General features: G+C 42.9%; 1 protein-coding gene across 3 annotated transcripts; it reads left to right on the top strand.

Annotated features, from left to right (window-relative positions):
* The first annotated feature begins 73,524 nt into the window (after positions 1-73,524).
* Positions 73,525-282,675, top strand: TSNARE1 (t-SNARE domain containing 1). Of its 3 annotated transcripts, none has more exons than XM_063300282.1 (11): positions 73,525-73,647; positions 105,475-105,552; positions 110,632-110,701; positions 143,247-143,337; positions 152,391-152,465; positions 154,031-154,087; positions 175,349-175,516; positions 201,500-201,572; positions 204,986-205,068; positions 280,084-280,198; positions 282,239-282,675. In XM_063300282.1, the coding sequence occupies exons 1-10, from the start codon at positions 73,563-73,565 to the stop codon at positions 280,177-280,179; spliced, it is 876 nt and encodes a 291-aa protein (XP_063156352.1). In that variant the 5' UTR covers positions 73,525-73,562; the 3' UTR covers positions 280,180-280,198; positions 282,239-282,675. The 3 variants fall into 3 exon arrangements, with proteins under 3 accessions (XP_063156352.1, XP_063156351.1, XP_063156353.1); XM_063300281.1 differs by lacking the exon at positions 282,239-282,675 and adding an exon at positions 280,972-281,322; XM_063300283.1 differs by lacking the exon at positions 282,239-282,675 and adding an exon at positions 280,500-280,942.
* Positions 282,676-288,358: the final 5,683 nt, after the last annotated feature.

The raw sequence follows: 288,358 nt of genomic DNA, 5'->3' as shown, positions 1-288,358 counted from the left end.
GGGTGGCCATACAAATCAAATCAAATCCATCAATCAATCAATCAATGCATGCCTGTTAAATCCAGTGTCCAAATGCGCCGCCTCTGGAAAAGCAAGATTTTTCCCCAAGCAAGGCCAATTTTTCATTGATCTGGTAGCAGCTAAATTAACTTGTAAATTGATTTTTAAGAAAGATAGAGTGACTTCTCCTAACCTGGAAGTTTACCAATCTATTAGACTTCAGCTCTTAGTGGGGGAGGTAGAAGTGATAGTTCCACATACTGCTTTTGAACAGTACACTCCACAATACCTCTTTAGGTTTGGCTGAAAAATTAATTGGAAGAAGTCTTTGCTGTCCACAGTCTGGCATACAGTATTTGTATCCACCTTTGTCTCTGCTTTCTATCTCTGGTCTCCTGGTGGGCCTCATCATTTAAATCTGGGGTAAAAAGTAAAGACACCCTAGAGTGAAGTTCAGCTCCTGTGGACTTCATGGACACATCCATCTGGTTCTCTTGGCTTGCCTACAGCTTGCCCTTGACTTCTTCCTGGATGTTCCCTTCCAATTCCTAACCAGGCCCCATCCAGCTTAGCTTCCAAGATTGGCCAAGGATACCTGCGGTATCCTTGGATACTTGGGAGGTTGAGTGCAAAGTGCAGATGTGAGATGGCTCTTTGCCAAGTTACTTGGTCTCAAGGATGCTTATTTTTGTTGACAAGTGGGCAAATTTCCAAGCAAGGCACTACCATGTTTATTTATGTGTTAGGTTTATATCCCACCTTTCTTTCAGATGCTTAAGGAGGCTTATAGGCACTTCCTTGTCTAATATCCCCAACACTCCTGTGACATACTGTAGGTCAGTCCAAGAGAGAGCAGTTGGTCCAGAGTCGCCTAATGAGCTTCCGAAGGTAGACTTGTTGCACCCCAGTCAGCACCTTCACCGCTAACTTTGTTAGAAATCTTAGTTATATGTTTATTTACACACTGCCACACCCTATGGACTTATGGCAATGTACTCTAAAAAACAGAATTAAGCAACCTTAAAACTATCCAAATTCTTCATAAATTCTTATATCCAGAGATGAGTGCAAGTATAGGTGCACCGATGCCAGATAGACTTTTCTGATTAAATCAAGTTTTGAGGCTCTTCTGAAGATCAGGAATGATGGGGCTGTCTGGTCCTTTGGTGCGGCCCTGTTCCACAGGGTAGGTGCCACTGATGAGAAAGGTTATTTTCTTGTCTCTGATCTCATATGGAAGAGGAACCTTCAGCATCCTTGAGATGTTGGAGTAGATGGTCCTGCAGCTACTGGGCCCCAAGCCTTGTTGGGCCTGTTAGTAGCCCATGATGAGCCCAAAGCAGTGGAACTATGTGGAAGTCTCTTTCCTTCCAACAAGTTGAAAAACAGTCTCATATGGGATGTATCACAGTCTCTATTTATTTCACATTGTTTCTATCATTCCTGATAGGGCAGAATAAAGTACATTAAAACTGTGGTGGGATAAAAGCAGTGGAGATTTCCATCTGAATACACAATGGATCACAAAGCACCAGGGAAACAGGGAGGTCCTTGACCCCATGGAGCAAAAGTGACCCAGTCTCCATTGTTTGGAGGCGCCGTTCCATAAGCTCCTTTGCAGTAACGTGACAAAATCAGTAGAAACCGTCATCCAGCAGGTTCAGTTTCCAATGTGAATGTTCTCATTCTTGCGATGTGGGCAATTATATCCTAGTTTTCTTTATGCCCCACTCTTTCTGATTGACTCAATTCAGCACACTGGAGAGCATTACATTGGGGAAGTCTGGATTGTGTGCCTTTATTGTTTTTATATGTAATTTTTATTGGAAAAGCATTTTACCCAGAATTAAAAAATGACAGAAACTTAGGGGGAAAAAAAAGAAAAAAGAAAGATATAAAAAGATAAAAGAAAAAGTGAGAAACAGAGATGAGGAAAAAGAAAAAGATATCTGAAGAAGCGACTTCCGATCTTCTTTGTAGCAGTTACTAGCACGACTGTTACCATTTCCACCCTCCCAAATTGCACGTCTTGGCTCCCTTATTCTATAAACAACCCTTTTTTTAATCAGTAAATTGGTTTATGCACCTTTGAATGCAGGGATGGGTAGCCTGTGCTTCAACTTCCAAAGGATTTTTTGGATTAATAAAAACAAAGATAGCCCAGAGGTGCTTTGGGTTCAGTTATGTGAAAAGGCAATAAAAAATTCACTGCAACAAAGGAGTTCCTATGTGTGAATCACTCTTTAAATACATCTTTATTATGAAAAAAGCAGCAAATCTGTTTGCCTTCTACCATTGCAAAAAAAGGCTCTCCTGAGTGAAATAGGCCTGTGGGCCATGCCTCCCAGAAATGCAGACATTTAGAAATATCCCAACCCGATTTATAAAGATCTTTGTGGTTATGTAGTGGATGGTGGCTATGTTTTAAACATGAGGACTCCTGTCCATTAAAATCAGGTTATGCAAAGTGGTGCTCTTATTTCTGCAATGCTGCAGTGAATATGGAGAATGGCTAACCATCCTTCCTTCCCACCTCAACGAAAAGTAAAGCAAATAGCAAAAAGCTGAGCAGGCCTCAGGAAAACCTGCTAGGCTGCTGCATCCAGCTGACCTCCCCTGGTCGCAGAGAATTCCAGGACTGGAGGTTGGACTGAGTGCACCTTGTGGCTATACATCTGGGGGGCATCAGGTCCAAGAAGGCTGTTGAAAATGTTGGTACAGTCCATGCAAAATATGGAAAGGTTCACGCTGGCTTCAAACTTTGCTTCTCTCTCTCCCTGTTAATTCAGTATTAGCAATAACGAAGGGTTTAACGGTCATGCTGTTGATATTTTCCCCCATCTCCGAGTGGAAATCTGCAACGTGCCAATTATATTCTGGTGAATTTCTCAGCACTTGTCTTCTCTCTTCCTGCTCAGCTCTGAGATGCTGTGGCGCCTTAATACAGCCGTTCTCGACTGACAATCGTTTGTTTAACTGGGGTCTGAAGTTACAACGGCCTCGGAGTAGGTGCTTTGAGACCTGTAAAGCACTTCTGAGTTTTGCAAGATGTTGCACCCCCCTGTGGTCACATGATCGCATTTTGGGTGCTTGGTAATGGGCTTTCCTTTACGACTGGTTGCGGTGTCCTGTGATCACATGATCATGCTTTCTGATGTTTTTTGCCCTTTTCCAGCAAAAAACACACATTGGGGAAGTTAGATTCGCTTAACGACCACTGTAAAAAATGGTCATGAAAGCAGGTCTGGTCACATGGTGACTCAACTTACGACCACAACGACTTACAATGAAAATTCCGGTCCCAATTGTGGTCATAAGTGGAGGGCTTCCTGTACATGTGTTGCAAGTATTATAGAAGGACATTTTACTTCATCATCATGTATCTAACCACCCAGAGTCCCTCTTTTGGGGGAGATGGGCAGTAATTAAATTTGAATAATAAAATAAATAAATAAATAAATACATCTCCATGACCTTGTTCCCTGATGTAATGCCATGGGTGTTTGTGTTTGGGCGTGTGTGTGTGTGAGGGGGTGTGCATTTTGGGCTTCATATCTACAATAATCCTGGATGTGTGTAGATAATCAACCTTAGTTCTCACAGGATCTCTCTCTCTCTCTCTCTCTCTCTCAAGCTCAAAAGCTTTTTGCCCCACTTCTGTTTGTTTGTTTCTTACTTGCCAGTGTATGCAGAACAAATAACTCCAGATTGCTACTTTGACTAGCATGGTCTTCCTGGAAGGAGGTCATGAAGTGTGCCTGGGTCATCTCAGCAAATCCCTGGGGCATGTCATCAACAAAGGAACATTGCAGCTCCTTGTGTGAGGAACGAAGGGAGGGTGTTGATGCCATCTGATACTTGGCTCTTGGCTTAAATATTTGGTCTAAATCTGTAGATAATGTGTTGAAAGTGTCAAGAACTACCTGTATTAAAGCTTTACAGCATTAAGACTTTCAACAGACTTTTGACAGCCCATTTTTGGTTTTCAGTTGTCAATTAAAAACACCCCTGAGTACGCCTACTTCACTATTTCTTCCCAGCCAGTGTGCTCAAGGTGTGTAATGAAGTCTATCGTTGACAACCATGGCAAAAAGCTCTGTGGCTTTCTCATGATCCAGTCATGTAACAGTCTGGCATTGTTCTATTTTTTTTTAAATAAAATTTTATTAAGGATTTATATTATGATAGTAAAAATGAATACAAGCTAAATTTAGAGATAGAGGGAAAAAATGGAAAGAAAGGATAAAAAGTTCAGAGAAAAGAAAAAACAAAAAGAAAAGAGAATATAAGAAAAAGAAAAGAAATATAATGATTTCCAACCTTCATCACAACAAGTATAAATAAATTTAATTAACTCTTTACCCCCTATAAGGTTAAACAGATACCTCTTCATCTCATGTCCCATCCCTTAGCTATAAGCAAAGCCATAAAACATTGACTTTTCAATCCTGGTGTCAGCAAAAAGTCCATAAAGGATTGCCAGAACTTTGTAAAAATAAAAATATAATAAAGCATTTTAACCTTGATCAAATAAACCAACTCTATATTTATTTCTAGAGGTGACGGACTCGTCCCTGGGGGAGCTGGGGGTGTTGACGACCGACAGGAAGCTCTGGCATGGGCTGGTCCGTGAAGTCACGAAGAGTCGGAAGCGACTAAACAAATAAACAACAACAAACCATAGAAACAGACTGAAATAGAATGTGAGAATAACCTTGGAAGTTGGGGGGAAGAGATGCTGCCTAGGGAACATCAGATAAAAGGGGGTGTAATGATTGCCCAGCCCCAAATACTCAGACTCACAAGAGGCTGCTAAATGAAATCTGATTTATTAAGGATCTTAGGACAAATACAGAGAAAGCTGAGAATGAGCAAAAAGCGCGCCAAATACAAACTTAAAACCCTCGGTGCGAACGTATCCGGCCTCCCTGGCAACAGCCCCGCCCTGTCCAGGTGCTAGCAATCGTCAGACCTGCTAGCCTGGGAAAGTAACCTTGAACATAGCAGATAAAGCAAATACATTCCAAAGCACAGCCAAGAGATAACTGCCCTCATCCTCCCGTGAAAGATGAAACACGCATCCAGCTAATGACATGCGAAACGTTACGATGTATCAAAGACATTGAAACGGCGAACATGACATACCGCCTCCCCAAAAACACACTTAGGGACCTGGCTTAGTGGGATAAGCAGAGTGAAAACGGGCAACCAGAACAGGGGAAGCCACATCCGCTGCGGCGACCCATTCAGGATGAGGGAAATGCTTCCAACGGACTAAGTATTGCAGAGTATTGCGAAGGCGTCTAGAATCTAAAATTTCTTTAACTTCAAAGTGTTGTTGACCGTCAATCATGATGGGGGTTGGAGGTGGAAGTTGGTCATGCCAGCGGTCAGAACGAATAGTCGGTTTGAGCAAACTGCAATGAAAAACAGGGTGTAAGCGTTTTAAATTATGTGGCAGATCAAGTTTAAAAGTCACAGGGTTAATTTGAGCAATAATGGGGAAAGGACCCACAAACTTAGGTGCCAACTTCTTAGAAGGTTGTGATGACTTAATAAACTTAGTGGAGAGGTACACCAAATCACCGACTTGAAATGCAGGCTGAGGAGCACGTTTCTGATCAGCATAATGTTCGTAATCCAATTGGGCGTCAGCCAATGCTTTTTGAATCATTGGCCAGGAATCTGCCAGTTGTGTTGCCCAATCGCCCGGTGAGGGCGAGCCGCCCGGAGGTTGTGGTAAATCTGGAATGGGTACAAAGTCTCTGCCTTGAGCAACACGAAATGGAGTTTGACCCGTACTTTGGTGGACAGCATTGTTGTAAGCAACTTCTGCGAAAGGAAGGAGGTCCACCCAGTCGTCTTGCTGGTAATTCACAAAGGCTCGGAGGTACTGCTCCAGAGTAGAATTTAAAGCCTCTGTGGCCCCGTCCGTCTGTGGATGCCACGCCGTGGACAGGGCTTGCTTCGTGCCTAGCAGTTTGAGGAATGCCCGCCAAAATTGCGACGTAAATTGTGTGCCCCTGTCCGAAATTAAACGAGAGGGACATCCGTGTAGCCTGTACACGTGTACTAGAAACAGGTGGGCCAATTGACATGCCGAAGGGATTGACACGCAAGGAATGAAATGGGCTTGCTTTGAGAAATAGTCTTTGACCACCCAAATAGCGGTTTTGCGTTGACTGGGTGGTAATTCAACAATGAAGTCCATGGAGATTTCATCCCAAGGGCAAGCTGGGGTGGCGACCGGCTGCAACAGCCCTTGAGGTTTACCCACCTTGCGCTTCGACATCGCGCATACAGTGCAAGAGGAGACATACTCCTTGACATCTTTGTGTAAGGTGGGCCACCAAAACTGCCTCCGAACCAGGTGCAAAGTTTTCACAAACCCAAAATGTCCCGCTACTTTGTCATCATGTGAACGGAGCAACACCTCTTTTCTTAACCCCTCAGGGACGTAGAGGCGGTTGGATTTCCAAGCAAAGCCTCGGTCAAAAGTAACATTGTGTTTGTTTGCAAGCAACCAAGTATCAGTTTTCAGCTCTTTCAGAAACTTTTGTTGCAACTGGGAGGGAATTGACAAAGCAGTCGGCTGCCCTGGATCCGCAGAAGGTGGCTGCTGCGTGCGCGTTTGGCTGCACGTCACAGCCTGCATACCCAATTGGGGTGCCGTCCACAATGTGCTAATCACCTCTGGCGCTGCACCAGAGTCCTGAGGTTGTCGTGACAACGCATCAGCCAGGAAATTCTTTTTCCCCGGGATAAACTTCAATTGGAAATTGAAACGATTGAAGAATTGAGCCCAACGGACTTGTTTTGGGCTCAGTTTCCTGGGGGTGCTAAGAGCTTCCAAGTTTTTATGGTCTGTCCACACCTCGAAAGGGTGATTCGCCCCCTCTAGCAAATGCCGCCAAGCTTCTAACGCAGCTTTCACTGCAAATGCCTCTTTCTCCCATACGTGCCATCGCCTCTCAGTCTCAGAGAATTTGCGGGACAAGTAGGCACACGGTTTGAGGCATCCTGCCCCGTCAGCTTGCATCAACAATGCCCCAATGGAATAATCGGAGGCATCAGCCTGCACCACAAAAGGCTTAGAGGGATCAGGGTGTTGCAAAATTGGTTCTTTGGTAAAAGCCGCTTTGAGCCGCTTGAATGCCGCTTGGCAAGCAGGCGTCCAGCGCAATAGCGCCCCTGGATTCTTTACTCTCCGAGTATCACCAAGTCCCTTGGTTCGAAGCAATTCCGTTAGGGGCAAAGCAATTTCAGCGAACCCTCTGATGAATAATCTGTAATAATTACTGAACCCCAGGAAACTTTGAAGTTGCCTGCGGGTGCGAGGGCTTTCCCAGTCCACAATAGCTTGCACCTTAGCAGGGTCCATTTCAATGCCCTTATCTGAAATTCTATACCCCAAGTAGTCAATTTTCCTCTGGTGAAAGGCACATTTAGACAGTTTGGCATACAACTGTGCTGTTCTGAGTTTGCTAAGCACCCTTTTGACCAGAGAGACATGTTCTTCCATGGTTTCAGTATAAATCAATACATCATCCAAATACACCAATACCCCTTTAAACAGATGCTCGTGCAGTACTTCATTGATCAATTGCATAAATACCCCAGGGGCCCCAGCCAAACCAAAAGGTAACACCTTATACTGGAAAGCACCCAACGGGCAATTGAATGCCGTTTTCCACTCATCACCCTCTTTGATGCGTACATGGTAATAGGCTTCTCTCAAATCAAGTTTAGAGAAGATTTTACCCTTCGCCAGTTGTGACAACATGTCTTTGATCAATGGCAAAGGATATTTATTGGAAATTGAGACGGCATTTAACCCACGGAAATCGGTACAGAGTCTTAATGTCCCGTCCTTTTTTGGGCGGAAGAGGACCGGTGCCCCCACCGGTGAATTCGCTGGCTCAATGAATCCCCGAGCCAAGTTTTTGTCTACAAAGTCCCTCAGCAAAGTTAGTTCCTTTTGCGTCATGGAATAAATCTTTGGCTTGGGCAATTGGGTATTGGGCACCAGCTCAATGGCACAATCCGTTTTCCGATGAGGGGGCAGTTGATCCGCTTCCTTTTCACCAAACACATCAGCAAACATTTGGTACTCAAGCGGCAAGCCTTACAGAGGAGGGGCCGGGCATTGCGGAGTCGCAGCTGCCGCTACCCCCACCATCTCCTCTGGGGTACCCCTCCCTTCTGGTGCTTGGTAAAATCCATCCCTAAAAGTGACAGTCCGGTAAACCCAGTTTATTTGGGGATTCTGCTGAACCAACCAGGGCACCCCCAAAACCACCAAGGGACCCCCCACCGGAGCCACGACAAAGGACAAACCTTCGCGATGGCTACCCAGCTGCAAGGCTACTCGTCCTGTGAAATGGGTGACTGGTTTGCCCCCTGCCATGGACCCATCCAGCTGCGTAAAGGCGATGGGTCGCTGCAAGGGGAACGTGGGTAGCTCCAGAGCCGCTACCACATCGGGGTGCATCAAACACCTGGAACACCCCGAATCGATCATGGCCCATACTTCTACAGTCTTGGATCGGGAGCCCAACTTCAATTTCACCGTGAGAATGCGGTAACTGCCACTCACCGATGAAGGCTCGCGCCCTTCTTCCACCACCTGCCCAGCGGCGCCCTTTAAAGCAGGTGGCTGCCGTTTCCTGCCAGCTGCAGGAGTTCGGGCTCCCCCTCCTCCTCGTAGAATGGCACCCCGTCTCCCTCGCTTTCGGCCACCGCCGCCTTCTGTTTCCGCAGCAGGGAAGGGGACTTCGTCGGCTTCCCCGGCCATTCTTCCCCCTTTGCCTTCGGGCACGCCGCTACTTGATTCCCCTCCTTACCACATCGCAGACACTGCCCTTTCGCATACCGCTTCTCTCGCTCCTCTTCCCAGGCTCTTTGTCCGGGTCGTCCCCCGGTGCTCGGTGGGCGACTAGGCTTTAGCTCTCACCCCGATTTGGCAGCCCTCCGATGGGCGAACACCTCATGGGCATGCTCAGCCCTTCCCGCGAGCTGGATCCACTCGTACAACGTATATGGGTCGTCCCTCCCCAGGGACCAGCGCAGCACCTCTGTGTTCAGGCCATCCTTGAATAACTCGATGATGGTGGCTTGGGACCAGTCATCGACCTTCCCGGAAAGCGCTTTGAACTCCAGCGCGTAATCAGCCACGGATCTCGATCCCTGCTTAAGTTCCTTCAAAGCTCGCTTTGCCCTCTCTTTTGCCAGGGGGTCCTCAAAGTGCTGCCTCAACGCCCAGAGGAACTCGTTAAATTTCTCCAGTTCGGGCGCTTCCGACTGGCACATCTGGACATACCAGTCTGCCGCCCTCCCTTTCAGTTTGGTGGCAATGGTGATGATCTTTGCCTTTTCCGATCGAAAAAGCGACCCCCATTCCTCCATGTATGCTTTAGCATTTGTCAGGAAGAATGAGAGTTTTGTCGGATCCCCATCAAACTTGACAGGGAAGTCTCTCAACCTGCCCGCCGACGGGCTGCGCCCCATCCCCGGGGCTTCAGTGGGCTGCGTCTCTCCCACCAGCGGCGGCGCGGGGGCTGGGGCTGGCCGCACGGACGGTGATGCTACTTCCATCCGGACCGCTTGTTCCCCTTCCCTCAGATGCGCGGTCCGTCTCTGCTCTGGGGACTGCCCATGGGACGAAGGGGTCGAATGCCGTTGGCTTGACCCGTCCCGGGTTTCTTTCAACGAACTCAGGTCTAGACTCAGCTGTTTCAGTATCGTCTCTAATGAGTCCATTTTCGACTCCAACACCCGGATACGATCCGGGGTGGGGGAGCCCTCCTTGGGCTGCACCTGGACCACTGTAGGGGACAGTGGGTACCTCTGCCTCCAGGATGGACCCCCCGCCACCGAGACATCCCCTTGGGTCTCATCCCAGGTGACCAGCTCACCCGGGGTGGTTACGGTCGTCTCCGGGGCGGTTTTCATGCCCCCGGCTTCACCCTCTGACTCAGAGCTCGCCTCTTCCAGGATAGCTGACAGCTCCCCCACTTGGGACGGTCGGTCGGGGCGTCTCACAGTCGAATCCGGCTCCCCTTCTTCCATCAGCTCGATATCGGGTTCGGTCATCGCTGGCGCTCTCCCTCATAGGTTTAGACAACTTGCCCTTTCCTGGAAAGGGGCCAGCGGGGTCGGGATCTTTGATTCTCAGCTTTATGTAATGATTGCCCAGCCCCAAATACTCAGACTCACAAGAGGCTGCTAAATGAAATCTGATTTATTAAGGATCTTAGGACAAATACAGAGAAAGCTGAGAATGAGCAAAAAGCGCGCCAAATACAAACTTAAAACCCTCGGTGCGAACGTATCCGGCCTCCCTGGCAACAGCCCCGCCCGGTCCAGGTGCTAGCAATCGTCAGACCTGCTAGCCTGGGAAAGTAACCTTGAACATAGCAGATAAAGCAAATACATTCCAAAGCACAGCCAAGAGATAACTGCCCTCATCCTCCCGTGAAAGATGAAACACGCATCCAGCTAATGACATGCGAAACGTTACGATGTATCAAAGAGATTGAAACGGCGAACATGACAGGGGGAGGAGCCCACAGCTGCATAACGGGCACAGAAAGAAACTTAGAAAGGATCCACCCTAACTTATCAGCCTGTAAAAAGAGACGGCGGGAGATCTGTACTCTCAGACTTTCGAGATTCTGTTAATGTAGCCTAACAATAAAGTCGAGGTAGCTCATCTGGTCGTGTTTCCTGTCTGGTCTACTTGGGAGGCTGACACAGACATCATTCCTGACAGTGTTGATATTGTAGTTACTAACTTCTGGCTCCATTCTTCAAAGATCTCCTTTAATATTTCCAATGTTATAACGTTTTGGATCAGTCTTTAAGTCCCAGTATTAACTATCATCGGGCCTGTATATTTTTCTTCTTTCTGCTTAAAATCTTTCATCCCCTCTGGTGTCCAGTTTCTAAAATCATCACTTATCTTTTGTTATGACCTGCAATTTCCAGGATAACTACAATCAGTCTGTTTCCCACAAGAAGTTGTTTATTTTTTATAGTTAATTCCCAAATGCTATAGTAAAAGTCAATATTCCAAATTGATCTGGACCCTTAATCCATTTATAACTTTCTAAGATCAAAACCTTACTTAGCTTTTTGCTGTTTATTTCAAATTCTTTAAGTTCTTAAGCTTGTAATTAATTTTTCTTTTGTTCAGAGTCGAAGATAAACTCACCCGATGAAGACTTTTCAAACCTGTCATTCCAAAGGTCTCTAACAGCTTTAGAATAGTTAATAGGCAATTTCCATAAGTGATTAGAAAGCGAGGTTAGCAAACTTAGTGTCCTTTAAAAGGCTCTGCCGTGATTTTGAGCTTGATGATTGATCCCTTCGTCTCCCAGTGCTCAAACCTGGGGGAGACTGCTGTCCTGAAGTCTTCTCATGAGGAGCAGCCCTCTGGAGCAAATGTTGGTGATCTCCCATCCTCTCTTTATCCTGAGAGGTTCCAAAGAACCAGTCTACTCACTGGTTCCCTGGTCTTTGCCATGGTCATCGGTTCCACTTTCACAGAGTCATCTTCAGTTTGCCACGTCCCCCAGAAGCCTCAGTCTGATATTGTTCTCGATGCTGAATAACTTAATTTCATGGAGGCTCAAAGTCTTCACCAATATTCTCCAGGTCAGGGCAGAGATTTTGCTGCAAACTGACTTTGGAAACTGACCTATGTCCTGGTGTAATGCTTGAATGAAGTTCTCAAAGTTATGGCTGCTAAGGAGACTTCATACTAAAACTGGTGTTCTTCAGCAAGAGGAAAAGAAAGCTGACCAGCAGTGGAGAACTACAAGCCATCTAGATGATAGCAACTTAAAAACTGTGGATTGGGTTCCAAAGTCTGACCAGCTACATAGTCCATAGCAGTCTCTGGACTGCCCAATTGAGTGTTCACACACACTTGTAAAATGCTTAGGAAACTATTAAGGTGGATGGAGGTGTGAAGCAGGGTTTTATGGAAATTCAGGTATGATTTAGGTCTTGTAGGGACATGGTGGTGCTGCGGGTTAAACTGCTGAGCTGCTGAACTTGCCGATCGGAAGGTTGGTGGTTCGAATCTGTGTGATGGGGTGAGCTCCCGTGGCTAGTCCCAGCTCCTGCCAACCTAGCAGTCTGAAACATGCCAATGTGAGTAGATCAATAGGTACCGCTTCGGTGGGCAGGTAACGGCGTTCCGTTTAGTCATGCCGGCCATATGACCACAGAGAAAGTGTCTATGGACAACCGCCGGCTCTTCGGCTTTGAAACGGAGATAAGCACCGCTCCCTAGAGTCGGACATGACTGGGCTTAATGTCAAGGGAAACCTTTACTTTTACTTAGGTCTTCTTACAGTGTCCTTCAGTTCCTTGAAATTGGCACAAGTGCAGACTTTTGAATCTCAAACTGAATTTAGCTGTTGGGGAAAATTCTTTCCATGTCGAATAGGAAAACAGATCAGTCCTCCATAACTGTGGAAGGTCTGAATAAATGTTGCACGTCTGTGCTTTGCTTCTGTTCAACCACATGCACTGAAACTCCCAAAGAGGGCTCCTGATTCATAGGCCTCTAACTGAAGTTGGGTTTCTTCTTCCTGTTTTGTTTTTGATCTTCTGTTGAACAAAACTACATTGGAATTAATCCTGACTGTGAACATTAGCATAAATGAAACATCTAATTGATCAAATGAAGATTGATAACTGTGGTTGTCAGGAGCAATCTCCATGATTCATTTCTCTTGCACACACACCATAAACCCAACTGTGCAAATGATCAAAGGTTTGGAAACAGAAGCTTGCAGTAAATTATGCTTTAAGATCAGACTTGACTGCATTTTCCAACAGAGCAAAATGCCAGGTTTCAAAGAAGGTTGGGGCATCTACAATATTATGAAGGAAGTTTAGATATAACAGCAAAACTGCACCTCACCGCAATGATCCCGGTTGAGATGTGGTCCACGCTTAACCCCATTCACATATTCTTTGAGGTGATGGGCAGGCTGGTCCATTCAGAAGGTTCAAAAGCATGGTCAGGAGGCCAGAGGCATCTCATCCAGCTGTCCCTGGGAGCTCATTTTTAAGGATGCGGTCTGCGCTTAAGGAGAAAGAAAGCCGTCAAATCTAGTAGCCGTTGACTGTTCGATCCTACGTGAATCTGTCCATTCCTCTTTTGTAACCTTCTCAATTGGGGGTCCTCACCACATTTGGTAGCAGCAGCCTTCAAACTTACAATTCAGATGTTATCTTTATTTATGTTTGTTTATTATTAAAGAAATTTATCTGGCTGCCCAACTCACGGTGATTCTGGGCGGCTTATAGAAATAAAACCCCAAATACAAAACCCACTAGGTCCCCACCCCCCTGGCAACAACAATACATTCAGACAAACCACTTGATGGGCTCCATATCAATCTGTGATCCCCTGGCCCACTGGCAAAACCAGAGCCTTTCAGAAGAGTATTAAGGTGGGGGCCAGTCTTATCTCCGTGGGGATGATGTTCCACAGGGAGGGAGCCACATGGAGAAGGCCCTTCTCAGTCCCACTAGATGGACCTTCTTAATAGGGGGGGACCCATAACATACCCTGCTTCCCCACTCTGATGGGTTGGGTAAATGTGACTGGAAAAGGCAGTCCTGCAAATAACCTGGCCCCAAGCCATGTAGGGCTCTAAAGATGGTAACCAGCACCTTGAATTGGACCCAGAAGCAAATTGGCAACCAATGCAGCTCCCGCCAGAGAGGTGACACATGTGCAAAGCTAGCCTTGCACAAAACCAAGTGGGCCACTGCATTTTGAACCAACTGTAGCTTCCGGATACTCTTCAAGGGCAGCCCCACGTAGAGCAAGTTACAGTAGTCAAGAGGGGAGGTGACTAGGGCATGGGCGACTGTTACGAAGTCTGTCCTTTTACTGGCTTGTCATCTGTCTTTACTGGAAGAGATGACCCTGAGCTCTGATGTGGTAAGAAAGGAAGGTGAACCTTGCTTGGTTGGCCGGTTCCATGCCCTGGATAATTTGAGGCGCCACTCTTTCATCCTGTGTGTCCTTGTTCTGAGTTAGCGTTCCAGCTGCTCCCCGCTGTCCTCGTAGGAGAGCCATCTTAGCCCCTGATGATTTGCTCATCCTTGTTACTGTAGTCTGTTGGAAAGGTATCATGTCAAGGAGCTCAGCACCCTGTCTGTCCGTTAGCAGGAGAACAAGACCCAATTTGGGCGGGAGGGTGAAACTGGCAAAAGAAAATGGAAATTTGAACGTTCCCGAAAAATTCCTCCAATCCAGAATGTTGGCAGCTGCTCCATTCTGTCCCCCTCCCATCTTTCTGATCATGTGACCCCAAGCAGAGTGTCTGCATCCCAGCCCTGTTCTTCCATGCAGACATGCACACAAACAGAAAGATGTGACATGAAAGGAAAGCTGGAACACACAGAAGGCAACACAGGAATACCCATGCTGATCTGATGTGTGCAAATACAGATGTGTGCAAATAGGGAAACTGTGTGTGCACACACCTGGATAGTCCCCAAGGAGAATGTGTACACTCACATAAACAGTCATGTGTTGCTTCAACAAACCAACAGAAACCAGAGGCCTCCTCTGGCCACTGCTGATGAAGGATTTGGAAAGAGTCTTAGAAGCCATGGTCTGTGTCTTTCCTGGCCTTGTTCATTCCTCCCCAGATCCACCCTACTGTCCTGTCTGGAAAAGCACCCACCTTCCCAGCTGGCTTTTGGATGGGGGCATTTGGGGACTGACCAAGCTCATGGTGGGAGCCATCGTCCATGTCAGGTTGTCACAAGTCTAAAAAGGCTCACAGCCACAAGCCATAGTTTCCAAACCTCCATTTCTAGGTTGGCAAAGTAGACTAAGCTGAACTCAACCAACCACATTATAATATCATGAGATCTGTGAACCCAACCACAGACTCCAGGTTCAACGATGCCCCATTCTCAAGGTTGCATTACTGTTTCACACCTTAGGAAGCCTAGAAAGAGGACTTTGTACCTCCAACCCTGCGAGGTAGGATAGGCGACTAGGCACCCCGTATGATGTATTTCTGAGACAGGTAATGCTTACTGGGGTCCTGTAGTTTCCACCAGTTTCTAAACCTCAGCTTGATGACCCAAGAATCCAGGAATGGTGGTTGTATTTCTGGAGAAGGAAAGACCTCTGTTCCGGAGACCTCTTTTTTCTATGCTAAGATCCTGTAAACAAGTACATATGCTGGCAGGGTGGAGGAAAAGATAAAATCAACCCTAATTCCCAGTTCAGAACGTTTATTAAAGACACTGGCAGAGAGGAATCAGAAATAGTTGGTTCCCATTTTTAATAAAACAATACATTGAGTTTTGTAGTGTAAATTAATCACACCTAGCTGCAACAGGTTAATCTTTGATTAAACTTACAGGGAATTTTGGTGGGACTTGTCCACCTGCCCGAGTGCTTACTCAGTAGTAGCCTTCTAAAAAGGAGTGGGTCCCCTTAACTTCTAGGGAATGGGAGTAGCTTTAAAGGAGAATAATACACATGAAAGCACCAAGTCCTTGCATGATCTGGTCAAATGTCTTCCAGGTGATTCCTACAGTATCGGTTGGAAAAAAGCAAATCAGCCTAGGATGTGGGTTAAAGCAGTCTTTGGCGTCAATTGTCCACCTAGGAGGTGCAGTTAGACACACAAACATCTGCAGGGGAAGCATGTGACGAATGTGCATTGTGAGTTCGATACAAACTCTGTCCCTTCTGAATTTCTGTGTGATGCTAAGATGCAAGTTTGAATGAACAGAACTCATGTGGGGGTCTCCTGATACACCTTTTGCAATTTTGGCAGTGTTGTTGTGGCTAAGAACAGATGCCTCTGCCTGGATAGATAGACAAACCCACATTTGGAAAACACCACCAGAGCAGCCTTTTTGGCCCAGTTTGTAAAAGTCGGACCTTGACTCTGTGGCTTGGCTATATTTTTTAAGAAAATTATTTAATTGAATATAATATATTGAATAAAGTATTCATTATTGGTCATCTTACCACAGTCCTTCATACTTTCTTCTAGACTCATTTCTATCATCTGGTTTAAGGACAGAAATGAGGGCAGTATAGGTAGTCCTCACTTAACAACCATTCATTTAGTGATGGTTTGGACTTACGACCGTGCTGAAAAAACCTACTTATGTCCAGTCCTCACACTTACGACCTTTGCAGTGGCCCTGTGGTCACGTGATCACGATTTGGGCGCTTGGCAGCCTGTTCGCATTTATAACCATCGCAGAATCCCATGGTCACGTAATTGCCATTTTCGACCTTCCTGGCCAGCTTCCGGCAAGCAAAATCAATGGGGAACTGCATGAATCTCTTAACAACCGCCACACAAAAGGTTGTAAAATCGGGTCAGATTCTCTTAATGACTGCTTCACTTAGCAACCAAAATTTTGGTCCCAATTGTGGTTGTTAAGTGAGGACTACTTGTAAACTTTTTGCTCATAATGTTTCTGATGATCCTGTGGATAATTCATCTGCGTTGGGGGCCTCATCCTTCCTTGTCATTCTCAGAACTGACTGATGCATTTGATAAGGTGGTTTTCTGGGGTAAAAAATTGCATCCAGGGCTCGTGCTTCTGGTAGACTGTCTGGGGGACGCACAAGTGAATTGCTGTTGCCCAGTCCTCACTTTTTCAGTCGCAAATCCACACTGTCTTAAAGCTGCCCACACAGATGCCCACTCCTTGCTAAATCTCTGGCATTTTTCTACCCCAGCCAAGTAGGTTCCTAGCCTTGGAGAAAATATAGTCTAACAACTAGTTTTGCTTGACGCTAAACTTGTTATCTGGGAAGATATTCGCTGAACTGGCATCCTATTTATTTATTTATTTATTTATTTATTCGCTTACAGTTCAGGATGTTATACCAGAAGTCAGATCAGATTAGCCCATTTATCTCTCCTCTCCATTATACTTGCAGGCAGGAAGCCACGATGTCCTCTGGGTTTCAGGTTTTGCCCTTCCACTCCCCTCCACCTGTCTTTTTTTTTTTTAATCAAGCAAAATTGCAAAACAATCTCATATACTGTTTATTGTCTCAAAGTGATAGGCATTGATGCCTCCTGCTGGGCCTGTATAAAATTACAGCTGCTTCTTTTTTTAAAGGGGGGGGGCAATGCTTTGTAATTGCATTAACTTTTCTTTTTTTTTAATGGCATTTGAACTCAATGCAATGCTTAGAGCACTCATGGTTAATTCAGCTCTGCAGCCTGCCCCAGTTTGGGTTAAAGTGAGTAAAATGAACCCATAAAACATTATGCCATCGGCTGCTCCCACTTTTAGCAGGCTTAATTAGAACTAAAGAGAGAAAATTGCAATTAACAAAGAAGTTTCTAGCCAGAGCCTTCCAAACATTTGACAACGTCTTAACTTCTGTTCCTGGTGGCGTCTGATGCTCTTGCTTGGAACAACTTTTTAAAAGTTTTCATATTTCGTCTTTTTCATCTCCCTCTCTTTATTTCTTTATGAAAAGGGATAGTGAAAGCCCACAGTCTTTGGACTGTTAGAGTCAGAACATTTTCTTTGCAAGAGAAAGCAAATAACTTTCAGTTTAATCTGTGGGTGAAATGAGGTAGCAGGTGAATCAGACTGAAGGGTTTTTTTTTTTTTAGGGATGCATATTGAGAAAGTGAACAGAGAATCTGATCTATAATTCAAAGCCATGCCGGTAAGCAGTTAGTACAAAGTTCCTATAATGTGCTGCTTGACAGCTCCCCCCCCCCCACCCCGCAAGCTCCCTGAAACAGTAAAGCTAAAAATTTGGCCCCTTTTGCTGCGCTATGAGTAATTGCAAGGGATTTTAAGAGGTAGAAGGCATGGGTACGGCCTCTGTCTGAGAACTGTCTGAGAAGTTTTCTCAAATTACATTTCTGCTTTGGACTCAGATTTCTCTTATCTGACTGTTGTCTTGGCTGCTGCTCTTCCTCCTGTTCCTCAAAGTTATTCTCATGGCCCATTACATCAAGAATGAACATGTTCAGTTTTAGAAAAAAAAAATAGGTACAGAGGTTTCTGAGCTGAAGACTCTTTAAAATAATAAAAAAGAAGAAGGAAAGCACATGACATTTCTTCTAGGGCAGAACTGGATAGTAGTTGATGTAGGCAAAAGGGATTCCTCAAAGCACTGCAGCAGAAAGGCCATGATGAACCAATCTCTGAAGATGAGCCCCTTGACTGGCGTTCTCAGTCTCCCCACCTCTGGATTCAGAAATCAGAGAAGGGCAACTGATCCCAGCTTTTTTTTTTTTTTTTCCCTGAGTCTGCTTTTTGGCAGTGCTCAGAAGCTCCAGCTTTAGCACAAAACTGCCCAACAGTTCAGTTTGCTTTGTAAAGTTCCTTCTAATCCCATGGAACCAGGGAATTGGTCTGAAGCAGCCTGATCCAGCTAGATCCAATGCATGGTCCCTACACGGGATCTAATTAGGAGACAGTGTATCCCTCAATGGCAAGTCAGTGGAAGGGAAATTATTAGGGGCAGAGGACCACCCTCTCAATTCCTTGTTTACAGTCTTCTAGAAGATGTCTGGTGGACCGTTGAGGGAGATGGGTTCCTGGACCTTTGGGTTAATCCCACTGAGCCCCATCTATGAGGATTTGCAACGTCTTGGGGATATATGTGATGGATCTTGGAGCTGAGGGGGGAGAGGGCGCATCCCAGGGAGATAAACGTTCTCACAGCCTTGAGAGCATTGAGAGGCCAGCAAAGAAACTTAGGCTGGCCCTGCCTTTGATTCCCAGGAGTATTTTTCCACTTAGATCAGCTAGAGTACCTTTAGTCTAGCAAGATCCTGTATTTGGTAGGCATGATAAAGAGACTAGAGTGCAACTGTGGCTCAGCGTGGTTCTTGCCCGTTTTCCTGACAATATCAATATGGAAGCGAGAATTTTGAACCCTGGTTTTTCTCTAGCAAAATCCTCCTCCCCTTGCGTCAGTTCTCCCATTCCATAGAAATATATGTTCTTTTTGTGAACTGCTTGGGTCAATGTGCTAGCCCACATTGGAAACACCCTTGGGCATTTCCTGCAGCTTCACCCCATGCAGTCTTGGATTGGTTTTGGCAGGATTTGGCCTCACGTTCCGGCAACTGGAAAACTGCTTTTCTCTTGGTGAGATTTTCGGTTTGAAGCATTGCACAGATCTTTCAATAGCAAGTTCAACCCAGCAATAGTGTGTGCTCTTTTGTGTGCCAGGTTGTGTACATGCACAACACCTCTGTTTCTCAAAACACACCTACTACTTCCAATGCTCTTGGGCTCTTTTTTCCCCTGTGGCCCATTAAAATAACACTTACGTAAGTGTGGTCGGTTGTTATTTTTTGCTGGATTTTCAGCCCTTGAGATACCCTCCCCCCCCTAAAGAGACCCTTTTGGCAGTTAGTTCTTGCTGGACATCCCCCCGCCCCCCATTTCTTTCTTTCCTGTTGAAGTATTTGCTTATCTTAGCCTGCTGGGTACAAAACCCACTTTGACTGATCTTTGCAGACAGTCTGCTGCAAGGGAGGAAAAAGTGTTTAATGCAATATTTAATTCCTCTTGCATTTTACCCATTCAAAAGCAACAACAACTTGCTTTACTCTTGCGGAACTGAGAGAGCCCCCCTCTCCCCAGCCATTTCCAGTGTTGAACATCGTGGTTAAAAGTGCAAAAAGCCAGATGGCTGGGTATATCCTCTAATGAGGAAGGACATAGACAACCACAGAAGAACACAGCTTCTCCTTTGTTATCTCCGGTACGTATCATATTCTCGTTTCCTATAGTAAAGGCACTTGGAGGGTACAATGTAGCATTGGGGTTCATTAGAGAAGGCGGGGTAAGTATAAGGGCAACCACCCCATGGGGACAGGGAGTTCTTGAAGGAGTTGGTGTTTATTCGTTCAGTCACTTCCGACTCTTTGTGACTTCATGGACCAGCCCAAGCCAGAGCTTCCTGTCGGTCGTCAGCACCCCCAGCTCCCCCAGGGACGAGTCCGTCACCTCTAGAATATCATCCATCCACCTTGCCCTCGGTCGGCCCCTCTTCCTTTTGCCCTCCACTCTCCCCAGCATCAGCATCTTCTCCAGAGTGTCCTGTCTTCTCATTGTGTGGCCAAAGTATTTCAGTTTTGCCTTGAATATCATTCCCTCAAGTGAGCAGTCTGGCTTTATTTCCCGGAGGATGGACTGGTTTGATCTTCTGGCAGTCCAAGGCACTCTCAGAATTTTCCTCCAACACCACAGTTCCAAAGCATCGATCTTCCTTCGCTCAGCCTTCCTTATGGTCCAGCTCTCGCAGCCATACGTTACTACGGGGAACACCATTGCTTTAACTATCTTGAAGGAGAGGTATACTTAAAATGGGACTTAACTGAATGGGTCATCTTGATTTGGATGATTTTCATTTCTACCTAACTGACTCAGAACAGTTGATACTAAACATTAGAACAAAACAACAGATTAAAGTCAACATAAAACATTCTGAGAGGAAGGAAAAAACCCCCAACCATCTTTTAAGTTAATAAATATTATTAAAAGCCAGGGATGAAGCTTAATGGGCTTCTTCAGGTAGACACGTTCCACTATCTGAAGATGACAAGTGAGAAGGTCCAATTCCAAGTTGCCATTGAATGAGCTGGTGGCATTCAAAAACGAGCCTTTCTGGACAATTTTAATGTATGTGGGGATCATCCAGAGAAAGGCATGAGCCTTATTTAGAATGTCAATAGCTGCATGGTGTAGGAAATTCCTCCCCCCTTCCAGTCTCTTGTTCCATCATTGATTCACAACATGTACTCAATATCCCATCTTTCAGAGGCTTCCACATATGGAAGGTGACATTCATGAGTAAATTTTAGTTGGTATTTATCAAAATCAGCCCCTTCAAAAGATATTGCATTGAGGAAAACCCATCCTTGATAAGGTTGGACTACCTTGTTCCTACCTGGTGTCATGTTCACTGATTCAATGTAGTTTATACATCCTAACATTTCCCATGCCATGGTGCTGACGCGCATTTCTGTTTGGGAGGGAGCTGCTGTGAGACCTTGTGCCAAGCTCTGTATGTGAAATCAGTACAATGGAATGTGTTTGGGTTATGTTATCTGCTCAAGGACTTTTCCACCGCACCATCAGAAGCCGTTAGGAACACCTGGGATTGTGAACTTGGGAAGATTCTACGGGGGGAGGGATTTCATTTGCACTGAGGGTTTTTAGTTTGCATTTGGTGCACTTTCATCGTTCTCAGCTTTCTCTGTGATCCTGCATACTATTCTTTAATAAATCAGACATCTTTGAATTCCTGCTCATGAGTCTGATGATGTTTTAGAGTAGGCAACCATTACACCTGGACATCTTCATGTCATGTCATGTTGGACATCCTTGCTCCAACCTGTTATGTGGACTTAAATTTCCAGTATTCTCAGCATGTTTGCTGAGAATGCTGGAGATGCATCTCTCTCCCTCCCTGTCATGTTCCCCGTTGTAAGGCATATGTGCATCACAACGGGGAACATGCACATTAGGAAAAAGGAAGGGATAAGCATAATCCCTTAATCACTCACATATCCCTCAAGCACCCATATCCATAAAGGAATCACCAACATAATAGAAACGCCCCTCAGACCGGACTTGGCACCCATTGAAAGATCGGGGGAACGCCTTCCCATTACCCCGGGGGACACACCTGCACCGGACGAAGGCGAGGAAACAAAGGAGAACGCCGGAGATCGCCGGAATCGCCCATCAGCAGACGCATCACAGTCCCAAGCACCCATCCGGTCCTGGCTCGAGGGTCAACGGGGTGGAGTAGGACAAGGTCCGCCATCGGGGTATAAACAGGACACCCTGCCAACACATAAGGATTCCCGTCTTTTTCATTGCATGCATACTGTTCCAATAAAGCCGGAAATCCTTAGACCCTCTAAGTGAGTCCGTGTCTTTCTTGGAGCAAGGCTGCCCTTGACACTCCCTCCCTTTGAAAAGTTTCACTTTGGCAGAAGCTGTGATAATTGCTTTCCATCACTAGCAGACCACTTTGCAATTCAGTATTTCCTTCCTTCTGTTCTGCTTCTTGAATATCTGATGCATTTCCTAGGTGTAAGTACACAGGAAGTGGCCTTGAACCAGGTCAAGGTAGTGCCTGTCTAGCTTCCTGTTGCTTATTCTATTCCATTGTTACTTGAAAAATTTCAGGCAGAGATGTAATCAATCATCAGCTGCTTGGTCCTTTTAAAAACCAATTCTGGGAATTGAATCACAGTGTCTCTTGCACCTTTCTTTACGTTTTTGATAGCCATTTAATCATCAAAAGTTGCACCAGGCAGAGAAGTTCTCAAGTGTTTTTTTTAACCAGTCATTCAGTTTAATGAAAGATAATTTGCTTTTATATATTTTTTTTTTCCAAAGGAGAAGAGAATCTCAGAGTAATTCTTGTGGGAGTAGAATGCTGTTCTTGCACTTAGTTAGAAGGTGGTCAAAGGTTTTGTCTAAAGGTCCTTTCTATCACTGTACTATCATCTCCCCAGTGGTATGCAGCCTCCCTCTTTCCCAATATTTCTATTAAATCCCAAGGAAAGACATGAAAAGGGAAGTTCTCCCATGGGGCTGTGCTACTACATCTAGTAAAGGAGAGTCTGCCTTTGAGAACTTGTGGGAGCTTTACTCATCACAGGCAATCTTACACTTCTTCTCTGTCCATAAATTTGGAGCAGAATCTTGGAATGCTGTTGGTATCTCGCTCTATCAGAGATCACCCATTCATATCCAGAGGCTAGAGTGACTGAGTGATGTAGCTCCCTCCAGTCCTCTCTAGCCTTAATCTGTATTTACTCAGAAAACGTCAGTAGGAGATAGAGCTGTTACCATTAGAGCTTTTTGAAATTTGGAAAGTAGATCTGCTGCAATGGGCATTCCTAGAGTGGCATTTTGCAGAGTTTGAGAGTTGGATACAGCAGTGTGGAAGGAAACCCAATGACTCTGTCCAAAAGTGTGCAAAGGGTGTGATTTGTTATCTTAACTCTTCTGGACCGTCTGTGGTTCGAATGGATGCCTGCTGCAAGATTTTGTTCATATACCACACTAAGCCATGAAGTGGCCTTTTTGGTTTGCTCTGATAGAGTTTTTATTTACTCAAGAGATGTGTATGACCACCCATCTTAAAACACAACTCTGGGTAGCTCACAACAACAACAACACCCCAGAACTATAAAAACCCATAACACAGTAAAACACAAGACCTGGCACCTAAGTCATCCCCTTGGGAGGCCCCAACAACCAACCCAAGATACTCTCACTCTACCCCAGTGCCTAGGTAAAAAGCCAGGTCTTGGTGGCCTTCTGGAAGGCTGAAAGGCTGGGGGGGCTGATGGTTCACTGGGAGGAGGGTGTGCCGTAAGATAGGGGCAGCCATGGAAAAGGCATGCTTCCAAGGACCCACCAGATGGCAATTTTTCAGGGAAGGGACCTGGAGCGTGCCTACCGTATCCAATCTGGTAGGATGTGAAGGAGAAACCTGGAAGGTTGCCTCTTGGGTGGAGGCAGAGGGTCCTTCACCTGTTCATTATTTTGATAACTGTTGGGCCTTTTATCAGCCTAAAAGTCACTCTTACATTAGGAATAACTTGGATGTTCTTGCAAGGTTATCCCAGGTCATATCAAGGCAGTAAGAATGGTTAAATAGATGGGATTTGCCTGGAGTTATAGCTGTGGCAGTGGGAATTATCCTTGCCTTTAACTTGTGCTTGGTAAACCAAAGTGTTTTTGTAATGTCTTTTTTTTTTAAACACCCAATGGCGGTTGGCTTTTTCATTAATTCAGCCCCTCAGCAATGTTCAGAAACAGAAAAGCATGGTAAAAGATTAACAGATAGAGCCAGCAAGTGCTTGGGTCATTTTGTTCCTAAGCTGTTTTACTTTAAATATTTAGCAAATATATTTCTTTATTTAATGGAGGAATCCATCATTGGATTCTTGCTCCCTTGCGTAAAGAGTCTCCACAGCGATGCAGTGAGATGAATAAGTGATGAGAACAATATTTGGAATGGCAGAGACTCAGATAACATTATGAGCACGACGTCTGGCCACTTGCCCTGGGTATCGCTGACTTCCATTCCAGACAATGTAGGCTTAATATCTGTCCTACTCTTTGGTTGTAAGGTGATACAGCACTTCAGGGACTGGAGCCGTGATTTTCAAATGCCTGCTGCATGAGATGCTGGTTTTCTCTGAACTGAGAGGTGGATGGCCGCCCCACCATCAAGAGGTTTATTTTTATTTATTTGCAACAAGCAGATGAACAGATCTGTAAACAAATGAACTCTCTCCTGTTCTGTCTGAATTGAGGCAAGCTTTCCCCATGTATGGTTTCCAGGTCGCTCTGGGAAATTAAGATGCCAAGCACACTGTGGGTGAAAGAAATGGTTTTTTTTTTAATTTGGTATCTACAGGAATTCTCTGAAGACATGATCTAGAGCATTGTTTCTCAACCTGGGCAGCTTGAAGATGTGTGGACTTCCACTCCCAGAATTCCTCAGCCAGCATGGCTGGCTGGGGAATTCTGGGAGTGGAAGTCCACACATCTTCAAGCTGCCCAGGTTGAGAAACGCTGCTCTAAGCCCTTGATCTTTCCAGGAACCCTTTATCTTGGCAGTTTGTCCTGATGGAAATGCAAAGGAGTAGATCAATGTTTTTCAACCTCGGGAACTTGAAGATGTGTGGGCTTCAACTCCCAGAATTCCTCAGCTACTAGGGCTGGCTGGGGAATTCTGGGAGTTGAAGTCCACACATCTTCAAGTTGACAAGGTTGAGTTATGCTGATCTAGAGCAGAGCTTCTTAACCTGGGGTCCACGGACCTCTTGGGTATCCATGCATACATTTCAGGAGGTCCCTGCCCTTGGATGGGAAAAAAATTGCAATGGGATTTTCACTAACTTCTGATTGAAATTTAGCTTTTCATTCAATAATGATGTAGGCAGTAAAGTAAATTATGGGCTCTGGACTCCAAAAAACGTTTGTTAACTGCAGTAAATCTCACCCAAATGGTTATATCCCCCCAAAATATATTGTGTTATTATTGATTTAATGGATTAATAATGAAGCACATGTATGTAGGGAGCCATGGAGATAACCGTGGAGAAGACATCTGGAAGTTGTTAGGACCACAGCAGGTGCTGAAGCCCAAGGGGACAGGAGAGTATTAGAAAGAGACTAAGATTCCCCCCTTCTTCCCCCTCCCCGCAACTCCATGGGGCGTAAGAGGGAGGGAAGGGAAAACACAGGCAGATTTTAAAGATTCTATTACTAGGGCTTATCTCAATCAGGTAGAGTTCTAGTGTTCTAGAAATCAGAAGAAATTGTCCCTCCCATTCCTCCAAATTAGTGGGCAAAGAGGAAGGATTTCTTCTTATTTGGAGAAGGAAAAGGAAAAATCAGTTGCTCAGCCATCCCATGAATTCCAGGGATCTTTTGCATGCATTCTCTGACTCGACTGTAGGTGCTGTTCAACAATCCAGATAAAGTCCCAAATTCCCCCAGGGAACTGAGCAGGAAAATTGTGGCTTTCAGGTGCAGATTATCCTACTGTAGCTTGGACTAGACTGGAAGAGATAGGCAAGCTAACATTATGTGTGGATGTCAGCTTTTTTTTTAACAGAAAGCCAGTTGCATATGCTGCTGTTTTAACCCCCTAACCCCACTTGCCTTAATCCTTCTTCCCCCAGCTTCTGAGATTTGGGCTTGCAAGGTTCAAATACTGCAAAAATGCATTTCTTAGCTCTTGGCAAGAAAGGCAGGTTTCTAATTAGGAGTTTTTGGAATGAAAATTTTGTATTTTGAGCTAGTTGGGGAGAGGACTGCTTCAGGATGCAGTCTGAGAATTCAACTAATAACAGCTAATGAGAGTTCCCCAGGGCAAGCTTTCTCCAGCCTTTGTGGACTTCCAATCTCAGAATTCTCAACAAGAGCCATGGTAGCCAGGGAATTCTGGGAATTGCAAGGCTGCATCAGATAAGCAAACATACACATCTCTGGCTGTAGGTATGAACGGACTCTGCTCAGGAAACTAGGCCTTAGGGTCCAATCTCAATCTTCTGATAATGATTTTTTTTCCCAATATGGAGCATGTTTTTGTAACATGGAAGAATCTCCTCTTCCTGCAGTCACAAGTGGTGGAGCCCTGCTTCAGGTTTCACCCCTTAATCAGAGTCAGACCTTCATGGAAGCAGTCGAGTAGGTGGCAAAACAGGTGTTCGTAAAGGACCCATTTTCCTTGACAGCAGTGCGTTTGTGGAGTGGTGACTCATTGGAGCAGCCTATGCAATTGTGAAGCCAAGTAAGGAAGGGATTAATGAAAGTGGAGCTTAATTACAATGAGATCTGGGTCACTTTTAACAGATTTCCTCCCCACCTCCCTGCTTCTTTGATTCCATGCCCTTCTGTTTGTGTAGCCTTGCTCAGCTGCACAGAGCTGAGGCAGTTTTTCTGAGTAGCTTTGAAAGTCCTCTCTAGGCCCTTCTCTGCCATCTTCTGGAGCCCCATCTCAGCCACCTTCAGCTTTCTGGAGAAGTCAGAAGCATTGTGCAGAGCCCTCAATAATAGCCTTTACTCTGTCTGCTTCCTGAGCTTCTGAACCAGATGAGTGATTAATTTTGATTGATTGAGAGCACAGTTTTGTGGCTTTGCTAAGTATTGGGGGAATCCTTCCAGCAAGATCTGGACCTTCATGAAAGTCTCTTGTGAGGATTTAGTTTAAATATGTCAAAGAGCAACATTGGAAGGAGGTGGCTGTGCTGGCTGTGGGAGACACGTATCTTGCGTCAGTTTTTCTGCTTACGGTGTAGCACCCATTCCACTTGGGCCTGAGTATTTGCCAGCCCCTCTGCTACTTCTGCCTTTCCCTGCTCAGAGCTTTGGGCCTTGGGAGAGACAGAGAATGGGCAAGTGGCAAGAAGGACTCTATATTTGTCTTGGACAGATTCCTCTTTGAACCCAGGTTTGTGAGAAATTTCTGCAAGCTCTCCTGAACGTCCATGAATATTCCATCATGGTTCACATAATCTCTAATCCAGGTGAAAAAGGGATTGCACTGTACTTCCTGGTGGGAATTCATCCATTGTCGTAGTGTGTTATGAACCGGACCATTGTTTGAAGCCATAATGGATTTATTTGTCATAATTGCAAATAAGGATACAGAACATAGTCCTTATGATTTTGTTACCCCAGGTTCTGTCAAATTTTAACCATCCCCTTGTACAGCTGAACTTCTTCTGTATCTTGCTCACATCCTTTGACATCTAGTGCAAAAATGGACACCGCTTCCCTTCTCTTACCTGTAATTATGATAGTGAAGGGAGCATAAGAACATAAGCTGTGCCTGCTGGATCAAACCTCTAGTGCATCTAGTTGAGCTGTCTGTTCTCCCAGTGGCCAGCTAACTGTACAAGGAGGTCCATTTCTCTCCCATAGATGGCCTTTGAAGGTAGTCCTGCTGCCATCAAGGCTGATAGCCCTTGATCCCCACAACTTCCATGGTGGTGCAAACCTTATTTGAAGCCAGCCAAGCTGGTAGCCAACACATTTCAAAGCAGCCAATTCCAAAGTTTACCAGAACGGCACCAGGATTGAATTGCAGCTTGTTACTTCAAAACTTCTAGAGAACTTGCCTACCTTTGTAGCATGGAAATGTATTTCTCCCTCCTTCATGGATAGAGACATGGAAATACTTGATTTGCTGTCTGGAAGGTAATTCTGGCCATTCTTACTAATAAAAGAGTCCCTCTTTTGAGGGAGATGGGCAGTGACAAAATTTGAAATATAAATTAATTAACCAATCAATCAATCAATCAATCAATCTGCAGTTTGGATTTAAATGGAAAGGAAGCCTTCCTGATACCATCTGCAGGAAGAAAATCTCAGAGAGCATCAAGAACCCAACATTTCCATACTTAACCCAACTTCTGCTAAGATGCTGAAGCTAAGTTGGCCACCTCTCCAAGCTTCCTTGGAGATGACAATATAATGCATATTTGTTACATATGCACACACTTTTAACCATTTTTTTTCTTCATCAGCTTTTCCTGAGTAAAGTTGCTCAATGTGATAAGTACAGGTAGTCCTCTTTTAGCGACTGTCTCATTTAGTGACCATTTGCAGTTATGACAGTGATGAAAAATTAACTTTGCAACCAATGCCTGCATTTACAACCGTTGCAGGTCTGTAAAGCAAAGGAAAGCTGAAGGAAGGTCAGAAGCACAGTCACAGTTTCTCTTAGTGACCACTTCAGTTAATGACCAAGTTGCCAGTCCCAAGTGTGGACGCTAAACGAGGACCACCTGTAGGCTTATTAAAACAATGTTGTCCCACTTTTCTTTATTTGTAGCAATGCGCTTTGCTTTTAAACCTTTTCCCGTGGTGTTTGTTGGAACAGTTGGTTGTATCTCCTCACTCCTTGAGCGATCAAAACATTTTCCAGCATAGAAACAACATTTATTATTCAAATTTTTGCTACCGCCCATTTCCCCCAAAAGAAGGACTTTGGGTGGTTTTATATATTTAGGCTGCACCTTCCTTGTTCCTCTTGCATGAATATTCATCTGGATTTGATTGTGGCCCCTCACCCCTATATTTCCTTATTCTTGTTGCCTCAGTATTATTTTTCAACCCTCATTTGCAAGAATTATCCATTACATGGCTAATTCCTGGGGACAGGGATTCCAGTGCGCCCCCAAATCCCCATTTCAAACATGGATGTCACTGTTGCAGAAGGTCTTCTGCAGAAGAAGGTCCTCTACTCTTTCCCTTCCTATCTTCATAGATACTTTCCCTCCTGTGGGAAAGGGGCAGAGTAGATGGCAAACAGCAAAGAAAGAAACCAGCTAGAAACGATTACTTGTTCCTTTCTGGCAGAAAAGAACAAGTGACTTCTGTCAGCCCCCATGGTGGTATGTGTTTACCTGATGCAAAACACGAATGAAAATAGGCATCCAAGCTGGGTTTCTAGCCAAAGATATCAATCAAGAGACTTAGGAAGGTCGCAGTAATGCATCACAGCCCACCACTTAATTTCTCACATCCATTTATATCATAGTGACACACTTTTGCGTAAGGGAATGTTTACAGCTTTCTTGCTAGCTGGGATCTCCCTAATGCTTCTGTCCTGTTTCACCAAATGATTGGTGAAGGAAATACCTTTAGAGAGAATAATTCAGTATAGAATTAGACTTGGGTACAGGCCATAAAGAGCCTTGTGTGGCACAGGGTGGTAGGTGGCAGTATTGCAACCGAAATTCTCCCCACGACCCGAGTTTGATCCCAGCGGAAGCCGGATGCTCTCTGGGTAGCCAGCTCAGGCCAACTCAGCCTCCCATCCTTCCGAGGTCGGTAAATGAGCGCCCGGCTTGCTGGGGAAGGTGACGGCTGGGGAAGGCAATGGCCAACCACCCCGCTCTATAGTCTGCCAAGAAAACGTCGCGAAAGCAGCATCCCCCCAAAGGGTCAGACGTGACTCGGTGCGTGCACAGGGGGCCTTTCACCTTTCACAGGCCATAAAAAGAATGGGAAAAGATCCAGAATATGTGGGCAGAAAGAAGTGAGTTTGAGGGGTCCAATCAATCCTCACCCCAGACCTCCGTAGTACACAAAATATCCCCAAGTTGTTTCCAATGTTGGAATCATTTGGTCCCTCACATCCTTCTCTGGACCCTCAAAAAAAAACTTTTTTTGGTCTCAATGTGAGCTATTACCTTCTTACTTGCTCTCTTTGAATTCCAACCTACAGATTTTTTACTAGCTTGTCCCTGTTTTGGTGCAGCCCATGGTTTTATTCAGTCAGAAAGACAGTGGTTGCTCAACTGATCTCCATTTCCACATTTCTAGTAGCAGCTCAGGGTTGAACTGTTGGGTCCTTGGTGTTGTCTGAGCATGGTGGTTTTCCTGCAGATGTTTCATTACCACACTAGGGAACATCATCAGGATGATCATGAAACATCTGCAGGAAGACAGTCTCAGAGAGCATCAAGAACCCAACATTTCCATACTTAACCCAACTTCTGCTAAGATGCTGAAGCTAAGTCAGCCACCTTATCTTCGGGAAGCTTGTTAGACCCCAAGTCCAAGTTTTACCAAGTTCTTACTCAGAAAGTAAATGATTTCTTACTCAGCTGGAGAGCTGGGTGCTTTTCTTCAGTCCATGGCAGCCCCATAAGCGTTTTCAGGTAGTGTGCCAAGTGGCAACATGATTATTTACCTAATCATATTCTGATTCACACTGCTAAGTATCTAAGTAAATATAAAGAATATTCTAACACTGGACATTTATTTTATCTGCTTGCTTAAAATAAGAACTTTTACAATGTCACTACAGGATTTGGATGGGAAAACAGCTGTTTTTTTGTTATTTATTTATTTATTGGCTGTGGAATTGCCATTGTCTCCTAAATTTCTTGCCAAGTTTCTTTTCCCTATTTTTTATTTTAAAAAACCTGATTCTTTCAAAGTGTGTTAATAGACAGGAAGTGTGGGTGTTCCTGCAAGATTAAGCCAATCCATTTTTATCTCATTATATATCCCCCTTTAAAAACAACCACCACCACCACAAAGGATGCTTTTTTTATTAATTTGAACAGTGCTGGGTTTTTAGATCTGATGCGGGGATGATGTTGCTATAACAACACTATGATTCATATAATTTTTGCAACAATCTGTTGGGATTGAGTTTTGTAGCTGAACATTTCTACATGGTAGAGCCAAAAAACTGTCTTCTAATGAAGGATCCCTCTTGTTCCTTTGCCCAATTCCAGAAAAGACCATTAGAAGTTATCTTAATTTCTCTTTAAAAATGTTGTGGGCCCTTTAAGTCTTTTGGGGATGGTTAACAACCTCATTTCCTCAAAAGAAGATGACAAGAATGACATGAACCAGAATTGTTTCAAGACTGACGAGATATTTCTCCTGGTTTGTCTCAGGGTGGAGGTTTCCAAGGCTGGAGATGGCTACCTCAGTCAAGGTCATGGTCTGAGAACCAGGATGTAAACCCTTCCAAGACTGTTCCTGTTTATTTCATTCCAGAATAAAATAAATCCAGTTTCTAGATGTCTGACTTTTCCATTATATAAACTTGATTATCTACTTTTTGTTTTAATCTGTTCAGTCATGTAAGATTCTCAGAAACTGCCTGGACAAGTCCCTGCAGTTTTCTGGGCAAGGTTTTTTGGAAGTCGTTTTCCATTGCCTCCTTCCTAGGGCTGAGAGAATGTGACTGGCCCAAGGTCACCCAGTTGCTTTTGGGCCTAAGACAGGACTAGAACTCACGGTCTCTCGGTTTCTAGCCTGATGCCTTAACCACTACACCAAACTGGCTCTTATCTACTTGCTTAGAGGCTCATCAAGGGCTGTTGGTCTGGAAGGCTGAACGTGAGCTGCATTGGCAACAGGACTCCAAATACCAGTGGAGGGAGAGGTGTGTGTCCCTGTCTCCTCCTCGTAAGCCCTCCAGAGTATACTCAGGAACAGAACCTCTGTTCTGAGAGGAGAACTGGTGATCCTGAATAAAACAAGATCAAGACCTTGAGATCAAGGTGTCTGATGTTTCAGGAATCAAATCCAAGGGAGCTCTAGAAATCCTGTTTGAAAGTGATTCTACTCCATGACAAAAGCTTTTGCCCAGTTTTGTTAACTTGATCATAAATGGGATGGTAGAACATTTAGTGCTATTTTTTTAAAGAATGTAGAAATGAGCAAAACAGTACAGTTGATTGAGAAAGAGAGTGTCCAGGGCTTGCTCCTTGAAGGTCTGTCTTTTTAGTAGTAATGAATTAGAGCTGTGTTTCTCAACCTCAGTAACTTTAAGACTGTGGACTTCAACTCCCATGCTGGCTGGAGAATTCTGGGAACTGAAGTCCACACATCTTAAAGTTATAGAGGTTGAGAAACACTGAATTGGAGTACACCTTCCCTCCCTCCCTCCCTCCCTCCCTCAGTAGCTAAGACCCCAAAGTCTTTGGGGTCACATGCAATCCTGAGAGCTGAGAGGTAGCTCTCCAAACTTTATTACCAAACTATAATGTTAATGGTGACCAAAAGGAGGAAATGATGAAATACATGACTGGAGAGTAATCATATTAATCATAATTAAGTTTAATTAAGTTTCAGGGTTAGTTTATTTTTTGTCTTGTTCCCATTCAGTGCTTTTTAGAGTGTGTCCCCATGTGGCTTTTCAGACTGGAAAGTTGTGCATCCTTGAACTAGATGCTAAGCAGTGTTGTGAACACCTTTGGAAGACCTGAAGGACCAGGTTGGGGGACAAACTGTCATGGAGATTATCTTTGTGGTCTCTACAAATCAACAGTGACTTGATGGCATGTAATCATTTATCAAGTGCTATGCAAAGTGCAGAAACAGAGTAAGAATTAGTGACTGAAATAAATGTTGTTAACCGAAGAGAGTATATATCCTTAATGTTCCTTTCTCCTGTTTCCCCACAGCAACAACCCCATGAGGTGAGTTGGGCTAAGAGAGAGCAGCTGGCCCAAAGTCACCCAGCCAGCTTTCATGGCTAAGGCAGGACTAGAACTCACAGTCTCCTGATTTCTAGTCTGGTGCCTTAACCACTAGACCAAACTGGCATTCACATAGATTATTGCATTGCATTTTAATTTCATATTAGAATCTAATTTATGGATTAGAAGTCCCAGCTTCCATAGAGTAGCATGACTTTGCTTGGTGTAAAACTGGCCTTTGATTGCCCTTGGGACACATTGACCAAAAGGTGCCCAAACTGACTGTTAATGTCCTTTCCATTAGCAGGAAACATGGCATATGACATAGATGCATCTAAGGCTGGTAACATTGTCCAGCTTACTGAAAACCATTTAAGGTATAAGAAGGGCAGTTCTGGGCAAAGCTGCACCTCTTCAATTTGGTTAGTATGGAAGTGAAAATTTTTAATAAGGACTCATCAATAGCCACAATTTTCTTCATTTAAAAAGGTCACATTCCAGAGAAGACCAAGTTGATTCACCCATCCCTGGAGTTCAAAGCATGCATAATCTAATTAAGATGGACCTTGGCAGTTGAATTTAAATTTTGTGGTTGCCATGACTGCAAAAATATACATTTTTGAGGCATGGTCAAGGATGATCTCTGTTTCCCATTGCAGGTAGAAGATGCAGACCCATCCCCAAAGATGCAGTGCATAAAGGTGCCTGGAGCACCCCAGAGGTGTGAGATCATCAAAGTTCTTCCCCAGCTGTGCTGCTTCATTGCAATATCAGGAGAAGACAGAACCATTATGTTCCCCTCAGTTATATTTCATAATTGGGGGAGCGAGGGTGATTGATATGATGAACACTTTCTGGATCCTGTGGTGATGTACTACTATTGACAATCAAAAACCCTTGCACTGTTTGAAACTCTAGGCTGTAAAGCAGAGATCTATGGATGCTCTCCAAATTTTAACTTGAGAAGCATCCTATATACTGTTCATTTATACTGTGTATAGGTAGAGAACTTAGGTGAAAAATGGCTCAAAAATAGATGCAGCAAAGGTCCACAGTCGAGCTAATCCAAAGGCAACATCACTTGTAGGCCAGGATCTTGACTGAGAGGTTCCTCTAAAAAGGGAAGTCAAATGGAAATAGGGGGCAGCTGGCAGGAACCATGTCAGACTCCACAAACGGTTGAGTAATCCTCTGGTCGTGTTCATCTGCAAGAGAAGTACGGCGAGTCAACATGTGTCAAAAGAAGGGAAGGGAGGGGGGATTGCAAGGAATGTGAAACTACAGCTGGTTGGGCTTCAGAAGGAGGAGTCAAGGATGGTTGCTGGAGACATCTGTGGCTCCAGTGTTGGCCGTTGGAAGGAGGGTGGGAAAGAGAAGGGGGGTGAAGTGTTTCAAGAGGTTGGAATGTTTTAATTGGGGAATTACCCAGGAACTTTTCAATCACAGCTTTTTCCTTGTTCCGTACACTTGTTCTCAATAAACTTGAATTCTGCATATGCTCATTTTGCATGAGTTGGGTGAATGTTGGAACTAAGGGTGCCAGTTCTTGCAAACCAGATGGGATGATTATGGAGCAGAGCTGGGAAGAAATGTCAAGGATAAATGTTTTACTAAGCAAATGGCCAGAATTGTTTGGAAGCCAACTCAGTATGGGGAGAAAAAAAAATCAGTGCATTTTAATCCCTTGGGTCAAGGGGATAAAGTAGAAGGGATGTAGGGCAAACTGGCCAGAACTGAGTTAACATTAGCCTCTGCCTGCGAAAAATGTCCTGAAGGAATAGCTGGTAGGAAGGGATAAAAGGTGAGGACTTCATTTGTGGGAATATGAGCTCTTCAGCTGCAGAGATAATGTGCTTGTTCTCAAGAAAAGTCTGAGCATATATCCCTGGAGGAGTAGGATCCAGTTCAAGGTCAAGGCCAGATGTGTGGAGCTGTCAGTTGCCTTGAAGAAACTGCTGATGTTAGACAATATTGTAGTAGGAAGTAAGATGAGCAGATACATTTTCCCAATGTAATTAGGGGTCCAGTCCTGTTCCATGACAGCTCTGCAGTTTTCCCCTCTTTAACTATTCTGCTGACATTTGATCCAAAGAAGCAGAAGGAAAGATGCCTCTGTTGTGTGTCTGCCTTCAAGCATTGACAAGGACCCTTGGCTTTAACTTTAGGAATGAATGTCCTGAATTTATGGAATAATTCCTGAAAAAGGACCTTTGGTATCTTCAAATGTTAAATTAGGACCTGGCCTGATCATTTCAAACACACACTCATGCACCCAGAGGACTGACCCTAGTTTTCTGTCCTGGCTGATTACATTAAACTCCATTTTCATGGTGACATGATAGTTTAAGAGAGGCTGTCACAGCCTCCATGCATATTAAATCTGTAAATAACACATTGAGGTCAATGTACCTTTGGGCAAAAGGCAATTAGGACACGGTTTGGACTGGGCTCCACCATGTTTTCCAATTAGTGGGAAAGGATGGCTGATGTCTGCATTGAGGTGGGGGGGGAAATGTCACCATGGGCAGCTCTTCTCCCCAGGGTTGGTTGGTGTGGCAAAAAACAGCAGTCACGGATCGAAAAGAGAGCAACAGAAGGAGTGTGACTTGTAGCACCTGACCAGTAGCTGGGACATTGGTTGGGGGAAGTGATGGGAGAAACCAGGGATGTTCTCTTCCCAGTTGCAGAACTGGTTACAAAGAGGGCAGAAAGGGATGGAAAGATGAAAGATACCTTATTAGGCATTCCAGTGTTTGCTCCAAGGTAGTGGATAGATGCAGTGGGCTTATATAATGTCCTCTGAGATGGTCAAATGGATTGTCCTGTGCAGCCAAATGTCATTTTAAGAGCATAAGAACGTAAGCAACGGCCTGCTGGATCGGACTCCTGGCCCATCTAGTCCAGCAGTCAGTCCTCCCAGTGGCCAGCCAACTGCCCAAGGAAGTCCACAAGTCTCCCAGCAGCTGGCCTTCAGAGGCAGTCCCACTCCCATCAAGGCTAAGAGCCGTGGATCCCCAGGACCTCCATGAATTGAACGTTGAAGCCGGCCAGGCTGATTGCCAGCATCACATCTCATGGTAGCAAATTGCTAAGTTGAATTAGGCGTTGTGTAAGAAGTTGAATTATGTGTGTCTCACCTTGAGTGTCTAGTGATGCTATTGGTACAACCCTCTCAGAAACTCCGCCTCTGATTCAATTGCATACTAAGATGGCCGTTTTGCTCTCCGCCAATATCGGGTTTGCGTTTCCTGTTACAGGCTAGTTTTGCGTGCTTCGCAGAATGCAAAACCCTATGTTTCAAACGTTAACAATAGTTAAGCCTGCAAATCTTGATTGACTTGAGAAGCTTATTCTTCCGTTAAAGCTTCACTTTGTTTGTTTGTTTTTTAAATATTGTTCACTGGACTTGTATCGCGCCTTTTCTTCACAAGTGCTGCATGCCTACGTTTACTTAGTTGGTTAATGTATTTACTCCCCAGGTGTGGATAAAGTCTGAAAAGAAATGGGATAAGGAACATTTGTCTTTTGCTTTTGTGAACATGGAAATGCTCTTCTCCTTCAAAAAAGTTAAAAAAAACCCCTCTCTGTATCCAAGTTGGGCAATATGCAGATTCTTTAAAGATTTAATCAATGCCCCAGAAGTCCTTGAGGCATCCTAGCTTTTGCTTGCCATCTGAAACTTGATGAAATAATGAGAAATAAAAGGATGGGAAGAAAACACAGTTGCCTCACCTATATCTACTCAAGTTTATTTTTGGAAAAATATAAGGGATAGGGTTTTTTCTCCCCCACCTCCCTTCAAAGAAGAAGTGGATTAATATAGCAAACTGCCATTATCATTGATGACGGGAGTATTCCAGGCAGGATGCCTGCAGCAGAGTATTCTTGCTTCAAGGAGAATCACAGTGAATGGGGTGGAGTTGAACTTGTAACTCTCATTTTACAGCTGTTTCAAGTTTTTTGTTAATAATATCTGAACAGCAATTGTCCACAGCCTACAAGTTCACCAAAAGGATGTCTTCCGTTCTTTCTTTCCCTCTGCCCCCCCACATGCCAAATAGTTCCCAATATCTTTCCTATACTCTCTCCAAATAGATAGGAGTCACCCTTCAACCCTTGAGAAAGTTTTGTAGTAATAGAGGGCTATGTGGATTAGCCTTTCCCTTAAAACCCACTGTATAAAACAAGGTCAGTTCAACTGCTAGTGCAGGTAGTCCTTGACTTGCGACCATTCGTTTTGCGACCGTTTGAAATTATGCCAGTGCTGAAAAAGTGACTTACGACCAGTCCTCGCACTTACAACTGTCGCAGTGTCCCCGCAGTCACAAGATCAAAATTTGGGTGCTTGGCAACTGGCATGTATTTACCACAGTTGCAGTGTCCCGGGGTCACATGATCACCTCTTGCAACCTTCCCAGGGGGCTTCTGACAAACACAATCAATGGAGGAAGCCAGATTTGCTTAACAACCATGTGATTTGCTTAATGACTGCAGCAAAAAAGCTGAAAATCAGGGCGGTCACATGATGCCTCACTTAGTGACTGCCTCACTTAGTGACCAAAGTTCCAGTCCCAGTTGTGGTCATAAGATGAGAACTACCTGTGATTACATGAGCACATTGCTATAGTTTTCCTGCTTTGCCCTTGCCAGAAAACTTGAATATACAGTATATATATATATGGCGTCTGATCTTTCTCTCAGCAGTTATACGTACAATTTTAATCAAACCTCTCTAAGTTTACATCATAATTCTCTTCTTTCTATAACCTGTTAGTTCTAATAATCAAAACCGTAAGTCATGAAACCATTTTCTTTCTTGGGCAAAATGTCCATAAGGGCTTTCCAGTCATTGATGAATGTCAATAATGACCTTTCTCTAATCAAGGAAGTTAGTTTGGCCATCTCAGCAACTTCTGTCAGTTTTACCAGCCATTCCTCCATGGTGGGTGATGCCAGATCTTTCCATCTTTGGGCCTATAATAGTCTTGCTGCAGCAATCATATATTGAAATAATTGTCCTTGACTCTTTTCTAACTCTGTACCCATCAGTCCTAAAATGAAAAGTTCTGGTTTCAAGGCCATGTTTAGTTTCCAAGATCAGTGAAGTTTGGTTAAATGCTGCCACCTAGACCACAGCTCTAATTCATATATATGGGTTGAAATGGAGAAAAGGGGTCCATTTATTTTATTTGTTAGAAGGACTTTCCATATTTCCTGCAGGGATAACTTCTCTGCAATTATTCCCACAGTAACAACCCTGTGGAATAGATTGGGTCAAGAGAGAGAGTTACCCAACAAACTTCATGGCTGACGATGGACTTCAAGGGTGTCTGCAAGGAGGGGCTTTGAATACATGTCTGTGGCTGCCATCTTTACTTTTTTGATCCCCTCCTTGTGGATACCCCTTGTGGACTTGAACCAGCGCCTCCATGATGCTAGTCCAACATCTCAACACTGGCCTGTTGCTACAGAGTTGGTGGCATCATTTGAACCAGAGACTTCACTGCTGGTGCTGATGATCCCTGACCCTGCGCTGACTTTCTTATTATTTAAAGTGATTGAGAAACTCTGTGCCTTTAAAAAGACTCTGCAAAAACAACTGTATCTCCATTTGTTTCACAGTTTGTGGAAGAACCTCAACTGATCAGAAGAGCTGGCTTTAGGACAACAGCAGAAACCAGTTAATTCCTTTTCCTGCACAAGGTAACATGGGGGTGGGGAGGACCCTTAATTTCGTGATTGGAAGACAGAATTTGTGCATTGGGTCAAGAGAATGTGCAAAAAGTCTGCTGCTTCGGCCTGCTCCCAGTGGCAGTCAGGTACTGGCACTGAGTGGAGTTCTTTTGAAGTTAATTTTCATTAGGCTATTCGGGGAGCATTGACATTTATTTATTTATTAAACACATTTCTATGGCTGCCCAACTCAGACACAGTGATAACAGTTTGAAGGGATGCATCATGAATGTTGTTCTGTCTACATGGGGAGAAGTACATAACGGGGTATTTCAGAATTCTACCCTAGGCCCAGTGCTTTTCAACGTTTTCGTAAATGGCTTAGGGTAAGGGATAGGACAGCGGGGGAAGGCAATGGCCAACCACCCCGCTCTATAGTCTGCCAAGAAAATGTGAAAGCGGCGTCCCTCCAAAGGGTCAGACATGACTCGGTGCTGGCACAGGGGACCTTTCACCTTTCACAAGGGATAGGAGGGATGCTCAGTAAAATTGCAGATGACACAAAGCTGGCCAGGATTGCCTACACAAGAAATGTCAGGTTCTGCACTTAGGAAGGAAAAGCTAGATGCACAGGTACAGGATACCTGACCTAGCAGTAGTTCTTGTGGGAAGTACTTGTGGGAAGAATCCGCCTGTCCTTCTGGACCACAGATTAGGCATGAGCCAGCAATATCCTGCAGTTGCCGAAAGATCCAGTGCAATCTTGGTCTGCATCAACAGGTATAGCATTGAGATGATGAGAAATGATTGTTCTGCTCTACATTGCCCTGGTCAGGCCCCACCTGGAATACTGTGTCCAGTTCTGGTTACCACAATGCAAGAAGGAAGAGGTAGGAACTGGAAAGAGTGCAGAGGAGAGCAACTGAGATGGTGAGGGGCTTGGAGACAAAATCCCATGAAGAATAGTTAAAAGAACTGGGTGTGTTTAGCCTAAAGAAGAGAAGGCTAGGGGAGACATGATAATGGTCTTCCAATACTTGAAAGGCTCCCCAGGAAGATGGTGTGGGCTTATTCTCTATAATGCCCATGGGTAGGACAAGAAACCTTGAGTGGAAGCTTGGAGTTTGATCCAAATTCAGAATCAGGAGGAATTCCCTGATCGTGAGAGCCATTAAGCTGTGGACCAGCCTGCCTCTTGGAGTTGTGGGGTCTCCACCACTTGAGGTTTTCAAACAAGGGTTGGACACCATTTCTCTGGGGTGTCTGAATGTTCCTGTTCTGTCCAGGGGGTTGGACTAGAAGACCTCCAAGCTCCCTTCTAACCCTATGATTCTATTATTTTATCAAATAGTAATAATGGTGAAAATTAAGAGGTGGACAGAAAGGAAGGCTATCTCAAATATTCACCATTTTAACTTCCGAGCAATTTATAGTCTAGGAGATACTTCTCTCTCTCATAGAGTGATCTAGGTCAATTGGAGTTTAGACCTTTGAACACAATGCTTTCACTGAAGAAGCAAAGCTAATTCAGAGTGAGTAAAGCCAATTCAGAATAAGGATCAGAATTCCTGGACTGATTGACTTTTTGATTCAAGAGCAAGCAGAATTCTGACTGAGAGCAAGCAGAACCTCTTTTGAAACAGAAAAATGAAGAAATGCAGATTTCATGCCAGCCCTTCCCTCCCCAGACTCAAACCTACCAAAGAAATCAATGAATCACCCCATAGAATTCACATCTAATCATGATAAGGATGTTGAAAAATTCCTCCCTCCCTGGAGATGAAGATCTAATGGAAATGTTATTGTCTCTACAAGAAGGACCAATGGCTTTACGAAGAACAGTGCTGTCCAAGTAGGACTCATGAGGATCCCTGCTCATCAGAAGCACTGTGTTTAGAGTTCCCAGGAACATACTCACAACAAACATGGAGACAGGAAGCACTAATCTAGACCAGAATCTTGTTTGCTGTGATGTCCAACCCAATCCTTTGGGGAGGGTGTTGGCTGTCAATCCCCAGCAAGACCATGTTGTCTTTGACCATAGAGATCTGATGTAATGTTTGTGGCTGACAGCCAGAAACCAAACTGCAAATGAACTTCAGAATGGGCTCTTCTTCAAAATCCTGGGACCTCTTCTAAGCTAGGTTCTGGGTGATACTACCACACCTGAACCCTTCTGTGTTGCCACTGATGCCTTCCTATCTGCTCCTGGAGTCTGGGCATTTCAAGGCATGATCTAACCAGATGCCTTTTGATCGATAACTGCAATTTGTGCCATTTTGATGTCATTTAAATTAACCAATAGGTTGAATCAAGCCTGGCAGCTGTGGATAAGAATAGACTGTCAAAGCATGGATAGGCTTGTGAGTGCTCAAATCTAATGCAATGAGACAGTTTACTGTCAATTTCATCTTTTGTTAATTTTCAGTGGACAAATTTATTATCTCAGAGACAGTAAAGCCTTGTTAATTCCTTTCTGAGCTGAAGCTAGGCACAAGGAGAACTTCATGTGATGTATCCAGCAGAGATTCTTGGTAATTCTTTATTTACCTCTGACCTTTTTCCGGTCTTGCTGAGTTTCAGGACCAGGTTACTTGGTCTCTGTGGCAAATCTAGGTGAACAGAATGAAAAGAGGAGTATGTGTTTTCCCTATAATGATCCTGCATGTGTATTATTCATTAAGTTACCAATATTTTCTTTTAATTTATTTTGTCTGACTTGGATGATCCAGGAATGGCAGGGCAGAAATTAAATAAAATCTAAAATTAATTCAAATTAATGGCTAACTGGTGCCTAATCTCCGGAGACTAGGTGGTTGAAAGACTGCGAAAGAAAGTAACTTCATTCAAATATGTGATAATTAGGTTGCAGTTATTTCCTCTGTTTTCGCACTATTCTCTGACTGTGAACAGGCTATCGGTATGTCTGGTGGGATTCCCCACCAATCTATCTGCGCAATTGGGATCTGATCTCAGCACTTCAGATAAAGGGCAAATTGCAGGGGCGGCGGGGAATATTCTCACTAACTGGCACTTCAGTGTCTAGAAGTATTTAATTCTTGTTGTTTCTTTTTCTGCATATTCGAATGAAATTAAACAAGTACTGTGTCAGTTCAGGCAGAACCTAAGCCAGGGTTTCTCAACCAGGGTTCCGTGGCACCCTAGGGTTCCATGAGAGGTCACTAGGGGTTCCCTGGGAGATCACGGTTTATTTAAAAGAAATATTTCAAATTTGGGCAACTGCACATGAAAGAGGTAAGTTTCATTCTTTATTTTGAGTTTAAGAACACTGTTCATGCATACAGGCAGGCCTACCCATGAAACGAATATAATAATTTTGTAACTCCTGGCCTGTATTTGAGCCTGAATGTGTGGGGGTTCCCTGAGGCCTGAAAAACATTTCAAGGGTTCCTCCAGGGTCAAAAGGTTGAGAAAGGCTGACCTAAGCTGTGCATCACTGTAGGTTTCCACAGGAGTGTCTTGGGAGGGGGCCAAACAAGTCATGATGGTATCTGTGACCATTAATGAAGTTTGTAGCTGAGCCTAGACTTGACTCTAAATCTTTTCAGTCCTAGCCCAACTTCTAAACACTATGTTAAAAGGAGAAGTTGTAGCTCAGGGAAAGGCAACCTTATGTTCTCAGGATATTTGAGGCAACACAAATTCTCCAATCTACACTTATTTAATGTGTTTGTTGGGGCTTATGGGAGGTGGGCAGAAACCTTTAGGAGACTCCTGGTTACTATTGCTGGTTTCTACCTCTATAGCTCTGCTTACTTTTTTGTCTGCAGTTGACGTGATTTGATTACGCGCCATCAAGTTGTTGTCAATGCTTAGTGACCACATGGATAGATTTTCTCTATAACAATCTGTCCCCAACCTGGTCCTTCAGCTCTTCCAATGGTGCCTGCAATTGAAAGTGCAAAATAGCCCTTTCTACACCACTCAATATTCATTTTGCTTACTACCCAGACACGGAAGGTAAATATGGACAGCAAACTGAGTTAAAGTTTGGGGCTACTATTCAGAAAGGCATAAATCTTGCATGAAGTAAAGAGAGGTTGAAATTCCTCTGTTGTTCAATAATCAAAGCCAAGATCATTGTTCGTTTGTTTGTTTTTTTCTTTTTTCCATTTCTCACTCCACTCCTCCCTGTGGTGTTCTGCTCTTTCAGTGAAATTTGTTGGATAATTTTATTTATTTATTTTATTTTTATTTATCAAATTTCTTCACCGCCCATCTTGTGTAGTTATGACTCTGGGCAGTTTACAAGTGAATAAAAGAATAAAAGATTCTTTCTAAAATATAAATACACATAAATATAAGAATATAAAATAGGAAGTCTGAGACGGCCTTAGCGAGATTTTCCGGGGCCGCGCCAGGGTACCAGCCACCTTCACGATCGACTATCCCCCCCTCGCCCCAAGCGAGGTGGCAAAGCCAGGTCTTAACTCCCTTTCTGGAGGCTGGGGGAGTGGGGCCTGCCTCACCTCTGGGGGTAAATTATTTATTTATTTATTTTTCAAATTTTATTACCGCCCATCTCCCCCAAAAGAGGGACTCTGGGCGGCTTACAATAAAATCAAGCTACAACAATAAATGTTAAAATCCCATAAAAATCAAGCACATTCGAAATACAAAATGCAATAAATAAATATAAAATCCAAGAGACTGTAAGCTTCCAAGCTGGTGGGAGGGGCTCTAGGGTGCGAGCCGCCCCCAGGAATGGTTACCCACTTTCCCGCCCCAAGCGAGACGGCAGAACCAAGTCTCCATCCCAAAGGGCGGGGGGCATGGCAGAGAAGGCCCTCCTCCTGGACCCTGCCAATCGGCAATCCCTCATGGACAGCGTGCCCAGCATGCCCAGGAATTCCTCAGCTTTCTGCTGCATCTCTGTGCTACCTGACTTGACATCCCAGATCTCTCACAGGCTTAAATTAAGCTTGACATCAGCATAATAGGGGTGTTAAGTAAGTCTCATCTCTGCATTTTCACTATTAAGAGGTCTTGCTCTTAGTATCTTGGGCTCCTCTCAGTTATGTGATTGCAGATTGCAAGGTACCGGAGCACTTGTTTTAGCTGAGCTCCCTATGTATTTGTTAATAATATTAATTAGTTTTGTATTTACCCATCCTGGTTGCAGACAGGCAAATAATAGTCAACAAATTAATGAAATTGAGGCTTATATAATACAGTAGTTACCAGCAAGTGGGGACAATAAACATGCAAAAACAATCATTCTTAAAAAAAAATCCAAAGACTATTTTTTAAAAAAATGTATTTTCATTGCCTTCCTAATTAGCGTCATACAAGCAGGTATTAATGCAAGTTTCCATGTTTAACCTTATTAAATTTTGTACCTGAACACTGAAAAATCATCCCATTTGAAGACAATAGAATAGGAAGGACAAGAGACCTCTTCCAGAAAATTAGAAACATTGGAGGTAAATTCCAGGCCAAAATGGGTATGATCAAAAACAAAGATGGCAAGGACCTAACAGAAGAAGAAGAGATCAAGAAAAGGTGGCAAGAATATACAGAAGACCTGTATAGGAAGGATAACAATATCGGGGATAGCTTTGACGGTGTGGTCAGTGAGCTAGAGCCAGACATCCTGAAGAGTGAGGTTGAGTGGGCCTTAAGAAGCATTGCTAATAACAAGGCAACAGGAGACGACGGCATCCCAGCTGAACTGTTCAAAATCTTGCAAGATGATGCTGTCAAGGTAATGCATGCTATATGCCAGCAAATTTGGAAAACACAAGAATGGCCATCAGACTGGAAAAAATCAACTTATATCCCCATACCAAAAAAGGGAAACACTAAAGAATGTTCAAACTATCGAACAGTGGCACTCATTTCACATGCCAGTAAGGTAATGCTCAAGATCCTGCAAGGTAGACTTCAGCAGTTCATGGAGCGAGAATTGCCAGATGTACAAGCTGGGTTTAGAAAAGGCAGAGGAACTAGAGACCAAATTGCCAATATCCGCTGGATAATGGAAAAAGCCAGGGAGTTTCAGAAAAACATCTATTTCTGTTTTATTGACTATTCTAAAGCCTTTGACTGTGTGGACCATAACAAATTGTGGCAAGTTCTTAGTGGTATGGGGATACCAAGTCATCTTGTATGCCTCCTGAAGAATCTGTATAACGACCAAGTAGCAACAGTAAGAACAGACCACGGAACAACAGACTGGTTTAAGATTGGGAAAGGAGTACGGCAGGGCTGTATACTCTCACCCTACCTATTCAACTTGTATGCAGAACACATCATGCGACAAGCTGGCCTTGAGGAATCCAAGGCTGGAGTTAAAATCTCTGGAAGAAACATTAACAATCTCAGATATGCAGATGATACCACTTTGATGGCTGAAAGTGAAGAGGAACTGAGGAGCCTTATGATGAAGGTGAAAGAAGAAAGTGCAAAAGCTGGTTTGCAGCTAAACCTCAAAAAAACCAAGATTATGGCAACCAGCTTGATTGATAACTGGCAAATAGAGGGAGAAAATGTGGAAGCAGTGAAAGACTTTGTATTTCTAGGTGCGAAGATTACTGCAGATGCTGACTGCAGTCAGGAAATCAGAAGACGCTTAATCCTTGGAAGAAGAGCAATGACAAATCTCGATAAAATAGTTAAGAGCAGAGACATCACACTGACAACAAAGGCCCGCATAGTTAAAGCAATGGTGTTCCCTGTAGTAACATATGGCTGCGAGAGCTGGACCATAAGGAAGGCTGAGCGAAGGAAGATCGATGCTTTTGAACTGTGGTGTTGGAGGAAAATTCTGAGAGTGCCCTGGACTGCAAGAAGATCAAACCAGTCCATCCTCCAGGAAATAAAGCCAGACTGCTCACTTGAGGGAATGATATTAAAGGCAAAACTGAAGTACTTTGGCCACATAATGAGAAGACAGGACACCCTGGAGAAGATGCTGATGCTAGGAAGAGTGGAGGGCAAAAGGAAGAGGGGCCGACCAAGGGCAAGATGGATGGATGATATTCTAGAGGTGACAGACTCGTCCCTGGGGGAGCTGGGGGTGTTGGCGACCAACAGGAAGCTCTGGCGTGGGCTGGTCCATGAAGTCACGAAGAGTCGGAAGCGACTAAACGAATAAACAACAACAACATGCTTTTTGAAACCTGATGTCCCAAGGTGTATACATAACAGCTCTTGACATACGTTTGAATTTTTCAGCTGCTCCTCCTGTTCTTCATTTTCTTTATTTTCTTCTCCTTTTTCCTTCTTTTTCTCTTTCCCTTTTCTCCTTTTCTCTCTTTTTTCTTCTCCACATTTTCACTTTCATTCCCCATCCTCCTTCACTTTTTTTCTTTTTCTTTTTCCCCTCTTCCTCTACTCATCTTCTATTCCTCCTCCTTCCCCTCCTCCTTTCTCTTCTGGCTTTACAGTTTTGAAATAATTGGTCTTTGCAGCAGAGATCCCATCTAGGCTTATTTCTTGATGTGGCTCCAACATGCCCAGAATCATAACATTTTCATTGGCTGCTTGTCAAGAAGAGCCTGAAGGCAGAAGATGCAGGATACTTGGTCCACATAGTCACTTGGAGTCAAACCCAGCACAGTGACATCTAAATGATGTGAAGAAACCAAGAAGGAAACTCCTGTCAGTTTTTAACATTAATTACTTGCCTAGTAATGAAACATCTGAAGGAAGCCAACCATGCTCAGGGAACACCAAGAGAGCTCAATATCCACATCATTCCTTGGATGAGTTCCTTTCTTGGAGAATTTGTTTGAAGGCTGGGGAAGCAAAATGCTGAATTCTTCTAACCTTTTCTTTGAGCGCTGCTGTGCTTAACCAAATTGTGAAAGTTAATTGAACTTATTTTTCATTTCTTACCTCTTAACTTGAATCCAAACATTTCTACTGCTTGGCCCCCTGCAACTCTTATGGAAGACTTGGATTTATTTATGGCCTGCTGGGCAGTGGCTACCACGAGTCTCCCTGTGACTAACAATCCAGCCTATTTGCATTGTTGCGGAACTCAGGCTATTAAAAGGATTGTCTTCTCTTGTTTTTTTCCTGCAACCCATGTTTCTCCTTCAAAGGGAAAGATAGGGTATTGGTCCAAGAAGTGACTGAGATGACCTCAGATTTCTAGAGCTAGTTTGTTTCTGCACGGGCATGCAAGGTTGCACAAAGGTCATGCAGAGAGAAAGCGGGAGAGAGAGTTAGAAATGGACCTCAAACGTGGAGACAATTTTAGAATCTGATAAGTCCTTTTCAGACTTATTTCATTCAGAGGTATGAAATGAAATAGGTTTCTTTCAGTGGACAGACAAAATAATGCACTAGCTTTTGGTCCTGGAGAGACCCTGCATCCAGAGTGTTAATAAAAGGTGGCCCATCTCAATCTGGAACATGTCTCTCTCTCTCATCTTCCTGGACTCCCTTCCAACAAAGTAGAGTTGGAAATAAACCACTTGCAATGTTGTCATCCCAGAAATGATTGGGCAACAAGTCCCTTGATGTCAGGAAACCAAATTAGCCTTGCTCTGTCCTTTGAATAGTGCTGGTAGATGGAATCTGATTTACAAATGAAACAATCTGAGTGTGGATTGAACTGTTAATTTATTTCCCTTCTTAAACAGACTTTTTGGAACCTTGGATGATTTTATTGCAAGTACCATGCAATAAAAATTCCCTGCATTATTTTCTTCTGCCGTTCAGTCTGACGCCAAAGAAAATTTGGCAAGAAAAGAGAATTTGGCTAAAATTCACACAAATGGAATGTGTTGTTCTTCCACGTTTCCAAGGAAGGTGACTGTGGGTTTTATCTGAAAGTCCTGTCCTTCCCTGCACAGCATTCCCTCCTGTGGTCTGCAGCCTTGTAGCTTCCACTCTCCATTGAATCCCCAGGGAAAAGATCAAGAAGGAGATCCTCTTTTTCAGAATGGGAAGTGTGAGATGCCAGCAAATCTTGAGTGAGATGGAAAGTGCATCATCTCAAAACCACCACTTGGAGAAACTTGAAACTAATTCTCAGCATCCCAAGAATAAGTAATTCTCTGCAGAGAATGAACCCTTCTGAGACACATGGACAGCATTAGCTTTCTTGCTATAGAATGCTCTTCAAATGATATTTTTCACTGAAAAACCTGGCTTGCAGTTGGAAATATCAAGGAGTGGGCTGGATCAGAACTCTTTTCTTTGACATTTTCTGCTCTCATGTTAGTCCTTATGCATTTGTATTTTATGAAGTTGATTCTCCAGTTTCAAACTTCTCTCCAAATGTAACTTTCCCAGCTTAAGACAAGATGCTTCTTTGGGAAATTAAGTTACTATCTCCTAAGATGATGATGATGGTGGTGGTGGTGATGATGATGATGATCATCATCATCATCGTGTTTCCTTTGCTCTGTTAATCCCATGTCTACTTTCTTCTTCTAGTTCCCACCACGTAAATGGATATTTTTAGTAATAAGAGGGCGATGGATTCTTTTCTAGGATTTTGAACTTTTCTTATAGATTTAAAAATACGTTTTTCTGAAGGGGAAGATACAGTCCACTTTCCCACTTCTAGAGTTATTAATTAACTTCAACAGTTTTCCCTCCTACTGATTGACATTCTTTTCCACCATTTCCTTTTCGGGGATGTGGTCCATGGCAAAATTGCATTCCAAAAGATCTGTTGAAAAGCATCTTAGCAACATAAAAAAAAAAAAAGTGAATTATCCGTAATTATTCCTCACCCCCTTTCTATCTGCCTTTTTGAATCAATTAGTCAATGAAAAATGTCAAGGCCATTTATAGAATGGAGACCCTTAAAGTCTGCAGCGAGAACGCTTCTGTGCTAGTGTGTGGCAAGAGACTGGTGCAGAATCAAAGCTCCTGCATGACTCAACCACTGATCTGCCAGGAAAACTACCCCACCCCCACCCCCCCTCCCCATTACCAAACACCTCCCATTTATTGATTGGGAGCGAACATACTCCATCAACTATTTATTTATTTGTTTATTCAATTTGTATTGCCCCTCATCTCAAAGCAGTGACTCTGGGTGGTGAACAATAATAAAAACAATTAAAACGGTTAAACACAATAGAAAGAAATTGAATACAAATAGCCAAGAGGTACTATAATCCGTCCGTGTCAGCACAACCAGGAAATGGGGCCCTTTGCACACTCGGGGCCCCAGGCCTAGGCACAGAGCCAGGTCTTCAAGTCCTTCCAAAAAGCCAGAAGGGTCAGGGCCGTCCTAACCTCAGGAGGGAGGATGTTCCAGAGGGCAGGTGCCACAGCAGAAAAGGCACGTCTCCTGGTCCCCGCCAGCCAACATTCCTTGGCTGACAGGGCCCGGAGCATGCCCATCCTGCTGGACTGGATTGGATGGGTAGAAATAACTGGGAGAAGACGGTCCCTCAGGTAACCCGGTCCCGAGACATGAAGTTCTTTAAAGGTGGCAATCAGCACCTTGAATTGCACCCAGAAACACACCAGCAACCAATGCAGCCCCCAAAGCAGTGGTGTTACATGTGTCAAATAGCCAACACCATATACAACCCGGGCAGCTGCATTCTGCACCAGTTGAAGCTTCTGAATGCTCTTCAAGGGCAGCCCCATGTAGAGCACATTGCAGTTGTCCAGACGGGAGGTCATGAGGACATGAGTGACAGTGAGCAAATTGTGCAGGTTGACCTCGGCTGAGCCAGAAAGCTAAGCAGGAAGCATGATTGGATGGGAGACCAAGTGAGAATCCCAAGGCTGTAGGTTAGACCAAGGAAGCAGAAGAAGGCAGTGATAAACCACTGTTGAGAATGATTGAGAATAAACCATTGTTGAGAAGAAGCCAGTGATAACCTGGCTGAGTGGTTAAAAAAAAAATCAGAATAAGTGAATGGCAACTTTTACCAGAAAAGCCACACTGGTACATATGGAAAACAAGCAATGGTCAATGTCACGCGAGTTCAACAAAACGTCCCAAGCATAAAAAGGACATTAACAGGAGCGGTCGCCTAAGTACTTGACCGAATACCTGGGAAAACAGCCAGGCCTTCAGATATCTGAAGACACTCTAGATATCTGGGGAGATGCAGTCCCTTTAGGGCAGGTGCTGCCACAGAGAAGGCACAACTCCAGGGTTCAACAAGATTTATTTATTTATTTATCTAATTTGTCCCCGCCCATCTCCTCCCGTCGGGGGACTCTGGTCAGTTAAGATGCTATTACAAAAGATGCTATTGTTTGCTAGAGGGGACCCGGTGTGATGACTGGAACACTCAACTTCCCATTAAATCTGACTCATAAGCATTGGCTAAGAATTCTCTTTAATGGTGTGTAGCATTCAGTACAAAGGAAAAAGCTGTGAATGAAAAAACTCATGCTTTTCTCCCATTAAACACCTTCAGCAAATTCAAATTCCCCCCCCCACTCCCCATCCCAGGTATCCACCCCTCCCTCTTGTGCCAGTTAGTGTAAGAATCTGCAGCTGTCTTCAACGGCTCCCCGCAAACGACCTTGGCATTGCAAGATAGTCCAAACAAAATGATTTCACACTCCAACGATGTTCCCCCTCCCGTGCCTTTGACTTGCAAGAGTAATACCCACGTTGACTGAAACATGCATGCAAGTCCAATCAATTGTTCGGAGAACGTTTGATCTGGGAGCATGACACTGGGGCTTGTTTCAAAATGGTCAAGAAGACTGAAAATGAACTGAGTTTTGGAGGACACTCTGAGTTTATTGATAAAATTTGCTTGCAAACCTCCCAGAGTCGTTTGTACGAGATGGGCCGTGAAGAAATGCAATAAATAAATAAATAAAATGTGTGTTTTTAGAGCGCCAGCAAAAAAGCATATTAACTTTTGTATATGGAAGTAAATTTTTAGGAGAGCATAAAAAAATAACCAATTCTGTTAACTGTTAGCATTATTGCTTAAATTTATCATCACCTATATATTCTACTTGGGGCTACCCTTAAAGGGTATTTGGAGACTACGCTGGGTCCAAAATGCAGATGGCCTGCATTCTTTTGGGCAGTGTTTCCCCTTCCCTCCCTCTTATACCAAAGAGAGTCAAAATGGAACGATCTTGAGTTTCTTTCTCACAATGTCTTGTTTTACTGGGCAGAGCTTTTCGTGCTTTTCAGATGGCCCCTGTGTACCTTCTCCAAGGTCATCTCTATGCTCCTCTGCAAGTTGCTTTATGCCTTTCTAGCTTACTTTTCCCTTGCCTTCCTCTTTATGATTGCTGGAAAAAGATGCACTCCAGATCTCATCTTTCTTCTGCAGTTTCTGTGTTGGCTTTCCATTACAGAAAAGCTGTGGTTAGCATGTGAGTTGCTGGTAGTGCTGGTAATGGTGACGATAGTGAAATGGGGAAGCCAAGCCCGGTTGTTCTTTTTCTACTCCAAGTCTAAGGAGCATAACTTCTGTTGGTTCAAGGCCCTACCAAGCTTTGCAAGGCACTTCTGAAGTGGATGGAGCTAGATGCATTTGGGGTGCAAGGTTGGGGGTTGTAAGGAATGAGATGGGTGGCTTAAATCTCTGCCAGGGCCTTAGGCAGCCTTTGGCTTCTTTAACCCACCCCATTAAAAAGGAGGGCAACATGAACTCCCCTGACCACAATCTGTTGTGAATATCTTAATCTGGATTCCTGCATTCAAACCTTGGTAGCAACATGCTCAGATCGTCCATGGCAATGAGATATAAATTATATAAATCAGTCACGATAATGATAATGATTCCTCAGCTGATTTCTAATCCTGAGAACTGTTGGTTCAACCCAGTGGGTGGGGGAAACAAACATAAGCCTGCTATCATTCTGTTTCCAGTCCCCTGATCACATAGCTCCTGGCTGTTTCTGCAGCCTTGCCTTGAAAACTGCATGGTATCCTGCTGGAAAGATCATCTTCTTGGAAAATGCAGAATCTTTGAAGCTTGGTGCTCAAGCATTGAGAAGAACCTGCATATCAGGGACTGACTGTGCTGTTTTCTCTATTTAGTATAATATATTACCTTGATGACTCATTGGGAGTAATTTGTTGTTCACCATTCAGTTTCTGAATTTGACTGTTCATGAGTTTGGGACTCTGTCACCACATTAGACCACATTCCAGTGCTGTCGCAGTAGTGTGAGATTTCTCCATTGTCAGATCCTCAAATGCGCTGATTTTGTTAGGACATGCACTAAAGTTGTCTGCATATGACAGCAATTTTGTTGTTGACTTTATGCGCAGGAACTTTGAAGTGGTTGCAGAAAAGGCAAAGGTCTCTTTACAGCTGGCCTGTTGAAAGAGAAATGGTTTGCTTGTGGTCTAGTAATTTGGGCTTCATGTAAGCCCTGTTAGGTGCATCATTTTAGGATAACAGTGGTGCACTTTTGGTCTCCAAAAGGAGCTTCAGAGTGCACATCAGTCTGAACACATCTCTTGTCTGCAGCACACTGTAGTAGCCATGTTGTTTCCATGCACCCTGATCCTTAGGAGATCAGATCTGAAGTGCTGCACAGCTCCTAATATAGAAGGTCAAGTGGATTCTGATTGAACAAATATTTTCTGTGCTAACGCTGCACTGCATCAGTAATAGACCTAAAGTGACCCAACAGAGGTCTTAGGAAAGCACAGAGATGGACAGGCTTTTGGGGCAACTCAGCCCTGAGTCATGCAGTACCCATGGGGTGAATGTTGGCCCATGTGAATTCAAAAGGAACTTTCTAAGTGTTCTCCTAATAAAATAAGAAGGTCTCAGATAAGGAAGATGTCAGCTGTCGTCTGACATTCAAAGATTCAGAGGTTATTTATTTAAGGTCATAGATCGAACTATAACATAAAACATCAACAATACAATCTAGAACTTCAACACTGCAATATAGAACATGTCTGGCATTCTGAGAAATTCTGAGAAACAAGGGGAAGATCATTGTAAAGAACACCATTGTCCCAACCAGATGTCTTCTGTCGTCTTCGTAGCTGATGAATTCTTGAAGTTTTTCTTCCTGGAGGTAGAAGGAGGGATGAGACAAAAGCCCATCCTTGACCACTATCTTGAAGATGTCCCACTGGCAGTTTTAGCATTGGTGAGGTCCAAGTTCCCTGAGTATCCGCAACTCCACCTCTGACGTACTGAGCTCCCTTTCCAGGGTAGGGAGAAAGACTGGATCAGGGACATGGTGTTTGGCTGCAAGCATGGGGAATGTTTTGACTCCTAGGTATGAAGATAGGAAAAGGTAGAATTGAACTCTGAGTTATTAAGATGCTTATGTAAAACCACATTGTTGCTGTAGCAATACTTCCACTCACTGTGCTCCATGTTGACCTGCTCCCCTTGTCCAAAGGCCTCCATGTAGGAGAACAGGGTTTTGGTTCTAGCAGAACAGACTTCCATGATTTCAGTCTAGTGGGCCAAAGCCACATCAGCTGGGCATCATGAGAGTTGAACTATAGTATGTCTGAAAGGCATTGGGTTGGGAAAGAGTGTCATATCCCATGAGTAGTCCAAACTATGTTTCCCATGGTACTTTGGGAAAGAAGTGATAGCATGACAGTGAAACTGATAGGTAAGGACAGCTATACATCTAGAGAGAGTTTGCTAAATTGCAGGGACCTAGTTGTTGCTAGAAGTCAAAATTGACTTGAAGGCACCTGATAGCCATAAGTCAGTTTGGTGTAGTGGTTAAAGGCACTGGACTGGAGAGTTCCAGTCCTGCCTTAGGCCTGAAGCCAGCTGGGTGACTTGGGATCAGTCTCTCTCTCTCAGCCCTAGGAAGAAGGAAGCAATGGCAAACCACTTCTGAAAATGCTGCCAAGAAAACTGCAGGGACCTGCCATGGCAGTTGCCAGGAGTTGAGAATGACTTGAAGATACACGCACACACACAACTTATGGAGAATTTTAATCACACACCCACACGCACTTCTCTTAAATTTTCCAGAGATCTTTCCTTCCTCAAAACCTGAAAATGCCTTTTCCTTTTCAGAAGCTTAATTCAATTTTACAGAGTGGAGAGTTTAAAAAACAAGTGGCAAAGAAAGACATCCAGGTAGTTAATGGACCATGGAGTCACAGGTAATGAATGAGAACGCAACAGAACAGGGAGAAAGAGAGCAAAGGGCCAGTCTACTGTAATGATATTAAACATAAAACCCTTTTATGGGCTTTCAAATGCACAGGAGCAATTCTGTCTTGCCACGCTTGAGAACTTAACAATCCTCCGTCTGATAAATCAACAAGACTGAATGAGTTCAACAGGCTGTAATGGAGTTGGGTGACTCTTCTGACACGGGGTTGGGGGGGTGTTAGTTGAATACCTAAGGTTAATGCAGACCAGAAGGACATGCCATTAAACAATGACAACCACCATTTCCAGATAAAATGTAGCTCCTTATTGATATTCCATGGCGCTCAGGGCTGATGATGGAGCAGTGATTGTGGAATTATTTACTGTCATCTGGTTAACCCAGTTAGGATGGGGCAAGATATTGGCTTCACGTGGGATCGGCCAACTTGTGACCTGAAATGATTGCTTTTCTGAATGCTAAAAAGCCCCATCTCTTTCACTTGGTGCGCCATGGAAGTGGATTCACATGTTTGTAAAGGCTGCTTCCTTAATATCCTGTGGCTCCCAGCTTGCTATGGGGTAAAGGGAGTCACTTTATTGCCAAAGCATCATAAATGGAGCAAGGGTGGCTAATGACAACCCGGACAATTATAGAGTTCTGGTTGACTTTCCTGGGACAAGAAAGGAATTCCAACTCAGTATAAATTCGCAAGAGTAACAGGTGTTAAAATTGCTATTCACCAGTAGGAGGCACCATTCAACCAGTTTCATCTTTATTGAGACTTCTCAGTCATTGGTTGTTTTCCTATGTTCAAACCCCTTTACCAGAATTTGAAAGCACCAGTCTTTGCATTAGGTGACTATACACAGCATTCAGCTTGAGAACTATCTTGGCCTGGTTGTCAGTAGCTTGTGGGAAGAGATGTCTATAGAGGCTACAATAGATCTCCTTCCTTTTACCCTTGCATGCTAGAGGGCTCCAGACCTCCCCCTTTAAGGTGGGTTTGAACATACAGAGACTGCCTGATGAGTCTTAATAAAGCTAAAACCAGTTGCATAGTGCCTGGTCAGTAGCAAATGGTAACATCTGTAAAAACTCTATGAAGGTCCTAAGACCTCTAGCAGGAGGCCCAGTCAAATAAGAACGGTAACCTCTGTGGTCTGAGAGGGTATAAGAAATGAGATCTGTTCTAGCATCACAAGGGTAAATAAATGTCTTTGCATGTAAATTCACATCTCTCTCTCTCTGGATGCTGTATGTTGGGGAGAACCTTGATGATCACTTCCAAGTCTTAGTCCACCTTTCCTGCAAAAGAGGAATAAGAATTGCCGTAACTCTATCCTTTTCCGCTATTCTTTCTGATAGTTTTAGAATCCATAGCTTGAATCTCTGATCTGTCTCCTAACTCAGGCGTAGTTCTGTAAACATATGCACACATAGAAATAAACCTATAGTAGATATGCATTCTGATTTCCTTAATGGATTGAAACTATTCCATCAAGCAATGCCTTGACAATTTGGGGTTTAAACTTCGACATACTACACAATAAGCTTATATCATCTGTCAGAGGCTATTATAAAGCAATGTTAATTTTATGTGGTGCTAGGACAAACTCTTCCTTGAATATCCCCCAAATATCAAGAGTTGGGGTGATTGGGTGGGCTAACATTTGCCCATGCAAAGGTCAGAGTATTTCCTCCACCCCACCCCCGCACCACAACTTTTTAGCTATAAATCAAGGGTGCTGCATGGGACACTGTCTGCTGCTTTACTTCTTCCACTCCCTAGGATGACTTTGAAGCTCCTCAGTGCAACACACAGTGAATTCCTGGAATGACACAGGGACAAGTGTAATGGAGGATGTCATGGCATTCAGAGCTGCTGGAGAAAAATGGCAGAGAAGGAGTTATGGTGCATACAGCAGTGTAGGGGCTTTGTTTTAAAAAACAAAGAGGACATATTAAATAGCATAAAGAAAGAGAAAGAAAGAACATTAAAACAAAGAGGACATATTAAATAGCAGAAAGAAAGGAAGGAAGGAAGGAAGGAAGGAAGGAAGGAAGGAAGGAAGGAAGGAAGGAAGGAAGGAAGGAAGGAAGGAAGGAAGGAAGGAGAGAAGGAGAACATTAAAACAAAGAGGACATATTAAATAGAAAAGAAAGAACATTAAAACAAAGAGGACATATTAAATAGCAGAAAGAAAGAAAGAAAAGGAAAGCAAGCAAGCAAGCACATTTTCGAGGCATTCTTTAAAACTTGAGTAAAAAATGATGTTCCATTATTTGTCATCCTTTATGAACTTCATGCTAGGAGTGGGTATGATGTTCTGTTTCTGAGACCCCTTGTCTTCCCCCTCCTCCCCTGCCCCCGGTGCAAAAACCACGATCGAGCTGCTAGCCGAAGAGACACTGCGTCACCCTTTCTGCCCCCAGTGGCCTGATTTGTTTCTCTTTCTGCGCTGGGCGTGGGGGCAGTGGGGAGAGTCAATAGGGGTGACGCGAATGGTGTCATAGGAAGGATCTGACCCGTTTGGCTGAGCATTTGCCAGCCTTGATTCAACTCAGCGCCTGCAGGATTGGCAACTCTCCAAACAGAACATAATCGTCCGCCAGTGATGGGGAGACTCTCCTGATTTCACTCGGACACCCATTCACTTTGAATGTTTTCTTAAAAAATAATAATAATAATAAAGCAGTGTATGGGTCGTTAGATTTAAAAAGAAAGTCCACAAAAGCTCTCCTCTGCAGATCTGCTGTTTTGTAAGCATATTGTTAATCAATCAATCAATCAATTAATCAAGACCCTTATATATCCATTACTGAAGAAATTTCCAGGCAGGGAGAGTGACTTCTACCTAATGCTACTTCTTTCAGATAAGGACCCAAACATATCCTCCCAGGTTGCCCAGTTTTGTGCTACCATCTGCACAATACATCACACCATCACTTGGATTTGAAAGTTTTAACATAGTATTTTATTTTAATTCATTTAGTATTTCTATTTTAAACAAATTTTGGATGATAGTATATTGATTGCTTTTGTTTTTATGTATATATATGTATCAATGTAAGATTGTTATTACGTATAGTTTTATTGGGTCTGGCCTTAGGGCTGTAATAAACGTGATTGATAAGCATATTGTTATTGTTAATAAAGCCCTAACACCCTCACATTTGAGAAGGCATCTTCTTCAGAAATAAAATAACCATCTTTACCTTTTCAGAAGCAGAAGACATTATGCTGAGTTTATATGCTCTTTCACAAATAGAAGCGTTTTTCCCCCAAATGCTTATTCACCCGAATGCCTATTGCTGTTCCAGCAAATGCAAATAAAACGAAATAAGCAGGTGGATGAAGCTGTTTATTCGGCTTGTCCAAAAAAAAAAAAAAAAAGCATAAGCTTTTTGAATAGCAGATTTCTAAATATTTTATCGGAATTGACAAGGACTCCATCTGGATCACGGTTCTTTCTAAAACATTTGCTTCCTTCAGGTTTTTATTATTTATTTCTTTTAATATACTGCAGAAGATGACCATCCTCATACATACCCTGATGAAGGGGCCCTGTTTGCTTTTCAATTAAATTGAAAACGTGTGCTTCAAAAGATTATTTGTTATACTTTCTTTAAATAAAAAATAAATAAAAACAGTCTGTTAATACCAGTTAATACTTTGATGGTGCTGTGTTGAAAAGCTCCATTTTGACCAACTGCCAGGAGGCAGAAAAGCTGGATCTCTTGTGGAAGCTGTTAGCAGATGCTGGGAAAGCCTTTAGCCTAGGAGAGGTCAAAAAAGTCACACACCAAGCATTTCTATAAAAATAATTTATTTACAGAAAGCAAAACAAAAGCAAAACATATTTAAAGGACTTAGCTCTCCTGGCTTGCTACATGCCGGCACAGAGAAAAAAGAGGAAGTAAGAAACAAGTCCGGGCAGGTTCCTCCCCCCAGGCGATTTGCATGAAGCACGTGAAAGGAGTCAATCAAATACAACCTCTTCACCGGGCCAAAATGATTAGGTATAATAGCAGTCTTAATCGTTAGTAGGAAAGCCTCAACAGAAGCCTGTTCCTAACAATGGGGTGAGGCCAGAACAGAGAAGCATCTCCTCTTAGCCTTGCCCCCCACAATTTTGTGGTACTAGGGACTATCAGCATTTTTTCTTGAATAGTTCGTATTGATCAATGCTGGGTGAAGGAGGGGGTCTTAAAGGTATCTTGTCACAAGACAAATGTCTTCATACTTATGGAAGAAATACCACTAAAGAGTAAAGCTCATGTGTTCCTTCATCTTTCTCTGAAGAACATTTCTGTGTCCTTCAACATCAGAACCTCATGGGTTCTCCATGGATGATTCCTAATTATCTCTGTAATATCTTACATGTCCCACATAAGAGATTTTTTTACCTTGGTTTGAATTGATTGAATTGAACCTATTATGGAGACAATAGGCAAATATACTAGTCTCCCATACCTATGAAAGCCTCCCTCTCATCAGCTTTTGATACCATCGACCATGGTATCCTTTTGGGCCGGCTCAGGGAGTTGGGAGTGGGCGGTGTGGTTTTACACTGGTTCTCCTCCTTCCTCCAGGGCCTGTCCCAATTGATGTTGATAGGGAGCAAGAGATCCAGCCCTCGGGCCCTTCTTTGTAGGGTGCCACAGGGCTTGGTACTCTCTCCGCTCCTTTTTAATATCTTCATGAAACTGCTGGGTGACATCATCTGTCACCACGGGATGAGTTATCATCAGTATGCTGATGATACCCAACTATGCATCTCCGTCCCAGGTGAGGTAAGGGATGCCATGACCACCCTCTCCAGCTGTCGGAGGTCGTTGGGGCCTGGATGGGGGACAACAGGCTACAGCTGAACCCTGGTAGGACAGAGTGGCTGTGGACTAATGGCTCTTCTTTATCTGGGACATTGTAATCTTTAGTTCTGGATGGGGTTGCACTGCCCCAGACTGACCTGGTGTGTAACTTAGGGGTCCTCTTGGACTCACGGCTCCTGCTCAAAGAGCAGGTGGCAGTCGTGGCCAGAAGGGCCTTTGTGCAACTTGGTGTTGTGCGCCAGTTACGCCCCTTCCTGGAGCGGGAGGCCCTCTGAACGGTCACTCATGCCCTGGTCATCTCCCATATAGACTACTGTAATGAGCTCTACATGGGGCTACCCTTGACGAATATCCGGAAGCTTCAGCTGTTCCAGAATGCAGCCACGTGGACAATCTTGAGTGTCCCAAGGTTTGCACATGTAACACCTTGGTTGTGTGAGCTGCACTGGGTCCCAGTCTGCTTCCGGGTCCAATTCAAAGTGTTGGTTATCACCTTTAAAGCCCTACATGGCATGGGGCCAGGATATCTGAGGGACCATCTCGTCCCTATTACATCATTCTGCCCCACCCAGTCATGCAGGGAGGGCACGTTACGGACCCCATCCGCAAAAGAATTCCATCTGGAGGGGTCTTGGAAGTGTGCTTTCTCTGCCGTAGCTCCTGCCCTTTGGAACATCCTTCCCCCAGAGGTGAAACAGGCCACCTCTCTCCTGGACTTTTGAAAAAGATTAAAGACCTGGTTTTGTCAGCAGACTTGGAATGGAAGGGGGAATAGCCACACTTGGGGTTGGCTAGCACCCTAGAGTGACTTCTGATGGATCTACTACACTCACGGTCTGACAAAGAACTCTTGCCCATCTTGATTCTATTACATTTTTATTTCTGTTGTATCTGTTGTATTTATAAATGCTTCTGATTTTAATTTTGTTTTTATGGTAAACCGCCCAGAGTCCCCCCCATGTGGGGGAGATGGGCAGTGATAAAGCTTGATAAGTAAATAAACAATTTATGTTTGTATGTTCAGATACCAAGACTGAGACAGCAACTCATATATTGTTAAACTGCCAATTTTACCACCCATGGTAGTCTGGCTGTTGTCAGAAATTTTAGTTATTTTTCTGATGAAGAGGTTATAATCTGCAAGACCTAACTTGGACAACCATTCAAAAGATTGGCAGATTTCTAGCAAATAGCTGTGGCTTGCAGAAGAAGTCAGCTGATTCCATCTTTTTGATATCCTTCCTCAAGTGAGCACCTCCCAACAATGTGGACTTCAGTCCCCAGAATTCTAAGCTAAAGCCACGTTGACTCTGAATTCTGGGAGTTGCATAAATGGTGGAAGTCCCTATTATGTGAACATTTCCAATGCTCAGTGCCTTGTGCAAACCTAGCCAGAATGGTTAGTTCAGTATTTTCCAACTTGGGCAACTTTCAGATGGCTGGACTTCAACTCCCAGAATTCCACAGACAGCATAGCCATTGCTAAGAATTCTAGGAGTTGAAGTCTGCGGATATGAAAGTTGCCATAGTTGGGAAACACTGGGTTACTTTATGGTTCAGCAAGCTATGTGAAAACAGCCAAAGTGAGCCCTTAGATGGTGCCAGCTGCAAGGTAGGCGACTTCAGAAGCAGATACTGCAAGAATTACTGGAGCTCTACTTTAATGTTACAAGGTATAACAACTGAATCTTGAAAGTTCCCCTTTCTTCTTTCTCATGCCATATAGAATCAAAGCCAGGTTATTCTGCGTCTCTTTCGCGTAGACTTTTCTCAGGACTGTGTTGTGGTTTACATTCTTAACAATTCTACTAACAGGTCTTGCATTCTTTCTCAACTTTGTCACGACATTCCTCTACAGAGGTTTCTTGACCGATAGTTCTTCTCTGCTGTCTTCTGGTGATCTTTTCACTTGGAAGGCAACTGGGAGTATATTATAGTGGGAGTGATTATTCTTCCTGGACATGGAGGAAAGAAGTGGTTTCTCGCTACCCCAATACTGATCTCGTTTCCTTTCCTTACCTGTGGGACAAAGAAACAGCAAAACGTGGCAGCGGAGTTCAAGTTTGAAGGGGAAAAATTGGAAAGGTGGATGCAGGAAACCCAGTGGACATATTTAGCTAACAGCCCAGGAGATCCTCTGCCTAGATTGGGGGTTCATCAAAGTTGAATTTCTAATTGATGTCCATCCAACCCAAGGAGAAGTCCTGTGATGGACTTCAGTCATGGAACCTTTGCAGTAGACTTCAATAAAAGCATTTGAATGTTCCCAGGTGGCCATAACAAGTTTCTCTCCAGAAAGAATTGAAATGCAGAACACATTTAAGTGATGCCAAGCCATCTGCACAATGGTTTATATTTCTGGATCTGTAGTTTGCTTCTGCTCAGATATTAATTCCATTTTTGTTTGCCACTTTTTTCCTTTTTGACTTTTCACCACTGGGATATGTTGTATCTTATTTTTCATTTGTGTATGTGTGTGTGTGTCGTATGGATTTCTATGTAAGTATTTTGCTTTCCACTGAGTACATATTTTCCCCATTGTTTGCAGAGCTGACAACTTGTCATCAACTTTGATTCTTCTTTCTTGAGTTAGAACTGAATACTCCTTCCCCATTAAACTAGCCAGATACCACAGTATAATCATGTCAGTTACTGTGGGAAAAGATGTGAAAATGATCCCCATTATTTAACTCCACACCCCTTCATTTGTTCAATAACCTATTGAAAGCTCAAGGGATATTAAGGAAGTTAATTCCTTAATGGATTCTTACCTTACTGATGAAAAGACTCGCATATTCCTACCCTTTCCTTTCCCATTGTCCATCAGGAGACTGAATAACGAAGACTTCCATCACATGGATGTGCCTGTCATTTGACATTGTTGACTCTCCATCACACCCACAGATGCCCTGGCTGCTCCAGACAGCTCTTGAAATGAGTGTGGGCAGTTCAGGAGAAACATCTTGGATCAGATTTGGACAAGACAGAACTAGTAACCATCCTATCTGTTATTCTGATATGCTAGAATCTCAGCTGTGATGGAGAAGCTAAGCTTGGCTGTCTGAATTTGATGCTCAGAACGCGTCACTTAGCTTTCCCCTCTTTTAGAAATAAACCAAAAGGGACGCGGTGGCGCTGCGGGTTAAACCGCTGAGCTGTCGATCGGAAGGTCGGCGGTTCGAAACCGCGCGGCGGGGTGAGCTCCCGTTGCTCGTCCCAGCTTCTGCACACCAAGCAGTTCGAAAACATGCAAATGTGAGTAGATTAATTGGTACCGCTTCGGCGGGAAGGTAACGGCGTTCCGTGAGTCATGCTGGCCACATGACCCGGAAGTGTCCTATGGACAACGCTGGCTGCAAGGCTTTGAAACGGAGATGAGCACCGCCCCCTAGAGTCGGACACGACTGGACTTTACGTCAAGGGAAACCTTTACCTTTACCTACTCAGAGATCCATTATCTAAGGATCACATCAGCCTTTGTTCATATGTTGGATTGCAACCAGGCATTCTTTGAGGTTGCAGGAACTTGCAAGAAGTGAAAACGTTCAAGTTTTAAACTCTTCTGTGAACTAAATCAAATTCACAATTCGATTTACAATACAAATTTGATTGTAATACATGTATATATTTTTATTTTATTTTTTTATAGTGGTGGAGGGTAGTATTAGGGGAACTATATGATAAATTTAATGAATTTGGCAGAGAGGGCTAAATTAATTATAGGGATGGGGATAATATTTAGTTTAAAATCGTTTTTGATGAAAAACTGTTTGAGGGGTTCTTTATATTTTTTTTATTGGGGGACAATTGTGTCAGGTGGGAATGTTGTTTAGTGAGTTGAAATGAATTACAGAAATAATGTTTCTTATTGTTAAAATTTGAGTAAGAGATTGATGTATTTTTTATGTATACCTTTGCTGCAGAAATTTGGAAGTCATTCTTTATGCATTCCTTCCTATTAATTTCTGCACCTTTTTAGTTTTTCTTTTTGATTTCTTTTCTTCAATCTTTTTGATTTCTTTATCTCCGTTTTGAAAATATAATAAAATTCTGTAAAAAAAAACACCTCTTCTGTGTAGGAATCACAATACTATTATAGTTTTTAAAATACTATTTATATTCATGGTTAGCCTGAACAACTTCCTTGTTCTGACCCAAGTAGCAAATTGTTACTTTTCACCAGTGCATATTGTTCCTATAATGTAATCTTCCCAGCCATCATCTGATGTAGGTTAGACAGTGAGAGAAGAAGAGTGGATGAGTGCAAAGACTATTTTCTAATCTTCAGTACTAAGCAGGGATTCCTAATCTAATATTGCATCCATCGTATCACACTGTCTCTCAAATGGGGGAGACATCTATTTTTCTATACCTCACTCCCGACTGATATCATTATTCATAATTCACTAGCAGGGAGGAGATGGGTAATGCCAGCATTCCTGCAATGCCCAAGATTTTAATTTTGCTGTTCACTGAAATATGCTATAGCTCTGTGTCTGCTCAGTGTGCTGATAGATTAAACTTGTTCTCCATATAACATCTGGGAAGGAAAATGAAACAAAGGAATGACATGACGCAGAAAGAAAGGGATCCAAATAAACACCAGATTTCAAAGTGGTAATTCTTTTGTTTCTACAATAATAACGGACCGTGGACAGAGAAGTTCAGTAGATTAAACCAAGCAGTTGTATAGTAATTATAAGGATGTTTGAAAAGGAAATGCCTGTGTTTTGCTTTTCTAGGCAAGGAAGAAGGTAAAAACCCAGGAGAGAAAGATAGAATCAGGCTGGGTTTTTGCAAGGACCTAAGGAAGTAAAGCTGCGGTCAGTTAATATAATCAGCAGGAAAACACAGTGGTTGGAATGAACTCTGCTATTTTGGTTAACAGGTGGAGTTTTGCGCTCTGCTAAGAACATTCCCCGTACAGAATTTGAGGGAGACCCCTGAAACAACAAACTCTTCTCCTTGATATATATATATGACAACCTCAGATGAACAACAACACATGACAGATTACACTGTGTCATTATTTTAAGGTTTGAGGCTGTCGTTACCTAATTTTAAGACCTGCTAAGGACCAGATGATTTTTATTATGGCCTGATATGTAAGACCGTGGAATTCAAAGCGGGTATGCTTACTTTATATCATTTCTGTGCCCAGTGAGTTCTTTTATAAGGAGATAGACATGCAACCTGACCTGCAACCTTTGATGCAGCATTATCAAGTGTGGGGAATGTTTTTTGGCCAATCACTGCGTTCCTTAAAGATGCTCTCCTACAAAAGGAGTTTGCTGGAAGGGAGGGATCCCAAAGTGGCCAGACACATGTCTGTCCTTTTCCCATCCTCTTCCTGGCACCATTTGTCGGTTTTGTTTTGTTCTGTTTTTTCCCTCCCTCCCTCCTGCTTGCTCCTTGTGGAATGTGTGCCCTGGAGATTGTTTATGCTGGACATCTAAAGAGCTTCCTTCTAGAGTGGTTTGCATTAGGGCAGAAGGATGCAAACTGAGTCATCTCAACCACAGAAAACATGATACATCTCATGATAGAAGCCCACATGGCAGCCTAACCAGGGGTCCCTTTGCTGGGGAAACCGGTGGGCCAATTGAAGTCATCCTGGGTAAGAGCAAACCTGATCATGGTGCCAGATGTTGTGGTTCAACCTGTTTTTCATAGGATGGAAGAATAGAGAATGGACTTTCCAGCCCCAAGAGGGAAAGGTGGTAGAGGAGGTGGGCTTGAAATGGGAGTGTCCTCAGAGGGGTCAAAAAAGGCCAAAATTGGCAGTTGAAGCCCTTCTCCATTTTTACATGTGTTGCAATGCAGATGCCCTGGGAGATGTTGGTTCTCAGGCTGATGATGGAGGGAGGGAGGGAGGGAGGGATAGAGAGATAGAGAGATAGAGATAGAGATAGATGATACAGATGGACAGACATACACAGAGAGAGAGAGAGAGAGACCGAGCTGCAAGTTTCTCTATTACCAGTGAAAAGCCCACTTGGTCATAGAAAGTTTGCTGGAAAGAAAATCAAAACATCTCTGCCTTCATGTGCTTTGAGTATGTTGGTTGAAGATGGGAAATCATTCCTTTATTGGAATTCTTGCATCCCTTTCTGCTCAATAACTCTTGCTAAAGAGAACTGTCTTGGAATCATGTTTGGGGGGGATCCCTTTCTTTCAGTTTCAGGCAAGTGGTGAAAGGATCTGATGGGAAGATCCTTCCCCAGGACCTTGGGGTCAACCTCTTCTTGTGCTGGCTGGGGGATTTCTGACTTGCCATTTTGTGGCATGGGATTATGCCTGAAATATGTCAAGCAGCTCTTCCCTGGCAGCTCATCCACTCCACAGCATTTTGACACAGCTCATATTGAAACACCCCGGGCACTTTTCTTGAAAGCCTTGAAGAAGACAGCCTGTTTGGTAGAAGGTGGAGGGGGCGAAGGCATCTATTCGTTTAAAGCCAGAACTTTTAAAAAGAAATCCTCCTTCTACATATCCGATGTGACTGACCTCTGACATTCAAAAGGTATGGCTTAAGGCTGTGACAGTGACCTCACAATTATTCTGAGGCTGTGCCCCCCCCCTTTTTTAATTTCTATCTATCATCAGAACTGAATGGCTATATATGGATGTGGAAGACCATATTTTGATGTGCCTGAGTTTTAGGTAATAAATGATTGACAGGCAATTGCAGAGGGCTGAGGATGGTTGAGGTTGAGAGACAGTGTGTGAGTGTTCCTTACTTTAAAAATATGACTCTGCTCAGCAGAGGTAGGGTGAGCATTTGCAAGCAGACCCCAGTTCTCCCCAGTTCTCCCTGCTAAATGGCAAAACTTAGCTGATCTTGGCTAATCTCAAAAAAAGCTTAAGAAAGGCTGGTCTTGGTCAGTGCATGGGTGCGGACCACCAGGAACTCCCAGGATGATAAGCGAGTGTGGGAGTTCAGAAACAAAAATTTCAGCACAAATTAAAAAAAAAAAAAGGAAGGCAGGCAACTTCTGTATCGTTGCCTAAGGCAACAGATACATCCATGAAGTAACCAGTAGTTCAATTTGACTTGAGATGGTCTTTCACATTACCCATTGGCTTTGAGTGAGTAAACTCAGCCTCCAGGAGTTAATCTGTGGCAGGGGTGGCGTGGAATCTTGAAATGATGCAGCTGGAATAACTTAGTTAATACAGGCAGGGCATGTATTGCAGTGACTTGCACTGCAGATAGGTCTTTGTAGAGATACATAGTCAACTTGCATTCCAAGTGTGAGCATTGTGACACAAGCTTCTTCCAAGGTGCTACCAAGTCTACATCTACACCTGCAGTACATCTAGGCCAGAATCTTCCCCCCGAGACACCAAGGGAGCACAGGAACATATACTGAAATCATATATGAGGTTCAGCAGTCTTACAAGGTGGAAGTCATTGTACCTTAAGTGTGTGTTCTAATGTCATGTTGGGGCAGCACCAGGGCAACTGAGGCTGACCTCAAGCTAAGCAGGGTTGGATCTGGTTAGTACTTGGATAGGAGACTACCAAGGTTCCCACAGCTGTAGGAAGCTGGAGAAAGCATCCCAGGTGAAGCCACTGGCAAATCCCTATGTAGCCGAATGAGCTCAACTTGAAAGCATGGGAAGGGCCATTTTACTGAACCTTTTTGATTGGTGCTGCTCTACTGCAGTGTTTCTCAGCCTTGGCAACTTTAAGAAGTGTGGACTTCAACTCCCAGAATTTGTAAACTGCCCAGAGTCAGTTGGGAGGAGATGGGCGGTGACAAATTTGATAGATAAATCAATAAACAAACAAACAAACATTGCTGTGTTGGTTAAAAGCTTCCTTGGTCCTGCCAGCTGGCAATGCAATTCTCTGCTTCTAGACTGTGCTGAGGATCTTTAGGAGATGCAACTCAGAATTTTTCTCCTGTTTGGCAAGTCATGCTAGGTATGCTACTGGTTAGCTGTTGGAGGTAGGCCAGGTGTAGAGAGTAAGGGAGATGACCTTGATGGAGAGATGCCCAGGCAAAAGGAGCTGAAATATTTTTTAAGTCCAGAGCAATGGGATAACATTTGGAAGTGGCTCAGGCAGAAACCTCCCTGATTCATAGGAGTATAAGAAGAGGGAGGAGGTCCAGCACAATCCAGTTTGCAAGATTGTATTATTCCAGGTTGTTGTTGTTGTTGTTTATTCATTTAGTCACTTCTGATTCTTCGTGACTTCATGGACCAGCCCACGCCAGAGCTTCCTGTCGGTCATCAACACCCCCAGCTCCCCCAGGGATGAGTCTGTCACCTCTAGAATGTCATCCGTCCACCTTGCCCTTGGTCGGCCCCTCTTCCTTTTGCCCTCCACTCTTCCTAGCATCAGCATCTTCTCCAGGGTGTCCTGTCTTCTCATTGTGTGGCCAAAGTATTTCAGTTTTGCCTTGAATATTGCTCCCTCAAGTGAGCAGTCTGGCTTTATTTCCTGGAGGATGGACTGGTTTGATCTTCTTGCAGTCCAAGGCACTCTCAGGATTTTCCTCCAACACCACAGTTCAAAAGCATCGATCTTCCTTCTCTCAGCCTTCCTTATGGTCCAGCTCTCACAGCCATATGTTACTACGGGGAACACCATTGCTTTAACTATGCAGACCTTTGTTGTCAGTGTGATGTCTCTGCTCTTAACTATTTTATCAAGATTGGTCATTGCTCTTCTCCCAAGGATTAAGCGTCTTCTGATTTCCTGACTGCAGTCAGCATCTGCAGTAATCTTCACACCTAGAAATACAAAGTCTTTCACTGCTTCTACATTTTCTCCCTCTATTTGCCAGTTATCAATCAAGCTGGTTGCCATAATCTTGGTTTTTTTGAGGTTTAGCTGCAAACCAGCTTTTGCACTTTCTTCTTTCACCTTGATCATAAAGCTCCTCAGTTCCTCTTCACTTTCAGCCATCAAAGTGGTATCATCTGCATATCTGAGATTGTTAATGTTTCTTCCAGCGATTTTAATTCCAGCCTTGGATTCCTCAAGGCCAGCTTGTCGTATGATGTGTTCTGCGTACAAGTTGAATAGGTAGGGTGAGAGTATACAGCCCTGCCGTACTCCTTTCCCAATCTTAAACCAGTCTGTTGTTCCGTGGTCTGTTCTTACTGTTGCTACTTGGTCGTTATACAGATTCTTCAGGAGGCAGACAAGATGACTTGGTATCCCCATACCACTAAGAACTTGCCACAATTTGTTATGGTCCACACAGTCAAAGGCTTTAGAAGAGTCAATAAAACAGAAATAGATGTTTTTCTGAAACTCCCTGGCTTTTTCCATTATCCATCAGATATTGGCAATTTGGTCCCTAGTTCCTCTGCCTTTTCTAAACCCAGCTTGTGCATCTGGCAGTTCTCGCTCCATGAATTGCTGAAGTCTACCTTGCAGGATCTTGAGCATTACCTTACTGGCATGTGAAATGAGTGCCACTGTTCGATAGTTTGAAGATTCTTTATTGTTTCCCTTTTTTGGTATGGGGATATAAGTTGATTTTTTCCAGTCTGATGGCCATTCTTGTGTTTTCCAAATTTGCTGGCATATAGCATGCATTACCTTGACAGCATCATCTTGCAAGATTTTGAACAGTTCAGCTGGGATGCCGTCGTCTCCTGCTGCCTTGTTATTAGCAATGCTTCTTAAGGCCCATTCAACCTCACTCTTCAGGATGTCTGGCTCTAGCTCACTGACCACACCGTCAAAGCTATCCCCAATATTGTTATCCTTCCTATACAGGTCTTCTGTATATTCTTGCCACCTTTTCTTGATCTCTTCTTCTTCTGTTAAGTCCTTGCCATCTTTCTTTTTGATCATACCCATTTTGGCCTGGAATTTACCTCTGATGTTTCTAATTTTCTGGAAGAGGTCTCTTGTCCTTCCTATTCTATTGTCTTCTTCCACTTCCACGCATTGCTTGTTTAAAAATAATTCCTTGTGTCTTCTGGCTAACCTCTGGAATTTTGCATTTAATTGGGCATATCTCCCCCTATCACTGTTGCCTTTTGCTTTCCTTCTTTCTTGGGCTACTTCTAGTGTCTCAGCAGACAGCCATTTTGCCTTCTTGGTTTTCTCTTTCTTTGGGATGTATTTTGTTGCCGCCTCCTGAACAGTGTTGCGAACTTCTGTCCAGAGTTCTTCCGGGACCCTATCTACTAAGTCCAGTCCCTGAAATCTATTCTTCACCTCCACTGCATATTCCCTAGGAATATTAGTGAGCTCAAATCTAGCTGATCTGTGGGTCTTCCCTAACCTCTTTAGTCTGATCCTAAATTGTGGAAGAAGTTCGTGATCTGAACTACAGTCAGCTCCAGGTCTTGTTTTTACCGACTGTATAGATGTCTGCCACCTTTGGCTTCAAAGGATGTAGTCAATCTGATTTCGGTGTTGTCCATCTGGTGAAGTCCATGTATAAAGCCGTCTCTTAGGTTGTTGGAAGAGAGTGTTTGTTATGCAGAGTGAGTTGTCTTGGCAAAATTCTATCAGCCTATGTCCTGCTTCGTTTTGTTCTCCCAGGCCATGCTTACCTGTCATTCCAGGTGTCATTTGACTGCCCACCTTAGCATTCCAGTCTCCCGTGATGAAAATAACATCTCTTTTAGGCGTGTTGTCCAGTAGGTGCTGCAGATCCTCATAGAACTGCTCTACTTCAGCTTCTTCAGCATTTGTGGTTGGGGCGTATATTTGGATCACTGTGATGTTAGATGGCTTGCCCTGAATTCGAATTGAGATCATTCTGTCGTTTTTTGGGTTGTATCCAAGCACTGCTTTAGCCACTTGACTATTAATTATGAAGGCTACTCCATTTCTTCTGTGGTCCTCTTGTCCACAGTAGTAGATCTGGTGGTCATTTGATGTGAAGTGGCCCATTCCAGTCCATTTCAGTTCACTGATGCCCAAAATGTCTATCTTTAATCTTGACATCTCACCAATAACCACATCCAATTTGCCCTGGCTCATAGATCTTACATTCCAGGTTCCAATGGTGTGTTGATCCTTAGAACATCGGATTCGCCGTTCACCACCAGCACCGTTGGCCGCTAGCCGTCCTTTCGGCTTTGAGCTAGCTGCGTCATCACGTCTGGGGCTAGTTGAGCTCATCCTCTGTTCCTCCCCAGTAGCATTTTGACCATCTTCTGACCTGGGGGTCTCATCTTCCGACGGTATACCGACATATCTCTGGTTGTACTGATCCATTTAGTTTTCACGGCAAGAATACTGAGGTGGGTTGCCATTACCTTCCCCAGGGATCGCATTTAGTCTGACCTCTCTGTCATGACCTTCCCATCTTGGGTGGCCCTTCACGGTTTAGCTCATGGCATCATTGAGGTGCTCAAGCTCCAGCACCATGACAAGGTAGCAATCCTTTGCTGAAGGAAAAATAGGTTACGCTTTTACAAAGGCATACCGGCGAATCCGCAGAAACAGAATGTGTGGATAATGAGGATTGAGTGTTCACGCTTTTGCTTTGCACTCCAGAATGGTGGCTGATGATCCTCACCTAAGTTTATTAATTTTTTCCCGGTTCTCGGATCTGAGGGACATATCTTTTTTCAGCGCAATTTGGGATAGAGATGAGGGTGTTGGAGTGGTACCCAAGTTCAAGTCTCCCTAGATAACTTTGGTCCAGTCCCTTTCTTTCAGGCCAGCCTCCCTCAGAAGGTTGTTGTGGGGGAAATTGGAGGAAGGAATGCTATGATCATTGCCTTGAGTTCTTAGAGGAAAGAGAGGATACAGATTTAGCAAGAGTAAATAAATGATATTCTAGCCCATGGGGTGGTTTACTTGTTTACATTTTTAATGCAAACTATCCACTGCCTCACTCCCCATAGAGTCCAGGAGTTTTACAGCTATCAAGATATCAATATAAGATTACCTTTTAAAAGTTCAATAGTGAAAGCGTAAAAACTATGATCAAATAAGGGAAAAACGAGAATATAGACACACATGTTGGCAGATTGCTGGGAAAGCCTTTGGCCCAGGAGAGATCAGAAAAGTCACACACACCAGGCATATCTATACAAATAATTTATTTACAGACAGCAAAACAAAAGCAAAACATATTTAAAGGACTTAGCTCATTGAGAGCTACCTGGCTGACTACATGCCCGCAGACAAGAGAAAGAGGAACTGAAACAAGTCCGGGCAGGTTCCTCCCCCAGGTGCAATAATTAACATTCGAAAAGGGGGCAGTTGAATTCAACCTCTGCACCCGGCCAAAATGATTAGAGACAATAGCACCTTAATCTGTTAGTAGGAAAACCACTAACACAAAATACCTGTGCAAGGTGTGAAGCTATCAGCTTTGAGGACTGTGTGTTGTTATCTTCCTGGGAAATAGCCTGCTCTTCATCACTTGGCATCACTGCTTTTTGCCAGATGATATTAAAGGAAAAGACTCCCTTGATTCCATCTCAGCTTCTGTGACTTCCCTGGCAGCAAAATGGAAGTGGCTTGTCACTGACTGTTTTGATTTCCCAGTTCATCTTACAGCCCTGGGATCTCCTACATGCCTGCACAGAAGAGAATTAGGAACTAAAGAACAAATCCAGGCAGGTTCCTCCCCCAGGTGCAATAATTAACATTCGAAAAAGGGGCAGTTGAATTCAACCTCTGCACCCGGCCAAAATGATTAGAGACAATAGCACCTTAATCTGTTAGTAGGAAAACCATTAACAACACATACCTAAATAGGTATATGCCTAGAGGCACCTATGATTAAAATGATTATATTTTACTTTCCAGTACATAAATAAGAGAGAAACATGTTCCTATTCTCTCCTTTATTTCTTACTTTTTTAACATAGCGGGGGGGCAATTTTCCTGGAACCGGAAACCACTTTTTAATTTTCAATTATTTCTTTATGGGCTTCCCAAGGCCCAATGGATAAAGTTGGGGGGGGGCATTTTGGGGAATGCCAGAATTATGGAGAAGGTAATTCTATGGAAGGGGAATTGGGGGGTAGGGTAAAAACAGAGCTATACATTTCCAGAAGGCTGAAAGCCTGATTTTGCCCTCCTCAGCTTCGAAACACCCAAGTAGGGACAGGAAAAAAAAAATGTCTCCCCCCACCTTAAAAATAATGGGTTATTTTCTTTGTTTCCAATGGGAAAAGCCAAGGGAATATTTTTGCTTGTCTCTCTCTAACCTCGGTTCACTGGCTGACGGTGACAGCAATTTTCACTCAAGCCAGATATTTTCACATGCTGTAGTAGCAGCCCAAAGCCTCTGTCCCAGAGGAGACTCTGTTACTCCTACCTGCAAGGGGAAGATGGAAAAGAAAAGGGAGGGAAGGTGTTGGAGGAAAGTCTGGCAACTTTGCTTCCTTAAAAAAGAAAGATCTTAAAAAGGTTTCCCCAGTAGGAGCTGTGTCTTTATGTCGGCCTCGCAGGGTGAACCAGATAGGAATCACAACCGGATGAGCTAATTCTACTTTATTGTAAAGTTATGTTGACAGACTTGCAAGTCTGAAAGTACAATTGTCCCCCTGTGTCCTTTACAGCTTGAGAAACTAGGGAGGGTCCCTTCTGAGCCTCTTGCCCACCCACTATCCAGCTGAGGGCTAAGCCGTCTCTTATCTGACCGTTCCCTAGGCAGCATCCCTTTGCTCCCTCTCCCAAGGTCATTCCCATATGCCATTACACTTTCCATCTCCTGTGCAAAGGTGATTCCCAGCCCAATAACTCACTGCAGAGCAGAAGGACCAACCCTAGGTTTTTAGTCAAGCCAGAATCTTCTAAATTCTTGCACTGAAAGTAGAAGTCTGTGTGAATGTTTGTCTGTTACAACTGGCTAACCTGCTTTTAATTAACCTGCCCTGAGTCTGTCTGGACAACAATTCCCTGGCAACAGGATGTGTTTCTCATTTTCTGGGTAAAGGGTGTGCAAAGTGGTTGTAGGCTTGGGAGTTAAAACCAGGAGAAGGGGAAAAAATGCACAGAGCAGTGCTTCTTAAGCGTTTTGCTCTCAGGACCCCCTCCCACCTTTAAAAATTATGGAGGACCCCAAAAGAGCTTTTGTTTTTCTGGGTTATAGTTCTTGATATTGACCGCACTCAAAATTAAAATTGATGCATTCGTAAAATAGTTAGTTATTGAATCATGAAGAAATAACAATATGAAACTCATTAGAACTTAACGTAAGTAAAATATTTTTAATGAAAAAAAATGTTTTTTTAACAAATTAAAAATAATCATGAAAAGAGTAACATTGTTTTAAATTTTTGCAAATATCTTCAATGTCTGGCAAATAATTTTGAGTTTGCGGACCCCTGAAAGGATTGTGGGGGGGGGGAATCTCCAGGGGTCCTCAGACAACACTTTAAGAAACACTGGTGTAGAGCATGAAATTCAGCATAGGATTTAAATGATCAGTTCTTAAAAGGCTTCTTTTGCATAAGAAGGAATCTTTAAGTCTTACTCCTTCACTCAAAACTTCCTTCCTTCCTTCCTTCCTTCCTTCCTTCCTTCCTTCCTTCCTTCCTTCCTTCCTTCCTTCCTTCCTTCCTTCCTTCCTTCCTTCCTTCCTTCCTTCCTTCCTTCCTTCCTTCCTTCCTTCTTGCCTGCCTGCCTGCCTGCCTGCCTGCCTGCCTGCCTGCCTGCCTGCCTGCCTGCCTGCCTGCCTGCCTGCCTGCCTGCCTGCTTGTTTAGTTTTAAATCCTACCACTTTTTGGCTGTGATCTATAGCAGAGGCCTGCCCAGTAAAAGGATGCTCAATTTCTTGTGTCTTCGTGGACATGCAGGACTGTTTTGGCAATAGGATTGGACTTCCTAAATCAATAAGTAAATGAAAGAATTTTTGAATGTCTTTCAGGACAGACAAAATAATGTATCTTTAGAATTTGTTACCATGAGATGTAGTGCTGGTTACTAGCTTGGCTGGCTTCAAAAAAAGGACTTGGATCAATTCATGGAGGTCCTGGGGATCCACGGCTCTTAGCCTTGATGGCAGTGGGACTGCCTCTGAAGGCCATCTGCTGGGAGACTGGTGGGCTTCCTTCGGCAGGTGGTGGGTCATTGTGAGAAGAGACTGCTGAACGAGATAGGCCAGGGGTCTGATCCAGCAAGACACTGTTTATATTCTTAGGTTCTCCCCTGTGTCAGGTGGCATCAGCTAAAAACTAGTGATTGTATGAACTCCTTGAAAACTTGATTAATCTGATAGGTGGGGCTTTGTCTCTGGTTTCTGTTTATATCAGAAACCTCTCCTTATTTTACTTAAGGAAGACAAAACAAAGAGTATCATCTAAATACTAAAAACAGCCAATCCTGTGTGGTTTCCAATCCCAGATAATGATGGCCAGTTGGTGCTATGGAGCACAGAAGTACAAGGTGGAGTTACTTCAACTAAGGCAGTTTTATTGAGCTTGTCAATCGCTGGCATTCTTTAGATGAGAAGGTCCTGTAAACCAGTTTTTCTGGTACTTTTCCATTTCTTTCTGTTTTCTGAGTTTCTAACTAGCTGTTTCACATGTTTTTTTCCTCTTTCTTACAGTTTTTTGAAGGAAGCCTATCTCAAGAAGTGTCTAAGAAAGATGTCTTATGGATCCATTGATGGAGGTGGGTTTGGAAGCAGGAATACCTTTGGAGGACCATCAAGACAAGGATATCAACCTTTAGGTAAGTTGGACTTTGAGCCACATGCAATGATTTTTTCCCCATTTTTCTTTTATTTATAGCCATAACTGTTGTTTTAATGGGTGATAGAACTCAGACATCTCCAAGTGCATCTGTTAGGATCCAAAGGCTGACTTTAGCTGCAACCTTGCATTCCACCAGGAAGATCTTTAGATCTCCTCTTTGAGCCGCTGCCTCAAATGCCAGAATACAAAGTCTTTTTCCTCCTGTCATGCCTTTGAAAGTTGGTAGGAATCTTGGAGATCACCTAGTCCAACTCCCTACCCAGTGCAGGAATCCATTACTACAGCATTTCCCCTCCCTTATGCCACTGGGGAGCACGTACTTCTAGCTAAGAAGAGGAAATGCTATGGTCTCCTGTTGTTATTCATAGCTCTAATGGACATTGCTGATGAAGGAGGGGGGGCCCTCTCCAGGGGGAAAAACGCACACGCAGTACTGTTTCTCTTCACCTCCCTATCAAGAAATCCAGAAGAGAACCAACTTAGCTTTCTGAGCTTTTTCTCAGTTAAGCAGGATTCTGTATCATACAGGAGAACAATAAACACTAGAGCTAAAACTTCTGATCTCGACGTGGTTCTTCCCTCTATATCCTGACAGTTCCAGTTGGTATGTTGGGTTAATGATCCAGTGGGAACAACACTTCAACAAGCAATCAATTTGTGATGGCTTTAAAAGGGGGTTGGATAAATTCAGAGTTAATGGGTGTATCACAACTATAAGTCTTGAAGACACCATGTTACCTCTGTGTTGGGGGCCAGCGTGCCCCTGAATACCAGCTGCAACAGAATAATGGCATGTCTCCATCTTCTTCTTCTCAGCATCCCAGAGGCATCTGGTTGCCTAATGAAAAACAAAAAGCTAGACTAAGTTGGGTCTTGGATGGATCCAGCGGACCTGTTCTTGCCTTGTTATGGAGGAACCACTGATACCTGGCAAAGCCCAAAATCAGCATGATAGTCCTAGGAATTATAGTGATTGTTCCTACAGTGAAAATTAAAATCTATGTAATCATGTAAATCTATGCTCTGGCAATGGATACAATGCAGTGGGTTTCGGTAGCAATTCTCTGAATTTCATTCAGAAGTCCAGGTTCTCTTGATTTCCACATTAATCTGATTTTTTTAAAAAATAATTATGCTGTATAAGCATCCTCAAGGAGATGTTATGTGACGTCTATATTTTTGAATGCTTTTTGTAATACAGAATGTAGGAGGTAGAATGTTGGTCTGCAGGCCATCCCAGTCCATCTGCAGATGGAGGAGGGGCTGGGTCTGACAGCACTCCGCTGCCCTACTTTCCTACTGAGTCCTCCATAAAACCCTACAGAAGCCCCTCCTGATATCTGAAAATCTTGGCCCTTCCCCTCTGCTGAATTATTCCCATTTCCCAAGCTGTAGCCCTGGTGGCCTCCAGACAGGGCCCGAAGGGGAAGGGTGGTCCTCCAGCTAAAAAACATTGCTCCCCCTGCTCAGAATCCCCATTGGTGGAAGGAACAGGAAATCCCTCTTAAGGTCTTAGAAGTTCTGGAGAAACCCATTGCATTGTACCTATTGCCAGAACATAGATCTACATTTTTGCCAAACTCAGGAGAAACTTTCAGCTCCTAGAAATGCCATACCAGCAGTTTAAACGCATAAAGAATTGGCAACTGCCTTGACAGGAAAGCCGAGGCGGAAGGAATGAATAAAAGATGAGAACAAAGTGATGGATCTGCAAGGTTGAATGGAAAATAAGGATGACTATCACTCATGGACTGGTAAAACCTTAGGGGGATGAATTCCATCCCCAGAGTCACTCCATAGTCACTTTTCTACTGCAAAACATCTGCAGTTGACTATCATTGGTATTATTCCTCTGAACCACTTGAACATACAGGAGGTCCTCACTTAATGACCATTTGTTTAGTGATGGTTCAGACTTATGAGGGTGCTGAAACAAACAACTTATAACCGGTGCTCACACTTACAAACATTGTAGTGTCCCTGCTGTCACATGATCATGATTTGGGTGTTTGGCAACCAGTTCGTGTTTATGACTGTCTCAGCATCCTGTGGTCATGTGATTGCCATTTTCAACCTTCCCGGCTGGCTTTTTGCTTTCTGGCAAGCAAAAACAATGGGGAACCACATGATTCACTTAATGGCCATGTGGTTCGCTTAATGACCATGCCAATTCACTTAATGACCACTGCAAAAAAAGGTAATAAAATCAGGTTGGATTTGCTTAATGATTGCTTCGCTTAGCAACTGAAAATCTGGTCCCAATTGTGGTCGTTAAGTGAGGGCTACCTGTATTGCCATCATCTTTGATTGCTTTTGTCCCTGTCACCAGGGTCTCCTACCTCTCCTTCTGCTTTTTTAAAAGTATAGTTTTATTAAAACGTTTAAAAAGAAGATAAAAACGAATGCAAATTAATATAAAGTAAAAAAAAAGCAAAGAAAAAGAAAAAACAAAGAGAAAGCTAAAAGTGCAAGAAAGGGGAAAAAAGTAAAAGAAAAATAAAAAAGCAAGAAAAAAGATACAAAGAAGTGGCTTCTGATCTTCTTTGCAGCAGTTACAAGTACAATTACAAATTTATCTCTTACTCTATGGTTACAACATAACTAACTCTCTTCTTTTTATAATCTATCCTATTTACTCATCAAAACCATAAATCATCAGCTCATTTTTTTCTGTTTTATGCAAAAAGTCCATAAGGGGTTTCCAGTCAGCAATAAATGTAGATATTGTCTTTGTTACAACATACAGTGTAAGGACTGTAACAGCCACTATGTAGGACAGACAGGCAGAAGACTAGCAGAGGCATCCACAAACACCCACTGGCAGTCAGAAGACATGATGAGAACTCCTTAATCTCACAACACATGGACAGACTCAACCACAGTTTCAACTGGGAAATGGTGAGCATCCTCAACCAAGCCGAATCCAAAAACGCCAGAGAAGTCCTGGAAGCCTGGCACTCAGACAAAGCAGCCATCAATAGACACATAGAGGTAAACCACATTTACACACCATTCAAAAGAGAGAATATTTTTTAAAAAAAAAAACTAAAAAAGAAACAAAAAGACCAGAACACATCCTCTCTAGCAACCAGCACCCAGATAAGCAGGGATTAACAAACAATCAGGCGGAAAACAAAACCCCAGACAAGGAAATACCAAGCAGACAAACAATCAAGCAGACAAACAAGCAGAAAACAATACCCCAATCAAGGAACCACCCAGGAGAAAACCACACCCCCACCAACACGGGCAGGGTGAACTACTGTATAGAAACAGGGAGCAAACCCCACACTCCCTCGCACTGAAGTTGTTACCTAGTTGGGTCATGAGATGTCTGCAAGCAAACAGCCAAGCTCAGAGAGCACCAAGGACCCCACAGTTCAACCCTCAGCTATAGATATTATCTTCTATTGGAGACTTTAGATACTCTGAAGGTACCCTTGGATTGGGCCAGAATAAGGTGGGGGAAAATACTGCCTTAACACCAGAACAGCTAAGGAAAACTTAAGGCTGTTCCATTCATGGGTTAGGGATGAGAAGAAGGCAACGAGAGACCACAGTAAAAAGGAGATTCCTGGAGCAAGTTTGTGTCATGGTTAGGAGTCAGTGGGGAAAAGTCTGAACGCAAAACAATGCAACAGAAGTAGCAGGAAATACGGAAAAGAAATAAATCCATGTGTGCCCCTGATTCCCCATAAATTTTATTCTGATTTACAAGCATGTTTTGGGGAACAGGGCTCCCTCGGTGACCACGTGAAGAATTTAGAGCTTAGAGAACAGTTTCCAGTAAGCTGAATAGGAATCACCATCACGGAACTTTTCCTCCCCTCAGAGGTTTATCTACAGAGATGTTTTTCTCAGACTCCCTTGAGGGTAGGAGGTGATTCTCTTTTGACAGACATTTTAGCACATTCTTTGACCAGACCGGGTTCAACAAGAATTTATGTCTGTTTGAGAATCCAGGCACAATCCGCTTTTGAGGATCTTCAGGTGAACGGAAAACAAAATGAACAACTTGAATTTCTCAGTAGTCTGTGAATAATCCTTAATATGATTGGAATCCCATTTCTGTATGGGTAGATCTGGCACCTGTGCTCATCCTGTTCTCCTCTCAGGAGATTCGATTTGGGCAATCACTGAGAATGGCCCCCAGGGTGAATTTCTCACAGGTTGACCTGCCGTCTTTGGCAGAAGCAACTTGGCTCTCTTTCTGGGTCTTCAGAAGAAGTGTTCTCCTCTCTTAAGGATTATAGGAAGGGTTGAGTTGAAAAGGATCTTGCAAGATTCTCTAGTCTCCTTTTCGGAATCCACCAGGTCATTCCCAGCAAGTGACTTCAGCCCTGTGCTAGTTCACAACTGGACAATTCCCTGTGTCCAAATGTGCACTTTTTTTTTTTTCCTTCAGAGAGAATCTCCCACTTGGTCACCCTTCAGATGCTCAAATGTGATTCACAGGGGGCTGTATTTAAGATGATTTGGAATCTACAGTTGGTCCAGATGAGGTATCTCAGCTACTGACAGGAAGCCATGGGAAACCTGTGCTGTGCTGGCTCCCAGTAAGCTTGTAGGCCCAATTCAAAGGGCTGGTCTTTGCTTATAAAGCTCTACTAAAACCGCACAGGACTACAACCTGTCCTGTGAGGTGTTTCATGTCCTGTGTGGTCCTTTCCTTCAGCCTTGAAGACTTGCATGCTCTTCCCAGAAGCGTTCAAGTGCTAATGGTGGTGCCACAGTCCCTTCTTATTATTTTTCTATTGCGGGTGTGCGTTCCCCCCCCTGCCCCCCACTTTTTATGTAGATTATATGTTTTGTTGGAATATTGTAGAGGCTGGAGTGTTTTTTTAAAACAACAACAACAACAACAACAACAATGCTTTTATTTGTGTTTTTGGGAGTCAGTGGCTTGGAAGCTTCAAGTCAGTTTAATTGGGCATCAGTAGATAAAATAAGACCGAATTCTGCAATCCTTCCTTCGGAGTTGTATTTAACTCTAGGAGAGTTGTTTAACTTTCAGATCTCAGGCTTTTCCCCTGGCTGGTTGATCCCCATCCCAGCAGACCGCAGGCATGAAGAAGAACTAAGGGACACCCACTTCTTCCTACCCTAATAGGCAAAAAAAAGAAAAGAAAAGAAAAAGGCTACTAGAAGTTGCATGAGGACTTTTCTTGTTTTCCCCTGCTTGGGGTGGTGGTGGGGTGTTCCTATTTCTTTTCATCATTCTATTGCAATACAAGTCAGAGCAGCTTAATAAGGAGCTTTGGATTGAGGCAGGATATAAATGCAGTAAGTAGGAAAATAAATCAGGCAGGCAGGAAGGGAGGGAGACTGGCCTTCAGGGGAGGATAAGAAGAGTGTCCAGGTAAATCAGCCATGCCACCAGCACTGATTGGAGGTGAAAGGTGAGCTAGAATTCTGAGGTGCTCCAGAGCAGAAGGGCCACCCCTATGGAGCGCCTGCCTCTGTCTCTGTCTCAGCTGCCTGAACAACCGTGAGAGCATACAAGTAGTCCTCACTTACCGACTGCTCGTTCAGCAGCCGTTTGAAGCTACGATGGTGCTGAAAAAGGAGACTTGCAGATGGTCCTCAAACCTGTGGCCGTTGCAGCACCCTTGCGGTCACATGATGGTGATTTGGGCGTTTGGCAACTGGCGTGCATTTATAACAGTCGCAGTGGCCTGCAATCACATGATCGCCATTTGCAAGCTTCACAGCCAGCTTCTGACAAGCAAAGTCAATGGGGGAGCCGGCAGGAAGTTGCAAGTTGCAGTGTCATGATGTCGTGCTTAATGACCGAGTGATTTGCTTAAGGACCATAGCTGGAACTGATGTTGTAACTCAGGCATGACACGTGATGTTTCATTTCATTTCATTTCATTTCATTTATTTACTTATTATTTATTATTCAGATTTAATTACTGCCCATCTCCCCCAAACGAGGACCATTTATTGACCATGTTGAATAGTGACAATGTTGCTGGTCCAGTTGTGGTCAGTAAGTGAGGACTACCTGTAATGGCTTAAAATTTGACCGCAAAGGTGAGGCAAGCTTGTATGGGAGTGGAGGGTTTTCTGCTGAGAGCTCTAAATGTTAATAAACCTTTCTTCGTTTGCCCTTCGTTCATTCTTACACCTCACTGTGTGTCAGCCATGCTTGTACCTGGTTTGGCTCTCCCAGTAATTGATTAAAACACGTAGATTAAGGAAACTGGTTTACCTAGATTGCCAGTTGGAAGTGGCACTGGATATATCACACTGGGATCCAGCTGGAGACCACAAGTTGAATAAGACTAAGCTCTGAATCTAAATCTCATAAGCTGGAGTACCAAGAAAACAGGCTGTCTTAGCAAGTGGCAAGTCTCATTCCAATCAGCGTCCTGGTAATCTTGTTTCTCTTCCTTTGGAGATGAATCCGTGTCCAGCACAAATCAGAATTAATCACCCAGACTCAGCTGGTGCTCAGTGGTCCTTCTCCTTCCACAGAAAGAGGGGTGGAAAGAAGAGAAAGTGAGGCCTCCTTTGCAGCAAAGAGGCTGCTTTAGATGCAGCCAGACACTGTCCGTTGAAGCCCTCTGTCTATCTGGCACTGCCAGCCCTGGCAAGAGGCCACATGTCTCGTGGATAAGCTCCAAGCTACTCGAACAGATGGGGCTGAGAGGAGGCAGCCAATCCTCTGCAGAGCATCTTGTCTGCTTGGCAGCAAAGGAGATGATTCCTCATTGATGGAACTGAATGGGCGACGCCACCTGGGAACTCTAGGCAAAGATCTCCTCCTGGATTTTTGCAAATCTAATCCTCAACAGAGAATGCCATCTGGTGCTCTGTGAGCAGGATCTTGCAGGCAAACTATAGATTCTAGTTCATGTCTACTTAGAAACATGGTTTGTGTGTATGTATATGCTATATTCCTCACCCACTTTTAATGTTTTCTGGCCACCTTCTACAGAAATGCAAGAATCTCCAGAGTTTGTCAGCTTTGAGGTCTGATTTATCCCTCCTCCTTTTAAATCAGAGGCAAAGTCTTTGTCCTTCTTGCTAGGTCTCCTGTAGAGTGGGATGGAGAATTTGCTGGAATCTGTCAATGATTTGGGTGGAACGGTGAGATTTCACTGCTGTAGACCCATTCCATGGGTCACACAATTGCTGACCAGCGAAAGAAACTACCAGAGATCATAAAGTCTTGATGGTATTGGCCAGTCCACGATATCAATCTTGCTGCCTGATTTTGGATCACCTGAAACTTCTTGATGATTTTCATAAATGATGACAATGATTTATATAGTTATATTATATAATCACTATACCCCACCTTTATTTTGTGCAACTCAGGGTGGCGTACATAACATTCCTGTCTCCTATTTTCCCCACAACAACAACATTCCCCCTTGTGAATGGGCTGAGCTAAAAAAGAGTGACTGGCCCAAAGTCACCCAGCTGGCTTCCATGACTAAGGGAGGACTCATACAGTCTCTTGATTTCTGGCCTGGCACCTTCACCATCACACTAAATGGACTCTTGAATTAGAAGGAGTTGCTGTAATACTTTCAATTCAGCTTGAAAAGGGTCATATCAGATTCCCTTCTATGGGGAGTTATGAGCCAACATTTTTGGAGGGGACCATCTTGGGGTAGCTGGACATGGAAATACATTAATAGGAGTCATGTTTTGGGAGATCAAGATAGAGCATTTATTCAGGCCTCTCTGTTATGCCCAGAGGATGAATCTCTTTTCCAAGTCATTCTGCTCTACTTTGAGATCTGAGCTTCATCTAAATTAGATGCCCAGCCTTACCAAATATATTGTGCAACCAGTAGTTTACAGCAGCTAGCATCCTTGGTTATCTTTAAAAACTCACCAGGGCCAGACCTTGATTGGAGACCAGGAGAAATACCAGGGCTTAAAAAAACAACAACACTAGTACAAAGATAGACAGACAGACAAAATTATTTACTTGTTGGCAAGAAAGCTAATTGTCTAGACATATCTGTGGAGTCACTAGGGACTTTTTTAACAGTACCTAAGCATTTTGCTTGATCCCACCAACCTCATGGAACTCCATCCAGACAGTTGATGAGGCTGGTGGAGGAAGTAAGATGGATTTCAGAAGTATCTGGAGGGTATGGTCAAAAAAGTCAAGATGATGCCCCCAATGGTGTGATTGAAGCTCTGCCTATTTTTTTATGCATGTGCCATCTTCACTTTTTTACTACACCCTGTGGACACCTTGATGGATTCAATTTCTCCTGTATTCCCAGAGTAGAACTCAGAAAACATGAAAGAAAGAGGGCCGTTGTTGCATATAGCTGAGAAATGTAATGAACTGATTTATTCCTTTGGAGAAACTTCATCACCATTTCCCTGAAGTTTTGCTACACAGGGATTTTTATCTACTGCTGAAGTGTGATGCAGGAAGGAACCATAGATGGGTCCACAAAGTTCAGGGAAAGGGTGTATTTCTGTGAAAGTTAGGGCCCCCTCCTTCACCTTTTGCTATTAAAAATTGGCCATTTTTTTCTGTATATATAACCAAGACAAACTCCACATTTAAATGCAGAAATGCCACATCCGGTTTGTCTTTTATGGATGAGATAGCTTCATAATTCATGAGTGATGTTTGCTCATTGCTTAGTTTAAATTTTCATGTTGCCTTTTTAGTATTTAGAAGGTAAATCATTTTTAGTGGGTTTATGAACTCTCGCAAGGGGGAGGTGGGACACAGGAGAAATCACAATGTTAAAGATAAATAGAAGTGGAATTAAATTAAGAGTTATTGTTTATGTAGCATATATGAGCGTATCCTGTCTTTTCCCTCTGAAAAAAGCTGCTGGGGAATCTAAAAACTGTCTTGATGGAATTTTCATCTAAGAGGAAAGACCATCGTACCAGATGACAAAATATAGCAGCCTTCTTCAATGGTTGCTATTTTTATGGTGTCCCATAAATTCATTTAAGATGTGACCAGTCAGGAAACAAAAAGCGAGCGATAGTTGCATTTTGTTTTTATTGTTAAAATAAATAAATAAATAAATAAAGTGACAGCTACCAAAGGAATTCTATTAGAATGCAGCACAAAGCAAAAATCATGAAGGGGTGGTATTAAGGGCCTTTCTCTGAAACTCCAGTAAATTACACAGAGGACCATACCGGCATCACTCAGTAGAAATGAATGATAATAACTCAAGTGCTTTAACCCTCCAGAGTTGATGGGAGTCCTCCTCCTCTTCCTCCTCCTCCTCCTTTCTCCTCTTCCTCCTCCTCCTCCCTCTTTTCTCCTTTTCCTTCTCTTCCACCTCTACCTCCATCTACTACCTCCATCCACTTCTAACTCAAATGCTTTAACCCTCCAGAGTTGATGGGAGTCCTCCTCCTCTTCCTCCTCCTCCTCCACCCCCTTCCCCTCCTCCTTTTCCTCCCCCTCCCCCTTCCCCTCCCCCTTTTCCTCAGGAGTATGGGGGGTACCTTTTATCACATTCTTATTGCTGTTGTCATGAGTACTGATGGTGAGCTGGAGGGGCCCCCACTCCAGGGGGAAAAACTCATGCATAGTTTAGAGGCTTTGAACTTCCCTTCAAAGAAACTCAGAGCAGAACTGCCTTGAGTTTTAGGGTTTCTCTTTGTGGGTTTCCCACGCTTCCTCAGTTTGGCAGGATTTTCTGTCTACTAGAGTAAGGCAATAAACACTAGAGACCAAGTCACCACTCGTCGTGGTTCTTCGCTCTAAGATAGGACAACTGTTGGTTGCACAGTCAGCCAGATATTCAGACTGATTTTTATCCACCTATCAAGTCCTCCCCAAGTACCGATGATGATGATGATGATGATGATGATGATGATGATGATGATGATGATGATATTATTCACTTGTGGTTAGAAGGATCCTGTCTCAGCACTCAGTCTGCTTCCTTTCTGGTTTCTCTAAAAATAGGTGCTTCATTAATGTGGGAGAGGCCACATTAACCGTTGGGCTAGGATATATCTAGAGAAGCTTAATGTTTCTCAAGTACCACCACAGATACAAGGAGCCGGACTTAGAGGAGGCTAATTGAAATGGATTGGACAACATCCAGGAGTTTTGGTCAGGCTGCTGTAAACATGGCGAAGTCTGAGTCCAACCCATTGCTTTTAAACCAAATTTGTTCACGCATGCTGCTGCCTTGTCATCTAGCGCAGTGTGAACAGGAATTTATGCACATTTGAATCAGCTTTTTTATTTTTCTCCCTTTAGGCAAAATACTCATAGCCCTAGGCAATTCCTCTTTATTTCTTAGCAGACTAGCAAGCTGTAATTTAATACTCTTGCCTTTGTGTTCCGGAAGCACTAAGTGTTTGCCTTGGGTTCCCTATGTCTAAACAGTTTGTTTAAAGATATGCATCGTAACACCGTAGGGTTGGGAGGGATTTGGCAGCTCATCCCTGGTGCAGGAGGACTAGACCATCTCACCGCTTCATGTTCCACTGGCTAACAGCTCATAAAGTCAAGATGGTCCTCCTTACATCACGTCTTTCCTAATCGGGTGAGTTCCTGATATGGCATAATGGCCACCTTTCCATCTGGAAGGATGGAGATGTTCAACACATCTGGGAAGACTGGGAAGCTCTTTGGGGCATGACAGCTGACTTGGGAGTGATAGCAGAGTAGGAGTGATGCGATGGGGCCTCCTCCATCTTCCCTTCTGCACTATTCTTCTGATATGGTTCTTGCTGAGGTCCTGTGGTCCTTTGTTGAAGGCATGGGTCAAGAGGGAGCCCAGGGCCTTGTGCCTGTAGGCATTACGGAGGCCATCTTCCCTGGGTACGCCATTCCTTCTGCAAGTTTGGCTTAGATGGCTCCACTTATATGTTTGAACCCTTGAGGCTTAAGAGGAACTTCTGTTTTGTTTTGTTTTAGCAGCTGCCAGTTGTAGATCCCGGGGCTGATTTTTGACACTGGCAGTTTCCATGCTCAAAAAAATTGTGTGGGAAAAACAGCTTTTTGCCTTGTGACCCAGTGCTTGCAAGATTTCACAGCTCATTTTGATTTCCAAATTGTGTTTTATCATTCTCATTCTTGTTATTTGTGATTTAATTGAGTACATCCCACCTTTCTCCTTGATTTGAATACTCATGGGAGCTGGCAATAAATAAAATGCAAAATACAGAAGGTAAAAATTCCAAAAGGTATATTAAAACCAATGTAGGCATCAGTTAAGAATTAACAGCCTGAGCTGCTCTTTTGAAAATGGGCGAGGACAAATACAACTGTCTGAGGTGTTCCTTGCACAGTTTGTGAGGACTTCCACATCAGTTCAAATGCAACACTTTCCAGTAGCCATGGTCAAATATTTAAGGACCAACACACTCCCAATGCTAGCACTCACAGTGATGGGAATTTTTATGTGCCACAACCAAACTGCTGGTCTGCTACTTTGCTGTTGTTGTAAACATTGCAAAATGTGGATTGGGTAAGTTAGATATCAATTATATTGTGAACTTTTTTGTATTTTCTGCTATTTTTATGCAGGGGGCTTCCCAAGACATGAACATTATTTCAAGGGTTTCTCCAGGGTCAAAAGGTTGAGAAAGGCTGGGCTAGTGTAAGGAAATCTTGAAAGCCTGATTGGGAATCCCTTTCCCTCCTTTTTAAACTCCAGGGAGTTAAGGCAGAGCTGCTCTGAGTATCTTTCTAACATTTTCTTCATTTCCCAGGCTTGAAACATGTTTTTGTAACTGTTGCCGCATAGTTCCTCCAAGGTCATCTCTATGGCTCTCCGTGGAAGATCAGGGAGCAGGCAGGCCAGCAAGCTCTGCTGCACTTGGACACCAGTGGTGGCCACAGGGATATCCGCGGGGAGGAAGAAAAGGAGGAATGCTGGGAACAGGAAAAAGCTGCTCATGCTTTTTGGATTACTGCCACACACTCTACATGGGGCTGCCCTTGAAGACCATCTAGAAGCTGCAATTTGTCCAGAATGCATGGCAGTTTTGGGTGCCCCACAGTTTGCCCACATTATGCTACTATTGTGTGAGCTGCTCTGGCTTCCAGTTGCTTTCCAGGTGCAATTCAATATGCTATTAATCACTTTTAAAGCCCTACATGGTACAGACCAGGTTATATGCAGGGCCACCTCTCCCTGCAGGTATCTGCCCATCCCACTAGGTCAGATAGGGTGGACACACTCTAGGTCCTCTTCCTTAAAAGTTGTCACCTGATGGGACCTTGGAGGCACACCTTCTTGGTGGCTACACCAGCCTTTTGGAAGGGCCTCCACCTGAGATCCAAAGGATCCCTACCCTTTTAGCCTCCAGAGGGCTGTGAAGACCCCGCTCTCCCACCAAGCATTGGGCTAGGATGGGGATTTTGCTGGGTGGCTGCTTGGTCTGGCACCTGGTGGGAAGGGTGTTTTTGTTTTCATTGCTTGTGGTGAGCCAGCTAGGACCATTATACGTGATAGGTAGCCATATACTGTTAAGTTCTATAAATAAATACATAAATAAATTAGGGAGGGGAGGAACTGCCCTGTACATGCACCACTTTGTTGACGTCCATCCTAAAGAGCTGCCACTGCCAACATCCAGAACTTCCAAAGAGGGAAAATGAAAGCAAACTGTGGTTTGTCCCTCTGGCTTCTTCTGGCTGAAAGAAGCCCCCTTGCCCCAACTTCAAAGCAAGCCATGGAAAGTTGGTAACCATATTCCTGAACAGGGGGGACCCAGATGAGATTGTGATCAATAATAAACCATGATTTGCCATTCATTCTAATGCCCCTTTCCCCATGTGTCTTTCTTTAATCGGATTCTTCTTGGGAGCAAAAGGATGCAGTAGTCTTCTTTGACTTGCTTATTTGGTTTCAGTAAAAATGGAATGCACCCAAAATAGTTCAAATCAATCAAGTCTGATTTATTTTTTAAACTGAACTCTTGTTTACTTCCTCCTCCCATACATTACTTCCAGAATCTCCCCTTCTCCTCTATGTTCTTCTATGTTCTTGTACTTTTGTTTGGGGGTAGGGCAGTAATATTGGTTTACAGTGCTATAAAAATGCTTTTATGGTTAGGAACTAGCATATTTATGTCCCCCGGCTTTCCCTCACCCCACTCCCTGCCTGTGAGAACTGTAAGTAAGATGCTCAAACAGGTCCATTAATCTCCATGTGGCTGGAGATCATGAACGGATGGCTTTCTCCAGAGAAGCAGTGGGTTTACTACCTCTGTCTGAGGATTGAAATATGCCAGAGGCACCAAGGTATGAGTACCATACCATGAGCACTATGGTAATGGTAAGTGGGAAAGAGCGTGGGAGACGGGGCAGAGAGATGCTGCCTAGGGAATGGTCAGATAAGAGAGGGCATAGCCCACAGCTACATAATGGGTGGGGAAGGGACCCTCCCTAAGTTCTTGGTCTGTGAAGGTGATGGTGGGAGAGTTGTGCTTTCAGACTTGCAAGATTGATGTCAGCATCACCAGGTAGACCAGACAGGAAACACAACCAGAAAAGCTAAGTCTACTTTATTGTAAAGCTGTGTTAACAGAATCTTGCAAATATTAATACAATTCTCACCCCCTCCCAGTCTCCTTTACAGCAGTTTCCCTACAGTTCGGCACGCACACAGGCAGGGCTACTGTATCTTATTTACAAATACCAAGGATCAGATCTGGCACCATAATTATCATCCACATCTTCATTGAGAGTAGGTTGGTATAGCAGACTAGACTGGAATAAAATGGGGTTAAAATAGTTTGTAGCTCAGCATGTTGTGGGACTCCAGCCATTGTTCTAGCACATGCTAGCATTGTGTTAAGCTATACTATGGTGATGTCATGAGTAAGGATGGCCAGCAGGGGGCTCCCATCCAGGCTGTCAAGCGCATGCGTAGCACTGAGGAATTAGGTGGCCATTCCAAGAGACACAGATCGGCCCGCCTTAACCTTTGGGGTTTATATGTCTGGGTTTTTCCCACGCTTCTTCAGTTTGTTAGAATTTTCCTGTTATGTAGCAGCAATAAAACACTAGAGACCTGTTCCTTGTCTCAGCGTGGTTCCTGGCTGTTGGGACAGGTGGATTGTTTAATCATCCCATGTCTTACGATCATAGTAATTGTTCTGTTAACTCTGTTAAGGCTCAGTTCTATAAGCCCACCCCATTTTTAGTAAACTATTAATTTGCTACTAGTTTACTAAGCTCTTCTTCCAGAGAGTAGTGAAGCCATTCTACAGTTCAGAGAAGATGCATTGAAGAGGTCAGCTTGCTCACCAAGATCATCTGGACCATTTTCTTTGATTTTTGCACTTCAGTTTTTAAAGGAAGTTATCCGTAACAAAAAGGCCCAGAGATGCCCATCAACTCCACATCAGCTAGACCAGCAGTAGACAACTTACAGCACATAGGAACTCCAAGATCAGTTCTGTGGCCCTGGAGCCTCCATCTTAGATCATGCTCCCAAAACTCTAGAAGTCTAAAGGCCTTAACTTTCCTTAGCACTGCTATACCTTGTTCACCACCCACCCTGCAGAGGCTCCACAGCCTCAAGCTTCTGACCACTTGGTTTCAAGGATTTGTACTACAGCTCTGGCAACTTTCTGAGAAGCAATTGCAGGTGTCTCTGGAAGGGCAGAGATGTTTCCAGGATTATGAGAAATAGTAAATGTTCATCAAATGGCATTTCTGTATAAATACAGCCAGGTTAAAGGAGGCAAGTAAGCAAATCAAAGTCAGTGGCTGGGGGGAGAAGAAGACTCTCTCAGCTTCCTTGCAGGCCACATCAATGAATAATAAAGGAGGCTTTGTTTCTGTTTTAGCAGGAATGTGTTTATGATGCCTGCTGGTGCACCTGCAGAGAGCTTTATAAGGTGTTCAGCGTTATTGGTCTGCAGGAATATACTGTACAAGGGAAAGCAAGAGGAAGCTGTTGCATGTTGTGCCAATCTCCTTCTGGGTGAAATAGCTGTCTCCAGTTAGGCAGCTTTTGGGTTTGTTCACAATCCCAAGAATTCCCAGCTCATCTGGCTACTATCCATGCTGTCTGAATTCTGCAAGCCAAGTTTTGTGTAGTCTCAACACAGAAGGCTGGAAAAAAGGACCCTCTACAAATGTGTTGGTTTGGAAGATGCTTCACAGTCCTTGGATCTATTCATCTGCAACCTTAAGAAGTGGACTGGATCAAACCAGGATGGGCAACCTGCAGCCTTGGGTCCCTAAGTGGCTTTCAGGTCCCTTTCCTGCATTTGGTTGTGGCCGTGAAGATCAATGGCACACTTGAGATGGGAAACTAAGCAAACTTAGACCTAAAATGGGCATATCATATTTAAAAACAAGCAAGCAAGGAAACTAGCTTTTCTCACATATGTGATGGGACCACCTTTGTGGCCTTCAGCCCCCAACTCCACATAAATATTGTGCAGCTTGTGGCCACCAAAAGCTTGTCTACCTCTGATCTAGTATTGCATGTCAAACACTTCTAAGCAGGGAAGTATCTTCTATGGCTGCACCCATTGGGCACAACTCTTACTGCTGAACTTAGCCTGCCTTTTCCTCTTAATGGGCATACTTTTTAATGTCTCTGTGTGAAAGTATCTACCTCCATATTTTCCATCCTGCCTCATAGAGTAAAGCAACTGGGGAAGAATGAGAGAACAACTGTGGGTTGGGTGGCACAATGGATTTCTTGTAAACTCCATCCTGGGACCAAAACGCTTCCATTTCATTTCTTTCAAAATGCGCTTTGGGAAGTGGTTTAAGAACAGTGAGCACTTTGTATACTCAGAGATAGTAATAGAGTAAGTATGAGATGGTAATAGACTGTTGCAGTCATCACAGATAGTTTTGGTGGTTCTGTAGCAAGGAAGGGGTTTTTGCTAATGTAGAAAAGACGATCACCAAAAAAGCATTGCCCAACTGTCCTTCTCACCCAATATCTTCCTTCGAGATACTATATTCCTTTGTCTCAGACATTGCAATGTGCAAGTAAAGCGTTCAGCCTGAAAATGAAACATTAGAATCACGCTTTCAGAAAAGCCAAGGAGTTCCGATGAGGTGGTTCATTTATTAATTATTTAACTTTCCACCCATCTGGTTTTCAAGGCAACTCAGAGTCCCAAGCCAATCAGAACAGAATGGATGTCATTCAAACAGCAGCTAAAGCATTAGGATCGATTCAACCACCCCAAAAAGCCTGGATAAGAAGATAGTGTTGACTTTTCCTAACGGTGGGAAAAAGGGAGACAGAACAGAAATTGCGAAGGAGTGTTCCGTAGATTGGAACAGGAAAATGTTCTCCTTCATGTGCCCAACTGAAACTCTCCATTTTTACTATTTTTTTTCCCAAGAATGTATAAAATGTCTTTGCAGTTTGGTTTCCCAGGACAGATGCATTTTTCCAAAGCAGACAAGGACATTGGTGAACTTCTTGTCATAAAGTACTTTGGTTGGACACACAAACTCTATTATGCCATCCTGCTGAGGCAGAACAACATTGCTTTCTTTATTTTATTTTTTTTCTCTTCTGAAAACACTCAATACATCTTTGGTCAAAGTTCAGCTAGTCATTCTGTTGCTGAGCCCTCTGGGAATGCCCTCGGCCAAGCGTGCCTCCTATTAGGAGATTATCCTCTTAATTCCATTATCTCTTTCTAATGGCTTTTTAATGTCTTCCCCATATTTACAAAACGGAGCTTTTATGCATTCTGAGCTCCTCCAGCATATTTGCAAGCAAGGATGGGGTTGGCAGCATGCCCCGTCACTTGGAAGGATCGATGGTCCAGTGCTGGAAATGACAAAGGTATGCCGTGGTGGACAATTGCAATGCCTGCAGTTTCTTGGCCAAGAGCTCATGGGAACAAATTGGTTGATGATTAAGGTTTCAAATAGAGTTACTGGGACTGAGATCATGGTTGGACAGCTTCTGGCAAGCAAAAGCAATGGGGAACCACGTGATTTGCTTAACAACCGCATGGTTTGATTAACGTATGATTTGCTCAACGGCCGCTGCAAAAAAGGTCGTAAAATAGGGTCAGATTCACTAAATGGCTGCTTCGCTTAGCAACCAAAATTCCAGTCCCGGTTGTGGTTGTTAAGCGAGGACTACCTGTAAAGATGGAGCAAGATTCTCTTCCTCTTAAATCCAAAACAGGGATTGTGATTTCTGGGGAAGTGGAAGCATTTCAGAGTACATGGTGAAACTCTGCTCTTAGTCATCTCCGGGTCTGCCCTGGAACTGAAAGCAGGTCTCCAAAGATCAATGGGGGAATCTCCCCTGATCTGCATTAGAATCTAGTCCAAAGCTACTACACACCCTTCTTTAAATCTGTGATCTGTCATGGATATTATACTTTCTATGGACCCTAATATCCTTCTGTGAAACCAAATTATTGCCTTTCATTCTTTGCCCAGCTCTTTAGATCCAGACTTGGCAAGTTTTGCTCTCCTCTGCTTCACATGATAATCTGAGCTGATCACGCAGATGGGATATCCTGTCTTTTAAATACGTGTGTTACACTTTAAAAACTCTTTGGTTTTAATGTATTATAGAAAGTAGTTCTCGGTCAGAGAGAGACTCAACTTTACACAAGTGGGTTATGCCTGTTTGTTGCTGAAATGCTGAAGATGTGTTGGCTATTAGACATCCCTCCCCTTTGGGGTAAGCAGCCTTAACTATTATTATTATTAATAATAATGAAAATAATAAAGCAAGTTCTACAAGTGCACAGTATCTGAATAGAATCACTGACTTATCTGTGTTGATGTTTGCTCTCCAAAACAATAAAAGAGTTTCATCTTTCATAGTTTTATTTTATCAGTCGATTCCTTTAGTACTTTTTGTTCACAAAGAGTGATTCTTTTTGGCACCGTTCAGTGGAAGTGAGAGGTGGAGAAAATTTTAGGTTATTTTTCTTACTGCACAACGAACCTTGGGCCACAAACAACACAGCGAGTGCCTCACTTTCAGCATTTCTGGTTGTGATCTCTGATCACAATCAAGATACTTGCTGAAGAACATTGAGTTTCATTGCCATGCACTTGGCTCAGGTGTCGGTCACACAACTGGGTTGCCAAACGCTAATAGTTCTTGCTTTCCACCATGAACTCATTTCAAGTCAGGTTAGAGGTTTAAATCTCAAGTAGGAGGTCTGAGAAAGCGAAGCCCTGGAGAATTACCTTTTTCATATCTCTCTAGTCAGTTGGTGCATAATCCGATCAGCCAGGTGGACTGTGCTGAGAAAGACAGACTGTTTAGTTTTGAAGCAAAACTTCAGTGTATATTTGCTCTCTAAAACAGGTCAAAAACTTCCATTTGATTGGCAAAGTCTAGATATCACCTTAGGTCTTAAAGGGAATAGGAGAGAATAGATCTCTTCAGCTGCTGGGAGGCACTACCCAGAAGCATCTGCAGAAGGGGGCCAAATGAATCAAGATGGCGGTACATACACACACACACACACACACACACATGTAGACAGGAATAGGACTTTGATCACACTGCTGCAACTGCTATCTTGACTTTTTTGACCCCCACAACCTCTCTGCAGATGCGCCTGGTGCTACCCAGATGGAAATATCTTGGTGACATTATTAAAAATATTAACACAAGGGACACAGTAGCATGATTAAGAAATACACATTTGGTCAAGAACATTTTAGTTGTGCTCTGGATGCCTCCTTTCTTATATAGCAGATCAAACGGTTGGCATAAAAGATTTCCAGCACATATTCCAAATTCCTTGGATAAGAAAACTCTGGAGCAAATCTTGGATGGTTCAGAATTTTCTTCACTGCAATATGAAACACTTTCTTCTCACTTTCAACTGGAGTCTAGTCTAGATTCTCTTTGGGAAGGAAATTCAAAATCTCCCAAGCTACTTTACTGGAAGAGGGCAACATTCCTTTGGTCCCCATTATAATACAGAACCTCTTAATCTTTTGCACCAATTCCTTTGCTGAAACGCAATCACCTTGCACTTTTTCATGCTTTCATGCTTCTGCTAAGTAAAGTACCAATTTCTGCGCTGCCTGTAGATTCTCTCTGCTCAGGGGCATCCACAGGGAAGGTCCTTCCCACACTTGCCAGACTGTTTTCCAACACCTTGTCTTTGGAAAACTCTGCTTTCCAAACTCTGTTTCGTATGTATGGTCCCCGTCCTCTTTTGAATAGAACGCATTCATAAAATTAATACTTCCAGGTAAGCTAATAGAGGGAGGGAGGGGGAAATTGATCAAGTCTTCCAGCTTTTGCTAGCTGGAAGGTCCTGTGGATGCTTCTGCCTTTACTGCAACTTTCAAAAATGCAGTTTTCTGTCCCTTCGAGCATCGGTCTTTGGATCTGCGGAATGGGTTTCTGCGTTGAGCTGCGTTGAGTTTTCACAAGTCATCCGTATTGTGGGTCTGTGTTATCACTTCATTTCTGTTGCAGTGTATTTTTAACAGCTGGCAAAGGATGAAGCTCTTTTCCTGTAGAGATGCCTTCTTTTCCTCCTCCCACACTTGCCAGACTGTTTTCCAACACCTTGTCTTTGGAAAACTCTGCTTTCCAAACTCTGTTTCGTATGTATGGTCCCCGTCCTCTTTTGAATAGAACGTATTCATAAAATTAATACTTCCAGGTAAGCTAATAGAGGGAGGGAGGGGGAGATTGATCAAGTCTTCTAGGTTTTGCTAGCTTAGCCTTGCTGAATCTGCAATTCTATTTTCTTTATGGAGTTCTTAACTTAGCATTGCCAAGGCAATTGTCTGGGGGAAGTGATCAGTCATCATTCAGAAAAAGATGTTAGAGATAGTTGGATGCAACACACACACACACACAGAGGTTAGGATCCCAGCTTTGTTCCAACCTCCCCCCCCACACACACACTTTAGATACATTTTCATCTGAGAAAAATCCTTTCCAATTCAAAAGCACATTAGCACATTAGCCAAAATATTTGACCTACCTAGTGACACAGTTTAAATATGAAATGATATCACGTGTATTTCCCAAAAGCGATACAGGAGCTGGATTGGAATAATACTTCAGTTTTTGCACTTCTTTAAATTTTGGGAAACTGTTCTCCAGTTTAAAAAGAAGCAGTGACAAATCTTAGGGAGAAATGCGTGGGGTCATTTTGAAGGAAGTTGCCTGTGTTGTTTGGGAAAATTGCGTAAGAATGTTGATGGATTTTTGTGCAGAAGAAAATTTAAAAATGTAGATTTATGGAAAGAAGATATTCTAACTAGTGGGGAAACAAGGTGACACAAACTTTTGCTTAAAAAAAATGTAGCTCTTGTAGAAATAGAAACGATGAATTTATCCTTTCCTACATTCTGTGTGGGATGTATTTATTTATATTTCTCTGTATCAAATGAAATATATATGGCTAATTTAAATATGAGAGCCAGTTTGATACAGTGGTTAAGGCCCTGGGCTAGAAACTGGGAGACTGTGCGTTCTAGTCCTGCTTGAGATGCAAAGCCAGACGGGTGACCCTGGGCCAGTCGCTCTCTCTCAGCCCTAGGAAGGAGGCAATGGCCAACCACTTCCGAAAAACCTTGCCAAGGAAACTGCAGGGACTTGTCCAGGCAGTCACCAGGAGTCAACACTGACTTGATGGTATGACAACAACAGCAATAATACCACCACCATAGAATTATAAAAAGGCTCATCAGTAATTAAAGCTTTCTTACATAAGTGAGCCTACAAATGGCCTTCTTAAATTCTCCTCCAAGTTGTGGAAAGAAAAGAAAAATGGTAGCCTATTTACCTGAATTTTTTGAAGTCCAGATTCTCTCTTAGTGCCTCCGCTAAGACAATCTCCTGGAAGGATACTTCTTGGATTCAGTTGGTGTGTGGGAAGCCAAGGAAAGTCAAACTACTGGTTCAATAAAATAGAGGACAAAGCAACATGCCTTAATGATGGATTGCTCATCTCCTACGGGCGGGGGTGTCCACAGGGTGTGGTCAGAAAATCAAGATGGTGGCCACAGCAGCACAATCAAAGCTCTTGTCAATTTTTCTGCCTGTAGCATAGCCAGAGATCGTTCTTTGCTTAAGAAATTATTTCTTATTGTCTCTCTTCATGGAGAAGGGTTTTTTTTTAGGAGTGGGCCCTGTCTTTGAGGGAAACCCACACTTTGCCATCATTTCAGTAGATGAAGGAGAAAATCAACCTGAAGATCAAGTGGAATCTTCATCATAAAGCTGGATGGTGAAAAAGAGCATATACATATATATATATATATCTTGATTGTTGGTTTCCTTTTACGGATTATGAGAATTGTGCTTTCATGGCTACATCATAGGTTAAGAAATCTGGGGGGAGGGGAATCAGCTATATCAGCCTGGGGGTTATCAAGAATTATTCTTTTATAAGGTTCCTCCAGTGTCACTTTTGCTCATAGGCAAGAAACACTAAGGGCATGACTTTTTGTGGTTTAAGTAAAACTACGCTATAATTCTTAGCTTTCCCAAGCTCCTTTCCTGAAGATCATGATTTTAGATTTATAAGAGGTGAGGATTCAGCTGGTTTTGGGGTTCCTCTGACTTCATGTCAGTGAAGATGTTGCCCTGATCAGTACAGTAATCCTCACTTAATGACCATAATAGGGACCAGAAAATTGGTTGTTAAGTGGTGTGGTCATTAAGTGAGTCACCATGTGACTGGGCCTGATTTTACAACCATTTTTATGACAGTTGTTAAGTGAATCCAGCTTCCCCAATGGACGTTTTTTGGTGGCAAAAAAGGTCACAAGTTGTGATCACGTGACCGCAGGATGCTGCATCTGCTCGTAAATGTGAGCTGGCTGCCAAGTGCCTGAATTGTGATCATATGACTGTGGGGGGTGGTGTGATGGTTTGTGACAGTCATAAGTGTGAGCACAGGTTGTAAAGCACTTTTCCGAGACTGTCGTAACTTTGGACCATCGTTAAACCGCCATTAAGCTCTGACTACTTGTATGTATCCCTTGTTGTGTGCTTCCTCATTGGCTGCATTTCATGGCTATCCTTTCAATTCAATTTCTTAGATGTCAAAATTCCCCTTCCTGATACAACTGTTGCTGTTTCTCAAAAAGCGTGTTTGTGTGGAGTGCAGAACACAGCACAAAAACTGCAAAGTAACACTCAGCTGTATGAGTTTGAAATCTACCTTCCAGTGGAATGTCTAAACCTGTTTTTTTTTTCCTGCTGTATCAGCCCTTGTCAGGGTAGGAAACATGTGCTTGTTCTGAAGTTGCTAATAGGGGCAATTATTAAGGACTGTGACAAAGATGCTTAAACCCAGCTGTGTGGTGTCCTCTTTTCAGGAAAACAGGGTAGGGGTGGGGGAACCTTGATAGACAGATGAGATCCTTGGACCTTATCTGAAAGAGAAAGGAAATAATTACTTGCCTTGCTGTTCCCTTTAAACTGGCTCAAGAAAAGCAGAAGGGCTGGTTGCATGATTGTAAATACTTCGGAATCCAGTCCTCCTTTCCTTACGGCAGAGAAATATAAAGCTTTTATAGAGAGAAGCCGACACTGACAGCCTCAAGACCTCTCCTCTGGTTTCTAGATCTGAGTCTTTGTGTGTCCAGAGAGAAAAAGTTGACATTATCAGCCATTATCCATGTTCTTGTCAACTCCAAGCTAGATGACTCAAATGCACCACAATCACAGCTGTCTGTGAAGATTGGACAGTTCATTAGAATAAAAGATGTTTACTAAACTTCTGATTGTGGCTGTGTTTTAGGGAAGTCATGGAAGTTCATCATGGCTTAGGACTAAGTTATGTAAAGTATTGTCTTAGTAGGTGGCAACATATAGCTGGGTCATCTCAGCTTCATTGTTTAATCATTGCATGGTGCACTATCAGGGGATGTCTGGTCCACAATCCAAGATGTCCCCAAAATCCAAGTGTTGCCTCTGAATAGCAGAGCAATTCAAGCTTTGCCATTTGCAAGGCAAGCTCCATTTTGTCTATATGTGCCTGCAGCATCATGACACGGGTGCAAAAGGGGAGGAACTTGCATTATGACTTCCCAACCCGTGTCTTGATATATGTCCCCCTTGCAGATACGTATGGCTGTAGGCTAGAAGCAGAGGATAAAAATATACTGGCAAAGGTAAACCACTGCCACATTAATGCTAAGAAGTTGTTTCCCATAAAGTGACAAGGAGTCAAGCTTAACTCAAAGGAGGTTTTACTGACCTCCTGAAGAAAATTAAGTAGAGAAATACTTGCCTCCATGATTGATTGATTGATTGATTGATTAGGTGCCATCAAGACAGTGGAAAGTCTTAGCAACCACATGGATAGATTTTCTCCAGGATGATCTGTCCCCAACCTGGTCCTTCAGGTCTCCCAATGGTGCCCCCTTTGTGTCTGTAACGGAGTCCCTCCCCCTTGCTGCTGGTCATCCTCTTCTTCTCTTTCCTTCCACCTTTCTCAGCGTTAGAGCTTTTTCCAGAGATGCGGCCTTCTCCTAATGTGTCCAAAGTAGAATAATTTGAGTCTCATCATTTGTGGTTCATCTCGATTGATTGGTTTGATGAGAAATACCTGCCTCCACACATACTTTAATTTATTCAGTTAAATAACTCTTTCCTGGCAAGGTAGATGATTTCTGGAGGAACCATCTCCCTAGAGAAATTCATCTGGCTTCTTCCTTCTTGTTCCTTTGACACTCTCCAAAGGTCTCTGTAGTTTCCCTCAGCATTTATTTCTGAGGTGTACCTCTTGAGGCAGGGGGATGTGCAAGGAGGGGTTCAAAACTGTCCAGATGGTGGGCACAACCATACAGTATGATTGAAACCCCATCCTTACATTGCAAGGCATGTAAAAAAGGGCAGAGTTTTGATCACATGGTTGTGGCTGCCACCTTGACTTTTTTGACTCCTCTCCCCACAAACACCCCTGGCCTAAGACCTGAGATGCAAAAGGTCCTCAAAACTTTGAGGGCCTTCCAAAGGTTCTCACCAAATTGTCATACTAAATATGACAGATGGGGGGATTTTTTAATGTATGGATGTAGGAGCATGATATGACCTGTTTTACTTAAAATTCATAAGCAAGTTTACAGATTTACTTGGGGTTAAATGTAGATCAACCCAAAACAAGCCACTCAAGTATCAAATGATGCCCTCAGGGCAGAAAACCATACAATCCTGGTTAACTATGACTCCTGACCAATTGTGTTTGGCTGATTTTTTGGGATATTTTCTGAATCTGCAGCTTTTTCAATAGAGGGATCAATATATTATTTAGGGGAAGTTCTTTTTGATGCAGAGGAGATATAATAAATTGACAGGTGCTCTAACAAGTGGACACATATAGGGTAAATACTTACAATCATATTTCAATTATTGAACCATCCATCCATCCATTCATTTTTCCTGGTTTTACGTCCCACTTTTCCTCCAGGGACTCAAGGTGCCCTGCTTAGCACTCCTGTCTCTAGTTTTTCAGCCCACCAACAGCCATGCATCATGGCCTGGGCTGAATATCAACCATGTGAGACTAAATTTGAACCTGTGTCTTTCCAATCCTAGTCCAGCCTCTCCACAACTACAAAACACACATTTGTGATCAAAGGGGAGGCAAATGGTAGCTGTGATGGATGATCGTGGACGTTACTCTCTGTTATGCCTTCCAGCTTGGCTCATCTTGACTATCTTGAACCTCAGTTGCCCAAACTCTTTAATGAGGAAGGTTACAATGTCCATAGACCCTCCAGCAACTCAATCAAGGCCCAGAATACAGTTTATAGGCTTTGAGATCTAGCCCAGTGTGTACGTGCATTTATCTATGTATTTGTCAAGCCACCGTGGTGGCATGAAGACATCTGTTTTCTATTAACTGTTTATTACTTGCATATGGAAACATGTCAATAGAAGTTCTTCCCTGCAATCTTTGAAATGCAGTCTTGTTGCACCTCTACTTACGCAGTGCCAGCATTATTCGCTGCCCAGAGTCACTTTTCGTGAGATGGGCGGCCGTATAAATTTGATTAATAAATAAATAATAAATAAATACCCATTTGCGCACAGGATTGGACTGGAAAGCACATGTTACCTTGGATATTTTGCAAACAAATTGGCATTTTCCACTAGGCTGGGTTTCCTTCATTGAAAAATGAATTAAGCCTCCCTCTTAATTCTCTCCTGTGCAATAAATGACTGAAATCATGTTGTCACCGACAAGCCCCATCAAACGGAGGTTTGGGTAAGACATTTTCCTTACGTGTTCATTCTCAATTTCTTCCCCACCCACCCTCCACCCGCTCCAGTTTGATGTTCCTCCTTATTGATTAAAAAGCAGGATAGTTCTTAATTTGTAAAGCCAGCCGAGTGAAACCTGTTACCTAAATTAGAAACCACTTATAACACACAGCTTGCTCATGGGCTGGGATTATTTTACAGCTCTTCTCTTGAAACTTCCAAATGAAACAAAACATTGTTAAATAAATAGTTCAAGTGTGTTAAACCCAGGCTGCAGTTAGCTAACATCTTCCCTGATCAGAAGGCAATTCCTCCTGCCTTGGATAAAAGCCTAATAAATCAATGTTGAATCTCCCCAAAGTGCAAGGTTTTCATAACATTCAAGATGGGTATAGACCTCTTTTTCTGGAGGGTTCTTAGTTCTATTTACAAGTGTGTTGGGTTCGCTTCCAAGTTTTACGCTTCTTTTCTTGCTGTTAGGTATTTAAAATTGAATTTCATTTTAACTGCCTTATTAAATTTAACTTTCATTTAAGTGTTCTATAAGTTGATACTGAATTTTACTGTAAGGCATTTTTGGAATATTGTCACCCGCAAGGCAGTTAAGAAATATGGTAAGTGGGTAGATAGGAACATATCTGGACCCACTTAAAACATTTTAAAAGTTAGGAGGGAATGTGAGAACCATCTCTTCCTCAGTCACCCTGAATGTCTTTTGGGGTTGCTGTTGGTGGTCTGTCAAAGAAACTTTATGCTGTGATGACGACAATGAGACATCAAGTCAGTCTCGAGTCTTAGCGAACACATAGTGTAGATAGACCTCCTCCAGGACAATCTATCCCCAACCTGGTCCTTCAGATCTTCCAGTGGTCCATCCATGTTGTTGTTGTTTATTCATTCAGTCGCTTCCGACTCTTCGTGACTTCATGGACCAGCCCACGCCAGAGCTTCCTGTCGGTCGTCAACACCCCCAGCTCCCCCAGGGACGAGTCCGTCACCTCTGGAATATCATCCATCCATCTTGCCCTTGGTCGGCCCCTCTTCCTTTTGCCTTCCACTCTCCCTAGCATCAGCATCTTCTCCAGGGTGTCCTGTCTTCTCATTATGTGGCCAAAGTATTTCAGTTTTGCCTTTAATATCATTCCCTCAAGTGAGCAGTCTGGCTTTATTTCCTGGAGGATGGACTGGTTTGATCTTCTGGCAGTCCAAGGCACTCTCAGAATTTTCCTCCAACACCACAGTTCCAAAGCATCAATCTTCCTTTGCTCACCCTTCCTTATGGTCCAGCTCTCACAGCCATATGTTACTACGGGGAACACCATTGCTTTAACTATGCGGACCTTTGTTGTCAGTGTGATGTCTCTGCTCTTAACTATTTGATTGAGATTTGTCATTGCTCTTCTCCCAAGGATTAAACGTCTTCTGATTTCCTGACTGCCGTCAGCATCTGCAGTAATCTTCGCACCTAGAAATACAAAGTCTTTCACTGCTTCTACGTTTTCTCCCTCTATTTGCCAGTTATCAATCAAGCTGGTTGCCATAATCTTGGTTTTTTTGAGGTTTAGCTGCAAGCCAGCTTTTGCACTTTCCTCTTTCACCTTCATCATAAGGCTCCTCAGTTCCTCTTCGCTTTTAGCCATCAAAGTGGTGTCATCTGCAGGTCCACCCATAGCAGCTATAATTGAATCCATCCCCCTTGCCGATGGTCATCCTCTTCTTCTCTTTCCGTCTTTCCCAGCATTATGGACTGTTCAAGGGAGAAGACACATCATCTGTAGTCATCATGATGGTAAGCACCATCAGTTTCTTCTAAAATGCCAAAAAGATCATCTTAAAAATAAATAAGAGCTCCAAAAGTGGTTGGAAAGTTTCTTTTGAAGCCAAATGTCAAGGTGAGTTTGGAACTTTCTGAGTGGGAAGAACAGTTGAAGCATTTAAAAAAAAAATAGAGGGGAGACATCACAAATATGGAGAATTTGTAGGCAAGCTTCAATGTTCTTCATGCTATATAATAAAATTTCAACCTTGCACCCCAGGAAAACATTTCTCCTCAAAAGTCTTGAGTGTGGCCTCCCTATCCCTTGTTCAAAGTCATTGACGAATCCTCATTTTTAAAATCTGTAATAAGGATATTTATGTATTTCAAGATTTTAATTTTGATTCAATTGAACAGTAGACCAATCTCTTTCTACTTTAATGCTCACCTGAAGGGTTTTTTCATCCTGGCCCCGAAAATGTTGTGCAAAACTCCTCAAGTTAAATAATTATTTATCTCTCTTACTCTTTCTCTTTCTTTTCCTAATCCTCTTAATTTTCAATATTTCCATACTCTTGTAGTAGAGTTGGCTTGGCAACAGCCTGCTCTGTAATCATGTTAGGGGTCCATAAAGTACCCATTTCCTGCCTATTTCCATTGGAGTAATTCTAAATTGTGAAAGATAAGCAGGACAGAAATGAATGGCTGAGGATGAGGGACAGTTGCTTTGTTCTTTCTGCGCTGCTGTTTATTAATGTGCAGTCTAAATAAAGAAACAAAAGGCGAATGAAAACAAGTTAATTAAAAAAAATATATAATGTCAGGCAAGGTCTGATTAAACCTTGATTACAAGCTGGAAAGCGGTTTTCTATTTCCGCTGATTTTGCAATCATAAATCACGGCTAGACTTGTGCCCCGAAAGGTGAAAATAGTTTTGACAGTTTCTCCTTCATCAAAGGAAGTTACACTCAGAGATGACACAGAATAAAGTTTGGAAAGTTGACGGTATTAGGGATGTGTGTTTTTTTCCCCCTCTGTTCACTGTTTTGGAACTCCTTACAATAACCCTGGAAGGTGAGCCTGCATTTTCATTCCTGTAAAATTTAGGAAGACAACTCACAGTCAAATTTCTTCTTGAATTTAGTCTGCACTGATTTCATAAATAGTTCTTATTTAAGTTTTGTTGTTTATTCGTTCAGTCGCTTCCGACTCTTCGTGACTTCATGGACCAGCTCACGCCAGAGCTTCCTGTTGGTCGTCAACACCCCCAGCTCCCCCAGGGACGAGTCCGTCACCACTAGAATATCATCCATCCACCTTGCCCCTGGTCAGCCCCTCTTCCTTTTGCCCTCCACTCTCCCCAGCATCAGCATCTTCTCCAGGGTGTCCTGTCTTCTCATTAGGTGGCCAAAGTATTTCAGTTTTGCCTTTAATATCATTCCCTCAAGTGAGCAGTCTGGCTTTATTTCCTGGAGGATGGACTGGTTTGATCTTCTTGCAGTCCAAGGCACTCTCAGAATTTTCCTCCAACACCCCAGTTCAAAAGCATCGATCTTCCTTCTCTCAGCCTTCCTTATGGTCCAGCTCTCGCAGCCATATGTTACTACGGGGAACACCATTGCTTTAACTATGCATTTTGACTATCTTCCGACCTGGGGGTCTCATCTTCCGATGGTATACCGACATATCTCTGGTTGTACTGATCCATTTAGTTTTCATGGCAAGAATACTGGGGTGGGTTGCCATTACCTTCCCCAGGGATCGCATTTAGTCTGACCTCTCTGTCATGACCTTCCCGTCTTGGGTGGCCCTTCACGGTTTAGCTCATGGCATCATTGAGGTGCTCAAGCTCCAGCACCACGACAAGGTAACGATCCTTTGCTGAAGGTGGAACTATGAGTGCTGGATTATTGCAAGCAACCACACACACACACTGACACACATGGAATTAACATGCAAATTACACTGGACAGGTGAGCTGACACGTCTATTAAAAGAGATGCTGGTGAAGTCACAAGTCTGAGGAGAACATATGGTTTAGTTAGACTGAATGGACATTGGGGGTCATTATTGTTGTGCTGGGCTTGATTTCTATATAAACTAACTTCACATAATAAAATTGGGTGTAAGGAAAATGCTGGGCTGAACATAATGTAAGCAAAGAGATTAGAAACACCATAGTTATTGGTTGATCAGACCAAGAAGCCACAGAGGTAAGAAAGTTAAAAAAAAAAAAAAAAACAAGTACAGAAAATATTTTCTAAATGGCAGCAGGGTCTTATTTCCACTCTCTTATACACACATACAGGAGGATATAATATTTTAGCACTGCACTTTATGAAGTCTAACTCATTTTTTACTAGATCCTGTGTTTGTGTCCCCTTCGTATTTACAGCCTTGGTGAGTGCCATCAAATTTTGCTACACCTGGCAAGGACAAGTTCTCTGTAAAATGTTTCTTTTCAGGTCTAACTTGGGTGTTTGTTCTAGTTGCTTCCTTGGATGAAAAGAGACTTGGGGAAAACATGAAGAGAGTTTATGAGCTTCCAGCTATTTACCAGCCGAAGTCCCAAGCTCCCTGCTGCCTCCACCTGTCCGTTTTCCATCTTAGAACAGTTAACTTTGAATTTTGGGGCAGGATGAGTGACAGCAGAGCAGGAGCAGCAGTGTTTGTAAACCAGATTTCATCACAATTGAATACATCTGTTCTTTAGCTATGGAGAAGATGAACAGGGTTCTTCGTCCCAGTTTTCTTCTCCCTCTCTCCAAATCTTAGCACTGGGGACCTTCCAGTCATGTTGATTGGAAGATTTAGATCAGAGAGAAGAAAAAGCTGTCAGGGTATACATTTGCCTGAACATTCCTGGCCAGGGGACAACTCCAAATGCTTCACACAGCCCTACTAAAGAATATGTTCCAGGACATCACTCATTATGCAAGAATACCATTCTTTAAAAGCGGTCCAGTTGGATCCAGAGTTATGTCACTCCCTATAAACTTGTGTGGTACTTGAAATGTAAGCCAACCCCTTCAAGCAGCAGAAGTACAGCAGCTCAGGTGTTGCCAGCTGAAATTGGACAAATAGATTTAAAAAAAAAAATCTGAGTTGGGAAAGTGAATTTGTGTTGCAGTTGTAGAGTGGAAACTGTGGGACAGAGACATCCTGTCGTTCCAGCATGAAAGGAGGAAAGGTGGAGGGGTCAGAAACTCTCAAAAGTCCTTGAGGCAGCTATGAGAGATGATATATGTATATGCTTAGCATTAGACCCTTGAAATCGGTGAGGGGTGAACATAACACCACTTCCCAGTTTAGCAATATGTCAATGCAACCCATTGTTTTCACTGGGCATCTCAGTGTGAGCAAGGTTGGTCCTTGTAGGTCTCTTGGGCTATAGAGTTGTGTAACCTAAGCCCCAAACTGGAGGGGCCCTGGGCAGCCTAGCAATTAAAACGTTGGACTAGGATTGGAAAGACCCAAGTTCAAGATCACCTTCAGCCATGGAAGCTGATGTTGGATGACTTTGGGCCAATAACTGTCAGGCCCAGCCCAAGAACAACGAAGAGTCAGCCCAGTCAAACTCCAGTTCTTTATTTGCTCACACCATATAGACAGAATCTTTCCAGACTAAAGCTGCTCTACCTAACCTAAGGGGAAATAACCTGGGAAGGCTCTAGGGTAGGGACATCCTGGACCTCTTCGTTTTCCCACCATCACCTCCCGGACTGTGCCTCCGCTTATCTCCTCCACCTCCTTGGAATGTGCTCCCGCTTTCCTGAGAACCAGCGGCATCACCAAAATCTACCACAGTAACTCTCTCTTAGCCCGTCACAGGTTTGTTGCTGTGGGGAAAGTTGGAGAAAGAAGCACCCTGTAGCTATTTTGGGTGGAGATGCATATCTATGACAGACTATATTAATAAATATAAAACGCTAAAGACCTTCTTTGTAGCCCACAGCCACCTGCTGATGGAGCTAGAAAATACCAAGCTTAGTTGTGTTTTATTATTGTTGTTTTCCATGTATTTATTACACACCTTTCTATACCAGGACTCCTGGTGGTTTACAACAAAGGCTAAGAACATGACAACCACACAGTGCTCAGTGACAATAACACCAAGACTTTGGTCACTGAACAGAGCAAAGCCCACATAAAGCAGAAGAAAAAGGAGCAGATAGGATGACTTCTCATAACAACCTGAAACATCACGAATCGAATGTCTATTAAGCAAAATGGTCCACCACTCTGTAGAAGGACAGGAAGGCTGATGCCAGGAGCATCTCCAAGGGAAAGACATAGGGTTCCATGATGGGGGTCCTTATGGAGAAGGGTTGCCCCTAAATATTCTCATGGGATGGACAGACTCATTTTGGAGGAGCCAGTCCCATGGTTATTCTGGAGGTCAAGCCCAGCATTTTGCATTGGGTTGGAAATGTATTTGTGCCCCGTCCAGCAAGCAAAGTATTGGTGTTATATGAGAGTAGAAATAACTCTTGCCCCTAGAACTGTGGCTGCCGCATTTTGTCCCAATCATGGTTTATAGGTTGTCTTCAAAGGCAGCCCCATGAAGAGGTTGTTGCAGTAGTCAAGACCCATGGCACTGAGGGTGTGGGAATCACCGTCACCAGGGCTGCTCCATCCAGGAAATGCTACGAGTGGTGCACCAGCTTAAACTGGCAAAGCTCCCACCCAGCCCCCTGACCATGATTTCCACTTCCTATTTTAGCAGGAGTTGCAAATCTCAGAAGATTTCCAAGTTACAGACCTGTGGGTGATTTCATCCATAGCCATCATTCTTGATTGTCACCCTTTTGGGGTTGCCTTATATTTGGACAATATGAAGTTTAGGCTGGAGCTGGTGTGCAGTCTGTGGTCTGATCTAATAACATTTTTCTCTTTTTCTGCTCCTTTCTAGCCACCCAGATCGACCCCAATGAACTTCAGGAACTTTTTCAGAGTACCACTGCCAGCATCTTCCGAATTAATGCCAATGGTTCGTATGTCAGACATCATGGAAGGTTACTTTCTTGAGTCCTTTGTATGCAAAGTATTTAAAAAGAAAAACTTTGGAGGGGCAGCAGATAAATAATTTAAAATTAAAAGAAATATATACCATGTCTTTTTTTTTTCTTCAGATAAGGAGTAAAAATAGTTTGCCATATGGCTTATTCAAGACGTACACATACACTCCAGGCATTGAACAGTCTTGTGTTTTTAATGGTATCATCTGTTGCATCACAGATTTAGGAAGAGGGAACAATCCAGATTTGTTCTTCAAGGTGTTGCCTAATTACCATATTAATTTGCAAATTAAATTTGGAGAGGCAAAGATGGAAGGGACAAAGGATGTAATGTTATGCCCATATTTAGTTGTGATGTTTACGTACTCCCTTGCTTCAGTGGGGCTGTAGAGAGTATCAATGCTCATTTTAAAGTTGCAAATAATATTATTCCCATATACTGGTTCCAAAGTTAGTATAATGTCTGGAATCAGGTTTGTGAACCTGATCAGTGGATCAGGCCATTTGGCGATCAGGATCAGACTTGGATTCATACTGGATTGGTGATAAGTAAGAAATTCCAGGAATGGAGTCTAGACTGGAAGTAAAATCACCATCATCATTATCCTAGAAATGGATGAGGAAGAGGAAGAGGAAGAGGAAGAGGAAGAGGAAGAAGAAGAAGAAGAAGAAGAAGAAGAAGAAGAAGAAGAAGAAGAAGAAGAAGAAGAAGAATTAAACTTGTATGCTGCCTGACTCTGAATGTTTCTAGGTGGCTTACAACAATCAAAGAAATTACAATAAAATCAATAAAATATAAAAGATGAAGATAAAAATGACTAGCATGATGAAGCAAAAGGGTCTTGTTTTCCTTCACCAAAAGCCTGGGAGAAGAGCCACCCACTTCCCAGCTGTACTTTATTAATTAATTAATTAATTAATTCATTCATTCATTCATTCATTCATTCATTCATTCATTCAACTTATATGGCCATCAAACTTGTGAATTGCAACTCTGGGTGGTTGATGCAACACCAAATATCTGATCCTGGCAAAAGTGGTTTATAAAAAAAAATCCTTTGGAAATATTAAATCATTTCTTTGGATAAAGTCCAGTTTCTGTGGATTTGATTGGTTTGCCACACCTAGCTGTGACTTTCCTCACCTTATCAGCACAATGAGGTTATATACTTTGCAAATGATACACTTTGTGGGGTGCCACAGGACTTGGGGTTCTCCATACTTCCTACTTAAGATCTACATGAAGCCACTGGGTCAGGTCATTTGATGGCATGGAGTGAGGTGTCTTCAGGATGGCCAACTATGAGATGCTGTGAAGGTTTTGTTTTGCTGTCTGTAAGATGGGAAATTGAAATTTGTAGAAATATAATCTAGAGTCTGGAGGATCATCCTATCTTCCCTCTGTTGAGGTCATTCTCTCTCTCAGATGAAGTAGATAATTCATAATAATTATGTCCTTTGATTAAAAGATATAATTAATGCTCATTAGAAGTCTGTGTGCTTTCTATTAATGATAAGCCTTCTGATGCAATTACCAGGGAACAAATAATATGGAAGACTGGTTTGATTTACCCAAAGGCACAGGTAAATTCTCCATGTACTTGTGTGAGTGTGTCTGAAATCCATAAACAGAAATATCTCCTGTAGATGAAATTTTGTTTTTGTATATTGCTTTAAAGCCTCAGCCAATGCACATTCAATAAGTTACGAAGACATAAATCTCATGCAGAATTTAATTCTAATTGGAAACCCTTCTTACCTATAATGTTACATCTGAAATTTAAGTTCTCTTATTTATAGAATTATGTACTTTGTTTATTTGGTTCAATCTGGATGCCACCCAACTCCGACCAACTCTGGATGGCTCACAACAATAAAGTAACATAAAAACAGCAAAATAGAAAAAAAAATAATCAAAACAGCCACAAAAATAGCTACAAATTAATCACAAGATTGCACTCCGACAACAAAGCAAACATAATTGCTTTATAGAATTGATAGAATTGATCTATAATTTGATCTATAATTTTCAGTATTGCTCTAATATTTTGTTTAGTACTTGTAGTTAGTATTTTGCCATCTTGGGCTGTGTTAACCAAATATGTTCAGTTTAATGTTCAGCAGGGATAATGATCTGTACCTTACTTTCTGTTCTTTTAAATGTCTTACATTTTTCTTTCCTTACACCTTTTTCATTCAAAATATTTTTTTTTTTTAAATTAAAAACATTACTATGGGAAAGTTATGCAGTTTGGTTGATTGGTTTGATTTACACCTTGCCTTTATTTGTACAATTCAAGGTGGCATACATAAATATATTCTGTAAAATAATTCAGGCATATACTGTACCTTAGATTGTTACTGATTTATCTTTATAGGAAACTGAAAAACCAAAAATCAGGAATCTGGTAGCACTTTTTCTGACTAACAAATTTTATTGAAAGGAAGAAGCTTCTCCATCTTAATAAAATGTGTTAGTTGGAAAAGGTGCTACCATAGCATATTATTTGCCACCTACAATGATTTTTTGTTGTTGTCCTGTAATAAAACAACAACTAGCAGAAATAAGAGAATGCAGAATGTACCAGTCTGGAAATGACTGCCCACTTTCAGAGGTGTTTGGGTTTTTTGTTTTTGTTTTGCTTCCATCTACCTTATAGCTGTGGGATATCCTACAGGTATCCCATCAGTCGTCATGAAGAAAATCTATCTGTGTGGTTGCTAGGAGTCAAAAATGACTTGATGGCACATAATCAATCAATCAATCAATCAACCCCATTTGCCCTGGATTAACCATTAAGCAAAATAAGCATGTGCTCAGGGCACCAACAGAGTATTTTCTCCTAGCTATCATGCCCTTAACTTATTTTGCCTTCTAATCTTTGGGAAGGTGAGTAAAAATAGTTTTCATTTTTTTAAAATTTGCATTTTCCCTTATAACAATTTTAGTAAAAATGTGTTAAAAGTGTTGAAATTCTGCATTTTTTCCTGTTGCCGTAGTTATAAGTAAATTATTTGCTTATGTGGCTAACTGCTGCTTAGTGTGAAATAAATAAATGATTCCACAGAAGGTCGTGGAGAATGAGGGGGCTAAGATCCTGTGGGACTTTCACATCCAGATGGACAGGCAGGTACTGGCCAATCAACCAGACATTGTGGTAGTAGACAAGGACCAGAAGACAGCGGTGGTGATAGATGTAGCGGTGCCATGTGACAGCAACATCAGGAAGAAGGAATTTGAGAAGCTGGAGAAGTACCAGGGCCTGAAGGAGGAACTAGAGAAGATGTAGAAAGTGAAGGCCAAAGTGGTCCCAGTGGTAGTAGGGGCACTTGAGGCTGTGACTTCCAAGCTGGGACAGGGGCTTCAACAGATCCCAGGAGTAACATCTGAGCTCTCTATCCAGAAGAGTGCAGTGCTAGGAACAGCCAAGATCCTGTGCAGAACCCTCAAACTCCCAGGCCTCTGGTGGAGGACCCGAGGATGAAGAAGACACACACCACCCATAGGGGTGAAAAGGGGATATTTTAAAAGATTATATTTGGGGGGAGGATTTCAGCAATGCAATGGGCAAACATCAATTATTTATCTTTATTTATTTTCAGGGCTTATAGACAATGTGCCATTTCCTAATACAGGATTGGGATTCAGCCATGCAGTCCATTAAAAATAACATCTTAAAGAAAATCCCGATGGAACCAGGAATCACACATAAAAAAATAGCAAAATAGAGCACCTGGTTGTTAAAGGCTCCCTGGATTGATGGAAGAACCAGGTTTTCCCCAGCTTTTTAAAAACCAGAAGGAAAGAGACTGATCCCACATTGGGAGTAGTCAATGATGATGATGATGATAATAGTAATAATAATAATGATAATAATTTTTATATGCAGCCTGACTCCCACTGACTCTGGGAAGTTTACAATTGTTAAAACATTTTCAAACACAGAACAATACAAAAAAACTCAAAACAACACAAGACTGGGGGGTGGGGGCATAGTATTTATGGTTTTGTATCTGAGTTCTCTGTTTTTATAGTATCTCTTCTGTCTCCTGAGACTGATTTCAACCCACTGTGCTGGTGGCTGTAGGAACATTTTCTACTGTAACTTTATTTTTCAGAAGGGGAATAATTGTCTCTGACTAAATTTTGGAGCTGACGAATGAGAATTCCCTGTTAAACCGTAGTCAAATTGTGTTGTTATTGCTATAATTAGAGTTCAGAGCTGAATCAGTCCTGTTTTATATCTGAATGAGGTTGTGCAGTGAGCCACAAATTTTTTGCATTACTTGTTTCATTTTGTGTGTTCTGGCTTTGTATATAAAATATAATTAGACGGTGGAGGATTACAAACCATATACTATCAAAAAACTATTTGCAATTTCACAAAGTTAGAGCAAGAGTCTGATGTGTATTGAGGAAAATCTACAGAATTTTCCCGAGTGGCATATCCCTCCTCAGGAGAGGGGATTGGATTAGATGATCTTTAAGATCACTTCTAATCCTTACATACTAAGATTCCATGTAATGGATTCCTCCAGAGGGAGGGGGTTGGACTAGACCAGGCTTTCTCAGCCTTTGGTCCTGGAGGAACCCTTGAAATATTTCTCAGGCCTCGGGGAACCCCTGCACATTCAGGCTCAAACAGAGGCCAGAAGTTACAACATTATTATATTTGTTCCATGATTAGGCCTGTATATACAGTATGCATTAGCAGTGTTCTTAAACTGAAAATAAATATTGAAACTTACCTCTTTAATGTGAAGTTCCCTGAATTTGAGATATTTTTTTAAATAAATCATGGTCTCCCAGGGAACCCTTAGTGACCTCTCAGAGAACCCAAGGGTTCCATGGAGCCCTGGTTGAAAAACCCTGGACTAGACAATATCTAAGGCCCTGTACATTTTAAGATTCCTTGAATTTCTGACAAAGGCTAGCTGTCACACAATGGATTTGGGTTCCTTAAGATCACTGAGATCAGCATTGTTCCATGTACTGTCCCTGAATGCTTTCATACCAACTGTTTTTAATAGACATTGTCTTGTTTTTCCAGTGACATCCCTGGAAAGAAACCTTAAGTCCCTTAGGACAGAAAATGACACACTGGAACTGCGCGATGGCCTGTGAGTCTCTTTCCAAACTCAAGTTTGGTTCATGTTGTATGATGTTGCACTTAAACTCTGGTGCATGAAAAGCTCTGATGCATGAAACTTTGTCCCTTAAGGTGTTGCTAGGATTTTTTTTTTAATTATACATTTGGGGTGGGTCTTTGCATTTCTTTCTTTGTAGGAGAGGCTGTTTTTAATTATGATTTTGATCGTTCACCACTCTGAGCCTTCAGGTTGTGGAGAATGGGATTATATGCCAAAGTTGGTACTGTGCCACAGAAAGTCACCAGGAAGTAGACGGGGTATAAAACTGCCAATATTTAATGGCTTGATGTCAATCTTCGGCACTATCTCATTTGGTAAACCAACCAGTAAAGGGGATGTGATTAAAGTGGTGTAAAATTAGGTGAACTCATAAACCAACACAGCAAAAACATAGTTCCCGGCATGTCATACTTTGGTTACAGCTCTTATTGCTGTACATGAAAACACGCTTTAGAGGAGAGCACAAAACTTCAGTTGGTCCAAAGCTCAACATCCAGAATTTTGACTGGAACCCATTTTTTGGAAGGGTTGGAATTGCTGTTGTGCAAACTTCATTGTCCTTGGTCTGTTCCTAGACATAGTAGCCATCATGGCTCCTTGAAATCCTCAAGGAAGTAGGACCAGGATGTCTAAGGGACTGACTTTTCTCATGTGATGCAGCTTTGCTTTCTCCAGCTAGAAGCCTCCAGATGTAGTGGAGATGGGACTTCCAGAATTGTAGTAAACCTGGGCCAACTCAGTTATTCACAGTTAGGCTCTTGACAGCTTCAGAAACCAAAGTTTGGTTGAGATGCCAGGGGTGGGGTGCTACCAGCCCTTCAAGGTAGACCGAACTAGGGAAGCAAAGTTATGAATGCTAGAACTTTGTTTATTATAAGTTTGCAGTAACAGAATCTTGCAAGTCTGAATGAGCTCCCCACTCCCTCCCTTTGTCTTCAAGACAACTGGGCAGGGAGAAATCTGAGACACTTTCTCAAAGTACATTCCTGCCCCAGACTCAGATTTCTTTTATCTGACCATTGTCTTGGTTCTGGCTCTTCTTCATGCTGCTCAATGTTATTCCTACAGCCCATTACAGGTCCCAAGAATTCTAGCAACTGAGTTTTTCAGTATGAAACCAATATGTTGTCTTGTACACCAGGTTAGAGACTTCCTTGTTTCTTTCTAACATCCATCTTGTGAAAGAGGCTGTTCTCCACTGATCATGGGAAATCCTGCAGCTGGCTGTTTGTGCAAGAACCTCCACAGCCATTATCAGCCTGAGGACTGTCTCTTACAAATGCATTGGCAGAGGTCTGCAAGATGAGTCAATAGGATAAGGCTCTCTGAGATACCAACTTTCAAAGTCTTAGCTCAGGAAGCTTTGCTTTCCTCTCCTTTCACCGCACCCTCAGTGGATATTTTGGTAGCTAGAGGAAGGAGGTTACATTTTCAGGTATGTCTTTGAGATTGAGCGTACTAAGGAATTAAATGTGGAATAATAATAAATAAAGAGTAGAAAAGAATAAACACCAGTCTCTTTTTCCAAGGGATGTATATTGTTGCTCTTGCTTTGTTGGCTTTTAATGAGATATCACACACCCTCTGTCCAAGACTCATTACATCTGTTTCCTGACAGTAGGAGTTTTGATGAATTAATGATGTGCCATCAAGTCAGCATTGACTCTTGGCAGCCACATAGACATATCTTTTTCAAGACTATCTACTCCCAACCTGGTCCTTCAGGTCTTCCAACGGTGTACCTAGAGCAGCTGTAACTGAGTCCATCCATCTTGCTGCTGGTCATCCTCTTCTCTCTTCTTCCACCTTTCCCAGCATTATGGTCTTTTTAAGGCAGCTGGATCTTCACATAATGCCCCCAAATACTTAAGTTTCTATTGGGTAAAGAGAAACAGAAGCTTCCAATATTTGGGATTTCAGATCTGATAGCCCCACCTTTGAGACCAAGTTGGATACTTTTGTATTATGTGTCAGAGCTTGCCTGAAAGTGGATGCACCGTAATAATTAATAATTAATTATAATTAATAATAAGGGTTGCTACCAACCATTGCTGATTTTCATACTCCAATGGTAGTGTAACCTGCTGAAAATGCCATGATGATGATAACGATGATGTCTAAAATCCTAATGAATAAGTACACAGATCATATGAATACCTTCCACCTAGACAACTGAAATTTTAAAAAGGCATATTGGATTGTAGCAGGATAGCAAACAAATAAATAAATAAGCCACATGAAGCCCTTCAAATTTTTGATTGTGAGATTTTAAAGGTTTTAGAGAATATTGCCATTTTTGTTTTAAAAAACCCTTCAGTGCCCAAGAAATCCAAAAGTTCAGTGGGTGCATGTGTGTGTATCTTGAAGCATTAACATTTTTAATGGAGGGCTGGATTTTAATATAAATCTTCCTTGTCCTTTTTAATCTGCTTGTGTACGTTTTATGAACATGATTCCCATCAGTGTTTGGAAATGATGCTTTGAGTGAATTAATATGTTAAACCCTTCAAAGAAATACCTTCATGGTTTAAAATCACTGCAGCTGGATTAAGTTTCTCTAGAGACAGAGTGCTCATCCCGTCTGACAGTCTCCTTGATCTGGGGGGCCACTTGTGATTCAAAAGCAGAAGTAACACTTCTAACTACTGTAATCTATAAAATTATTCTATAATGGGGCAGGCTGAGACCAATATTGGGCGTGTTAACCAAACTTTGCCAATTTGGTCTGCTTTTTCCCAAGATCATTGCATTGCATGTTATGCAATTATTTTTGCTTTTATTCTTATTCTGCTATTCCTACAGTGAGGCTTGGAAAAGGGCCAAGGGTATCCTCAGGGTATGGCCAAATACGGTTAAGATGGTGTCTTTTATGCAGGTTGTGAAATGAGTAGAGCTTTGATCATAGTCATGCTGCCATCTTGACTTTTTTGACCATGCTCTGCGTCACCCCCTGAAAGGGCTTCAACTTTTTTTCCCTTTAATTTATTTTCTATCCCACCATTATTATTTTTATAAATAACTCAAGGTGGTGAACATACCTAATACTCCTTCCTCCTCCTATTTTCCCCAGAACAAACACCCTGGGGAGTGAGTAGGGCTGAGAGAGAGGGACTGGCCCGAGGTCACCCAGCCGGCTTTCATGCCTAAGGCAGGACTAGAACTCTCCTACCACACCTGATTGGCTCTTGGGCTGAGAGGGAGGGACTGGCCCGAGGTCACCCAGCCGGCTTTCATGCCTAAGGCAGGACTAGAACTCTCCTACCACACCTGATTGGCTCTTGGGCTGAGAGGGAGGGACTGGCCCGAGGTCACCCAGCCAGCTTTCATGCCTAAGGCGGGACTAGAACTCACAGTCTCCTGGTTTCTAGCCCAGTGCCTTAACCACTAGACCAAACTTAAAACAAAAAGAAAAAGAAAAGTTTGCCAAACTCTATACTGAGATAATTTAGACATCCCAGCTGAATTTGAGTTTGCATCTCCTCACTTCATATCTGACTTTGTCTGACCTATAGTTCCCACTACAAGGGCTGATGAGAATTCTCCTAGGCCAGATTATATCTGAGAACAGAATCCACAGTATTTTAAGATAAGGCTTGAGATCCCCTGAACCAAGCCAGTGTTCTTACCAGACTTAGATACTGCGATGGGCTGCCATGGACTCTCCTGCATTGCCCTTCTTCTTTTGTTCATAAAGAATGAGAGGTCCATTCTCTTGCAAATCTAGCTCTAGATGATGCTGTCCCGGTTTCCAGTAGAGGGGAAACAGGTTTAGAAAGCATAGACGTTTGGAGAAGGCTTGCTGCAATGTAACGAAGCTGGAGGAATGCATACTTTCCCGTGCGCCTGTTAAGTCCTGATCAGCTGTTGTATTTTGCTTTGGATTTAAATGTGGCTGAAGCTGGAATATCCTTCAACAGAGTAGTTGGTTTGTTTTAATGGGATCTAATGGGGCATGTCCTATGGCATCTTCAGAAAAGTACAGTTCAGTTAAGTGGGGGCGGGGGAGAATTCTGCAAATTCCAAAGCAGAATAATTTGCTTTCATATGAAATTGAAATCTATATTTCTGAAGATCTTCCCTAAATCTGACATACGTTCTTGTGCAGTCCTGTGTGTAGTGAACAGCGGCTGCATACCCTTTGAGGAAACACCCATTGCTTCAAAATAATTATTCTTACTTGGGTCTCATTGATTCCAATGCACTTCCGAAGCCTGGAGAATGCCTTCGATCAAAACTGCTCCAGGGGTTAGGCGGAAAGGAAGAAATCAATACTTAGCGGCCAATGGCATTAAATGCATTTAATGGAGGAAGGAATTTGCTTAACACCTTCCTTGTTCCTAGGGAAACCAAGAAAAGGGTTTTTTAAAAAACTAGACCTATTGTCGCCTATTGTAACACATGTTTATATTTATCTGTATAATTAAAATTGTTAGTATGGAGTTGCAAATGCTGGGAAGGCCAGTTGTTGAGACTTGGCCCGACTTGAGCCAGGTGGTGAAGATTTCAGAAAGGGTTTTTTGGGAACTGAAATTTTATCAGATCTCAAAACAGTGATCTGACCCCTCCTTTAAAGCCCTGCTTTCAAGGACTTTCTTAGAAACCGGCTGGGATACCAGATCAGACTGGTCAGACTGTCGATATATACAGACTCTCTGTCTGTTGCAGTTGTGAGATATTCATTGTAATGTAAATTTTTCAGAGGGCTGATTCATTAATCCAAATGAGTTGATATCCAGTGAAATCCACACTGTGGCACTGACAGAGAGTTGGCAAAGGCCTGGAGATTTATGTCGGTCTAGAAACCACATTTCTGAAGATAGCGTCACCGTCTCTAAGCATTTCATTTGAATGCCAGGCTGAAGAGTTACTTAACTTGTCTTGTCTGCCCAAGTAATTAGTTATTTAATCTGGTATATTTGGGGAAAAGAATCAGCTTAGCATTTCTGACTCTACTCACAAAGGATCAGCTGTGTCCTATCTTTGGTGGAGCAGAAAGGCTTAGCAAAGTTATGGAACAGCATCTTCCTTTTCTTGTTGAAAATTGTCACTTATTAGTCAACTATGGTTTGCCTTCTTCAAAAGGAGATCTCATCGTCAACACACTTATCCAAGTGGTTGCCCCCCTGGGGAAACAAACAAATCAGGAGAAGAAAGAGAAGGAGGAAATTATGATTTAACAGGCCGGCTTCTTAATGAAATGGACGTTATATGTTTGTTGCATTGTACTGTTTTGATGTATGGGTGGAAACATCACCTATGTGGTTTAAAATATGGTGGTGTCCTATGAATAGAAAGGTATTAGTCTGACCTTCATCTGGAAATAATGCAGTGAACTTTTTCATCTAGGAGCCGTGTTTTTGCGATTGTTGTTGTTGATGATGGTGGTTATTACTATTCCTAGGCCTCTGAAGGTTGCAAGGAACATCACAGGGACATAGTATTTAATTGGAAAGGATGGAATTCTCATTTTTTATGACTTGGGATTCTAGGGAGAACAGGTACCTTAAGCCAATAGAGGTTTAAAACACCTATTTTCAGTCTTATTTTCCCACCTGTACAAGTACACCCAAGCCCAAACTTGGACCACTGGAAATTGGCATTTTTCCGTTGTATTTCCCTGATGGGTTCTTAAGGATGGGATTTGGGAACTGTAAAAACTGGAGACAAGGGCAGCCTAATGGTATGGGTGGTGGATCACTGCAACACCTTCTTTGAGAGAAGACCACAACTGATTTCTTCTTAGGACCACTGGCAAGTTTGTACGTGCTCTAGGCATCGCCGTAATGAGCCGTGGCCTTGTCACTTGTGGTGGCTTTATCAGACAGATGTTAAGCTGCTGATTAAAGTTCTACTTTGGTGGTTGAAGTGATTGAGATTGACCAGAACCACTTTGGTGGTTGAAGTGACTGAGCTTCATTAGATGGGTGGCAAGGTAATAAATAGTGACATACCGTAAGAGAAGTGAAGGAGGGCAATGCCATGGAAAACATCTAGACAAAATGGTTGTTCTGGAAGGAAAAGGAGATGAAAGAACAGGAGAAAGGACTGAAGATTTAGTGTAGATGTTCTAAATAATCTTATGGTCAGTGTTCAAGATAGAGGATAAAGACTGTGATACAACAAAGATAAGCAAAGTGGACTAGCTCATGATAACCCAGAGATGGAAATCCTCTGCAACAGATCCACCATGCCAACAAGTTTCAGATGCTCTTAGCATCTTTCCCAGCTACTGAATCATATAGTTGCCTTTTCATTGCCTGGTTTTATTTCACAGCTTTGTTTCATAGTGCTGTTGTAAACAACTTTAGGATTTACACAGTGCAGAAGATACTTTAATAAATAAATGAATCATGATTGTTAATGGAGGAAACCATGGTTGTTATTTATATACTATTGGACTGTTTCCAGATAAGATTATCATAAGATGCAAATGCAATCAATGACCTGTGGTGAGGGTGGGAAAGAATTGTTTCCCCACCACCTCAGGGTTGGATTGAGCATGTGAAGTGAAGAAGAAGAGCTGAACTTAAAGACAAGGATTTTTGTCCTCTATAGATTAATAACTGCTTTGCATCAAACGTCCAGTGTTCTCTGGTTTAATGTTCGTTCCTCTGTGTTAATGTTCAGGATCATTTTGTGAGTGAAACATTTACAGCAAAGAACCAGAGTATACTGAGTGGGTGCAGGTGGTGGTGTGTATGTATTAACCTTGGTTATCCTTCCCATTTGACGCTTTTAGCTCTTTGATGCCATGGGCTGGTTTTAAAATTAATAGTTCTCTCTTTTTTTGCCACCACCATTTTTATCACTTTTCCTCTGGCAAACTGCATATGTAGCATTATGATGGCTTCAGCAAGATGATCACATGGGATACAAGCACCAATTGGATTCATAAAGATGGATGGCGAGGATAGAGAAGAAGGAAGGAAGGAAGGAAGGAAGGAAGGAAGGAAGGAAGGAAGGAAGGAAGGAAGGAAGGAAGGAAGGAAGGAAGGAAGGGCCAGGCCAAGCCATCCAATACATTTTTTGGCAACGTTTTTGGATGTTGTTTGCCACTGCCTTCTTTCTAGGACGGAGAGACAATAAGTGGCTCAAAGTCACCCAGCTGTGAGTAGAGTGTACAGTCTCCCAGTTTCTAGCCTAGTACCTTTAAACAATACACCAAACTGGCTGTCATTGTAGTGGGTATATATTGCATATTGCATACTCCATACATTGCTTTAATAATGGTTGATAATGTTTTCATCTGGATTCCTGCATTGGGTTGAACGTGATGGCTTCAATGTCTTCTTCCAATTTTATGATTCTATTCTGTTTGATAGAACATAAGAATATGATTTGTAGGTATTGATTTTTTTTCTTATTTTAGCATCACTACTCGATCATTTCTGACATTCTGTTGCTTTCTTCAGCCTGCCAGCTATTGATTTCCCTATTTCCTGGACCCAAACTGAAAGCTCAGAACAAGCTGGGACCTTGAATACTGGTTCCCTCGCTTTGAAGGCTACATTCAGAACATTATTCCTTTATTACAGTGTGGAACTGCTTAAAGGGGTGGGTGCAAAGTGCCCACCTCTCCTCATTGCTCATTACCTTATCCTGTTGATGGCTTCTGTGTGTTGGCCACTGTGATGTAGAGATGAAGATGTTGGACCAAGACTAGGGAAACCGAGGTACAAGTCTGCTCTCAGCCATGAAAGCTCCCTAGGTGACTTTGGGCCATTTTCTCTGAGCCCAAACTATGCCAAAGGATCATTGCTGTGGCAACAAAATCAAGGGAGATCCCCATGTACATTTCTCTACGCACCTGGAGGAAAGGTTGGATACAAATCTAATTCATGAATGAATAAATGAATATTACTAGCAGCAAAGTCTGTCTAGGACATCTTGATCTGTCAAGTACAGAAACAGTAGAAGGAACACAACAACTTTTTATATCAACCATCTAACAAAAAGTCCAATTGCACTTCCACTATAAAATGTGTTGTTGGAAATAAGAGGCTGCCATTAACTTTCTATGTTACTGTTTTCCTTGTTCCTATTGTTTTATTATTGTTGTTCATAGTATTTTTGGGAAGGAGTTCAGAAGAGCTATACTGGCCAGCATTTAGGAGTTAAGATCAAACACATCTAAAGTCCTCAGATTAGGAAAGGGTACTACAGTGTGTTCCTTGTGACTCTTTGAAGATGACTTGGAAGCTACAGTTGATACAGATTGTGGTGGCAGACAATTGATTGATTGATTGATTATATGCCATCTAGTCATTGTCAGCTGTTAGCAACCACATAGATTTCTCCATAACAATTTGTGATCTTTCAGGTCTTTCAACACTCATTGCCCCTGTAATTGAGTCTATCCACCTTGCTGCTGGTCATCCTCTTCTCTTTTCTTCCACCTTTCCCAGCATCAGAGCCTTCTCCAGAGAACTGGGTCTTTGCATAATGTGTCTGAAGTAGGATAATTTGAGCCTGGTCACTGATGCCTCTAGTGAGAACTCTGGGTTGATTTGTTTGATAACCCATCGGTTTGTTTCCTTGGCTCTCCACGGTATTCTCAGGAGTCTTCTCCAGCACCAAAGCTCAAAAGCATCAATACTCTTCCTATCCTGCTTCTTCAAAATCCAACTTTTGCTTCCATAGAGTGTCACAGGGAATACCATGGCTTGCATGATTCTGATCTTTGTAGGTATAGACAGATCATGGCATTTGAATATCTTTTCCAAGGTCTTCATCGCTGCTCTACCAAGTGCCAATCTGCAGTGTATTTCTTGACTGCTTGTTCCTTTATTATAAAGAGTAAAATATAAAATAAAAGATTTAAAATAATGGATAAAATATAAAATAAAATAAGGGTATGTGTTTCATTCATTAAGAAACACCTTTCAAGCATTGAGAATCATGGTTTCTCAATTAACTTGCTGTGATTGTAGGTACAGTTTTGTCAAGATTTTTGTCTTGAGAGGGAGTTATGCATGGAACCACATGGATGATCACTTTGATTTATGATAATGTCTTGTCAGTGCATATCTGTAGATTATTTCTGGAGGCGGAGAACAAAAAACATGGTAATTGAAGGCTCTGAAAGCTAATAACAACTTCATTTCCCCATCATTTTTTAAACCTATGTATGCACTTTTGTATATAGTGTGCAGTTTTGCATGCATTTTTTTCCAGCCAAAAACAGCTTCAGAAAATTCAGAGATGTCTACGGCCCACTGAAAGCTGCATTATGATATGTTTATTAGTCTGGGAAGTGAAAATTAGATAAGGCAGCTGAAAATTGCAGGGTGAACAAAATTCTCCGATATACCTGAGAGCTGAACTGAATTGTTTTGTTTTAGGACCAAAGTATGACTTAGGTTTATGTTTGTTTTTTTTTTATTTGTTTGTTGAAGGTAAAATAGCAATGAAGCTTTGATGCATATCTGGATATTTGGGAATAAACAGCAGTTTGAAAGAAGGCTGTTTTCAGATGTAAACCTGTGCAGGGCTTTAATCTGGATTGGGAGTAAATCCCAAATTGCTTTTCCTGCAGAATGAAAGTAGAGAATTGGGGCAAACAGAGTAAGCCTCCCACAGTTCCTGCCTTTGTGACTTCCATGCCCAAAAAGGCTCTTTCAGAGTCTCATCCATCCAATATTGTTGTCCTTTCTCCTCTCCCACATTCCTAGGTGCCAGATCCTCCTCTTTCTACATGGGCAGATGGTGCTTTCGTTGGAGATGTCTCCATTTGTTAGAACATGTAGGAGAGGAATTTAGAGAAAGAAAGAAAGAAAAAGTTCATAGAACACACAATCTTAGGGTTGGATAGTCTTAAAGAGGATCCAGGCCACCCCCTGCTCAGTGCAAGATCCACTACAGTATTTCTGACCAATGAACATCCAGTCTGTTTGAAGACCTCTAATGAAAAACTTGCCACATCTCGTGACAGCCTGTTCCACTGGCTGACAGCTTGCATTGTCAGGATGGGCCACCTTACGTCTAGGCTGAACCTCCTTCCTTCCACTGGTTCTGGAAGGAAGAATAAGTCTACTTCTTTTTCTGTGTGACAACACTTCAGAAGTTAGAAGATCTCTGTCATCTCTCTCCTCAGTCATCTTTTCTGTAGGCTAACATATCCAGATCCTTTAACATTTCCTTATAGTTTGGTTTCCAGACCCTTCAGCATCATGGCAGCCCTCCTTTGTAAAGTCCTTTTTGAACTACGGTGAGCAGAATTGGTCATAGTTCTCCAAGTGGAGCTGGACCTGGCCAGAGCAAAGCAGACAATTATTTCCTGTGAAGTGGATGCAATGCTCTCTTTAATGCTCTCCTGTTAAAAACATTTGCTTTTTTAGCAGTTGCATCACATTGCTGGCTCATCTTTAACTTGGGATTGACAAGAACACCCAGTTCCCAGTGTACTACTCCAAGCCATCCTTCTCTTCTTTTGGAGTAGGTTAATCACCAATATTCACTAAAAGATGCAGTTATTTGGGATTGCCAATTCTTAAAAAGTAAACAGGCATGAACTCTTACTCCCTTGGTTGAGGTCTAGGCTGAGGAGAATTTGTTATAGGAAGGAACAGGGGCCAGTCTAGGTCTGGTGCTGAAAGTTTGCGTATAAATAAATAATTTGGAGTAAGTGTATGTCCTGTTTGAGAGTTAGAACATTGGAATCTGGCCTTCTTGCCAGAAGTTGGTTAACTTCCTTGCTTCTTATCTGTAAATGCATAAAATACTCAACAAAAGTGGGATGCAGGAAATCTTTAGGTAATCAACTATGATTGATTGATTGATTGATTTCCCTCTGCAGTTGAGAAGCAGGATGCAGTTAGAACTCACTCATTACTAGCTAAGGATTCAGTTGGTCCCCATTGGCCTATTACTGCTTGTAATGACATGGACTATTCTCCTATCTGGAAGGATGCAACTGAGACCTGTTGCAAATTCCTCCATTTATAGTTCCCTCATTCTTTGCCTCTTTAAAATTCCCCATGAGTTACACGTAAAGACTGCCTCCCTTAGGAATTCAGGATCTTATGGGAACACACATTATAGAGAGAGTCTCTGTTAGCCTGCAAGAGCTTTATTAAGTACAACTGCTTACTCATTACAAACCCATGGGCATATACTTAGTCATATTGACTTCCCCTGCTACACCATGCGCAGAGAACATACAGGGATTCAGGAAGACAGAAGACTCCATAGATGATAGTTGTATGCACAAAATGCACAAATTGGTTGTCTTCCAACAGAGACCTGTATAGGTTATCCTTTATCCTTTGCCAGCTGTGTCCATCACACATTCCTTTCCATGTCCCCTTAGTCTTTTGTTAACCTGTTAAGTTGACGGATCGAACAAGATTTGCTGTCTGGCAGTTAACTGTTAATTTTCTTATCTCTGATTGCTGTCCTCCAGGGCTTGCCTGATCTTGATTAATTGTTTCTCTTGTGACCTCTTATGTCTGGTAGCTCATACCCAGACCTAGTCAGATGGCTTCCTTCTTTTTCACCCTTCTGTCCTTGTCCACAGTTTTCCTTGGGGTCAAATTCATGCACCTATTTCTCCCAAAATTTTAATCCTTGTTAACTCAACTGAAAAGATCACATGTGGTCCAACACTGGATGAATTTCTGTGTAATAGACCATGCTAGCAACTTCTCAGCTGGTTTCTTTCTTACCCTGGGTTATAAAAAGACCAGACATGTGTTCTTTCAAAGGATAGATGTTCTGGAGTACCAGCTAGAGGTCATTAAGAAACGGCATGACAGCAGAAACTGGATTTCAGTGGGACCTTGGATGCTGGCCAACTATTTAACAACTCTCACCTGCCCCAGGTTGAGGAAGGACTTATTTTGAGCATGGCCTATTGTGCTACATCAGTGCTGCTCCTGGGCAGATATTCCCAACCCCCTTAATTGAATGAGTGGGCTGGTGGTCAAAAGATATTGAACAATTGCCCATTTTCTGCTATATTGCAATTTCTGTAGGGACATCTCTTATTTCTCCAGTTTGGCAACAGAGCATTCTGGCATAAAGCTCCCACTTTCTGATTCCTGCGTTATCATGGCTAGTACCATGTCTAAATTCTGTGTCGCTGACATTAAAATGTGCCGTCATATATCGCATCCCCAATTATTATCTTTTTGTATGTTTTGATATGGGTTATTGTATTATAATATAATAATATATTGCCTTCACAATAATAAAGTAACTGAGTGAAGGAGAGAAGAGGGAGAAGAGGAGGAGGAAAAGAAGGGGAGGAGGGAGAAGAGGGTGAGAAGAAGAAGAGGGAAAGGAGGAAGAGGATATGGGAAGAAGCCAGTCAGAGAGGTTGAAGAGAGGGATCATGAGAAGGAACCACCTGCAGAGGTCTTGGAGATGAGATTGTCAAGAGAGCCACATGGACAAATGCATTTCTGCACATTCATATGGGTTTCATTTTCCATCTTTGTAGGATATAAATAGAAGAAAGTAGAAAGAGGATCTTGCAGAATTGATGGATAATTGGGCAGCTGCTGTGCAAGAGCAAATGGATATAATCTAGGTAAAATGAATTCAGAAATGCATTTGTATGGAGAAAGGATAACTCACTTTCGTTAACCTTTTTTATTAAAATGTGAGATTCTTCTGTTCAAAAAGAGAGGAGGAAGTAGAGGAAGACGTCTGGAGATTTTTAAAATGCCTGCTGTCTTCTATATGCTCACGGGTTTGTCAGTGTGGAGTAATTCACTGGGTGCATGCTCAGTTTGTGCTAAGCCAAAGTTCATTAAACTGTGGAATAAGCCACATTGGTTGAGCCCACCCAACACCCAGAGCCCAAACCAAGCTGTGGTTTAGCAGGTTGTGCAAGACAAGGCCACCCTCTGTTCCTGCAACGGAAGCACTCTCAACAAGGGTGGAAAAGTTTGTGGGACAGCCGAACTGGCTCCACAATGGGATGGTGGCACTCAGCCACTGAGCAGTTAAATTGTGTCTCCTTCTGAGACTAAGATACTGGGACAGACGAATAAGCGTTCCATCAAAATAGCTTTCCAAGGTGAATTTCAAGCCCATTTGTGACCTGGTTTGCGGGCAGTTCACAAAACCATTGTGGACGCGTAGGAAGCTTCCCACCGAGCTGCAAGTTTAAACGGCCATGCGAGGAAATGGAAGATGGGTGTAGTCACAAAGGAGGTTTATCAGCAAGGAGCAAGTATTTGTGAAGGAAAGTTAGAAAGGCCAAAGCACAGAAGGAGCTTAATCTTGCAGGGACAGATAAAAGCTACAAAAAGTCCTTTGCTGGCTATGTCAGCAGTAAAAGGGAGAAAAAGGAATGGGTGGGCCTGATGCTTGGAGAAGATGGTAAGACAACAATAGGTGATGGGCAGAGGGCAGAGGCCCGCAGCGTTTACTTTGCTTTAGCCTCCTTTGGAAAGAGACCTGACCTAGGCAGAAAAAATGACAAAAGGAAGAAGTGGTAATCCAAGAAAAGTCAAGAAATAGTTGGGGAGTGCCTGTTTGCCATGAATTTATTTATTTAGGAGACTTAAATGGCTGCTTATCTTATACGTGATAATCCTTGGAGGCTCACAGCAACATTCCATAAGAACAACCATAAATATAAACCCACAAAACCACAAAAAAGTCATCATACTCCCCATCACAATGCCACAACATCCTACCAACTCTATATTTTCTGGGCTTACAGTAGTTCCATCCTAGCCCAATGCCTGGGTGAAGAGCCAGGTCTTCGTAGACCTCTGGAAGGCTAACAGGATTGGGTCTCTCTGAATCTGGATGGGTTTAACTCCCCCCACAAAACCCCCACATGTCTTTTGTGCAGTTGTGTGTGTGTGTGTGTATACATATACACACACATACTGTATATCGTTTTTATGAACTGTTAGGGTTGTCATGTATAAGATAGGCAGCAATATAAGTTTTCTAAATAAATAAATACATAAATAAATGAATAACATCTCCAGGACTAGACCAGTTAGACCCAGGAGTCTTGAAGACAACTTCAGATTTCATCTTGGAGCCCTTTTCTGTAATCTGAGTCACTGGGAGTCAGGTGGCATATAAATTTAATAATTATTATTATATTCAATAAATCATGGAGGTCAGGTGGAACCCCTTTTCTTCAGAAAAGGAAAAAGAAGACTCAAGACTCAAGAGTCCCCCATGAGGTGGAGATGGGCGGTGAATAAATTTATAAATAAAGTAATAAAGTAATAAAGTAATTACCAACTAGATACCTTAGTCTCAAAACTGGGCAAAATGCTTGCCTGAATTACTAAGCAGTTTGTGTGCATATAGAAAATAGCACTTTGTTTGGCAAAGCTAGACATTTGATTATCAAGAATACATAATGCCAAGCCAAGTCGAATTCTTTTTCTTAGAAGGGCCAGTTAGTTAACCATAAGAATATGGTACACTTAGTATACCTTGACTTCAGCAGAGCATTTGATTGTGTGTCCCATAAGATGGTAAAATGTGGGCTAGACTATGTTGCCACAAGGTGGGTACAGAACTGGGTGACTAACCATACCCAGTGGGTGTACCTGAAAACTTCATCTTGGTCAATCACAAGCCAACTGTGTGATGAAGTTGAAAAATAACCAAGGTGATCATCCAAGGTGGCATCAACAGATGTATAGTGCTAAGATCAAGATATCCCTGGTCAGCATTGGTCAGACTGCCCTTAGAATATTGTGTCCAGTTCTGGGTCCCATACTATACAAAATGGAACATGTCCAGAGGAGCGCAATCCAGATGACAAAGGGTGGTCCCTTTCATTTGATGATTCTATGTTAATTTTAAAGATGAAAAATAATATTTAAAATTCGAATATCATATCCATGTGTTTGAAGAGACTAATAATTAGATGGATGAAAGCTGAAGGTGAATGGAAAGATAGGTAAGAATATTGATAGCATTATCAGTCCTTTAAAGGCTCTTATTTTATTGTGAACTGCCCAGAGTCCCTCCTTGGGAGGGAGATGGGCGGTGATAAAGTTTGATAGACAGACAGACAGACAGACAGGCTCTTATTAACTTCCCCATTGAGATGGGCCTTTGACTAGCAACAAAGGCTGAGCAATTTTTTTCTTTTTCTTTTTCTTTTAATAAACAAATCTTACGTTTTCCACAACCCAGACATGAAGTCAATTTCTGTGCATTGCAGTAGGAGGTACATGTGGAATGGTTCATGCATTGTGTGAAGGCATATACGGCTTGTTTGTGGCTGACTATGATATATCAACCAAGCGATTATGATTTAATCAGCAGATCGTGATTGAAAACCTTGTGGCTTCCTGCAGTGTGTAAACCAAGCCGTTGATTTTATAGCTCATGTGCGTGTTGGTGTAATCGTGTGTGTGCAAGACAAGCTGTTAGTGAGCTTCAAGTGTCTTCTGTTGATGCTTGGGGCAAGGCCTTATTTATTTATTCATTCATTCATTCATTCATTCATTCATTCATTCATTCATTCATTCATTCAATTTCTATAGCCGCCCATCTCAACAAGTGACTCTGAGCAGCTTACAAGTGACTTATATGTGAAGCAATCCTGCATCATTGGATTTACATTCTCCAAGTTTAGCATGTCTGCTTTTTTCCTTAGTTTTGTCCTCTCCCCTCTTATCACAGCATGGAAGACCATCTGCATTCTGCAGGGTCTTGCCAGAAAACCTATGCAAGGTAGAACATCCATTAAACCCAGTGAGAAAATTTCATCAGGCTGTTGCCCATTGCTAAGGAAATAGTGGCACAACTCTTTAATTTAATTTCCCACTGACTTGCTATACTTTCCTACCTATGTGCCCTTGTAGAACCTGTCCTGGAGGGAGTAAAGCTGTTTTGTAATCAATTTTCAGAATATATAATACTTCCATCACCATCACACCCCTGGGGATGATTGCACTGCACCGTTTGATCTCTTCCTCAGGTTCAGATGGGGTTGTGCGTTCTTTTAATCGAATTTCAGAACGTTCCAGTCCCTTTGATTCCAAACAATGGATATTTTGGAATTGGTGGGAAGCTGTAGCAGGCCCAATCACCTTCTGTCATCTTAGATATAAATGGAGGATGAGATAATTGTGGGGTCACGTCATTCCCATCTTGGCATGTTTAGAACATGTCTAATTCCAGATAACATGTTCAGATCCTGCTAGTGCTGGGGTTTTCCAGAGAAGTGATCTTCCTAGATTCTTCTTTTAAGATCCCAAATAGATTACTTCAAGCTTGGTCCCAAACAGACCTGCTGTGAATTTAGCATCCTAGTGAGTCAGAATAGGTTTACAGTTTGCCTTGTGTATTTTTGAATACAGACAGGTGAATAAATCTGCCTCTTTCTGGTGTCTACCATTTTTAATATGTTTTTTTCCCATATTAATCTGTGAGCCACTTCAATCATCTCAGAATAGGCATGTTTGAATGCAGTTATTTTAATGCTTATTTGTTTTCTTTCAAAGTACAGATTCAGATGCAAATGTTTGCTAAAAGGGTATGTTGAGTTCTGTCATAGCATTTTGAGGGGGGGAAAATGAAGTCGGAACACTTGATTTCTCCTATCACATCTGAGCGGTGAGGCTCACAACATTTGTGGCTGCAGATTGAGAAGACCAAGTTTGCTTCCTATTCGTCAACAAGCCCTGAAAACTGTTGTCTGAGCCAGAGAATCAAACATGTAAGAACTAGTCACTAAACAGGCAGAGAAAGAGAGAGACAAAAAAGAAAAAAAGATTGAAAAAGAGAGACATAAAGGTATCTGTGGAGATTGTATCCCAGTATAATTTAGTGTGGTGGTTCTCTATGAAATGTTGACTTCTGGCCCTGCTGAACTCTTAGAGGTTTGCAATCTGACATTAGGTCCTTTCCAAATCATAACAATATGAAAACTTTTCAATTCAGCTGTACTATTAATTGAGCAAGTTAACAAGAGGGGGTGGCAAGGTGGAGGTGATGTTGGATTGTGCATTTACTTTGACTCTTAAAATGGAATGTGAGAAGGTGTTGCAAATATTCAGACTAAGTTCTCAGTTGCAGAGTTGCACCAAGGACTTTCCCAAGGGGTGTAAGTATAAAGAAACAAGCAAACACTGACTGATCCCATTTTCATTAAAATATATAACATCCGCCTCTTTCATGGAGCCTGTTTCCATCTTTACCCCGAACGGACTGGACCCTCTTTAGGTGGGAAGCAAATGCGGAGAACAACCAGGAAGTTGTTGTATCAACCAATTTGGTGGTAGCTTTACCTGATAGATAAAAGAAGGTTAAGTCTCAGCTGTGTCCTAAGAAAGATTCAGAAGCAGCCATATTTTGTACATTTTGTTCATGAACTCAAAGAACAAACTCTCCTAGAACAGCTCAAAGAATGAGACTATAGAAGAAATTGAAGTTGCCCTTACTGAAAATAATATATGACCCTACAAAAATACATATTATGGATCACAGCACTAGAGACTGGAGCAACATGTCTCTTCTGATTACGTGACTAGAGTTAGGAGGACACCAAGGAGAAATCACATCACACCCTGTATTTTATTTTAGTCCAGATGCTACATGGTACAAAATTATGGCCTTTGTTTAAAGCCCACAGGATGTCTAAAGGATGAGTCTGGGTGCAATTTGAGACTCAAGGATAGTTTGTTTTGTGGTCCTGAGATGGTACAGCCATGCAATTTTATTGTGTTTATTTCAGCAGTAAAATAGAAAGTATGGGATGTGTATATGAAGGTAAGTATCCTTCATGGACAAACTGAAGGAGAAAAGCTGGAGGACAAACTGAGGTGGCATTTCTTCATTGTTAAACATGGCTAACCCATTTATTTGTATTTGTTCTTTACTAGAGGCATGAATCCATTGATGACAAATTAGCTAATCCTTTATGCTGTCCATATCAGCAATCAGGATATTTTTATTATTATTAAAGTTCAAGCTTTAACACTTTTAGACTATTCTCTTGCTTCAGGGAGCATCAATTGTTCTGTGTTTATATAACCAGTGGTTTTCCAAGAAGGAAGTCATGTCACCCTGATTTTAAAATTTATTAGATGGGTAGATTGTGTTTATGTATCATTTTTCCATTAAAAGAAATGCCCGGAGGAAAAGTGCAATAAAAACACGAAGTATAGATGTAACTCCAAGGTTCTGCTTTCCATCCTTCTGGAGATTAATCAATGGTTTACCTTTGTGTTCTGCTCCACCACTTTTCATTTCATTCTCTTCCGTCCATCTATATGGTAGGCTATTTTGTCTTCTTTCTCTTTTCTTGGATCAAGTTGATTCAGACATTATGAGAAATTGCAGACAACGCCCAAAGAGTTGCAAGGTAACTTCACCTTCAAGCAAAGTTTAATAAATAGTTTGGTCCCTTCTCCACTCTAGTATGGCAAATAGCTTTTTTTTTAAAAAAAATATTTGTACAATTGAGAGGCCATCTGACTCCCAACAGCTATGGGAGGCTTTCAATTAAAGATTGAGAGAAAAAAGGAAGGAAGGAAGGAAGGAAGGAAGGAAGGAAGGAAGGAAGGAAGGAAGGAAGGAAGGAAGGAAGGAAGGAAGGCAGGCAGGCAGGCAGATCATGAGTGGTCTGAAGGCAAACATATAAACATAAACCATCCAACAGAGTCTCAAAGGTCCTGGGCATATGTCAAGAGGATAGCAAAAGGTTTTTTGATTGTGAGTTTCTCAAGGCAAAGGCATCTATTCTTGACCTCTAGCATGTCAGACCTTCGAAGTAGGCCAGTTCAAGACCCCAACAGTGCAGGGATTCCAAGAATGCATCATCATCATCATCATCATCATCATCATCATCATCATCATCATCATCATCATCATCTTGTGCCTTCAAGTTAGTGCTGACTCCTGGCATCTGTGCAGTTTTCTTGGCAACATTTTCGGAAGTAGTTGCCCTTGCCTCCTTCCTAGGGCTGAGAGACGGTAACTGGCCCAAGGTCACCCAGTTGGTCTTTTGCCAAAAGCAGGAGCTCACTGTCCCCCAGTTTCTAGCCTGATGCCTTTAACCAGTACATCAAACTGGCCCTCTGCATAATGACAGAATCCTGAAAAGCTGTCCAAGTTCCTCTCTGTCCCTTCTTACACTAACAAAATCAAGGCAGGGATACTTGGGCTTATTTCTCACACTTGCTTCAATCTCTAGACTGAGTAATCACTTCTCCAAATCCATCCTTAATGGTTCCTTCATACAAAAGTCATTCCTCAATTTCTTTACCTGGAACTGTCAGGAGCCTGTCATCAACGCTATACATAGAATGCTGGAAGGGAAATTTGTACACATTGCCGCATTTTCATGGTTTGTAAGCGCATGTCTCTTTTACCACTTGAAAAGAAATCTCACCCAAGCATCTCACCAGTTGCTTAAGTCATTGGAAGGAAAACTGGTCTGTGGATGCAACAGAAGTGTGTCTGAAGCTGCTGAGATCTGATGGATTTTGTCCCTTCAGATTTGAGTTGGAGACAGCACCTTCTTCCCTCCCATCCTTCTCTCCCTCCTCCTCCTCCTGCCACAGCCTTCCCCAGAGATTAAATCAGCCCCATGCTCTTCAGCTTTCAAACAGCCACGGAGACCTGCTCTTTCAGTTGGCTTTCTTGGCCCTACAGGAGAATATCTGTATGCAAACTGTTGCTATCAGTGCCTAGGGCATTTTGGATCATATTTTTTTAATGAATTTATGTCCTATTATGCATAGGACCAGGTGATTTGGAGGACTGCCTGCTCCTGAGGAAATCTGCCCATCTCACATGCTTCAACAGAGAAGGCTTACTCTGAGTCCCTTTTCTGAAACAATGTCACCTTGTGGGACCCAGGAGGTGTGCCTTCTCAGTGGTAACACTCCCCTTTGGAACAATCTTCTCTCCTGATTTTTATTTATTTATTTATTTAAATTTATTTGGCTGCCCAACTCTAGGGGACTCTATATGGTTGGTCCTGATCTGTAGGCCTCTCAAAAGGTAGCTAAGACCTGCCAGTTTCCCTGGGTGCTTGGGCCAGGATGAGTTGAGTCCCCAGTTGGTGAGTTATAATATATTTTATTCCTGATTGCCATTTCGTTGTTTTAGTTTGCTTTGGTGCTCTGTGTTTGTGGCATTTGATTTTTGTTTAATATGAAGGTGTAATGAGATTTGTCAGATTACTTTTCTGCCCATGTCCCACAGGACAGCACAAACTTAATTAAGGGGGTATCTTATATAGGTAAAAAAAAATACCTACCAAAAATACCATCCTAGGTACAGCAGGAAAGGGGGGAACAGTTGCACTAATCTATTAATGCATAGGCACTGTGAACAGCAGTTGCATATCCCTTAAAAAACTAAGCTAGGACAAAGTGCCATAGAGTCAATCTATTGAAGTGATTTGAGCCTTGTTAGCGTTGTGACCTGCCTCACCAAAGTGAAGAGGCTCCTCAGTTTCCTCCAGCAAAGCAATCTTGATGGTCTCAAGCCAACTGGGACCCAGACTGCAAGAGAACTCTTCTTTTGGGTCTGTCCAGACCTTTTGGCGAGTGCTACAGATGTGCCACTCAACAGTTTCTCAGTGGTTGGGAGGAAGAAAATGACAACACCTCCACAGTGCTGGTGAGAACTTTTGATGCTGGCTGGGAGAAGATGAGTGACATTTCTATAGTGCTTGCCCAAAGCCACCCAGGTTACAAAACGTCACTCATATCACCTTTGGTGGCTTGATCACAACGCACATCTTGTGTATTTATCAAACTCTGAACTCTCAAGTCTTTAGTAGCCACTTACAATCAGAAACATGACATTTTTTTCTTTAACCAGATTTATTGAAAGGGAATATGGGTAAGTTTCAGATATCTTTGCTTTAGCATCCTCTTTATTTAAGTTCATTAGGGCAAAGATTCCTTAAATGTTTTGCTAACTGTGTGTTGATGCAAAGAGAAGGTGGCTAGCTACTTTTTATGACAAAGGAAGACTGTGCAAATAGTGTGCCCTCATAAAATTTTAGCAGCCACTTACGACTTAAAAGCAAGACACTCTCTTCTTTAACCAGATTTATTGAAAGAGAAAAGGGTTAATATATTTCCTCTAGCATCCTCTTATCTACATTCAGTAGGGGAGAAATTACTTGGTCTTCTTGCTTAACTGTCTGTTGATTCAAAAAGGAGGTCACTACCTCATTTTCCTGATAAAGGAAGAATGGGAAAATAGTGTGCACTTGTGATATTTTGCACACCACCATCCTCTTTCGCAGGCTCCAAGAATCACATTTCAGATAGTAGATACCCATGGCCATATTGCTTTTCTTTGTCCCTCTGCTGAGTTGAACTCAAATGCTCTCTACAGTATTGCCATGTTTGTTTATTTAATTTAATTTAAACATTTGCAAATGCTTTTATACCACACACTCAAAAGATGTGGGTAGTATAAGCTGCCCTAAAAACATCCCATAAAATAACCTGCCTCTTACCCAAAACTGTCAGTCAAAACATTGCTGAAAAATGGGATCCCCAGTGGTCATCAACTAGGTGTCAATGACCTGTTTAAAAATAAAGCATTTCAATGCCTTTCTAGTAGTGAATAGTGAATGAGGCAGGCACACTTTAGGGACAGTGCGTTGCATAATTTGGAGGCAACAAAGACCCATGTTCTGGATTATGCCCCTCTTTCCTCCCACATATGGGACTTTCGCTTTCATTTAATGTGCAATGCCACTCTTTCAGCCCTTCCCTTCTTTCTCTTCCTTGTGAACAAATGGTATACTGTATTTTGATTTCTATTTTCCACGTAAGGGACTCATGCCTCCATTGTTCCTCTTAAATGATATTTCTATTCCTGTACTAAGACTTGAAGTATTTATCAAACTTTGAACAAGAACAAACTCTGAACAATAGAATCTAGACATAAGCCATGAACCTAATGAGCCAACCTTCTTCTGATTTTTCATTGTGTGTTTAATAGGCCTGATAACAGCAACATTCCTACGTCTTTTTTCAGTGGGCAAGTCTTTATCTAAGGTCCTTTCCTTAGGATTTTCTTCTCCAACCATCATACAGTTAAACTCTGTTGGCATTTTTTTTTCTGCTCTTGGCTACCATGGTAATTAAGTACTTCCTTAAGCACCGGCGGGGTGAAGAGGTTGAATTTCATTGTCCTCAGTTTAGGTGTTAATAGTTGCATTGCCTGAGGGGAAGGCAGCTTGCAGGACTTTTGTTTTAGTTTTTAGCCTTGCAGCCGAGTAAGCAGCCTCTCTTCCTGCTCTCTGAGCATGTGTGAATGCACAAGCCTGTAAATATGTTTTTGTGCTTTCTGTAAATAAATTTATTTTTATAGAAATGCCTGGTGTGTGATTTTTCTGATCTCTCTGGGCCAAATGCTTTCCAGCATTCTGCAACAAACTCCCCCTAAGCAGACTCACCATTCTCCAGCGAAACAGCTTTTTGCCCATCCTTGTGGGACACAGCTCTTCTTGTTTTAGCTGTCCATCATCCAGATAATTCAGACCATGGCCTTGCAAACCAAATTTCTACCATGAACACTGTCAGGGTAGCCAGTTGTAGGAGGACAAGCATGTTAAACAATGGTGGCCAAAAATCAGAAGGAGTCTGGTAGCACTTTTTCAGACTAACCGATTTTATTACATTTTTAAATAAGATGAGCTAGTCTGAAAGGTGCTACCAGACTTCTCCTGATTATTGTGTAGCTAATTGGTCATCTGCAGCATTACTTTGTTTTATTTATTTAGTTTTATTTATCGTATTTCTATCCCCGCCAAACTCCCCCACAAGGGAGATGTGGCACAACTTTCATTATTTTGTTCCTTTCCAGTTCTTTTCCATGGACTCAGAGGATGGATGACAGCACCATATGAACCTGTTTCTTGAACTTTCTTTGTGGATCTTCAAAGTTCAATGAGTTGCAGAAGCACCTGCTTTTGGCAGTTGATGTCATGAGTGAGGATGGCGAGCAGGGGGCTCCCATCCAGGCTGTAAAGCGCATGCGTAGTACTGAGGAATTAGGCTGTCATGCACTGTCTACCGCCGAGTAACACACAGACACTGGTTCAGATGAAGCAGGCTCTGGTTTATTCATAGCGTAGTTACAGTTGTAGAAAAAAGATGAGAGTGACAGGAGTGCGCCGGTGCGGGGTTTAAATACCCCGCGCCGGTCAGCGCCCCCTCACTCGAGGTTACGTCACCCCCCCTTTGTCCCACATGCTGTCTTGCCGGTAGGTGAGGGGTTGCGAGGCCCCGCTGGCGCTCCGGGATCGCCCATCATCGGTTTCCCTATTCATCCGGTGATTGCTGTCAGCTGGGCGATCTCCGTTGCGCTAGCGCTAACAGCTTGGGTGTGCCTCGCGATCCGCTTAGCCGTTGTATCTTCTCCTTTCGTCTTTGTGAGTTGATGGCTGCTTATCTTGAGCCCCTTCCCCTGTTTCCTCGTTATTGTCATGTGTGCCATTGCGCTGATGTCTTCAGCTCAACGGCACTCATGACATACTGCCCCCTGTCCGAATAGTGCCCCCCCCCGGCTTTCCGGTTTTTCTTCCAGGAGAGCTGTCAAAATGGTTTTTTTTTTTTTTTTTTTGAATTTCCCGCCGGAGTGTTTTTGCCCCTCCCTTCATTCCGCTCTCTACCACGTGTCCCTCTAGGGTGTGTTCCCAGTGCGCATGCCCCGGTCACACCCTGGGCGTGCGCATGCTCCGACCACACCCTGCTTGTTTGGCTCAGTTCGGCGAGGAGAGAGGCGTGGCTGGTCGGGTGCTTATCAGCTCCAGGTAGGGCCCTTATTTTTATTCTAAGTGCGTCGCCTTTGTTATGTGTGCTCCTGGGCGTTGCCCCCAGGATGCACTGTTGACTTGATTGCCACTCCCCCGTGGGCCCGGGGCGGGGGGAGGGTGCTGGCGACCGCTTGTCACTGCCTCGTGGGCCCGGGGCGGGGGGGGTGAGTCCCGGGGGGGGAGGTCCACCCAAGTCGCGGGCTTGGGGGGGCCCTTTCCCTTGGGGCACGGTAGGCGGGGGGGCCCGCGGGGTTTGCTTGTCTTGCCTTAGGCTTGTCGGGGTACGCCCGGTGAAAAGCCCGGGTCAGGTCAGGCGCGTTAACGTTGTGCGCCGCCACCCATTCTGGGTGGGGGAAGTGTTTCCACCTGACCAAATAGTGTAAAGTTCCCCGTTGCCTGCGGGAGTCGAGTATGTCCCTTACTTCAAAGTGATGTTGGCCGTCGATCATCACTGGTGAGGGCAGTGGCGTGCTTGGGTGCCATCGAGAGGTAGTTGCCGGTTTCAGGAGGCTGGTGTGGAATACCGGGTGGAGTCTCCGTAGGTTGTGTGGCAGGTCCAAGCATATTGCCACCGGGTTCACTATCTGTGTGACTCGGAACGGCCCGATGTACTTAGGCCCCAGTTTTTTCGAGGGTTGGGGCGACTTTAGGAATTTGGTGGATACGTAGACCATATCCCCAGCCTGGAACGTCGGTTGTTGGCACCGGTGCTTGTCGGCCTGCTCTTTGTAGGCCGCCTGTGCTTCCTTCAGCGCTGCCGTGATTATTGGCCACGATTCCGCAATCTTCCGTCCCCAGTCACTAGCGTCCACCTGGGGTCCCGGGGGTTGTGGTAGCTCCGGTATGGGTATGAAGTCGCGCCCCGAGACTACCTCGAATGGAGTTTTCCCCGTGCTCGTGTGAACGGCGTTGTTGTATGCGACTTCGGCGAACGGGAGCAGTTCGGCCCAGTCGTCTTGATGGTAGTTGGTGTATGAGCGTATGAATTGTTCTAGGGTGGCATTGAGGACCTCTGTGGCTCCGTCCGTCTGGGGGTGCCAGGCAGTGGATAGGGCTTGTTGGGTCCCCGTCAGCTTTAGGAAGGCCCGCCAGAATTTAGAAGTGAATTGTGTGCCCCTGTCGGTCACCACACATGCGGGACATCCGTGTAACCTGTACACGTGGATGAGGAAGAGTTTGGCTAGTTGTTGTGCGGACGGGACCAACGTGCAGGGGATGAAGTGGGCCTGTTTCAAAAAATAGTCTTTCACCACCCAAATGGCCGTTTTCTTCTGGCTGGGTGGGAGGTCCACTATAAAATCCATGGAGATTTCCTCCCATGGGCGGGAGGGTTCTGCCACCTGTTGTAAAAGTCCCGAGGGCTTGCCTGGTGCCCGTTTGGCTCTGGCGCACGTTGGGCAGGACGCTACGTAGGCTTTCACGTCCCGTCTTAGCGCGGGCCACCAGAATTGACGCCTTGTTAGGTGCAGGGTCTTAAGGAACCCAAAGTGTCCCGCTTGCTTGGTGTCGTGGGATCTATGCAAGATCGCTTGGCGTTGTGAGTCCGGGACATAGATTCTGCCTTCCCCCCATGCCAGGTCCTGTGCCATCGTTACCTTGTCGGGGTTTGCCAGGAACCAGGGGTCGGTTTTGAGGGCGGCGGCGAGGTCCGTGCCTATCCCCCCTGGTAGTTGCGGTTGGCGTCGTCTGGGCACTGGTTGTCCCGCCGTCAGTTGCGCCGTAGAGTCGTGCTGCCTCCGAGCGCCGCTCCGGGTGGTCACAGCCATCCCCAGTTGGGAAGCGGATAGGACCGTCCCAATCGTGTCTGGGGCGGGCTCTTCGTCTTGGGGCAGTCGGGAAAGGGTGTCAGCCAGGAAGTTCTTTTTACCCGGCATGAACTTCAGCTGGAAGTTGAAGCGGCTGAAGAATTGGGCCCATCGGACCTGTTTTGGGCTGAGGCGTCTGGGCGTTCGGAGGGCCTCGAGGTTCTGGTGGTCGGTCCAGACCTCGAATGGTTGGGCGGCTCCTTCGAGTAGGTGTCTCCATTTTTCCAGCGCCGATTTTACCGCGAAGGCTTCCTTCTCCCAGACGTGCCATCGCCTTTCTGTCTCGGAGAATTTCCTCGACAGGTAGGCGCATGGTTTCAGGAGTCCTGTGGGGTCCTTTTGAAGTAGGATGGCCCCCAGGGAGAAGTCTGAGGCGTCGGCTTGGACCACGAACGGCCGTTCTGGGTCCGGGTGCGCGAGGATTGGCTCTGTGGTGAACAGCGCTTTCAACTTATTGAATGCGGTCTGGCACGTGGGAGTCCAATTCAGTACTGTGCCCGGGTTCTTGGCGCATCGGGTGTCCCCCACCCCTTTGGTTTTGAGGAGGTCCGTTAGGGGGAGGGCTATCTCCGCGAACCCCCGGGCGAATGACCTGTAAAAATTCGCGAAGCCGAGGAAGCTCTGGAGTTGGTGTCTGTTGCGGGGGCATTCCCAGTTCAGCACCGCCTCGACTTTTGCGGGGTCCATTTCTATGCCGTCTCCGGAGATTCGGTACCCCAGGTAGTCTAGGCGCGCTTTATGGAATTCGCACTTTGCGGGTTTGGCATAGAGCTGCGCCCTTCTGAGCTTATCGAGGACTTGTCTGACTAGGGTCACATGTTCCTCGTGCGTTTTGGTGTAGATAAGGACGTCGTCTATGTAGACGAGGACCCCTTTGAACAGGTGTTCATGCAGGACCTCATTGATGAGCTGCATAAACACACCCGGGGCCCCCGCGAGTCCGAACGGCAGCACTTTGTACTGGAAGGCGCCTAGGGGGCAGTTGAACGCAGTTTTCCATTCGTCCCCCTCCCTGATTCGGATGCGGTAGTACGCCTCGCGAAGGTCTAGCTTGGAGAAGACCTTGCCCGTGGACAGGTGGGCAAGCATATCTTTTACCAGGGGTAAGGGATATTTGTTGGACAGGGAAGCCGCATTTAGGCCCCGGTAGTCGGTGCAGAGCCGTAGGGTGCTGTCTTTCTTCTCCCGGAATAAGATGGGGGCTCCGACCGGTGAGCATGCTGGCTCTATGAATCCCCTCTCTAGGTTTTTATCGATGAACTCCCGGAGGGTTGCCATCTCCTTCGGGGTCATCGAGTAGATCTTCGGTCTAGGTAAGGGGACGTCGGGCAGCAGGTCAATCCGACAGTCCGTCTTGCGGTGGGGGGGTAGTTGATCAGCTTCCGCCTCTCCGAAGACCTCGGAGAAGTCCGCGTATTGTTCCGGTAGGTCTGCTGTGATAGCTGCGTTGTCCTGTGTAGCCGCCTCTGCTCGTCCCACAGTGGGGTTGGTTCTGCCCGCCGGAACTGGCGCCCGGTACTCGCCGTCGCCGAATGTGAAGGTGCGGGTCTCCCAGTCGATGCGCGGGTTGTTTGTCACGAGCCATGGCATTCCCAAGACTGCAATGGGTCGTCCGATGTGGGTAACTACGAACGATGTGCGTTCGGTGTGAGTGCCCATTTGCAGGGTGACCGGCTCGGTCTGCATCGTGGCTGGTTTCCCTCCCGCTGTTGAGCCGTCCAGCTGGTGGAATGCCAGCGGCGTGGAGAGGGGGGAGCAGCGGAGGTCGAGTCTGGTGACTAAGTCGGGGTGGATGAGGTTTTTCGAGCACCCCGAGTCCACTAGTGCCGCGGCTGTGGTGACTCCGTTGCTGGCAGAGAGTTTGATTGCCGCCATTATAACGGAGCTTTCGCCGTTCCGTCGAGGTGGTCCGCGCTGCTGTCCCACCGCCTGCCTCGCAACGCGTTTCAGGGCAGGCGGGGAGCGTTTCCCGCCGGCTGGTCTAGGTCTACGGCATCCTCTCCCCCCCAGTAGGCGTCCCAGCCTTGTCGCTGTGGCTCCGGTCATTCGGCGGTGAGGGGGCGGCGGCGGGTTAGGTGGTTTGAGGCTAGTTTTCGGGGCGGGTTTAGGCACACTAGCCGGTGGTCGGTTGGCGAAGCAATCTGCCATCTTGTGCCCCAGTTTTCCACACCTCCCGCAGGGCCCGCGATTAAATTTCTTCCTTGAGTATGTGGGACTGGCCGTCCCCACGTGTGGCGCGGGTACCTTTTGGCAGGTGTTGGCCGTGTCTTCCGTCGTTACCATGAGGAAGGTGCGGTGCGCGTGTTCTGCTTTCCCCGCGAGGTGGATCCAACCGTGTAGAGTCTCTGGGTCGTCGCGGTAGAGGGCCCATTGGAGTACGTCGCGGTTGAGCCCCCTTTTGAACATTTCCAGCAGGGTGGTCTCGGACCAGTCGTTGATCTTCCCTGCGAGGGCTTTGAACTCGAGGGCGTAGTCCGGGACAGTGCGTGCGCCCTGTTTGAGTCTTTGGAGTGCGCTTTTCGCCCTCACTTTGGCTAGTGGGTCCTCAAAGTAGCTCTTCATCTCGTTGATGAAGGCGTGGAAGTTGGCGAGGGTGGGGGAGCTGGACTCGTACAGTTGGACGTACCAGTCCGCCGCCCGGTCTTGTAGTTTGATCGCCACGGCTGCGATCTTGTCCGCTTCAGAGTCATAGGAGCGTCCGTGCCTCCCCATGAACTCCCTGGCGTTCGTAATGAAGAACGACAGTTTCGCGGGGTTCCCATCAAAGAAGATGGGGAAGTCCTTTGGGGCCCGGGCGTTTTATGAGCCCCCTCCTCTCACTTCCCGGCCTGTGGCATCGTCCGCCTGGGCCGTTTGTTGACCATCATCTGGCCCGTGGGAGTTCGGCGCCTCACTCGGGGTGTGGACCTGTGCAGGGACGTCGTTGGGCAGCGCGGGGGACATCCACGATTGAAGCATGGTCCGGAGTTCCTTCAGTTGGGTCTCCATGGCCGCGAGTCTAGCTTGTGCGTCCCCGTCCGCGACCCGCACCGCCGCTGGGGCCGGTTCCATCGGTGTGTCGGCGGGGGTGGGTCGCCGGTGGGGTTCAGGCACTCCCGTCCGTTGGCCCGCTTCCTCCGCCGTCGGCTGGGTTGCTTCTTCGTCCTCCCCCGTGCTTACCGCCGTTGGGTTGCCGCTCCACGCCCGTGGCTGGGGTGCGATGTGGGGCGCGGGGTTCTCCGCTGGTCTCGGGAGGTATGTTGCTCCCTCCCGTGGCCGGTTGCCTCCGTCGCCATCTCCCCTTGGGGTTGGAGCTGAGGCTCGGGTTGGGCCGGGTGGGCGTCCATGGCTCCGGGAGTCCGCGGTGCCTCTGGCCTCGATCGGTCCTCCTCTGCTTCTTGCCGTGCGGCTCGCCCCCCTTGTCCGCATCGCGCCGGCCTCATCGTTCCTGATCTTCTCGCTGTCTACTCCTCCCGCGGCTCGTTGTCATCCGGTGGGGCTCGGCGAGGCTGAGTTTGTGACTCTCAGCTTTATGTCCTGCACTGTCTACCGCCGAGTAACACACAGACACTGGTTCAGATGAAGCAGGCTCTGGTTTATTCATAGCGTAGTTACAGTTGTAGAAAAAAGCTGAGAGTGACAGGAGCGCGCCGGTGCGGGGTTTAAATACCCCGCGTCGGTCAGCGCCCCCTCACTCGAGGTTACGTCACCCCCCCCTTTGTCCCACATGCTGTCTTGCCGGTAGGTGAGGGGTTGCGAGGCCCCGCTGGCGCTCCGGGATCGCCCATCATCGGTTTCCCTATTCATCCGGTGATTGCTGTCAGCTGGGCGATCTCCGTTGCGCTAGCGCTAACAGCTTGGGTGTGCCTCGCGATCCGCTTAGCCATTGTATCTTCTCCTTTCGTCTTTGTGAGTTGATGGCTGCTTATCTTGAGCCCCTTCCCATTTCCTCGTTATTGTCATGTGTGCCATTGCGCTGATGTCTTCAGCTCAACGGCACTCATGACATAGGCATCCATTCAAAGAGACACAGATCGGGCCCGCCTTAGCCTTTGGGGTTTATATGTCTGGGTTTTTCCTACGCTTCTTCAGTTTGTTAGGATTCCTGTTATGTACAAGCAATAAAACATTAGAGACCAGTTCCTTGTCTCAGCGTGTTTCCTGGCTGTTAGGACAGTTGATTTCATAAGTCTTGGAAACTCTATCCTGCTGTTGGTGGAAAGCACATGCACAGTCAGCCCATACTTGTTTTCTGTTTCTTGTGGTAAGGGACCACTAAGTGTCACCTTTGTCTAAAGGGCTTGCTTCTTTGATTCTTTTCCTTATAGGGCATCACATCCTATTGTCATTCCTCCTTGTCCAATCTGATAACATCCCTTCTTATAACAGGAAGTGTGGTCACTTCCTACTCTGGTCTTCACATTGTTTCTTCAGTCATTACCACAAACTTGCACTTGTTGCCAATATTTTCCAGGTTATTTCAGCAAAGAACACAAGCATGCCACAAGCATTATAGGTCATGGCTGCAGAAAGAAACCTGATTGTTCATCTACATTCCATTGTTTAAAGTCATAACCAGTGGAAAGATTATTTCTTCTTGTCCCTTTCTCAGATTTTCAGCTTAGCAAAGTACATCCTGTTATACAGAAAGAAAATTTGTTGGGAAGCTGCCCTAGAATTCCCTTCTTCCAAACTCCACTGGAAAACTCCCAATAGCTTTCCATGCTTGCTCACTCATTTCAGTCCTTTTTTTTTTTTTTTTGAAACTGGCTACCTTATGTTCCTTCCATAATCTCTGCAGTAATTTTTGCTTACTCAGCGTGAAGTCACTCTCCTGTGATGGAAAATCAGCAGCTTTCAAGGCATGCCTATTGCAATCAGTAATGTTTAAAGAGATTTCAGTTTTCAGCAATGACAAAACAAATACACTGCTTCTTTGGTCAGTCTCCTGTCTTCCTTGTGTCCTCTTCTGCCAAACCTTTGCTTGTTTTCTCTCACTTTGTTTGAGTAGGTTCGCTGAAATATTGATCTAACTGAAATCCTGTTGTTTCAGTGGGTATAAACCAAATCTGGATCCAACCCATTTTCATTAGAGCATATCCCTATCTCTTTGCCAGTGAGATAAGAATTGGGACAATGTTCAGATGCACAGAATATCCAAGCAAAAAGTTTGCATGTGTGGTCAGGTATGGAGGCCTGGGCTCCTAGATGGAGTAGAAGCCAGGATTGCAGATGGTCTCAATGATGTAATTTCCCCAATGAAGTTGCAGTGTATATGATGTAATTTCCACCCCCCTTCCCCTGCAGATACTGAAGAAGCATTGCATCTTTCATCAGTGATATGTCTTAACCTCTTTTAAACCATGCATTGAAGTCCCCACACCAACTTTTGTTAATCAAGCGGATCCAGCCCTACTTGCGGGATCTGAATTACTCCTTTAGGCATTCTCCTAACAAAAATGTGCACGAAGCAGCCTGAACTGGGAACACAGTGCAATGCAGTCTGCTTTTCTTAAACCAAGTAATTAAATCAATGCCTCCTTGAAACAGCAAGTCCGGTAACCGCTGGAACAATCAAGGAATAAAAAAAGAGACCACAGGGGTTATTGAACCAAGGCCATGTTTCCAGATCTTTTAAGGTCAGAAAGCCTTCTTAAAACCTGCTGTATGGTGTGTTTCCATCTTTGATGCTTTGGCTGGCATCCAGATGCACAAAGCATGGCTCTAATCTTTTCTCACTCCCCCCCTCTGTCTCCCCCTTTTCCCCCCTTGTTAATTCAATAATACGTGTTTGAAGGGTTGCTGTATGGCTGAATAGCCATTATCTTCCTGGTATGCTAAGTTCTTATGTATAGGGCTGCTGGGCACTGTGCATAAAATTGCTGTGTGTTTCTTTTTTGATCACGGGACAGCTCTTCTATCTGAGTCCCTTGTTTTGTCACTCTCAGGAGTTCTTGTCAAGTGGCACGCACCATTGACAAGGAGCTCCCAATTCTGTCTCCATTGAAAGAACTTTTGTTTAAGAGTCACAAGGAGTTCCTCTGTGCTGCTTTTTTTCCCTACTGAAAGTGAATCTTTGTGTTAGGAAGGGCTTTTTCTTGATCCAACTTGCTATCTGCCCAGGCTGATTTTGACTTTAAAGTAGGGGGAGAAGTCAAGGAAGAATTCCTAGTAATCTCTCATTTGGTGAGCAAAAGTAGTGATGGCGGCTGCCATTATTTACTTCCAAGAATATCGGCCAGAGGAAGAATGGGCAAGCCCCAGGGGCATCTGTGTGGAAGGAGTGTCAAAAAAGTCAAAGTGGCAGCCATGACCCTGGGTTCAAAGTCCCACTCTTCTTTTTTTTTATGCATGTTAAAAGAGGGGTAGGGCTTCCATTGCATAGTTTATGTCTGCCATCTTGAATTTCACTGGTACATGAGAATGTAAAGTTTCCTTTGAGTTCAGCTTGACATCTAGTCACTACAAGGATGTACCTCCATTATTTTATTGGCACAGAATAGAGATGGTTTGCCATCCCTTCTTTTGGGATGTTTTTTTCAGCTTTCAGCTTTCACTTGACCTGGTGATTTTCTTTCCTTGCCCACCCCTGTTCAGCTTTTTGAGATCAACCAAGCTCAGCTAGGTGCCGCTACCTCATTTATATCATCTTTTAAAAATCGGCAGCCGTTCTTCGCTTTTCCCTGAGTGTGTATTTAACCAATCGAAGCAAATGTGTATTTAACATTATATATGAACAGAGCGATCTGGAAATTTAGCCAATGGATAGAAGTATGGTCTTCCAGCACTGAAATCTGAAAGGAACACTGTACTTTTAGGAGTGAACTTGTGTCTGTGTTTTTACAAGTAGCTGTTGAACTAACATTTGGACTTTTTCTGGAAGCATTACAGGATGGGAGATCAGTATGTCCCAGACATTGTTCCAAGCAGTTATCTGGAATTGAGCCTGACTCGATGGCTCCTAACAAATGTTGACCTTTCTTTGTTTACTTTTTTGCAGTCACACAACTCAACAGGAGACCAACAAAACCATCACTACATGCACAAGCGCTATCCGACAGATGTCTGAGGGCATCAGAAGCTCTTCCAGGGTAAGTGAGTTTCAAGTGAAACCTTGTGTGACTTCCAGAGCAATTCAGTGTTGGGTTCACATCTGCACCAAGCTAAGGGTGGACAACCTACAAGAGAGGTCTTCAATAAATTTTTCAACCATCAGAGCCCTCTGTGATCTTATCGGCTGAAACCTGAAGGCACATTTTCATGCCAGATTTAAAAATGTGGTGTAGTAACATTTATCCTGGAAAAGATCTGTGTGGTCCAGAAGAGCTGACACCAACTAGATGGCACTTAATCAATCAAGCCCCAAAATAGGCATATTACAGTGAAAATAAGTAAATCAAAAGAAGAACAAGACAGCCCCCAAACTCTTCATAAAATTCACATAAAATCCATAAGAGAGGTACCACCACTCACTTTGAAATCCTCTAAAATGTTCAGGGATGTCCTTTGTCATCAAAAGGTTGCCCAAACCTGGACTAACTGAAGTTTTATAAGAAGCTCTAGTGACTTGGTTCATTTCTAATGCTAAGGAGGTAACTGGTGTGCAAACTAGGATAGCTGGCTTCACATAGCAGACTATATTATGATCTGTGAAGCCAGCCACCAAGGTCAGTGAGATTTTCTTTGCAAAGGAAGTTGAGCTTGTTCTGTTTTTAAACACGTAGGCATCCAGAGCTAGCTGCAATGACCAAAAAATGACAATTAAAACACAAATTCCAACTGTCTCGAGGGCTTCTGTGAATTTTCAGGAGGCAGCACACAAACGGAGACACATCTCTTGTGAATTTTTTTCTCTTTTTGATTATCAAAACATACACAATAAAGCAACACAAGCATTTAGTTCCATATCTGAGCTGTATTCCTTTCAAAGCCCTCCTACTCAGCTTTCCACTACCTGAAACTGATAACAATGGCCATAATGTAATAAATCACTTTGTGAATTAGAAGGAGGTCACTGAGCAATTTTAAAATGAACTCTTTCTCAATGCCAAAGCAAAGCTTCCTGCATAAAGCCTACTTTGTCAGTGTGTTGGCTAAATACGAGCATTGATACTTCTTTATTCTATTCCTATTTCCTTCTTAGAGATAGCTGGAATTGTTTCTGTCACTCCCTCTTGGCAGGGGATGGACTCCCCCCCCCCCATTTCACTCTCCTCCATAAAGACCATCTGTGCTGGGTAGATCTATCCCTCAACAGCCCCTCCTTTTAATTGCTTTTCCCTGGATCTCACCCAGCTCAACTTCTGAGAGTCTCCTCCAGCTTCTCCTGAAACCCACAAGAAACCTTCAGTAGTCATTGCTGTCTAGATCTGTCTTGGATTACTGGTCATTAATCTCCATCACTCCTTCCTCCACCTTCTTTGCTGACTCAGAAGTACCTCCCCTTTTTCTTATGGGCAAAAATTGCCTATGGGAAAGTTCTGCTAACTATCCTGCTCTCAGGGTTCTGCTGTCAACTTAAAAAGGACAGAGTGTCTCTTTGGATGTCTAAGTGTACATGACAGGATGCCCCAGAGCAGGAAATCACACAATGCCCTTTCAAACTTGTCTTCTCAAGTCATGGGGTGGGTGCTATGATATCATCCTTTGCCTCTCCTTTGGATGCCTATACTTAAACCTCTGAAAATTCAATTTTCTCGGTCAAATTTGCGTATATTAAGCCACTCCTAAAAAGAACTGTAGGGACGCGGTGGCGCTGCGGGTTAAACCGCTGAGCTGCCGATCGGAAGGTCGGCAGTTCGAAACCGCGCGGCGGGGTGAGCTCCCGTTGCTCGTCCCAGCTCCTGCTCACCTAGCAGTTCGAAAACATGCAAATGTGAGTAGATCAATAGGTACCGCTTCGGCGGGAAGGTAACGGCGTTCCGAGTCGTCATGCTGGCCACATGACCCGGAAGTGTCTATGACAACGCCGGCTCCAAGGCTTAGAAACGGAGATGAGCACCGCCCCCTAGAGTCGGACACGACTGGACTTTACGTCAAGGGAAACCTTTACCTTTACTTTACTAAAAAGAACTGTAAGTATGGGAGCTTATAAGGGTTCTAATCTTATGTATCTAAAGACCATCAAGAAGGCTGATGTCAGGGAACATTAAGAAAAGAAGACCACGTGCAAATATCTGGAATCTGGAATCTGTTTTAATAGCTGAGAACTCTACCATTTCATTCCTCTCTCTCTCTCTCTCTCTCCTGTTATGTGCAATGTGATCTCATTGACTATGAAGATGCCATTCTGCTACTCTTCTGTATGCATGAAGGTTTTGAGAGCACCAATGCCTTCCTCCTAGCCTGTAGTTACCACCTGAATCCAAGTTTCTCTAACTTGGTGCCCTCCACATGCGTTGAAACTATTCTTTCAAAGATTCCTAGCCAGCCTGACTACTTAGGATGTTCTGAGATTTTTAGCTCCAAGAGACCTGAAGAGTGCAAATGTGTGGAAAACTAGATTAAATCTGCTAAAAGGTAAAGATGCCCTCAAATTGAGTTTGCTTCCTGGATGTAGCCATGCCATTTTATTGGCAACAGTACACAAGTGGTTTGCCACGTTATTAAAAAATAATTTTTAATTTCTTATTACATTTATATGCCACCTGACCCACAGCAGCTCTGGGCACTTGGAAGAAATGTCTTCTGCTAGGACATTTTCTTGACTCTCCAGGCTAGCTTGTAGCCTGCTGATCTCCCATCCATGTAATGACCCTACTAAGCCTCCCGGAACAGAGATTAAAGAAGCTATTTACCCAAATAAAAGATGTTGAAGAAAGCTTGCAATGATCTTTAAAAATGTGCTAACAGAAATTACAGTGGAGGGGGTTCTTCTCCAAGTCTTCCCCTATAGACACAGCAAGCTGTGAGATCACTGAATGGCCAAATGAAAGCAGGAGAGAAATACACTAAAACAAATGCTTTCTTATTTATCTCAAAATCCTTTATCAAGATGTAGGAAATTGGCTGTCCAGAGTCATGTGCTGAGACAAATTGGGCCCAGTGGGGAGGCCAATGAAGACAACCACCATGTCCTACTACAAAGCAAGAAGTAATAAAAATAGGAATAAAAATAAAGGACTAAAATGTAACAGCTCCTGACCCTGTAATATTATTGCACTTGTCAGCATCAGAAACTGCCAAAACTACAAGAGGAAAAATTAAACTGCAATCAACTCATGTTCTGCTAGTACTCCTGCCATTACTACTGAATAATGGTAACGGTAATAGTAATAGTAATGCCGCCTCTGCAAAGAAGCTGAAGAACCAGTGAACCACCATGTTAGCTGCTGCAAGAAGATCACACAGACCGATTACAAACAATGGCACGACAAAGTAGCAACACTGGTGCATTGGAATATCTGCAAGAAATGCCACTTGCCTGCAAGCAAGAACTGGTAGGGCTGGAAAACAGACAAACTAATAGAAAATGAAGAAGAAGCTCAAGTGCTCTGGGACTCTAGAATTCAAACAGACAAGCGCCTGCCACACAGCACCCCAGACTAAACAACTCTTGAGAGGAAAGACAAAACAGTCTGGATAGTGGACGCTGTAAAACCCGGAGACGGCAGAAGAGGAGAGAAAGGGCTGGAGAAAGTCACAAAACACAAAGACTGCAAATAGCAGTAGGACGACTGTGGCAAAAGGAAGCAAAGGTAGCACCAATAGCAATAGGCGCCCTGGGTGCCCTTCCAAAACATCTGGAGCACCCCTTGAACACCATCGGCACTGACAGAATCGCCATCGGTCAACGGCAAAAGGCAGCTTCGCTTGGAACAGCTTCCGTCCTGCGACGATGCCTCTGACACCATCAAACAACAACATCTGCCTATCCCAAGTCCTTGGGAAGGACTTGATAGGTAGACAAAAATGCCAAATCCAGTCTAAACATCTGGTTGACTGTGCGATCAACCATAATAACACAACAACAACAAACAACAACAGATGTTTGTGAAACAAAGAAACAGAAACTCCCCCTCCCCCTCCTCCCCCTCTTAAATAATTACAAATCTTAATGTTAATCCTGTATTCTTTCTCCCGTCTGCAAAGTAAGCTGACCTGTTGAGCACTTATTGTTGAGGCTCTATGATCCTTTTCCAGAACAGAGCAACATTTCTCGACTTTACAACTAGTCCTTTTCAAACCCATTTTCCTTCATGAGTTTGGAGGAAAAAGAGGTGTTTCTTAATCAGAAATCATCTCTGAGAATTAAATCAATCAAGATACATTAGACCTTCAGCAGGATATGATATGGAAGTAGAACATAAACAATCAATAATCTTGTGACACCTTAAAAATTAATGAATGTCCTCTGGGACACAGTTTTGTGACTTGAGCAAATTCCTCACATTTAAAAATCCTTTTTCACATCTCTGATTTGACTCAGCAATGACCTGAATAGTTATTGGGCATATTTCAGGAATTTTTGAAATATACCATCAAACGTTGTGGTCTTAAATTCATAGCATTTAATTTTAAATCTTCCTCTCAGTCACTAAATGTCTTTTTCTGCTTTGTTTTGTTTTAATTAAAGCAGAATTCTATTATAGTTTAAAGCTGGCAAAAGTCATGTCAAAGGAGTCTAAAGGTACTTTAACGTGGTGCAGCAGTGGCAGTCACGTTATGAATGCATTACTGTATCAAAGCTTGTAAGACTCTGCTATTGGAATGATGATATGAAAAAGGATAGGCTGAATTGTCCATTTCAGATACCTGAAATATCTTTAGCACGTCTTGGCCTCTTACATTCTTCTTAATCTAATATTTACACCATCGTGCGTATCTCATGTTTGACAGATACTTATAGGCAGATAACCTGAGAGATCACCCTTTTCTCTCACAAATCATAAAATATTCTCGTCCCAAGCCTCTATATCAATGTATACTTTCCTGAGATGGATTTACATAAGTAAAATATTCGTCTATCAAAACTTTCATCAAAGTAAATTTTCCTGAGATAGATTTATAGAGATAAAATCCTACTCCCAGTTATTGGACTGTTTCTGCAGTATCTGATTTCATGTCTTTTCTTTCACTTTTTAAACTGCTGGAGCCTGAGCTAGAGAAATAGAAGGATCTTTGGCAAGGGAAGACAATGCTGGAGAAATTGCAAGGCATTTGTTGTCACAGCCTTTGTGATGTTAATGTTGGATAGTTCGTAGTAACAATATTTCTTGCTTCATCTGCTAATTTTCTTCTCCTGAACCCCGTTTGTTGGCTATAGGAATTACCCAGGGGGCATCTGCGTGAAAGATTGGGATTGGGAGCGAGATTGCTTACAGTCACAGTGGAACATTTTGCCTGGAGATGTGATGCTGGTTACCAGCTTGTCTGGCTTGAAGTTATGGGGATCAGTGGTTCTTAGCCTTGATGGCAGTGGGACTGCCTCTGAAGGCCATCTGCTGGGACTCTCAGGGGCTTCCTTTTGCAGTTGTGAGAACAGACTGCTGGACTAGAGGGGTCAAGGGTCTGATCCAGCAGGACATTGCTTACGCACTTATGTTCTTAACAGTCAGAAATGGGAGAAAAAGATAATATCACATATTGGTCTCGGAATAATGCCCTCGCATCCACTTACCTGAGCAGAAAGTTCACTGGGAACGTTTAGTTCAAGGTTAGTTTTGAACTGTTCCCACAAACCACTGGTTTTAGTACAGATATTAAAAGCTACTTGGATTTCCATTGATTACTTCTGTACCAACATTGTGTTATCATGGGAACCATTTGAAAATTAGGTTACTTTCATAGATCCGGAGGATGCAAACCAGCTTTGACCCTGAGGTTCATGAATTTAATTCATTATTCATGCAATTCAAAGAACAATTATAACAAAGACTTCGTTTTGTTGTTGTTGTTGAAAGCTGGATGAGAGTTACGAATTTCATTAGGAAAGACAAAATAAGCCAGGTTAGAAGCCACGATTGACATTGTCAGCCTGCAGAATCAGTAGATCATGTTGCTTCTGCTTTGTATAGTTTCTTTTGTTGCCTTGTCCAATATTGATTTCCTACTAACATATGAATTAATGGCATGGATAGATAAGTAAATAAATGCATAAATATCTATATGCAGAAAGCAATCCATAAATTGAACAAACAAACAACAAATTGTGAAAGACTTCATCTCTTTATATTCTAAGTATTTGCTAATAGCAAAATATTGAGACTCATTTTGGTGGTGAAATCATAGAATCATGGTTGGAGGAAAATTCTGAGAGTGCCTTGGACTGCCAGAAGATCAAACCAGTCCATCCTCCAGGAAATAAAGCCAGACTGCTCACTTGGGGGAATGGTATTAAAGGCAAAACTGAAATACTTTGGCCACATAATGAGAAGACAGGACATCTTGGAGAAGATGCTGATGCTAGGGAGAGTGGAGGGCAAAAGGAAGAGGGGCCGACCAAGGGCAAGGTGGATGGATGGTATTCTAGAGGTGACGGACTCGTCCCTGGGGGAGCTGGGGGTGTTGACGACCGACAGGAAGCTCTGGCGTGGGCTGGTCCATGGAGTCACGAAGAGCCGGAAGCGACTGAGCAAATAAATGACAAACAATATGCATCCAGATGTGATTGAAGATATTAGTTATCATCTATAAAACTCTACACTGCATGGGGCCAAGCTATTTGTGGGAACCCCCATGTCCCTTTTTCTGCTCACCCCATTCAAAAATTCTAGGTTTAGCCTTCATCATCTTCAGACTGAAAAACAGGTGGTGAGAAAGTCCTCTACTGCAGTTCCCATTCTGGTGTCCTAGGCGTATGTTGGAATCACACACACCTAATTTACCATCACTGGTCATACTTAATGATCATTCTGAGACTTGTAGCTCCACCATACCTGCAGAGCTATTTATATATCTTCAGCTTAAGAATGGCTGATCTAGATCATTGCTGTTGGTGTCAAAATATCAAAATAACAATGGATAAGAGTCCACCTCACTTTCTAAATAATTCACATGTCATCTGTATTCTCTAGAAAAATCAACTGTAATACAGATCGGTATTCTCTAGAAAAATCAAATGTAAGTCTGAATGCGAATTCTATTTACAGCTGTGTTTGTCAGCTTGCAAATTCAGAAGGATATCTTTATTAACCTATCACAGAAACAAAGGAAGAGAATGCTGTGAGACTGAAAGTCTAGCAGATTTATGGTGCTATGGGAACCAAGTTACGCTTTCAATATATTGATTGGCTAATGTACATGTGTGCAGGTCTGCATATTATGAAACTAGAGTCCCAATTCCAAAGTTCCCAACAAGGATGTGTAAAATTATTCTGTCAAAACATTATGTGTGCAAAATACCCTGAAATGTCCTGTTTCAAGGGCAAAACTATTGTTTGGGGTTTGAAAATAGGCCATTTTGCACATCATGGAAGTGACTCAAATAGCTCTGTTTTGAACCCTTCCCAGCCCATTTTATGCTCAGGTCAAGAGATTTGCCCATAAACCAAGGTGTTTGGCAGGATTATACATGCAGAACATTTCAGGGTAAAATATTTTATGCACTCCTATTTTTCAGCTTTGCCTGCCTGGATGTTGTTAGACTGCATCCAATGTCTGCCCTAGCCAGCATGGTTAATGGCCAGAAGTTATGGGAGTTGCAGAAAAACTGAAGATCTGAGATTGATGACCACTGCAGGTTTAATAGGGCTAATGTAGAAAATTGAAACACGTCCCTGTGCTTAAACTCAGTACTCGGACAACACGTTGCCAGGGAATGAGGCCAAAAAAATCATTACTAAACTTTATAAAGATTGAATTAATAATCCATTGGCATAACGTGCCACTGCCCTATCTTCTTGGAATGGGATCCTTATTTGTGCCACCATAGCCCTCCATCAAAGTGCTGATTTGTCTTGTTCCCAAACATGCCACCAAAGGATTGTTTACCCCTGATAGCCCTTCTGATTCCCATATTCATCTCCAGCTTCACTGCAAATGAAATTCTCTGTTTGTCTTGAGAAGGTACATCCTTGTTATGCCTTCAATCATTTGGCAACGGGTTGCCCGATAATTCTATGCATTTGGTCTGGGAACACCATCCAGGCAACTGCATTGGCAACATGTGTCATGAAGCATCTGTGTATGGTACACACTGAGATGCCCTTGAGGGCTTGCTGTGCCAGGAGGGGAACATCGTGTACTTCTCTAATCTTTCCATGGTATGTTAAACAAAGAAATCTGAAATCTTAGTCATATCTTATTCACCAGTAATGAGGATTTGTGTGATGAGAGCTCAGATCAGGGAAGATTTGGCCCAGGAAGATCCTCAGGGTGGTTCATGAGCATCTGCCAAATGGAAATCAATTTAAAAACCCACCTGTCCGTAAAAATAAAGGGCCGCAAAAGCACACTGAGACATTTGATTGTTGAACTATCCCAAAAGACTTCCGTAGCAAAATTGTGTTTATTATATCATCGGTTCTATTTTTAAAAAATAACCTTACCTGCCCTTACATATTTCATCCTGCTGATTTCAGATTGAAACTTATTGGACTAAGGTCAACCAGAAAGCTTGTGAGCTAGAAGGTTGAGACTTGCATCTTTCCAGTCCTGTTCTGGGGTGCTAATCATCAATGCCTCCCATTAGTCTTCTAAAGGTCAAAAGAGCCAGGTAGCACCAACCATTAGGGGATAATTACCCAGGAGAAGGATGCCTACAAAAATAGCTGTTCTTGATTGGACGTGTGATTATGTGAAAACTTTCTCAGTAGACATCCTAGACAAAGAACAAAGTTGTGTGAATAAATCTGGTCCTGCTATCAGTTTTATTTGGGTATCCTCACCACCTGCATTGATTAATTCACCTCATTAGTAGACATTTACTTGAACAAAATGGAGGAGTCACCAAAACATGGACCTCCAGAGGTGGAGGGGGATTCCAGTTCCCATCTTGAAGATAAACAGTTTCTTTGTTTATCTCTGTATGATTATTTATTTGTTTATTTGTTTATTAATTTTTTATCACCGCCCATCTCCCCCCTAAGGAGGGACTCCCTGCGGTCATTATGCTAAAGGATTATGGTATATATTAGGGTAAAGGATGTTGAGGTGCTGACGGTGTTTCCTCGTGTCTCCCTCTCTATCTCTCTGTCTCATGCAGCAAGAACGACTTCAGCTAGACCGGCTGAAGAACCAACTTTCCGATGCCATTCAACGATATGGGACAATACAAAAGGTACAAGAGATGGGAAAGATGCTGGGAGACAGAGGAGTCCATTGCCTGCTGCTCGCTTGCTTGCTTATTTATTTATTTGTTTGTTTGTTTTTATTGACACCTCACTTCTAAGGGACAGTTTAGACAGTCCTATGCACATCACAGCCCCGCTTAACGTATCATCCTAAATCTGATGCAGAACCTCTACTGTGCTATGGAGGGCCATACTCCAAAAGCCTGTAGAGGGCAACTGGGCCTGAAGGGGCCTCAATGGTTTATGTGTGTGTGTGTGCACGGATGTGTGTGTGCAAGGACGAAATAGACATCTTACTCTGCCGCACAACATCGTGTGCCGTTACCTTCTCAGCTTTGTAACTCATTCAAAAGTGCCCCCTTCTGCTCCTGCACATACTGTGCCTCTGCACCATAAAAACAAAGAAGTGTTTCTGGGTTCACGCGGCCCATGGGCCCTAGTTTTGCACTTCCACCCTAAGAACCGTAAGTTCATTGCCAGTGTGAGCCAGGGCTCTATGTTGTGAAGCAGGCAGTGTAGGGAAAGAACGGTCGTCTGTCCATTCCAATATTATCATACTTGGATTATTTCTTTTAACCATGTGGTCTAAGCTGCTGCAGAGCCTTCTGACGTATAGTAGCAATCTTAGGTAGTAAGCCTAAGGTCAGAACTTCTTACCGGCAGCAAAATGTTTTCTGGTTTTGACTGGCCCTCTCTCTCCATCTTGGTCCTACCCACCCACCTGGGACAGGGAGAACCATCAAAAGTTGGTAATGAAATTCGATCTGAATGTGCAGCTTCCCCGTTCCGTTATCCCCAGGATGGGATGGACCTTAACTGCTGGCATCCGAGATAACACGACCATCCTTGACCACCTTGTCTTCAGAGTGCAAGGTTGGAAACGTTGGTTGATTTCTTAGAAGGTGGATTGCTTTCTTCTGACACTAAATTCTCCCTGGGCATTGCCCATCTCTGTCTCTATGAGAATTAATGTAAAGATCCTGGCTTTTTATCTGGGTTTATTTCCCTCAAGCTCCCCAGGTTCCATACAAGTCATGCTGATGCATCTGGAGGCTTTATGCTTTACAAGGCCACTATTTCAGCCAGCAATAACAGGTTCTTTTGTTCCATTTGTGCAGTCCCTGGAGCAAAACATGTGATTTTCCCCCTGTATCTTTATTTTGTGTAATACATTTCAATGTGCCCAAATGATCCATTGCAAATGGCCTGGTGGCATCGGGAGCCCTGATGTGAGTGGCAAATTGGCACTTCCTCACACTCACAGCTGTCCCTTTCTTCAGTGCTGCATTTGCTTTTGAAACCCTGTTCTTGAAATTTAAATGACAACAGCTTTCTCAAAAGCCTGTCCTTTCAAAGCTATCCCATAATGTTGACTCATTTTTCCCTCTTTATTTGTTGGGGAAAAGCAAGTGAGTACTGTAAACAAATTCTAAGGTATCTCAACTCGATTCTGATCAATGATACTGTTTGTGCTGTTGTGGTAATAGCTATCGTTGTTGTTATTATTATGATTCCATTGTCATTATTGTTATTATTATTTCTTGATTGGCAGAAAATTGCAGAGAAGTCCAAAGCTCTGTTTCCAGTGGGGCAGAGAACTAGGAAGCAGGTAAGTAGAGTTTTATGCAAGAATGATTTTCAAGCTCCTTGGTCAACCATTCATTTCCTTCTTGATTGTGTTCTACAAAGTTTTATATGAAACAAAAAATATTTTCGGTTCTTTTGTTCCTTCCCTGTGAAGGGACTGACAGCCTTTTCTCATAATTCTTCCCCAGAACAAAGCCTGAAATACAAAATATTCTAAATCTTCATAGGATAATAGATGAGGCTGGAGATAAGTTAGCAGCACATAAGGATGGTCGCAAATGCAGAACTAACACTAGATATTGTTTATTTATTTTATTTATTTATTAATCAAATTTATCACCGCCCATCTCCCAAAAGGGACTCTGGGTGGTTTACAATAAAACATAAATAGAAAAGTATAAAACTGTAAAACACTATAATGCACAATAAAATACATATGATAAAAAACCCCGATGGCAGGAAGTTCTCTGCGATTTGCAGGCAGGGCAGGGTCCTTCTATGAGACTAGCCATCCCCAGGAATGACTACTCTCCCTCCCGCCCCAGGCATGATGACAGAACCAGGTCTTTAGCTGTTTCCTAAAGTCCAGGAGGGAGGGGGCCAATCTCACTTCCGGGGGAAGGATATTCCAAAGGGCAGGGGCTATTGCAGAGAAGGCCCACCTCCTGGACCCCGCCAGATGGAATTCTCTTACAGAGGGGGTCTGTAGCATGCCCTCTCTGCACTACTGGGTGGGAGGGGCTGATGTGATGGGGAGGAGACGGTCCCTTAGGTACCCTGGACCCGTGCCATGTAGGGCTTTAAAGGTGATAACCAACACCTTGAATTGGACCCAGAAGCATATTAGTTAGAAGCAGATGATTTATTTATTTAATTTATTTATTTACAGGGCCTATATGGCTGCCTATCTCATAGGATGACTCTAGGTGTTATCATAAAAATCCATAAAAAGCACAGTTAAAAAAATTTCCCTTGAAGTGAGAAATACATTCAACACAATCTTGACAGGTTAGAGAAATGGGCTGAAAATTCTAACAGGGACAATGCAAAGTCTTTCACAGAAGATCAGACATGTAGGTGCCCAGTGGGGTATACCTGATCTGGGGAGAGTCCTTGTGAAAACAATCTTGGAATATATGAGAGATTACATATGAGTCACCAGTCTGATGTAGCTACCAAAAAATAAAAAAAGGAAATACAGATTTAGGCTGCGTTAACAGAAACTTAAGTCTGAAAACAGTAGAAAGAATAGTCCCATTTTATTATGTGTTGGTTAGTTAGACTCCACCCTTCTGTGCTGAGTTCTGGAGGCCACTGCATGTGAGAGATTTGGAGGAAAAGGTTCAGAGGATGATCAGAGGAGGGAAAATCCAGGCCCTGTGAAAAGAGATGGAAGCAATGGGAGGTGTTAGCCTTGAGAGCAGATAACTAAGAGGGGGAATATAATAACATATTTCAAATACATGGAAGGTTGTCACACAGAAGAAGGCCAACACCTGTTCTCCATGCTTCTGAGTGCAGGATGCAGAATGATGGATTTAAATTAGAGAGTGGCAGGTTCCAATCAGATGTGAGGAAAAAAAAATCCTAACAGCAAAAGCAGCTCCCCAGTAGAAACCATGATCCAGAGGTTTTGGTGGACTCTCTTCCTTGGACCTGCTCAAGCATAGACCAGGCAGCTATCTGTCTGGGATGCTTTAATTTGGATTCCTGCTTTGAGCAGGGGGTTGGACTAGATGGCCTCAGTAGCCACACCCGATACAATTATTTTGAGATTGTATGATTCTGTACATTCAGAGACATGGAAAGCTGGCCTGTATCATCTGAAACTACTCACCTATCTAGTCTACTATTGTCTAACGTGATACACACATTTTTCAGGATCTCAGGAGGGGATTACACCCCCAACTGCCCCCCAAAAAACATTAGTTATGTGTTCATTGAAATAGATACTACTGCTGATGGTGCATGATTGTCTGTGGGAAAGGTTAAAATCAGCAAGATTCTGAGTGTAACATTGTGATCCAAGCCCCATCCCCTTTGTCTTTGTGCACAAATGGTGCGGGGATTGGGTTGCCAGCACTTGTCATCTTCCCAATTTTGACAAGCCCTAACATGCTGCTGGGAAGGTACAGGTAGTTCTCACTTAATAACTGTTTGTTTAGTGACCATCCAGAGTTACCAAGGCACTGAAAAAACTGACTTAAAATCGTTCCTCACATTTACGGCCATTGCAGTGTCCCCGCAGTCAGGTGATCACAATTCAGGCACTTGGCAACTGTCGTGCATTTACGATGGTTGCAGCGTCCCGGGGTCACATGATCACCATTTTCAACCTTCCTGTCTGGCTTCCAGTAAGCAAAATCAATAGGGAACTGCACGATTTGCTTAACGACCACATGGTTCGCTTAACGGCCATGTGATTTGCTTAACGGCTGCCACAAAAATGGTTGTAAAATTGTTTCTTGATTCACTTAACAACCGCATCACTTAGCAGCCTAAATTCCATCCCAATTGTGGTTGTTAAGTGAGAACTAGCTGTATGCCCCTTGCCAATGACTGAATGACCTCCATGCCTTATGGTCAGCTGAGTGTAAATATACTCAAGGGGATATTGACAACCACCCTAGTCTGCTTCGGATTGTCTCATAATAAGCATTCTTAAAGACATCTACCTTCCACACTGAGGATTGAGCATCTTGAATTATTTCTCATTTCTTATATATATATATGAATTGTGTGCTGGAGACTAAACCCAAAGTGGAAGGCAGTGAAAAATTCAGACAGGTTCATGATGGATAAGGACAAAGATCAGATGAGTTAAAACCATAGTCTTTCCAGTAACCATGTCCACCAGCTGGAAGACCTAGACCATAAGGAAGATTGCAAGGAAGAAGATAAAATGGTCTGAAGAAAGAAGCAATTAATTAGTCCTGAACCAAAACAAGGCTGGCTGTTCCCTTGAAGCAGCATTCATCAAGCAGAAACATACCTATTTTCGGCACGGGACACAAGTGGCTGATGGATTAGAAAAAGTGATTTTGTTTGGCAAAGTTGAGGGAAGTAGAAGGGGAAGACAACAGAGAAGGAAAGGAATTTCTGGGAGGTACTTGGAAGAGCTAGAGATTATTAATAAAGGTAAGTCAAATTGGCATTTCTGGAATTCAGCAGCAGTTAATGTGCGTGTGTTCATACGGAATTCATTTCAGTTCCTGCTACTATTAATTTTTCTTGTTCACATCACTTTTGCAGCGCTCAAAGCGAGCGTGTGCCGACCCTCAGCCTCGCTTCACCATTAAAAATCTAAGTTTGCATAGATCCCTCTTTCATGCTATTTAACTTGTTAAAATAAAACCCCACCAGAGATAAACTCCTCTAAGTTCTAAGTGCTCTCTGGGCACCATTTGAATCCTAATTAAATATAGTTCAGGGAAATGTGCAGAAGAGAAAAATAGCAATTTCAAACCCGATGGAATTGCCTGCTCTTTTGAAGGCCTTCTCACAAAGGTGGTAGCTTAATAAAAGAAGTTCAGTAGAAGTATGGAACATTGACACAAAGGCTCAGTAGAGAACAAATTATTCTTTGGAAAAGGTGAGATTATACGTCTTTCCCATTTTTTGCTGTACGTCGGCAATTTTGGTCGCAGCTGCCAGAAGAACCCTGAATCTAAACTTGGCTGCTGGTTCTTGCTTGCCTGTCTCAAATTTCTGATTTCCAGCCCACACATGCCCACCCCTTAATGGAGCTCCTGGGGTGTCGTTAAATGCTGGTGTTTAACTCCTCAGGTAGGAATGCTGTCAAATATGTGAAGCTAATGGACTGTTCAGATTCTGGAAGGGAAGGCAAATGTTGATTTGATTGTGGGAATGCTTCACACAGGCCTGTGGAGAGCGTGGTTGTATGGACCAATAGGGAAGAAGAGATGAAAAATGGACTGTCTATCCATAAAGGGCTTCTGAAGACACTGAGATGGAGTTTGATTTCATTTCTTCAGAGGACTGCCATGCTTCTTCAAGCAGATAGGGTCCAAGATCTCAGAGGTTTAGAGGTGATCGATAGAATATTTCCATAGCTTGAAGAAAGACGTATAACCACCTCTAATTTGTCTTCTCTCTCTAGCTTGTACAGACTTGGAATTACCCAGTGGGCTCCTAAGTATCAACCCAGTCCGACCCTTCTTATTTTCTGAGCCCAGACAAGATCAAAGAGATGCTCCCACCTGCTTTCTCTCTCTCTTCCACACACTCACATAGTTATGGATGGGAATTATTTACCCATCTTAAAGTTTACTGACCTCTCCAAAGTGTTCCAGAAAAGCCTGAAATCTGTTATCTAACTTTATTGGAAGCATCTGAAAGAGAGCGTGTCTAGAGAGAGGAGCACCACCATTTTTAGGGAGACAAATCACATCCTCTGCTGCTGGAAAAACAAGCCATGGACAAGCTGTTACACTTTATCCATAGGTCTACGGATGGACATCTTTTAGAAGTATGACCCCGAGGCTAGAGAAGCTCCACAGAAGGTCTAAAACTGGAAGAGAACCCATTCCTGGATTTTCTGTGGGGCGTCTCTAGCCAAAGTGAGATGGGGAATGACTTTCCCATCTGGAATTGAAATAAACTAGATTCATTGGGACTGAGGGGAGGCAAGTCTCTCCAAAGAAATAATTCAGTATTAGCACCCCCATGAATGTTTGCATGCCCTCTTACTCTTTTTGCTACTTAATATAAACTCTCATCTTCTTCTACGGTGTGTCTCTTCCAAATACAATATTCTGGAAGACGGAAAAATAATAATAGAAACATTTCCATGACATATGTCCCTACCTTTCTTTTAATGGTGCACAAAGTAATATATTTTCTGCCCATAACCATCCCATTAATGCTTAAATTGTTCTTATTGACATAATGATGCCTTCTTTGTGAAACTCACAGTGTAAATATGCTGGAAGAACAACCACAGAGCAGAGATAAGAATATTCTTGATTCCCCAGGGGATGCACACAAGACGGGAAGGAATGCACATTATGCATTTGTCCATCAACAATTTTTCAATAAAAGATTTCAAAACGGAAAGTGTTTTCTGCATACAAAACCTGGAGCTGGAAAACAAAACGCAAGTAGCAGGCAAAATACCCTTGGCAGCTTTTTATTATTTTTTTTATAGCAATTAATTATGTGAAACTTTGTTTCATTAGAGAAATGAAGTGAGGAGGGGGCTAAAACATCTCCCCTCTTTTCCCCCCTTAACCTCCAACTCTATTGTTTGAGAAATACCTCTTTGCATTAGAAAAGGCCAATCCACCTCCTCCCCCAACCTATCAATAAAGCAGGGATGTCTGCAGGCAAATGGGTCAAAATCTGGAAAATGGCTGATGCAATCAAAATCATGACTCTTTTGTACATACCTGTGATGCAAAAGCAATGGGGCTTTCATTGCAATAATGAACCCACCATCTTGAAGATTTTGACCCTCTCCCCTGAAGACATCTGTGCAGGAGTAGCAGTTTTCCTTGGGAAGGAAAGCCATTTTCCTCCCAAATAATTAATTGGGAAACACATAAGAGGAGGGGATATACCTCCACTCTTTCTGGAGTTGTTGTTGTTGTTTATTTATTTATATATATTTTTTTCAATCCTCTTTTCAACTCCTCTCATAACAAGAAGTTAGAAAACTTTAGAAAGTATCCCTTGTGTTTATCTACTGTAACACCCTGCTTCCCTTTGATTTTGTAATGAAAGGAGAAGGAGGCACCACCTTTGCTCTTTGGATAGAAAGGATTCATAATCAACAGAGAACTCCGAAACCCACAAATTGATCCGTACAGGGTTGTCGCTTCCAACTTTGTTCCTGGGCTTCCAAATACTGTAAGTGGGAGCAGCAGAAAAAAGGAGATGAGGTGGTGGAAAGATGACCTTTGGTTTAATTTAAATTTGAACATATTTACCCAGTAGGGATGATTTTCTCCTGGAATAATCATCAGTGAGTGGATGCCTCCAAAGATATTGCTCTGAAGTTCAGCCACTGCTTGGGAGAGCTGCTTTGCTAGGGAATTCTGATGCTTTGAAAGACCTCAACAAGGCATCTCACCCTTTTCTTCACTCTCCAGCCTTCCCTTTGCCAATTTTCTCTCCCCACTCCCTCCACCACTCCTTTTCCATTTCTTCTTAGTACAGCTGCCCATTCCCTTCCACCCATTCACAGATTGCTCTTTCAACCCTCTTTCTCTTTTTCTTCTTCCCATCTCCTCCTCCTCCTTCCTCTTTCCTGCTTCTCCTTCTTCTTCCTGCTTCCTCCCCCCTCCTCCCCCTCCTCCTCCTTTCCCCCCCTTCCTCCTTCTTCTCCTCTTCTGTTGGGAGGAAAAGGGGAATGTTTGTATATAAAAGACAAGATGGAGGATCCATTAATTTTATAAATGGACCACCTTATCTTAGAGGCAATTAAGTTTAAACAGTGGGGGGTTGGTCCTTCTGGCAGGTATCTGTAATTGTACAGATATGTATGTATGCAGTGATATGGAGAGATGAATGCACATATTTATCTGGAGGTTGCAGAGAATCTGTAGGATTGATTTTAGGTACAGCTGGCAAGCCTAGGTCGATAGAGTGGGCAAGCCAGTCACTGCAATGTTTGCTTGATATATTGGGGTGGAGGGGCATCGCCTTAAGTTAAGGGTTGTCTTCCCAGGTGGCAGCCCCTACCTGTCTTTCTTTGGGGTCAGAAACTATGCAGGGTCAGCTCTGGTCAGTACTTGTATAGGAGACATCAGGAAATTCCAAGAAGACCACAACCAACCATTTTTCTTATTGTTTCCAAGAAAGCTGCATTGCCATGTCCCTGTCACCATGAGTCAAGCTTGACTTTAAGGAACCTGTTCCTTCAGATAAACAACATAGTTGAAAGGATTGTATCTTCTGCCTTATTCAACATTTCTCTGGGGGCACATTTGCCATTTGGGGAGCCTCAAGTTGCCCTCCCCACCACAGAGTATACCCCTAGGCAACCATATTTCTGGATGTGTTAAGACTGTTAGGCTGACATTCCACATGAGCACCTCTGTGGAGGATCCTGCCTACAGAGCATGACCTCCATTCCTCTGTCCTTCCAGCCATTTCTTTTTCAGAGGAAATGTTGATTACATGCTCTCCATTCATTGGCACAGATAATCCATGCAAGCTGTCAGACCTGGGTGAACTGGAGAATGAAAGAGTCATAGCCCTTTATGCAGAAGAAGCTTTTGACCATACATCATATAAGTGATTATTGTATCCATTAGTGCCCTAACAACACATTACAAGAATTTACTCAGAGCTCTGATGTCCAGGTTGTCACCCCGGGGATGCAGAGAGACAGGAGGAATCTATCAAGCAATGTGATTTCAAAGTCAGCATTCAAACATCACCAATGGCCTCTTGTCTCCGTATTTGTTACTCTTGATGTTATTTTAATGGCTGTTTATTTGAGATAGGGGCACTTCAGAAAATCTCTCCAGTCAGGTTGAAACACTCCCCCTGTACCCAGTCTCATCCAGCGATGCTGGCTACGTGCATTTATTGAATCCAAACTGTGAGTGGAAATGAAAGTTCCTTCTTCTGATTTATTTCTTTTGTATGGTTGACCAAGTTTTGCAAAAGTCTGCTTCCTAACTTAAAAAAGAATATATTTATTGCTGGAGCACCATACACATAGATTTACAAGATAACAGTAGTATAATTGGTTGTTTAGTGTTTGTTAGCTTGTGTGATGGAATGTGTCCCTGAAGGGGGAGGTGATGTGATGGACTTCAGTAATGCTTCTGGTTCTCAGGAATGAGGGAGCACATTCCAAGAAGGGGAGAAAGGAAGAGGAGACACAGTCCAGAGATGGAATAGTGGGAAAACGAAGAGGTTCAGGATAGCCCCGCCCTAGAGCCTTCCCAGGTTATTTCTCCTCCAGTTATTTCCCCACAGAGGGAATTTGTATTGTGTTTTTTCTGCAAATAGGGGCATCTACAGGGAGATGTCAAAACAGACAAAATAATGTGCATGCTGTTCTGATGCAAGCCTTCCTCTTTTTAAAACCACATCATAATACCACATCTGCCATCTTGCTCATTTTGATACACTTTATACCCAGATGCCACTCCCTCCAAAAAAATAATGGCCATGTGTTGCTCTCCAAAACACGCACTCACATGCATCTATACCCCACAAAACCTATATGGTAGAGTTGGCCTCAGAATGCCCAGTGAGTTTCACAGCGGAATAGGAAATTCAAAACTGAATTTCCCTTGGCCCGGTGTTAACTGAAACTTACATTTATAAGACAATGTTTAAATATTAAAAACATTTCAGGTGCATTTTATCAGCTTACGATAACTTTCCCCATCCTAGATGTCCATGGATGTCAACTTGGTAACTCCCATAATCTCCATCCAGCATTGCCAATGGTTCAGGATGCTTGGAAGTATAGATCAAAACTTGGAGAGCATCTGATTGCTGTTCTCCAGGACAACTCAATGTGCAGTATTTCTCCACTACTATAGTATTGAGGAAGAGAAAATACTTGTCATATACTACAATGGCCTGTTGCCCTCTTTCTTCCCCTGATGGCAGAAGAAAAGAAAACTTCTCTTCAGCAAGATAAGCAAGATCAAGATTCTTGGATGATGGGTTGTCTAAAACCATTTGGGAACCAAGGTTCAGACAGGTTGTTATTAGATTTGCAAAAAACAAGCATAAGACCACCATAATTTTCTAGATGTTTTGAAGGCTACAGCTTAAGTTATCCTTAGCTTCCCTGATCCCCAGACAACATGATCAAGGGCTTCAAAATGCAGTCATTTCAAGCATCATCTGGAAGTCTACTGCTGATGTACCGTTGACCGTTAGTATCAGTTCAGACAAGTTAGGGTTTGCACCATGGGTTTCCTGTTTCCACAACTCCTTCAGAAGGAATACTCAGACCATCTTTTCTAAATGAATCCCCTCTATCATCCATCTCTCTCTTTCTCTTTCTCTTTCTCTCTGTCTCCCCTGCCCCTCATTCTAAAGTATGCCCAACACCATCACCAAAAAACTTCTTGGTTCTAGATTTGGGACACAACAGCTGTACACATTGCATGCATGTGAGGTTGCCCCCAACCCTGTTGGCCATCTGGAAGCCCCTTAAAAAGTGGCTTTGTCAACTAGCTTGGGGATACCATGGTGGAATGGAGCCTGTTAGATGGCTATATGACAGTTAACAGAATGCACTGTTTTTTTGCCATTTTGCTTTTTATTTGTTTTGATCTTTTTTTTTTAATTTAAACTGGTTGTTTCTAATAGTTTTTATACATTCTTGATTGTTTTTATATTCACTGCCCAGAGTCACTAAGTGAGATGGGTGGCTATACCAATGCCCATAAATAGATAGATAGATAGATAGATAGATAGATAGATAGATAGATAGATAAACAAACAAACAAACAAATAAATAAATTTATGGTGCATATATTGCAAGACATATTTACAGAGCCATGATGGATGGAGGTCTAACTCCCACTTTTTCCAATATGGAACTTTCCAGAAATCTTTGAATCACAACTCTTGAGGTTCCTGATTAGCATGTCCAATATATAGCTTGGAATTCTAGGCCCTGTGATCTCAGTTTGACCTAGTTGCAACTATCTGCTTACTTCCTGTGCTGTAGATTAAACTTGCTTGAACAGGACCACTGGTGGACCGTGGAGGAGAAATGATTTGTTTTTCAAACTCCTTCCAAGGAGAAGAGAGTTTTAATTAAATTCTCACTTGGGGAAGGTACAGTAGTATTCCTGGATTTATTTAGGACATCCTCTCTCCACTGGTCAGCATCCTTCTTGGATTGTCCATGCTTCCATTTGATTCCAGGAGAAGATTCCTGGACAGAATTTTTTCACTTGTTTAGTTACTGTCACTGCTAGGGAAGAAGTCATGCCCTTGAGAAATGGTTGGAGAATTCCACTTTCTTATGGAGAAATAAGGAGAATTTCCCCTGATTTCTAGGCTCACAATTTTTTTTTTTTTTGGTGGAGATTTTTGAACTTGGGTCTGGCTCTACAGAAAATGGATGTCAACATTCCATCATCTTTGTGCATCCAGGGTGGATGGGAACAACCTTGAGGGCTAACCCTTCTGAGAAGCTAGGAAGTCCTCTATAATATAGACCTATGTTTGCCAAGTCAGGCAGTCATATCAATGCATTTTTATAGAGCACTGTTCCTGTTAAAGATCACATTGCAGTTTAAGGAAGATCAAAAGAGAATGAATTCAATAAATGACGGAGCAAAAATAGCTTTGAAGCCCAGGGCAGGAGACACGAACAAAAATGAAGAACTAAATTTATGTGGCCTTGAGAAGAGGCTTTGCCAGGGAAGTGACTGCACTCTATAAATACCTTCAAGGTGACAATAGATGTGAAAAATGGGTAATTTATTTACAGTGCAAGGTGACATGATATCAGTCAATACATCCAAGTGCAGAGGATAGAAACACTTAGAGCTGATGTGGGCCAGCATTTAGCTTTTAGAGACATTGGCAGCAGAACTGCTCTCCCCTGGGGCATGATCAAGGCACACAATTCCTGCCAAAGTTTCATTGCAGGGACCATGGGTAGAAATAAGGTCCGTTTAATATCCCCGTGCTTGTGAAATATTAGGCAGTTGTGATTTTAAATGATCTTCAGATCCCCTAATGCCAACAAATAAGTTCTTATTTCAGTGGTCCCCAAGAGAACATTTAGATTACAGGCAACGGTCTTGAGGACAACTTTCTAAGCCGAGTAATCAATAAGAATTAAACACCAGACACATCTTTCAAAGTCAGAAAAGGAATCTTGTTACTCTGTAGCTATTACCAGCAGTAATGAATTGGCTGGAAAGATTAAAAAATGAGAATGCCAGAGTTAGTTTTAGTGGCTTGGTTGTATTATTTATCTTGAAATGTCAATTAGTGGCAGGTTCAGGTTTCAGAACTGACAAGTGGAAGTAGAAAGAGGCTGAGCTTCTTCAGAATCCTTTTGACTCCTTTCAGGTTCAACCCTGGTTTAAAAAGGGCTCACCGAGCTGGATAAACATGCCTATTTTCTCATATTTTGCCATTTCAAAGTTTATTTTACTTGTGATGGGGCCCAGAGGTAATTTCCAGGATCTCCAAGCAATTCCAGATGCTTTTTAACAAGGTGTAGCAAAGCACTGGGGAATCAAGTGAATAATTTGTAACACATCTTTGTATGTTTGGGGTTGGCAGTCTATAAATATTGAACTATATATTAAAGGAATTCCTTCGCTCCCTGCTCTTGCTACTATTATAATTTACGTTGTGTCAAAGTCAAGCAGGACCAAAGGACACCACCTTATTCTTGTTGACATGAAGATCAGTATTAGCTTAGGAAAAGTTGTTTTCCTATCTCTTTGAGAAACAATGTATAGTATCCAGGATTGGATAGGGGAACATCTAATGCTTCATTAGTTCATCTTTTACCCACCAAAGGAGAAGCATTTTTTTCCCTGTGGAGCCTAAGTTAGTATATGTGAGGTTCCTGGGTGATCTTGTACCCTGACACAGATCTGCTCAGCTTCATCAAGGCTGTAGTACAAAATGTGATTGGTGCTGGGCTGAGGGCAGATGGGATTTCTTGGACCAACCTCAGTAGATATCATAATGAGGGAAGAAATTGGGTGCTTTGAGTAAATCGAATCATGGAACAGAAATCCTTCTGATCAAAAAGGCATGATGATGCTTCTGACTGAACCCTCATCATTTATTTGCATGCCAGTCAGTTACCTTGATGCCTTTGAACCATCTTGTCTTTTTTTTACTAAGGCCTAAAGTTGTCACTTTCTCCTCCTCACCCACATTTTAAATGCATATGTGGTCCTGGATGTCAATGAGGGGTCTAGACTATACTATTTCAATAGAGGCCCAGCCACTGAGACTGCAATATGGTTAGATTCTTCATTGCTGAAAACCAAAGACCAAAATTCAAGGGTGACCACCTCATGAGACAGGGTGAATTTGGGGCTGAAGTTCAGGTCTGGGAAAAACAGTGTATTGGCCAACCTCTTCATATCAGCCACCCACCCCAGTTCCTTGGAGGACTACTGCAAGATAGATATGGCACTCTCTAGATTGTTTTCCTTGTCCTGTGCCTCCCTTGAGGGAATCCTTAGGAAAAGGCATGATGGCTAATGTGCTTTTTTTTAAGTCCAGAACTATGAGAAAACATTCAGAAGAGGCTCAGGCAGACACCTTCCTGATTCACTTGAGTATAAGAAGGGGGAGGAGGCACAGGAGAATCTGACTTGCAAGATTCTGTTGTTATAGCCACTCTCAAGAAAAGTAGTTTTAGCCTTCCTGTGGAATTGACTTCCTGATCTGGTCTATCTACTTGGGCTGACATCTCTCTTTCATCCAGCTGGTTTAATGCTTCAGAGGAGCAGATCAGAGGAATTTTCTGCTGAGCACCCACTATAGAATATTGGGACTCAGGATGGGTTACACTCTTAAGTTAGGATGGAAGAGATCCAAATTCAAATTCTGCTTCAGCCCTGGAAGCTCACCGGGAATTCACAGCATTGTTTTGAGGGAAAAATCTTAGCATGCTGTCTACATGGGAATCTGTGGGGTGGGGGTAAAGGACAGCACCTGATGAAACATGCATTGCAATGTCATGATGCAGACTCCCCCCTTTCATTCTTGAATCATGAAGTCATGTGCCAATGCATAAGGAGCTGGGTTCGGTCATGACATCACAACTCAGATTTCTTTGTTTGGATGGTCCAGAGAGACCCAACTTCAGGTGTTCACCCAACCAATCATGCAACTCCACTAAGTGATTTTATCCCAGTTCCTCTCCCAGCCAAACCAAATTTACAGAGTGGTTTTTGTGGGAATAAGATGGGGAGCAGGGGGAGAAAGACCCATGCCTCATGCCTTCTCCCCTCAAAGAGAAAAAAATGGGATAGAAATGCATCCAAATATATACAGTACATATGGAAAAATTGGGGACAACGTTTTGACTCAACACTTGAGATGCTAGCTTGGATCACGGTAACTGCTGTAGAAAACTCCTTGACATCGTTTACATATGGTGAGCATGAACAACTGGATCCTCTACATCCCTTTAATCTGAATTGGTCCCTTGTGCTAGCAGTACCAATATTCACCAGCTGTAGTCCTCTAGAGACTTCCTTTGTGACCGTTGGCGGGGGGAAGGAGTCATCAATATTTTGGCATGGCCAGGGCTGCAGTGAGTAGATATTTAGAACTTATTTGTAAGGAGCATAGTGGAAGCCAAATAAGAAAGGGAATTTGAACTATTGCTTTAAGACCTACCAGCTGCTTTTCCTTCCTTGAACTGAAGGTGCTTGCTTCCACATCTTAGTGGCTTATTCCACAAATCATACAATGCCCTAATGAAGCATACCGCATTATAATGTACTGCAGTTGGTGGCCAAGAGCCTCCGAGTAAGCTTCATGGCAGAGGGTGGATTTGAACTTGGATCTCCCAAGTCCTGGTTCATCATCTTAACCACTACACCTCACTGGCTGTCTTATGTTAAGCCATTAAAAGGAGTTCAGCGCTATAGAAGGCATTTCACTTTACAGCTTTTTCATGTTTTCTGTCTCAGAAGACAAGGCCATAGGCTGTAGTTTTCAGAAACTAAGTCCAAGTGAGTCTGGAGGAGCAGTTAAGGGTTACATATAGCTCTCTTAAAGCTTAAGCAGAGGCCTTCTCAGATCCCCCTTCTGAGATCCTTCAGCTGGATAGGCTAAGAATTCAGTATTGTATGGGGTCTAAAATGTTGCTTCACCCAGGCTCCTATTGGGTCTTATCATACTTTGGACACATTATGTGAAAACCCAGCTCTCTGGAGAAGTCTATAATGTTGGGAAAGGTGGAAGGAAAGAGAAGGAGAGGATGACCTCTCTATGGTTGCTAAGAGTTGACACCAAATTGATAGCTCCTCCTCCTCCTCCTCCTCCTCCTCCTCCTCCTCATCATCATCATCATCTGTTGGGTCCTTTGTCGATGGACTAAAATGCGTACTGTCAGAACAAACCCTCATCCTGAGAGAAGGTTTTGTGGGAATGCTGCAGACCTGGATTTTCGAAAGTGCAGCTGTTTGAAACAATGACTGGTGTGTTGGTTTTCAAAGAAAGAGCCATAAAGCTTCAGGCAGTGTCACTTTGCACCACATTGCAGGTAGACAAGATTGCGCTGTGTAATTTTTCCCCAGCAGTGACAGCTGGAACAGTGTGCTTATAGGTAGAACAGAACAGAGTCTTAAGAATGATGAGAATATAATTCAGGCAGCTGAGAAAGGGCAGGAACCACTTTTAAAATGGCCTGAAATGCAATAAAAAAAAAAAAATCAGCTGATGCTTACACTTACCAAGATTTGGGGAAATCATCATCCCGGTCAATCAGTGTGAACAGAGGTTGAGCCCTTCCAAATATGACCTCAACTTAGATCTCTATGGGGCTGACTTGTCTCCTTATTGCGGTCTAACTGCCTGCTTGTTAAATAAAATGCATTCTTGAAAAGAAGAAAAAGTAATAGTGACAGGCGACAAAGAAGAGGGGGTATTTATGGTTTCACTCCACAAATTATTCCATTTCACTCATGTTGCTGCACGACCATCTGTTGGCCCAGCAGGTCAATCCATGACATGAACAGAAAGGAGATGCTAAATAGGAAGAGAGGCATTCCATTCGGTAAAGAACACGTTGGAGAATTTGCAGGAGGCACATCTGCAGCATTACCATGGCTATACTGTAACTATGTTACAGTTACTAATCATGATCAGATTAGTGGCTCGTGTGCTGGGCTTCCAGCTGAATGCCTTTAGGAAACAGAGCAGGACAGAAGCACTTTTCCCTTGCATCCCCTGCAAACTGTGGATGGGGATGAAAAGAAAATTGCCAGGGCTGCAGATTTGCAAATAGACCAATAGCACAGACAGCAGCATCGAGCAAAATGTTCTAGCATCCGTTTTTCCGCGGTCACAATTCTGCATCAGAAGATAATTTTTTTAAAAAAAAAGAGTTTGTGGAAGATGCTTCTGGAAAAGAGTAATTTTTAGTCTACCAGCAAGTAGTTAAGGGGTAAAAAGTACAAAGCCATTAGAGAAATGCTTGGAAAGCTTGCATCAGGAAGATGTACTTAAGAAAGAATGACTTTCTTGCAAAGCAATTTCGGGGAAGGAACCTTAAGAACTTTGCATGCTGGTTGGTGCACTGTCCAAGAGTAGATGTGGAACTTTTCTAACCAAGCCAGATGTGGAATTCTGTTCTTATTTTAGTAACTTCTTAGCACATGATATACCAGAGAAGCAATGTATATATTTGCGGTGTCAGTTCAGTTATTTTGATACTTAAACAACTCCATCTGTGCATTAAAAACAGACAAATATTAAAATAATGAACAATAGAGGATAATAAGGTTGTAAAGAATATTTTGGAGTTATGTACCTCTTTCAATTTTTTAAAGTATGCAATATGCATCCAATACTTTGGCCACCTAATGAGAAGACAGGACAGCCTGGAGAAGATGCTGATGCTGGGGAGAGTGGAGGGCAAAAGGAAGAGGGGCCGACCAAGGGCAAGGTGGATGGATGATATTCTAGAGGTGACGGACTCGTCCCTGGGGGAGCTGAGGGTGTTGACGGCCGACAGGAAGCTCTGGCGTGGGCTGGTCCATGAAGTCATGAAGAGTCGGAAGCGACTGAACGAATAAACAACAAACAACAAGTATGACACTGGCAGAGAAAACGTAGAGGCAGTGAAAGGCTTTGATTTCTAGGTGCAAAGATTACTGCAGATGCTGACTGCAGTCAGGAAATCAGAAGACGCTTAATCCTTGGGAGAAGAGCAATGACAAATCTCCATAAAATAGTCAAGAGCAGAGACATCACACTGACAACAAAGGCCCGCATAGTTAAAGTGATGGTGTTCCCCGTAGTGACATATGGCTGCGAGAGCTGGACCATAAGGAAGGCTGAGAGAAGGAAGATAGATGCTTTTGAACTGTGGTGTTGGAGGAGAATTCTGAGAGTGCCTTGGACTGCAAGAAGATCAAACCAGTCCATCCTCCAGGAAATCAAGCCAGACTGCTCACTTGAGGGAGTGATATTAAAGGCAAAACTGAAATACTTTGGCCACATCATGAGAAGACAGGACACCCTGGAGGAGATGCTGATGCTAGGGAGAGTGGAAGGCAAAAGGAAGAGGGGCCGACCAAGGGCAAGGTGGATGGATGGTATTCTAGAAGTGATGGACCCGTCCCTGGGGGAGCCGGGGGTGTTGACGACCGACAGGAAGCTCTGGCGTGGGCTGGTCCATGAAGTCACGAAGAGTCGGAAGCGACTGAGCGAATAAACAACGACAAACAATATGCATCCAGATGTGATTGAAGATATTAGTTATCATCTATAAAACTCTACACTGCATGGGGCCAAGCTATTTGTGGGAACCCCCATGTCCCTTTTTCTGCTCACCCCACCAGATCTAGCAGGGAGAGCATGCTCCGGGTCCCTCCTATCAAACATCATCTTCATGTGTCAGTGCCCACTCTGTGGAACAGTATCCTCCCCCGCAAGAGATCCAGGTGGTCCTAACCCTGTTATCTTTAGCTGTTTCCCCAGGTATTTGGCTCAGGAAGTATTGTTTAGTTATGATGTTATTGTTTATAATATTATCATTAATAATAACAATAATAATACCACCTGTATGCTGCCAACTGTCAACGACTCTAGGCAGCTCACAACAAAGAAATTACAATAAAAGATAAAGATAAAAGATGGGTAGCACAGTGAAGCGAGGAGTCTCACTGTCCCTTGTCAAAAGCCTGGGTGAAGAGCCAGGTCTCCATGGCTCTTCTGAACAACCACAAAGTGAGGGCCTTCCAGATCTCAGGAGGAATCTCATTCTAGGGGGCAAGCGCTGCTACAGAGAAGGCACACTTCCAGGGTCCCAATAGATGACATTGTTTAATCAAAGGTCCCTGGGGCATGTCAACTCTGAAGGATCAAATTGGCTAGGCAGATGTTACGGGAGACAGGGAGTCCTTCAAGTAATCAAGCCCTATGGCACATAGGGCTTTATAGGTAACAACCAGCACCTTGAATCACACCCAGAGGCAAACTAGCAACCAGTGCAGCTCATGGAGCACAGATGTTACATGGACATACTGAGACATGCCCATCACTGCTCATGCCACCACATTCTGGACCAGGTGAAACTTCCAGGTGGTCTTCAAGTGCAGCCCCATGGGTGATGGGTGGCCATATAAATTGAATGGGTGGATCCTTCCTTTCTTCCTTCGTTGCTTCCTTCGTTGCTTCCTTCGTTGCTTCCTTCGTTGCTTCCTTCCTTCCTTCCTTCCTTCCTTCCTTCCTTCCTTCCTTCCTTCCTTCCTTCTCTGGTCCTCTCTATCTGTAGGCTCAATCTGTTGCAGGTTTGGAATCTCTTAATGCTGTGTGACTTCTGGGTTCAAGAATGCAGGTTAGAGAGGCATTTTCCTATCTAAAGAAACCAAGAGTTTCTTTTGAAATCACAGTTATGGGTGAGTGGAAGCTGAAGCTCAGCAGTTATTCAGTGCAGTCTTTTTTCTAAATTCTGAAGGGATACGCCTTGGTTTACAAGCTTTGCAGTCTCCCAACCTTAGCATCTGCTGAGACATCTTTGAGACTTGGATTCACGCTTGCTAGCTGATCGATGTGTTGCTAGGTCTGTTGATGATTTTCCATATTAATTCAAGGTAAGAGATTGGCAGCATCAGGTTGAAAGCTGCCTGAGAAGGGATGGGGTATGCAGGTCAATGAAGAAAATATTGTGCAAAAACAAACTCTTGCGAAAAGCTAGGAATGTATTACTAAAGACAGATTCCGAATAACTATCTAATTTTTATGGAGTAATACACTCTCACCTTCTCTAAGGAGTGATAAAATTTCAAGGACATGGTTAATGGGAATTGTTTTCTTTTGCCTGGAGAGCAATGGAAACCTATGCTCCCTTTGTACAGTCTGATTTGTTTATACATATAAAATCAGAGCCAGGAAAGTGTTTCTGATGGAGAGCGTGGCCTTTGTAAGATGGCCAGGAATTTACCTGAGAATGTTTTCCTGTTCCCCAGGCATGTCCAGTAGGATTCCAACAGGAAACTCTTGATGTCTCCTGATTTCAAATTTTATGAGTGTTTCTCTGCCTAGTTCCCTAAGCTGGATGTCATGAAGCTTGTTTGAATGCACGTGGATATTCTATTTCACAGACCCACAGAATCATAGAGTTGGAAGGAACCTCAGGGGTCATCAAAGCCAACTGTCTGCTCAGTGCAGGATCCACTAGAGTATCTCTAATTGGTCACTATCCATCCTCTGTTGGAAGCCCTTTAACGAAGAACTCACTACTTTGTGCAGCAGCCCATTCCCCCAGTTGTCAGAAATCCTTCCTTACATCTAGCCAGAACCTCCTTCTGTCCATTCCCTCTTGTATGTGATAGCCCTTCAGATAGTTGAAAACTGCTAACCTATTTCCCCTGCACAGGGAACGTTCCTACCCAGACAAAACATATCCAAAACATACTGTACTATTTCTCATTGGGTTAATTTCCAAACCCTTCACCTTCTTGGTAGCCCTCCTCTGAACTCACTCCAATTTATCTCTGTCCTTTATGAACTGTGGTGTCCAGAACTGGACCCAGTATTCCAATGGGATCTTACCAGGACAGAGTTGAGGAAAACAGTTACTTCCCATCAGTTATATCACTAGCAGCATAGAGATTCCCAGCTGTCAAGAACCATCTCTCATATTAAAAGAAGTAGGGCATCTAGACTTAGAGACCCTACTTGAAAATAAATCAATAAGCAGGCCATGGGATAAAATACAATTATAGTACAACCCATGGATCAATGGAAGTAGGATTTTCAGGGCAATTTCCCCTCTTTGCTGTGTGTGTGTGTGTGTGTGTGTGTGTTTAGATTTTGTTTTCCTGTTCCTATTCTAGATGCTTTAGGCTCAATGGAGGTCAATACCCTCAGTCCACTTAACTTTCCATGGCTGAAAGTCAGCAGAACATTGTGCTGCTCCTTCCTGGCATTTTGTCACTGAATTTTGACAGGATCATCTTTTCTGGTGGAGGCAGGGGAAGTGCAAACTGGGGAAGTTAGACTGTATGCAGTCCATAGGCCTCGGGTTTCTTATTTTAAATACAAGAAACAGCAGTTGACGGCCCTGGATTATTGTCCAGCAACCTCCAAATAGAACAATGGTGAAGGGCTGACACACCCTCTTCCCAGTCTCTACCATGAAGATGATGATCAGGGGTGTCCTGGGAGGGGAGGTTAAAAAATGGTGCAATTTAAGTCCCACTCCTATTTTTTGCATATTGTGTGGGTGGGTGTATTTCACACTCACCTCTTCCCCTGTAATAAGTTCATCCTCCCAACAGCTTCCTGAGCTATGAGCATTTTGTTAGATACAGCCCCATATCCAAAACATGGAAGAGCATCAGATGCTACACTTTTCGGCTCTTGCAAGCTTGACGTCTGGGAAGGGCCAGGAGGAGATAGTAATATGTTTATTGATTTGGGGGGGGGGATTACAATCCCCCCAACCTCCAAGGCTTTCCTTAGGAGTCAAGGCAAACACTTTGTTTTTGTAAGTGAACACATAAAATGTTTAACGTCATTTTAAACAGTGAGCCCAATCCTTTTTGGGAATAAGTGGATGTTCTGCAGGACATGTATATTCTGCCATTGTGTTAAGAGCATTTAATTATTTCCTCTAACATACTTAGAGGACATAACATAACATTATTCCAGATTAAGCATTATGAGCAATGCCTTCTCTATCCAATTTATTTCACTGCATTTAGTGTAACACTTCTCTTCAATGTTCCTATAAAGAAAATTCAAGATGAAAACCAATTCCATCCATCCATCCATCCATCCCTTTGGTTGGTATCCATCCATCCATCCATCTCTTTGATTGGTATCCATCCATCCATCTCTTCGATTGGTATCCATCCATCCATCCATCCATCCATCTCTTCGATTGGTATCCATCCATCCATCCATCCATCCATCCATCATCTCTATCATTAGATGCAGAAATTACCCTGAAATCAGCATGAAAATGAGTTCAACACAGGAGCAGCGTCCTATTTTATAGGACATTTTTTTTGAATTCTGCTACATTTTTTTTTCTTCATATGTCACTCAGACATTCGGACAAACGTGTTCACTCAGAACTTAAATTCACATTGAAGAAGTTGTTAGTGCAATAACTAGTATCTAATAGAAAATTCTGTGCCTTGTACCACCCTGATAGCATTAATTTGGGCTGGTGGTAAAAGCTATCAAAACATGGCAATTTCTGTGGGAAGGTGTATATATGTGGGCAAAGTTTACCTGATAAGTTGTGTAACTTATAATGCTTAACTTACTAATGACTCACATGTCCAATTGATTGCATTGCTAGTCTTATAAGCATGACTAAAACAGGCTCTAACCGTTTTTATATTTGAGGGGTAAACAATATATGCAATTGACAGAGCTATATTAGCATGCAAGTTTTGATTTCACAAAGGAGTAATTCAATTTTCCACTGTTTGAATTTGTAAACTGCATGGAACTCTTGGTTATATTTCAAGCATTCATGAGGTTTATTTCCTACAACCCCCCCTTTCTCCCTATTTTACAAATGTATGAATCATCACATTTAATAATCCAGGGCATACCTCAGATTTAATAATCCAGTTTCAATGAAAGTGAGGGAATTATGGAATCCTAAATTTAAATCTGCTCAATTATGGGCTCTGTATAGTGCCTCCTCAAAAACTATGATTAATGGACTGAAGGACAATGTCCCAGAAATCATGGAAGTTATCAATTTACACATTTTGAAGTCGCAAACACTTCGACCTTGTAGGGAGATAATGTGACATTAGATTCCCTATCTCTGCCAGCAACTGCAGTTGACAAAACCCATCCTTGAAAGCTTAAAGACTGTAACCTCAACTGGCCACAGAAGCTTTGGACTTTAATGTTCTTAATCCCATACCAATATTATTGCCAACATCCATGACAGCCCATCTCACATATCCATATTCTGGGATATATGCATGTACACAACCCACTTGGGCAATGTTTGGTTTGGGTTATGTTTCTCTAGCTGTATAGTAATTTGATGAGATGGTTTCTCTTCTATCCATCTCTTCTTGAAGATTCTGTTGTAGCTTTTGAATCCTACAGTTCTAATTGTTTTGATTCTCCTCTTCAGCAAAGCCCCAGGACTCCGTTCTCTGACCTGGCTGATGATGAGAAGATCTTCAATGGTGGAGACAGCACATGGCTGGAACAGAACCAGGAACATGCCTTGCTCTCAGAAATCACAGAGGAGGATGTAGAGGCCATCCATCAACGAGAAAAAGCCATGCAGCAGATTGAGGTCAGAAACTATGATTTCAGGAATACTGGAAGGCATCAAGCATATGCTGCCTCATCTTTCCTTTTAGGATTGGAAGGAAAAAGATATCACTCTGAATGAGGGAGAGATGTATATTTGCTTCAGTAGAATCCTGAATTTAGAGCAAAAGAGATTTGAGAATTTTCCAGTAAAGCAAATGTCTTCTGAAGCAATGCTTCAAATTTGCCAAGCAATTCCAAAGGTTTGGGATGAATTCAGATTTTAGAAGAGAAACAGGCTGTGTGTAAGTTCTGACACAGTTGACTGATCTAACAACTCTTTGATTGTGGGTTCTGACACTGTGCATCTTCTGAGCAGTCCGTTTAGGACAGGGCTGGACAACTTTGTTTCAGTAGAGGGCTGACCTGCTTGGGATCATGGGGGCATGGCTGAAGTCTTCATGAAATTTCTCACCCTTTTCTTTTTTTTTAAGGGTCTTAAGACCCTTACATGTTTTAATGCACACATTATGTCATCTTAACACCCCAGTGGAGGAACAAATTTTGGGAATGGCAATTTCAAGATTTTTTTAAGGGTAAAATAGGATCGTTGAGGTTCTCCAAGATGTTGGCACCTGTATTGTCTATCAACCTGTCCAAATAATAATGGGGCAGAGATGCTCCGCCCCCATCCATCTGGGGGCATCATATTTCTCAGAAGGTCTGCAGACCCCTCTGCTTTTTGGAAAATAATTGGGAACAGGAGAAGAGAAAATTACTTTTGTGACAGCAGCTGTGCAAGTCTGTCTCTTTACAGGTAGTAGTAAAGGTTCTTCTTTTAGTTCCCATGCGTGGGGCTTTGAGTAGATGCATTTTCACAGCCCTTTATGATTGGGTCTGCTGGAGCAGCTGCACCAGTGCTCTAAACTTCCAGAAATGTCATGAGGACCAGCATTCCCAGAAGCCTATCCAGGGTTTCTCCTCTGCTAACTCCAGTTTTCCAAGCCAGGATGTGGAGTTCCATCAGTCCCAATTCCCCACAGTCAAGCAGGAGGACATGATCTCCCCAGGACCTCTGGGGCCTTCCAGAAATTATAATAGGAGACTACCAGCTTTGCCTTGGCAACAGAACTGGAAAGTGCAGATGAGGAGAACTGATATATCCCTCTTTCTACCTCCCATTGGTTGATGGAAAGATCAGAACTGATAGGTCTTCTCTGAAATCAAAAGTAGATAGGCCACCTTCTCTCTGAAAAAGAACGTAAGGAGAGCTTTCTCCAACTCTCAAAGCCTGTTGCTGTTGGATCTCAAAAAGGATATAGCAGAGCCCTTGGTAGTATTGCCACAGCAATTGCTTGTATTCTTCAGGATAAACTCCACATTTAAGACACTCTCAATGCAAGAGATGATGCCCAGAACCTTATCAAGCGCTATACTGAATTTCAGTTATTCGGTTATTGATGCTTTGAAAGAATCTCTGCCTTTTATAAGACCTTAGAGCTAGGATGGGAAACTCTGCACCCAGACAAACCAACACAGTTGCTGCATTCATGTGCATGCTGTAGCAAACACATAAGCTATACTGTGGCTTAATGTGATGACCTGGGCTTTCATGTTAAGCCACAGACTGTGTTCCCACAATATTGTTGTTTATTCGTTCAGTCGCTTCCGACTCTTCGTGACTTCATGGACCAGCCCACGCCAGAGCTTCCTGTCGGTCATCACAATATACTGAATATACTGAAAACAATATACTGAAGCACAAATAAGCTAGCCCATTTATGGCTTAGTAGTGAGATATGTTGGAACCTAGGGATAGTTACAGGCAGTGGGTCAATGATGTCAAAAAGGTGGGTGTAACTGGATGATCAGACTCCCACCTCCTTTTAACACACATCTCACACCTGTAAAATGGTTGGGTTTCCACTGCCTATGCGTACATGCCATTTTAACATCATTAATCATCCACACCTGTCAGACTCATCCTCAGATAGCAAATTAGCTCAAAAATCCATAAAGGTGGTCTCTGGATCTGGACAGCTTTCTCTTCCTTAGAGCTCTCCGGCTCTCCATCTTCTGAATCAGGCACAGCCGTTGCCACTCTTCCTTTCAGGTAACCCTGCAGATACCCAGAAAATCTCGCTTCCATGGCAGATGTTAAACTAAGAATGAACTCTGGGATAGACTTGCGCAATAGGTCATAGGATTGGATTAGGAAATATAGTCTTGGGTCTCCCTAATCGGATTAAGCTAATTGTTTCAAGGTGGATCGGGGAATATTACTAATGCAGCAGCAAATGTGATGTTATCAACCCTAGTAGAAGGACATAAAACATCCAAACAACTGCCTATTGCCATCAAGCATTCAGCAGGAAGGGAGACCCAGGGCTGGAGCTGAGAGGAGAACTAGGCATGATTTAATGTAAACTGCAGCCTTAATTCAGCTGATGGGAATTATATGGGGCAATAGATCTCTAATGAAGCTAATTTTATGCTGATGCTTATTTCCAGTGCTTAGTAGTGCATAGAGTGCGTAGAAACATGGCTGGGAGGTTACAAAGGATCCCTGATCTCCTTCATCCTCTTTACATGGACAGGCAATCTAGTCAGTTACCTTCCTGGCTGACTTACCACCAAAAGTGTTGAGAAAAACTCATTTTCCAATTACCCACTCAATGGAAGTGGTCATTTTCTAAGTCCTCCCAGCCACCACAGAAGAAACTGGGAGGATGTTATTCTCTTTCTCCTTTCATCCAAGGAGGGAGGGAGGGAGGGAAGGAAGGACATGTCAAGAGAAGGAGGGAGGAGTCTGTTTTGGTACCATCAAGTCAGGGATGCTCACCTAACTCCTTCCTTCCTTCCTTCCTTCCTTCCTTCCTTCCTTCCTTCCTTCCTTCCTTCCTTCCTTCCTTCCTTCCTTCCTTCCTTCCTTCCTTCTTTTACTTCTTCCCCTAATGTGGTGAGGGAAAGCAAAGTGGGGACAGAGATGGAGTGTCTAGACATATTTATTGAGCTACTCTATCATATTACTTCAGAAAGGACAATTAACTCCAGAGAGCCCCATGTAGTTGCCACTGCTGATTGCAGGGCTGGCTCAAAGTAATCTCTTCCAGATCAGTGCAGCAGGTTAGCTAACTAGGTTAGTCTGCCTGCATAACACCCCAGCCTCTCCCTTTGAGTGTAGGCCAGGGCCACAGAGTTCAACCGGGGGGTGGGGGGTGTTGTTCAAGTAAACTAGCCTAAATTGTTCTGCTATTCAAAATCGACAATGATGGATCAGATGTGGAGCTGCTACCAGACAAGTCCCCTGTTTGCAGAATCTTCAGCCTTTGCTTGTCATACTCTTTTGATCTCTTAAAATAAAGATCTCAATAAAGTACAGTATTAAAAAAGAAAACTAATTGAATAGAGGGCATAGTTCAGGAAGGGTTCAGCAATCATCCCAGCAACAATGCTTCTGTCATACCATCATAATATTCCATTGTAGATTAGGGGTGTACAATGCTGTACAACTGACTCATTTAGCAACTGACTCATTTAGCAACCATTTGCAGTTATGAGAGTGATGAAAAAGTAACTTTATGACCAATCCTTGCATTTATGACCTTCTTAAGTCTGTAAAGCAAAGGAAAGCTAAAGTCAGATCGTAACCCCAGTCATAGTTCCACTTAGTAACTGCTTTGCTTAATGACCAATTTGCCGGTCCCAACTGTGATCACTAAACGAGGACAACCTGTAATTTGCAAAAAGGACTTCCTGAACATGCAGGGTGTAAATGTAACCACTGTTGGCACTTTTTAAAAGTTGTGCTCTTTCCCAGGATGATATGGCAGCTGCAGAGAGCAGCTGCAGGATCCCAAGTAAGGACATGGCTGCTTTAAAAAGTTGCAGACAGATGCTATATTTGTTCTCCCATGTGCTCTAAGCACCTTTTTAATTACTTCCGTAGGGCTGCATAAGCCTATGACAAATAGACTTTGAGGCAATTTTTACTCCGAGCAGATAGAGGAAATGTCTCCTCTACATGCTCAAAGTTCAGTTAGAATTGGCTGAGACGTCACAGCCAGTAAGGCACTGTTTCATAAACAGCCACATCTGTCATCCAATCCATGCATGTTTATCTCTTGAATTCCAATGTTGAAAAATGGTGAATCTTATCCTACAGTCTATGCGTTTGGTGCCTTCTGAAAAACATCCCTAAACAACAGAGGAACTTGAAACAAGAAGAGGAAGGACAGTACACAAAAAAGAACCAAACTTGATGCCAGATTACATGAATTGATAATAGAATTAAACCACAGATATTCAAGGGGTTGTGGATGTAGGGTTAAACATGGAGAAAGGAAGAGCTATTTCACTCTTGCATATTCATCAATATAGTATGGGGGTGATATGTGTGTTTGAATTACTACTTGATGCCAGGAATTCAGTGAGAAGACGGATATAATCTCAGCCCATTGTCTTTCCAGGTAGATCCAGCTGATGTTTATGAGATAGAGTATTTTTGGTGATGGTCTTCTGCTGGAATTTCCCATCATCCTGGTGACTTTCCAATTTGTTGTTCTCAATGTGAACGTGGTTAGTTTTTCCCCTTCCACCAAGCATGTAGCTTTGGGAGTGATGTGCATGAGCAGTGTGGGAGGAAAAGGACACACACCTAACCAGCCAGATCAGCCGTTCCTGTGAATTGATCTAATCCTTTTAAAAGCCATCCATAAGCTTATCTCCAATACACCTGGCTGTGCATGTTATTGACCACTTTTGCACATTCTTTTGGCCAGGCTGAAGGACTGACAACTATTGGTAGGGACTGGGGGCAAAGATAGCAAGATATATCCCTAGGAGAGGAAGAGGAAAATTCAATTTTCTGCTCCACTTTTGCCTTATCAAGATCAGGTCGTCCTTAGTTAGTCATTTTCAGTTGGGCTTCATCATCGCCCATATCAGCTGTTCCCAACCTGGACACTCCTCAGATGTGTGGACTTCAACTCCCAGAATTCTCATCAATGGCTGTGCTGGTTGGAGAATTCTGGGAGCTGAAGTCCATACATTTGGAGAGAGGTCAAGCTGAAGAAGTCCAATATATATTTAATAAGGATGTGTTTATTATTCATTTTATCTCAATTGTGTTAACTCATTCATGGCTTGAAAAACCTCTACAGTAATTCAATATAATTGTGGGGTCCCCAGGCTGGGGAGTAATTTATTGTTTCCTATAATGCATGATTTTAATTACTGGTCCAGCAGTTGAACCTCTTTTCTGGCCTGTGAGTAGCTTAGCTCCCATAGTGATGAATGGCAGATGCTTAAGTAAGTGTGGATTGTCACCTTGCGGAGCAGAATTGATGCCCCCATATCTAACATCACAGAGAAAATCTGGGAGAAGAAGTTATTTGCAGTGTGTGTGTCTGTATTTAATGTACTACAACAAAGAATAACCACCCCTGTTCCTCTAGGAATCAGAAACTCAGAAGTGGCTTAATGCAACTGCAAATGGAAGGGGAAAATAGAGAGCAAAATCCTGTAGGGGGAAAAAAAAAGATTCCATCTGTTCCTCACACCAAGAATTTCCTTGAATAATAAGCAGATGAGATTGGAGCAGCTGAATGAGTCATTTCTGGCATGGAGCCAGCAGAGAGTTGAAGACCTGACGGTGACATGATTGCATAGGGAAATCTGTTTGAGGTCATTTTGACTGGTTTCTCATAATCACTGTATATAATAGTCTTCTTCCCTTGAGACCTGTAAAATTGGATTTGTATAGTCTAATCTAAACCCTGTTTGGAAGTCAAGGAGAGGGGTTGTCCTTCTCCCCCACCCCCATCCCCCTATTAGCATAGGTTGTAGTTCTGAGATTGTAACCTCCCTTTGGGTTCAGCAAAACTCTTGAAAACTTGCTTAAGTGTTTCCATGTTTAAGAATAGGCCAGCGTTTCTCAACCTTGACAACTTTAAGGTGTGTGGACTTCAACTCCCAGAATACCCCAGCCTCCTTGTCAGAGGAGAAGCCCAGAAGGAATGAAATATTACCCCTTCTGGGGCTGTTTGCTAAGGCATCCCTGAAGGTAAAATAATAACTGATGGGTGGAAACTTTACAGAGTACAGATGGTTCAGGACCATGGAGAGCATCTTCCAAATAGTCCCTCTTCATCCTATTGATGGCCAATGACCCTGTCTGCTTCTGCAGCCTGTTAATTAAATGGCCTGTTTCTTTCTTTTGTGTGTTTGTTTAATTTTTATTAATTAGTAATTGTTCAAGATATAATTAAGACACATAATGTAGAATATAAGACCAGCAGAATACAAATCAAAGAAACAAGAAAAGCTGAACTGGTGCAGGAGTAAGCAAAAAAGCATAATGGCCTGTTTGTAATGTGAAGGCTCTGTGTCCTTTAGTCTCCCCACTGGCTCTCACAATGGTCACTTTTGCTTACAACCTGGAGAAGACTACTATGCGGCCAGTTTTCAGTGCAAATAATCACAGCAAAATTCTTCCTTTAAAAAAAAAAAAAAATCAATTCAGGCTCAAAGGAGACTTGAATATTCTTTGCTTGCTGCTGAATAATGTGGTTGGGCCTGTTTGTATATACCCTGTGAAGTACAAGCCACTCTTCAGTAACCTTAAGGGCATGTGCTTGGGTTGCTAAGAGAGGAAGTAAATTGTGGAGCTCAGAGATTTGCAGTAACATAGTTGTTGTTTTTTAAACTGTGGGGTTGAGAAATTTGCAGGGAAATAATTATTTTTTCTCTTTTTTTCCCACTTAACTCCTCAAAATCAGATAAACCTATCAAAATGAAACATAAAACCTGAGATCGATCGATCTTTCTCTCTCTTTCTCTCTTTCTTTCTTTCTTTCTTTCTTTCTTTCGTTCTTTCTTTTCTGTAGCTTTTACCCATGAGGTATTTAGCTCTTCCACTGATTGAAATCAATTCTTCCCACCAGTACTACAGTACGTTCATTATTATTCTAACTGCTTAGAAGGAATAAATGAAACAATATGTTATTTGTATGGTGAAGCAGGATGGGCCATAATGTTAGGTGAAGAAAGACACATTGACATTTATTTTTTTGGCAAAAAGCATCTCGACATCATGGCTCAAACACTGCCTCTTATGTACACTGAGAAGTGCAAAAAGGCTGAGGTTGTGTCATGATGTCACAGCACAGATTTCACTGTTCTAGCATCGTCATGGTTGGGAATGGTTACCTATGCTATGACAGCCTGTGCAGGTAGCTGATGTGGTCCTTGTGAAACAGCAATACTTTGTTCTTTACTCTGCAGGATATTTAAAGGAAGGGAAAATGAAGAGAATGTACCCCTACAAATGTGAGACAGAAACCCATACTCGTGATAGACTTAGTGACTCTTTCGGGGCTCTCTTCTAGGCCGTTAGAAAAAAAAGCATCTAGCATTAGCTGCTGTAAATCATGATCCAGGTCCTCAAATGACCAGAGAGAGAGAAAGGAAATAGCCAGGAAATTGCTGAGCCAGAAATAAAATGCTTTTAAACCTCAGTGGAGGAGGGGGAACAGCCACCCTTTTGTCATCTTCACCATGTTTTGTGCTCACATTCATTGATATTAAACTAATAGGGTTTCACGAAGGTCACTTGGCTTAAGGGAAAGCTTATAGGGGCTTTAAAAGAAGAGGGAGTCAACAAATATTTGGCTCACAAAGTTCAGACTTCTCAGAAATATTATTTATGCTTGACATTAAGTGGACACTTCCAAAAGCTAGTAATCATATTCTCTTGCCTTTCTTTTATCTGTTTTTTTCATTGCTTTCTCCTCATAGAATCACAGAGTTGGAAGGGACCTTGGAGGTCTTCTAACCCAATCCCTTGTCCAGGACAGGAATCCTTAGGCCAGCTCAGACAAAGGGATGTCCAACTTTTACTTGTAAACTTCCAGTGGTAGAGTCCCCGTCACTCCAAGAGGGAGGCTGTTCCACTGCTCATGGTCAGGAAATTCCTCCTTATTTCGAATTTCGGTCTCTCTCTGTCAGGTTTTCACCTGTCAGTTATTATCCTACCCTCAGGCACTGTGGAAAATATATCTACACCCTCTTCCCTGTGATAACCCTTAAGATCTGCTCATATTTACACAGAGGTGAAAGTAAAGTTCACCCTGGAACCTTCAGCTCTAGTTTTCTCAAAGTGGAAAACAGAAAAATAGAACTGAAGCTGGAAAGCTTTGTTCTCCCTGCCTACTTAGATGAGAAGCAGTTCTAAGAACTAAGAGGATGGTCTAGGGAAAAGCATAAACAGCCCAGCTCACCAATGTATGCCATCAATGGTTATAATGTCCTATTGCTATTGTGATTAGTGCTGGTGGTTGAAACTCTTCTGCTTTTTTTTTTTTTCCTGCTGGTTCTCATTCAGTCTGAAGAAAGAATTTGTTTTCATAATTATTTCCAAGCAGAAGAGAAGGTTTGGTGAAAAGTCCCACTGTTCTTTCCCAGTTAGTCCAGGGTATGTGTGTGAAATCCTTGCTTTTCTTTACACTATCATGTCTCCATAATAATCTGCTTCCTCTGTGACTTACAATACTTCCATTAAATCCCCAGAGAAGGGATCTGGAGGAATGCCTCCCAGGAGTTATTTTAGCAATGCTGCTACTGGCACCAATTTTGTCCAGTCCTTTAGAAATCATCGGAGAATTTCTTCCTCCCCTGCAGGAATATTGAGCATCAGGCTGCCGAATTTCTCCATCCACAGATTGGGTGGAGAATTAGAGAAAGCATCCAGATCTTGGTCATGAGTGTCTCAGTCTTCAGGTTGCAGATGTCATGAACCAACTTGAAGCACAAGCTGATGCTCCCTTATGCTGGTTGCACACAATGATCCACTGCTTTGGCAATTTGCTTTGTGCTGGAGAGAAACGCTTGTGCTGCGAGACACAGAGTATGATGAGCATCTAAGCTGAGAATGAGTATTGATGAGCAGCAGTTGTTCAGACCTGCATCACATCAGCTGGAAGGTTCTCTGGTGACCACACAGAGAATAGGATCTGTGCTACCCTAGGGTCTAGAGAAATATGTGAGCATCCCTTGTTCCATTTTGAAACCACATCCAGGCCTTGTTTTTACCACTGGGCATCCACCACCACCCCAAAACTGTCCAGAGTTGGAGAAAAAGATTCCCTATTGCAGAATGCAAATGACTTCTAAACGTACCTAAAGGTTGGACACTTGACTTGAAGAAACCAAACACCAAATGAAAGATGATCAGGAGAGAGATTGTAATCACCTGTGGAAGCCTTTGTTTCTAGAAACAACCTTTCAAGAGGATATACTTTCTGCTGAGGAAATACTTCTGTTCAGCTTTCCCAGCATAGCAGGAGCATAATAAATATGCTGGGCATAATTCTTCACCTGAGCCGTAGATAGTTAAATGAAGCAGAGGTTGCTCCTGGCAGCCTCTTTTCATTCTGTTGCTTTCTGTTTTCAAAATCAGCCCTTTTGGCAAAGAAGTAAACTGATATTGGTGGCTTATCCTTCTGCTCAGTAATCCCTGTGCCCCCCACCTCCATCCTATCCCCATAGATTTTATGCTATTTACATAGACAGATTATGTGAAGTTCCCAAGGACAATAGGACAATATTCCAAGCACGTAAGCTATTTTATGGTATACCTGGGGCAAAGAGCATAACCAAGACAGAAGCTGCCCACACTTTTGCGACAAGAAAATTTTAGGAATTAGTGGAAACTTGCTGGCATGGGCTGTTAGTTTCTTGTGAACTTGTCAATTCTTATGGGTCCTCGACACTTGCATTTACATATTATAAGTCATATGATGCTGAAGTTGCTCTGGGTAGCCAAGAAAGACCCCTGAATTCAAATGTGTTGCATGCAGAGAAGAAGTGAAGAAGAGAGAAGAGACCAGCTGTGGGTACTGCATTCTCCCAGTTCCCAGGGACAATCTCCAGTTACCCTGGCAGTTCAGGAATCATAGGCTGAGCATCCAGAACTGGACATGGATCTAAATTAATCCATCCTTTGCTATGGACTTAGTTTATAACCTTGGGGCATGATCATTATCCCACAAAGTCCACAGTTGCATTGGAATCATAGAATCAAAGGGCTGGAATAGCTTTTAGTTCAACCCACTGTCCACAGCAGGAATCTTCAGACAACCCCTGACAAATGGTTGTCCAATCTTTGTTTGAAAACCTTCAGTGATGTTGTTCCCACAACTCCAGGAGTCAGGTTGTTCCACTGCTTAATGGCTCTCATCGCCTGGGAATTCCTCCTGATTTTGAGTTATCTCTCCTGTTAAGCTTCTGTTTCTTGGTTCTTGTCCTGCTCTTGGGCACTATGGAGAATAAATCCACACCTTCTTCCCTGCGACATCCTTGGGACTGGAAGACTATACTCATGTCTCCCCTTGGTGTTCTCTACCCAATTCTTTTCATTGTTCTTCATAGGATGTTGCTTCCAAGCCTCTCACCATCTTTGATGCTCTCCTCTGCACTCTTTCCAGTTCTTCAACATTCTTCTTGTATTATGGCTACCAAGAATAGTGATTAAGATATTATCCATATAATGTTAATCTATGTAACATCAATATTAAACTACTCCAATTCTTTTACATACTATTAAATCTAGACCATATTGAAATATATTTATGCATGTTTAAATATAAGGAAAAGCTTGATGGTCAAATCTGTACAACAGTGGGACCGTTTGTCTATGGAGGTTGTGCATTCTCCAGAGATTTTTAAAAGGAAGCTCTTGAGGACAGTTTAATTGGTTTTAATTGGTTTTCCCACCCTTGATTCTTGTGGCCCCTTTCAACTTTATAATTCTATGATTCTGTGATATTGCTCCATCTTCTCATGTTTAGAGTCTAAAGATATTTCAGAAATGGATTAAGAATGCATCTCTTGAATGTAGATTCAGGTTCATTCTTGAAGTATATCCCCATCTTGACCAACTGTTAAACTTCAAAAAATGCAAAAGTTCCTTCTCTATTAACTTCAACTTGCAAAAAACCCAGATCTGTGGCCTTGATTGGCCACTCTTGTGATAATATGCACGTCGGAAAACATCTCACAAATGTTTCCTCTTGGCTCAAAAGAAGAGTTGCAGCTGCCTGCCTGATTAGCTTCCGGTATTACTTGATGACCCCAAATATCCTCATTACTTGCTGATAAGTTGTGAACGTTTCCAAGGAACAACAGTCTGTTGGGTGGAAAGCAGGAGATAATCTTGAAGAATGTTTGGATATCATTGTCTGTGGCTCAAATGTTTAATGTGACAGATTGTTCTCAAGAAAGAGAAAACAGAATATCTCAGAGAGTTTGGCAATATTTACCAAAATCTATGTTTTCATTCATTTGCCCTTCCCTTTTCGATAATGGCCCCCTAGAAAAAAAAGATGGCTCCACTGCCAATATCCAGACTGTCCTTAGCCAAGGAAACCATACTTCCCTGATATTTTGGATGGAAACTCCCATAATCCTCAGCCAGTGGGCCCATTAGAGAGATGAGGCTGAAGTCCAGTTTACATTGGCTTGGCAAACGATGTCCCATGTTTTTTGGCAACAGTGAGGATTCTGAGATCAAGAAATAAGGCAGCCCTCCAAGTCCAAAAATGTTGAAAAGAAAGGATGTATTTGTTTCTTCCCCCAACGATCGAAAGATAATGGAGAACCCTTAGCTCACACATGATAACGACGTTCAAGACATCAAAAGAACTATTTGATTGGCCTTGGTGGAAAAGCAATGAGTGAGATTAGACTGATCTTTCCTTCAGTAGAGCTGTATGACGTAACATCAAAAGCCTAGTGGCTTGATTAGATCTGATGGCATCTTAAAGTCTACCTTCATCAATGAAGAGTTCATGAGGCATACTGGTTAAAGTCCTCCTATATAAATCAGGAACAGCCCAGTTTTGATCTCAGGAATATAGAAGGAGAAGTCCACACCTTGCCAGGTTCTTGGACTAGTGCTATGCACTTTGCATGAAGTTCTCCTGTGAGATATCTTACAGTTTGCAATTGATCCAAAGTATGATGGTTCACGGGACAACTCTGACTGTTGCAGAATAACAGGTCACTGCAGTTGTTCCCAATAGGCCTCCAGGTTATCTCCTTCAATGGCCTTTATGGCATTGCACCGGCCTATGTTGCACACCACCTCACTTTGCACCTACCCCACTTCGGAACATACTGCCTTGGAGGCACATTTGATCCATTCCTCCCTGCATTTTGCCAGGCAGTTAAACCCATACTCTTCCAACATGCATTTGGCTCAAATTTATTAATTCTGGGTGCTCATCTTGGCCATATATGATATTGCGATTTTTACTTTGTGGATTATTGTCATGCTTTACTTTGTCGCTTGCCACCCAGAGCTGTAACTGATTGGGGTAGCCAGCAAATACTGTAAATAAATCACTAAATTGGTAAATAAATTGATTCCAGGGATCAGTCAACTGTTCAGGTCCAGGAGCCATCATTAAAGTCTACAGTGGTTTGGGGTCTTCCTTCCCCGAAATTACCAAAATGAGCCATCATACATGCAACAAAATTGTGTTAGATTTTGGCCATTTTAATATATATTTCAGTGTAATTTGGGTTCATACTCACTGAAGGGTGACATCATCCATAGCTCTTTCATATACATCTGTGTGGTGTTCTGTGACCCTTTAAAGTGCTACTGAAATGTTGTGTTGTTGTTTATGTGCTTCTTGACACATAGTTTAAGAAGAAGTCCAGGTTCTTCTCTTCTTTTAGGGAAGCTCCACATTCAAGTGGATTCAAGCCATCCCAGAGTAGATTATAAGTGTCAGAAAACTTAAACTCACTTGTCTTCTCATTTTTTTTTTTAAATGATGAGACAATAGCAGGGGTTAGTGAAGAAATGTGTAACTTGGTAAAGGTCCATCCTTCAATAGTTCCTTTATTTGATTTGATTTTAAGCTTTGAAAATAGCGTCTCATTTACAGATGAATGTTACAGGTATTCGGGGATGTCAAAGAGGGCAAAATGCATTAAAACACTTCCAAGAACTGGCGCTCACGAGACCTATGTCTGTGGCAAATTCGAGTGACAGATTTTCTTGCAAGTTACATCTATTTTCAACTGTCTCTCTTGCTGCTTAATGAGAAAGATGAGAATAGAATGCCAAAACAGTGACAACAGGTGTGATATTACAGGCAACAGAAAGCAAGGTTATAGCCCCAAATGGAAATGCATTGCATGCTAATAATAGCTCCTTGGAGTAAAATTAACAGAGATTGTATTTAATTTGTCCTGAATTATCTCAGTCTCAGGGCTGATCCATGTATTAATAACAAAAACAGTGGTGTTCTTTATTTAAAGCATTTGGAGAATACCTACTCCATTTGTACATGATTGGTGATTGCAAGACAGGATTTGCCAGAGTCATTTCAAAAGAGAATTTTGTAAAACAGTCTAATTTAAAAGAATGATGATTTACAATTTTACAGTTTTATTTCCATGAGCTGTATAGTGTGTTCAAAGGCATCAAGTTAAAAAAAAAAGTAGATATAGAAATAGAAATAGATAGCCATCATAACAAAATGTCTTACTGTTGCTGTTACAGCTAGGAAGATAGAGAATGTAATACACTTTGCCAAATTTGGCTGAACTCAAAATGCTAACAGAGTTGATTTGATTCTTGATTGATTATGTGCCATCAAGATGTTGTTGACTCCTAGCGACCACATAGATAGATTTTCTCCATGATGATCTGTCCCTAACTTGGTCCTTCAGCTCTTCCAACAGTGCACTCATGGCCATTCTGAGCTCATCTTGCTGCTGGTCATCCTCTTCTTCTCTTTCCTTCCACCTTTCCCAGCATTAGAGCCTTCTCCAGAGAGCTGGGTCTTCACATCAGGTGTTCGAAGTAGAATAATTTGAGCCCAGTCATTTATGCCTTGAGTGAGAACTCTGAGTTGATATGTTCAATGATCCCTTTGTTTGTGTTCTTGGCTATGCATGGTCTTCTCAGGAGTCTTCTCCAACACATTTCAAAAGCATCAATACTCCTTCTATCCTGCTTCTTCAAAGTCCAACTTTCACTTCCATAGATGGTCATGGGGTTAACTGTGGTTAATACTTGGATGAAAGATCACCAAGGAATCCCAGGATTGTAGATGAGTCTGGGAAGTTGAAGAAGGAGGGAATAGCAAACCACTTCCATACTGCTGCCAAGAAAATCACACACACTTCTAGGAAGTCACCAGGAAACAAGGTCAACTTAAGAAACATGTAAGATTCCACCTTGCTGCTGTATGCATATTCGATTGAGCAAATTAGTGATACCAATCCAGTTAAATAAAGAAAGAGAACCAGAATCACAAGATATAAATTATTTACTCTTCACTTACAAGATGCTTAAGGTGGCTCATTACTTTGGTAAGGCTGTTTCTTATTCTACATTCATAGAGTGCCACCCCATGAATGTGTGCCAAAGTATATGTCCGATGTAAAAAGCTCTATTAAAACATTTGTGTGTGTGTGTGTGTGTGTGTGACTAATCCCTGCAGTTTTCTTGGCAAGGTTTTCAGAAGGGGATTCCTGGGGCTGAGAGAAAGGGACTGGCCCAAAGTCACCCAGCTGGTTTCCCTGGCTGAGACAGGACTCAAACACAGGGCCTCCTCACTTTCAATCCCACGCCAGTGACCCCTAACCAGGCTGGCTGTCATACAACATATCATTTCCTCACATTTCCCCAGGTCACCAGGCAGCTCCTAGTGATTGTGTTTCCTCTGTAACTGGTTTATAATATGTATTAGAATATTGCTTGTAATTATTTCCTTGTACGTGCCCATACAATTTCAGTAAATTGAAAATCAGCTGACCTGTTTATGAAATGCATAAAACATGGCATGCTGCTTCTTTCTACAGTGAATGTGAACGTATTTCACCTAGTGAAAGGTGTTCTATAGTGGAGCATACATGGACCAATCCATTTTGCCTTTGTTTCAATTTCAGCTATGGGGAAAAAACAAATCCCTGTGGCATTCTTTCATGCTGCCGGTGTGCGTATCTTCAGAGCTGCACCAAGGCTCACTGTGTTTTGTTTTATTGTGACTCTGATTCAGCTGCAATTTGAGGTAGGGGAAACTGATCTTTACTATAGCTATCTGGGAGATGGAACAGTTAAAAGAAGAGGAGGAGGGGGAAGAAGGGGAATAGGTGGTGCTGGTGGTGGAGATGGTGGTGACCACAATCACCACCAGCAGCAGCTCCTCCTCCTCTTCCTCTTCTCTTCCTCTTTGTCCTCTTCCTCTTCTTCTTCCTCTTCCTGTCCTTCTCCTTCCTCTTCCTCCTCTTCTCCCCTTCTTCCCCCTCCTCCTCTTCTTTTAACTGTTCCATCTCCCAGATAGCTATAGTAAAGATCAGTTTCCCCTACCTCAATTTGCAGCTGAATCAGGGAAGCACTTGATACAAAGACTAGATTTAATTTACAAGGAGAGGTTACAAGATGGAAACAAATTGAACTCTAGAACTTCTCATCACAGTGTCAACTGTCTAAGTTTTTGTTTTTGTTTTTTTTTATTTTTCATTTATTTTGAACTGGGGATAGAACCATAATAATTGTGTGTGTTTCCACCTCATTTTATTGAGGGGAATCATTTTAGACAGCTAAAAATAAAAGAGACACGGGCTTAGCAGATGCAAAATGGTGAAGCTTAAATGAGCTGGAAAGGGTGTCAGATAATTCTATGAAGTTAATAATTTGAGAGGTAACAGGATAATTTCCAGCAGCTGCATTAGATCAATTGTATAAGAGTGTGTTTTGATACAGGCTAGATGAAGCTGTCCCAGGTTCTTTGTATATGACTGACTCTCAGCAACGCTGTCAAAGGACTATGTTCTGGCTATCAACTTTTTGAGGATTGAGACTCTATCTTTTTTTTTTTTTTTTAGCAAAAATGATGTTGCATAGATATTTCAGGGCAAAAATTGCACAATCATCACAGGTATCTTGTAGTATGCAAGGATGGACTGGGGAATTTTAAAGGGATTTTAGGAGGCAGTGTCATTTACCTCTGCAAATTGCATGACATCTCATGAGATCATCCAGATCTTGTAAGACTTTGATGCTGCTCATCCTTGAGATCTGTTGCAAGGATGGTGAATTATTTGGAATTCTTATGTCATCATCACTTATGCAAGAATGCTGAAAACTCATCAGATTGCCAAATCTCACAGGTTCTTGTCCATATTGATATATGTTGAGAGATCTATGAATACCATCCATGGATACCATCTCATGAATGCCTAGGGGCACCATTTTGCCAACCCTTGTCATAGACAGAAAAATGGACAGGGGCCTTTCTTCAGCCTCTTACTGCATAACTAATTCCTCCGACCTTTACCTTTAGGTGAACATCTACCAGGCTTTTGTGACTATGTCTCTGATTAAAGTTTTCATTCACTCATTCTCTTGCTCTCTCTAAGTGCATTGTATCTGCTTGTTATCTTGTCCACAGATAGTCTGAGTTTCCCTCTTGTTGGCTTTTTATGGATTTATTCCCTTTTGGAAAATCTTCCCAGACTGATGCCACAATAGTAGTTTTAAAAAAAGCATTTATGAAAGAATATGTAATACAGAAACAGGAGGAAGGGAGTGGGGAGAGAGAGGAGGGAGAGAAGGAGAAAGCAGAACATGAAAGATCTATCTGTATCCACCTGTCCTGTATGGACTAAGAGATGGTCAGGCAAATATAAAAGGAAGTCCTTTATTTACAAACAACTATTTACAATAGACAAGTGTCCATAGATCAGGCAGTAATGTTCATTCAAGTCCACCCAGGCAAGGGATGGAAACAAGGCAAGGCTGCAGGATCTGGAGTGGCAGGAGTTCGTGGCAGCACAGCAAGACAGAACTCGGCTAATCCTCTCAATGAGGCAGCAAGATCGGGTGTGGCTAGAGCATGTGGCAAGGAGGATGCTTGAGGCTCGACTGCAGGGTGTGGCACAGAGAGATGGCTGGGTTCAGTGACGGAGGCAGGGCAAGGCTCAGTTCTGGAGGTGAGGCTGGACTCTGCTGGAATGCCAAGACAAGGCTCGGATCTGGGGGCAAGGCAGGGCTTGGCTGGAGCAACAAGACGAGGCTCAGAACTGGAGGCAAGGCTGGGCTCGGCTGGAACAGTGTGCAGCGGAGGTAAGTCCATGACAATAGGAGGAGCTGGCACTGATTCTGTGTTGGCTACAGGTGAGGCTCCAGGCTCTGGTGAGGACTCTCGAGGAGAAGCTGTTAGCTCAGTGGATCGGTCATCTCCAGCAGCTTGCTCCTTGCACTGGTGCCTTTTTAATGGATCCTTTTCACACCATTTCTCCTCTGCAGCCAATTGGGATGACTTTTGCTTTGCTTGCTTCTCAGCTCTCCTCTCACGAGAGCTGATTGAAGGATTCAAACCTCCCTCCGGTTCTTGCCCAATCAGCATCTCTGCATTTTCCCACTCTGCTAACTCACTCCTGGTTTCTAATTCCTAAAATCCTTCCCGATAAGTTTTGTTTTCCCCTTCTGGCTCAGCATAAGTTTTGTTTTCGGAGTCAGGGTCAGACTCGAACCTTACATCACCTTTGCTTCCTTTGTAACTGTGTATTTCATTGGAGTGGGAAGACACCGTGCTGAGCCCTCTCTTCAGGGAGCATCCAAGCAACACCACTTTGATTTGCTTGTTTTTAGCCATCCAAATGTCATTGTTGCAACATTCCTGCTTCCAGTGTTGAAAGAAAAGGATCATGGATCACTAGTCTGGGAAACAACTCTTTTGCCATACTTCATTGTGGGTTCTCATTACTTCACTGCCTAGCAACCTTATTCCCTAATCCATAATATCCCCTATCCCTAATTCGGTATATTGAATCTTCTGGATAATTGGAAGAGTAGATCCTCTCTTTTGTCTGAGTATGTGGTTGATATCACATTTTCAGTGAAGCAATAATTGAATGATAATTTATTATTCATGACAGTTTAAAGTGGCAATAATTACTCTGGTTTCCCAGAAGTCCCTTAAAACAAAAATGAATTTCTCTGAAATATTTTCCCCACAGTTAAATTACCTCTGTGGCCTTCCACTGAACAAATAACTGGTGCAGAATTATTAAAATGTGGAAGAGCTCTTTTCCATTGCTTTTCTGGACCATTTAAGTTCTCCACTTGCTCAAGGAAAGATAATGGAGTTTGGGTTAAAAATACCATGCCATGCAATCCTATGCAGATTTATTTGGAAGCAGCTCCTACTGACTACTTAGTAAGTGTGCATAACATTACAATATTAAGTCATGATCCCATGTTCATTTTTCTGGGAATAAGATTTGTTAAGCTAAATGGAGCTTCTGAATAGACATATATGGGTCTGTATTGGTTGTCTTCGTTGGCATCTCTCCAACAAAAAGATTGATCAGTTGGCTTCTTTCTCAGTTGAGAACTGAATGTGTTTTAGATTCATGTCCTGTATAGTATTATGAATGTTCCCGTTCCGATATAAAATATTGCTAGCAGTGCCACTGATATTTCCTATGGATAAAATGCTGAGGAATTGTAAGGTTTTCAGACGGAGTGTGATAAAGGTCATGTTGTTGCTCTTGTTATTATCAATAATTACATTTACAGTCCACAAGTCCCTAAGGACTCTAGGTGGTTTATAAATAAGATACATAAGAAACAGTATACAGGAACCAGAAAGTCCACAAACTAATGAAAACTAGGGAAGGGAAGGGAAGGGAAGGGAAGGGAACCAAGATGGAACCAAGGCCCAAAAGCCCTCTGAAAAAGCTGTTTTGAGCATCTTCCAGAGGCAGGCAGGGTAGGAGCAAACAGGATCTCCACTAGGAGGCTATGAAGCTGGTTTGCGTTTCTTCAAGACAGTTAGTCCATTTTACCAAGTACCATTCATTCATTTGTTCATTCATTTTATATTTATATTATCAACTACTTTCACCAGCCTCAGACAGAGGTCTTTACTGGATCCCTTATCTTAGACTCATTTAATTGGATTGAACTCATAAAGCAAAGAGCAAAGCTTCTGGATACCAGCAACAAGATTGAAATCAAATGAATCTGGACTGCAAAACTGGGATCCATGAAGCTAATGGGACACTATAGTAGATTCTGCTTTAATTCATGGATTGGGTATGTTCTGGGTGAATTTATTCTGGTGTAGATGTGTCTAGGGAGGACTCTGGGGCTGAGAGAACACCTAGACCCTGAGCTAGTAGTGACTAATATAAACTTTTTCAGAAAGTCCTTCCTCCCTCCCTCCCTCCCTCCCTCCCTCCCTCCCTCTGATTTTGCAATATTTAATAAAATTTTAGAATCCTTAATGACCCAGTGGGTCTCATTCAGGGAAGGGATATAACCCACCATGTCAGGCTACTGAAGGAAAGAGGTTGCCACTTTCCTCCTCCCTGTTATGGGTTGTGGGACAACAGTTTGGAGACCCCTCCTGGTTATCAGTAGGACCCCGACCCAATCCACATGCATGCATATATCCCATTATGGGCAAAAACCTCGACCTTTCCCAAAATGTTCCCAGACAGTTTCTGCATTTCTTTCTATGCTTGGGTAACTCTTTTAGCCCCAATTCTCTAGAAAGCCTGGTTCCTAGAACAGTTTACAAGCAATGAAAAAGAATCATTATACAGTAAAACAGAAAAGCAGTCTTTTAGAGCAGGCTTAATGTCTAAACAATCTGATGCAAAATCAGAAATGATGGGAAGATAGAAGTTGGAGAATTCAGTAAATAAATAACCACCAGCATTTTCTGGAAACAGAATTTACAACTCTTAATGTCAACTCTCTGAACTAAAAGCTTTACTCAATGCCTATCTGGGTCAGATTCTTGCTGGCCAGCCAAGGTTTCAGTTCCAGAAGAATGAAAGCAGGAAGTCCATGGTACATATGATAGCTCTGAAGGACTACAGTTCCCATGCACTATTATAACTTCTAACAATGTTTCTCCTGTCCCAGCTTGGACCTCTTCTCATATTTTCTCATACTTTTTCTACCCAAGAGCTATCAGTTCATCCAGTTCACCCAGAAATTGCCTCTTGTTGGAGAACCACAATGTGTTTTGAGAGCAAATCTTTTCCTGTGACTTCTTAAAAGACTTCATTCTGGTATTTCTCCACCCACTGCAGAAACTAACACTCCTTTTGCCTCTACAGCCTGTTTTCAGGTGGTTTCGAATACTTTCATCCATGTTCCTTCATTCCTTCACACCAATACAAAGTACATGGTATATACAGGAAGAAGTCACTACATAAGCCTACAGATCATTATACATAACTGCCTAGTAATGCCAATAATGACATGGTAACCATCAGTGATGTACAGCTATTTATTTATTTATTTTTTATCCCACCTTTATTATTTTTATAAATAACTCAAGGCGGCGAACATACCTAATACTCCTTCCTCCTCCTATTTTCCCCACAACAACAACCCTGTGAGGTAGGTTGGGCTGAGAGAGACAGTGACTGGCCGAAGGTCACCCAGCTGGCTTTTGTGCCCAAGGCGGGACTAGAACTCACAGACTCCTGGTTTCTAGCCCAGCACCTTAAGCACTAGACCAAAGTGGTTCTCTATTCAGATCTGAAGCAGAAAAAATGCTTCAGAGGGAATGTGGACGCACTCACTGCTCCCGTTGATCCCTCCTTATGCCTTCAGGACATCATGGAAAAAGGATGCTGCCATGATTATGTTGTATTTGGTTCAAGCATGGAGAAACCCTAAAAGCAGCTTTTGCCTCCTCCAGTAGGACTATTCTTATGTTCTACATTGCCTACTCAAAATAAATCTTTTTCTCCTGATGCATATCCACGGACATTAATGGAGGGGAAAATGCTGTCAAGGGCTGTGTGTGTGAAAATGATTTGCCCAGAGAGCAAAGAGCAAAGGAAGGTGCTTCTCTGCAAGTGGGCAGTAATGTCAGCTTGGGTGAAGAAAACAATTGTACCGCTTTCTTCCCTTTGGCTGAATGTTAGAAGCTTTCCATTCCATTCGTTCAGGTGGGAGATGCCTCTAGGACCTTTCAATTCAGATTTGAAAGCGAACAGACAAAATTGTATGAAGTAATTCATAACAAAGGGAGCCTTTTCAAGACAGCGTCTGGAGACCCTTGCCCTCAATACACGCAAAGTTAATGAATTGCAAACACAGTCCATACCACATTTTCCTACACACAACCCTAAGGTGAAAGGGATGTGTTGAAGATGACGACTCCATACTCATTTGGACCTTTTCAACTAAGCATGCACTCTGTGAATAAACCGCAATTCCAGGAACATTTGTGTGCATACCATTAATTTTAGCACGTCTACCCACCCATCCCCAAAAAATAAATACAAAAGAAATTGAATTTATTTTTGTAAGCTTAAGGGGAAAATACCAAAGGATCTCACCTTGCCATGAAAAGATAAGTTGTTTGAGTTGTTTTTAAAACAAAGAAAAAAATCCGGATCAATAGAACAGAGAATTGTTGAGAACGGCTGGTTGGATTTGCACAGCACGTCTAATATACAAACTGAATTTTGCGGAAAGTGCTGAGCTGAGTTAGTGTTAGCCTTTGTTGGTGTTTTATTTTGTTGCTAGTTTAGTATGTTCCACAAACCCAATGCCCTTAGTTGCTTTATGGTTCCATGTATTGGGTGAACCTAGGAAAATGTGTTAATTCAGTAACCCAGTCAAATATGTTTTGCAAATGCCCCAGACCCAGCATTGTTGCATACCTGGAAGCTTATTTCCCTGACTCTGTAATTAATTCCATTATAGCAAATTAAATTCAGAGCACCATACAGAAGGTGAATGTGCAAGCAAAATTGTGTTTATTAGGAAAAGAACCATATGTCAATCCCTGCATTAAACACACACACGCACACACAACGTATAAAGTACTAAATGAATGCAAGTGACATGAACAATAGCTCAGTTGTAATTGGGGGTGAAATGGAGGGGCTCTGCCTGAGACTTTGAAAGGCCATAGCAAAGAAGAATGATTGGTAAATGGCTAGAGATGCCCGCTGTGTACCACTAATGACCATTGTTTTATTAAAGGGGCTTCAATGTTTTATGAAAGGACTTCCAAGTTTCACTGGAGCCCTGCAATGTATCTATTTCTTGCCAGTCCATGCATGATTGCAGTTCTTCTCCCCAGAAACTCTGAGCAACACTTCAGATTACCATAATTAATTAGTGGTCAGTTGTATTTGGCGATAAAGAGAGTCAAATATATTTGTGACCATTGTCTACCTTTTGTTCTCTTCCTCTTCTTCCTCCTCCATTTATTGTTTGTTGGTTTCTCGTATCTGCTCACTGGTTCCATTGCCTGCTTCTCTAGTGTGTTCAATCATTCACAACAGTGCTCTCTCTGGCTTTATTGCAAATTAATGAGATTCTTACTGCATTACGTAATTAATTACTGTGTTATTCAGTCGCATAATGAACTCTACCCCTGAAGAATGTAGATCCACTTGGCAGCCCTTATGAATTCATCACAGGAGACAATTTCACCATCAAGCAGCCTTTAGAGAATTCTCTGAATGCAGAGCTCCTAATTTTAGAATGAGAGTCAGTTTGGAGTCATGGTTAAAGTCACTGGAGTGGAAACCAGGAGGCAGTGGGTTCTTGTCCTGCCTGGGTGACCATGTGCCAGTCCCTCTCTCAGCCCTAGGAAGAAGAAGGTAAGGGCAAACCACTTCCGAAAATGCTGCCAAAAAACCTGCAGACTTATGCATGTAGTCACTGAGAGTCAAGTTGACCCAAAGGTGTGCATGCACACGTGCACAATTCTAAGGATGCCCATATATGTAAATGAATATTTGGGAAGGGTGGCTCCATAATAATATATGGAAATGACCTTGGGAGACAGGCGGAACAGCCTCAGACTAGGCAAGTCAGATAAGAGGCAGCTGAGCCCACAGAAGGAACGGGGGTGTGGTAAATGTCTCAGAAGGGACCCTCCCTAGTTTCTTGGGCTGTAAAGGCGACGGAGAGAAATGTACTTTCAGACTTGCAAGATTTTAATGTAACCTTACAATAAAGTTAGTTCATCTGGGTGTGCTTCCTGTCTGGATTACCTTGCAAGGCTGACAAGTTCCCACTGCCCATGTAAAACAATATTCCACGATCCAGTATGTCTTGGTGCAGAGGTATATCACCCTGCAGGTGGCTTCTGAAAGTCTTGGGTGTGCTCCTTAGAGACCTCCAAAAGTTCTTACCCAATAGTAACATTTAATATGACAGAAGGGGAAAATAATTAAATGCATGACTGCAGAGTAATCATGTTAAGTATATTTAGTTTTAATTAAATTTACATTTAAATGAAGTCAGATCTAATTTAGTTTCAGCTCTGTCTTCACCTGCTACTTTTGGAGAGCTGTCCCTGGCTAAGGAACAGATGACAGTCCCTGGTATTCATTCCTCCAGTGAAATCTGAATTAAGAATTGCTTTGCCATTATTCTGAATAAGTTGTCTAACTCTCCCTCTGTGTCCATAGTCCCTGTCCTCTAAACCCACCCAATGTAATACTTGGGTTCTACAAGTTCTGTATGTAAAAAAATGAAAAGCACAAGTTGATTGATTGATTGACTATGTGCCATCAAGTCAATTTCAAATTCTAGCAACCACATAGTTAGATTTTCTCCAAGACAATCTGTCCCTAACCTGGTCTTTCAAGTCTTCCAACAGTGCACTCATCGCCACTGTAACTGAATCTATCCACCTTGCTGCTGATCCTCCTCCTCTCCTCTGTCCTTCCCCAGCATTAGAGCCTCTTCCAGAGAGCTGGGTCTTCGCATAATGTCTGAAGCTGGCATAATTTGAGCCTGGCCATTTGTGCCTCCAGTGAGAACTCTGGGTTGAGTTGTTCAATGATCCACTGGTTTGTTTTTTGGACTGTCCACAGTATTCTCGGGAGTCTTCTCCAACACCAAAGTTCAAAGGCATCAATACTCTTCCCATCCTGCTTCTTGGAAGTCCAACTTTTGCTCACATAGAGCATCACAGGGAATATGATGGCTTGTGCGATTCTGATCTTTGTAGATATAGACACATCACGGCATTTTCCAAGGCCTTCATGGCTGACCTACCACGTGCTAGTCTGTGGCGTATTTCTTAACCGTTTCTTCCTTTGCTTTTGATGATTTATCCTAAAACTACTGGTACAGACCCTTTATGTGCAAGATCATTGAGCTCTTCTTAAAAACACATCGCTTTTAGGTTTATTGAGGGGACTATACATTCCATCATGTTATAAGTCAGAGGGTCTGCGTGCCCTAGCTTGATCTAGGTATCCACACACTGGCCAGACTGACAATGGAGCCAAGGACCCAGAGAGGCGGTGGTCCTTCCTGCATATGGATTTTATTTATTTCCTTGTTTCTACCCACACACTCTTCGCATGCCTCCCTATGGCAATTTACAACACAACACCAAATGTTGGCATGTATGTTTACAAAGCTGAGAAGTTTCACACTGAGAAAGTGTGAAAGAGGCAAAATGTTAATAAAACTTAGCACCCAACCAGTTCAAGAATCAGCCATGAAACCACACCCAACAGGACCAAAACAGCTATCAAATGTAAATTTCAGTGGCCAATCAAAGAAGGAAGGATAGCTTCTATAAGTGGGGTTTCACATGTCTTTTAAAAGAAGCCCAGGATGAAGACCACACCTCATCCTTTTAAATCAAGAAATAAATCCCACAAAATTCACCCCCAGCCCACCCCCACGATGAGGAAGCATCGCAGAACGTGAGGGGGTATTTCGTTTATTAAGATCTATATTTACGTAGACATTATTTTTACTGATTTGTGATTGTCATTTTTAGTAAATAAAAATACAAAAATACTGAGCTGGGGGGGACAGGAAAAAAAAAGGACAGAAATCTATCCTGAGTTCCTTTGAGGCCCTTCCTTCCTTCCTTCCTTCCTTCCTTCCTTCCTTCCTTCCTTCCTTCCTTCCTTCCTTCCTCCTTCCTTCCTTCCTTCCTTCCTCCTTCCTTCCTTCCTTCCTCCTTCCTTCCTTCCTTCCTTCCTTCCTTCCTTCCTTCCTTCCTTCCTTCCTTCCTTCCTTCCTGATAAAAAAGATTTCTCACCCCCTCCCACCCTTTTAGTACATCAGCTAAGTAGAAGAGGGAGAGAAAAATCTTGTTTGCAATGTCATATAATAATTTGTGAGTTTTAATTGTGGACTGCACCTAATGAATACTCAGGTATTGATTAAGGTGCAACAGTTTTGTTGTTTTTGCTGTCTATTAGATTATTTTAGCCTGGGCTGCCTGCGTGTTTCAATGTTTTTAGCTGTTTTTATGTTTTCCCTAGTTTTGTATGCCGCCCAGAGTCCACTAGAGTTGGGTGGCCAATAAATCTGAATGAATGAATAAATTAATGAATAAATTAATGAATAATATCCCTCCCCCCCCCCCCATGTATGTTTCTGTATAATGTTGCTCCATAAATATAAGAGCCTAATCTGGAATACTATGACAAGAAATCACTTGGTTACACCTTCCCTTTTCTGATGCCGGAATTATCCTATGCCACTTTCCTGCATATTTTTGCACTGGGCATAGAGCATGTGATAAAACTGACCTCCGAACACGATTCAGAATGGTTCTGAGATGAGCTGAGAGCAAGCTGTTGGGACAAAGCATCTGAGAAATACTTGAATCAGTATGTGTGTGCGTGAAAGTGAGGGGTTCATCCTCAGGCAACATTGCTGAGCAAGCGTGAAAGACGTAAGGTATGAGTAACTGGGGCATGGGTGGGGGAATCCTTGATCTACTTCATCTTTTGGAGTTTTTGGATGGTTCTTGTGTGCTAGGCTACTTACCAATAATGCTTCATTGTGGTGTCTCAAGTGCATTTTCTGGTTCCTTTCTTTCAGTACAAAAATGGGAGGTCTCTCACTGGGAACAAAAACAGTTGGGAGAAGACAAACAATATTTATCCAGCTGCTAAGAGTACCTTGCTATTTAAAAAGTTAACTTATAGGTCTTTGCACTCATACTTTTTCTTCCTTATTTTTTTTCCCCAGAGTGATATGCTAGATGTCAACGAAATCATTAAGGACCTGGCAACTATGGTGTATGAGCAGGGAGACAAGATAGGTAGGTATCATCACGGCTGTCACTGATTGAAATCTTGCTACCAAAGATAAGCTAAAGTCCTTCGGGCTACTACAGGTAGTCCTCGCTTAACAACTATTTCTTTAGTGATGGTTCAGACTTACAAGGGTGCTGAAAAACCGACTTACGACTGGTCCCCACACGTATGACCGTCACAGCATCCCTGCAGTCATGTGATCATGATTTGGGCACTTGGCAACTGATTCGCATTTATGACCATTGCAGCCTCCTGTGGTCATGTGATTGCCATTTTCGACCTTTCCGGCCGGTGTCTGGAACGCAAAGTCAATGGGGAACCGTGTGATTTGCTTAATGGCCATGTGATTCACTTAACACCTGTGGTGATTCACGTAATGACCACTGCAAAAAAGGTGATAAACTCAGGTCAGATTCACAACTGAAATTCCGGTCCCAGTTGTGGTTGTTAAATGAGGACTACCTGTACACATAAAAAAGAAAGAGGGTCAGCCATCGTCTGGACTCTATCACTTCTGAATGCATGGGAGTGGGGGAATTTTCAGCAGGACTGGACTGTCCTCATCTTGCATGAAACCAAGTCTATCAAGAAGCAGTTTCCTAGCCTAGATTTCTCACTGGGGTTTCTTTTCTGTTTAATGCACAATAATTTTGTGTGGAGGAACATTCAAACATCCTATGGGGTGGCACGTTCAGTGTGAGTTGGAACAATCCAAAGACAAGTTGAACGCTTGCTTTATGCCTGGCCCATGATGGTGATCAGGATACACCTGAGTGAGTGAGGGACAGCTGACCAAACTCATCTTTTGAACAATTCACCCTAGAAGAGATGGAAGTTTATCAGAAGTGTCTTCACCTAACATGATACTGTGTTGCAGATTCTAACCTTAAGTCCTGTGATGTAAATTTCATCCCTGTGTCATAGGTCAATAGAACTTATAAATACTAAACAAAATGCAGTTCATTAAGCCATGTAGTACAGAGCTGATGGTTGAGTGACTGATAATTCACACATCCTCCCTCCCTGCAGGGAGCCAACAGATATTAGGGGCAACTGGAAGCTGCTTCATGCTTTGAGCATGGCCCAAAAGTGGCATCCAAAAGTGGTGTCCCAGTCATCCTGTAGGCTTCCCACATACCTGCTCCTTTTTGACTAGCAATGGGATATTTCATCTAACACTTGGAGAAACAAGGAAATCGTTGTATGCAAAAGTACAAGCAAGCCATGGTGCAAAGGGAAGGGCTTTGGAACAGAAGAACAAGAGTTGTTGAAGGTTTCGAGCCAGGAGCCAATTAGTATCCGTTGAATATGGTTATAATTATTGTTACGTGGTTTTTGTAGTTGAATACGTGTGGTTCATTTGATCGAGGTCAGTAAGGGTATTATATCTTCCAAGGCAGATTGGAAGAAAGGAGGGACAATTGGCAATGAGAATCAACCAATATGGACTGGATTCATGTTATTTTGAGCAAATGCTGTTTGTGCCTTTCCAGACTCTCAGATACATCGAGAGAGAGAGGGAGAGAGATGCAATATTTTTCTTAGCTAGACCTTTCTGTCTTCTGTGCATATGCAGTGGGAAATAGACAAATGTACTTACTGCTGACTGAAATCAAGACTGGGAAGAAGCTCCCACATTTTTCAAAATGCATCAATGCTTAGACTCACAATGTATTAGGAATGATGGAAGGCAAATCCTGTAGACAGGATTAAAGCTGTTGTTGCCCTTTTGTTTCAGACATGAGGATCTCTTCCTTTAGTTCTCAAAGTATCAGTTCCTATACAGTACATTAACATTGGGCTTCACTTAATACTATCTGTCATGTCAAAAGGGACTGAAAACGGACCCTCTCTGCTCATGGTTGGAAAGCGTCTCCCATTCAGAGACCCATCGGAAGATGCCATTTTCCCTGCTGCCATGCTCGTTCCAGATGGAAGGGTCCCTTGGTGGGTAGACAGCAAGAACATGACATCACAATCCATTTGGTGGTGTTTTCACCTAGCAGCGTCTTCTGCTGTCAGCCCAACAAGGTAGACCAGACTAAGAAACCAAAGCCATATAGGCCAGGACTACTTTTCTTGTAATAGAATCTTGCAAGTCTGAATGTGCTTTCCCCTCCCTCTCTTTATCTTTGTGTGAACTAGGGAAGAGCTTATCTGAGACGTTTTCTCACACTACTTTCTTGGCCGGGGCTCAGGCTGCTCTTATCTGACAGTTGTCTTGATAGCAGCGCTTCCTCCTGTCCTTCAAGGCCATTCCCTCTACATCTGCTTCTCAGCTTTACTCTGAGCAGATATGAGTGACCCCTTGACAATAAACATCCATTATTTTGGTGACCTTTGTCACTCCGTCACTTGCAGGTAGGTTTATTCTCTGAGGAGCCACCCATGCAAGGCAAGAGGCCCTAATGTTGACTTGTTTGAACACCTAAGGGACATTGGAGTGGAAGCTGTCTTTACACCCCATCGTTCTTCATTCCCTCCCTTCCTGTGCTCTACATTTACACACAACAGAGCTTACTGGTAGCAACAGTGACTTAGGTTAGCATCTCAGATCCAAAGAAGTTGCTGAAGCAAGTTATGTCTTTGGATAAGGTTTGAAAATAACAAAATAATATCCAGACTTCTAGAACCATGAAAACCTTTACCATGTCTTTAGAAAGTCTGATTTCTTTTTAGTAATCGTGGGTCAGCAAAACCATGGATCAGGCCATTTCTATCAGAAGTTGCTCTATCACAAAAATATTCTTCCAAACATTAACTTGCAGATGATTTTTTTTGAGGGGAGGGGAGGCAAATTTACACTCATTCATTTGTCCAAGGGTAAAATAGGTCATCCTATTCTCCATCCAGCCTTGAGGATACTTTATTTGAAAGGCATTATAGCCTTACACCTTTAATTTGCTCCTTGAATTGGGGCATCCCCAGGGGGAGTTTTAAAAAGTCAAGAGAGCAGCTGTGACCATTCAGTTGAAGCCCAATGCATGTCAGACAAGGTCAGGGCTTCAACCATGCACATGCACATCTTGACCTTTTTGACCCCATTCAACAGATACCTTTGCCTTGCATTGAGAAATTTACTTTTTGGAAGTATGTCATGTTTACAATACATTTAGTAGGGAACTCTGCACAGGGATGTGCACGCACACACACTTTAAGGAGTGCTTTGGTTTTGCCTTCTGCATATAAATTATTCTGGGGCTGGGGAGGGCTTCGAAGCAACATTTTTGGTGTGTGTTGCTATCATATTTGCTGTTTAATTGCTTCAGACTCTACTTTCATAATTGCTCATTGCTGTGGTATTTTGCAAGCTTCTTGGAGTGCCGCTTGGGATGTACGAATAGGGCAATCATTAAATAGCACTGGTTTAGCATTCCTTCACCACCACATAATTACCTGTTCTTCTTTTAACTTATAGATAGCATTGAAGAGAACATCGAGACAGCCTCTTCTAACATCGAGTCTGCCAATGAGCATTTGGCGAAGGCCAGTCAGCATCAAGTAAGCTGATTATTTTAAAGGAGGAAAAGTTGGGGGGGGGGAAAGCAGACAATATCAATGGACTTTAGTAAACGTGTGATTTATAATATTTTGGGCAATTGGAAGCTGGCAAAATGCCAGCATTTTTCCTGGCGTGTTTAGGAACTTTTTAAGGAGCGTCTGAGATGAGAAGTTAACCCACCCCCCTCCTTCCCAAAATCACAGCTTGCATTAAAATCAGCACTCTGAGATGGGCATATTAAACAGACTTTCTCCCCACCCGAAAATGAAGCTGTAGCCACTCTCTTTTGGCATTAAAACTCTGCTTTTCAGGCTTGGATAGTTGGCACTTCCTAACTAGGTAACTGATGGGAATGGCACAAACAGAAGTGATACGGAGGTTGGGGGGGGAGAGAATAGGATTTAGTGGTGCTGTTTTTAAGCCTGTTTGCCTTGAAGTGAGTGCCAAGCAAGTACAGACAAGTTTCTAGGCTTCTGTGAAAAGAACAGGGAGATAAAATAGGATTAAACAAAAAACAAAAAATGTGCTGACCAACTCTGGAATTACATGGCAAAATGCTAGCAGCATAGATTTGTCAGAAAATTTAGGTTTTCTCGAAGGGAGGTTCTGCACCAAAGCCTTAAGTTGCTCCTCTCTTGTGCTTATGCCAGGTTGACTTTCAGCCAACTTGACTCTAAACCAGCTGAAGCAAATGCTGCCTGGAGAAGACACTCTGGCATCAGCTTGCCATGGATTTGGCCTGAGCTGCAAACTAACAGAATTTCCATTGCACAGTGGCTCTGCTGCTGTGCCTTCCCACCTTTCCATCTCAGGAAAGCAGTGACCAATTTCACCGATTTCATTTGTTTCCTTCCTTTTGGTGTTTCTTCTGGGCCGTACATACGTTTATATGTGCATATATATAAATATTCAGAGGGAGTTTGTTAGAGTGGTTAAGGCGATGGATCAGGAATGGGGAGACCCAGGTTCTAGTTCTCCCTTAGGCATGGAAGCTGGCTGGGTGACTCTCAGACCAAGACTAGAAAGCTGAAAAATATCTGTCTACCAACCTACATTAGACCACTGTGTCGATTATGATCCATAGCCTTCAAAGAGGAGGCCTTCATGCTGCAATGGATTGATTTGGGGGGGGCGGCGGTGATGATGATGATGATGATGATATATGTACACGCTGTACACACACACAAAACTACATTTATATGTACGAATTTAAAGCATCAAATGGACCAATATGCAGATACAGTTGGCTTTAAGATAAAAATTATTTCCCTGAATTTTCCCAGCTTTTCCTGAATAACATCCACTGCAGATCCTGTTTCAGAAGCTCTTCCTTCCTAGCATGATGTTTATAATACCACTTCTCTCCAGTCATTTCTCCCCACCTGGTATATTTTGGTAGAGTGGGTGCACTCCAGGCCCCCTCTATTAAACTTTCGTCTAGTGAGGCCAAAGAAGGGTGTCGTCTCTGTCACAGCCCCCACCCTCTGGAACAGCATCACTCCAGAGATGAGGACACCCTTCTCCCTCTTAGGGCTCTGGAAAGCTCTGAAAACCTGGCTTTGGTCTCAGGCCTGGGGTTGATATATTGGGGTTGATATATTGTTATATTTTGCGGGGGCTGTTCTGTTTTGTTTGATTTTTATTATTTTTAGATTGTTTTAATCTGGGCTGTCTGTATGGTTTTAGATTTTATCTGTCTTTATGGATTTTTTTGTATGTTGCCCAGAGTCCATTGGAGATGGGCAGCTATAACACATTTGAATTAAATAAATAACTGAATGAATGAATGAATGAATAAACAGGACAAAAGGGCAGGACCTGGGAGGAAAGGCTTTTCCGCCATGGCTCCCGCCCTGTGGAAAATCCTTTCCCCCTGAGGTGAGGCTGGTTCCAACCTTGTTGGTCTTCTGAAGGCCCTCAAAACATGGTCTTGTCAAATGGCCTGGGGAACCCATGATAGGGTGGAGCCTGCCAGATGGTTACACAATGGTTAACTGGAATGCATTCTCTCTATGTTTCTTCACCATTTCATTTTATTCTTTTTAATCTTTTCAATGTATTTTAGTTGTATTTGGATTGTTTTATTGTGTACGCAACCCAAGGTCACTACGTGAGATGGGCAGCTATATAGAATCAATACATACATAAATAAATACTTGCTTTACCTGTAGAATGTTCCTGATTTGAAACCCAGCACCCGCATTTCTTTTATTACTATTTTTCTTTCCCTCAGCTATCTACTTTTCTGCTGAGCTTCTTGGTGGTTGCTGTCTTGGTGGTTGTTGCTTTAAAAGTCAACTGGTGCACCATTTCATCATTCTTCCAGGTGATGAAGTAGTTAGCTCAATATTTGCAACTCAGATGTGGTAGCTGTAGTGAAGGCCCTCTTTTAATTCTGATTACCTTCTCGGGGCTCCTGCTTTGCTCCAGAGAGACACAGAATCTCTCCAAAGTTGCCCCAATTCAATTAAATCAGCTAAAGCAGTGTGTGTGTGTGTACACACATTTTATTTATATAAAAGTTGTACTGCATAGTTCATCCACTCCTACTTACTTATTGGTCTTGGTCAGAACTTAGTTGGAGTCTTGTGTCCAGTCTTGGGCATCACAGTTCCGAAAGGACAGATTAGAGTGAGCTCAGAAGCAGCTGCTGACAAGGGGACAGTGAAGGTGAGGCGTCCAGAAACCAAGTGATTTTAATGGCCAGTGACTTGCCATTTTAAGCTGCCTCCTCCTCCTCCTCCTCGTCTTCCTCCTCCTCCTCCCCTCCTCCTTCCCTCCTCCTCCCCCTCCTTCCTCCTCCTCCTCTCCTCCTCCCTTCTTCCTCCTCCTCCTCCCCTCCTCCTCCTCCCCCTCCTCCTCCAATCTCCTCCTCCTCCCCCTCCTCTTCCTCCTCTCCTCCTCCTCCTTCTCCCCTCCTCCTCCTCCTCCTCCTCCCCTCCTCCTCCCCCCTCCTCCTCCCCTCCTCCTCCCCCTCCCTCCTCCTCCTCCTCTCCTCCTCCCCTCTTCCTCCTCCTCCTCCCCTCTTCCTCCTCCTCCTCCCCTCTTCCTCCTCCCCCTCCTCCTCCAATCTCCTCCTCCTCCCCCTCCTCTTCCTCCTCTCCTCCTCCTCCTTCTCCCCTCCTCCTCCTCCTCCTCTCCTCCTCCTCCCCCTCCCTCCTCCTCCCCTCTTCCTCCTCCTCCTCCCCTCTTCCTCCTCCCCCTCCTCCTCTTCCATTTTTTTTTCTTTTATCAGTTTTGACCTTGCTTACCTTCCAAGCCTAGACAAGGCTTTAAAAATAATTCACAACACCACCTTTGGTGAACCAGGGCCCCCCAAACTGCAGAAAAAAGAAATAAAAATCCCAATCCGCATTAACAAAATCCAAATCGCTTAGGGCTTCCCTTGCATCTGAATGAGAAAGGCGAACAAAATATTGCTTGGGTGAGCAGCGGGGCATGCAATTAAGCCAGATTGTTTTCATTTCCATTGAGGAATGGTGAGGAGCAGGTGACCTCCATAAAATTTGCTATTCCACTCCCCTGCACCACCTGGACAAAAGCTTGCTTATGATTACAAGTATGCTGAGTGCCATTGGTTTGCGAGGCACCTGCAGTTTTTATTTTTACCTTAATGGAGGAATCAGCTGCTTCCCCTAGAAAAAGAGAGCGCCAGTTGGTCAGTGTGGTGACAGACATTCTTCAAGGGCTGAGCCACCATGTTTGTTCAAGCTACCCTTTTTGCATATAATTTTATAGTTACTGTTTTCCCTCCTTGTTGGCTTGCTTGCCTTGAAACCTCTCCCTCCCTCTCTAAATAATGAGTTAAAAGTTTAAAGGGGAGGAATCCGTTGGCTTGACGGGGGTCAGGTCTCAGGTGCTTTTAACCCTAAGAGGGCAATCTTGCAAAGGAAAGAGAAGCAGCAGCCACATCTGGGCAGCTGTGCTTTCTCTTCCGATTAGAAAGAGCAGAAGTTTCTCCAGCACCTTCTTATGAATGGTTTTCAGGTTATGGTAACACATTCCTAGAAAAGAGGGTCCACATCCTTGTCAAAATAGATGGACATTCAGGAAGCAAAGCAGAGCCTCAGCCGGGGCAGTGGTCAGATAAGAGCCATCTCAGCCCACAGAAGGAATGGGGGTGGAGCAAGCATCTCAGGAGGGACCCTCCCTAGTTCCCTGGAAAGCAAAAGCGAGAGGGGAGAGATGTGTTTTTAGGCTTGCGAGATTCTGTTACTGTAAACTTACAATATTGTTGTTGTTGTTATGTAAATTTAATAAAGGTAATGTTAGCTTAAGGGATGCGGTGGCGCTGCGGGTTAAACTGCTGAGCTGCTGAGCTTGCCGATAGGAAGGTCGGCGGTTCGAATCTGCGTGATGGGGTGAGCTCCCATTTCTAGTCCCAGCTCCTGCCAACCTAGCAGTTCAAAAACACGCAAATGTGAGTAGATGAATAGGTACCGCTTCGGCGGGCAGGTAACGGTGTTCCGCTTAGTCATGCCGGCCACATGACCATGGAGGAAGTGTCTACAGACAACCGCCAGCTCTTCAGCTTTGAAATGGAGATGAGCACCGCCCCCTAGAGTCAGACACAACTGGACTTAATGTCAAGGGAAACCTTTACCTTTACCTTTACCACTTCTGCAGGGGGTAGGATTCTGGATTAGCAAAGCCCTTGGTCTAATCCAGTAAGGCTGTTCTATTATATTATCTCCATGGGGGCCTGATCCAGCCCTAAAACCTTCCCATTAAACCTCATTGAAACCATGGTCATCAAGTCTCTGGAGTCAATGAGACTTAAGGAGGGCCTTCCTTTGCTTGGATCATGCCCTCACATTTTCTCTCCTTCCCTTATTTCCCCTGCTACTCTTCTCCAGCCTTGATAGGCAAGGGTTTAAAGAGGCATGGCAATAATAAAACAATAAGAGATGGAACTGTCTGGCTTTTTTATGCAACCAAGAAAAAAAGAAGATACAAACATTCTACAACCTAGCAGTTCAAAAACATGCCAATGTGAGTAGATGAATAGGCACCGCTTCGGCAGGCAGGTAACGGCGTTCCGTTTAGTCATGCCAGCCACATGACCATGGAAGTGTCTACGGACAAACGCCGGCTCTTCGGCTTTGAAACGGAGATGAGCACCACCCCCTAGAGTTGGACACAACTGGACTTAATGTCAAGGGAAACCTTTACCTTTGCCTTTAATGTTAGCTTGCTGGGGAAGGTGATGATTGGGGAAGGCAATGGCAAACCACCCTGCTATAGTCTGCCAAGAAAACATCACGAAAGCAGCGTCCCCAAAGGGTCAGACATGACTCGGTACTTGCACAGGGGACCTTTCACAATGTAAGTACTCATGGTATTGGTGTCTTGTCTGGACTATCTCAAAGGGTTGACGTTAATCATGGAAGTCTGAAAGTAGGTCTCTATTCCCACAGACCTTTTCAGTAGGGGAGCAACAGCAATGTGGAATGGGCTAAAATTCAACTAGGAATTGCCCACTTAGGACAGCTGTCCTGCTGAAATGGCAGAATTAGGATAGTTGTGCCTAGTGGTGATCCCAGGGCAGAAGCTTTGTTTGTTTGTTTGTTTGAATGTATTGGCCATCCAACTCCAGTGGACTCTGGAGTTCAGCGTCACAACTTCCCTTCCAAGCAAATGTGAGTGTTTTCTCTCCCACTAAAACTTCTAAGTGGCATGTTTGGAGCCATCAAATAAACCCCATCTAGTTTTATCTTCCCTAAAGCAAAAATATGCAAAATACTAAAATAAATAAAAATGAAATAAAATAAAATAATAAGATTATGGGGGAAAAGGGGGGAAGGCGCTCATGTAAATCAGCTATGTCAATTAGTGAAAATCTGAAAATTAGTGAACAAAGTCTCAAATATACATTTGGAGACGTGGCAAAAAACAAGAACGTTTTCTGCATTTTTAAAAAATCAGAATGCTGGGGAGACTGGAATATTTCCCTACCAGCAGCGCTTTTGGACAACATGATTAACCAGTTCAATTAAGCCTGATTCATTTTAATGTGTTTAGAGTTTCTGCATCTGTGTTTATGGGGCTCAGTATATTCTGCAAAACCAGCCCTTTTGTCTAGTTTATTGTTCACTGTGTCCTGCAAATCCAGAAAAGTAGACCAATTCAGTAACCAGGCTAAATGCATGGGAGAAATGAAGTCAAATAAAGCAAACTCGATTTTTCCTGCTAAACTTCTCCCCTTCTCTTCCACCACCACTTCTGCTTCACCTTGCCAGATTTAAACAAGTTGAGGTCTAATCTAGTGTTTCTCAACCTTGGCAACTTTAAGATATCTGGACTTCAACCCCCAGAATTCCCCAGCCAGCATGGGAGTTCTAGGAATTGAAGTCCATACATCTTAAAATTGCCAAGGTTGATAGAGACTGTTGTATAACAAGTGAACTTGGCAAGAATGCTACCAAGGTGGGTAATTAACCCATGATATTGTGAGAAGATCTGGGTTGGGACCATGCAAATATCAGGGGATATTTCCTAAAGACCTGGGTGTTAGATTTCATTTTCAAAATCCGACAAGTTGACATATTTCTAATAATGGTACCTGGAGCATGCCGCTTCTACTGGATTTAACAGGATAGCCAAACAGTCGTCGGAAATGTGTATGCTATCTCTTTTGGAAAAGGCAATATTTTCTACTAATCAAAGGATGCAGTAGTACATGTTACTATGGCAGGGATTCTGTAATATCTCACAAAAATATCTTGTATTGTTCATATTATAGTAATTAGTAAACCAGTGACTACTGATAAGTGTAAAACATGACACAGATTTTTCTTCTTGTTGTTGTTTCTTTTCCTTCATAGTTTGCATTTTTAGTCTGCACTTTATTTTTTTTAAGATTAAAGATTGTTTTGTTACAAAAAAATAAAGATATAAAAAAGAAGAAGAATTAAAATGGTATAGCCAGACAACCCAAGAGAAGCTGTCCCACAGATCACCCAGCCCTGAGATTTTAAAATCTATTTTGTTTTTATTTTTTTGGTTTTATGAACACATTTTAAGATTTTATCCCTTTTTTGTATGTTGCAAACTGCCTAGATTCAGAAGAGCAGGAGGCATGTACATTTGGGTAATAAAATAAAAAATAAGCATAGAAAAAACAAACAGACATGAATTAAAATAATGCTAATTTAGCTGGCCTGTTGAATATACTTTGCGCATAGATGTGTGTGTTTGTGTTAACATGAGCACATCAAAATCTCCCTTGAACTTGAAAACAGTCTAGTGAGTGGAGAGCTATCTTCTGGCAGGAGTGGACAGAAGGCCAGAATGACAGCTGTGACCATGTGATCGAAGCGCTGCTCATTTTTAATGTGTGACACAAATTAAAAACAGGCAGAACTTCAACAGCATCACCATGGCTGCCATGTTGACTTTTTGGTCCATACTCTACAGATGCCCCTGTCTTCCAGCATCAGAAAGTTGTCCCTCTGCGAACAGTTGGACTTGAAAATAATTTCCATTAAGTTTAATGGAAGCCATACTAAATTCTAGGGAATTCTTTTTTAAAGTCTGATCCAGCTGGGGAGGGATGATCTAGCCTTCTCTGTGTAAAATAGAGGGTCCCCCCCCTTGCAAACACCACTTAGTATATGCCTCAAAGCATCCTTCCAATGTCTGCTGAGCACTTAAGTTTTTAATGTCTCCATTTATATCAATAGAGGCTAGAAATTATTGGGACTAGCTGAACACAGATGGGTTTTGTGAATATGACTCTACTGAGCACATTAGAGGCTGTTTAGCTACATCAGGGTATTGCTTTGAACCTACCATTAGTAAGTAACAGAGGCCAGAGCAGGGCAAACTGAGAAACGAATTGTAGGGCTGGAGGGAAAGAGAAGTGTTTAAAAGGTTGCAGAAATAAGGTAATTGAACGTTAGCATTCTTTCATAATATTAATCCTTTCCTTAATAGGACAGTAATGTTGTCTTTGCATCCCCTTATTCCCATAATCAAAATCCTTGGTGGGTTTTGCTCAACAACCTTTATTTTTTCTTCCTTTTTCTGCATTCTACAAAAAAGGGCACTGAAGGGAGATGGTGAGGGTTAGGGAGAGGAGAACCATTTTCAAAAGCTACATGCCCATTCCAGAGCTTCACTTGACATGAGGCATCAACTTCCCTCAAGTCAAATTTCTGATTGCATCTTCTTCACCCATCATGCGGGGAAGACTCTGCAGCTGTTCAGAATAGCCACAGTGAATTGTTATTTCAGAAATATGTTTTATAGCATCACCTTTTGGCTTGCAGATTTGCAGAGGGTAAAAAGATTTGAGCTTTGTAAAAGTAGTAGAATCACAATTTATGCAGGGGGGAGAGGCAGACAGAGTTACTGTTCAACAGTGTGTCTGAGTGATTTCTTGACCAGAAGTTGCTCCCACGTGCCCTTCCCTCTTTCTTTCATACGCTCCAGATGTTGAAGACATCTCTTCACACATAGACAGCTTTGTATTGCTGTACATGCAGCCTTGGAGATGAATAAGTGAACTGGGACTATTCCAAACCATTTGATTTTTTTATGGAAGCTGAATTCATTCCCATATAGGTAATCCCTTGATCTGCCCATCCATCTTCAAAAATAGGATTAAAGAAGGGAGGAGCAATTCCAGTGATAGAGTGCATTTTGAGGCAAAACAGGACCAGCGAAATCCCCTGCTGCATCTCCTGGTGGGACTTGAAAAAACTCCTTTCTCTCAGACTGAAGAGCAGCTGTCTACCCTATTTGATGTCCTCTATGTCAGGGCATCACTACCTTAATAGTTAGCATAAACTTGAAATGTGGGCTCTGGAGAACCTCATCTGGCACCTCATGTTATAGACTTCAACAGCTGAAACTAGGTCTTGGTATGAATTCTAAAGATCAACATTCTAATGACTTCCAAGTATTTTGGACCTCCCACCAGCCTAGCATGGTTGATGGTAAAATAGTCCAAACATCGTAAGAACATCCTGTGCCTATACGTCCTGGAATTTGGCCCCTCTATATCCTAGTATCAGCAAAAATGAGAATGAGCTTATTCTTTTAAATCCCAACCTGATCAGATTAAATTATCAAAAAGTGGATTTCATTAGAGAGTTTGCAAAGACCCTTAACAAGGCTGAAGGCAGGATGGTTGTGTTTTGTTTTGTTTTGTTTTTGCAAATGGTGTTGTCTTAATAAAGTTTATATGGATTTTCACTTTGTGCCTGCCTCTCCAGGAGCTGAGCAAAAGATAAACTCATTAGTATGTGTGTATCCATATTTGGAAAAGGAAACAGGTTAGTATGTTTAAAAACAGTAAGCTCAAATTTTGTTCTCTCTCTTCCCTCCACTGTCTGAGCGAACTAAAAATAATCTTTTATCATCCTCCACCTCTAGGGAGATACCTATCTTAGAGGCATTGTTAAGAAGGAACAATAAAAGTAAAATCTGAAGAACCAGTGTAGAAGGCTGAAAGGAAAGGAATGGACCTGCTGAATTTAAAGGTCCATTTTAAGATCCATATTTTTCACGATCACCTGCCATCTGTTGGATGAATTATTTGGATTAGGATAGCAGGGAAAGATAACTTCTTACCTGTTGCCCCCTGAGATGGGTCCAGTCCTACCATTAGTCAGTGTAGGGAGCTAACCCTGAATCAGTCCTTGTTGAACTGGCATCTCCAGTTGAAAGGGGTTCAGGAAGTCCTAGCTGATGGTGGACCTTGTCTGGGCTCAGCAGCTCATCATCCATTAGTTCCAAAGCTGGTGACTAAGCCGTGTCTGGATTATTGTCATGAACATGGCTGCTGTCCCCAAGAGCTGACTTTGACTTGAAGGAAGCATTACCTTTAACAGAACAGAAGTTAGACGTTCCTCCTAAGCCATAAAGTATACTGATGTCCTTTTGCTCCCAAGGATAAACAAGGATTTTCAAAAGACTTTCCATTTTAAAAGATGCAGGCAGGCATAGTCATGGCATTGTGTTCTTAGCAGGAAGATAGAGTTGATCATATGAGTATATTTTCTTGCGTAGGAACAGCTGTTCTATTACATTTAACTTTATGGCCTTCGCTTACATGCTATAAGATTTGAAATATATGTCATAGATACTTATTTTCTGGCTTAATTTTCCTTGGGAACGGCAGGGGGCGGGGGGGTATCTAATTCACAGTTTCAATGATTATATGTAGGAGTAATTTGTAACAGAGCACAGTGTTCTTGGAAATCAGATTTGGCCCAGTAACTTCTGATGACCTGCCTTGAATTTAGGAATAGGAGATGTAAATATTTTTTGTTTTGTTTTGTTTTGAATACATAGCGTCTTCTGGTTTGGCACTAGATTTTTCTGTTGTGCCCAGCAAGCAATGCACTAATTTAGGAAAAAATGGAGATTGTGTCCCCCCCATATCTGGCAGATGCCAAGGTTTATTTATTTTATTTATTTATTCCTCACATTTATATAGCCGCCCATCTCACAGAATGTGATTCTGGGCAGCAAACAATAAAACAATTCATAAAATAAACATTAAAATGTTCCATAATAAAAAGCATCAATATTATTAAAAAAAAAAAGAATAGAAGAAAGAATCTTTGGTGTTACAGATAATATAGTCATCTCAACAAATTGCCATTGACCTGAAAGGTTGGGGGTAATCTATAAAGTAAATCTAGAGGATGATCCCCTTACAATATAAATACTAACCAGTTTTAACATGGCTAACCGTTAAGTGAATTGGAGCCTTTATATTACTCCAGTATTTAGTTGGCTATTTAAGAACATGTAAATTATGGTGAACCAAACATTTTCCCAACCCAGCTTACAGTCAGAAGCATAAAAGCATTTTACAGGCAGTATTTGCAAACAAAACCAAACAAAACCCCTTCAAATGAAAATCAGTGCGTGAAAGAAGTCTGTATGAGCAAAGTACATTTAAACAGTTGAATAAAATCAATTAAAGCTGATGCTAGACAGCAGACGCTAAAAGAGCAAAAAGTACATTAACCAATGAAGCCATGCTATAGTATAAATAGGACCTTAAAATTAAACATGCTGGAAGAGCAAACAGGTAAAAGAATAAATCTCAGGCATGTCTCTCGACAGATGGTATTCCAAAGCTGGGGAACCACCAAAGAATTCTGCCACCCCCCCCAACCATCCACCTGCAAAACTGTTAATATGTTTTCTACTACAGATTAAGGTTACTATGGTAACTGATCATTTTGGCCGGGTGAAGAGGTTGAATTTAATTCTCCCCTTTTCATGTGTTAATGGTTGCATTGCCTAAGGGAGGAACTTGCCTGAACTTGTTTTAGTTTCAGTTTCCCTTCTGTGTAGGCTTGCAGAGAATATGCAGCTGAGAGAAATCTCTCCTCTCAGCAAACAGCCTTTAAATATGTTTGTTTTCTGTAAATAACATTATTTTTATAGAAATGGCTGGTGTGTGATTTTTCTGATCTCTCCTGGGCCAAAGGCTTTCTAGCACTCTGCCAACACAAACTTCAGGTATAGGAGGACCCCAGATCTGAAGCAGGGCCTTGCTTCAGCAGATCCTGTTTGTAGCAAGTAGCTGCCTAGATGGTCTCTGAGGTCCCCCCCATCTCTGATACTATGACCTTGTAAGAAGGCTTGGCTAGCACTAGGTAGCTCTGCTAAGTAGCACCCAGCTGAGTTTGGCTGTTCTTAAAAAGCTAAGCAGGACCCAACCTGGTTAATGCTTTCATATGAGACCAGCAGAAAATCCCACAAAAGTTCTTCAAGATACTATGTTCTTGAAGATGCTAGACTGGAAATGTAATTAAATATCTCTCAATGCCAAACTCCATCTCTGTGTTGCCAAGAAAACATCATGACTCATGAAGTCAACAAGAGATGAGCTCAGTTTGAAGGGACTTTTGGTTTTTAGGAATCAACAGGAAAGATGACCTCGGAGCTACTGTCCTTTTAGCCATATTTCCAAGATTCCAAATCCTACCACTTTATATATTACCATTAAATGTGGGGACTTTTAGAGTTGCCCCCCCCCGCCCCCAAGGGCTGGATAGGGTAAGATTGGAGCCTGAAGATGGCAGTGGTGCCTGCATCGGAGAAGGATGGTTTTGAAGAATGACACCAGCTTTTTGTTTTGTTTTGCTTTATTGTTTTTATGGGTGTTTTGATTTTATACCATTGCCGTGAGCCACCCAGAGTTGTGTCTCTTAAGATGGGCAGCCATATGAGTCAAATAAATATATCAACAGGGGGAAAATGTCGGATCTGTTTTCAAAAATGTTATAGTACAGTCCTCTGCAGGTTTACTTGGAAATAAGTCCCAATATGTGCAGTGGATCTTATTCCTTTGTGCTTGTCCTTAAAATTACTGTTCTGTTGTCTAAAGCATTGTTTATAGTACTGCTGATGTATGTCTGCCTGGATCTAAAACATAATAAAGGGCACGTATTAAAAACAGAGTTCCTGGGTATGCAGATGGAATCCAGTAAGAAAAATGTTGGCGTCAGAAACCAAACAGCCACAGTGAATTCTAAAGAGGGTTAAGAAAGGTCCTCTGATAGTGTAATAGAGAAGGTCAAGACAGGCTTGAAGGGAGCATACACATTTCCAGAGCAACTGTGCACAATGCATTATGTGCTGGAACAGCACATTCTTGGCATTTTGCTTTTATATACAAGAATGACCCCCGCTGTTTTATTTCCAGGACTTTCTTCTTAGTGCAAACTCTCCTCACCAGAGAGGAGTGAAGAAACCAGCCATTGCCATATGGATTAGGCTTCCTGGGGTGTTATGGAAATATATCCACCTGTACTCTTTAAAAAGCATACGATGCTTAATCAATAGAGCTGCACTTTAGTCTGTGTTCCTGACAGATGGAAGGTGCAGGCGAATAAACCTGGGGTGCCTGTAAATTGCTCAGCCACAGCTTCACAGGTAAGGGGTTTAAAGTCAAAGGGAGGAATAAGGTAATGAACTCACCAACCTCCTCCATGGTGTGATGGGAGGTGCCTAGTCAGTAGTGGTCAGAAAGCAGGTGTAGGAAGCAAAGGCTAAGACTTGTCCTACCATCGGTGTGGCTAATCAGTTGGGTTTCTAAGCTTTCATCAAAGCTAGGGGCAGAGCATCACTAGTTTATAATTCAATTCCCTCAAAGTAGAGCAGGGGAATTTGTTTTTTAGGGAACGGTTCCATCTTGTGATGCTCAAGGAAAAACAAAGCATCAGCTTCCCAGTCACCTTTGGCAGCTCTTTTAAGAGAGGGACATTGTCCAGGGAAGAGCACTGACTTTACACTCAGTCCCCAGCATCTTCAGGTAAAGCTGGAAAGGTTGCCAACCTGAAGCCTTGAAGATCTGCTTTGATCCCAGGAAGATCTGATCATCCTGGGCTCAGTGAACCATGTGTCTATCTCAGAACTGGACACTTCCAGTGGTCCTACTGAGGACAGCCAATGTAGGACAGCTATAACCATTCTAAATTCAGAACCAATACTTCTGTCATTCCTTTTGTATTCATATCCAAATTTCCTGTTATGTGTATGCATTTAACATCTCCAAACTGCTCCAGCTGGGCCTGGAAAGCACTCTAAGTGTCAATACTAATATCTTTCCTAAATATGCACAAAAAAAAGGGGGGGGGGCGATAATTAATTCCATCTGTCCATCTTTGAATTAAAAAACTTAAAACCTCTTGTAGCTTGAAGAGTTGTCGAGATATGAATATTCCCAAATGTGTTGATGTCTGACAGTTTTCAAGATTTCTCTCAAACACAGATGTATTTTTTTTTCCCTTGTGACATTTCCCTCTCTGTTTCATCTGCATGTGCCAAAACTGAAGGAGGAATATTTATTTCATCCTGATGCACTGATCACCCTGGTCAACTAGTGTTTTGAGTAAGCCATCTAGCAAACTGGTTGACCTCCCTATGGAGAAGGGTTATTTTAAGCTATGAAGACCATGCTGTGGTCTTCAGATTATGGAGAGGACACATGCTAATGTTACTAATCATCCCCATTTTGCTTTGAAATGACCACTTGCAAATTTTGAAATGACTACTTGCAAATTTTGACCCAAGTAAGTTGGGATGATCCTCCTTTCTTTGCTATGGAAAGTATTATTTGTTTTATTAGTCAGTGTTCTAGATAACGTTTCTCCTTTGCATCCAGTAGGGGCCTTCAAGGCAGCTAACAATGAAAGAAAGCATCAAAACATATGACAAATACAGTCCAATTTAAAACACAATTCAAGTGCACTTATCAGTAATAAAGTAGTCATTCAGAACAATTTGAATGGGTGTTCTCAAGAGAAAATAATTGACCCAGCTATAGAAAACTATAGTCAGCTAATGACCAAGTGGAGAGGCAGTTTGAATTGTACATTTAAAAGCTAAGTCTCCCTTAATCCTCTGTTAAGTTAATAACTCCTTGCATCCAGCATATATCATGGATATAATATATTCCTAAGCAACTGTTAAGGTGCAGAAGTGATGACACGTGTGTAATAGCATCACAACACAAACCTTGTGACTTACACATCTAAGTCCAATGCTGGGAAGCAAGTATGAAAGCCTGGAGTGGAACTATGGTATTTAATCATAATTTGTCATCATGGTTTATAGCAGACACTGGTGGACGTATGTATAGAAAATAAAGATTGACAGCCTTTTAGACAGTGGGTGCAACCTTGTGGGTGAGATGGATGGATGGATGGATGGATGGATGATAGATATTCCAGAAGTTCACCAAATCTTGTAGAGCTTGAATAGATCTCTGCAAAAAAATCACATGAATCTCAGGCAAGATGCTGAAATTTTGTGAGATTTCAGGATTCCCATCTGAAATAATGAGATCCTTTTTTAAAAGACTCTGTTAAAGTTTCAAAATATAGACAAAGTACAAAATATAGAAAAGACTGAAGACTAAAAGAAAAAAGACACACCGAAAGATGCAGGAATAATTAGGAGATACAAAAGAAGGGACTTCTGACCTTTTCCAGGACAAATACAAATACAAAATACATTAATCTCTTACTCTAAATCAAACTCTAGTAAACATTATTTCTATGAAATCATGAGATCCTTGAGAAGGTTAAAATCTCGAGATCTCATGAAAGTATGGACTCAGTTTAAAATCTTCCTGAAAATGATATTTCAATCTGCTTTTGAGGTATCAGACCCCACCTTTGAGCATCACATTGCCAAGCTCAAATTAATGCTGGCATAATCAGCTATGCACTTCCAGATGTCTTCCCCCTACATTCTGAATATGCTTTCCATTGTTGACAATGGCAGCATATTTTGGCCCCCTTCAGCGTTCCCCTTTCCAAAGGGGAAACGTTCGGAGTTCAATTGCTTGCTTAGACAGATTTAATATGAATTTGAATGATTTTAAAACAGAATTAAAGCACTGTGTGAGACTGATTGATGAGCAGTTGCCAAACTAGCTTTATGTTCAAAAACTGTATTATTGGAAGTTGAAATTGCCAGAGAAGTCAGGATAAACAATTAGGGAACCCACTGCTATTTTATTCTGCAGCAGGCTCCCAGTTGCATTCTAGCTAGTCAGAATTGACAATAAGATGCCGAATCGTATATAATACATACAAAAAAGCTGCAGAGCCTAGATGAACTTGCTCACTAATGAAAATCTGCTAGAGGGAAGGATAAACAATTAGGAAGTCCAGTTTCCTTTCTGCTGTGCTGCATCCTAGCTAGTCAGTGCTGACAATGGAATGCTGACTGGTTGTACCCTTGATTTCATCCATCACATTTTTACATTCGCTTTACCTTCACAAAGTTTGTACCCCAACAAATCTGCTCATAAAGGAAAATCTTCAGGCACTTTCATTGATTTCTCCTTGTCCTGGGCTTTGAAGAACACCAGGCTAAATAGAGCATAAATTCTGAGAAGCAAATTGGAATAAATAACTTCATTTGTTATTGGTGACACAAAGGTTCTGCATTCCAAAATGAATTTGCACAGCTGGGCCAAAAGTGTCATTTTAATTAATTGCACTGTGTTAATTAACATGAGAAGTAGTATTTGAAGGTAGTTAGCAATCATCTAACTGTCTGGGATACACACACACCAATAAAGGTTAGAAAGTTTTAGAACAGAAGTCACCTCCTTCAGTCATGTCTCTACGTCTCCTTGTAAACATCTGAGCATGTCAAGGCCTTTCACCCTAAACGAAAATTTTATTAAACAAAATGCAAAACAAGGTATGACCTCACTTTTTTTCCACTCCACCTAAACTCTAGATGACCCCATCTAGGCTATGTTTCATGCACATTCAGATAATGGCAAACATGATGCACAATTATATCTCAATTGCTCTTCATTATCTCTTGTAAAGTTGAGTCACCCTCTAAGATTTGGAGGGATGAAAAGTTGCATTGTGTTCTATAGAGACTGAAACTCGTTAGGTCAAAAGAGGGGGAACAGAGTGAGGGGTGTAGTTATATGCTTTTAGGCGCTGGACATAGGTGTCTGTCACAAACCATAATGACAAAAGGACGCTGAACCATGTGTTGCAATGTCATAAAGCAAACCTGGTCTTTCATTCTTACATTGTGATGTTGGACACAGGTACGTAGCTTACTGGGTTTGAGTTGCGACATGACAATGCACCTTTCATTCCCTCTGCGGGTGCATACATCATATCCAATGACAGGTATCTTTTCTAAATAACTAGATCAAAGAGTTATGAAGTGAAGGCTTAAGGGAGCCTTAACTTTTATATGCACTTTTCCCTTTTATGTTTGGTCATCCCACCCTACCCCTTGATTTCTAGCATTCTGGATCTATGGCAGCATTTGGACCTCTCTCTTTTTTCTAATTTCTTATACTTCAATTTGTGGCATTTGAGGAGCCCTCTCCTGGCTTCTGCTGAATAGAGTTCCAGTTCCATACTTTATGTCACATCATTTCAATTATCAATGTTCTTCCGTGAATAAATCTGACTGAGATTTGGGGGTCTCCCCTGACCAGATTCAGCCCCTGGCAACTTAACTTGGCTCCTTTGCTTGACTTGAGAGAAATGTCATAGATAAAAATCTAGATAAAAACCTTTATTGCAGAGAAGAATAAAGCCAAACTAATTGGTTGATTGTCCACTGCCTGTGAAATCGTGGATATAACCCTTCTACCCTCAGTGACCTTTATATCATTGCTTTATTGTCCATGAATAAGTGACCTCTTGCTAGCCTTGAAGCCAAGTAGCTGTGTGTTGAAGTGCCATCTGTGACCTAGAAACACGGGCTCCCACCAGCGAGGAGTAAATTTGGCATGATCTCAGTTTTAGACATCTCTGAGTATGAATGTAAGTGGGGAAAACGGTTTCTTTCAGGCCACCTCTTTCCATATGCACGTGATAGTAACATTTTGAAATTCATGGCCAGGTAGCCAACCCTCCCACCCAAAAACCCTTCCTTTTCCTACCCCCCACCCCACCCCTCCAATCAGTTCTACTCAGTTTGATGACATGCTTATTCACTTCTGAGATTCAACATAGAAGAACATTTCAGAGAAATATTCATTAGGGGAATGTGGTGTTCTTGCACTTGTTTAGTTATGGGGTGCTCCATGGATATGGGAATCTCCTGTTTCTTATGGTGCAAGTTATTCTCCAGCAATTTGCAGTCTCCCTGGATCTCCCAAATCATGACATTACATGGGACTTCCTCTTATTCTTTTCTTTTCAACGCTTGGGCAACTAGAAATGCTTCAACATAATGGCAAAGTGTGAAGCAATAGCACCTTGCTACCACTTCTAGCAGTCACAGTAGCTGGACTGGGTGGGACATCCCAAGTTTCCCCATTATCAGGGATGGTTCACCACCTACCTAAGCTTAGTGGCTACACTTCACCTTTGTAGGGGCAATGAACTGACTGGGATAGTCTGCCCACAAAGTGTATTGGATTCCACCCGTGATTCCATTGATGCCCTGGTTTGTACCTGAAATAATTAAGGAACTGGTTAGACTCAGTTGCTCCTAAGTATCCTCTTTAATTCATCTTCAAAGGCAGCCATGTGAGCTGAACCAGTGAGAGATGGCTAGAGTGTGGTGGAAGACCTGACTTGAATCTAATCAGGCACAGCATGAGGCCAGTTTGAAGCCTTGTGCTGTTGCACACAAGGAAGAAGCAACTTCCCTCCACGTGTTGCATTTTCAAATTCAGTTTGGGTTGTGAACAGGTTACCGTCTGCTCCTCATAGTTCTGCTAGTCCTTGCTGTGATGAATCTTTTGTGGGTGAAATCTCATATTGGAGTTGGTCTGGTTGTCCCTTTCCATGTAGAGTCAACTATGGGGTCCCTTGTGACTCCTTTTGTATAGTAAGACTGAATCGGTTTCAGTGGGTGACACCTGAGGCCATGGAGGGACTGTGTCGAGCAGGTGTTCTGTCAGTTCTCCGCTGGATCCTTGCCCAGCTTGGCTTGTCGCTTTCAGCCAGGAAGTTTAGAGACACCTTAGTTAACATAATAAATGCATGTCTGTTGGAAGGTAGGATGTCCTGCTGCTTAAAGAAAGCAATTATTAGACCTCTTTTCAAGATGCTTGCCCTGAATCTCAAAGCGATGGATCATTATAGGCCAGTCTCTAACCCACCAAGGTGGGGTAAGGTGACTGAGGGAATGGTGGCGTATTTGCAGGACCAAATCTCAAGCTTAAGTATGGAACTTTGAGCATCTAAAATAAGAATTGCCCAACACTGAAAAACTGTGAAAGGTGAAAGGTCCCCTGTGCAAGCACCGAGTCATGTCTGACCCTTTGGGGGGATGCCTCTTTTGCGACGTTTTCTTGGCAGACTGGAGTGGGGTGGTTTGCCATTGCCTTCCCCAGTCGTCACCTTCCCCAGCAAGCCGGGTGCTCATTTTGCTGACCTCGGAAGGACAGGAGGCTGAGTCGGCCTGAGCCGGCTACCCAGAGAGAATCCGGCTTCCGCTGGGATCGAACTCTGGTCGTGGGGAGAGTTTCGGTTGCAATGCTGCCTGCCCTGCCAGCTTTGGTGGGGGTGTGGTTTTCTCCTTGGTAGTTCCCTGATTAGAGCATTGTTTTCTGCCCAGTTGTTTGTCTGGTGTGAATCCCTGCTTATCTGGATGTTGGCTGCTGAAGAGGATGTGTTCCAGTCCTTTTGTTTCCTTCTTAGCTTTTTTATTGTCTCTCTTGAATGGTGTGTAAATATGGTTTATCTCTATGTGTCTATTGATGGCTGATTTGCCTGAATGCCAAGCTTCCAGGAATTCCCTGGTGTTTTTGGATGTAGATTGGTCTAAGATGCTAACAGGTTCCCAGTTGAGTCTGTCCATGTGTTATGTTAAAGCATTTCAATGGCTGCCAGTTAATTTCCAGGCAAAATACAAAATGCTGCTCATTATTCCTAAAGCCCTACGCTGTTTACATCAGCCTTTCTAACCTTTTGACCCTGGAGGAACCCTTGAAATATTTGTTCAGGCCTCAGGGAACCCATGCACATTCAGGCTCCAATATAAGCCAGACATTACAAAATTATTATAATTCGTTTCATGGGTTATATGCATTCACAGTGTTCTTAAACTAAAAATAAAGAATGAAACCTCTTTAATGTGAAGTTGCCTGAATTTGAAATATTTTTTTTAAAAAAATTGTGATCTCCCAGGGAACCCCTAGTGACCTCTCGCAGAACCCAGGTCGAGAAACCCTGGTTTACATCCACACTGTTTGAAAGAATACCTCTTTCTATATGAACCTATATAGTTACTGAGATCATTTCTGGAGGTTTAATTGCAGTTGCTACAAGCTTGTTTGGTGGCAACTCAGTATGAAGCTTTCTCAGTTGCTGCCCCAGTTTTTTGAAATGCTCTCCCTGTGGAGTTAAGAGGTGTGATAATCTGTATTAGCTTTGTAAAAGGTCCTTAAAACACACCTTCTGTAAAGATTTCGTACTACTGATTTTGCCTGTTGATTTTAATTTTGCTCAATTGTTATTTTCAGTATTCTGAATACTTTAATTTTATTTATTTTTAATTATAAACCTTCAAGAGACATCCATAGATGTCGGAATATTTAACAAATATAATTGATAAATGGCTTACTAAAGATATAAATAAATGTCATGAAGAGAAATTCAGAAGAAGCAAGGGGAAATGTGTTTTGCAGGGGAAGGAAATTTAAAGAAATTACAAGGCTGAAGTTGGTGCTACTGTCCCCATTATGACAAAGAAATATATACCCCAAATTGTTTCTTGTTTTGCAATAATAACACTGACAATGATGGCTTTGCTTTCTGATTTCCAACCCTAATTCAGGAGATCAGTAAAAGATGAAAGTTAAAATGTCCCTTGCATTGACCTCTGGACACTTTCATGTTATTTTCTTGACAACAATATTGTTGTTTATTCATTTAGTCGCTTCCGACTCTTCGTGACTTCATGGACCAGCCCACGCCAGAGTTTCCTGTCAGTCGTCAACACCCCCAGCTCCCCCAGGGACAAGTCCGTCACCTCTAGAATATCATCCATCCACCTTAACCTTGGTCGGCCCCTCTTCCTTTTGCCTTCCACTCTCCCTAGCATCAGCATCTTCTCCAGGGTGTCCTGTCTTCTCATTATGTGGCCAAAGTATTTCAGTTTTGCCTTTAATATCATTCCCTCAAGTGAGCAGTCTGGCTTTATTTCCTGGAGGATGGACTGGTTTGATCTTCTTGCAGTCCAAGGCACAAGAATTTTCCTCCCACACCACAGTTCAAAAGCATCGATCTTCCTTCTCTCAGCCTTCCTTATGGTCCAGCTCTCGCAGCCATACGTTACTACGGGGAACACCATTGCTTTGACTATGCGGACCTTTGTTGTCAGTGTGATGTCTCTGCTCTTAACTATTTTATCGAGATTTGTCATTGCTCTTCTCCCAAGGATTACGCGTCTTCTGATTTCCTGACTGCAGTCAGCATCTGCAGTAAGCTTCGCACCTAGGAATACAAAGTCTTTCACTGCTTCTATATTTTCTCCTTCTATTTGCCAGTTATCAATCAATGACAACAATATAGAAGTGGTTTATTATGATCTTCTTCCAAATTTTTTTTTTTTTTTTTTTAAATTGGGACCTTACTCAGAAGTTGTTGTTGTTGTTGTTTTCCCTGAAGATCAGCAGAGATTTGCTAGGTGTTTCTATATATTGTAAGACGTTAGTGAATAGTTTCTTCCAAACCAGCAGTGGATAAGGGAAAAATGCATTTTCAGAATCAAACTGAAAACTCCCTGATATTTTTTCCCTTTTCCCAGGAATTCCTATTGTGATGCCTTTGAGTATTTCTAAGCAGACTAAACAAGATCTAGAAGAATGCCTTTTCTGAATCAAGTTAAAAGGCATTCTTCCCTGGAAGCTTCAGCTAGTAGGCAAATATGCACATTTCATGAATTCTGTCCCACCACCACAGACACATACTTCTTTAGGTAGTCAGTAATGTATAAAAACTAAAAGGATGGATAGGTAGGTAGGTAGATAGATATACACACATGCATACAAATATATACAATGTGCCATCAATTCATTTTAGACTCCTAGCGACCCCATAGATGGATTTTCTCCATGATGATCTATCCCTAACGTGTTCTTTCAAGTCTCCCAAGGGTGCACCCATCATCACTGTAACCGAGTCCATCCACCTTGCTGCTGGTCATCCTCTTCTTCAATTTCCTTCCACCGTTCCCAGCATTTGAGCCTTCTCCAGAGAGCTGGGTCTTCACATAGTGTGTCCAAAGTAGGATAATTTGAGCCTGGTCATTTGTGCCTTGAGTAAGAAATCTGGATTTAGATACAGACAGACAGACCCCCAATGCAACAGTTACAATGAGTGCTGGATGTTGTCACAGAGAGAAGCCATATCTGGCTGTAGTTGGCTGATCTCAAAAGCAGTTAAACAGGATTGGCCTGGTTAGTACCAGGATGAGGGATCACAGCTAGACTGGAAAGTCAAAAAACTTTCTAGAAGGAGTCACTGGTGAAACATTTCCACACTCCTGAAGCAGAAGAATGCATTGACAAGTCCATGAAGTTACTGAAGTTGACCTCAACTTGAGGTTGTCTTTACCTTTACTGAGTATTAATGATATTCTAGTTTAAATATATTTAAATTGGTTAGGGACAGATCATCATGGAGAAAATCTATATAGTCTCTGATGGTACATATTCAATCAATTTAAATAAGGTTAGAGAAAGCAACATTTCTGGCAGCCTATTATGTTACTGTCCCCTCATTGGTGAACAGAAAATAGCATGTGCTACCGAAATACACATTCTAACTTGTGAATAATATATATAGTTGGATCTGATTTTATTTTATTTGGGGTGGAGTAGGACAAAGTCGGTGAGATCTCTTGAGTCAAAAAACCCATCTTTTTATTTGTTTCTGTCATTCTGAAGAGGTCATGGTGCACATTTCCAAGTGCCGGCGACAGAAAGAATTGAGGACTGCAAGGTCTCTCTCCACACAAATTCATAGGAGACCTCTTGACTTTTACATAGCTATTTTCTCCTGTCCTACAACAGGACTTTTCAACTGGGATAAAAGCTGCCATGCTCTTAATAAAAATAAATACATAAGAGACAACCAGACAACTACCATCTTCCTCTTCCTCTTTCCCCTCCGTCTCCATCTCCTTCTTCCATACACATATTTCAGCATCTGTATGTGTTGGTATCACTAAATTATTCATGCAATAGAACAAAGCATCTGAACATTTCATTAGAGACATACCATCCAAATCAAGGGGGAATCACTTCGGCCCACGTATGGCGGTCTTGCTGAATGAGAATAAACCCTTGTTGTGGCCACAAATGTGTGGAAGATGGAACTAAATTAAGTTGCCTCAGTCCTTTCACTGCCACAAACTGATATAAATTGGTTTCATTAAAAACCCCTAACATATTTTAAAGCAGCACTCCCAACCTATTACTTTTTCTGAGTAGCCGAAAGCTACTAGCTTGGTGGCATTTTATGTAGAAAATGAACAAGGGGACCAATAGAATTTTAATGCTTTCTAAATGAAAAGCCAGGGAATTCTGAGAGTAAAATTGATTTTCACATCTGGGGGGGTGGGATTCTCCCCCTCCCCACCTCCATTTTTTTCACTGGTACTCGATCTCTTTCCTTTTCCTTGCTGATTTTTACTTAGTTTGCAAACGCTGTGAGCAATTTGGATTCCAGCTTGCTACCTTCAGGCACCTCTTCCCAGATTGTGGATCCAAATTCCATCCCTCCTGGCCATGCAGAATGAATTTTTCCATCTTTTTTTTTTTACGTTTTATTAATTTTTTTTGTAGCCCTTCTGTTGACCTCACTGAGATCCATAGTGGTTTACTCTTAGATCATTGCTTATTGGCCATAACCGGCATCCAACATTTTTTCCTGTTGTAACTCAGGCAAAAGTCACATAATACTCCAGCTCATTTTTTAACTCACTTGTTTGTGTTGACAAGAACCTTTATTCTACTTAAATGCCTGTCTACTGAATTCACTGTCTGTATAATTGCCCTCACCAATATATTCTCCAAAATGCTATTCAGTCTCTTGCAAGCTTGAAACAGAAAGGATTTCAATTTGGCATTTCTTCACATGCATTTCCCCCCCTCTATCCTGACCTGTGCATCTGAGTTGTAGTCATGATACACCAATATTTAAAAGGGAGTGAGCCTAAACAGAAAATGGTAAATGGTAAGGGGGGAGGTTCTTTTTTATTATTATTTGTACCTTCAAGTCATCAAAGGCAAAACTGAAATACTTTGGCCACTTAATGAGAAGACAGGACACCCTGGAGAAGATGCTGATGCATCTTCTCCAGGGATGCAAAGTGGAAGGCAAAAGGAAGAAGGCCGACCAAGGGCAAGTTGGATAGATGACATTCTAGAGGTGACAGACTCGTCCCTCAGGGAGCTGGGGGTGTTGACGACCGACAGGAAGCTCTGGTGTAGGCTGGTCCATGAAGTCACCAAGTGTTATGAGTACTGATGGTGAGCAGGAGGGGGCCTCTATCCAGGGGGGAAAACACATGCGTAGTACTGAGGAGTTAAGCGGCCATTCAAAGAGACACAGATCAGACCCTCCTTAACCTTTGGGGTTTATCCATCTGGGTTTTTCCCACGCTTCTTCAGTTTGTTAGGATTTTCTGTCTAATGTAGCAGTAATAAAGCACTAGAGACCTATTCCTCTTCTCAGCATGGTTCCTGGCTGCTAGGACACGAAGAGTCGGAAGCGACTGAACAAATAAACAGCAACCACCACCTTCAAGTCAGGTTATTTTTTAATTCTGGTGACTCCCTGGACAAGTCCCTGCAGTTTTATTGGCAAGATTTCAGAAGTGGTTGGCCATTGCCTCCTTCCTAGGGTTGAGAGAGAGTGACTGGCCCAAGGTCACCCAGCTGGCTTTGTGCCTCAGGCAGGACTAGAACTCCCACTCTCCCGGTTTCTACCCTGGTGCTTTAACCACTACACCAAACTGGCTCTCTTATAATGTTCTACCTTCCCTTTATTCAAACCAATGGCCATTGATAACTTTTTCCATAAGAGTTTCCTTGTTTCCAGTGTCAGGCCTGCGTTCATGAATGTGCTGATACTTTAGTAATCAAGTGAAAGATGTATGAACTGGTCCTGGGAATGGAATACCATCTTGTGGTTTTATACTGAATACCTAAGCTGGCGCAATACCAGCCAGACATTTCTCCATCTTTCTAGCACAATCGGATGAGATGAATGAGATGATTAGTCAGTGATGGAGTCTTTCCTCCATCGTCATGATCGTCTGCTCTACATCTCCTCCCCCTTTGTCCAAAAGAAAGAAGGATACTTGTCCTCCTTTCCGTGCTTCCATCTTGACTCCCACCTGCTTTCTCCTGACAGTCTTGATGGGTGTTAAGACTGCTTATCAGCTCCCCTTTTTGTTCATTCCTTCCAAAGATTCCTTAAGTGGGTTTGAAAGAGCACCATGGAGAATGTTTTCACAGCATCAGAAGAGGAGAGGGTGAGCAAGTGGGAGAATGAATTACAAGAGCCTCTGAGTGATTGCTTAATTCCTCTGCAGCTGGAGACCATTGTGTTCATGTCCTCTTCAGCATCACTCGTTTCCTTGCAGTTCTGTTTTTTTGTGGGTGGACTTCGTTTAAGGAAGTCTTCAGAAAAGGCTGCAGGACTTTTCTGAAGATCCCTTTTGATTGCACCTGCTGCCCTTCCAGCAGAACTAAGGGAGACCGATCCCTCTTGGCAAGATTACTACGTTCATCTTTGATTTGGTGTTTCCGGGTTGTAGCATTCTTCTCAGGTGTTTGTCTCTGTGTGTGGTTGGGGGTAATCTCAGGCTGAGGGCCAGAAGCACAGAATAAAGCTCTGATTACTCTTTTATTGTCCCCTTGGATTCATATGTCTTTTATTTCTTTCTGCCTCTCTGTCATCCGAAATACTTCCTCCCAGGCATCCCTCTGAAACATCAGGAAGAAGCATGTTTCATTCCTTGATGCAAGAAGGGGTGCAACCAACCAAATGATTTCATTTTGACTTTGTCATACCAACTTCTGTAGGACATACAATCCATTGCATATCCCATGTTCAACCTCCACTGCATGCTCAACCTTTTGTCCTATGTTCAGCCTTTATGCCATGTTCAGCTTCTACTTCATGCACAGTCACACAACTCCATGTCCTATCCTATATCAGCCTTTGTCCCGTGCTTTTGTTCCATGTTTAGTCATTGCATCCTCATGCAAAGCTTCTACCCCGTACTCATCAATGCAACTCCATGTTCTCTCCATGCTCAGCTTCTATACCATGCTTAGCCATGAAGCCCTTTGCTTTTTCACATGCTAAGTGTCATACTCCCAGATCATCACACTGAGTCTCTTTCCCATGCTCAGCATGTACCCCATGTTCAACCTCTAGGCCATGCTGAGCAATGCAGGCTTATATTCTCCCCATACACAGCTTCTACCCCATGTTCAGCCTTTGTTCCTTGCTCAGTCTGTACCCCATGCAAATGTGAGTAGATTAATAGGTACCGCTTTGGCGGGCAGGTAACGGCGTTCCATGTAGTCATGCCGGCCACATGACCACGGAACTGTCTACAGACAAACGCCGGCTCTTCGGCTTTGAAACGGAGATGAGCACCGCCCCCTAGAGTCAGACACGGCTGGACTTAATGTCAAGGGAAACTTTTACCTTTACCTTAATTGCATTCTGCTTTGGGTTACACAGAGGGCCAACTATTTTTCACCCAGTTCCCTTCTCCCTAATCTACCTGGCCAGGTATTTGTGGCAATTCCTGTCTTCCCAGACCAGGAAGGTGCCTGCTTGGGGAAGATGGCTCTTATGGCGGCCTGGCTGCCTAGCAGTACCCTCTGGTCTGGCAGCTGTCATTTGATTGTGAGCACTGTAACTCATTCTCCATAAATCTTAGGCACATCTTGTATTAAAACAAAACAAAACCCAGGTGTTATCTGGATCTAAATCTTGCAAAGAATGAAAAGAAAAATCAAGCTGAACTTTTTGTTCCTGGCAGCTCTAAAGCACAGAAGCCTCTTTGGCAGGACATCAATCGAGGCCTCCACTGCATCAGTATGACACCCGCCTTTTTGTAATGAATACATTCCTTGCGTTGCTGCCTGCTCCCTGCTGCATTTGACATGCTATGATTAATATGCCTTGCCTTTCATAAACAAACTTAATGCAAAGCCAGTAATGCACACCCTGTCCCTTTATTACCCAAACCGGCTTGCCATTGCGTTATCTCGATGTAAATGTAAAGGAAGAGAAATGAATACTCACTTGGGCTCAGGAGAGAAAGAGAGAGCTCCATAATGGGTTTGTAAGACTAAAAATGTGCCACAGTGAGCAGTGAATGGGTCTGAAGGAGACCTCTGGCTCGGTCTTGATCCCACCTTCTGCCTGACTTGAACCCGAGCAAATGTGTCATTATGATAAGGGTATGGAAATGCAGCTCTTTCTCTTGGGTTGGTTTACACTGATGGGAAAACACAAATCTGGAGAGTGAAGAACCAGAAGAATTTCAACGTGGTCTGAACATGTTTCTCAAGAGGAAGAAGTTCAAGCATTTCCCATCCTTGAGTAGGTCAGCATTGGCTAGTTCCACCTTCCCCAACCCGATGTCTTCCAGATGTTTGGGATGACAATTTCCATCACCCTCAGCCAGCAGATCCCTTTTTCTTGCTTTAACAGAAAGTGGGTCTGATTGGGAGCTGTTGTTGGAGGTTGGGAAAAGGGACGGGAATTTTCCAGATGTGCAGAGGCACAAACGCATGCACACAGACACACCGTTCTTCTTTAAGTTGCAGTGACAGTGCTTTTAGGTAGACAATGTATGTGTGTCACCATTATATACAGTGGCCTTAGCTTAACCACCTATACAGATAGAATTCCACACAGACAATTCCTAGCAGAGCTTTTTTGCAGTTTCACTCCCTCCCTCCCTTGCTGATTCATGCAGCTTCTTCCAGTACTTTCTCTTTGGGACTCCCTTTTAGCTTAGAAAGGTGAACAGAAAGAGCAGACATTCTTGGATTCCAGCACCTTTGTTGAGTTGTTCTTGTTGAAGACTGATCTGTCCTGCGAAAGCTGCAGTCCTTTCCACCAGCCAGTCCACTCAGCAGATATCTCCCTGGGATCCTGCTCACTCCTGCTGGGTCTTCATCTGCAGATTTGTCCTCCTCCTTTTCCTTGATACACACAGGATCACTGGGCCGTGCCATATAAATACAACTCCAGCAGTGTCAAACTCCCCTCCACTGCCTAATACTCCTGACCTCTATATACTTTCACTTACAAGGCAGATGTGCCTGCCCCCAGAAGTTTGGGAAAAAAAAAAAAAAAAACCTTTTATCCTTGAGATCCTCCCAAGTCCATGAGAACAAATTCCCCTGCCACAGCTGTGTATATGTATGAGACTTGCTGGGGCTTCAACTGGAATTATATTTCCAACAGAGCTGGAGGATACCTAGAAGGTAGAAGAGGCTTCATAGAAGTCACAGAAGATTGGATAAATTCATTGAGGATGGGTACATTAAGGGCTGTCAGTTCTGAAGACTCCATGCTAGCTCCAGATTGGGACCAGCAGGCCTCATGTCCCAATTTCTGGGAATATTGGCTGAACAGAGGTATGTCTTGATCTCCTGGTGGTGAGCACCCCAAGGCAACTGGTTGGCCATTGAGAGAAACAAAATATTAGACTGAGATGAGTTTGGCCTGATCCAGCAGAGCCATTATTGTGTCCTTAAGATGTGATAAAAACCACTAATTAGGACAGCTTTCAAAGGGGATTGGATAAATCTATAGGAGGACAGATCTATCAAGGGTTATTGGTCTTGAAAACTCCATGTTATCTCCAGGTTGGGGCTTCCAAATCCCAGTTGCAAGGGAGTCACAGAAGGAGAGGGAGATGTGTCCATATCCTGTTTTGTCCATCTCCTGTTTGCAAGCACTACAGAGACATCTGTGGGCCACAATGAGAAGCAAAATGCAGGATTAAGATAGATGATATTTGATCCAGCAGGGATTGTTTGGATATTTATAGGATAGTGGCTTGTTCTCAAGACTCTGCTGTTTCTTTCCACCCTATACAAAGAAGTAAGGTTGCCAACTTACAAATTCAAAGAAAATGATAGCCCATAGATGAGACCAAGACTCAGTATCCTCTCAGTCAGGAGAACAAAGCCAAGAATATGTTTATGCGTAAAGTGAAAGGGCCAAGCGATATTATTTCAGCAAGTCCAGCAGAAAATCTTCATGTTCATTTACCAAAAAAAAAAAAAAAAAAACAGTGAAAAGGGCAAAGAGGTAACCAGTGGCTAGGTCATTTTGTTTTCGTCTGTAAGTCATCTCAGGAAGGTTGTATATGTTTTGAGGTATATAAACTGAAATATTTGGTCTGATGTAGAAGTTGTAAAGAAAGGGTCTGAAAAGGGAGGAAGGTATTTGGGAAAGTAAATGGACTTCATCAATATTTTACACTGATTGTGTACCATGATCTCCAATCATCTCTAGGTCAACACTCTTGACTTTTTCTGATTGCTGTTAGGTAATCAGTGTCCCTAAGCTAACTTTGGGACAGACTGAAGATCTTTCCAATTATTACTAGTGCTTCCATTTTAGCAGCTTCCAAGCTTCTGGTCTAGTTGTTTCTAGAGCTTGGTTTGCACCAAACTTTATCTCAACCATTTGTTGCATAAGTTAGAAATGGCTGTGTTTGTATTCTTAAACCCAAAGAAGATGATGTGAACTTGAGGCCTAATGGCCTTTTGAAGACTCCACTCAATTTCTAGGAAGATAAATTGGGTGGATGACATCTCAGAATTTCTCCAAGGAAAGGAGAAATTCTCCAGCAGAATTGTCGCTTAGCAGAAACAGCAACATTGCTCCTGAGAAAGTCCTATGGGAAGAGCAACCTTCCAAAGACTTCCCTTGGAATTTAATGGAAATGTGGGAAGGCAGAGGAGCTATAGATGAGAGGTGAGATGATTGTCCCATGAAAAATTGAATATTCACATCTATCTCCTATCTCATGACCAAATAAATGCAAGATCACCCCACTCAAGCCATGAAAATTTCACACAAAATTTCACACGGTCTTGAAAATTAATTCTCTTTCCTTGGATTGAATCATAGGAAAATGATGCCACTTAATTTATCTGCCTAGGATGAAAATGAATAACCTGAATTATTATGACAGTGCAGGGGATGAATGATGGGAAATGTCATGGAGGGCTCGGAGTCTGAGGATGAGGATGAGGAAGGGCAGCTGGGCCCTGTAGCAGCCTCAGAGTGTGAGCAGGGAGTGACTAGGCACCGGACGAGGGGCTGGCCAGCGAGCAGCGGGATCAGGTTCTGCTGCTCAGCGAGGGTGAGGACACGGAGCTGCCACCCCTTCCCAGCCGAGGAGCAAGAAGAGTGAAGAGGAGAGAGGAACAGTGGAGATTGGCGAAGCTACATGCAGGAAAGAAGCCCCACCCTCCTAATTAAGCCCCACCAGGCTCTGCTCCTGTAAAAAGGGAGCCGCAAGCCCAGACCAATTGGGAACAACCGTCTGCTTACCTAGACTTCATGTGCCTTGACTCTTGACTGGAAACCTCGTGTCTTGACTGGACTGGCTGACAAATCTTTTACAACATTGGAACCCTTGGAGTTCTCTTGACTACTCATGCTTTGGACTCTGAATCCCCTTAAGGCAAGCTCTTTGAACTTCAGGGGCTTGTATCTTGTAGTGGGCGTGCGTTTTGCACTCACACTTCCTTGCCACCTGTTCGTTTACCTCACAAGTTCTTCAGTAAAGTTTGCAATTGCCTCCCTGGTGTACTGCGTGTGACTTGGGCTGGGACAGTACAGGAAGGAAACGTGGAACAGTTCTAGTGGTTTCTTTGAGCTGATGGTGACGTGGGCCAGTAGGTTCATCACAGACAGAGGAATCAAGTCATATTCAGTGTAGGACTACAGAATAAGGTGGTACAAGCTTCAAAAACGCTTTGAAAGAAACTGTATTACATAACAACTTTGAATTCTTTCCCCATAGGAAAGTTGCACCTTTCTGTCCATCCTTCCATCCGTATCTATCTTTCTATTTGCTCATTTCCAGCCTGCCTCAATTTACCAAACTTCTACTGTCAGTCATTGTGCTGTTAGGACAACCTTCTTTAAGCAATATAGGCAGTTTTGAATGGAATTGGAATGATTCCTCATGAATCGGAGTATCAGAGTATCAAAACTGTGGGAAGGAAGGCTCAGATGGTATGGACACATCGTACGCGGCAAAGAAGACTCGGTGGCAAGAACAGCCATGTGGCCAGTGACCCCATGGTAGACCCAAGAAACGGTGGATGGACCACATTAAGGAGGAGATGGAATGCGTGAACGTCACCCCTGAAGATGCCTTGGACCGAGCCAAATGGAGACGGATATGCAGACAAGCGGACCCTGCCATAGCATGGGAATAATGCTAGGAAGAAGAAGGGTATCAGTAGCTGCTAGTTATTTCTTATGTATTTGATCACTGTACCAGTGAAGGCACCATACACAGCATTCCCTCCTCCTCATTTTCTCCAAAATAGTAACCCCGTGAGGCAGGTTAGGCTGAGACAGAGTGAGTGGTCCAAAGTCCCCTGTAGTTTCCATGGTTGAGGATGACGTTAGCCTGGTTCTAGTCCAGTTCTTGAATCACTACACCACACAAGATTTGAAGGATTGTTTTGGAGCCCTGAGGCTGTCCCATGCATCATATGAGGAGCAATCTCTAACAAAAATATATTTACATCCTTCTCACTCCCCTTACACTTTTTTCCTCTCTTTCACTATCTTACATAGTAGAGAGTACTTGGAAATGTGGAAGTCTGCAACTATTTTGTAAAACTTCCTTTGATCTAAGAATAGCATGACTGCTCCAGGTTTTGGATACCTCTGTACAATGGCCAACATAGCAACTATTGCTTAGCATTGGGAAACTTTCTAGTGTAAAGTCAGCAATAATGCCCAGATCTGGGATACTTTTAGTTGAAACGATTTAACATGAAATGCTATTCAGGCCTACTTTTGAAGCCCTTAGCCTTGGATTATCATTCCAGACATGACATTCCCTCTTGATTCTTTGAATGAATCCATACCTCTGTGCTGTTGACAAGTTTGATTTCCTTTATGGTCCCCTCCCTTCTCAAAACTGTTTTTCTAAAAGCCGCTAAAAATACATATTGAGTCACCTAAATTCTATTTATGTGCAGAAACCAGCTATTGAAAGAAAACAGTGGTGGGTGAGAACTGTAGACAGAAAAAGTTTCCGTAGCATGCTGGGGATAAGCAATATCCATAATTAGTGCTTGCATATTTCTTAATTTGAAAAAAAAATGCATAGGGAGGAAGACATGGAGAGAGAGCAGTTTTTCACGTTCTCTCACAAAGTTAGAGTTCGGATGATCATTGAATGAAATGGAAAGAAATGTGGGGATGTTTAGAAGTATTAAAACACAGGACTAGTTTACAAAAAATGGAGAAGGGGCATCTGTGGGGACAAATATCAAAATCTGCAAGATGGTGTGTGTGGCATCCCGATGGAAGCTCCACTTCTTTCTCACATTTGTGGACATATACCAAAGAGAGGGGTCTTCCATCCTGATGCCACAGCCACCATCTTGCAGATTTTGACCACCTCCCTAGATGTCCCTGGTGCAGAGGTAAACTAGGGGAATTTGCTGCCAGATGTGACGATGACCATCAATTTAGGCAGTTTTAAAAAGGGAAGCAGACAAGTCAGAGGATCAGCATCTGCTAATCTGAAAAGTTGTAATTATTCATTTAGGTATTTACTCACTCTCCCACTGAAGGCCAAAGACATAGCACCTCTTCCTCCTATTTTTTAATCCCATGACAATAAACCTGTGAGGTCTGTGGGGCTGAAAGACTGACTAGGGCAAAATTACCCAGGGAGCTTCTGTGGCTAAGTAGGGATCTGAACCTGGAGCATCCAACAGCTTAAGCATTGCACACTAGCTCTTCAGCTGAATCACAGACAGTAGGATTCCTTAAATGCCAAGTGCTTGGCAGCTTTTGATCATCCCATATTATCCCAATGTGTGATACAGAATGCTGGACTAAATGACTGTTGGCCTGATTCAGCCAAGCTCTCCTTAGGTTCTTACTCTGGTGATGTGTAACACCCCTACTTTGGGATGATCTGATAGAGGGGTAAGAAGAAAGGCTGATGTCTCTGGACATAAAGATTCTGGCATAAAAAGAAGCATACTTGAGTCTAGCCCAACCGTGTTGATGCAAAAAATGCCAGACCTCAGCATTCCCCTTTTTGGGAGAGATGGGCGGTGATAGAAATTTGAAATATAAATAAAATAAATAAATAAATTCCTCAATGATGCCCACTGCTCTGTGGGAGAGGTCAGCCACAGATCTCTCCCACAGATATGGGGAGAGTCCAGTTGTAGAAGGTCATCTGAGCTCTGGTTACCTTTCTCTCAAAGGAAATGACTGCTGTGTAGAGCTGAGAGCCTGTTTTTTTTTTCCAAAGTCATCATCATGACCACAAAACTGGCCAAAGTGGGATCCTCTCAGACATGAAAATGCCAGGATGGAAGGGTTCCACTCCAGATGCCATTTTCCATCATGGCATTTTCATGTCTGAGAGGATCCCACTTTGGCCAGTTTTGTGGTCATGATGATGAGATTACAGTCATGGAGATGATGCCCTCTAAGGTATCAAGAGAACAATCCCAGTATTTTTTTTTAGAGATTTTCAGATTAGGCAGTTGGCTACTAAGTGCATCACTTTGTATCCATTTATAGGGAGGGAGGGAGGTCACTTGGCTATTCTATCCATCCTTCTATCTCAAAACCTGTTTTTGTTACCATTTGAAACATTTACATCCCTTTGCATCATTTGGGAAGGGTCCTCCCCACTTCCTATGAGCCACTTATTTATTTATTTTTATTTGACCTGTAATCTGTCAGGACTTCTGGTGATTAAGAATCGAAGGTACAGAATATAAAATTTCCAGAGGAATATATATATATAAATGTATCCCTTGTGATGGAAAGCACACCCAAAGAACTAAACCACTGGAGAAGATCCAAACAATCATTTTACTGAGTACACTGAGTCACCAGACCCTTTGTCTTGGGGTTAAGAGTCCAGATGTAAGGAGATATATATGTATATAGATTGCATACATACAGCATGCATGAGAAGTGCAATAAAAACATTAGGCAGTGACATAGGTGGTTGCCTGGTAACCAAAGTGAGATAATAAGTTTTTGTTGAGCTACTAAATCCTGTGTGGGAAGACATCACACAGGTGCTTCACTATGGATTGTTTATGCTTGTTAGGAGGTGTACGTGATAAGGATCTACAGGCCCTTCAATTGTCCTTGAGGTCCCTGGTCTCCTAGGATACAAGCCTTTCTCATAGATCAAGGAATGAGGCCCCAGAAAGCTTCTAGTTATATGATTTACTCAGTACAATTAGGCCTTACTATCTGTTACATGATGCTAATCTAATACTTTAATATGAGCTAACTATACCAATGAACACACAGTGTATTAATGTAGTGTATCACCATGCAACTCAATCGGCGGTGGCGCTGCGGGTTAAACCGCTGAGCTGTCGATCGGAAGGTCGGCGGTTCGAAACCGCGCGGCGGGGTGAGCTCCCGTTGCTCGTCCCAGCTTCTGCACACCAAGCAGTTCGAAAACATGCAAATGTGAGTAGATTAATTGGTACCGCTTCGGCGGGAAGGTAACGGCGTTCCGTGAGTCATGCTGGCCACATGACCCGGAAGTGTCTATGACAACGCCGGCTCCAAGGCTTTGAAACGGAGATGAGCACCGCCCCCTAGAGTCGGACACGACTGGACTTTACGTCAAGGGAAACCTTTACCTTTACCTTAACTATACCAATGAACACACAGTGTATTAATGTAGTGTATCACCATGCAACTCAATCGGCTTGGTTACAGTGAATTTGGTCTGCCTGCTTCTAAATAAAACATTTCCAGGGGAAAATGTTTATGCAATTATGTCTTCCACACCTTAAATAAATAACAGTATTGTTGGCAGATGCTGGGAAAGCCTTTAGCCCAGGAGAGGTCAACAAAAGTCACACACCAAGCATTTCTATAAAAAATAATTTATTTACAGAAAGCAAAAACAAAAGCAAAACATTTAAAGGACTTAGCTCTCATTGAGAGCTACCTGGCTTGCTACATGCCGGCAGAGAGAAAAAAAGGAAGTGAGAAGACAAGTCCGGGCAGGTCCTCCCCCCAGGCTATTTTGCATGAAGCACGTGAGAGGAGACAATCACTTGCAACCTTTTCACCCAGCCAAATGATTAGGTATAAAAGTAGCTTAATCTGTTAGTAGGGAAACCTTAACACTCCCCTTTTTACACTACAGATTAAGATGCAAACCAATCTTCTCTGACTTTATATGTCTTTCCATTCACATTACCATTATCTCCCCTTTGGTTTAACAGAAAGTTACCATTTTTCTTCCTGTGTTTTTTCAAACCTAGGTAATTGGTCACAACTCCAAGGCTTTTTAATATGAAATGGCTTTTTATGCAGGCTTCAAAATCAAGCCTTTGTTTTTCTGTTGATGTGAATAGCAGCAAATCAACATAAATGCACAGATACATACAGCCTTGTTTGTCCTTCTTCATATATACACAGGGATCTGCTTTTCCTTTTTCAAAACCAAAATTCTGCAGTTTTTCATCTACTTTTTGGTTCCAGGATCTAGCAGCTTGTTTTAACCCATAGATTGACTTCTGCAGTTCACAGACTAGATTCTCCCCTTTTTCATAGCCAGGGGGTTGCTGCATGTATAATCTGTGGTCTAAATCACCATAGAGAAATGCAGTTTGAATGTCATAGTGGTTAACTGACATTCCCTTGAGTGCAGCAACTTTTAACAGTAATCTAATTGATTCACCTTTAGTAACTGGTGCAAAAGTCTTGTCAAAGTCTAAATCTTTCCTTTGAGTGAACCCTTTTGCAACCAACCTTGCTTTATATTTTTGGATTTTGCCATCAGCATCCCTTTTCAGTTTGAAAACCCACCTACAACCCAGACAGCGTTCATTGGGAGGTAGATTTACCAGTTTCCATGTTTTATTTTCTTTCAAGGATGCTAATTCCTGTTGCATGGCAGAATGCCAATTTTGTGCAATCTCAGGTGGTAAAGCATTCACTTGTTCTAAAGACTCAGGTTCTGTGAATATGTGAAAAGCCTTTACTGTTTCAGCCTGAAAACGTGATGGAGGAACGCCTTTATTACTCCTCTGAGATCTGCGAGGTAATATAGGGCTTAAATTTTGACTCCTATCACTTTCCTGAGAAGCATCTGTCTCATCAGACAGATCTTCAGTTTGCTTTTCTGATTTAATGTCCTCATCAGGCAAAAGATCACCATCAGCAAGTCCTTGCTGTTCTCTTGTGGTGGTCAGTTCAACTGGAGAGCTAGAATTTAATCTCCCCCAGTTTTGTTCAGCAAAAGAAGCGCTTTTGCTAATTATTAATTTCTCTCCCATTATGAACCTGTAGCTCCTCTGGCTTTGTTCATAGCCAACAAAGATGGCTTTCTTTGTTGTGGGGCCTCCTTTCCTTCTCTGCTGTTTTGGAATGTGAACCCATGCAGTGCTACCAAACACTCTAAGATGGCTTACCTTTGGTTTCACACCATAAAACAAATGGAATGGAGTGTCCTGAATCATAGAGTTATACAACCTGTTCTGAACATAACAAGCAGTCGATAAAGCTTCTCCCCAGAACTTAAAACATAATCGTGAATCTTTTAACATGCATTCCATCGCATTTTGCAAGGTTCTGCCCTTTCTTTCAGCAACACCATTTTGCTGAGGGGTGTACGGGTTAGAAAGAATTTGTTCTATCCCTTTTTCCACTAGGAACCTTCTGAATTTGTGAGAAAGGTATTCTCCTCCTCTATCACATTGGAGTGCAGATACAGGCCTAGGGAATTTTCCATTTGCCCATGTCACAAAACTTTTAAATTTCTCAAATGCCTCATCTTTATGTTTTAAGATGTAGATAAATGTGTATCTTGAGAAATCATCAATGATGGTCATTGCATACCTTGCTTGTCCAAGACTTGGAGCAAAAGGACCAATAATATCAGAGTGTACAATTTCCAAAGGTCTAGTTGTAACTCTGTCACTGTGCTTACTCACAGGAGCTTTTAGTGTTTTGCATTCTTTGCAAACTACACAGTCTAAGTATTTATCACAGGGTTTTATCTTTAGGTCAGCACACAGCTGTGGCATTTGTGCTATATACTTGATATTAGCATGACCAAATCTCCTGTGCATCAGGTGTACACATTGGTCATGATATGGAGTGTTACCAACTGCAGCCTTGCAGCTTGGCTTCCTTGCATTTTGCACAATGTACAAGGAGTCTTTTAACATACCAGTAGCACACAATTTCCCATTTTTACGTATCTCACAACCATTTTTCTTAAATGTTATGATATACCCTGTTGCAGCCAATTGTGCCACAGATAAAAGGTTTGATTGTAAATTTGGCACATACAACACACCTTTTATAGTTTCTCCTAAGCAGGATAAATACAAGTCACCTTGTCCCATAATTTTGGTGACAGACCCATCAGCCAAAGATACACTTTGTCTTTCAGTTTTAGACAGTGACACAAAAGAGCTTTTACAATTACATAAATGACAACTGGCCCCAGAATCTAACACCCATACATCAGAATTACCCTTCTCAGCAACCTGTGCAATTTGGGTTGTCTGAAGAGCCTTCTTCTGTGTTGCCCTTGTGTTCTTCTGCTCTGTCTTTCTACTCTTGGGTCTCATGGCACAGTCTCTTTGCAAATGTCCAGCTGAACCACAAGTGAAGCATCGCTGGCTTGCTAGCGCTGTGGCCTCAGGTTCCTTTCCCTTCTTTTCCCTCATTTTCTGGTCTTGCAGCTTTCCAGAAGAGATGGGGGGGGATCTTTCCTCTCTCTTCTCCCATTCAGCGAGTAAGCGCTGTGTAACATACGATGGGGTGAGGTCTGCTTCAGGCATAGCCTCCAGGGTACAAATCAGCATGTCCCACGTTTCATTTAGTGAGGACAGGAGGATATAGGATTTTGTGAGAGGTGTAAATTCCATTCCTCTCTCCTGCAACTCAACAAACAGCTGCTGAATATAATGCAGGTGCTCAGGAAGGCTATCTCCTTCTGCAAGGTAGGCTCTGTACAGCTTTTTCGTCAGAGTAACTTTACTCCCTGCTGTTGCCTTTACATATAAGTCTCTCAAAGCGTCCCAAAGTTGCTTTGCAGACTGCATGCCTCGCACGTGGACTAGCTGATTGTCCTCAACTCCCAAGATAATGGTGGCTCTAGCCCGCTCATCCTGTCTCAGCCATTCAGCATTGGGATTTTGGGGGGTTTGCTCACCAATTGGCAGCCAAAGATTCTCTCTGCGAAGATACATCTCCATCTTCAGGGCCCAATTCAAATAGTTGGTCTCTGATAGGCGCTCCAGAGGCATCGCTGAGGGCTGGGAGGTAGCCATGGCTTCTTCCTTCTTTTGCAAGTCACCTCAGCTAGCTTCTAAGTCCTGCAGACCGGCAGTTGCTGGAAAATCTCCAGGTGGCTCCAAAGAAAATCTTCACAGGTCTTTGCTACCTGCCTTTAAATTGTGCATGAGGTGTGGAGCTGACCTCTCTTTTCTCTCTGGGTTTTACTGCGTTGTTTACTGGGCCCATAACCTGTTGGCAGATGCTGGGAAAGCCTTTAGCCCAGGAGAGGTCAACAAAAGTCACACACCAAGCATTTCTATAAAAAATAATTTATTTACAGAAAGCAAAAACAAAAGCAAAACATTTAAAGGACTTAGCTCTCATTGAGAGCTACCTGGCTTGCTACATGCCGGCAGAGAGAAAAAAAGGAAGTGAGAAGACAAGTCCGGGCAGGTCCTCCCCCCAGGCTATTTTGCATGAAGCACGTGAGAGGAGACAATCACTTGCAACCTTTTCACCCAGCCAAATGATTAGGTATAAAAGTAGCTTAATCTGTTAGTAGGGAAACCTTAACAAGTATCTCAATCAATGTTGAAGCAAAACCCCCAATGGTAGCCCATTGGAAGAGCTTTTCAGCATCTTCAAGAACAAGCCCACTGAAGAAGCAGCCTTATCTCAGCCAGGAAGCTGTTCCAAAGAGCAGGGATGGCCTCAGGAAAGCAGTCCTGTCTATGCCTCAGCCCCCATCACTTCACAGAAGTGGGGTCCTGCCAACAGCTTCTGCCAGGACAATTGAGTTGGCCAGGCTGAGTCCAATTGGAGAGGTGGCCCTGGAGAAACCTAGGCACCAAGCCATAGGCAACCATCTGAAGATCCAGTGAATCTTGGGTTTGGCATCAAGACTTTGATATGTAGATGGGATGTTTGCACAGAAGAAATGAAAGTTAATACAGTTCAGTTGATGGGGGGCAGGGGAAGAAATTGAGCAAAGTTGGGTATCTGGAACAGCACTAAAATTTCAGCCTCCCCAAAGATAATGCCTATGGGTTTTCAGGGAATTTTCCAGATTTGATAAGGATATTGTCATTATGGACAAAGTTTTATTTTCCTAATCAAAACAGCCCTCCCCCATAACAATACATCTGTTTGTTATCCATTAATCCATGTGATAGAAGTATGTAGAAAACACACATATGCAGCATTTCATTCCTATTCCCTGAATCTGGATTCAAGATTTAAGATTTGAAACCATTTCTTTGACAAAGATAGACTCCTTGGCTTTTGTTGAAGTGTAAATCTTCCCCAGATCTCTTTCACAGCTCATAGGCTTCTTGCCTTGCTTGACCCATCTCACTTGAAATCACTGCTTTGTTCTTTGGATCAATCTGCCTTTTATCTGTGTTCACTTAAACCCCAAGCCATATGATTTTCCTTTCTGCTCTTCCAGACTCTCCATCACCCCAAAGGGACTCAGTTGGCGAGGAACTTGTTAGAGGTGGGGGGTTAGTCATGTGGAACTAATGTCAGTAGGCAGCTTGCATCTGGCTTGTCTCAGCCACTGGAAAGAAAGTGCATTATTAAATGTCCCATTTTATTAAGATGAACTGGCATGTTTGTTTACCTCACTAGAAAAATGGTTTAAAATTACATCTTATTCCCCCAACTTTCCCTCTCATACAGATCCATGCAGGCACCCAGAAGAAGAAATAAATCTGTGTGCATGTCTATAAAAGCACTTTGCAAACATCCTGTATTCCCTATAGACGAACATGAGAGTTTAACCAGGTAACAGGTATGAAAGCATGCAGGGGGCATAGCCCAACCCGCAGTGAGTCCACTGTACCATCTTAGTCCTCCCCAGATCCAACCTCCCCATGTCCTCCTGGAAGATGCAAAGCAAGCTTCTGTACAAGTATGTTGAAAATTATGCCACCAATGCAGGTGGCTAGAGTGATAACTGGAGTGATAATCATGAGTAAGGAACTGGATTGGGACACAAGATAACAGGTTGAAATCCACACTTGGCAATGGAGCTCACTGTGTGCTTTAAAGCCAGCTGCTAACTCACAGCCCAACCTACAAATTGGTTGGGAGGATAAAATGTGCAGGAAGCTTACCCCCAATGCACAGACTCTTCAAGGAAAGCAGAAAATTGATATAAATAATAGGATTCCTGCCCACTATAAGGCTTCTACTTACAATCAGATGAAGGCACATAGGTTTAGAGAAGTGCACAAGAGCCCAATCTATTCCCTAGCAGTCTTAAACATATTTTTCTTATTATTCCATTCCAAGACATTTTCAGTAAATAAATTAAAAAAAAAACTACAATCTTTTCCTATTAAATCCTGTTATGCTCACAACTCTCCACAATATTCACAGCTTTAACCCAGCTTTCCCAAACATCTGCTGTTTTTAATGCAACGATCCCTAAGAAACATTTTATATAGAGTTTCGCATAATGTATGTATTTAAATCAGCTACCCATATTTATATGTTTTCTAGAGATCTTCTCCAAATATACAGCAATTTGTGCAAAATGGTTGAACCAAGGGCAATAGGTCCTAGCTGTCTCACTACAGCGTGTGCCATTTTACTCTGAAAGAATTCCATGGTGACTTTCCTTTATTTCTTTATTAAGTCTCTATTCCACCTTCCTGCAGGAGCTCAAAACAGCTTACATGGAGATTTTCTTCTATTGTATCCCCACAGCCTTCTGGGGTAAGTTTGATGGATGGAGAATAAGTGGTCCAAATTCACCCAGTGAATTTTCAGGGAGAAGAGTGGGTTTGAATCCATCCCCCCGCCCTCCAAATTTCTAGCCCAACACCTCTACTGCTACACCACACTGGCTTTTCCCACTCAGATCAACATGGATGTTTCCAACTCAACTTTCCCTAGGCAGCATATATAATCTTAAAAGCCTGTATGGTGTCACGTTACACAACAAAGCAGACAAACACAAATTATGGAGCAGCTTTTAAATGCATGTAATAAAATGTGAGGTTTATATTAGGTGTGCAAACTATAATGTCATATAGGTACAAAATAGTCTCTCTTTTTAAAAAAAAAAAAGTATGCTGAGTTGTTTCTGCCCATTAAAATGGCAGCAGTTGATGGTGTCATTGAGTAAGGTGATAGCTTTTCAAAGTAGCGTCTCTGGATTAGAATGTCATTAAGAGTAGTAGAACGGTTTAAGTTCCTTGTTGCAAACTCTGATTTTCACGGACACAACACTTGGATCTGGATTATACCAGGCTAGTCTTAACAACACGGAGTTTCTGTTCCAGGACAGAAGCAAAATTGAGCCTTCACCATTCAGTGGATGGCCTTGCTAAATATTTTCTCTCCCATTAAGTACTAATTTCTTACTGCTGTTGGTCCTTCCATTTGCAAACACTCCCCCACAATACCCCAATCCTTGTAGCAAGATAAAACTGCAACCTGCTAGGATAGAAAGCATCCATTGTTACCCCCAAAGGATCAGTGGAGACTCAGTTCATTTCCTGAGTGGATTTGAAACCACATCTGGTGATGCCCTACGTGAACGAGTCTGTGTCTGCCTGGGTGGGTGGGTGGGTGGGTGGGTGGGTGGGTGGGTGAATGAGAGAGGTTGTCTGCATCTAGTTCCCAACCAGTACTCTTTCTTGCTTGTAATGTCATGCTCAAACCAACAATATAATGTAGCATAATATAATATACACACATATTCTCAGAAGTAAATCTCCTTGAGTATTCCCAAGTCAGCAGTATAACATTGCAACCTCCACATGTTAGATTAATCACTGTCTTGTCTACCACATTATGTTCCCTGGCATGCATTAGTTACAGTGCAGAACAATCAGAGGAAAGTGAAGGAGAAATAATCTTGCTCAGCCAGGGTCCTCCAGTCAGGTTGGTCAACATCTCCAACATCCCTAACTAAGGGATCTATACAAATACTAGCTGGGAATGAGGGCAAGGGTAATCCAGCACTGATGGAGGCCACCAGATTGGAGAAAGCTCACCAGATCCAGTGTTATACAAATAATCACAGATGTGTTCAATATAGGCTGCTAGTTTGAACTACCAAACAGATTCCTGTATACCTCAGTTCGGTTATAATTAAGGGGCAACTTGTCACTAAAAATCTTCTTGTTCAGTCATTGTGCTTTCCACCCTGAATCAACAAGTTTCAAATTTAATTAATGTTGTGACCTCTCTGCCTCCTGCTTTTATGTATCTATTGCACGTTTCCTAAAGAGTTTGGAATGCAACGTTAATGAGGGTTTAAAAAAAAAATCTTTCCTCCAGGATATTTCTTGAAAAGGCAGGGGGAGGAGGGATGAATGAGCAAATACGCTTTGCATTCAGACACCTTTTATATTAGATTAAATATAACACGCTTTATTTATACCTGCCTCCCCCTCCCTCCTCCCTTTTGAACTCTTATTAAGGTTTTACTAGAGCAATGAGAGATCCCAGCTAAACCTAGATAATTAAGTTGTGTTAGAATCCAGGTGGGGGGTAACTGAGCATCCAGAAATTAGCAAGTATGAGAACTTCACAATTCGTCACTGTTCTTAGCAAATGACAAAAAAAGTAGCCCGGGAGTGCCAGTTTTAGCTGGAGGAGCAAGTTAACAAAAGCATGTTATGCTTGGGACTATCTTTAAAGTCGACTCAAAAATTGTAACTGATCCAGGAGATGTCTGCTGGACAATTGAGCATGATGAACTCAATAGAACATCTCCTGTAGCTTAATTCAATGTCCCTGAGCAAAAGTCCTTTGCTCTGCATGTTTTTTTTCCACCCTGTCTGCACTCATTCATCCACCCAGACAGACACATATTCATTCACTTGGGACATTACCAGATGTTGTGTCAAATCCACTCGGGAAATGAGCTGAGTCTCCACTGACCCTTTGGTGGTACCAATGGATGCTTTCTATCTTACCAGGTCCTGGGAGCAAAAGTCTTTCACATGCTTTGTACCCATGAGGTCCTAATATAACTTGGGGACCAGGGTATCTAAAAAGCCCTTGCCGTGATGAGGACCCCAAGGAAGCTGCCTAGGGAGTAGGTATTACTAAGAATAGAAGGAACACAAATAGGTCCATGTGTTGGTACTATCAGAATTCTGGAGAGCTCACTGCAAGAAGTCCATGGTTTAGGTTTACTCTTAACTAAAGAGCTTATTATTTTCCCCTCCTTTTGCTCCTCTTGTTCTTCCTTCCAAACCAAAACAACTTAAATATAGTAGATCACAACCACACAAGAACCTTAAATGCATGACTCTGGGCAGCTTACAACAATTAAAAACAAGAAAGGCAAAAAACAGAATACAATATAAAAAATACACAAAAAGCATGTTTGCTGACTCCTTTATTCTGATTTCCCCTCCTTCCCCATCATGTAGCCCAGAGTAGGGCTGTTGTTAAGGGGTTGGATGGAATTCCAGAAGCCACATAACAGTCTCTCTACTTTATGAAAGCACCATTAAAGCCTTGTTTGAATTCAGAACATCATGAAGGAAGGACCAGATAACAGGCCTAATTCGGTGTGTGATAACAAAAAAATAAATAAATTATTTTCATGGAAAATTGGGTACTGCTGAATTTTTTATATTATTTTTGTGCCCTCGAGTCTGTGCTGACTCCTGGTGACTGCCTGGGCAAGTCCCTGCAATTTTCTTGGCAAGATTTCAGAAGTGGTTGGCCCTTGCCTTCTTCCTAGGGCTGAGAGAGGGTGACTGGCCCAGGGTCACCCAGCTGGCTTCGTGCCTAAGGCGGGACTAGAACTCACAGTCTCCTGGTTTCTAGCCCGGTGATTAACCACTACACCAGACTGCCTCTCTACCACTGAATAAATAAGCATAATTCCAGACAGAAAGAGATCAGGAGATAATTACATTTACTGGTGAAACATTGGGAGGGGACAGAACATTCTCTGCTAATGCAAGAAATTATCCTGGTCCAAGGGCAGCCCCAGAGATGTCTGGAACTGAGCAATTCCAGAAGGAGATTCCATTGGCAGAATTCTGTGACTTCTCTGGGTTTCCAGTTTAAACGCCTAATTCTGTAAGGTGTTTCACCCAATATTGCTGGAAGCAATGTTTGGAGAGGAATGAAGAAGAACAGGCTTTGGCAAGACATCAGTGGGATGTGGAGAAAATTTCCCCAACATAAGCAAATGTGAAGACAAGAAAAGCTTCATCAGTTCTTAGCTTATCATGATACTCCTCCTAACTTTAATAACTGGGTTACTTTTTTCTAGGATGAAGGCACTGTCTGGCCTTCACTGGTATGACTTCTTTAAAAAATAGGTTGAGCTGCGGCGAGCACTGTATTTGATTTCATTGGAATTATCACAATTAAAAGCTGATCATATGATTGTTTGCCTTGCATTTAATCATTTTCCCTTCCTTGCACATTAAAGTTGGTGCAAAATTTGGGGGAGGGTTTGGGGGCTGCCAACCCCAAATCCATTTCTGACTTTAGAATCAATTTGGCAAATCAGTTTGATAACAGATGTTTGAGCTGATGTGGAAAATCAATTCAGTTCAGACTTCAAAGGCAATTCATGGGGAAAAAATTGTTTTTGTACATGTTTAGTAGGCTGTCAGAGCTGCAAAAGGGGGTCCATCATTTGCCAAATCAGAGGTGCATCTAAAAGGACCAACCTGTTCTAGTGTGCATGGAATGGCAGATGGTATCCTTTGGCAGGTGGTCTTCTCCGAAAAAGTTACACCATTGTCCTCTGTGTTTCTGCTAAAAAGCCTTTGTTGGGCTGTCCAGATGGGGGAAATGTTTTTACCATACTTTCTGAAACACTCAGTCCCTGACCCACTTTGAAAAGGGGGGAGTGTTTGGTTTGGCTCCAAAAAGAGAAGCTGTTTCTGATCTGGAATGTGGCCAGGTTAAAAGTTATGTAAAAGCAGAGCTCTGTGGCAAAGTTCAATCCCAACACCCACCAAATTGTAAAGAAACAAAACAAGCACAGGGTTTTAGATACTTGAACCTTCACAGGGAAGCCTGAAGAGGATTTCTAAGTGCATTTGCCTGGTTTATGAGCATTCCACTCCAAACTAATTGCATTTGCAAAACATGCAAATGGAAATCGCCATGTGCAAGGGCAGGAGACACAATTTGCACTGTGTGACAAGTGTTTGAAGGGCTGGTTTGGAAAGATCATTTGCAGGAGTGAAATGCCCTCTCCTTGAAGCATCAAGCCAACCACATCCTCCAGAAGGCTTTGCCAGGCGCTGCAAAGGCTTTGCCAGCCTGTTTACACCTATAATCAACAAAGTGGCAGTGCATGGACATGCATGCCAAAAAGACCTGAGAATGCTGTCAAACAGCTGTGCCAGCTGCCCAAAGGACATAGCCCCAGTGTTTTTAGGAGAGGCAAACAAGTGCTCATACAACACATTTCATCACTGCAAATGGGTGCTGTATTTTGTACATTATCCTCTTGCTAATGTATTGTTATCCTATCTTCATAGTCCTGAATGTAGTATCATAGAACTTAAGAGTTGGAAGTGAAGTTGAAGATCTTCTAGTCAAATCTCTTGCCCAGTGCAGAAATCTACTATGACAACATCCCCAACAGATGACTACCAGGCTTTGTTTAAGCACTTCCAATGTAGGAGAGAGAGTCCACCACCTGCTCCATTGGTGATCACCTCTTAATGTTAGAAAATACTTCCTGATGTAGAACCCTCCTTGTAATTTAAACCCATTGTTTCTTGTCCTGGCTTCTGGAACAACTCTGAACAATTCTTCTGTGTTAAGCTGTACAGATGTTGCTACACAGAATACCCTTCATGGTTGTAAATAGAAAGAAGGGGATCCCTACCCTTTTTGCCATCTGGAGGGCTGTGAAGACCTGGCTCTTCCCCCAGGCATTGGGCTAGGATACGGGTTGAGCTATGAGGATGTTTGGTCTGGCGCTGGGGGGAAGGGTATCTTTGTTTTTAACTATGTTTTATGGATCGTTGTGAGCCTCCTAGAGTCATTGTATGAGATAGGTGGCTGTATAAGTCCTGTAAACAAACAAACCAACAAACAGTCCATGGAGGAGATTATCCATAGCCAAATGACTGTCCTGTTTCAGGGCAAACATTGGCTCAATTTACAAGTGGTTTACTGACAAGTAGTCCTGTAGTCAGTTATAAAGGCAGGCAAATATCCAACATGCATGCTCTGGAAAATACAGGGAAGCAAGGTCTTGTCCGATAGCTGGGCATAGCATGAGTGGTTCGGAGTTCAGTCCAAACTCAAGCCATAGGAGACAAATACAGCACCAGTTCAGGGAAGCAGGGCAGAGCAGCAACAGAAAGAGAAATGTGGTCCAGGAGACAAACACCAGAGCAGTTAGTCAGCCAGTCTGAGTTGAAGAGTCAAGAGTTAAGGAGCAAGAAGAAGGATGGGGAATCACAGACCCAAAGTTGGTGAGTTGTCTTCAAAGGAGAGGCCATCACTGGTGGCTTTTTGTAAATAGGCCAGATGTAGATGTGATTCATCTACAAGCGTTGGTGCCCTTGCTTCTTGAGGAGCCAAGCAGATCCCTTTGGTCATCTCGCCAAAGCTGTCAACATGTCCTGGGGCTGGGCATCCTGCCGGGATCTGACCCTCCATCACTTGACTCCTCCCTGCTGATTATCAGATAACTTGGTCTCAGGTAGTTGATTGTCTGGGAACATCTTTGTAATGGTATGGGAGAAAGACCTTGAGAGACAGTGCAAAGAGATGCTGCCTAGGGAATGGTCAGATAAGAGAGGGCATAGCCCACAGCTGCATAATGGGCAGAGAAAGAGGCTCAGAAGGGACCCTCCCTAACTTATTAGGCTGAAAAAGTGATGGTGGGAGATTTGTACTTTCAGACTTGCAAGATTGTGTAAATGCAGCCTTACAATAAAGTAGAATTAACTCATCTGGTCATGTTTTGTGTCTGGTCTACTTGGGAAGGCTGACATCAGTCTTGCACGTTTTGCTCTACTTTTCATGTTTTAGAAGTCTCTGTTTCTCCTAATATAATTGTTTTGCATGCACTTCTCTGGGTACACACTTTTTTTTAACAAGGAATGTCTTATGGTGTAATGCACTGTTTCTCAAAGTGTGGTCTGAGGACCCTTCGGGGTCCCCCAAGACCCTCTCAGGGGTCTGCAAAATCAAAATTATTTGCTAGCCTATGTTGAAAGATAATACAATATTAAAATCCCATCAAGTAATTGTGATAATAGTAGTAGCAGCAAATGCATCATTTTTAATTTTTAATGCGGTAAATATCAATAAATATAACCCATATAAACAAAAGTTCTTTTGAGGTCCTCTGTAATTTTTAGAAGTGGGAAGGGGTCCTAATAGAAAAAAGTTTAACCAACACTGGTGGAAGGCCTTTTGGAAGCCCCTTCCCTTCAAATCCAGATTTTCATGTCTCAGGGCATTCTAGTTCATACAGGTTTTCAGAAATGCAAACTCCTATGCTGTCTTTCCTTTCCACCTTCCAGCAAATCCTTTCGTCAGTGCTCAATACCCTTTCCCAAAAAAAATATTATCAGTTGCACAGCATTCCATGAAAATGGGGGCTGAACCTGTCAAAACCATTCAAGCTCACTTGAAAGGGCAGATGCCACCACAGAGAAGATTCATCTCCATGTCACCACCAACCAACCATCTGTAGACCAGGGTGTCAAGAGCCAGGTCTCACATGAGGATCATGCTGTCAGAGAGGCTGATGTAATTGATGATGCTAGTTTACGAAGAGACAGCACTCCTTGGCAACAGCTTTGTAGCATTTTAGATCAGAATCTTTGCCAGCCTGGTCGGTGGGTATTAAGAATGGAATCTGTGATTTCCATGGCAAATTGGGAGCTTGACTGCTGCACTATGGTCCTTTCTATGTCCATTTCTTGATTTGCCCCAATCTTTCAACTCTGGGCGGTGTGCAACCAAGGAAGAAGACAAGACCCAAAACAATGCAATGATAAACATCAGAAGACTATACAAGTAGTCCTTGCTTAACGACCACAATTGGGACCGGAATTGCAGTCACGAAGCAATGTGGTTGTTAAGCAAATCTGACCTGATTTTATAACCTTTTTTATGGTGGTTGTTAAGCAAATCACCATGCAGTTCCCCATTGATTTTGCTTGCTGGAAGCTGGCTGAGAAGGTAGAAAATGGCAATAAAGTGACTGTGGGATGCTGCAACAGTCATAAATGCAAACCAGTTGCCAATCACCTGAATCGTGATCACGTGACTGCGGGGACACTATGACAGTCGCAAGTGTGAGGACCGGTCGTAAGTAGGTTTTTTTTCAGTGCCATCATAACTCTGAACTCTTGCTAAATGAATAGTCATTAAGTGAGGACTACCTGTATTAAAGAGTGATATAAGGGCAAAAATGAGGACCAACAACAATCAACTGCAGCCCAAAGCTTTTTGGAATAGGAAGGTTTTAACAATGTGAAGAAGGAAGGTGCTATACAAGCCTCTGGTGGGAGATGTCCCATCATAAGGGGACAGCCATGGGAAGGTCTGTTGTCTTGTTGAGGTAACACAGACCTCACAAAGAAGGACTCTTGGCAAGTCCTCTCAAGATCTTCAGACCAGACGGGTGAACTTTACCTTGGCAGGGCATCCTTGATATAACCCAGTGCTGAGACCTTCAGGGCTTTGATTCAGACTATCACTTTGAATCAGGCCTGGGAGCCAATAGAGAAGCTTCTGCCTTTGTTTTGGATGGTTCACCTCGTCTCTTGGTGATAAAAGCGAACCTGATTGGCTGAGCTGAATGGAGCCAGTGTTGATCTCTGGATGTTGAAGAGCTGATCACTTTATTCAGTGGAAAGAAGAATGCAGGGAGGGAGAAATGCTAAATTTAGGAGTAAAACTTCTATGAGAATTTATCTATCCATCCATCCATCCATCCATCCATCTATCTATCAAATTTGTCACCGCCCATCTCCTCCCAGCAGAGGGACTCTGGGCGGTTACCAGAATGCCTTCCAAAGGCTGGTGCATGTGTAAGGAAAAACCTAGCTTTATTTGCCTGAAAAGGAAGGAAGGAAGGAAGGAAGGAAGGAAGGAAGGAAGGAAGGAAGGAAGGAAGGAAGGAAGGAAGGAAGGAAGGGTGCCTGTCTATCCTATAGGAGGCATACAAAGTTACTCTTTTAGACAAAGAGAGGAGATAAAAGTCCAGACTCCTTTTGCTAACTGTCTCTGTACTGATCTCCCCCCATGCTGAATAGATGTATAGATGCAGAAAGCTGGTGCATGCAAACTTGAATTCCAGCATGGAAGGGCCAGTCTTGGGGCTGATTCTCAAAAGAGGATGAATCTTCCACTATGGAGAAGGGATGAATTGCCAGCTAATCTTGGAAAGAGGGAGGGAAGGAAGTGCTGAGGAAGAGATCTTCCTCCTGAAAAATCCCACTTGGTTCTAAATGCTGTAGTAAAGGTAAAGGTTTCCCTTGACATTAAGTCCAGTCGTGTCCGACTCTAGGGGGCGGTGCTCATCTCCGTTTCAAAGCCGAAGAGCCGACGTTTGTCCGAAGACACTTCCTCCGTGGTCATGTGGCCGGCATGACTAAGCGGAACGCTGTTACCTGCCCGCCGAAGCGGTGCCTGGTGAATATTTGTTCTGGTTCTCCTAAAAGAAAATTGGCAGCTTGTATTTCTCCAATTGTTGCTTTGCATTCATGTGTTGCCAGGGATGTTTTAATCTTTGTATTGTATGCTTTTATTGTTCTCAGCAGCTGAGAATCTTGGGGACTTATGGTGACATACATATTGAATGAAAAAAAAAAAAAAAGGAAAAAGCAAACATGATTCCATTTTGTGCTCCAAAGTTACTCTGCAAAAGGTTTGGCAGCAGCATCCCCAAATTTTGGGGGTCAAACTTCCTATCAGTCCTAAGGTTACAATTTTCTGTGCTAAACCTGTAGGATGCCTCAAATATTCAGTTCCCCCACTTCTAAAACATCCCCTCTGCAGGGACATGTCCTCTGCAGCTCTTGAAGGGCTAAAAAATGGGGCACAAATAACACGGAGCCTTGCCCACCCCCAATCCCCCCCCCATTCTAAAATGCACCTGGCATTTTCCATTAAATGGGGATGATTCTATAAATACAGTCTCTAAATGAGTGAGTGACATCAGGTTTCCCACTGAGAAGCTTTTTACATGAAATGAGATGGGCTGGGTGTTGAGAGAAGCTGGCGGGGGGGGGGGGGACCTCTAATAACTTTGCTAGGCAAGATTTCTGTCTTGCAATCCAACAGCCCATTGAAAACTCATAATAAAACTGTAAGTGAAGAACAGCCGTTGCAGCTGCTTATGAAAAACTTACTTTATCATTATATCTAAAAAGAGAGGAGACGGGAGAAAGCTAAGAGCAATTTAGTTCCATATAATTCCCCCCGTCCTTCCTTCCTCTGTCTGCTCTCTGCCCATCTGTCTGTCTTGCATCATTCAGCCCAGAGCTGAAATCTAGAGCAGAAGAGAGATAGAAATCCTGCACTGGACAAGTTGGATAATCCTCCAGATTCTGCATTGTAATTAGCTATGGCGGACACAGACATCTGGTGGTGGTAGACATAGAGGCAGTATGGTCTAGTGATTGGAGAATAGGATTAGGAGTGGGGAGATCCAGATTTTAATCCACCTCAGCCATGGAAGCTCCTTCTCTCGGCCAACCTAACTTGCAGGATTGTTGAGGTGGGTCTAAACTGGAGGAAAACCCCTCATCTAAGCCAGCATTTTTCAAAGTTGGCAGTTTTAAGATGCGTGAACTTCATGGTGGCTGGGGAATTCTGGGAGTTGAAGTCCACACATCTTAAAGTTGCCAGGTTTGAAAAACACTGATCTCAGCTGTCTGGAGATCCTGGAAAAAAAGAAAAGCAGGATGCAAACCTAACAAATAAATAAAAGTAAACCCTGTTCCTTCTCCCACTGTTCAGTGACTGACTGAAGAGGTCACTTATAATGAAATCACTGCCAAAGAATCTAGCTGATAGAATTAGCATCCTTGCCATTTCCAACTTGTCCTTGTGTAAATTAATATAATTTGTTACACTCAGTCGTGATCACTCTAAGCCTCAATTATTCTGTTATATAAGCAAGATTGCCCAGATCTTTCTTTGATAGAAAACAGCAGGTGATTTAGGACAATTTACTCTCTTGCCATTTTCTGACACAGAGCCCTCACTGATGTGATTAATTCAAGTTTTGGAGTCTGGATTTCCCATCCCCCTCTCCCTGATCGTAGCAGAAAATTTACTGAGCAGCTGATAAAAACATCCCTCCCCCCCACTTGAAATGCATGATATTTCACAGTAAATATAGTTAAACCAATGCACTTATCTAAATCAGAGAAACAGAGATGGCATGGTAGATCTTTGTGGCTAGAGATGGACAGTCTCGACTGAACCAACTCCTATAATGCTTAATGCAGAGGTATGCTGGGAGGTTTTTTAAAAAAGAAAACAAATAGGATTTGGCCTGTTTTAGGATTTACATGAAGGTTCTGTGACTCTGTGAATGTTTCTGTTTCCAGCCTTCCAATGGCACCCCATTTTTTTTCAGTCATGCTGGTTGGAGGACTTCCCAACTCTGCAGAAGAACATTTAGGGGCCTTCAGGAACCTGAATCGTAGACTTCCAGAAACAGGGTACATTGAAGCTTGTTGAGGAGAAGAAATGCATCATAAAGAGGGGAGGGGTGCAGAGCAACCTTTGGGTGGGACAGTGGAGAGCATCCCCAGACACCTCCCCTTATCCTAACCAATGCAAATTTGTGAAAGATCATCGTAGCTTGTCAGTGAGTGCCCCCCCCCATTCTTTTTTTCCTGACTTCCCTCACTGCCGGGGAGAAAATTGCTGACAAGGAGGAGAAAGGAGATAAGACTCCTTGAAAAGGCTAGGCTGGGGGAGACAGGCTGTAGCCCACTCCCCACTCCCCCTCCTGCTCCTGTTCCCATTCAGCCAATCAGCCGTGAGACATGTAACATGGCACGCATGAAGGCACTGATGAGGCTCATCCCATTGTAACATTGCCCGTCACTTATTGGGGGCTTTATGTCTACTGTTTCCCATCCTCCTTACATCTGCCTGGTGAACAACCTGTCTTTAGAGCAATCCCGGGCCCGTGCTAAGCCCTTTCAAACGTTGACAGCATCGTGTACCACCGTCTGCTTGGAAAGTGTAGGAGCTCATAAGTGTCTCAGGATTTCCGCACACCAATGAGGTTTCCATTGTAATCGGAGCTGACGGCCCCTTTTGTGCAATCGGCGTGCATTCTCCCTTCCACTACTCACTACACCAGAGCTTGGCTGAGAGTGACAGAATTCATTATGCTGTGGAAACAGGCAGAGCAGCTTTCAAAAGAACCATTCAGCAAGAACAGAAGACTGTGCAGAGAGATAGTAACCAAAGAACATAGAGAGGTGGTGGTGTGGGCAGCAAATTCCTTTCCCTCCACCACCACTGCCTTCCTTCAGAAAATTACCAATCTTCTTATCTTGGCTTCACTTTATTATGCATTATTTTTTACACGCAACACTCTAATTGGAAGAAAAATTGCTTTATTCTAAGGAGCAGGATGTCTTTTTCTGCCACAAGCCAAGTTTTGTTCCTGGGATATGTGAATGATCAATAGCTGGTGCCGTTCCTGAAGACTGTGTTCGGGAAACAATGTGGGGGAAACCAATTGAGATTGTTTTCCGACATGAGATGGGCCATCTGTGGTTTACAGGCAAATGGTTAGGCAAGATTTCCACTCTGCATTTGACCTATTATGATATGAATGCAGATAACTAACATCTAAAATCCATTCATAAAACCCAGGATACCAAAGAGTTGTACAGTTCAAAGTCCTGGTGGTAAACAGACAGGGAAGGATCTCCCATTCTACACTGTGAGGCTTTGTTAAACAAAAAGCCCTCTTGTTGTTTTCTTTGATTTAAGGCTTTGTCGATGGGCAGTTTCTTCCACTTCTTAGTGATGGCCTGGTCTGTAACTCATCGTGAGTCAAAGCACAGAAGGAAGAAGGAAGAAGAAAAGGCATTTAGTCATTGACACACAGAAACCCCACATGCCCAAACACATCAGTATCTTCAGTGTGTGGTCAGATAAGTCAAAATGGCAGCTGCAATGGTGCAATCAAGCTCCACCCATTTCCATGTGCATAGCACATTATTATACCATCATGGGCACCATTTTCACTTCCTTTAGCCATGCCTTGTGGACACCCTTGACCGAACACCAGTGGAGAGGCAGAATCAGATCCAGCCACTCAACTTCCCAGCCCATGAGCATGTAGCATCTCTCAGTAGAAAGCCAGAAGGTGAAACAATGGAGAAGTACATGAGTGCATGAGAAAGCATCTGTGCTAGTATAATCAGGAGTAGATTCATGCCTCTAGTAGCCTGGATCTGGGAATCCGTGCTGAATATACTGTCCTGCTCAGGCAGAACTGGGACCTTTCTATGTTTAAGGATACACCTGAGTCAGTCCTGTGCTAGATCAAATTTCTATGACAATCCAACTTCATGTACACCAGGCTTTGCTTGAACATCTGTCTTAAACCTGGTCAGTTACTGGCCACACTCTCTGCTTTGTCTTCCAAGTCTGGATGGCTGCAAAGAATTTGGGGAGAAAGCAACTCTGGTGTAAGTTTGCTAAACTTGGACTGCCTTCTAAATTCCATGCTCTGCATGGTCCACAACACTGTTTGCATTATACAGTACATCCCTAGTGATTTTTCTTTTTATTTAAGCACTGGTAATTCTGAAACCCCTCCCTCCCTACCCCGAGGGTGTCCTGATCATGTAGAGCCTTGACATGACTCTACCTATGTGGAGGTAGGAATTCTCTTTTGGACATCTATGTTCAATCCACTAATCCAAGGAAGTGACATCAGTGGCACAACCAATGGTGCCACCTGCTGACCTCCCCATGGGATCAGCCTGCACATGAGTAACATGGGATTAGGTTTTCATTAAACATCCAGTAATGCTCTCCCATCGGTAATAAAAAGGAAAATGGTGCCATCATGAGTGACTTCATGCTTTAATCAAATGGATTGTAGAGGCAAGGATTACTCTGAAGATCCCTTTTTCATGCACGCTCTCTCTTTCATGCCTCAGCCTTTGCAGCTGAGTAACTAGACCAGTGTTTCTCAACCTTGGCAACTTGAAGATGTGTGGACTTCAGCTCTCGCTGGCTGGGGAATTCTGGGAGCTGAAGTCCACACATCTTCAAGTTGCCAAGGTTGAGAAACCCTGGTCTAGACCATCTCATTCCACCACTACAGGAAGGCAGCAACATTTGCTGCAATAAGACCATGACAGTTCTGTCACATTTAGATTTGTCCCAACACAGACACTAACGTGGATGACATCTCCCAAGTGCCCTTGTGGCTTGTTACCAAAATCAAAATCAATAAATAAGTGCACTACCAATGAAGTATGGTTGCTCACTGAAATCTACCCCATGCCTCCCTGCCCACCTTTTACAGTGCAGACAGGAGTTCTCACTTGTCAGAGAGATTTCCAATTCAAAGGTTACCCATGTCTTGCTCCTGTCTAATTTTCACTCTGTCAGGGATGTCGGATGTTTTCCCGTCTGTCTCGGCAGGTGCTTTGCTCTTCAAAGGTTGCTTCTGATCATCATTTATTGTATTTGAGGATGCATTCCGGAACGTGCTATAAACAACATGTCAGTCAGTGTTATAAATAGTCCACCAAGCTGTCCATCCTTTAACTATACAGTGTGTGCACAGGATTGTGGATTGCTTGTCATGGTCTCATGCTTAGCATCTGGGTGTGTGGTTGTTGGTAGGAATGCATTATAGCATTGCCAGTTTGACGGGAGAATGTGAGATTGCTAGATTGCTTTGGTGAAAAACCTGCCCTGCTGTTCCTTGGTACAGCCACTTCTCCCTTGAGTTTGCCAAGGAAATTCTACTTTCTTTCAAAGCCAAGTCTTTCCAAGAACCTCCAATATTCACAACTTTTTTTTTTTTTTTACCTCTGAGAGGATATTTTAAACCATGCCAGATTCAGCTTCTTGAACTCTTAAAATTTACATCTGTGAGCTGAATCATAGGAGGTTGCCAATGCAAGACAGATGGATTGCCACAAATCCACTAGATAACTTGAGATCAGAAATACCAATAGGCCTCAAACTTCCTCCCTCCCTTCCTCCCTCCCTCCCTTCCTTCCTTCACAAAAAGGTATATATCTGAGTTTATATATGTCTGTCTGTCTAATGTATGTGTGTGTGCGTGTTTATACATTGCCAAGAAAACTGGAGGGACTTGTCCAGGTAGTCTCTGAGAATCAGACACAATTAAACAGATTTTAAAAAAATGTTTATACAGTACCTAATGTCAGAACATAAATAGCAAAGGTCCTGCCAAGCAAACTGGCAGCACAATTAACCATGTTTAATTACTTGATTAGAACATATTCTACAAGCACTCCATCAGCTCTACAAGGCAGGCCAGTCTAAGAACCCAGAGGTCTAGAACTACTTTATTGTAATAGCTGTAGTAACAGAATCTGGCAAGTCTCAGTGTGCTTTCCCCCTCCCTCACTTTATCTTTGTGTGAATTAAGGAGGGGCCTGAGACACTGACTCAGATTAGTTTCTTGGAATGGGCTCAGGCCACACTTGTCTGACTGTTGCCTTGATAGTGGATCTTCCTCCTGTCCTTCAAGGCCCTTGACGCACCCTCATTCACTCACATGCACACAATATACACTCCCCAAAGGAAGAAAAGAAAGAAGGAGATAAGGAGAGAGTGCACCGCTTCTCAACTGGCCAAATGGATGAAAAGGAGTTAGGTGTTTCCAAAAAACTCTTTGCAGAAGAATCTCATGACTTCTAATGCCATGCTTCCGTTGTTTATATACCATGTGATATGACATCTGTGCTAGTTCTTCTACCAAGATTTCTCACTTTGTTCTGGCCTCCCCCCTTTCCTTTTTGTACTGCTACCTTGTCAGTTCCTTTCCCAAGGAAAATCTTGTTCATTAGTGCCAGCCATGCAGTCATGATAGATATTTCCTTTCATTGGTTTCCATTTAACAGCTCTAAATGGAGCCAGTTTATAGTTTAAGGCAGTCTTCTGGTTTTTCTTTTGTTTCTCCCTTTGTCCCTCTTCTCTGGTCAGCTGCTAATAGAAGGAGACACATGGAGCGTAGTAGAATTCAGAGAAAATATGATACAAAGCTGTAGAGCAGAGTTTCTCCACCTTGGCAGCTTTAAGACGTGTGGACTTCAACTCCCAGAATTCCCCAGCCAGCATATGGATGGGGAATTCTGGGAGTTGAAGTACATGCACTTTGAGGGAGTTGAAGTGCATGCACTTTAAGACGTGTGGACTTCAACTCCCAGAATTCCCCAGCCAGCACATGCTGGATGGGGAATTCTGGGAGTTGAAGTACATGCACTTTGAGGGAGTTGAAGTGCATGCACTTTAAGATGTGTGGACTTCAACTCCCAGAATTCCCCAGCCAGCATATGGATGGGGAATTCTGGGAGTTGAAGTACATGCACTTTGAGGGAGTTGAAGTGCATGCACTTTAAGATGTGTGGACTTCAACTCCCAGAATTCCACAGCCAGTGCTGGCTGGGGAATTCTGGGAGTTGAAGTCCACGCATCTTAAAGTTGCCAAGGTTGAGAAACACTGCGGTAGAGAACAGAAGAAGGAATGAAGGTTTCATGTATATGCAGAATAAATATATAGAAAATACAAGCATAAATTTCATAAGAACATCTTACGATGCTGGATTGGACCCCTGGCCCTTCAAGTCAAAGTGGCCATCCAACTGCACAAGGAAGTTCATGAGTCTCCCAGCAGATGGCCTTCAGAGGCACTCCACTGCCATCAAGGCTTGATAGCTGTTGATTCCCGTGACTTCCATGAACTGGCCCAACCCCTTTTTGAAGCCGGCCAAGTGGGTAGCCAGCACTAAATCTCATGATAGCAAATTCCAAAGTTCAGTTATGAGGTGGGTAGAAATGATGTCCTTTTCCCTGTCCTATTCTTCCAGGATACAATTTCATAACAGCAGCTGTCACAAAATTATAACAGTTCCTAGTTAGGTCATCAAGTTCTAGTGTTTGACTTGATGTAAGAGAGGATTTGTGTCCCACTGAGATGCACATGTGTGGTCCTTGTACTGAGAGTATGTGTGGAATGCTATTGAACAGTCCCTACACAGAACCAACAGTCCTAAAGCTGGATCATTGTTCAAGATCCCCAGCCTTCTGTGGATAATAGCCCCCCTGAGAGAAGAAATTGGCAGTAAAGAAACAATAATGATTTCTTCAGGAGTGCCTTTAGAAAGAGGTCCAGTTAATGACAAAACAGTTCTCTTGATTTTCAGAGTTAATTATTTACTGCCCCATTTCCTTGATAAGTGTCTGAATTTACAATTGACATTCTCCCTCCCTCCCCTTCTTTTATGGAATGCACCAATTTGTCAAACTGAGATCATTTGTCATCTGCCTGAAACAGTGTTCCTCAATCTCAGCAACTTTAAGACAGGTGGACTTCAACTCCCAGAATTCCCATGCTGGCTGGGGAATTCTGGGAGTTGAAATCCACAAATCTTAATGTTGTCAAGTTTGAAAAACACTGGAATAGATTGTCAGCAGAGGGAACATCAGAGCCAGCACTACTTAGAGAGTAAACACTGTTCCAGCGCATTTTCAACTGATTTTTTTCCCCCCTGAATAATTGATCCGAAGTGGAATGTTATGATATACAAATAGAGGTATAAAAGCATCATTCTTTGTGAATACATTTCCTGAGAAAATATGTTGTGGATCAAACCCCTGAGGAAACCACAGGCTTTTTATGAAAAGTGTCACAGCCTAGTATCCTGGCATTTCCCATACAGGTAGTCCTTGACTTACAATGGCCATTAAGACCAGAATTTCCATCACTAAGTGATGCGGTCATAAAGCACAGCCACACTGCTTAGCAACATAATCCCTGCAGTCCTGGTTGCCATCATTAACTGAATCCCACTGTCATTAGGCGAGGCAACTTCCTGCCGGCTTTCCACAGCCAAAGTCATTGGGGAAGCCGGCAGGAAGTTGCGAGTCCCAGGCTGGCAGGCAGGTAAGTGGCTGCTGCCAGGTGGGAGAGGGAGCGAAGGGGTGTGTGTGGGTGCAGGGGAGGGTCGGGGAGGGTGCACAAGGCTGCAAGGGGGTGTGCAGGAGCTGCAGTGTGGGTCAGGGAGGGGGCACGACAGTGTGCGGGGGCACAAAGGGGTGTGAGAGGAGCCATGCTGGTTAGAGAGGGTGTGCAAGGGTGCAGCACGGGTCAGGGAGGATGTGTGGGGGTGTGCAAGTGGCCAGCGTGGCACAATCACAGAGGGGCTGGGGGAGGGTTCCCAGGTGGGGGAAACTTATCCCAGCAACTTGCAACCTTCCCTGCCAACTTCCCCACTGATTTTCTGGGGAAGCCGGCAGGGAAGGTTGAAAATGGCTATTGCATGATAGTGTGGTGTTTGGCAACCAGTCCTTAATGCAAATGAATTGCCAAGCATGCAGATCACAATCACATGACCACAGAGGTGCTGAGATGGCCAGAACTCCGAGGACCGGTCATAACCACCATTCGTTCAGCACCGTCGTAATTTGAAACAGTCGCTGACAGAATAGGTCATAGGTCGAGGACTACCTGTAATCTCTTTTTGGTTCAGCCATCTTCTACCTCTGAATGTGGTTCTTCCTCTTCCCTTTCACAGCTGGAATTTGGATGGCTTGCTTGAACGAATCAAAGGGGCTATACAGAGTGGTTCAAATCACAGTAGTGACTTAAAAAGGATCTACCATAGAAAAACCTAGAGGAAACTATGACTCCAGCTTGCTCCTAATGTCCAGGCAATGCTGCTTTAAACAGTTTCCAAGCTGCTTAAAATACAATTAGTGAGTTCATACAAAGAACAGAGAGAAAAGATTAAACATAAGTGTACACAGAGTCAAAGCTAAAAACTAATCTTACACAGTATTTCTAGCTGTGCTTCCCACCCACCCCCAAGTCTTTTCAGAAACAGCTGTTTTCCTGAAAGAGATTTTCTTGGTCTTGATTAATCGTGGACTTTCCCCCACATCTCTGGAAATTTCAGAAAGTTAATTCTGAGGCTCTCTTCTCAGCCTCAGTTTCCAAGTTCTGTCTCATTTTTTTTAAAAGATAAAATCTTATTTCATATTGCAAAACAGGGAATGTTTGGGGATCCTCTGTCTGCATATGTGATCCCTAACCATGCCTCAGTTGGCTTAAATATCAATTGTCTGACTTTCAGTGAGTGTGAGATGTGCTTGCCAGCTCATTCAATATAATCTATGAGATCTCCTTTGTTCTGTTTTTTTTTTATGGCAAGCTATAAAGTGTGTGTGTGCCCATGTGTGTATAAACATTTAAGAGAAATCCCCAGCTGTCAGCTCCCAATGGCTGTGATAAGCTTCCATTGACAAAATGTCAACCCATCATCCTGTATTATTAGGATACCCATCAAGCTAAGATGCAGACAGGAGCAATGCCAGGTAGTTTGTAAATCCAGAGTGATCCAAGGAGATACTGTGTTAAAAAAATATAATCACAGAAACTGCAGTTCATGAAAACAGCCTTCCTCTGCATGTGTTTGACCAGTGATTCTCAGCCTTGGCAACCTCAAGCCCTGTGGACTTCAGTTCCCAGAATTCCCCAGCCAGCATGAGGCTGAGAAAGTTGCCACACGGCTTGAAGTTCCCAAGGTTGAGAAACACTGTGTTAGACTGTAATTTCCATCTCCTTCCATGTTGTCTGGGAATAATAGGAATTGAAGTCCTGTGCATCAAGTCAGTTGGTTTGGGGGAGGCCACATTAAACCTGTTGCTGGAGGCTTTTCTGAGGCTCAGAATTTACTTGAGACCCATCCTTCCACCCAGCACTCTCCTCAGTTCCCCACTCCCTCCAGAATTTAAACTGGAAGGAGGTGCCCTGGGTACTATCCTTTGATGGACAGTCTAACCCAATACAACTTTGATGTTACTTGTCCCCGGCTCCCCCCCGCCCCGCCCCACCCCGCCCCACCCCGCAACTCCTTGGCATTTCCAGACAGAGCTGAGGAATGCTCCAGTGTGAAAGTCACAAGAGTGTCTGCCAGTCAGACAATATTAATTGGCCCAAACTATTACCACTTAATAATTAATAATCAAGTCATAGATAAGTGCTAACTAGACAAGGCTAAGGTAGAAGGACCAAGGTTGAACTTAACATGGTTGTTTTTTCCAAGGTCATATATGTGGGGGGGGGGGCAGTGAGAAACAGAGGTGGACAAAGGATGAAATGAAGCTTGAAATGCAAGCTCCACCCCTTTTGTACATGCCTCACAATATTATGTGTGTGCATAAGTGATGAAGCTTGAGTCAGGATGTTATAATGTTCCTTTTGTCATTCTGATGGGCCCCCTGGATTCTAAAGACCCCAGTGTCTTCTTCCCTGGCCAGCTGTCTCCATCTGTCCATGCCCAGAGGTAGAGTTAGGGGTTCCTGTGATTCCACAGCCCATTGAGGATAAAAAAAATCCAACATTGCTGAGCCAGAAGCGTCTATCCCCAGTCAGAACTCTGAACAGCTGCTCAGTAATTAGTACTTATCTCACTCTCTGAAATAATTGAAGATGTTGACCAGATCTGAAGCTGGGTGATGATTGAGAAGAACGTCTCAGTTTGAACCTCAAAAATCTTGTGAATGCTGGAAAAAAAAGGATAGATCGTCCTCTTTCCTGACCTTCTAGTCTGCACCCAGCTGAATTTGTCTCCTTTCTAATTTGTTTGTGTCCATCAAACAAATCTGACCTCTCCTGGAAGCAGCCATTCTACCATTAAGCTTATCCTCTGAACTCTCCTTTTCTATCCCTTCTGAATTCCTGAGATACAGCTTCAGCTCTTGGGCTGGCTTCCCAACTCCTTGTGTACTGATATTTTAGTGTATGACTCTTCAGGTCCTTCAGACTGACTAGTAGCTTCTGACTACAGACTGACTCAGATCCCTTCCTCCTTGTTACACCAAATGTGACTTCTGGACTGAAAGTAATTAACTCTGAGCATCTCCTCCTGGACAAATCTGAAGTTGTACAGCAGGATCAGGAGACAACTGTAAAGTGTTTGCCATCTGCATGAATTCTTTAAAGTGTGGTTAAATAAATCAAGGGTTAGTGTATTGTGTGAAAGCAAGTTACAGTTTGTTTACCCATGGTTTACTAAATCAACTGCAACTGTGGTTGGGTTTGCTAAGCCATAAATGATGGCTTCCAAACTAAAGTTATTAGATCTATGCAACATAATGAGCAAAACCAAATATATCACACTGTGGCTTAGCATGTTGCACAAACCAGGCCTTAGTTTGAGCTGAGCAGTCCAATATTGTACATATTTGTTTACATCAAATATTGACATAGTCTCCCTTTCTTCCTCCTCCTCATACTGGCTCTCAATTTTTAATGAAATGATATATAACACACCAACAAGCATCATTGAAAATTGGAGCTTGCAGACAGTTAAGACAATTCCTAGCTGTGTTAGAATAATACAATAATTGCTGGCAGATTTTTGTTACAAAAAATGTCAAGGTCAGTTTTGAAGATGCCATTCAGCTGCAACAGTTGAGAAACATGGAAATGCTGTCATTTAAAGCTACTATATTTTATCACAGACTACTCGTTAACTTCATGCATTTCTGCAATCAGCAGAATCCATAAGATGGTGAAAGATACATTTTCTTTGAGGATTTCATTCCATTACAAAGCCATGGTCCCACTTGGCTCAGTTTCATTGCAGGTGTCTGGTAACCTGGGTTCAAAGCAGATTCTGTTTGCATTGCATTGATTTTAGTTGAGATTATAGCTCTTTTTCAGACCCAGGAGACCCAGGCATGTTGCAACATCTTCTCCCTCAAAGCAGTTTTCCTGAGAAATCTGGATTCACTTTCTCTCTGGCACAAGCATATGAATAACACTCCTCGTGTTCCATCATGTCAGCCCAAGTTGTGAGATGCTTAAATCTCAGAGATAAGGGCATGATCTTCTGCATTTTTCAACCAGGAATAATGCCAGCATTCTTAGTCTTCCCACAGTGATCCACCAGCATTTCCACACCATCAGCTGTCAGACAGTGCTGTCCAATAAAGCCATCCATGATTTATTATTCTTAAATGACAGTAGCAGATTCAAGAAGCTGATGGCTGCTGACAGTGGGAATCCAATTAACCTGAATAACTATCTTGATTGTGGCTCAATTAACATCAGCTGCCAAGTGTCAAGTGAAAGCCCAGCTAATAGAATTGTCTAATTAATTCACAGCAGAAGAGAGCTTTGTTGGGGATGTCCCAACACCTTCACCTTTGCAGTTGTTATTAGTTTTTCTTTTTTTCTTTTTCTCTATACTAGAGAGATAGCCATCCACTTATCTTACTGTTCCTTTCTGAAGAAATGAAATCAACATTGAGAAAGACTCATTAGAACAGGGTTCTCCCAACCTTGGCAAATCTAAGAGGTGTGGACTTCAACTCCCAGAATTCCCCTGCCAGCATGGATGGTGGGCCAGAAAATTAGTGGCTGGGGAATTCTGGGAGTTGAAGTCCACACCTCTGAGAGTTGCTAAGGTTGAGGAACACTGCTTTAGAAACCCTGAGAAATTCTGAGGTATGCATTAGCATTCTGCTACTTCCTATCACTTTTTCCTTACTTTTTCCCTTGAGGATCTTTGTAGGATCTTCTTTCCCACCATTACCAAGCAAGGATGCGCTTATCCAAATTTCTCACCACCTATTGAAGTTTTATTTACAAAATTAAGATGATTCATTTAGAATTACCCAATTATCTCCCATTGTTCTTTATTTAAAATATGTATCCTTCTACCCTTTGCTCATACATAAAATAAAAAATAAAATTCGAAAAATAAATAAATAAACATGTCTTTGCCTCTATTTCCAATGCTCAGAGTATACATTCAGAATGCTGTCCACGCACAAAAGAGAAGTTTGCTATAAAAGAAAAAGATTAGATGTTGGGAAGTGGAATCCGTTGTGGGTTTCTGACACTGTACCTTTTCAGAAATAGAAGCCAAGGTCTATTATCATGCTTAAGGTTTGAAGCACCCTACTAGGGAAATATGCAATTACGATGTGGAATCTGTGCACCAGCCTAAAAGTACTATAAGCAGAAATAATTATATGCACTTAATTCATTTGAATGTTAGAGGAAAATCCTGAGAGTGCCTTGGACTGCAAGAAGATCAAACCAGTCCATCCTCCAGGAAATAAAGCCAGACTGCTCACTGGAGGGAGCGATATTCAAGGCAAAACTGAAATACTTTGGCCACCTAATGAGAAGACAGGACACCCTGGAGAAGATGCTGATGCTGGGGAGAGTGGAGGGCAAGAGGAAGAGGGGCCGACCAAGGGCAAGGTGGATGGATGATATTCTAGAGGTGACGGACTCGTCCCTGGGGGAGCTGGGGGTGTTGACAACTGACAGGAAGCTCTGGCGTGGGCTGGTCCATGAAGTCACGAAGAGTCGGAAGTGACTGAATGAATAAGCAACAAAATTCATTTGAAAGTGAAACTGATGAATCTCATAGGTTGCAGTCTAAGAAATATCTACTAGCAGGGATCTCCACAGGGTATGTCTGAAAAGGCAAGATGGTGGCCATAACAGTGTGATTGAAGTTCTGCTCCTTTTTTATGTCCAACAGGCAGAGCTTCAATCACACCGTTGAAATCACCATCTTCACTTTTTTAACCATACCCTATGGACACTCCTGGGCTGTTCTTGTGACCTCCTCCTCCCCCCCCCCTCCTCCTTGGTTGTGTGGAATCCACAGCATTGGTATCATGTGTTAGTGGATTCAACAGCTTCTCAAGCCAAACCATTCATTCTGACTTTGGATGACTTTCAGTCCTTGATGTTCTGCCATGCAAAACAAGTACACTTGGAAACAGGTGGCCAAAAGATGAAGCATGAGAACAAATGCATAAGGGCTAGCTGGCAAGTAACACCCTCACGTACAAAGAAATATTTGGTGCGGTCATCAGCCTGTAATCATGGCAAATAAAAGCCTTTTCACTGTGTGCAAAAGCCACTTGTGGATCCTAGCTTTTGTTGTTTATTCATTTAGTCGCTTCTGACTCTTCGTGACTTCGTGGACCAGCCCATGCCAGAGCTTCCTGTCGGTCAACACCCCCAGCTCCCCCAGGGATGAGTCCGTCACCTCTAGAATATCATCTATCCATCTTGTCCTTGGTCAGCCCCTCTTCCTTTTGCCCTCCACTCTCCCCAGCATCAGCATCTTCTCCAGGGTGTCCTGTCTTCTCATGATGTGGCCAAAGTATTTCAGTTTTGCCTTTAATATCATTCCCTCAAGTGAGCAGTCTTTATTTCCTGGAGGATGGACTGGTCTGATCTTCTTGCAGGCCAAGGAACTCTCAGGATTTTCCTCCAACACTACAGTTCAAAAGCATCGATCTTCCTTCGCTCAGCCTTCCTTATGGTCCAGCTCTCGCAGCCATATGTTGCTACGGGGAACACCATTGCTTTAACTATGCGGACCTTTGTTGTCAGTGTGATGTCTCTGCTCCTAACTATTTTATCGAGATTTGTCATTGCTCTTCTCCCAAGGATTAAGCGTCTTCTGATTTCCTGACTGCAGTCAGCATCTGCAATAATCTTCGCACCTAGAAATACAAAGTCTTTCACTGCTTCTACATGTTCTCCCTCTTTTTGCCAGTTATCAATCAAGCTGGTTGCCATAATCTTGGTTTTTTTGAGGTTTAGCTGCAAGCCAGCTTTTGCACTTTCTTCTTTCACCTTCATCATAAGCTCCTCAGTTCCTCTTCGCTTTCAGCCATCAAAGTGGTATCATCTGCATATCTGAGATTGTTAATGTTTCTTCCAGCAATTTTAACTCCAGCCTTGGATTCCTCAAGCCCAGCATGTCGCATGATGTGTTCTGCGTACAAGTTGAATAGGTAGGGTGAGAGTATACAGCCCTGCTGTACTCCTTTCCCAATCTTAAACCAGTCCGTTGTTCCATGGTCTGTTCTTACTGTTGCTACTTGGTCGTTATACAGATTCTTCAGGAGGCATACAAGATGACTTGGTATCCTCATACTGCTAAGAACTTGCCACAGTTTGTTATGGTCCACACAGTCAAAGGCTTTAGAATAATCAATAAAACAGATGTTTTTCTGAAACTCCCTGGCTTTTTCCATGATCCAGCGGATATTGGCAATTTGGTCCCTAGTTCCTCTGCCTTTTCTAAACCCAGCTTGCACCTCTGGCAATTCTCACTCCATGAATTGCTGAAGTCTACCTTGCAGAATCTTGAGCATTACCTTACTGGCATGTGAAATGAGTGCCACTGTTCGATAGTTTGAACATTCTTTAGTGTTCCCCTTTTTTGGTATGGGGATATAAGTTGATTTTTTCCAATCTGATGGCCATTCTTGTGTTTTCCAAATTTGCTGGCATATAGCATGCTGACTGCAGTCAGGAAATCAGAAGACGCTTAATCCTTGGAAGAAGAGCAATGACAAATCTCGATAAAATAGTTAAGAGCAGAGACATCACACTGACAACAAAGGCCCGCATAGTTAAAGCAATGGTGTTCCCTGTAGTAACATATGGCTGCGAGAGCTGGACCATAAGGAAGGCTGAGCGAAGGAAGATCGATGCTTTTGAACTGTGGTGTTGGAGGAAAATTCTGAGAGTGCCTTGGACTGCAAGAAGATCCAACCAGTCCATCCTCCAGGAAATAAAGCCAGACTGCTCACTTGAGGGAATGATATTAAAGGCAAAACTGAAATACTTTGGCCACATAATGAGAAGACAGGACACCCTGGAGAAGATGCTGATGCTAGGGAGAGTGGAAGGCAAAAGGAAGAGGGGCCGACCAAGGGCAAGATGGATGGATGATATTCTAGAGGTGACGGACTCGTCCCTGGGGGAGCTGGGGGTGTTGACGACCGACAGGAAGCTCTAGCGTGGGCTGGTCCATGAAGTCACGAAGAGTCGGAAGCGACTAAACGAATAAACAACAAGCATGCATTACCGTGACAGCATCATCTTGCAAGATTTTGAACAGTTCAGCTGGGATGCCGTCGTCTCCTGCTGCCTTGTTATTAGCAATGCTTCTTAAGGCCCACTCAACCTCACTCTTCAGGATGTCTGGCTCTAGCTCACCGACCACACCGTCAAAGCTATCCCCGATATTGTTATCCTTCCTATACAGGTCTTCCGTATATTCTTGCCACCTTTTCTTGATCTCTTCTTCTTCTGTTAGGTCCTTGCCATCTTTGTTTTTGATCATACCCATTTTGGCCTGGAATTTACCTCCAATGTTTCTAATTTTCTGGAAGAGGTCTCTTGTCCTTCCTATTCTATTGTCTTCTTCCACTTCCGCGCATTGCTTGTTTAAAAATAATTCCTTATCTCTTCTGGCTAACCTCTGGAATTTTGCATTTAATTGGGCATATCTCCCCCTATCACTGTTGCCTTTTGCTTTCCTTCTTTCTTGGGCTACTTCTAGTGTCTCAGCAGCCAGCCATTTTGCCTTCTTGGTTTTCTCTTTCTTTTGGATGTATTTTGTTGCCGCCTCTTGAACAATGTTGCGGACTTCTGTCCATAGTTCTTCCGGGACCCTATCTACTAAGTCCAGTCCCTTAAATCTATTCTTCACCTCCACTGCATATTCCTTAGGAATATTAGTGAGCTCATATCTAGCTGATCTGTGGGTCTTCCCTAATCTCTTTAGTCTGATCCTAAATTGTGCAAGAAGAAGTTCGTGATCGGAACTACAGTCAGCTCCAGGTCTTGTTTTTACCGACTGTATAGATATGCACCACCTTTGGCTGCAAAGGTTGTAGTCAATCTGATTTCGGTGTTGTCCATCTGGGGAAGTCCATGTATAAAGCCGTCTCTTAGGTTGTTGGAAGAAAGTGTTTGTTATGCAGAGTGAGTTGTCTTGGCAAAATTCTATCAGCCTATGTCCTGCTTCATTTTGTTCTCCCAGGCCATGCTTACCTGTAATTCCAGGTGTCATTTAACTGCCCACCTTAGCATTCCAGTTTCCCATGATGAAAATAACATCTCTTTTAGGTGTATTGTCCAGTAGGCGCTGCAGATCCTCATAGGACTGCTCTACCTCAGCTTCTTCAGCATTTGTGGTTGGGGCGTATATTTGGATCACTGTGATGTTAGATGGCTTGCCCTGAATTCGAATTGAGATCATTATGTCATTTTTTGGATTGTATCCAAGCATTGCTTTAGCCACTTGACTATTAATTATGAAGGCTACTCCATTTCTTCTTTGCTCCTCTTGTCCACAGTAGTAGATCTGGTGGTCATTTGATGTGAAGTGGCCCATTCCAGTCCATTTCAGTTCACTGATGCCCAAAATGTCTATCTTTAATCTTGACATCTCCCCAATAACCACATCCAATTTGCCCTGGCTCATAGATCTTACATTCCAGGTTCCAATGGTGTGTTGATCCTTAGAACATCGGATTCGCCGTTCACCAGTAGCACCGTCGGCCGCTAGCCGTCCTTTCGGCTTTGAGCTAGCTGCGTCATCACATCTGGGGCTAGTTCAACTCATCCTCTGTTCCTTCCCAGTAGCATTTTGACCATCTTCCGATGGTATAGCGACATGTCTCTGGTTGTACTGATATATTTAGTTTTCACGGCAAGAATACTGGGGTGGGTTGCCATTACCTTCCCCAGGGATCACATTTAGTCTGGCCTCTCTGTCATGACCTTCCCGTCTTGGGTGGCCCTTCATGGTTTAGCTCATGGCATCATTGAGGTGCTCAAACTCCAGCACCACGACAAGGTAACGATCCTTTGCTGAAGGGATCCTAGCTATTTTGTTTAATTAGAGGTTGTTTAGCATCATGGGTCCAGCTTTGCAAGGTGCTTTCATTATTCTGCTCAGCTGGACAGAAGTCAACCCAGATGAACTGAGAGGACAAGGGGATGGGGTGGGGAGGGCCAATAGCTAAAGATGTAAATTCCTTTAATAATGAATTTGAGGGGGTGTTTGAAATAAATATTGCCTCTTCATTTAAAAAATTAAGGCCAGATTAAGGAATGAGGTATGAATGGCTGTCTACATTTGTTGGTTATACATTCATTTTTGTTTTCCAAATGCTCTGGAACAGGTCAAATGTAGGTTAAGTGGTGCATTTGTATGGAAGTTCAAATTGCTTTAGTCCAAGTATTGGACTTGCATGGGTGTTTACACAGAACAAAATGTCTTTTTGAGAGCCAAGGAAAGGAGGGAATGGAGCTGTTATGCATCCTCAGAAATTATCTCACCAAGTACTTAAATAAAAAGCAGAGATTATTATGGATCCTGAGATTGTATTTATGAAATATTTACTTAAGAGGTTTTTTTTAGCTTATGGTAATATTACTGAGATGTTTAAAAAGCAGGTGCTTGAGGCATTCCATGAAAATACTGAGTGAATAATAAGAATATGATTCATTCTATCTGCTGTATAATCATGATAGGTAGATAAATATGATGGGTAGGTAGAAGGGTAGAGAGATAGTTGTCTAATATACAACTCATACAGGTAATTGTAAAGCTTATTGTGGGAGAGGAAAGTTTAGGGGGCTCTTTAGGAAATCTATAGGGATGTGGTAGCACTGCGGGTTAAACCGCTGAGCTGCTGAGCTTGCCGATCGGAAGGTCAGCGGTTCAAATCCGTGTGACGGGGTGAGCTCCCGTTGCTAGTCCCTGCTCCTGCCAACCTAGCAGTTCGAAAACTTGCCAATGTGAGTAGATTAATAACGGCATTCTGTTTAGTCATGCCGGCCACATGACCAGGGAAGTGTCTATGGACAAACACCGGCTCTTCGGCTTTGAAATGGAGATGAGCACCGCCCCCTACAGTCGGACACAACTGAACTTAATGTCAAGGGAAACCTTTACCTTTACCTTAGGAAATCTGCGGTACTTGCAGACAGGGCAAAAGGGTCATTTGATGTGAAGTGGCCCATTCAGTCCATTTCAGTTCACTGACACCCAAAATGTCTATCTTTAATCTTGACATCTCACCAATAACCACATCCAATTTGCCCTGGCTCGTAGATCTTACATTCCAGGTTCCAATGGTGTGTTGATCCTTAGAACATCGGATTCGCCGTTCACCACCAGCACCGTCGGCCGCTAGCCGTCCTTTCGGCTTTGAGCTAGCTGCGTCATCACGTCTGGGGCTAGTTGAGCTCATCCTCTGTTCCTCCCCAGTAGCATTTTGACCACCTTCCGACCTGGGGGTCTCATCTTCCGATGGTATACCGACATATCTCTGGTTGCACCGATCCATTTAGTTTTCACAGCAAGAATACTGGGGTGGGTCCTCTGTATCCTCAGGGTCTAGCACCACGACAAGGTAACGATCCTTTGCTGAAGAAAACCTAGACAGCCAGGAGCAAAACAATGGAAAATGAGAAGAAGCTTTTCGTCTTGAAGCTACAGTACAATAGACAGAATAAAACGTAAGAACATGCGAGAGAGTAAAACACATAGAAATAGAAAATTTCCGTAACAGAGTTTAGGACAGGCCTGCAGAAGAACCCTACACGTGGTGGCCAGTCCCCCTGAAATGCAAGGTTGGTAGATGCCAGATGGGAACAGGGAGGGCTGAGCCAGATTGCTGGGCATAATAATGGTGAGGAAGCCATGTAGAGTAGAAGGTATGGTGAATTCTTAGAGGAGAATGATGCAGGTTTTCTTCTAATCCAGTGGTCCCTGGATGACCAAAATATCAGGAGCCTTGGACTTAGGCAATCATTGGTAAATTTCAGAAGGCAGAGTAAGACAGCTCCCATCCATGGGATAGTGGTGGATAAATGCAGACTTGGCATGCAGTACTGAGAGCTGGTTGTACAGCAGTAAAGCCACAGCTCCATTGGAGATTTACTGCACTAGATATCAAATTCAGCATCAGCCATGATGCCAAGCCTAAGAACAAGACGGTTTGTGCTATCAGCTGTACGGCCATTGTAGAGATTGGTAGCACTGACCCAGAGGGAGCTGGTTGCAAGTATCTGCTTATGAAGTTGGGCTGGAGGGACAAACTAGGGAAGCTGCTGGTGTACCAACTGCCCTGCTGCCCAATGGTAGCCCTTCACAAGCTTCTGGGCATCATCTGAAGCTGATGTTGGCATCCTTGAGGCTTCTGGTTTTAGAAGACTTCAGCTTATGATTTCATGGCCTCTGGGGCAACCATGGGCTTCTCTCAAGTACTGGCAGCTCCAATATGTGTGGGCACACAACCACTAGATTTGTATAAATTTAGTGGCAGATCAGATGTGATCTGAATATATTAGACATTGACATCTGTCTATGCCAAGGTCATGTGTGAGAAGGTGGGCCCTCTAGACCACTTTGAAGGGAGAGGATCCATTAAGATAGTCTCCTGAAAGTGCCTGGTAGACCCAGAGGGCTTCCAGAAGGTAATTGGGGATTTCCCCAGTGAGTGGGTGAGTGTTTGGTCTCATGCCTTGTTGACCTCTGGAATGCAGAGGCCACCAGAGCACAGGAGTGATTTGCTCCTACAGGGGCACTTCCCAACCAGGCAGTTCCTAGGATGCCAAGAAGCTGCAAGGCACTAAATGAATAGACACACTTCAGGAGCAGTGATGGTATAAAACTACAAGGGAATACCAAGCACTGGTATGGTTCATGATCATAGTACCTGCCCAGGGAAAAACATTCCCCTGAAATTTGGAAGACCTGGTGGAGGGGGATCAGCTTCAAAAGATTCCAGAGAAGCAGATTATCAGATTCCTTTCAGTCAGGGTTCCGAGCTGGTCATGGGACAGAAACAGCATTGTATGCTGTGGTGGATGGCCGTTGTCCCATCGCCATGAGAAGTGGCATGGAGAAGATCTATCTGTGTGGTTGCTAGGAGTTGACAGTGACTTGATGGCATATAATCAATCAATCGTGAGAAGTGAGAGGGCCAGAAGAGAGGTCTTTTCCACAGTAGCCCCCACCCTGTGGAATGCACTGTCCCAGAGATCCCTATCTTTCCACGGTTTGGGAAGTTACTCAAAACCACTTTTTCTTCGTAGGCCTTTGGTCCGTACTGAGAAGTTGTGGTGACCATCTAGTTTATGGTTTAAGCCCTTAATGTGGGGGTGGGGGAGACTAGTAAGGGGTCTGCTTTGTTTGTGCCATTCCCGAAGTCAGTTGAATTTTATTGTGGATCTTAAATGCTCTAAAGCAAGCAAATGAAAATGCCATAAAGCAAACAAATGAATTTATTCACCAGCCAGATGCTTTCAGGATACTGATCCATAACAGGATACTCTTATAGATCAGAATATCAGGATATGGATTCTGATCTGTAACAGGAAATCATGCTTCTTGCAGCAAATGATTTCATTCGAACACTCTTAGGAGCGTTCGCCACCTCGCAGGGCTCCTGATCTTAAGGACTGAATCAAGCAGCTATTTTGACAGAAAGACAAATTCCCGTCAGGTGCAAGATTAAAAATATATTTTAAAAAATGGCTCAAGATCATACACTAACTCCGTTTTGAATCTGAAGCAGAGGTATTTGCTGCTTCTTTGTTTTCTTTTAATTGGTGGAGCTGCGACTCCTGCGTTCTTTCCCTCAGACGTGATCGTCTGGCTGTCACAATTCTGTGCCTGGCCACAAAACCAGGCCTGGGTTCCCATTCAGAAGATTAGTGGAAGAAATCCACCGCTGCAATATTTGCTTACCTGTAATTTGACTTCCATGTGAGAATTCTTATATGGGTCACATGCATTCTTTCTGGTTGTCTTTCATCCTTAATGCTTCCTCTCTCTTGACAGCCTCATTTCGTATTCATTTTTTAATGTAATCTCTTTAGCTTTAATCCACTTTTTGGAGGGTAATTGCTTTCGCTTGGTCTGTCCTCCCCCCCACCCCAACGTTGAGTAAGTAACTGAGTACGTCTTATGGAGTTGAAGGAAAGATGTAACATTTTCTCCTCAACTAATGCAGGGACTCAAAACTTCATTGCTTGCATCAGGAGCCTCCCTCAGGTATGGGATGAATTTAGAATGAATTTGGAAAATCACATTGTTTTCCTACATTCTAAATGCGCGCAGGGTGGTTTCGGTCTTTGGGTTAATGTAGCATTTTGATCTAGCAATGGGTGAATATCTCATAAGTGGTTTCATTCCATGTCTCATTTTTCAGACCGTAAGTTTGCTGGGACCAATTCCTCTTCCCATTTCAATGTATTTGATTATTTTTTAAACTTGCACGAAAGCCTTTATGCGTGGATCTCTGGGTATTTGTTCTAGTGGGTACATTTATCTCCATAGAGCATAAGTTACAAACTCCAGCTGCATCTTAGTTCTTGTCTGCTCTAAGCTTCCTTCCTCGCATTATTCCACTCATATGGAGGATGAGTCCCAAAGGTATCTACCAGGAAGGAAAAGAGGAGGAAAAGGAGAGAAAGAGAGAGGAAAATATTGTTCAGATATCCTTTATGCTTTTTAATATTAATTTTTTTATATCAATCTGCTTTTACTTCTAACAGAATTGTATAATATCAACAAAAAGGATGAACCCTTGTTTTAATAAATTCATGTTTTCCTACTTGCAATAAGGGCATTCCTGTAAATCTGCATCGCTGTGGGTTACTCCTTTCCTGTCAAAGTTCTCATCTAGGTGGTTCTGGGAATCCAGAGGTCCACCCTTTCTAGGCAGTTAAATCACACTTTTATTACCTAACTTGCGTCAAAGAGCTAAGGAGGAGAGGAAAACACATGGTACATTTCCTAAATTCTTGTCTGGCATCCTGTGCTTAGCATGTGCCATTGCTTACATTTGGTGCCTGTGCAGTGACATCTGTTGCGGCAGGGGATGGGGTGTTAAAACAGGCAAGGTGGAAGACATGGCATCACAGTTGAAATCCCATCCCTCTGTACATGCATGCAATGTCAACATATGTACGAAAGATGGTTGATTGATTGATTATGTGCCATCGAGTCATTTTTGACTCCAAGCAACCACATAGATAGATTTTCTCCATTATGATCTGTCCCTAACCTGACCTTTCAGGTCTCCCAATGGTTTACCCATCACCACTGTAACTGAGTCCATCCACCTTGTTGCTGGTTGTCCTCTTCTCTCTTCTTCCACCTTTCCCAGCAGATGGTGCTTGAATCAAATGCCTTCTTGTTTGATGGACGCCTCTGTTTCTGGGCCTGTGCGTGTGTGTGTTTGTGTGTGTGTGTGTGTGTGTGTGTGTAATGGAGATCTCACTTGGAAGATAAATGAGTTAATGACAGTAATTCTGATTTCCCTTTTAGTGATATTGTCAGCAAACCAATCCATTACCTATGAAATACAGGGTCAAAATCTAAAACCTTGATTAATAGGCATTGTTCCTTTAGCTGTTGAAAGGAAATGTAGTTTTCTCCCTCCATTTAGTTTTTAAGCTATTTCACTTCCTCCTCCCATTTTATTTTATTTTATTTTTATTTATTTATTTATTATTCACATTTCTATCACCACCCATCTCCCCCTAAAAGGGGGACTCTGAGCGGTTTACAATAAAATTCACCTTAAAACCTCACATCATAAAATCACCAGGTCAACAGCTACAATACTAAAATACTAAAAATATAACTATAGAATCCAAGTAGGAGATTTCCATTCCGTCGGGAGAACTCTACATCACCAGCCACCCCCAGGAAGAGCTGTTGGCCTTCCCATCCCAGGCGAGGCGGCAGAACCAGGTCTTCAAGCCCCTCCGGAAGGTCGGGAGCGAAGGGGCCTGCCTCACCTTGGGGGGGGGGGTAGAATGTTCCACAGGGCGGGCGCCACTGCAGAGAATTTTAGAGATTTTATCCCTACGAAGTGCAGTTTTCTTCATTTGACCTTAGTGATGTATTCCCATACCAAATCTGACTGGCTACCAAATGCCATTTTCCTACCTGACTACATGATTCCCAAATACAAGAATCACTTATGAGATTCAGAGGGGGGGGGGCATAAACCTAAATTAAATAATTCAGTGGAGTCACTTAATGGAGTTGTAGGCTATTGAATTTATTTATTTATTTATTTGTTTGTTTGTTTGTTTGTTTATTTATCAATCAAATTTGTCACCGCCCATCTCCACCGACCGGAAGGACTTTGCTACAGGTATGGCAAACAGCGGTTAACGCAGATTGGCATGCAGCCATCCAACTCTTTTCTAGATCCAGAAGAGATTGACCTCCCTGAATGTCATTTTAAAGAACCTGGTTGCTTATTTAAATCAATATTTCCCACTTAAATGGTTTTTTTTAAGTTAATATTATTGACCTTTGCGAACAGAAGTGCTAAAGCAGTAATTTAACAGCAATGTGCTGTTACATGTTAAGGAAACTTTCCCTTAAAAGGTCACGGGCAAACATGTGAGTATCTTTTAAAATGTAAAAGGTCATCTTTCTCTTTTAGGACCACTGACTTGGCTCAAAAATGATAGGGTACTACTGGATCATAGATGCAATTAAAGACAACAGTGACCACTGCAATGTTTGGTTCAGTTCAGTCTAGATGGGGAGCTGGCAACAATCCATAAAGAGAAGCAATTTTGGAAATGTGTCCATCACCACCCCCCACCCTTAAACCATCACAGACTGAGCCCTGAGACAGAATTAGATGAAAACTGTCAATAGCATTTATTAACGTAAATCACACAATGCTGGACTCAAATGCACCACAGAGGTTGTAGAAAAGGCAGAGCTACAACTGATCTCACACATTCAGAGGTGAAACCAAGGACTGATGCATAGCAGAATCACACTTCCTCTTTATATGTGTCTGTGTTAATTTTTAGTGGGGAAATGTCTCCCTTGTCCACCAATCAAGTGGTTCACCACCCCAGTTTTCTCCACTTCTCAGAACATCTCAAGAATTCCTAGTGTTCATGTAATATAACCCATAATATTTTTCTGTGTCACATCATGATTAGTTGCTCTTCATTCTTGTCTTTATCCTCCTCAGCAGCGAGCTAGGAGAGTGAAATGTTGTGTCATCTCCGCTGGCCTGGTCGTTCTTCTGATCTTCATCATAATCATCTCAGTTTCCATCAAGAAATAAACCCACCAGATTTCCACAGGTAGGCTCTTCTAACTGTTTCATAGGGATCAGAAGAATTAAGGGCATTAGGTAGAGTCAGAGAGTGACTGTTGGTGAGGAAGAAGCAGTGTGAAGAGGGCAACCACAGGTCTAGAAAGTAGTATGTATTGCAACTGTATCATCTTGCTTCATCTAACTAAAAGTTTGTTAGAGTCAATAACACCTGGAGCTTTTAGCTGCTTCTCACATTACCTTCCCCTCTTGAGAATTAAATAAATTTAAGCCTACTCCTGATGAGAAGAATCTCCAATATTAGGATATTTCTCTCCTTTTGCTTACAGAAAAAAGTCAATGCTAGGAAGATCATTGGGGCAGTTGCTGCAAGACGCTAACAGAGAACGTTATAGAAGCATCTCCTTCCAAGATTCCTGGCTCCTCTGAATCCTGAACTGTATGGCCACTGTTACTCTCTGCTAGTTATCTCCTGGTGGTAGTTTTTGCTTGTTGCTACTGATAGCCAACATAGGGTCAGTGCCCTATAGCTTTACCCATGACCCATTCTGGAATTGGCCTCTTCCATCCATGCCAAAGAACACAAAATTGAAATTGAACCAATTGTCTATAAATCCAAGATGACACAGGACTCCCATGGTATTTTCCCTTCCCTAGAAATGATTTGCCTGAAAGATGGCTGAGCCAGCTGTTATTCTTAGTTTGTAAAGCAGAAAATGCACCATTGATCCTTCAGCTCAGTGAGCAAGGAAGAGCCAGCTGTACCTTGTGTTTGATAAGTGCATGCTGTTTCCTTGCAAGGTCCCTTCTTTCTGTATGTCATCTCCTTCCCTGGAACAGCTTGGAAGAAGAAGAAGAAGAAGAAGGTTGGAGAAGATCCTGAAGAAGTTTGATCTACCTCCCTCATTCTCCAAGTAGTAAATTAGCCAAGCATTTGAGACTTGAATTGCAAATTGACAGTAATGGTCATTCTACTTCTAACCTGGACAAAAAAATGTATTGTCATACATATAGAAGACAGCTCAGTCTTTAAACATTACATTAGACACTAGGAGTAATACTGATCAGCCTTTAGGCATCCCTTGGGAGAATTAGGGATGCTTAAGCATGTCAGTCCTATAAGGTAGACCAGATCAAGAATCCAACTCCACAGAAAGACTAGAACTCTACTTTATTGAGATAGGCTCTAGTAACAGACCCTTGCAAGTCTGCTTGTGTTTTACCTTCCCTCCCTGTTACACCCCATTGAGTCAGGGAGGCCTCAATTCCAAGGACTTAAGGAATGTTTCAGTCTTTGTTTCTGTTACAGCTTCTGAATATTCTCAAGGCCACCTTCCTGGCTGTCCTCAAAGAGATTTAACCTTTATGAAACTGCTGTGAAGTGATTTAATCAACACCTGTCAGCCGTGGGCAGATTGGATTTGAGCCACTGATTTTGACTGTTTCTGAATGTCCTAATGTAATTCTTGCTCAAATTATCTGTATGTTTAAAAAGCATTCCTTGGAGAAAAAGTGTATTTCAAAATTATATTTAAATAATTGCTTAATTGTAAGTTTCACCAAATGATTTTTAAAAATAAAGAAGCAAATGGATCCAATTTATGGGTGAACAAAAGGAAACATGATCTTGATTGGAAATAAACTGATTCACCCATCCATAATAGTGTCCATAAATTTGCAAACCATACAGAGTGAAAGTTATGGTAGATCTGCGCAAAATTCCACCAACAATTTTCTATATCCATGTGGTTGAAATGTTTGTAACACTCAAAAGTCAAATCCAGTGGAAATGATTGGATTCCTTAGGGCTGGTTTTGGTATAACAGCAGTTCCTAGGTTCCTTTCAACTCTTTGATTAGATTTTCCTCCTGTTTCATGCTTTGATCCCAACAGATACTCTGGAAGGATTTTTTAGCAAGTCAAGTACTCCCAGGATCTAGAGCTATGGAAATTCTACACAGTGGGCATCAGAAGGTGGATGCAAGGCAATTACTGAAGGAAATAATTATGTTGCTTAAGCAAACGAATTATTGCCTGTAGCTTGTCTTCCCTTTGACCTAATTTTTAGACGTTGGCTCCATCAGTGATGGGAGCAAGAACTCCTGTTGTTTCTTACTGGGTGATAGAAGTGAGATGCATACCACACTATCTGGATATCCAAGATCCCTTTGGAGAACACTGGGTAAAGTTTCCTCCTCTGGCAAAGCACATCCAAGAAGAACTGGCTCCTTGGATCTCTTTCCTTGGAGTCTCCAGCATGGGCATCCCCATGGAGGCAAAGGCTGTGTGTGTGTGTGTGTGTGAATGACACTTTGAGACATGTGACATCATCTGGGCTTGTAACAGATGTCTATAATCTCCAACACGGTTAGTATTTCCAAGGGTCAGCCTGTAGAGGGCAGAGGGAATGGCCTTGAAGGACAGGAGGAAGAGCCGCTACCAAGACAACAGTCAAATAAGTGGGGCTTGAGCCTGGACCAAGAAACTAACTTGAGAAAACACCTCAGACAAGCCCCTCCCTAGTTCACATGAAGATAAAGGGGAGGGGGGAGAACATTGAGACTTGTAAGATTCTGTTACGATTGATTCATTGACTGGTTATGTGCCATCAAGTTGTTTTTGACTCCTAGAAGCTACATAGATAGTTTTTCCCCATGATGCTTTTTCCTAACCTGTCCTTTCAAGTCTCCCAATGGTGCACTCATTGCCACTGTAACTGAGTCCATCCACCTTGCTGCTGGCTGTCCTCTTCTTCTTTTTCCTTCTACCTTTCCCAGCATTAGAGCCTTCTCCAGAGAGCTGGGTCTTCACCTAATGTGTCTGAAGTAGGACAAGTTGAGCCTGGTCATTTGTGCCATGAGTGAGAACCTGGGTTGATTTGTTCGATGATCCATTTGTTTGTTTTCTTGCCTGTCCATGGTCTTCTCAGGAGTCTTCTCCAATACCAACATTCAAAGACATCAATACTCTTTCTATCCTACTTTTTCATTGCCCAATATTTGCCTCCATGGAGTGTCACAGGGAGACTGTTTTACTATAGCTGTTACAATAAAAGTAATCCTGACCTATATGGCATTGGCCTCTTAGTCTGGTTGAACTTGCAATGCTGACGTTGCCTGGTCATTAGCTCTTTATTAAAATGTCACCATTATCTATCTGTGTCCACCTGTAATGCTGAGCCAGACTAATTAAAGACCTACCAACTATGTTCACACAGTTTGGTCAGTGGGATTACTTTTTAACCTTGGTTAAGTTGTGCTTTTGGGGGAGGGGAGGGGGTTTCTTAGCTGTAAACAACTCTAGGAAAACTTAATGGCTTTGGAGAAGCACTATGTTATTATTAAATATATGTCTGAAACTGTGAAAATTGATTAATTCAGTAACAAAGTTGCATGTGATGTGTGAAGGCATCCTCTGTATCCTCAGGGTCTAACAGCTCTGAGCAGCTCATAATCTTTTGGAGGATCAGCAAAGTGTGTTTTGAAGTTTCGGGACTGAAAAGAGCTGAGATTCGTAGACATTATTATGGTCGTGGCTGTCGCCTATTAGCAGAGGATGTGTTTTGAATGCAGAAGGTTCCAAGTTTTTTTTCCCCAAAATCTCCAGTTAAAGGAAGTTTTTAGCAAAAGTTGAGAAAACCCTAGACCATCGCAAGAAAGGGGCTGCAGATGGTTAGAAAATTGCATGTAAATCCACTTAGGCAGCCGGGCTATGAAAAACCCTCTGGAAGACATTAGAGATCCTCCATCAGAGAAGATCGTTTTGACAAAGACATTAGAATTCCCTCTTAGAAAAGTCTGGATGTGTTGGCCATAATTCTGCACTGTTGCTCATCAGGCCTGCTGCCTGCATGCTTCATTCTGAAAAGCTGAAAATCCCATTTCCAGGGTTGCTGTGGCTTCTGTGCATTTTCAGCTCCTTCCCCAACTTCCTTCCCGAGGACTGATCCTAATATACAGTAGCAGCCATGGTTATTCCCACTTATGAGCAAATGTTGAATGAAGCAATAATTCAGCCTAACGAATGTTGTAAATAAGGGCAAAACACGGCCGGCTGTCTTCCATGAAATTACTCTTGCTTCCAAAATTGATGCCAGGGGGACAGTTTTGCTTATTGGCTCTCTGCTTTTATCACTGTGTTGCACGTTGCTTAGCGGTTGAGAGAGCAAGCCAGATTGCAGCGATCTTTTCTCCAAAGCTGCAGGGGTTTCATCAGATTTAGCCCCTCCCTTTTCTTCGGATAACATTGACCAACCGATGCAACACTTTCCTCTGCCCTCACTAGGCCAATATGAAGGAACATTATTACTCCCGCTTTGCAGATACCCTTTTCCAACCTCTCACATCCTTTTCAGGTCTACAAATCCATCAGTCTCTTTCTACACCATTCACAACCTTTGTCAGCCTGGCTTCTGGGAACGTTCTAACTTGCTTTGCCTTAAGAAAGTACCTGGCTTCATGGTCACCAGGAGCATGTTGAAGTCCAGAAATGTCTTGTTTGGGGCATGCAAATCTGGGAGACTTCAATTCCACATTCTCACATGTTGGCCTCATGAATGTGCAGTTTACCACAATGCATTGCTGAATCAGTTGTGATTGTTGGGTGCATTTTGGAGTAGCAGAAGAACAGCCCTGCTGACTTAGACCAGAGGCTCACCTAACCAATGTTCTTGATGCCAGTCAAATGCCACTGCACATTTTTTCCCCTACAGCGGAATAGACAGCGAGAAAAACATTATCTACAATATTAAAGATAATAAAGATAATATGTAGCCATTCTGATTAGTCATTACTGACCAGCTTGACATCCATAAATGTGTTTAATCCCCTTTTAAATCCACTCAAGTCATAGGCCATTCCTACATCTTCTGGCAGGAAATTGTCTTTCTTGAATCTTTCACTGTTTGGCTTTCTTGGGTGACCATAGGTTCTTTTATTAAAAGAAGGGGGGAATATTTATTTATTTATTTGTTTGTTTTCTATCCCGCCTTCATCATTTTTATAAATAACTCAAGGCGGCGAACATACCTAATACTCCTTCCTCCTCCTATTTTCGCCACAACAACAACCCTGTGAGGTGGGTTGGGCTGAGAGAGAGGGACTGGCCCAATGTCACCCAGCCAGCTTTCATGCCTAAGGCAGGACTAGAACTCACAGCCTCCTGGTTTCTAGCCCACTGCCTTAACCACCAGACCAAACTGGCTCTAGTGAACTATTTCTCTGTTGACTTTCTCCACACCATGCATAATTTTCTATACCTCCTTCATGCTCCCCTTTCTTCCTTTTTTTCCCTAAGCTAAGAAACCCACCCATCCCCAAACTTTCTAGTCTTCTTCCCATAAAAGAAATCCTCCAGCCCTTTGATAACCCTGCCCTTACAGGAATATTCTCCAGGTCTCCCACATCGTTTTTGAGAGGCGGCGACCCAATCTAGACTAACGCTACAGAAAGCACTAATGAATGCAACAGAAAGTGGAGATGACATAAGAATGTAAAGCAAGTTCTGCCCCATCCTTTGCACCATTCTAGGTTCTCACAGTGTCCCACCAGAGATATTCAGTCATGAGCATGGGCAGGAGGTCTACCACCACCCCGCACTGTCAGTGATAGATGACTCGGCATTCTATTGTTCTAAGAAAGGGAGAAAAGCATATCTATCCACATTTCCCCCCCCCATGCATGATTTTCCATATTTTTACCATATTTCCTCCTCCTTACCTTCATTCCGTCATGCTGGCCACATGACCCGGAAGTGTCCTATGGACAACGCCGGCTCCAAGGCTTAGAAACGGAGATGAGCACCGCCCCCTAGAGTCGGACTCGACTGGACTTTACGTCAAGGGAAACCTTTACCTTTACCTACCTTCATTCCAAGTGGTAAAAAGTGACACAGTCTTTCCTCATGGGGGAGCTGCTCTAGTTTCTTAATCATTTCACTTACACTTTCTCTGAGGGTATCCCAGAAGCTATGTGCAACCTTGAAAAGGGCTTGTTTCACGGTTTAACAAAACACATGTTTGCCTGTTTCTTTGGAAATCTAAATCATACTCCACTCATCTGTAAGCTCTTGCCCAAGAGAGGAACTAAATATCTGTACTGTATGTCTGCAAGAATGTTGTTACTTTATGAGGATGAAGAGGGATAACTTGATAGCAGCAGCTCATATCAACTGTAACATGTAGTTCTGCCCTCATTAGTCATAATCGATGGAGTTGATGCAGACCACAGTCCAGGGTGCCCAGAGAATGTTAAAAGCTGTCCTAATCTGAAGGAAGTGCAATTTGTTTGCAGGAATTTACTCTTAATGTTGTTTTTCTGGATTCTCTTCTTAATGTTTTCTCTTAATGATTTCAGAGTTTCATGTTGCTTAATCCTGCTTTAGGAATTCTCACTTGAATTTTATTTGGATAATTAAATTTTATGCGCTGGGCATGCCCAGTTAGCCAAAGCTACTACCCTAACTCAGCTTTACCAACATGTGTCTATGTGCATTTTGAAATATGCGGGGTAGGGGGGAGTAACCTTGAGGCTTAACGAAGTTGCACAATCTATATCCTCGTTTTCTTTATCCAATGGGCAGAATCTCAGGTGCCTGTCAATAAAATTTGGTGTAGGAGATGCTGTGTTCTATCTGTTCACATCGCAGTTTCTCTGTGTGTTTTGCTAATACCCGCAGACACATTGATAATATGTCATTGTGGAAACAGACATCAGTAAACTAAGGGAAAGAAAACAGAAGCTAAAATAAGCTGTGCAAACTCCCTTTCTGGCATTAAAATAGAATTCCCAAGGAGTAGAAGTCAGCAGCAGAATGTAGGGTTTACAAGGAATTGTTTAGTAATAGACCATGTGCTTTTCTTGAGAAAAAAATAGGTTTAATTCCTAGTATCTCTGGGAATTAAGATCCTTTACATAAACACAGGAGAAGATTAATCATCTTCAGAGCCTTACAGTCTGGCTCTGGGTCAAGTCATTCTATATTTTCCAGAAGTCCAATAATGACAAGAGATCTTTACTATGTATAAGGACTGTGCCAATATAATTCAGAAAAGGGACTTCAGAGTACACAGGAACACACATATAGCTCTTCAAAGCAGCTGCATCTTTTCCCAAGGTGATGCAGCTACCTTTGCAGAGCACTTCTTCTGGAATCAAATCCAAACTGTTTGAAAGCCCTCTTAGGTATCAGCCAGGGCTGTAATTCTCCTCTTTAATGCTGCAGGAAAGTAGAAACACTGCCCTTGACATCACACCTGACAATGACGCCATGGCCGACACCAATTACTCACTCATTTTCTTCATATTGCTCTGGCTTTACTTCTGTCCTCTGCTGCTGTCTCTGCCTTAAACAGCGAACCTTTGCTACCACCACCACCACCTGTGAACATGGGAGCAATTTTTTATCACTTCTGGATTTGTTTTTAACCGAAGTGCTTCACCGCTGCAGCTGCGGCCTGCAGCCTGTCACACTCTGCACCAGGTGAATTGGAAGGCAGAGAACAGAAAAGCAGTGGAGCCATAAATGAGTAGAGGAAAGGGAAGGAGCAATTCAGCTTTCTCCAATCCTCCTTACTCCGTGCGTGAAGAACGGCGATACCTGCGATGACAGATCTGGCTGCTCTATTTCAGCCTGCTGATGGAAGAGGGCATTTTGGGATACTGCCTCCTATGAAGCAATTCCTTTCAAAGACATTCAGCAAAGCAGCCCATCAGGGCCAAAAGTTTACCCTAAACCCAATTGCTGTCCAATTTTCTGCCCAAAACACTCTGTTCTGTCATTTAAAACATAAATATTACATTTGTGTATCCTGAGCGTCCGTGGATCTTCTACTTAGTGAGATGCAGACGTGCTGGCTTGCAAAGTAGTTTGCAGATTAGAGTTTTTAGTGAGCATGCTCGGGATAGAATTGGGCTTTGGTTGAACCAAATGTGCCCAAACTGGCCAGTGTTGTCCTGACTGTTAGCAGGGGATGTTGCATTTGGCATGGATGCAATTAAGGCTTGATAACCTGTTCCACATCTTTCTATCTTACTAAAGAGATGTATGTGAAAGTCTTCCCCTCCAGGGATGGAGGATATCAATATCCGTGGGCCCAACCGGTCATAACAATGGCCTATGGAAGATACTGCAACTTGGAATATAAAAGGAGTAAATAGTAAAGGCCATGACTTGTACATAAAAAGAAAAA

This window comes from Candoia aspera, chromosome 3 (genome assembly GCF_035149785.1).
Source record: "Candoia aspera isolate rCanAsp1 chromosome 3, rCanAsp1.hap2, whole genome shotgun sequence".
NCBI classification, from domain to species: Eukaryota; Metazoa; Chordata; class Lepidosauria; order Squamata; family Boidae; genus Candoia; species Candoia aspera.
The sequence above is the reverse complement of the archived record's forward strand: the minus strand, read 5'-3'. Positions and strand labels throughout refer to the sequence as shown.

Coding starts and splice junctions, on each gene's coding strand:
- TSNARE1 (XM_063300282.1), top strand. CDS start 73,563: ATGTCTTATGGATCCATTGATGGAGGTGGGTTTGGAAGCAGGAATACC. Junction 175,517..201,499: donor AAGCCATGCAGCAGATTGAG/GTCAGAAACTAT, acceptor TTTTTTCCCCAG/AGTGATATGCTAGATGTCAA. Junction 205,069..280,083: donor CGAAGGCCAGTCAGCATCAA/GTAAGCTGATTA, acceptor TATCCTCCTCAG/CAGCGAGCTAGGAGAGTGAA.